At 40.7% G+C, this 288,358-nt stretch overlaps 1 protein-coding gene and 1 long non-coding RNA gene across 2 annotated transcripts; both read left to right on the top strand.

The window, feature by feature from the left end:
• The first annotated feature begins 17,600 nt into the window (after window positions 1–17,600).
• LOC121278248 lies at window positions 17,601–37,247 on the top strand. Its single transcript, XR_005943084.1, has 3 exons — window positions 17,601–17,746; window positions 31,950–32,001; window positions 37,053–37,247. It is a non-coding gene; the product is annotated as an uncharacterized LOC121278248 (long non-coding RNA).
• Window positions 37,248–62,099: 24,852 nt separating this feature from the next.
• LOC121278247 (protein lin-28 homolog B-like) lies at window positions 62,100–280,629 on the top strand. Its single transcript, XM_041188472.1, has 4 exons — window positions 62,100–62,109; window positions 62,948–63,129; window positions 178,695–178,879; window positions 280,254–280,629. Exons 1-4 carry the CDS (start codon window positions 62,100–62,102, stop codon window positions 280,627–280,629), a joined length of 753 nt encoding a protein of 250 aa, XP_041044406.1.
• The last annotated feature ends 7,729 nt before the right edge of the window (window positions 280,630–288,358 follow it).

Here is a 288,358-nt window from a genome sequence, read left to right as displayed (position 1 = left end):
AGGAAACATCACCACTACTCATACAGAATAAACAACAGATCCCATACACTGGTTTCCACCTGCATAACTACAGCTACCTGCCAAGGATCCGTACCATTCCTGTACCTAATAAAATTTGGTTTCTATGTACATTTGTACATATAGCTGCAAATGCTATGTGATCCCATATGTACAGTTGGTCATTCATTTGGATAAACATTTTTTTAATCAGTACATATAAAGAAAAATATGTTAATGTTTAAAATAAAGGCTAATTCCAAAATATAGAATTGAAATTGTATTTTACTGTATAATAATTTTCAAAACATACTTCACATAGAAAGACATTTTGGGTGCACTTTCACTCCTGCTACTAGTCTGAGGCATTTGGATACAGAACTCACCAGAAGTTAGAATTTAAGGACAAAGAGTAGGAGGGAAGAAATGCTATTTTCAACATTTAAGTTAAGGTCAGGTAGGTTCACGAAGTGTCAAGGAGGTCCAAAAGAGCCCATGAGGATTTTGCAAACTAGATTTGACACTGCACAGGATTTAGACTCAATTTGCAGTCAAACCAAAGCAGGATGAGCTCACCATTCAAAACAGTCTCACTTCAATTTGCCCCCAAGTGAGGTCAGCTCTGATTCCAGATTTAGGCATTGATGCAAAGCTGAAATTGTTTCATGCTGACATTAATCTTGTAGTATAAATGCACCCCCAGCTGGTAATACAGCAACAGCAATATTATTTAGAGATTCATTTGACTTTACGATATACTTAAATTACTGGCATTTGGCATTGTTTTCTGAATTTGCCACATTACCAAAGTGTGAGTCACTGGTCATCTGATAGTTCTGTTCCCATTTCCTAAGTTATAAGTAAGAAATTTGGGGATCAAAGGGTTAGGAAGGACTGAGATGGTGACGATAGTTGAGGTGCTCTTCATCCACAAAAAGTCACATATGGGCAGCATCGCAAATAACCTCTCCTAATCAAACTCCTACTGCCCAGCTTCATGTGCTGATCCCTGTTTAGAACTGTGTGCAGAGGTGTGAAGGTGGGAGTTTGGTGCCTCTAAACCAGATTGTTCTGGGTTGGTAGTGATATTGCTTTAAGAGAGAAAATGGCTTGTAAGTAAGTAGCCAGGATGCAAACCATGTGACCAGCAGACATTGGTTAGAGGAGCTTTCAGTTTAGCTAGCAGCATGTGGTGTGAAGGAGTTGCAGCTTTACTTGCCTGTTAACAATATCTGTTGAATCTTTATAGTAAATCTGTCTGCTGGGCAATTCTGTACTATGTCTTCAAATAAACCAAAACTACATTTAGTTTACCAGTACTGTGTGAGATTGCCAACATAGAAATATAACATGGTGAGCAAGAGTGGTTCTTCAAAAATGAAATGGTGAAAATTTGAAGATCACAGGAAAAGTCACAGGCAAGATTTTGTGCTGGGCAAAGGCTCTATATGCATTGAAGACCCTTAAGCCCCATTAAAGAGGCAGAGTCCCTCAACAATTAGTGTTTCACAGAGCAGTGTGTACCTGATATGTGGGGTAGCCAGGTTGGTGGTGAACCGGGAAGTCCATTTTGAATCAGGCAGTCAATTTTGAGTTGGACAAGCTCCAAAGCCTACAGTGGCCTCAGGTGCCATTCCTGCACAAAAGGCAGAAAGCGCATGAAACAGAAAAGAATCCTGAGCTCCAGACAAAAAAACAAAGAGCAGAGAGAAAAAGAAAAACATGCAGCTGCTACTTTGCAGAATCCCCCCACTGAATGGAGAAGCTACAAACCCATCGACAGCATTTGTAAAAGACAGGACACACCAGGAAGATGACCACTAAGTTCCCCAGCATGAATTGGAAGGCCACAAATGTCCTATCCAAACTCAGGCTTTTTAAACAAAGTACAGTGCTATTCTTTTCAGATTTATCCATCATAGTGTTAGCATCTAACAGGTTCTGTTTAATGTTAAATATCCAGTACTTGAAGGTAATAAGGTGAACAGGTGCTGGCTGTTGATTTGTTAATTATACTCAATTGTATACAAGGAAGAGTCAGCAGTACTGGCTGTTGTGGGCAGGTGTCCCTGAAGAGGGGGCACGTGGTGTCCGCTGGCATGATAGAGGCGTTCTGTGCTCAGTGGGCACTGCGGTGCTTTATAGACTCTTTTGATCACATTCTGGTTTAATGTTTATAAGGTTCCTTTTACATTTGACTTTTTGTTCGCAGTGTCCCTTTAAGGGGCTGCCTTGTTTTGTCCCTCGTTTTTCCTCATTTAGTTTTATTAGTTTCAGCAAAAAAAAGGACTGGCTGTCTGGTGTGTTAGAGGGAAGAAGTTTGCTCTGTGGTGGGCAATAAAATTCTCTACTTAAGCATCCTAGTCTCTGCGTATCCTTTACTTCCAGACATGAAAGGTAACCAACACACAGGACCAGATAAACAAGCAGAGAAAATAAAGATAACCATTGGAAACGAGGGGTTGCACAGAGTCAAAACTTTAGGCCACTTTAGGCCTGTCTGAGGAGGATCAAAGGGATCCTGCCAAGCTGTGGAACATGCTGGAGGATCAGCTTTGTGTAAAGGTGAACTTTAGAATACATCGTTCAGAGCCGATGGCTTAACAGCCATAGGAATCAATCAATCAGTCCATCAGCACTGCCATGATAAGGGAAAGGACTGCAATTTCTGGGAAGCTGAGCTGTCTGAACAAATAATGGAGCTGTTTAAAGCTTCAATATCAATTGAAGCTTTCCAAAGGAACCTTTTGGACAAAAAGACAGGTCTCGATATTGACACAATGCTAAAAGATGGCAAAAATTATGAAGTGATTCTGGCTGGACAAGAACACGTGCAAACATTAGGTACAACTACCAGCACTAGCGTGGTCAGCAGGACGCAGAAAGCAAGCAAGATGTGTGGGAAGTGCAGCCTGCTGCACCCACCCGCAAAGCTGTCTGACATTCCAAGTCTTTGTAAGTTATGGAAATGATTTAGTGCAAGCCACTGACAAGTGCGCATCCAGACTACAACAACATGATTAAAATACAGGGCTACGACTTTGAAGTCCATTACACACCTCGTAACAAATTGGTTACTTCAGACACTAAGCAGGTTACCCAATCTGAAAAAATTGCAGATGCCTCGTTAGACCTACAAGTCGATGGCATAGACATCGACATAGAAGATGAACTCATATGAACATGCGCATTAGGAGCAGGAGTAGGCCACTCGGCCCCTCAAACCTGCTCTGCCATTCAATCAGATCATGGCTGATTTGAATGTAAACTCAACTCCACATTCCTGCTACCCCCGATAACCTTTCACCCCTTTGTTAATCAAGAATCTATCCAGCTCTGCCTTAAAAATATTCAGACTCTGCTTCCACCGCCTTTTCATGAAGAGAGTTCCAAAGACTCACCAACTTCTGAGAGAAAAAAAATTCTCCTCATCTCTACCTTAAATGAGAAATGCCTTATTTTTAAACTGTGACCTTAGTTCTAGATTCTCCCACAAGAGGAAGTATCCTCTCCACATCCACCCTCTCAAGACCTCTCAGGATCTTAAAGGTTTCAATCAAGTTGCCTCTTACTCTTCTAAATTCCAGTGGATACAAGTCTGACCTGTCCAGCCTATCCTCATAGGTCAACCTGCTCATTCCTGGTATTAGACTAGTAAACCTTCTCTGAACTGCTTCTAATGCGTTTACATCTTTCTTTAAATAAGGAGACCAGTACTGTACACAATACTCCACATGTGGTCTCACCAATGCCCTGTACAACTGATGCATAACCTCCCTAATTTTGTCATCAATTTCCTTCACAATAAATGAGAATATTCTAGTAACTTTCCTAATTACTTGCTGTACCTGCATACTAACCTTTTGTGATTCATGCACTAGGACACTCAGATCCCTCTGAATCTCAGAGCTCCGCAATCTCTCACCATTTTGACAATAAGCTTCTTTTTTACTCTCCTACCAAAATGAATGACTTCAGATTGGCCCATCCTTTAGTCCATTTGCCAGATCTTTGCCCACTCACTTAACCTTTACATCTTCCTCACCATTTACTTTCCTACTTATCTTTGTGTCATCAGCAAATTTAGCAACTATTCCTTTGGTCCCTTCATCCATGTCATTTATATAAATTGTAATAAGTTGAGGCCCCAGCACTGATGCCTGTAGCACACCACTTGTCACATCCTGCCAACCAGAAAAAGACCCATTTATGCCAACACTCTGCTTCCTGTTAGCTCACCAATCTTCTATCCATGCCATTATGTTACCCCCTACACCATGAGTTTTTATTTTCTGCAATAACCTTTGATGTGGTACTTAATCAAATGCCTTCTGGAAATCTAAGTACAGACGTACTTAGATTTCCAGAAGGCATTTGATAATGGTTTCCCTTTATCCACAGCACATGTGACTCTTGCAAAGAACTCCAATAAGTTGGTTAAATATGATTTCCCTTTTCACAAAACCATGTCGACTCTGCCTGATTGCCTTGAATTTTAAGTGCCCTGCTATAATATCTTTAATAATAGCTTCTAACATTCTCCCTATGACAGATGTTAGTCTAACTGGTCTATAGTTTCCTGCTTTCTGTCTCTCTCCCTTTGTGAATAAGGGAGTTACATTTGCCTTTTTCCAATCTAATGGAGTTTTCCCCGAATCTAGGGAATTTTAGAAAATTAAAACCAGTGCATCAACCATCTCACCAGCCACTTCTTTCAAGACCTTAGTGTGAAGTCCATCCAGACCTGGGGATTTGTCAGCCCACCGTCCTAACAATTTACTCAATACCACTTCCCTGGTGATTGTAATTTTCCCCAGTTCCTTCCTCCCTTCCATTTCCTGATTTACAGCTATTTCTGTGTCCACTATAGCGAAGACCGAAGCAAAATACCTGTTTAATTCATCCGCCATCTCCCCACTTTCCAATATCAGTTCCCCAGACCTACTCTCCACAGGAGCAACACTCACTTTTCTCTTTTCTTATTTACATATACATAGAAACTCTTATTACTATCGAAACTTACTACTATAGAAACTCTTACTCAAGGTTGAGCTGATGAATTTTGTCAACACAAGTGTAACAAACTTCAGGAGGAAACAGCAAATGACCCATGACTGAAGGCATTATGGAGACTCATTGTAGAATGTTGGCCTGATATGATACAAGAAGTGCCAGACACCCCCAAATGTTTTTGACCATACAGAGATGAATTAGGTATTTCAAGAGGCATGATTTTTAAGGGAAAACATGTGCTTGTACACAAAGATCTTCGCCAGAACATATTGTCAAGTTAGAAATACAACAGGACTTGTTAGGCTTAATTGGCAGTCTACCTGGGTGAAGATAACTCTAATTTCAAAAGCCCTGGCTAGAGGGTTAACTAGCAAGGTATATCATGGCTGACACTGTGGAAGGTCACAAATATTGACAATGGACAGGAAGATGAGGTCAAAGGTAGATGAAGTTGTTTAGTGTTCAGCAACTCATCTAGGTGAAGGACAATCCCAAACTCAGCTGCAATGCCAGTGTAGTATTAGCTGCCTCTGATGAGAGAGTGGGAGAGGCTCTGCAGAAACCCCACCCACTTAAATATACTCAACGTGCAGGTTGTTCAGCAAGGCATTAACCAAAATATCAGACATACCAAGCATTCTGGTGATAGGGAAGTAACAACGAGGACAGGTAGATGATGCTACTTGCAGTCTTCTGACATAACCCTGCGCATAAGCGGCCTCAGGGTGACTGTTGCTCTCCACAGATCAGGGCTGATGTGGAAGTTCATATCCTCCTGAGGTGACAGAACAGGCCTTTTCAGGTACAGTGCCACTCTCCCCAATCCAGGGAAGGGGAAGTAAAGGAACCCTAAACACAGCCTGTTCTACCTGCTCCTGGCTGGTCATCCATTCACCATGGTCAAAATATAAAGAACAAGGCTACTGGTCATCATGTGAACTTCAGTTAATAGAATGTCAGAACACTTCTTGACAACAATACAAGACCAGAGTGCAGAACAGCCTTCATTGCCAAAACACTGGGCAAGTACAACATCAACATAACCAATGCGAAACAATGCTTGCTGAGAAGTCACAACTTGAGGAGGTTGGTGCAGGTTACACATTCTATTGGATTGACAAGTCCAAGCATCAGCCTCAACAGTCAGGCGTGGGCTCTGCAATTTGATTTGAACTGGCATGCAAACTTCCTACAGGGATCAGTGATCGACTCATGGTTCTTCGTGTAAGTCTTGCCTGTAACCAGCATGCAACATTCGTTAGCGCCTATGCTCCAACAATGACGCATACATATGAGGTCAAAGAAGCATTCTATGATCGCCTCAGCTAAGATAAGATAATTAAAGTACCCCAACAGGACAAACTTATTATTCTTGGTGATTTCAATGCCCGAGTAGGCACAAACTGTAATACTTAGAGGGGTGTACTAGGACACCATGGTATTGGTAGAGCAAACTCCAATGACCAGCAACTCTAAGTGTAGCAAGTTTGATTTAACCATCACAAACACAGTCTTCCAGCAAGCAGAGAAACTGAAAATAACATAGATGAACCCTAGATCTAAACATATGTTATTGTATGATAGAGAGATCTCAAGGACATGCACGCTACTTGCTCCCTTAGCAGTTCAGAATGCTGGTCTGAACACCAGCTTGACAGGAGTATTGTGTCTCTTAAGATAAAATCTAAGGCGCTTCAGCACAGAGTCAAACCACAAAGCAAGCTTGATTGTTCTTAAAAACATGGCCAAGAGTCAAGAACTGGAACACAAACTAGCCAAAAGAATTTCTGATATCCCAGAGGTCATATTACCTTTGAAAATTCTTGGAAAAAGCTAAAGGATGTTCTTTACAGCATGGGAGGCGGTAGCCATCTTTACCTGGTCTGACCTACATGTGACTCCAGATTCACAGCATTGAGGTTGATTCTTAACTGCCCTTTGAAATGGTCTAATATGCCACTCAGTTGTATCAAACTGCTACAGAAAAGTTGGGTGTAATTACACCACATTAACTACAGTCGTTCAAGAAGGGAGCTCACCACCACCTTCTCAAGGGCAATTAGGAATGGGCAATAAATGCTGGCCCAGCCAGCAATGCTCACACCCCGTGAAGAATTGCATTTTTAAAAAAACTGAGGTCCTAGGATTCATTAAACAAAAGCACCAGGACTTGTTTGCCAACAACGACCAATACATAGACATGTGCACAATGCTCACAAATCTTACATATCTGACAAGAAATTACCAGCAAGGAACACCAAATAGTATCATGCAAAATGCATACTGCTGGCCAGACTAAGAGAGTTTGGCTGATGAGCTTCAAGCAGCTGCTGATAAAATTGACCTGAACACTCGACATGAAGGTCTGCGATCATTCTATGGCCCAGAACCAAATGGTGTGACAGCCATATTCTCAGCAGATGACAATCTGCTCCTAACAAGTAGGTATGAGATTCTCTCTCTTTGGGCAAAGCACTTCAGCAATCTCCTAAACCAACAATCCATCATGTGTTACCATAGAGTTACTTCCACATCACCACACTCTGGAAAAGCTTGTTCTCAATCCTTCTCAAGATTAAGTCACCAAAGCCATAAAGCATCCCACCTTAAGTATTCAAGTATGGAGGGACCCACAAGGTTAGGAAATTCAATTGTCTCTTCTGCCTAATCTGAAACCAGGGCACTCAGACTACAAGGATGTCTCCACAATTCATCAGTACAAATTAAAAGGGAGCAAGTTCATCTGTGACAATCATCATAGGATATCACTTCTTTCAACAGCAGGAAAAATTCTTGACAGGATTATTCTTAATCGAATTGTCATTCACCTCATTGACTCTGTGTACCCAGAATCATAGTGTGGCTTCCCTGTAGAACAGAGAATAGTAGGCATGATCTTGCAGCACATCAAATTCAAGAACAGTCCCACAAATAGAATAAGGGCCACTATATGGTGTTCAATGTCTTGACCAAGGCTTTTGGATGAGAAAGTAGGAGGGGCTCTGCAGAAACCCCACCCACTTAAATATACTCAACGTGCAAGTTGTTCAGCAAGACATTAACCAAAACATCAGACAAACCAAGCTTTCTGGTGATAGGGAAGTAACAACGAGGACAGGTAGATGATGCTACTTGCAGTCTTCAGACATAACCCTACACACAAGTGGCCTCAGGATGACTGTCACTCTCCACAGTTCAGGGCAGATGTGGAAATTCATATCCTCCTAAGGTGAAAGAACAGATCTTTTCAGGTACAGTATCACTCTCCCCAATCCAGGGAAGGGGAATTAAAGGAACCCTAAACATACACTGTAAACCTGGAAGGCCTGTGGAAGGTTCTAGACAAAAATAGCTGCCCTGAAAAATTGATCAATATCATTCACTCATTTCACGATGGCATGATGGCCAGCATGATGTAAAGTGGTATATCATTGGATGCTTTCCCTATCACCAATGGCTCCAAGCAAGGCCTTGTATTGGCTACCACTCTGTTTGCCATATTCTTCTCATACATGCTCCAGTATGTGCTTAAAGATCTTGTCACAGGTGTACACATTCAATTCAGGGCAGACAGCAACCTGTTCAACTTGCGAAGGCTCAAGGCTTGCACAAAGGCTACTGAACAGCTACTGAGTGAACTCTTGCTCACAGACAACTGCGCTTGCATAGCACATACTCTGGAGGGCATTCAGCTGCTTGTTGATCACTTTTCCCTAGCCTCAGAACACTTCAGCCTGACAAGAAGTCTGAATAAGACAAAGTACTTGTATCTACCCACCCTTAGCCATGTACTGCAAGACCCCACAGCCACTATCAACAACATAACCCTCTGTTCAGTCCAGAGGTTTTGCTATATTGGGAGTATCCTCTCCAATAACACTACTCAGGATGATGAAATGAACCATCGCATGGCAAAAGAAAGCTAAGCTCTTAAGAGGCGCACTCACATACTTTGGAAAGAGCAGAGTTTGTCTCAGAACAAAGATCAAAGTCTACCAGGCAGTGGTTCTTACATCACTTCTCTTGTGGGTGCGAGACTTGGACAAGCTATCGGCGTCACATAAAACAAGTGGAAACATTCCATCTTCCCTCTCTGAGATCTATTTGCTACATCAGGTGGCAGGACAAAATCCCCAACACAGAGGTTCTTGCATGGCGCTGCATACCTGGCACCGAGAGCATGTTCATCAGAGCTCAGCATCGCTGGGTCGGTCATGGGGTTCTCATGGAGGATTCCCGTATACCAAAGGCAGCACTCGGCAGCCAGCTGAGCACGGAAACTATGCCACAGAGTGTCCCAAACTTAGCTACAAAGAAAATTTGAAACCAACCTCAGGGCTTCAAGCTGGATCCCAATACAAGGGCAAAAAACATATCAGACAGGCTCAAATGGAGAAGTCTCTGTCTTCAAGCCATTTTGACATTTGAGGAGAACCGAGTCAAGTATCTTCAGGACAAGCAAGCATGGCACAAAGCCAATACACCCATCCATCCCTCAAACACTGACTTCCTATATAAAATTTGTAATCAATTATGCAAATTGAGGCTTGGCCTAACATCACACATGAGATGACATCAAACTAGACTGTAAACTGTTTTTTTTTTAAATAATCATCCATCAAAGTGGCTGGATAATGCATAAGTATGAAATTACTTCAGAAATTTTACTAGTCTTTCAGTATTTATAAACCCTACAACACAGGGAGAAAAAATATTCTCAGCATTGCTGTCTTTTCAACTCCTGTGAATGTTATTACAGTGCATTACCTCCCCTTGACCTCTGGCTAAGCATGCTATCCCCTTCCACTGCCTCCAAGCTCCTGCCCCTCATGGCTCCAGTCCTATCTTTTCCAACAAAGTCAGCATATCTTTTATAAACATTTCCTTTCTGCATCTGTGCTGCCACCTCCTGTGTGCCCCAAAGCATAGGTCAACTTTCATAGGCATGCACACGATATGCAGCTAAAATCTTCTTACTATCACCCTTCTTGATTCAATCAATGTTGCTCTGCTAATTGCCAGAGATTCTTGCAGCTCATCAACAGCAAAACTGAACCCTGCAAATCAGCCCCCATCGAAAAACTGGTACCCTAGCCCCTTATCCCATTCCCCTTCCCGTGTACCTGCTTAAACAAAATTCAGTAGAGCTCAACTTTGATATCCTGATCAAATTGAACATGACTTCCCCACCCAGTTGATCACCAAAACTAATTTTATCGCAGAAACATTGAGAGTTCTACCCCTTTCCCTCACCTCCATTGCAACTAAAACTCTAATCCATGCCTACAGAAATTCCCAGGCTAGACTTTTCAAATGCCCTCCTCAGGAGCTCCACCCAACATAAACTAGGACTCATCCTGTAATTTTGCCATTCGCATACTATCCTGCACTAAGGAGCTACTACTCCTATTTCCCAATTGGAACCCTGTTTCTCAGAATTTCAATTTAAAAATCTTCATCTTCAAAGTCCTCCATCCTCCCTCATTCCTATGATTCCAATCATCCTTCTTTCTTTATCTTTCCCACTAGCAATTCCCTCCCACCACCACCCTTTGTCCTTGCCCACACCTTCTGCTATTCAAGTTCTGGTCCACCTGTCTCTTGCCGCCTTCCCCGACTTTGCTTGACAGTCATCCAGGCTCCCAAAACCTCAAATTGCCCTGGAAGGGCAAGGTATCTCAAAAATTTGAGCAAAAGGTAAAGCTAACAGTTTCACGCTGCTACTATGCAGTAAAAACACAAATGGTATTCGCCACTAACAGGATGCCACCATCAAGCCAAAAAGATGTTCTGCCTATCACACAACTGAGTAATGCGGTATATAAATTTCAGTGCCAGTGTGATGCTAGATGTGTAGGCTGTACATCCCAAAGACTGATGGACCATATCAAACAGCATGTCCCAGCCCCTGTTCGCAACGGGCAGGATACAAACCATACCCAACCAGCTCATACTTGCTAAACTCAAAACAGTGTCCAACATTAGATGTGATTCCACGATTGGACAACATTTGTTAAATAATCCTCAGTGTGCTAAGAATTACGCTAACAACCAATTTAAGATTGTCAGTCAGGGTCAAAGTGTGGCAATTTGTGTGTACTGGAAGCTACATACATTAATACACAGGGCCCTGTTCTTTGCAAACAGAAAGAACATGTACACACATTGCATCTCTTTCAGCTAAACAAAATAAATGACAGCCATTTGCTGACTCATTCCTCAGGGCAATGCCTTGACCAATCAGGATCAAGCTGTTTGGTTTAAATCTCAGACAATGCTTGGCAGTTAACTGTCAATTACTATCATTGGTGCATTCTCCATGCCAACACCACTTACCAACCAATCAGCACTCTCTTCACATACCATATAATTAGTTGTTTTCCCCTCATATTGATATTGTTGTGAAATGTCCTGATGAGTACAAGACGAAAAGCTTAGACAGGTCTCTTTTTTCAGCAATACTCAACTTCTGTACTACCAAATGACTATTTATATAAGCTTTCGTTGTTAGCAAACTCTGTTTGTAAACAGATTGTATAATGAAAATTACAACAAAGTTGTCCTTGCACACGAAATCCCTCAGCAAATAAAAAACGTTTAACCAAGTTTTCTTTTATGAAATGTATGCCCATTAATAAATTACTGCAGACAAATACTGGATTCCCTTTTTAATCAGGCTTTATATTTCTTAGCTTAAATTCCTTCATATGGCATTGATTTTGCAGTGGCTCCTGAAACATACACAAGTACAAAAAGCCTATTTCCAGCTTCAAGTTCTGCTGTTTCTTCACAAGCTAGTGAGCAATCACATCTTGAAAAAGGACAAACTGTGGTTCCCTCTAAAATACAGCCCTTCCCCCACAGAGCAAAGGTCACAGCAGCTATATGCCCTCCCAGAACAAACAAATCAAAACTCAAAGTAGTCTTCTGCATCCTTTCCTGCTTTCTTCCTTGACAGCAGGATTTTCGTTTGCAATTACTTCTACTTTAATGACATTGTGAACATTGAGAGCTGATTTAACTAGTTAATAGGCAAATGGCAGAAAATGTAACCAATCAACAAACAAAAGATTCAATATAAAACAGTGCATAATTAAAAGCCAAATCAACCTTCCAGCAAACATACCACAATTTCGCTAAATATTTGTAATTAGCATTTAAACTGGCTTTGGAGAAATTGTTATTGATAATATTACTGCTTTACTGTTGTATTTATGTGAAAAGTTTGATTGTTCCTAAGTGTGCCATGCATTAAGTGACTCCAGTCATGATTAAATGTTGTAGAGTCACAGTACAGAGTACTTTAATCAAAGCAAAACATCCAGTTTGTCAAGTGCTTTTGAAAAAAATGGAAAATTTGAGAATGTTGTTATGGTCAGATTTAGAAAGACCTTATTCACATCTTCCAAACAGTCATTTTATTTTTTCTGATATCAGAAATGGTCTGTTATGATTATTTCCTCAAATATTCTTTTGCATGCTGGTTTGGTGGCTCAGCAAGTCAAGCCAGTGTGTTGCTTATTCAAATAGGGCAGGAAGGTACCAGGTTTGATCACCAGTCTATTCTAAGTCAGCTGATCTCAGTTGGGAGAGATGTTGGGGTACTACAATTGGCTTCAATGCCTAGTAGGTTAAAGGCAAATTGGCCAGGGTTCCCATTCCTGTTCAGTATCCAATGACCCTTCCTGGAAATGTGCTTGTGCATATGTGAAAAGAAGACTGTTTTGGGGGCATTTATAATGTCATTAAATATAGGCAGATTGTTAAATTCAGGCTATCACGTCCTGCATTCAATCTTATTTTTTCACAGTATATTCATTTGAAAACAAACATTTTTGAATAATTTCTCTGCAGTTTTGCAAACCTAATGTGCTTACAGGATACCGGTAAAAGGGCTTCATCTCTGCGTAACAGATTTAGAAAAGCTGCAATAAAAATTAATTTGTAATGCTGAGTTGGTCCTGCATTCACTCCACAACTCCAAATAAAAATAAAACGTTATTTTGGAAAATGCAATTTAAGTTACTGAAGTTTTACAATGTGAAATTTGCTGTGGTGATGTCAGGCAGTTTGCAAAGCAAACAACAGTCAGGAATGAAATGTTAATTCAACAACTTTCCTTGCATTTTTTTTGAAATCACAACAAACTTGTACACAGAACTAGTTTAAATGAATTGTCACCTGAATTGTTAAAATATAATTTATTTCTATGTTTTCTGCTTTTCTAGCTTCTCTAAAGTTATCAATGGAGCTCTGCTTTAGTTAACAATGTTTTGAAAATTCAGATCATTTTCCCTGCTGATTTTCTTTCATTACCAGGATCAACCAGTCTATCATCTTGAGGTACTCTATCTAGTATTCCAGCTAAGGATTTCGAAACTTCACCTCCAGATGATAACCAAAATTAAATGTCAGCCAAGACTGATGCTCAAATTGTGATGTTCAGTATGTGAATACAGCATCCTTCACAATTAAAGCATGAAATTGTGACCCTGCAGCTGGTAAAGTTAATGCATGACTGAGTCCAGATTCAATTCCCAGTCTGCAATGAGTTAGCTGATCTTAAATGAGAGAAAAGATGCTAAAAGCCGCTCCAGCACCCATCAGCTGAGAGCAAGAGCAGGGGCAGGGGGGTAGGGAGGTGTGGGGGTGGGGGGAGAGCACAGGGGCGAGAATCAACTTGTTATACAACAATCTTTACTGGACAAAATTGGACCTGAATGTAATTATGTCCCTTCCCACCCACATTGCTTAGATAAGCTTGTCAACACACCATCTAAGCTAATATAGGGAAAAGGGTACAGAGGTATTGAGGACGGGGAGAAATAGGCATCAGAGGAAGTAAATCCTGGATATATTATTATCTCCAGGAGGGCAAAATTTGAACTGGATTTAAATTTTAAAAGAAGAGGGAATATGATATTGTTTATTCCTTGGACATAAGATATTATGTTTTTCAATGATATAGCTTATTATGGAACTTGTTTATCTCAGCAAAATTAATACTTAGGAACCTTCTTCAGTAAAGAAGTTTGTGCTCCTATAACGAGTTATCTTTGTAGCTTTTGAACTCCTGTGGGCAAGCATCAACAATGATTTTGGTAACAAGAATCTTGCATTAATATTTAGGAATCATTATTGTTGGAAATTGCAGCTTTAATTAATGGGTCATGACAAGTTCACAAATTTATGCACCTTTTCATGAGGAAAAACTCAAACCTGTGCAAGTTTTATTACATAAATAATGACATTCATAATGATTTTCACTTTCTTGAATGGCAAATGAAAATCATTTGACAGAACCCACCGAATACAAATTACAAGGCTAGGATTTCACTGTCACACTATATAAATTCAATATAATATTTTAAACTAGATAGTCTCAGAATTTCTCAAAAGTTGTGAAACATCCAACCTGATAGTCAGTAAATGAATCATTTAAAAAAAAACACAATTGAATTTTGACTTATTCTTGCTGCTTCGTTAGCAGTTCATTCGAATGGAAAATAGTTCACTATGATCGAATATTTCACATCCGTCTTCACCCAAGAGAATGAGGATGAAGGTATGGAACTCGGGGAGAGAGACTGCGAGGTACCTGAGCAAATTGACATAGGGAGTGACAAGGTATTGGCGGCGTTGGCAGGCTTAGAAGTGGACAAATCTCCAGGTCCGCATGACTTGTGTCCCAGATTGATGAGGGAGGCAAGGGAGGAGATCGCAGGGGCTCTGACCCAAATTTTTAATTCCTCTCTGGCCACGGGGGAGGTTCCAGAGGACTGGAGAACAGCTAATGTGGTTCTGCTATTTAAAAAGGGTTGTAGAGATAAGCCAGGCAACTACAGACCAGTGAGTCTCATGTTAGTGGTAGAGAAACTATTGGAGAAAATTCTGAAGGAGAAAATCTATCTCCACTTGGAGAGGCAAGGTTTGATCACAGATAGTCAACATGGCGTTGTCAGAGGGAGGTCATGCCTAACAAATTTGATTGAATTTTTTGAGGTGGTGACCAGGTGTTTAGATGATGGTAATGCAGTTGATGTAGCTTATATGGATTTCAGCAAAGCCTTTGACAAGGTCCCACATGGGAGACTTATAAAGAAGGCAAATGCACATGGGGTACAGGGTAATTTGATAAGGTGGATTCAAAATTGGCTTAGCTGTAGGAGACAGAGGGTGATGACAGAAGGATGCTTTAGTGACTGGAAGCCAGTGTCCAGTGGTGTACCACAGGGATCTGTGCTCAGTTCCCTATTATTTGTCATTTATGTAAACAACATAGATGGCTATGTGGGGGGTAGGATTAGTAAGTTTGCAGATGACACAAAGATTGGCCGGGCAGTTAACAGTGAGGTTGAGTGTCTTGGGCTACGGGAAGATATAGATGGGATGGTCAAATGAGCAGATAAGTGGCAGATGGAATTTAACCCTGAAAAGTGTGAGGTGATATACTTTGGAAGGAGTAATTTGACAAGGAAGTATTCAATGAATGGCATGACACTAGGATGATCTGAGGAAAAAAGGGACCTTGGCGTGTGTGTCCATAGATCTCTGAAGGTGGAGGGGTGGTGAAAAAGGCATAAGGGACACTTGTCTTTATCAATCGAGACATAGATTACAAAAGTAGGGAGGTCATGTTGGAGTTGTACAGAACCTTGGTGAGGCCACAGCTGGAGAACTGTGTGCAGTTCTGATCGCCACATTATAGGAAGGATGTGATTGCATTGGAGGGGCTGCAGAGGGGATTCACCAGGATTTTGCCTGGGATGAAACATTTAAGTTATGAAGGGAGGTTGGATAGACTTGGGTTGTTTTCATTGGAGCAGAGAAGACTGAGGGGTGACCTGATCGAGGTGTACAAGATTATGAGGGGCATGGACAGGATGGATAGGGAGCAGCTGTTCCCCTTAGTTAGAGGGTCAGTCACGAGGGGAAACAAGTTGAAGGTGAGGGGCAGGAGGTTTAGGGGGGATGTGAGGAAAAACTTTTTTACCCAGGGGGTGGTGATGGTCTGGAATGCACTGCCTGGGAGGGTGGTGGAGGCGGATTGCCTCACATCCTTTAAAAAGTACCTGGAAAAGCACTTGGCACGTCATAACATTCAAGGCTATGGGCCAAATGTTGGTAAATGGGATTAGGCAGGTAGGTCAGGTGTTTCTCTCGTGTCGGTGCAGACTCGATTGGCCAAAGGGCCTCTTCTGCACTGTGTGATTCTGTGATTGTAAAAGAAAATACCTACATTTTAAGTGTTCCTTTTGATTTTTTTCTGAAAATTCGTTTTGTAGCTGGTAATTCTACATATAAATGACATTAAAATGCCCTTTATTTCCCATTATCTCTCTGGAATTATGCCATTGCTGCCATGAAGTTTTGCTTTGCATCATGTGATCCAAATAAGCTCTGCAACTGGCAGTGTTTAATAAAAAAAAAATCATAATATGATCTTCAATGTTAAACTTAATGTGATTTATATACTGTCTCTGTTAATACATTTGAAAAACCTGTTGAAAATTGGGGGCTGAATCTTTTTCTAAGCTATATCTGGACAGTATTTTACAAGCAAGTGTCTTTTTATGCAGCTAAGAGTTCTCAAGGGATAAAGGGCAATGTTATTTTATGCTGCTAGGTTCTCATAACAAACAAATTAAAATTTTTAAATTGCTGAAAAAAGGAAGTTTGCATTTCATGAAATATTTTAATCTGCGTTTTTCCTTTCTTACTATATTTACTAAATTTAAACTTTTCTGCTTGCTTTTCAAAAACATTAACTCAAAAGCTTTACGCTTCCCACTATTTTGCTGTAACTTTTGCTTGTGTTTTACCATTGATCAACACTCATATCTTCTCAATCATCTACCTTATTTTCCCTCTACCCCAGAGAAAACATTGGTCTTCACAGCCCATGTTCTTCCATCCCAAACTTAATATTTAAAATCTATATCAACAAAACAAGTTCACTTTGGATAACAAACTCATCCAATACACCAATGTCAACAGCTATAACAGCTGTTGGGTGCCATGTAGCTTCATCTGTGCTAACTTTGTTTTTGTACAACATTGTACATTGTAAGATGTACTGCAGATGTCTATTCTCAAATGTATTAATAGAGACGGTATATAAATCACATTCAGTTTAACATTGAAGATCATATTATGTTATTGGATTATGATTTTTTTTTATTAAACACTGCCAGTTGCAGAGCTTATTTGGATCACATGATGCAAAACAAACTTCATGGCAGCAATGGCATAATTCCAGAGAGGTAACGGGAAGTAAAGAGCATTTTAATGTCACTTATATGTAGAATTACCAGCTACAAAACGATAGCGAACGATCAGTGCTGAATGGGAGTGTACTGGACGGCGCAGGAAGCCAAAGTTTGGAAGCTTTGAAAAGAAATGCAGTTTGGGGGATTTAAAAAAACGTTTTGCATTTGCTAAGACACAAAATATCTGGACAGTGTTGAGTTGCACAAACATCCAAGCAGCAGGGCTCGCCCTTGCACGGCTGTTGGCGGGGAAGCCCCTGTCGAGCTGCATGACGTGTAAGGCAGGGTGAAGTGAGTGTGACCAGAGTTGGGGATTCCCTCTTGGGCTGCACGGTTGTGGGGTGGCTCGCTCGGCAAAGTTTCGTCTCGAACATTGCCTCTTTCCGCCCTGAACCTGGCGCTAGCGCTTCAGCAGCGAAGAACACTCAGGCAGGAAGTGAAATAAGTCTCAAAATGACGTACGTAAGGTAAGAGGGAAAGAAATATGTGACCCTCCAGTTTTACCGGGAGCTCCAAAATCGATCTTGTCCAACCCGTTTACTACGACGCGAGAAGCGCTAAATTGTTAAGCCAAATAAAGCCCCACTATTCCCCCGGACAAAGCGTTCACTGTTGTAGCGTCGGACTATCCAGAATTGGAGGAGATTAATGTTCTTCCGGGTTCACTCTTCGCTGTGTGTATATTTTTTCTTTCTCTATCTCTCACAATACTTAAAGAGACAGCAATATTTTTTTTAAAAAGTCAAGGAAAATTGGACGCATCCTGGAATTTCACGTTTTCAGGTAAACTGAACGTGCCAAAAAAAAAAAGACGAAATCCCATGAAAGTAGTTTGTGGAATAATATAAGTTCGCACGTGAAAGTTGGTTGATGGCAAAAGGGGAGGGGTGGAAAAGTTTGCAGGTCTTTTTTTTATGTTGTTCTGAATGCGGGCTGCTGCTTCTCTTCCATGCTCGCTTGAAGGTGCATGTGTGCGAACCCGGACTCAGTGATTGCTGTCACCTGGCGGGCTGCGAGCTCGGGTTGCGGGCGCGAGGGGGCGTCGCGCGGACCCGGAGCAAGACCCGGACCCCTCCTCGGGGCTCTGCAACGCCTCGGACTCGGACTCGGGCACGGGGGAGGGGGGGTTGCTGTGTACTTAACCCGGGATATGCTGCTGCGGCGACATTGCTTTAAAAGGCAAACCCGTTAGCTGCCATTCACTAAATCCACTTCGATGCACCCGTACAGCATTCCCTTTATCTCAATGATGCAGGGCTGAGTTGGGCATATAAAACATGCACAGGAAGGTGTATATTGTATACTATTTTAAACGTATGTTTCTCATTGACTTTTTACTCACGGTAAGATGCTTTGGTGGATACAGCGGCGTGATGATAATGACGAGAAAGTGCATTTTTAATCAATTAAAATTTAGTGTAGTAATACGAACCTATTTAGCACGGTTCATTCAGTTATTTTGTTTTAAGTCGACGGTGAACTTTGCTATTGTAATGTGGTCTGAAAGAGTAAATGATTTCCTTCCGCTCGACTTTAAGTGGATCAGGGAATAGAAAGTCGCCATTTTGATTCGTTGTCATTGGCAGTTTTACACGTCCGAGGTACTTAAAAGTAAAGCAAGCATTTCGAGAGCATCTGTTTCCTGGATGGTTCATGTGTTTTCTTCATGGTTTTCTATCTGTGCACGGATCTGAACTGATGTAGGAGCCATTTAGACAGAAGTTGTACTACCAGAAATCATGTGTGTTTCTGCTTTCGTTGAAAAACACATTGGAATTTGTAGGATATTTGTGGAGGGGGTGGGGGGGGGGAATTCGGCACTAAATCTGAACGTTTTGCATCGAGTAGATTTCTCTGGACTCTATTTTGAAGAGTTTATTCCTTGGCAAAGATTGAATTGTTTGGAGTGAGATGTAAATAAAAAAAAGTACATTTTCACTTGTTTTTTTTGACTGTAGGACGAGGATTTGTTTCTCATTTTAAAAAGGCACAAAAAGCACTTTGAAAGGAATATGTTGATATTGCCCATTGTAACTGTGTATATTGGCCATCATCTCAAGCTGAGTTCTCCAAAACTGTCCCACATACATTTTAAATTTCAGTTAAAGTTCATCAATATTTTTTTAACATGAAAACATTTGTTCTAGCCGCCCCCACAATTGAGACAGAAGCATTTAATTCAGGCCAATATAAGTGTGGTTTGCAATCTGAAGCTATGGGCCACCAGCCTTGCACTTGGCTTCTTTGTCTACATGGTCACAATGACTGCACTTGAGAAACAATTCGATGTACAACACTTTGAATCATTTAGATATGAAATGTGCTACATAAATTCAAACATCTTGATCATCCCAAATATAACGTCAGTATATAAAGCATCAGGCCTATAGAGAAACATTTTTGGGGGTGATTTAAATTTCTTCAAATATATGGGATTTGAAAGATTAGAAATTCAGTTAATACATTCTTTAACCCCAATCTGTAGATGTGGTTTTTTTTTTGGAGGGGAAGGGAATAAAAATGTCACATTGCAGTTTTGACTCTTGATCTTTCAATTAGTAATCTCTTCCATGCTTCTGTTGAGTTACAATCTTCCTTTCAAAAATGCAGTCTGTGTATTTCTGTGAAAACAATAACATATACTAATTATGATCTATGTATGTGATTTTTAAAATGTAAACAAAATTGTATTTCATTGTTTGGATTTAATTCTGTTGGTGCAAAATGTGAACTCTTCTTACAAAAGTTTTCGTTGGCTTTAGGGATCATATGTACTGTTTAAAATCTGAACCAAATTGTAGCTAATGCTGTCTTTGCGCATGAATTGAACATTAAAACATTTGTGGTATTCATGCTTAGTCTAGCCTTGCTGGACTGCCAAAATGACATTGTATACAGTTGTATTTATTTTGTTTTCATTACTAATTGAATGCATAAAATTTGGGAATATGAATACTCCTGAATAAGAAATTTGAACATTCTTTACTTGCCATGTATTTGCTAATTATAGAGTTTTGGATAAAATGGTATTTTGACATCCAAGACACTATGAACAGGTTTGGAAAAGAAAGAATCAAATAATTTCATGTTTCTTAGGGTCTATCTATAGAAATGTATTAGTTGTCCTAAAATGTTTTTGAGAGAAGGACATCCCAATATATTTCATTAATGTAATTTTCAGTAAATTGGCTATAAATTGAATGGTACTTTTCACATTTTGTTCTCTAGTTGAAGATGGAAAATGTGGGACATGAGATCGACCATAGACTAGAGAGGCAATCATAATGTAAATACCAGACTGAAATATTTGGTGTGGTGTGCAATTCTCATTGATACTAGAAATGTTTACTGAATTTTAATAATTCAGTTGACAATTTTTTTTGCTAATTAAATGCATTTTCAAAGAAATAAATGTGAACTAGATAATATAGGGATTCAAATTTTTGATATGCAAAACTATTTTGAAAATGGATGGGGTGGGGGAAAATAAGAAGGTGATTTTTGTTACCAAAAAATATTGAGCGTTTGGAGTTTGACTTCCAAAGAGTGAGCGACAATTGATGTTCACTATGTCAGCCATCTTATTTTTGTAAGTTTGTATTGGTTGAAAGTCTAGGTCTATAATTTGTCATTTAATTTTTTAAAATGTATTCAGACCGGTGGTGGTGTACCAATTCACAAATGTAAAAGCAGTTATATATAAATCTCCCTTTTAAATGGAGGACATGATAGATATATATTTTGATTGAAAAATAAGGTTAATAATATTCAGTTGTATGTAGAAATAATTGCACCTCTGTCAGCTTTAGGTACACTTAGCATAGCAATAATGGTTCACCTTGACTAATAAGAATGTTTGTTTTCTTTATTCAGTTAGACATGTGTTTCTGCAATTATGTTCTATTTTTTGTGTTCTGATATCCAGCATCAGATATTGTTCTTGATCCAAAAATATTGTGGTAATGAATAGAAGTTGTATGAATATGTTTTACACTTGAGTTCATTAACAAACTTCAGTAACCAAGTGATTAGACTTAACTGAAGTAAAATATCATGGAGGTGCATTTGTTATAACTCATTAAATTGACCATCTATTAATTGTACAAAACCTGCCATATTATAATTGGTAAATATTGGAGACATATTACCTTAATAATGCAAGTAAATGCATACCTAATAGAAGCATACAATTGAACTTAATGAACCAGTTCTAGCTGGATAAACATTTAAGCTTAAATGCTGCACTGTTTTTGTTAATATTTGGTGTAGCAGATATATTCAAATGACAAGTTTCACTCCAGGGACAGCAGTATATTTTAGAATGCTAAGATGCTTGTATAGTACCTGGTTTATTTAGAAAGATTAAATCACCAAAGGTAAATGACATGTAGTATAAAGGTTTGGAAATTTGGAGATGAAATGTTCCCAGAACAGTTGTTGATCACTAAATAGCATTTAATGGTTTATATTAACTGCAATTTTTTATTTGTTTTATAGAAATCTATAGAAATTCTGATTTAATAATGTGCTCAACGGCAAACTTAAAAAAAACAAAATTCAATTGCAATAAGGTAAATTTCCCCATGGCTCATTTAGCAACGTCATTTAAGTTTAGGGCCAAAACATGCCATTATTTAATCTAATTTTTCTAACTTTTAAGAACTTTTTTTGCATTAACTAACAAATTATACTCAAAGTCCAAATCAGCAAAATCAGTTTGTGAAAACACCATGGGGTTCCTTAGCATAGTTTGTAATTAATTCCTTCAAAACATTCATTCACTTGAAATGCTAATATAGAAGAGTGATGTATAGATGAAACATTTTCTAGGTGTAATGAATCTGAAAATTTGACCTTTGATACATTAAATAAAAGAAAGTAATCTGTACAATATGAATAGGAAAAGATTGTGTAATTCTTTAAAAATGCAAAATGCTTTATCTAATTAGTGATGCAGATATTGTACCTTATCTACAGTTGTGCATTAAAACTAATTTAATTGTGTTTATTAAAAAATACTGTTAACTGATTACTGAAAATAATACATTTTTTAGCTTTATAAACTGAAGAGCAAGATCCCCAACAAGAATTCCTTGCAATATGAAATGTTGTGTTGTAAATGTAATTCTGCAGTTAGTTCACTGCATCAAGTGGAGGCTGATTTTGTCGACAAATGGTCTTTGCTGCCTGTGGGCTATGTTTTCCTGAGATGGAAAGGAAATGGTATAGCTCATGAGTGTGGTATCTTGTATAGACTGGCACTATACTATTTTCATTTTGAGCAGTGTATTTATCTTCTGAAACGCATCACCTCTAGAAAGTAGTAACTATAGGGTGTGTAACAATTAAAATAATTAAATGCTTGATATTTATTAATATTTGCTAAACTTATTTAAACCCCAGAAGTTTATTTATTCTGTCAGGCATGGCAATGCAATGCATTAACCTATCCAGGAATGCTTGAAAACCCAACTAGCAATCCGTCCATAGAGGTTGCATCACTGTCCTTTCACACTCTGTATACATTTGATGTCCTTGCACACATTTGATCAAACAAATCCACGGTGCAGAATATGAGGCCTTCTAGAAATTTAAATTAAGATTATCCATAGATATAAACAAATGACTTTGAGCCTAACTTAATTTACAAAAGTAAGACAAATATCATGGAGGTGCACTTGCTATGTCTTAATGATTTTGTATGATGTCGCTGACCGGAGTGCTGAATCAAGACAGCTATATTGATCATTACTGAATCTTGCTTATTAATCCATATTTGGAAGTTCCACATAGCGTCTGAGAGATGAAAGACTTCCAGTAAGTTGTTTATTTTCAACAAATGCTTACATTTAATGTGTTTAAAATAATGTGAGAAAACTATGTGCAACCAAAGACCACTGCGACAACATAGGAGTTGTGAATTTTTATGGGGGTGGGGTGAGGAAAGAGAACAGAAAATAATCCAGGAAATTTTAGAACATGATTTTTTGATTACAAAAAGTGGTGGGCATATTCATTTGTTAAAAGGAGGAATATCACCAAATGATTGGATATCTTGCTATAACCTATGAAATTGTAGATATTGATCCTAAATTATCCTTCAATTATTAGCAAAGTTTTAAAATTTACCAAAATTACTTCAGTATGTTCAGATAACTGCAGAATTCCTCATCATCTTGTGAATTAGATTGTGTTTATAGTGCTTCTGCCAGTATCAGCCATGTTGTCCAAGAAATTATAACATAGTTGGAAAGGTGAGAATCCATCAATAATATTAAATATGATCACAATTTGTCATGGAAGAACCACAATCATGAAATTGATTTATACCAAAGTGTATATTTTATTATAATACCAATTATAACAATCTGGAAATTAATTGCTCTAATTTGTTTAAAGGTATTTGGATTCTTCTAGAATGATTTTAAAAACTGAAAAAAAATTGTTGTTCAAATTGGTCATTGTGTTCCTTTTATATTTTGTTAATTTTTATTCATTGCACTAAATACTGGAATAATCTTGAATTGAAAAACATAAAATTGTGTTCTGAGAAAAGTGCATTATTTTTGCATAATTACATCAAGTTAGAACTAGGGGGAATCTGTCATTTTTTTTTAAATTGAGACTGCATTTGTCTGCCTTAGTTAAAGCATGTAATGGGTTAGCATAGTTACATGCATGCTGATGTCAGTTGTCATTGAAAATCAGATAGAGCGGCTTATTGACATTCTGCCTCTAAAAATAGAGTCTGAGGATATATGGGATCATCAAATTAAAGGGCATAGGTGACAAACCAGGTGGAAGGTCACTGAGCTCATTTTGAACAGGCCAGCCAGTACCAGTTTTCCCTTAGCTGAACAAAGGCTTAATTATTCAGCTTCGAAGCCTGTGATGACCAGTCACTGTGGTCAGTGCAGATTGAACTGGCAGGATACATTTCTGCTGGGAACTAACTAATTGATGTCTTAATCTCTGCCTGCATTTTCAAGCACAAAAAAGACATTAAAAACTGTCTTTCTTTAAAACACTGAAGATCTAACAAGAACAACAAATTTGTAAAAAATGTAGCTTGGAAACATTGTAATTTACACCATTAAATCTTTTTCCATGTTTTGTTTATTATTTAGCAACTATTGTGTATATATAACACTTTTTTTGTTCCATATTTTAGTGGTAGGCAGATAAATGCTGAAAGAAAAAGCACAAATAAAATATGCAGAGAGCTATTTTTTCAACCACACACATTGCAGGAAGTGCATAATTATTGAAATTAATACAACAATAATTTTTATTTCCTAAAAAATTTGGGGGTTTAACGCATTGTATATAATATATAAAATTCTGATCCTGTCTAAACCAAATGGTCAGTCTTTTGGAAAGAGCACTATTTAATCTGAAATAGGTACTGGCAAATGAATCATCAGTACTTAACCTTTTCTTACTAGCTTTTGTAAACAGAAGTTTACATTGCACATGCCAAACATTTCATCTTTAGCGGTAATTGAGAATCAGCATATGAGGTATTTTGAATCCCTTAAGCAAGTTGTTTTATAATGGTAAGACAAAATGGACAACTCTTAGCTCATTGAAACTTGATCTTTTTGCAAGACAAGCCAGTTGCTAAAACACTTAATTCCACCATGCCAGAGTAAAGGTTTATTCAATAATTCTACAAATGTGAAGAGTGTTGTAGTATAGTGGGTGGTCTCCAAAGATACATAAAACTGAGAATCAAAATGTCCAAATACAGATTTTCATACAGATTTATCCCGTGTAATGAAAAACACATAGCTAAATTTTAAAATAAATGTATATTAATTTTCCATTTTGGTTATCAATTGTTACAACTTCCAATGTTGATACATTTTCAAAGAATTTGCAGTTCCATTAAAAATGTCACAGAAATGGGAAATAAATGTTTTACTTAACTTATTTGTAAAACCTGGCTGTAGAATTATAATACACAGACACAAACATATGCAAGCTGTTCATCTCACTTTTTTAAAAATCTATTTTCTTGCCACTCAATGCACATTTTGAAGTCATGTGTCTATTTAGGAAGAATTAGAGGTCTGTATTAGCAAAGTGGACCACACTAACCCATACATAGCTATAAACAATATGATTTATATGTTTTCAGAATTCTTTTACAATAACAATGCATTTAAGTAATAACTAATTAATCTAAAGTGCCAAATTGTTTACTGAGATAGAATGGTACTTTAGAAATTATCAATTTTACTACAGGTAAAAGCAAATTCAGCTTAAATATAGTTTGGGTAGTGCATGAAGAACCAGAGTTTCAAAGTTTACATGAGAACGGCAGATATCTGTGCAATAGTAAATTGAAACTCATTTTTAAAAAATAATATATACTATATCGGCAGATTGTTAAATTTTCCAAAAGTAGAATTCTGTTAGCTATTGATGTATAACCACAAGACCATGAACTAGACAAATTGTGAATTAGTTAAATATATTTGCCAATAAAACACACACTGATGCATGACAATTGAATTATTGTATCAATAGGAAAGACTTATATATTTGGAAATACAAATATATAGTAATGTATTATTTAAAATGTTACTTTTTTTCTACTGTCTTATGCAAAACCCTATGCGTAGTATGTAATGTTATAATGTATCCACATGTTAATATGTAAGCATGTATGATAAAATAAGTAACACATACCAGAGAAGGTTACCTTTTTTTAAATAAAGCATGTAATTGTTTGAAATGTTTATCTTACTGACTAAATACAGTAACACTAAAGTTTGGGAGCTTTTTGTTTCAAATAATTAATTCTTCCATAATTATAAGAGAACTCAAAGACAGGGGCACCTCATTAGCCAATAGAGTAAATGTTGGAAAATAATTCATCACAAACAATGCAAGGAAGTTACATTTTTTAAAATCCCATTTCGAAAATACAATAATCTCTGGAAATGTATAGATCAATTATTTAACTGAAAAACCACAATCCTTGGGAAGTTGCATTATGTTTTATCAAATGCATAAGTATTCCAATAGACATTCAGGAATTAGAGTTTAGTTTTCAATGTTAATCAAAGTTAATAGGATTGAAGCAATGAATCAGATAATCTCATAGAAATGCATTATGCTTCTGACACCAACAAGATGCATTTGTAGAAAATCAACTAAACAGCAACATGGAACGAGTTAAATATTAAATTATTCTGAAACAGCCTGCAAGAAATTATGGGTACTAATCACAATTTCCGTTAGACATTGATTCTGCGTCAAGCTCTGACTGGGGTAAAAAATTTATAAAAAGTTTCAAAGCTTAATTATATTTAAGATTTTCACCAGAGTAAAAACAAAAATGTTTTATGAACAACCTAAATGCATGGTATTTGTTTATTAACATTTATTCATTAAGCATGACACATGAAAATTCTTTGACTGATATTTTACCATGTTCCTCTAAGTACTTATCGCCCTTTTGCAGCTTTCTTCAGATAACCTCCTGTAAACATTTAATGCTGACTCTGTTAAAGTAAGTTCAAGTTCCATAGTCGTGACATTCAGTTTCTATTTCCTGCAACTTTAAAGAAACTTCCTATCTTTTATGATTTCAATCCTTTTAAAGCATAATTCTACTTTACAGAAATTATACTTTTATATAAAGGTCTATCCCGGTAATCATATTTTACTGTTTGTCCTTCTGATTTGTCTTTTTATTTTCAATTCCTCCAGGCTACCCTATAATTTGAAGTACTGATTCTAGGCAATTCACATTTTAGATTGTTTTGCCATGAATTGCAACTTTGGTTTAAAAATTACTTAAAATAATGTGAATATTAATACTAGTTCCCAATTTATGTCTTGTTTCAAGATTTCCACATTTGGTTATTTCCCCATAAACTGCTGGTATAATACAATTCTTGCATTTTCTATATAATCACATATGATCCCAAAATCACCCCCATACAACCAATGGTGCATATACATGAGATATTTACAGTGTTATCAATTTTGAACACCCACACAACCTAACAGCAAAATAAAATCTAATTGATAAATTTGTTTGATTTCCTAAGGCATCAAAAATTTTTAACATTTTACTCTGACATTAAAATTTAAGCCTTCAACATCAGTACTGCATCTCAAATAGTTGAAATGCATGCAAGCAGTTAAAATGGCATAAAAGGAGTGATTTCCAAATACTAGTCTAATCTTTGGGGTCAGATAATTATCAAGTTAGCATTCACACAATATAATTTATTCGAATACCCGTGATTAGATTGCATCACTTAAACTCAGTGCCTACTTTTCTCTTTTATTTTAAAGCAGAAAATATACTACCATCCTCAAAAGCTTGGGGTGGGAGGAGGCAGTGAAGCAAGATCAATTTGCCTGATTGGTTTGCAGAATCTGTATTTCACTTATGTAACCTCACAGGCACATTTTAACTTCTGGTAGGATACATTGCACTGTTGCATTATTTATCTTGCATACCAGCAGTCCTGTAGCATAAGAAAACACAGAGCAATATCCTTTTACATTACTAGTAGCTTTCAAACCTGACTTGATTTTTTTTTGTCCACAATTCATCACCTTCCTGTTTGATCCAAGACACACTTCTCTAGTTTCTGAAACAATGCAGCTGACATTGGCTAGTTTACCATTTTTTACATATGCACCAACATGTTTGCCCAATTAGTTTACCAGTCAATTGTTGCACAAGCTGATGCTGAATATTTATAATTAAAATCAGAACTGGGGAATTGTGTACTATAGCAACAATATACATTATCTAAATTAAAACCTTGCTTTCTTTTAGGTTTGTACACAAGGATATGTTATAGTTCAATTACTCCCAAATACAAGATGTTGAATTAAATGTTGCAATGTCATCTAATTAATATGTTGGTTCCTAAGTAGCCATGAATCTTATGTTTGAGGTACACAAATAATTCCAGGTTTGATCTCCATCTATGCTATTAATTAGAATAGTAAGGGAGTTAACATAGCGTTAGTACCCCTGGCATACTATCCAATGACCACTGCTGGAAGTGAAAATGTGGAGATATCACGTGAAGGTAGTGTCATTATTTGGTTGCAATATCTTCAATGGTTGAATAGTGGTCAATTCTCCCACCTAACAAATCACCACTTGGTTGAAGTGCAGAAGTGTGACTAGCACCAGTGGAACCATGCTGTATCTGGAAGTCAATGCTTCAAAGAAGGAAATAAATTAATGGGGTTGGGGGAAAAGAGTGGTGTTAAATTGCTAGACTAATCTGAAGCAAAGTACATTCAATTACAACTGATTCATCTCAGTAAGTGTTTACTAGGCAAAAATTAGAACAAAACCATTTGTGAAGTTGCAGCTATCTTAGGTGCCTGTAATGCTTCCTAAAACATTGAACTTGGAATTTGCTCCAGTTTGATTCAAAGGAATAAATGACAAACATACAAGACATAATGATCAAAAAAACCCCACAGAGTTCTCTGCTCCCTAAATCAGGTTGCATGCATTTTTGTATTGTGATAAATTATGTATTCTAATAACATATATTCTTCACCATTATTTCTTAAATCCAAAGAGTCCATCATTACTGTTTACAATGAATAGTAATTTATTTCTCACCATGATTAAAATCAATAGCAATTTATTTCTCACCACATGGTCTTTTTGGGGGAAATGTATGAGATAGGGCTAGTGCTCTAAGCCCTGCTTTGTGATGTATGGTACTTTTTGACTATTGGCAATTTGCATTGGCACTTGAATTTATAATACGAAATCAGCATATGAATAAGAAATAAAAGTCAGATTCAATAACAGCTTTTTAAAAATATAGAGAAAACTTTTGAAATTAATCTCTCCTTCACTGTGGCTCAAGCTATTTGGAACTTGAATGGCGGATGTCAAGTTGCTTTGCCACACTGAATACAACCAAAAAAGCCTCAAACAATATCTGTTTCATTGCAGAGGGGTTCTTTTGAAGTGACCATTTTTAATGTCAGCACAGTAGTTAATTTAATATCCTCGATTTATTTAAGTAACGGTTTCTCTTGGCTCGTCTATTGGATTGTACGGTTACCATTTTGGTATAGGTATAGTTATACATGTTAGGGCATTTAATAGCATGTCGGTAATGTTTATGTAGGAAACAGGCAAGCGCAGTAAAACCACCCTGACACCCGCCCACAGTACAATACTTGTGTATTTATCTCCTTTTACAGAATGGGTAAACGTCGCCATAGAAACGGGAGCACCAGGATGTAGAAGATTTAAAGGGGCTATAATCTTTAACGCGATAATTGATTTTTTTTAAAAATCGGCTTTTTGCGGCATTGTTCTGCTGTACAATCGTACTGAATTACTTTGAAGAGTTCATTATGAAAGGATAGTTTATAATCTGCACAGCAATGTTATGTTTTGCCAAGAAGATAGTCAAAGGTTCGGGTTTTTGCCTGGGAGACACAAAGAATCAACCCTGGTAGCCACCAAAATAATATTAGAGCCATTTAATTGAGAATCGCATTTAAAAAAAAAAGAATGATACTAACAAAGTAACCTTGTCATTTAAAAGCTCGCACATTCAGGAACGGAAACGCCATGTGTCCGTCCTGCCCTCGCATATTGAATGCTAAGTTAAATGTGGTAAAATAATGAATCGTTCTTTTACTTCACCATTCACGATTGCAGGTCCAAATCGGTATCTGAATGTCAGAACTTGGGAAAGCTATTTACTATTGATGCAACTATTAAAGAACATTTTAAGCATGGTGGATTTAATTTGTGAGGTGGGGGAGGGTAGGGTTTGACTGGGAATAAAACCAGCCGGGACTTGCGTACTACGGGGGAGAAGCTGTGCGATAGTCACACTTAATTCCCCCGACCCCTGTGAGGTACCGAGGAAATCGTCAGTGTACTGTTTTAATAAATATTATCAGATATTTCCAGCATTTCCCCTAAGCAAAATGATGACGCCGCGGGAAAGGGTGTTTCAACACGTTTCGAATTACGTTTCAAGTGCTCCTCATCTGGTTGCGAATTCGGTGGATGTTTCTTCCCAGTAAATTGGAAGATTTATTTAAATATTATGAAGCTATTTATTGTAAGTGATATTAAACGAGGTCGGCCGTAAACGTGCAAGAGAGGCTGCTTAATGTGCACCGCCCATTGAACCACGGTCTCCCTAGCTGATCTTTAGTGAGCAGGTTAGTTTTCCTTTTTACCAATTGTTGTTAAATAGCTTTCGCTCGGCCGAGCTGTGACCCTCCACAACTCGGCCTGGGCTGCCAAATGCCCCGGCCCCCAGCCCCCAAATTACCTGAGAGCATCAGCAGTGCTGAGTGAGTGTGTTGTGTGTGGGGAGGGGAGAACCCCTTCCTGTATTTGTTCTCAACAGCTGCAAAACTCGATTTGTACACAGGAAAGTGGAGGTGGGTGCGGGGTGGGAGGCGAAACGATAACCTTCTAAACCGCACCTGACTTGCTTCTGGCTGATCCAATGGCTGTGGAAAAGCAGACGTCGCTTGTTACCAGGTGAGTTCCTGTATACAGCATTCTTTAAATAGCCCCGCAGAAACCCGAGCCCTCGGACTGATTACATAGCGCCGTCTATCTCGCCAATTGCATTGTGGCACTACAGACACTTCACAATGGGCAACAGAATTGCACTGTGGGTTCATACTACAGCTCTTTATAAGCAAGTCCGCTCTTTTGAAGAGTCGACTGGCAGTAGACTTTTTTAATGTTGAGATCTGTACAGTTGATCGCTATAGGCAAATTTGTTCATGTATTCGACTTTGACCAGGTACAATCTGGAAAACCCGACAAAATATTATTCTGCCAATATACAATAAAAAGCGGCAACTCAACCATATAAGCAAAATGTATTTGCATATTTAAGAGTATGCTAAGTAAGCAGATAAGGGAGAAAGAAATGGGATGTTTTGTAGGGTGCGATGAAGTAAGGCGGCACTTGTATGGAGCCTAAACTTGCAAGGACCTGTTGGCCCGAATGATCTGTTCCTGTGCTGTAAATGCTGCTTTAACACGCACAAATCGTGCGTATGCAAGCCTCTAAGAGACTGGAGTAGTTCAATGGGACCAATGGCATAACCATTGCTTTTCATGCAAAAATGAGCCCCTTCTGTTTGCACAGAAGAATCGGCTCAAGTCGATGAGTAAGTACTGGAACGCAGGGAGTTCTTGTGTTACACTCTGCTGGTAAAACACAATCCATTATTAACAGACTGAAAGAATATACACCTCGCTTTTACAGCAGGGAAACAAATCCGTACTTCTTTCAATCAAAAATGTGACTGGAATGTTTGCTACACGGTGTTGTATCGGCAGCGGCCGATAGACACAAGCTACAGCATTAGAATTTACTGCAACAATGAATGGGGAAATGCCTGGCTGTCCTAGAGACTGCAACAGTGTTTGGGAATGCTCCTGTGAGAAGCTTGATTTGCACTGAACATATTTATTTCTGGTACAGTTTAATCCTTTTGGCTGTCTAGTGAGAAAGGTAATCGAAACACTCAGAAATCTTTAGGGATGCAATGAGACGATAAGATTCAGTGTCTCCAAACAATGACCACATTTTTTCATTGAAAAAGTTGTGAACTGTGTACAAATATTTATTGTCCTTTGATGTCAAACTGAGCAGACGTGTTAATTTCCAGGTCTCGGAGACGAGGATGAGCTCATTCAAGATGGTTTCCTGTCCAGGCTCAGGTTGGTTGTTCTCTTTTTTAAAAAAAAAGCTTGCGAAATATATGTATATATATGTGTTTTTGTGGCATTGAAGCACGGTATAATCTGCATTTCTTAATTAATGGTGCTAAGACAAAAGCACTGACTTAGCAAAATGTAATGTAATGGCCCTTTAAGGAGATAACGAAATTGAGGAATCATAAGTTTTGCTAAGTAAAATGGAAAAAAAAATTACCCATTCGGCATCATTGCTCATCACTTGGCAAAAATGATGTCGTTAGGGACACTTTTGGGAGGGGAGAGGGGGGGGAATGAGTTCTGAAGCCCAGTATAAAACTTCAGCAAACATCACAGTGTGACAATTGATCAATCAACTTCTGCGCAGTTGGTAAACTCCTGTGGCTTCTTGGGGGTCGTTTGTGATTTATTTTAAACAAGCATCTTAGATCTACTAAGATAAAAGCAAAATACTGCGGATGCTGGAAACCTGAAACAAAAACTTTTTCCCAGCTATTTTTTTATCTTAGATCCACAACTGTACCAAGGGCTATTGTGTAAGGGCCTTCTGTGATTGGGAAGCAGTTTCGATTCAAGTGAAGATGTTGACCAACTACTGTTTGTATGCTTAGGTACTCGACTAAGCTCACCCTCTGAAGGCATAACGTCCTTAATAATTTGCTTCATTTTTTAAAAAAAACTTTCGCTGATGAAGCTTGAAAATGTGAAGTTCATTTAGGAAACGGCTTGTTAGGGACCGATTTTTGCTACAAATTGGTGCCATCAGCCTGAGCTGTGTCCGCAACCAAACATTTGAGGTTACTCTGTTGTTGGGTTATAGCCCGTATCTGGTACCTTTTAAAAGAGAAAAAACAAATCAGCTGTGGAAAACAGTTCGTCAAACTGAGAGCGGAGATTCGATGGAACATAGCACTTTGCGGAAGAATGTTTCCGATGGGCTGATGTGGTAGCCAAAGTTGGAGAAGAATCTTCTCCAGCTCATTTCTTATATGATGGACTTGGTGTAGCTTTCGTCCTAACTTTCCAATATCACTGTATTGGGGGGGGGGGGGGGGGGGGTGCGGTGTGGAACTTGTGGTTCCCTTTAAAAACTACCCCAGCTTCCCCTCTTCTCTCCCCTCCCGATTCTGGTTTACAATGTTATGATGAGATTCGTGGTGATTATCTTAAGAGTCAGGTTAAACCGAACGAACTCTTTGTCCAGCCGTGTGTGTGTTAGAAATCGAGCGAAAAAAAAACTGGCAAATAAGCAGAAATGTGAAAACTGGTGTGCAGGAGTGAAAGTGACCCCCCTCCTCTACAGTGCTCGCTTTTTTTTTCTTTCTGACACGTATTAACCGCGGCCGCTGATAACGAAAAGGTCAAATCACTGCGCGGAGTGGAGTTGCTATTACATGTGTGTGTGTGTGGAGCAAGGGCTCGCCGCTCGGTTCGGACATCCTCGACACACACACACACACACACACACACACACGAACAGTCCAAGTCAGCGGGCCAGCGCTGTTTTAAAAACTCTTAATGCACGGGAGGGGTGGCATTTTATAACCAGAGTTGTATTATTAGTTACCACCCCCCCAAAAAAAATATATATATACAGAATGAAAACAAATGGGCTTTCCCCACATCCCCACTGTCTGTAGTTTTCTCATCTGTTTCGTGTACGCACAACTGCACGGGTAGTATTCTCAGCACTCCGGCTTACTAAGGGATGCGGAACACACAGAAGGTGCCCCTTACTTATCTGACAGTTTGCAGTGGTTTTGCTGCCGGCTGGCCGTGGTCTTCAGTGGACACTCGGAGTCCATCGTGTGGGCTCGATTCCAGCAGCATTCACTCGCTCGTCTTCTCTCTCTCTCTCTCTCTCCACCCCCCACCCCCCGTGTGTGTGTGTGTGTGTCTCTCTCTTTCTCACTGACTCGGTCACTCTCTGCTTCGGCTTCCACCACCAATCGCAGAACACTGACAGCACCCCCTGCCAGAAAGGGATTTCCTCGAGGCGCGTCATCCGATCGACACAGTCCTAAAGAACCAGGAGCCGTCACACATCTCACTTTGAACGGCGACGAAGACTCTTGTTCTACAACGATGATTGGCTGATGGAGGCTTTCACACGGATTGAGGGCAAGCAGGGTTCTCAACTAGTCCCACCCTCTTCTGGGTTTTTTTCCCTCCCTTTTGGACTAATCCCAATGTCAGCAAATCAAAAGCGAAGTGCTTCTGTCTCCTCCACCTCACCACCACCCCCCCCCCCCCCAGCTCCTTTAAGAAAGGTGGAAAATACTATTTTGTGTGTTTTATGTTGGAAATTGGACGGGGGCAGGAGTTATCTTTTGAAATATTCCGAATAATTCAGCCGCCTCAAATTTCTGTAGCGTTAGTACAGCTGTTGGTTTATTTTCCTCACTTTTTTTCTTTAAAAATGGTTACCCCTAAATCAAGCCAGCAGAAATTAGTTCATGACCAAGAAGGTCACAAATTTAGCTTCCATTCCTGCCTGGCACTTTTTGTGCTTTGAAGATAAATTGCCAACCAGGCTCCATGATTTAGGGAACCCCCAGAGATGAATTTCCCAGATGGGCATGAAAGCAATATATTAGTACACCACTGTCAGAACTGCAAAACCATGACTAATGTTCACACTTGGGTTTACCCCAGATGGTGAGTTGTTGATCATGCTCTTCCTATTGACCATCACACCAAACAATTCAAAGATGCCTCCATGATCAAAGGGAGGGAATTGCCTGGCGTTCAACCTTTAACCACTGTTCAGAACCCTGAAATGTCCGTGCTGCCTGACGATGGAACAGCATTGATCTTCAGCATCACCCAGATCAATGCACACCTTCCAGCAGAATGCAAATTAAAAAGTTCATTTGAAGAGGACAGTCTTCTGTTGATGATGGAGCAGCATTGAAGGTGATTAATTAATGTGGTGCAATCCTCCTCACCCCACCGAAGGTGACAATAGAAGCTGTCATTTGTTGAGGTGTTTACCGAGGGAGACAAATATAATTTTGCAGAGTATTTCAGGTATTTGTAACATTTATTTGACTTCCGGTTATAGATGTAGTCAAAATTTGGTTTCTAAGCTTTTGGTCGATTTTATAATCCAACAACAGAAATGGCGTTAGTTCAAATGATTCATAAAAAAAGTCTGAATTAAGTATTCTAATATGGTAATATGATTCTGGATAGTTCCAACAGATTGCTGTTCCGTACAATGAGACATATGTTATGCAAATCCTGGACGAAGACCTCCCAAGACTTGATAGTAATAGAAAAATTGTGTTTTATTTGTGGTGAAAGTTGTTAAACATTTGACTGTTAGTCTGAAGTACAGCTTCACAAATGCAATAAAATACTGCATATTTCCGTAGTCTGTGTATATTCAATACATAAACTGGGATAATTAATAGGCCCTAATTTAAATAAAACTACTAGGTGCCTATCAACAGTAATTATTACAGTGTACAATTCAAACAGGGGGTGGAGGTAGCTACACCACAGAACATCTATGAAGTGGCAATTTGAAGTGTATATATTAACTGGATTCCAAATCTATACTTGCAAGGTGAAATGGAATCCTACTTTTAATCTTGATGACTGGACATGTAATTATATTGAGTTAATGTTGACTAAGAATGCAAATATAGTTTAAGTACATTCAGAAACAGGCAAATTCAATTAATGAACCTCAGTTTGATATTTCACAAACAGAGAGAGTATACTTTATATGTGTGTGAGAGATTGCATTTTTAAGAATGTAAACATTGCTCTGCTGGCTGTTGCTGCACTAACATCCAAGTTTACTGCACATGCTCTGTTGCAAAATGAAGAAGTAGCTGAAGCTCAATGGAACATGTGTATCTGCTCTTTGTAGAACTTCTCTGCCAACCTGAACCATCCTCTTTTGTCTATTTGTAGTGAAGTGATCAGTTTTGTGGCTGAGTTTGGGTAGTTTACTAATTCGGATTCAAGTCTCAATTATGTATAGTTTGGGTCATGTTAATGTTTGCTAATCATTTTTGCTTCTTTTGCGGGTGGGAGTGGGCCCTGGCAGTGGAATTCCAATGATTTATACATTTTAAAGTCCAATTATTTCAGTGGATTTTAAAATTATTTCTCCAGATAAATTTGGATTGGTTTTTAGTGGGCCTGTTTTATCCAATGTTTATGTTAACCACTTCTCCTTCACTCATATGCTATGGTAGTCACACCCCAGTCACTCACTCTCTGGAAGTGCTGACTCATTGTGACATGGTTGCAAAGGTGTCAGCAAGCATCTGTCTGGTATCGTTTACCAAAGAGACCATTCTTCCTGTATAAGGTTAAATAGTCATGTCAGCAGTCTGTTTGACCATAGAGTATTTACCTGATGAACACTGAGTCAGAAGCGGAGCCAGAAACATTAATTCCATACCTGTTAAGGTTGCTGAGGCCAATTTCAGTTTGCTTATGAGAGTTGCAGCTGAGCTGAAGTAACTCAGCACTAACAAGAGACCATAGTGATCCAAATGGCTCATTATCACACCAGGTGCTGTATTTACCCAGTAGTGGGCTTCCAGATGTTCTTTCACAACTTCCACCCATATCATAGCGCATAAATCCAGCTCCTGCTATGTTACTTAGCCCTAAAGACCAAAAAGGTGCATGTTTAATCCTGGTCTATGCTGGCATAGTTGCTCTCCACTGGGACTCTCTTCAGGGACTGCAGTATTCTCAGGATGGGAAAATATCTAGTGTTGCCACTCCAGATAATTATGCGCTAACATCCCACTTGTATGGAGGTGGCCCAGTATAAAGGAAGCAAAACAAGGCAGTTTCCTCCCTGCTGAATACTATTCTGTATTCTCTGGATACAAGTTAGAAAAGCATAAGGCTTGAATGTAACTTGTTACAAGCAACCTGTCAAGACTTAGTAGCAAGACTCAATGTGAAGAATAGCTATTTACTGGAGGGATGTAGTATCATTTTCCAGAATAAGTCAATACCTTTAGGAGAGAATGGAATTAGAAAGTTTGTCAAAAAATAAGCTGCTGATGTTCACTGTTTAGGCTGAGATTTGAAGAACAGCTACTTTGAGATATTGGAAGGCTGCTGAATCTGTGGAACTATACCCCAGCAAGTACTGGCATCCTCAGGAGAGGTGGGACAAAACTGAGATGGTGTTACTGCATGTACCATGGGATTTAAAAGCAGAACCATGTTCTCACAGGCAGACATTGGTCTAATTGTTAACTGTTTGTAAAAACTGCAAAAATTATAAATCTCAACAAATAAAAAATATTATAAATACCCAGCAAATCAGTTAGCACTTGCAAAGTGAGAAGATTAGTTATGACGTTATAAGTGTGTCCCTTCTTCAGAATTATTTCTGTTTTGATTTTGAAAACGTATGTGGGAAATTTTTTCTTCATTTTTTTTGCCACTGCAAGCCAAATATTTCTACACTATACCAGAACAACATCTGTGGCATTACTTATACTGAACAAAAGGATATAGAAAACTATTTTTCAGCAGTAGGTGTTTTAAAGGGCATTGGTGAAAGTTAAATATTGGAGAGTAGGATCTATTTAGAAAGTATAACAAAGGGAGAAGGGGAGGTGGAGTACTTGCACAAATTCGAGATAACATTGCAGTAGAAAAAAGGGACATAACTAACACTACGATAGAAATTGAATCCATGCAAATTGAAATAACAGATAAGAAATGTTTGATCATGCTAATAAAGGTATTCTACTGAGCACCTAATAGTGGAATGGAAGTGGTGAAAGAAATAAGTCAATGTTTGAAATAAGTAAAATGCATGGAATGATTTTCATGGGTGATTTCAAGTACCCCCAAATAAACTTGTAAGACAAGGTAAGGAAAGGGGAATGGAGATTTATTGTGTGTACAGAACTCCTTGTTTTTTTACCCAATACATAAAAATGCCCAACAAAAGAGGAATCACTGCTAGATTTAGTAATGGGAAATGAATTGGAGCAAATGGGAAAAAAGTAAACATGAGGAAACATCTAGTCAATAGCAATCACAAAAGAATAGGATTAAAATTAATGATCAGAAAAACATAAGTAAATCAAAAACCAGATTAATAGATTGTAAAAAGTATTTTGAGGAATGTGAATGGAACTAGGGGAAATAAACTAGAAAGGAATACTGACTGACAGGGCAACAGTAGTAAGTATTTTAAAAGGTGATCAATAGAATTCAGGAGAAATATACTCCACTAAAAGAATAAAAACAATCTAATAATTAAAGACTATGGGTGAAGGAAGAGCTGATAACAAAATTAAGACTAAAGACAAAGGCAAAAACTAAGTACATAGACCACAAAGGAGAGAATAACAAAAGGGAATCTGAGATTAGGAAAGCAATAAAAAGAAAAATTAGGAAAGCAAAGGAAAACTAGGACATGGCAGAATTTTTTTCATATGTCTTGATAGAAATACGGTCACTAAGAGATGTACAAAATAAACTCACAAGTAATGACGTGAAATGGCAGACGTATCGAATAATTACTTTGCCCAATTATTTACCAGGGAGATTAACCAGGTGGATATGTCATTAGAAGATGAGATTTTTTTTTTTAAATCCCGTCATTCAAGAAGGAAAGGGGCAATAATAAACTAACCAAACTTGCCAAGGATAAAGTCATGGGTCTCAATGTACTTTAGTTGTACATGCTAAAATTCGTTAGACAGTGGAGGCACTATTATATATTTATAAAAATACATTAGAAAAAAATATAGTGCCAGTGGGCTGGAAGACAGCTAATGTTGTTTGTTTATTTAAAAAGGATGAAACAAGTCCAAGCAAATATAAATCAGTTAGTTAGCTTAACATTGAGGATAGCAAAGATAATGGAATCTTCATTCAAATTTCCATTAGAAAAACATCTGGAAACAGAAAATTTAATAAATAACTAACATGGATTCCAAAAGGGAAATAGAAACCAGATAATGTTAGAAATACTCAGGTCAAGCAGTATCTGTGGGAGATGGAAACAAATTTAATGTTTTTGGTCAGTGACCTTTCATCAGTAAGTTCATCAGTTCTGGATTTTTAAAAAGACCTTTAATATGAAGTAGTAAACTCATGACTAAATTAGGGGGACAAGTAGCTGAATGGATAGCTAGCTGGGTAGAAACTGAAAACAAGAGTAGGTGGTCAAGTTAGTTATTTAGACTAGTGGTGGTTGGGAAGTGGAATTCCACAAGAATCAGTACTGGGACCACCACTCACCATCTTTTATACCAACAGTTTAGACTCTGGAATCTGAAGTATAATTTCTAAATTTGAGGTTGATGCCAAATTGAGGGATATAGTTAATACTGAGGAAGATAGCAAACAATTAAGAGGATATTAATAAACTTGCAGAATGGTTGTGTGAATGGTAATTTTAATGTAGATAAGTGTGTGGTTGGTTGGAGGTATAAGGACACCACATACTCCTTTGAAAATAAGATATATTCACAAATTATTAAAACTAACAACACAAGTTAACAAGGATATCAAAAAATTAAATTCCAGCTCGGGTTAATTTCTAGTGGAACAGAATTGAAAAACAAACAAATTATAGTAAATTTATAGAGCCTTGGTTATACCAAATTGGACTACTACGTACAGTCCTTGCTTCCATGTTATACAAAGGATATATAAACACTGGAGAAGGGCCCAAAAATATTTGCAATGATGATACCAGAACTAAAAAGTTACAATCATCAGGAGAGACAGAATTGGCTGGGGCTCTCTTCTCCAGAAAAAGGTGGAGAGATGACCTCTTGCTCCTTCTCTGCTCTGGTGGAAGTAGTCCCAAGTCTTTCTTCATAATTGTGTTTTCCATCCTTGGCAAAATCCTCGTAATTGACTCTGTATACTTTCTGCGGTTTTAATGCCACTTTTATAGTCAGGCATTCAAAATGTTATAGCTTGTAATAATGATGACAGGTCACTTGTTCTCGTGCCAACATTGGTTCAGTGGAAGCACTCTTATCTCTGAGTTGGAAGGTCATAGGTTCAAGCTCAACTTTAGAGACTTAATCACAGTACTGAGACAATGTTTGGGTTACAAACTTTCAGGTAAGACATTAAACCATTAAAACTTTAAACCAAGTTCCCATCTGCCTTCCCAGGTATAAGCAGAAGATCTAATGGTGTCGTTAAAAGGAAATCAGGAGGTATCTTGGCATCCTTCAATTGATTATCTGGTCATCTATCTCATCACTCTTTGCGGGACCTTGCCATAGACAAATAGTTACTGTGTTTGCCTGCAATACAACAGTGACAGCACATCTAAAGTAATTCAAATGACTCCATACCCTTTGCATTCCCCACTCTGGGCATGGTATTTGGCTAAACTAGACTGTCACAATTTCACCACCCTATTCAATCCTTAGCTGAGTTTCCAACCTCATCCTATTCCACCTGGTAATATTACCTATTTTCACCACTACTGAAACTCTCATCCATGCCTTTGTCATTCCCAGATTAAACTATTCCAAAGATCTCTTCACTGGACTCTTATCCTATGCTCTCAGTAAACATCAGTTCATCTGTATTCTGTTCCACACCAAGTCTATGACCTTTCACCCTGCTATTGTTAGCTGTGTCATCAGCTGATGTGCTCAGAAGTTTCCTCTCTAATTCCCTCTGCCTTTCCATTACCTCCACCTCCTTTTAAAATTGCCCTTTGACCAAGGCTTTGGTCAATTCTCCTAATATCATCATCTTTGGCTCCACATTCATTATAAACATTTTATAAGCTGACAGAAACATTTTTTAATTTCTGAAAAAAATAATTTTAAAAGCTTTTCAAACACTCAAAGGGTCTGTTTCTAACCAGCTGCATTTTCTTAATGATTAGAAAATGTAAACATCCTGATTAGAAATACCTGTTTGAGAGAGACAAATATGAGTAAGTAGAGAGACAGAGAAGAGATAAACAAGACTGATGCATGTCCTAGAGACCAGAAAGAAAACATTCAGTTCACTAATTGCAGAGATCGCTTAGACGCAGGAGACTTGGCCCCAGTATTGCCAGGTCAGATCCTCCCCCCCCCCCCCATACCCTTCTCTTGCTGACACCTTGCAGACACCTGGAATCCACCACTGTGCCACTTCTGCAATCACCAAATTTCTCTGTATGATAACCAAAGTATTCAATCCCACTAATGCTTCCAACCTCTGCCAATCTTCACTTGCACAACAGCACTGCAAAACTCTAGGCTTCCCATCTTCATCCTACTAAATCACAAGATTAACCTTTCACTTTTAAAGAAGCCAAAGATCATTCCCATTGCTACAAAAAGCCCAGGACTGCCCTGTGATGCAGCTAAACCTCACCTCAATCTCTTGTACTGCTTAATACCAGATATCTACTTCCAACAAACATGTCTTGCACACCACCTTGTTATGGATCCCTGGATTTGAAAAAGTGTATGGGGTGAAAAGTAATAAATATGTAACTCACTAAGGCTCCTTAGACAACACTTTCCAAACCCACAACCACTACCATCTAGAAGGACAAGGGCAGCAGACACATGGAAACACAACCACCTGGAAGTTTCCCTCCAAGTCACTCACCACCCTGACTTGACAATATATCACCATTCCTTCACTGTCACTGGGTCAAAATCCAGGAACTCTTTCCCCCCCCCCCCCCCACCCCCAAACAGCACTGTGGGTGTACCTACACCAGATGTACTGCAGCAGTTCAAGAAGGCAGCTGACCAGCACCTTCTCGAGCAATTAGGGATGGGCAATAAATGCTGGCCTAGCCAGCGATGCCCACATCCCATGAGTGAATAGAAAAGATGTATATAAAGGCCACTGACTTAGTTTCCTCAGAATAAGGGACAAAGCTGTGGAAATCCACCTCCAAAGCACCAGTTAAAACTCCAGAATCTCATTTATAAGGAACTCGATTTAAGCAGTTGTCATTAATCAGTAGCCCTGATATCAAATCTTACATGTCAAAATCATTCTTATGAATATAAAATAAACTGTCCTCTCACTTACTGTGAGGAATGCCACAAGAGATTTGCTTGTGTGTGCATTTTTTAAAAAGAACAAATGTGTTTAATGTTAGTCTTATATTTAACACATACCCTCCACACTTCACACATCAAAATGTGTTACTCAATGCAAAGCAATCCATACAAAAAGAAAACTAGGCATTGCATCCTGCACCCTTACATTTACAAGCTTTATTGACCTCTAATTGACCAGAGGAATTTACAAGCACCTATAATTATCTGGATTCCCACTGGGAGTCTTCATGCCTTTGCCTTGATGGGACAGGCCAGGTTAGCAGTTAAATCACTGCCATGCTCCAGGGCCCAGACTACCCTTAAATAACATTACTGGAAACCTGTTGAGCATTGCTCTGTGTAACAATGTTAATTTCACCAAGGATATTAAGGCTTTTTTTGTGCATACATGAATGTAAAAATATTTGCATATGCATCATGCAAACTACATGGTATATAGAATTATACAGCCCTGATAGTAGATTTCTATTGTGTGAGCAATCAGTGTTTCAGAAGTGTTGTTTGTGAATTCCACTGTGAGCTGGACAGCAGTGCAATCTGGAAGACCAGGTGATGGCAGGGTAACTGGAAATTAAGTCCTATGTGAAGCATGATAAGTGAACCATAAGTAATTTATGAAGTGAATATCTTGTACAGTTAAATGGTGACAACTGCTGGAAGATTTTGAGTTCTTGATAGAATTTACGTGTATTGACGGTTAATTGCTTAGTAAAGAAAACACAGACTCTGAAGGCCACAGTATTACATTGGAAAATTTCAACATAGAAAATACTTGCTTTTATGTGGTGCTCCTTCATAATCAAATTTCTCCATGTTCAATTAATTGATCTTTGAGGTGTAGCCAGTGTTTTTATATAGGTAACATCCTATTTGTTATTTAATTGAGAGCTGTACCTATGCTGCATGCCATTCCCTGATTGATAGTATCCTGTTCCAGTGCTGCCCTTATTCTGGCTATTAAGAAGTCCCAAGTGCAGCTGGGAGTGATTCACTTTTTATTTATATGTTTATAATTATCACTCCTTGTTGATGGAGAATACAACACAACTGGCATCTTCTTGCCTTCTCATGTTGATGAGTTGGTTAGAGGGTAGAGAATGTTTTGGAAGATCCTGTGTCCTACCAATCTGGTACGTTGCTGGTAATGAGTGATCAATAAAGCCTTTCAGATTTGACTTTTGTCGGGTTTTCTTTAAGAATGATCTAGCTTATTAATATGTTGCCAAAATGGATTCTAACTGATGCCACAGTGCTATGATGGACAGCTTTTAGGTTATCACTAGTCACTGATGTCATTAGTGTTTTGATTTTCAGAGGTCGATAGATTTCTAGATGTTAAGGACATCAAGGGATATGGGGATCATGCAGGAAAATGGCATTGAGGTAGAAGATCAGCCATCTAGTTGAATGACAGAACAGGCTTGAGGGGCCGAAGGGCCCACTCTTTCCTAACTTGATTTATATCACTATTTATCATAACTCTTTGCTTAATATAGTAAACCTAACTAATTGATGTCAGACAATACAAGACAATATCTTATAAATTCTTTCCATGTTTGAATCTGAACACATTTAGCACAAACCAAATAGTTTAGAAAGACTGGTATAATTGGCACTGGTCTGATTGTGGATGTTACAATCTATTTAGCTGCATTATTAGCATGATCAGCATTGTGAAGAGCCATTTAGAACTCTTGATATAGTTATGGTTGGCACATTTGGGTATTTTCATGGGCACAGATTAGCTAGGTTTATAATGGTGATGCAGCTTGCAGGAACAGTGCAATAGCAGCATAGTTGGCATAATTGGAACATTTTGTTCAGCATTAACAGCGACAGCCACAGATGGGATATTTTTCATTAATAAGGACCTTAACTGCCTGCAGCAAATGATTGCCCTGATTTGGGATCTGACACCAGCAGCATTGCTCATTTATGTCTAGCTCAGCTGTAGTCACCACATTGAGGTTGCAAGTATTTAAGCAAACTTCCATTTAAACTATAGATATGGAGTTACTAGCACCATTGGTACTTAAGTGATCATATGGAAGAGCAGGATTGTTTATAGCGGGCAGCCTAAGCTTGAGATAACTGAACGATATTTTGGTTTTCTATGTTCATGAAATCCTGTTGCATCATTTTGTACTTTAAACAGAAGGCTCTTGTTTTTTTTTATTTCTCCACCTGATTTGTTTCTCTCTCTTTCCAGGACATACCTCGTAATGGTAGGGTTGATTTTGAGCTAACGAGGACCATATGTGCCCTCAACCTCTGTTTTCCCCATGGCCATGGCCAAAATCAGATCTCTGATGTTGAACTATTTAAGCCCAACCCCCACACTTCTCCCACTTCTATCTCATGCTTGTTTCATGAGATTACCAAAAAGTACATTTTTCTCCTCCTTTGTTTTTGTTCATTTACATTCACTATGGCAGTATGTTACATAATCTGTACCTCCTCTGCTATTGCTCTTCGTGTATTAAAGAATAAATTCATATGCTTATCTAAAGGTTGTATTGTGTTCATTCCTTTCAAATCTCCACTCCTCCATGTTTTTCCATTTTCCTGCTGAGATGCAGTTTCACAGGTGCTGGCTGTCCTCCATGCTTCAGCCAAATGGCTATTCTTCACTGTGAGTCTAGATGACAAATATTGGGAAGCTATTCAACTATATGGGATGTCACAGTTGATCTTGAGTGTGCCCTTGCCACATTTCCTTGGAGAGGCTGCTTGATGTGAATATAATTGGGAGCTTTGATTTTTTCCTTCTTTGGCCAGTTGTAGTGCAACCACAGCCACCCTATCTGAGACCACCAAACTTTGAACAGATCAGTGATCGAATCTGGAACCTTCCTGGTTTGTGTGACGCTGTACTGCATTATGTGATTCATTTGCCCAATACAGCCTTGGGACAGTCCCCCATTCAATTTTTTTTTTAATTATTCAAAAGAAAGCAAGAAAGCAGTTGTGCAAGATCCACCTACTTCTGACTCAGCAGCTTTTGGATCCAAACAACAATGGTTTATATTCACATAGTGCCTTTAACTTAAAACATGCCAACGTGCTTCACAGAAACTTTATAAAACAATATGACACTGAGCCACATAAAGAGGTATAGGGTCAGATAACCTCTTTGATCAAGCTTTTGGTCATTTTTAAGGAGTGTCTTAAAGGAGGAAAGGGGGGGTGGAGAGGTGTAGGGAAGAAATTTCAGTCTTAGGGCCTGGGTAACTGAAGGCACTGTCACCAACAATGAAGCAATTAAAATCGGGGATGCTTAAGAGGCTGTAATTCGAGGAGTGCAGATATCTCTGAGGGTTGTAGGCTGGAGGAGCTTAGAGAGCGAGGAAAGAGTGAAGCCATGGAGGGATATGAAAAGAAGGATGTGAATTTCAAAATCAAGATGTTGCTTGACCAGGAGCTAAAGTCTATCAGTGAGCACAGAGGTGAAGGTGAACAGGACTTGGTTTAGTTAAGAGATGCAGCAGAGTTTTGGATGACCTCAAAGTTTAGCAAGGCTAGAATATGGGAGACTCACCAGGAATGCATTGGAATAGTCAAGTCATGAAGTACCAAAGCTATGAATAACAGTTCCAGCTGCAGATGAACTGAAACAGAGGCAAAGTCAAGCCTTGTTAGGGAGGTGGAAATAGGCAGCCACCCTATTCTTGGATTTGAGCACATAATCTAAACTGGTATTTTCAGTGTCATGCTGAGGGTATGCTCCATTGTTGGAGGCACTTTTGAGTGAGACATTGAAATTGAGTTACAATCTACCATGGTTTAAGGCACTATGTGAACTTGGTTAGGCACATAAATGCAGTTGATCTACAGATAACCATGATTTAGTAAAAAGGCAGAACAGGCTTGAGGAGCTAAATAGCTTATTATTATTCCTATATTATCCTATTGTCCTGGCTAACAGTTTTCCCTCAATAAATTATACCAAGAACCAGATTAACTGGATTTTCACCCTATTGCTTTCTGTGAGTACATGTTATGCATGAAATGACTGCAGAGTTAGCCTTCATAAGAGCAGTAGCTGTAGGTCCAAGTGGCTCAGTGTATGCAAAATGTTTGAGATGCCTCTTATCAGATACTAATGCAAATTCTCCTCTCATGCATGAATAATAGTCATTGTCAAAAATAGTTTTAAAACTGTTAGTTACAATTTGTCTCTTTCCTCTTCTTTCTTGACAGTTTTATCTTCCCTGGAGTATGGTTCCAGGTGCACAAATTGACCTCTAGTTTCTCACCATGTAGCAATATTTTTAAAGAATTTTGCCAGTGAGTGCATGCAGCTATTGCATCATTGGGAGCATCACAGCTGAGCCTAATCCTTTCCTTGAGAAACATTCAGACACGCACTTCCAAAAGTATGGTAATCGGGGAGTGTGGGGGATCTAGTCCAATTTTTTTTTTAGCCCAAATTTGTTTGCCTCCTTGTCTTAGGATGCAGAAGCCAATTAAACTATCCATACCACCATTTTAGCTGAGATCAGTTAACAGCATTGTTTGGTGATTGAACCTCCTTTCTTCATCTATATGACTCACTGCATAAATCCCTTGTTTCAATAGATATGTATATACATTGGTGAATTTTAAAACAAAATGTATTATAATAGTAAAATATGAGGTTAGCTGGAGGAAAAAAGTTGACAGGACAAGAACTTGCATTAATATACCACCATTTGTAGCCAAGGAAGTGTAGTCACTGCTATAATGTTGGGAATGAAAGTGGCCAATCAGCCCAAAGCAAGTTCCCACAAACAGCCATGAGATAAATGAACAATGTGATAACGATTGGCCAGAACATCAGGGCAAATTCCCCTGCTCTCCTACAAATATTGTACTGTCATGGGATCTTTTACATCCACCTGAGGACTCGATTTAGAACCTCCATCAATGCAGCATTCCCTCAGTGTTAGCCTACATTACATGCTCAAGTCTCTCAAGTGGGTTTTGAACTTAAACGATTCTGAGAAGGTGAGCGTTTTACCACTGAACTATGACTGACAAATAAAGTTTATGTTTGTACATGGTATGGGGGTTAGTTGGCTCAGTTGGCTAGATGACTAAAATGTGGTACAGAATGATGCCAACAGTGCAGTTTCAATCCTTGTACCAGCTGTGGTAGTTCATGGAGGTCTGCCCCCTTGCCCCCATGCAGAGTGGTGTCCCTCAAGCTATGCAACTACTTGTCTCTTCCCTGGGCTGCCGTCCCTCGTGGACTATGGCTAATTACTTTATACAGCACACAGATAACATTAACTCGTATAGTGTCTGATCATTGTTTGCTGAAATGAATCCTATAAATAACAATACCATTAACATTGATCAGAATTAAGATTACATTCGACAGATTTTCTTGTAACAAACATCTACATTGTGTCCATGCGTGAAAAGGATCCTGAAGTAGCAAAATAATCAAAAAGACCAAATAAAATTGCGAGTTCTCCCCACAAACTGGTTAGTATCGTTGTCTCTATATCATGGGTCCAACAGAAATGAAAGAGGTGCAGCAGTGAACACTTTTCATTGACAGCTTGCAGCATCTTTAAAAAGTGTTGAGCACAGTACTGTACATTTTCCCCAAATAGAACGATAGAAACAAGAGTGAGAAAACAGCCTGTCCTGCTTTACAAGAGTGACGACACTTCAAAATTTTAGCTGTAAAGAGCTGGACGCCCTGAGGTCATGAAAGGTGCTGCATAAATGCAGGTCGTTTTTTTCTGGAATGATAAAATGCAGGATTTTCTTCGTGATTCCTGCGAGATGATGTCAGTCTTCATTGTGACGTTTTAAGGTATTTTATTTGCCTCGGGTAGAAGATTATTTCTTCCCTGGGCTGCTGCCATGTACCTCTTGGAAAGCTGGTTAAAAATAGAATTGGGAGAGCCTTGGAGAGCCTCTTAGCTGGGAAATGGTAACGGAATAGGACAAAATGCAAAAAGGGAGAGGGAAACAATGCCATTTTAACACTTTTAAAAGGCTACGTAGATATCAAGATATGTAAGGCGTAACAAAAGGGCGCTTATTTAAGATGCTAAAAATTAAAAGGGAAGTGGGAAAACATTTATTTTTGCGGAGAGATCTATAGAATATGCAATTCTCTCCCGTGATCTGCGGTAAAGTCAATAAGCTATTTTGAAGGGGAATTAGAAAGTTACTTGGCGAAATTAAAGTTTACGGAGAGCCTGCAAATAAAACGGTGAGATTGGGTGTGGGGCTCATGTGGAGAAAAAGACCAGTAATGATTGGATGGGCCAAATGGTCTGTTTCTTTGCTATAGCGTATGACAAGTTCTGGGATTTACTAATAAATCCGGTTTAGCTAAAAACGATGTAACTATCAGAGTTTGAATGTTTCAGGCTGTGGTTCACTGTTTTGTGAGCTTGGTGCAGCGCAGTTGAAATCATACAGCAATCCGTCAGCTGTCTGGTATCGCTTCTGAACTGAGAACCACTCACTTCCCAGTTCTTTATCCGCGTTCCCTGGCACATGTAACCCGTTTCTCAGAGGGAGGCGACCAGTTTGATTTTTTTTTTTACACTCGTTTTCTCGCTGCCTTTGTGGGAATCCTTTTGTGTATGTTTCACACAAAACGGCCAAGATCAGGGAATCGCTGGCAGGCTGCCGCCTACTCTCACGTCAGCCTTCAGGGTGTCGGGCACGCCCAGGTAGGAACAGCTTCGCGCCCATCTAATTGATAAAGAGCTGGCGCAACATAATCAAACTATGAAGACTTCGGAAAAATATGTTCCCTTTCGTTCACTTGATGACGATCGCACACTGTGCTCCGAAGTCCCCCAAGCCTGGAAGCTCCCAGGTTTGTTTTTAATCCGTGCTGAATTAGCCAATACTCGAGGCAACGACGAGGACCTGAAAGGGTCTTTGGTGGCTCAAGACGAGGGAAGAAGGAAATCCGTTCCTGCTCTTAATTGCTGTCCAAATGGGAACCACCCCCCCCCCCTCCCCCCATCCTAATGTTTGTGGTGCATTCTACAGTCAAACATCGAACTCAACAGGCTAAGACGTAAACGGTACATATTAGGGGACTGTTAATGTGAGAGTTATAACTTTTGGGAGAGGATGATCGAGTAACAACTGTTGGGGGGAGGGGGGAGGAGGTTGGGAATCAGCATTTTGTTGGAGTGGTGTTGCAAATGCTTTCCTCAGGTCTCTGTCTGTGAATATCCTTTGCGTCATTTCCTGATTTCCCAGTAAGAAACGAACTGTTTTTTTAAAATAAAAAGACACAAACACATGAAAATCTTCTGCTTCACGTATGTTATAAATCATTTAAAAATAATAATGCCGACAGACTCGTTCGCTTCTGGAAACATTCAAATAATTGGTGCAGAAGAAAGGCAAATCGATTTGCTTTATTGTACCCAAACCCTGGAGTTAATTGTAACTTCTGACACACACAGTTATGCTTCGTTAAACACAAACAAAAACTATCGCAGTAAAATGGACAGTTCTTGTTACTATGTTATAACTAGGGCGGAGTTATCCGCCCCGTTCTCTTTTTATCTCTATAGTTAAATATAAACATATAAGATATTGCAGAACATGTCCTCTTTCACCCAAGGTGGATTTCATAACTATCACCTACCTTCATGGATAATTATGGCTCCTCGTTGCTCATTCTCAAAAAGACTTTTATTTCACATGCATCTTATTACTGCACAACGAATTATTTTGATTTGAAGCCGGCTGTCTAAACTTATCCTCCTTCAAAAAACAGCAATTGGTATGGATTATTTTCATATTGGTAGGTACATTAGTATCAGTGTTAGTTTTATATGCACAAAAGGGCCGAAACATACAGGAGACCCATCTCCACTAACACCACTGTACTGCAAGACCAAAGGCATCCAGCTCAAGTTGCCAACTCTGTACTGAAGCTTCCAATCCATTCCCCCGTCCCCAGCTACTTGCTTGGACAGAACCCTATGATCTGACACGCTGGTGTCCTCTTTGATCATAAACTGAGCTTCAACCTAATTTTATAAAATGTAGCTTGCTCTTTCCATCTCCTATGACATCATACTCATCTGCCCTGATCTCATCCCCAACACTATTTAAGCTCTTATCCATATCTTCATAATCTCTAACATACTTAACGTTCTCTCCAGCTCCATTGTACACAACCTTATTCTTGCCCAAAATGTCACCACTTTGTCCCCATTCTATGAATAATGCTTGTGAGACTACATTTATTGCTCATTCCTAGCTGCCCTGAGAAGGTAGTGATGGACTTCCTTGAATTGATTGGATTATAGTGCTCTCATGATGGTTAGCTAAGACCAGCAATGATGAAGAGTAATTATACGCACAAGGGAAGATAGTAAGTAATTTACAGGGAAACTTGGAGGCAATAGTGGATTATAACATTTTCTGGGCTTGTCCTTGAAGAAGTTACAACAAAGACAGAGGTATATTAAAGTAACTTGGGTGAGTTTCTATAATCTACCCTGCAGCCACAATGCAGTGGTGCCTAGGTTGAGAACTGGAGAAGCATCACCAGTGGTTCCTTCACAAGATCCTCCAAATCCAGTGGAAGAAAGGTGGTCCAACAGCAGCATCCACTCCCAAGCCAACATACCCAGCATTGAGGAGCTAATCACTCAAAATCAGCTCTTCCAGGAGGGATATATTCACACACCTGACACCAGACTGCCGAAGCAACTGTCCTGCTCAGAACTCTTTACAGGAGACTCTCAGAAGGACAATGGAAGCACTTTAGGGATGTCCCAAAAGCATCCCTGAAGTGATCAAACATCCCAATTGACTCATGGGACTCCCTGGCTTTTGACTGACCAAAATGGAGAAGGTTCATTCGGGAAGGCACCAAACACATCATGACACTTTGTTGAGAACATGTAGAGACAAAGGCGAGGTTTCAGGGAGAGCGCACAAGTCTACCAACAACTTATCTACCTGACCCTTCAAGCATGCGGTAGCCTGCAGATTGCACATTGGACTTAACAGCCATCTCAAAGCCCTGCAAACTAGAGTGCAAGCAAGTCATCCACAATCCCGAGCAACTGCCTAAGATGTTGATTGAGTCCAGTGATTTGGGCACAGATCAGAGTAAGCGGCCCTTGCTTATGCAAAGTATCCTGAGTATTTGCAGAAAGCAAGGTGATTGATGAGTGCTGCATCACAATCCGGAAGGCTTGTAAATTTTGGAGAAGCTCAGAATGAGGGTGTGATTCAGGTATTAGTGTTCTCAGCCTCTGCTGTGCACTTGTAGCCAAAGTTTTGTTATGCTGGACCAGATAAGCTTCAGGTCAGTGATGACTCCAATATGTTGATACTGGGGGCTTCAATAATGGCACTATTGAAGGTTGCAGAGAAGCTTGGGCTTCCCCTTATGAGGAAACAGGCTTTACAATGCACTCTCGGTCTTTGCCTTGCTCTCTTTCAGTGGCTCTCTATCACTCAGCACATTCAATCCAAATTTGTTCCTACATGTGCAACCTCTTCCAGGTCATTATTTTATTTTCTACTTTTTCATCTCTGACCTCCTTGGCATCTTTTCCCGTCACATTTAGTGAGAAACTTTTCACCCCTTTTGGGCCTAAGCTCCGGGACTTTCTCAAGTTTCTACAACTGGATACTTCTTACCCCACTTTTTATAGGCTCCTCAAAACCTATCTAATCATAGCCAGAGAATCGCTTGCAATGGCTTCTCTTCCTGTTCCCCTCGGTACACCACCCGCCCCCCATCATCTATCCTTAGTCCCTCCTATTTCTCATCTAAATGCCGCCCCTCAGTGACATCATCCAAAAACATAACGTCAGTTTCCACATGAATACTGACAACACCCAGCTCTACCTCACGACCACCTCTCTCAATTCTTCTATTGTTTTGAAAAAATCAGACTGCTTGTCTAACATCCAGTACTGGGTGAGCAGAAAAGTCTTCCTTGTGAATGTGGGGAAGACTGAAGCTAATGGATTTGGTCCCCACCACAAACTCTGCTGTCTTGCTGCCAGCTCCCACCCTCCCTCCCCCAGGTAAATGTCTGAGGCTCTTCGCAAACTTACTTCACATTTGACCCCGAGATGAGCATCCGGTCACATATTCACACCATAACTAAGACCACTTATTTTCATTTACTGTAATATCATTGGACTCTGCTCCTGCCTCAGCTCATCTGCTGCTGAAACCCTCGTCCACACTTTGTCACTTTTAGTCTTGACTATTCTATTGAGAGCTCCTGGCTGTTCTCCCATGTTCTTTCCTCTGAAAACTTGATGTCGTCCAAAACTCTGCTGCCCATGTCCTTATTCACACCAAGTTCCATTCAACCATCATCCTTGAGGTCATTGTCCTACATTGGCTCCTGGTTTTAAAATTCACACCCTTGTTTTCAACTTCCTCCAAGACCTCGTCCCTCTGGATCTCTGTAATCTCCTCCAGCCCCTCAACCCTCGAGATATCAGCCTCTTAATTCTTGCCTCTTAAACATCCCTGACTTTAAACATTCAACCATTGATGTTCCCACTTTTAGCTGTTTGGACCCTAAGCTCTGGAATTCCCTCCCTACACCTCTTCACCTTGCTTTCTTGCTTTGCTTCTTAAAGCCCCACATCTTTGATCAAGCCTTTGGTCATTTGTCCCAATATCTCCATGTGGCTTGGTGTCATTTGTTTTGCTTTATAAGGAATCACATTTGGACGTTTTATTACATCAAAGGTGCTATATAAATATGTCATTGTGATTACCTTCCATGATGAATGTTTTAATGCATTGTATTTACTGTGTTAAAAGTGTTATAAATGGAAGTTGTACCGGTTTACTGAAAGATAAGAAAATTTGTCTGTTGCCTGTGATAATGAGATGTTCAGCATTTCACACAATACGAATGTATGCAGGACACGAATCTGTATCCTGTGGGAAAAAAAAACGTTTGGATTAAACATTTAACTGAGACGACAAAATCGCTAACGGGTAGATTAAGCAAAAGTCGGTAGTAAATACATTTTTTAATCAAAGTTATAAAGCAATTTCTTGTCCCGCGAGAAATAGTGTGTTATTTCTAATATCTTATTTTGAAACCTGATTTTTGTCTCGGTTGTGAACAGAAAGTGATCATTGTGGGGAAAATTCATGGTCACTGCGGAGATGAAGGCTTATGATACAAGGAAGAGGCAACAGTGTACATTCTAGGCACTGGACATTTTACAGCAGCTCCGGTTAACAGTTCACAAAGTTACGAAATGTTTATAGGGACACGATTACCAAGTTGATTCTGCAGTTCAGAGCCGTGATAAACTCGGATCACTTTCCAGACCGAACTAATCGTCAATCCATTTCCCAGATGCTCGGCAGCTCCCGCTATGAATGAAACTGTTGGGAGTTTGGAAGTGGCCGCCCACAATGAATGAATGTTTTTCATTCAAGACAGATTCGCCGCGTATTAGCACAGACGGACATCAGTTACTTTTTATACAGTTTAGCCGCCACGTCAAATAATTATGCTTTACCTTTGGTGTAGTTGTTGGACGTTAAATTCTTAAAATTAGTGAAATTTACCTACTCCAACCGATGATACTAAAATTCACTTATAATGAACTGCGACATGTAATGGGTTCCAACAAAATGTGAAATTCGTTCTTCGTATAACTGCAAATGGCCAACAGAGTTGTTATATAAATCGAAGTTATTGCTGCGATCCCATAGGCAGTCTGAGGTTGTGTAGAAGTATTTTATTAAACATTCGCGACATGAAATCAATATTAAACCCTACGGGCTTTGTAACCCTCCAAGGACAGCTTCTTATGGGAGGGGGAGCGGGGTTGGGGTGGGGGGGGGGGTGGGGGCGGGGATCAGAGAGACCCGGAAAGTGAGCAGCCAAATTAAGGCGGATGTCTTAGTTTAATACAGGTAAAGGATCTTACCCTTCACGGAATTAAGACAACGAGAAATTAGCAAAAAATAAACCCGGTATTGCCGTGTTTATCAGGTTATTTTTGTTAACCCCAGGTTAGAATCTCTAACCAAGCAGGCTATCGGCAGATGTTGCACTGGGTACTAATTTGTAAAACTCCCAGGAACCGTCCTGGGAACGATATTTACCTGCTCTCGGTGCAAGGTTCCTGATGTTCAATGATTCCACCCCCCCCCCCCCCTACGCCAAGGAAACCTGAACACAGGCCGAATAGCCGGCCGGCCTCCTCCCTCTTTTGGGTTTTCCTGGGAATCTGCACAGTCTGATACCGTCATCGAAAGCCCAGTAAGAAAAGGGAAACGAGAGCGTTAACACCGTGTAATTTGGTGTTACAGGTGACTCCAAACCCTAACGTCCATCGCACATGTTTGTCGGCCTCTGTCTTCCATTCAAGGAGCAGCTCGGTTTGGGTCATCCGTGTACCTCTTTGGAGGTGTGTTTTTATCCGCCAGAATGGTGCGTGGTGATAACTAGTTTAAGCCCGGCCCTGCGGATGAAGGACGAGTCCCTGGCGTTGCCAAGCTCATGGTTTAGAACTCCCGTAAACTCAATTCAAGATCGCAATTGTGACAACCATGAGGGTCAGTGTTTGAAGTAACATTTCAGATGCGGTTCGTTTCAAACCCATGTCACAGCGAAATCTAAATGCAGCAGAGGGGGCCAGGTTGCGGGATAATGGTTGGGTCGGGGAAAATCCATCATTGCCTGCATGCCCTGAGTAAATGGGTCGAAGGCTGACGCTGAGAGCAAGAAATAATCAGAAGTAATCCACGGTAGTCTGCTGCTGCAGGAGTAAAATGCAGCCAGCGAGCTTTCCTCACGGCGCTCCGCTGCGCCGACCCAGGCGACGATCCGACGAAATTCTCAAGTTCCTGCTGCGGAGATAATTTTCCCAACAGAATTAATCTTTTACAAAAACAGAAACAGAAATACCTGGAAAAACTCAGCAGGTCTGGCAGCATCGGTGGAAAAGAGCACAATTGACGTTTCGAGTCCTCATGACCCTTCAACAGAACTAAGTAAAAATAGGAAAGGGGTGAAATATAAGCTGGTTTAAGTGGAGGGGGTGGGAGGGGGTTGAATTAATCTTTTATCCGGGGAATTAGTTGTTTGAGGGACAGCTGCTGGGATCCAGAATTACATTTCCACTTTCAATCCCTATCGCACTGATGCCGACAAATTGGAAGATTTTGTTCCCCCCCCCCCCCACCCCCCCAAGCCACGGTTTCCAGGTGCCAGTTTGGAAATTGAATTATGCCTGGCCTGTGTCCTCGGGGCTCAGCCATACACTGCACAGCTACCTTCTCCGGCCCATTCCCCAAGTGTGATCGGCAGACCGGGGTTATACTGCTGGTTACTATGTCCAGATGGCGCAAAAGGTCAGGCACAAAGGAGTAAGAATGTTTCCTCGGGGGTGGGGTGCAGATATCCTCTTCCTGGGACATTCATTGCTCCGGAACCAATATAAATATCCCATGCACGTTTTTCGAAATTTCCACCTGGCCTCTGTACCAAATATCAACACGACAGCTCATGTTACATGAGAAAGACGCTAGTGTCAGGAAAATAGATCGGAATTGTTGGTGTAAAGGACAAGGTAACGGGAATACACTGAAACTATAAGTGACATCTGTTTTAGCTTCTTGAGTTCGTGTGTAAACCATATTGGAAACCTTGTGTTTATATTGGCTATTTAATTACAGTTTTGTACATGGTGTGTGTCACTGGGGTATGAGGCGTTGTAAATTGACATGGATAAACTGCAACCTAGCGCCCACAGTCCAGAGTACCGTCTCGCTGAAACGAAGGACACTGTGGCTGGTCCTACACTTGCCCTCAGTATTGTTCTCATCGATATGGAGCTCCCCCCAGTTTGCCGTTTCGGCCCGTTCATTGGGTCATTTCTTCATCAGGCCAACGTGCCCGAAAAGGGCAGCATGGAGGCCGGCTTGTAATCACCATACGGCGTATTGTGGAAGGCGTTTTATGCAATTCGCTCTGGATTCGGCTCAAATAAAAAAAAATCGCAAAACGTTTACCAACTTTGTTCTAAACTGTGATGTGACTGCTACATCACTGATCTTAGAGATCGTTATTTTACAGTGGCTTTGTGCTCTAGGGATCCGAGTTTCAACATTGGAAACTCCGAGATTTGAAGGTCAGAAGCACTAACTGTACGGTAGGATCAAGCCAGTGTGGTATTGAGTAAAACAGATGTGTTAATTTATACCCAATATATCAATAATTCATCACTTCCTGACCAGAGTCCTGATTTTAATGGGATCCACACTGTATGTCAAATAAAGTTGTATTTGATTTTCCTCTGGCAGTTTTCAAAATAAAAAAATACACTTTTATGCGCTTATCACTGCCCTAAAGGTAGAATCATCGAACAAACAACATACCACCTGAAATCGCGCTTTATTTAAACACAGGCGTACAACTTCTATTTCGATGAAACGAAATCTGTTGTCTTGACCCACAATTTTAAAGCCTCGTCGGCTTCTTGTGACGTTTGGAGGGGGGTGGGGTGGGGGAGGAAATCCAGGAATTCCGGAGCGGGATCGCCACCTATCTGATCGCACTAAAACTGGCACTGAGTTACACTGAAAACGTGTAACTGTGGACTCGCCCCACGCCCATCACTGCAAACAAACCCGAGCAAGTCTGATGGCAAACGGTGTGCCGAGCCGCTGCAGGCGCCTCCATATCACGAAAGTTGGTCAGGTCCTTTTGACTCCCCTTCCACCACCACTCCACCCCCACCCCGGCCACCCCCGATCCCAATTTAAAAACGAACACAACCATCACTTTTCACTTGGCATCTCTGGTTAAACCCCCCTCAAACGACGATTCCAAACTTGCTTTCCTGAGACCCACTGGGATATGTTACAATCTCAATTTTTGGCTCGGGATGAGGAGGTCGGGAGCAATTCCTTGTCCGTATGCTTGAAACAAACGTTCATGTTTAATCCATGACCAACCATCAATGGGCAGTGCAGTGGCGGTTTAGATCTCAGATTTCTCATTTCCAACCTATGGGGGCAGATAGAAACTTTACTTGGGCTTTCTCAGCAATAAGTGGGCCACCCAAGCCTTATCACCTGGCAAAATTTTTAATACGAACTTAAATAGGGAAACCTGTAAACATGGCTGACACATTATACACAAAATATAGAAACCCTGCTCTTATCTTTCGAGTCTGCAAGTAAAGATGGCGACAAGCCTAGAGCTGGTGGACCCATGGTGTCCATTATCCGAATGACTTGAGATTTCAAATGGGAAATTCCATATTCAGTGGACATTACGGTGAGAAACGAACAACTCTCCGCCCACACACCACAGTCGGGGCTGTGCACGAATATAGTGCTGCCAGTTTTGGAATCGCATTGCATTCAGTGGTCACCTCACTGTATACAACTGCCCTATCTCTCTATTTCTACTGGCACCCCACGATTCAAGCGAGGAGCGCGGGTTTCGGTGGAGCCCACCAAATCAATTTATGAATGAGTTCCACGCATCGACGCCAGGCCTTGGCGTGAGCACACTGATGAAAGATGGGTCACTGATCGATTTAGTCTTTTCAGAATTCATGAATATTGCGGTTAATGTTGTTATGGTTTGCTCATGTACGGTTCCTGATCAACCGAGTGTTGGCTTGCTACAGGGATGCGGGGAGCTCCGGCTCCTGCGAGCTGGCCAATAATGAATGTGCGGTGCTCAGGTCCGGCTGCTATGAGGAAGTTACCCCCTCCCCCCCAAAAGCCTAGTTTGGAAGAAATTCCGCTGCAAGAGTTACCGGCGTTAACAGCTAGTTTCTGCTGTATAAAGGGCACCTCAACCCCTTGTCCAGTTCCCTCAAAAGACAGCCCTATGTACCCGGGTGGGGGGTGAAAAGCAAAGCATCTCTCGCACAGGAGATGGCAGGGAAAGTTGCTGCAGGCCCTCTTTCTCACGTGGAGAGCGGGGGGAGGAGAGTCTATCGTCCATCAGCCCCCCTGATGACTTTCGGGGGGTGGGGAGATATAAAACAAAATATTGACACAATAGTAATGCTCCTCACGTCACGCATTCAGCTGGTCTTCAGGGGGAGACCCGTTTTGAAAGGACTCGTTCCGGCTTAATTAGCAACACTAATGAATCACTTGTTAACATCGACTGATGACTCAATGCCGCGCTTTGAGATTTTTTTTAATAATTCGAATTTAGCGGTTAGACATTCCTAAAGTAACTTTTCTTAAATTATGACAATAATTGAAACAAATCCCCCACGAATGTATTTCGATCATATTATGCAAATATATTTCCGAAATAGAACGTCAATATTTCCATCTATACTTTTATAAATATGTTTCTTTGAAACTTTCGCTTACGCCGAGAATGTAGCAATCCTAACGAAATGCTTACAAATACACATGTTGGGTGTTGTTGAGATTAAATCTGCATGTGTCTTCCCAAATCCGGAAATAACCTCATTGAATGATTAAGTGCCAAGGTACTTAAGGGTTATTAGATGTATCAGTATTTTTAAAAAAATACAAATTTTACACACTGTCTTTGGGTGTCCTTGGCTCACTCATAACTGAATCATTAGGTGGTGGGTTGAAGCCCCACTCCAGAGATTTGAGCACGTCCTCTAAACTGACATTCCAATGCAGTACTGAGGGAGTGCTGCTCTGCCCCAGTTGCCTCCCTCTGGATCAATCACTCCAGGGTCTATTTTGAAGAAGAGCAGGGGAGTTCTCCCTGGTTCTCTGGTCAATATTCGTTCCTCGACCAACACCACTAAAGCAGATTATCTGGTTATTATCTCCCTGTTGTTTGAGAGTGCTGGATGGGAGGCGGGCAGGGGGCTTTTTTGCATCACGGCAAGTGCCCACCCTTCAAAAGTGTTCGGTTAGCTTTAAAGCGCGTTGGGGCTTCCCGAGGTCAGGAAAGATGCTTTATAAATGCTATTTCTTTATGTATCTCGAATGGCACAAGACGCATTTTAGAATAGAAAGTACACGTGCGAAAATATTGAAACGCGGAGTAGGCTTCTTTAACACGAAAAAAAAACCTAAGTCTGATCTGGCGACTTGCCTTTTGTAGTTTAATTGTGTCCACAATGTTGAGTGCGATAGAGAGAAAATCAACATTTTCCCATTCTCATCAGAACCTTCGAAATGCGATGCTGACTAGTCAAAGCAAACTTGCACTGACGGGCCAGTTCTAAAATGTAAAGTTTTAGCTGTATGCGTGTGTGTTTGGGGGAGAAACATTTTAGCGCGAATTCGAACTTATCTTCGAGTTGCATCTTTCAGGGAAAGGCGCCAGTCCGTGCGAATTGGGAAATAAAGACTTAAAAAGCTATTTTCCAGCAAACACAGTAATGCGCCCTGGGAAACTTGGTTAAATTCCCCAAGCTGTCTTTTTTTTTTGTACTTTCTTTTCTTTACAAAGAACAACTTAGCTGATTCTTTCTGAATGGGCTAAAGCTGGAATGTGGGCTACCCAACTGACCAAAGCTATACCTTTGCATGACTTGAAAGGCTGGTGTCCTCTCACAGGATATGAATGACTCGATAACATCTGACACCAGTGACCACTCTGCTGACCCGATCTTAATTCTCCTAATACGAGGAATAGCCAGAAACAGCCACTTCTGTCGGCCGGAGTCAGAGGACCAAGTATTAAAGGAGAAATTGGGATAAATGAGCGGTGCTTGTTATAACTGAGTTTCTCCATTTGCATTTGGGTGTTGGGAGCTCATTTATGAGTATGGGAAGCTAGTGAAAGCTTACCACCCTTTTTCCCCTTAAAAAAAACTATACGGTAGTTTTGTTAACGGGGACTTGAAGAATCTCAGGAATTTAGAAGTATCCTTAACTCGTCCGAGGTGCTCGTCACAATTCGAGACAGTTCACATAGTTACTACACGAATAAATTGATTAAAACTAAGACAACACATGCACCCCCCACCCCCCATACTATTGGGCGTCCGCAAAGAAACGGATGCCTTTCAACTGCATGTACTTACAGCTTTTAAGAAAACAGCTATACATATATATGGTAACAATGGGACTTTGGGGCTTTTGTTGGGTGCGTGTGTTTTCGTACGAAAACAATCTTTGCCAAAATGAACGGCCATTTGTAAAACGTGTAGAAGGTTTTTTTAAAAAAAATTGATGTTTTTTTTAAATGTAATCGATGGACTGGTACAAAGCAGCGCTGGCGAGAAACAGAGTGATCACAGAGCCAACAAACTCAACCATTTTAGGTCGGCTTGGGGATTGGACCTCAACTCACGCTCTGTTGAAATAACCTATAGGAAATTTACGGTTGAAGACTTCAAAGGAATTTCAGGACAGAGCTTCGACTTTGGTTGCTTTCTTTCTCTCTCACTCACTCTCTCTCTCTCTCCCCTACCTCCTCCAAACCGTTTTTCTTTTTTTAAAAAAAATGCCCCACACCGCTGGCGAAGCTTGACCAGCACACACTTTGGGGACAAAAGCGTAGAGATATGAAAATAAATTTTGCTTTTGAGACGCTGGATGTTAGAGCAGCAAACAAACCATTTAAGTGCAAACTGCCCCTTACAATTGGTCAGACTGGTTGGCGCCGACGCGTCAGGCCAGTTTTTTGGAGCAAAACGCATGGTAGCCGACAATGCATGGCCAGCTATGTAAAGTCGGCCAACCTTCCTCCTCCTCTTCACCTCAGATAGGACGTTTTACACAGCCCGCCTTTTTCCCTGTCTTATTCCGGAGAGCCTTGCACCTTCCTCCAGCAGGCTCCCAATGTTAAAGGTATTACAAAATGATAACAGAGGCACTGAACCAAATACTTGACCTTTGAACCCCTTCGGAGGGGAATTTCCTTTCAACCAAAAGTGAGGGGAAAGTCGCATGTGGGAGAACAGTAATCATCTTTAGTGCTAAACCCTCGTGTTGGAGGCCTTGCCGTCCCCAGGTACACGTGTCCTACAGGAGAACAATGCTAACACACTTGAAAAAAAAAGGCACCGGCTTCTCTGTCGTTGCACCCGTCGCTGGCACCCTCTCCCTAAAATAAAGGCATCATGTACGGCTTGCGTGGTTGATGAACCGTTTTATAGTTTAAACGGAGATCATTTGAAAATGACATCTTAAATTCGGATGATATCACCTTGCTTGTGGCGGGGAGGGGGAGGGGGGCGGGCGGAGAAAGGCGGCAAACAACCGTGCCCCGATGAAAGATGAAACTATTTAATTATCTTTGTGAAATCTTTGATTTCTTTTAGGCGAAGGTTTTTTCCTGAATGTGACTAAAATGAAACAACGTAGCCCGCAGTCCAAGGCCCTTTTTGCACATTTTTTCTTTAAAAACAGCTGCCCTCTCCATACTGAGCCTAATATATTGGTATCGGGACATTACATTCAAGGAAGTCTCTCCACAGCTTTAATTGCGCACAAATTATTTACATATTTCGCCAAATACACCGGATTTTTTGCTGGCGAGTATTTACTGTCGCTTTTCTTGAAGAGATCGTCACAGCATTAGCGGACTCTCTATAATCGTGTTTATCATAATAGTCGATCTGCGATTAGTTTATATATATATATATGCGTGTGTGTGTGTGTTTATGTATTTGGGTTGTGTAGGTTTCCGACAGAAAGCGGAACAACGGGAGGAGGGACCCTGTAGCTTTAAGTCTATGGAGCTGACCGGCTCGTCAAAAATGTCGGACAAATTAGCTGGATAAAAAAAAACTGGATGATTTTTTTTTGTGGGGGGGTGGGTGGGGGGTGCGGTGTGGAATCATCGATTATTGCGGTGACAGGTTAGAGGAGAGGCCGATTGGCTCTGTTCTGCCTCTCTAAAGACTGCGATGTGTAATTAGCGGCAAGAAAGCATGTAATTGACGAGTCACGTGTGTGCCAGGGCCAGGAAAAAGGAGGGGGTGGGGGCTAACGAGGGAAAGCACGTTAGACCATGCGAGCATTGGCGATTGCTAAATTTTTGATCCCTCAATCCTATGACGCTAGATTGATGCAGAAGATTACCCATTCCGAGGAAAAAGTTCTCATCGGGCGGTTTTGGACACAGGGGCCTGTGTGACAACATGGCCGAAGGTTTACTTTTTTTTTCTCTCTTTTTTGTAACAAAAAATCCTTTTTGTTTGTTTGCATACTTTTTTAAGAGATCGCAGAGGGAGCTTTTCCAAACCTATTGTTGTAGATCTCCCAAAAAATGTATGTACCCGCCTCCCCCCCCCCATTTATTCACAACTTCAAAGGCTTTCTGAAGGGCTATTGTGTGGACTTGGTGTGCGATTCAGCACAGTCCACCCCCCCCCCCCCTCTCTCTCTCTCTCAGTTTGTGTGTGTGTGTGTGGAAGGCAACACTACACCTGCCCCTTAAGTTTGATTGGAGTACAGTTAACGCACGTTGGATGCTACCGTGGTTCTCTTCAGTATCATACGAACCTTAATTTAGTGGAACATTATTTTTTTTAAAAGCTCTCGCGATCGACGCTGTTGAATGTTGATTACGATTTGCAGAAAGAGTGGAGGAAGAAAAAGCCGGGCTTGTGTGATAGTGGTTTCTGCGGGAGATGGGCTCCGTTTTAAACCAGCCGCATTCCAGTTACGTACGGTTTTGCTAATCTCAATTTGCTGCTCCAAACATGGAGTAAAGGAGCAATCTGGGCAGCCTTGCACATGGATCCAGATCGACATTGCAAGGGCTTTTCCACACCGGCTTCAGCCAGTGTCCTTTAGCATTGCGAAGTGCTTTCTCCGCGCCACCCCCCCCCCCCCCATCTCCCCTCCCCCCACCCCAGAGCTTATTTTTAAAATGTACTTTGTAAATGTTTTCTCCCCTTTTCTAACGTCAGATAAATTGAACATTTTTTCCCCTCTCTCTTCCCTCTGTGTGTGTGTGTGTGTGTGTGTGTGTGCAACTGTCCAGGAGGGGCGGGTAAAGGTGCTGGAGACGAAAAAGGAAAACTGACAGAGAAAGAAGAATCTCAAATCCAGCAGGGAGCAGGCCACTGTAAATGGTTCAACGTTAGAATGGGATTCGGATTTATCTCCATGACCTCTCGGGAAGGTACCCCCTTGGAAACGCCAGTGGATGTTTTCGTACATCAAGTAAGTTTGCATAATTCCGCCTATTTCATTCATAATAATTCTTTTTAAAAATGTTTTACCTTTTGATGGGGGTTGGGGTTGGGGGGGGTGGGGGTGGGGAGGGTGGAGGGAGGGAGTTTGTAGAAAAAACAGTTAAAAGTTCCATTGCAAAAGCTGCCACTTGCACATGCGATTGGTGTAAACTGGGATGCTGGGACTGTGCACGGGCTGAGCTGGAGCCGGCTCCCACCGCGCGCATAATTTTAAACCGGTGCGAGCAAGGGTTTGTTTTTTAATGTTGCTCTCACCAATCTCGAGCGATGTAAGCTCTGCTGGGAAGGAGATGCCGAGGCGAAGGGGTTGGAAACGTTTTCATGAATATGCGTGACAGAATAATTTTGTACAAAACGCTGGTCACTCTGCAGCGAGGGCATGCGATAGCTCTTTTAAAAAAGCGACGGAGAAAGTCTGCGGAATGAATGAAGTTAAAAGGAAAAGGCACACGCTTTGCCAATTGGCGTGCTCTGCCGGTGCAAATATCAAAATAACGATCTGCTTGTCAAGGTCAGAGGTGAAACCCGGAAATGCTAGGCTCAGACTGTTGTAGGTTTTAAATGGGGAAGGATTGAGAGAGGCGGATATTGTAATACGCAGTCCCCTTTCTGAAGACTCAAATCTTTCAAAGCACGACTGTTTAACGGCATATTCTTGTAAGTCTGGGGGAGTGAAAGAGAAATTCCCATTTTTTTTTGCATCGCTTTATTGTGCGACGATTGGCTTCGGAAGATTTCTGGAGGAGTAGTTTATATTAAAGGAAACTTGAATCATTGCAACAGCATGTAGAACTGTGCGAGGTGTCCGTCCACTGTCGTATCGATGAGTGATTTCTTAAAATAGAATTAGATACACAGAAAGATACACGTGGGACTGGATACACTTGGCAGCTCCCCCCCCCCCCCCCCCCCCCATCACAGTTGGCAGATCTAAAGGTGTAAAATATCATTGGCGGGGGTGGGGGGGGGGGGGGGGGGGGGGAGGCGAAGAGAATCGAACTCGTAATTGGGTTGTGGCCACATCGCGCTTTTTGCCCTTGAGTTGTCTCTGGTCTTCTAGCGGTCTCCTTCCATGTTTGGCAATCTGTCTGCATTTGGAAATTCTTATTTCTTCAACCTCCCCCCCTCCCCCCCATCTGCCTTGTTCTCTAAACCTTTCTTGGGTCGTTAAGTAGGGGTTTACGACCTCGTAAGATTGCTTTATAGACGTATACAGCGACAAGACAACAGAGGGAAGGGTTTTCGGTTGAGCTACTAGCGCCCTTCTGCTACTGTAGCATGGATCGTTCAGAACTGTTGCCACCGATAGAAGCAGCTGAAATCCCGATAAAAATCTTACTTAGGTTAATGTTCTCCAATTTAATCACAGCGCGTAAAATTTGCATTTATTTAAAAAAAGATCTTTGTCTGCTTCTCGCCCAGGCACAGCGTGTGTTTTATGTTTATTGGAATGGCTCAACCATGTTTGAATGGAAAGCTCGCGGTTTATAAGACAGCAAATCGCTTTTTGCAGGCATGTAATTATTTGTTGGCAATGATTTGAATCATTATTATAAATATAAAAGTAACTAAAGATTCGACTCCGATATTACTCCTTTCTGGTTATGCTGCCCATGTATTTTAAGCGTTGTGTTTCCCTCGCCATGTGTTCCAATGGACTTTAGTTGGAATTTGTTGCACGTGTTCAGTAAATTAAATAAGTTGCACTAACGAGAGTGTTCTGTGAATTTATATTTATCTGCTTGCCCTTTGAGATGGATAACGCAATGCAATATACATTTTTACAAGTGCATTAAGAGCATCCACTTGTTCAGACAATTCTGCGCTGGTGTAAAACAAAAGTGCATCGTTTATGCCACTTCTTGGTAATTGTCATTACTGTAAGGCTTCTGTTGAGCTGTCATTTTGTATTCTTGGGCATTTATTCCACATTAGAGTGATCGAAAGGGGCAGTTTTTAAAGCATAGTTATATTTTCGAATTAGGAACTGTTTAATGCATCTTGATAGTTTCAAAGGAAAAATCACACTTAGGAATTTTAAGTTATCCCCTTAACAAATGTTTCTTCATGAAAATTAAATAACTCCTAGTTCTCGACACCCATTTGTGCAACCGCCTTTCACAACACTTAACCGAATCTATAATCAACAAATCACGTGTAGTTAGACCTTGTGTTCATATCTTAAAATTGATGGGAGTAAAATAATGCATTATTTATGTGAATTTCTCAGTTGCACTATAAACTAGAAAAGAGGTTGAGGAATGGGATGTTGTATTGAAAGTCACCTATTACATAAAACTGTATTTTAAAATATAAATTGTTTCACAACCTGCATTAGTTAAAAAAAAAGCTATTGTAAGAGGTAAACAGCCAGAAAAAATCTCAGCTGCATGTATTGTGGTGTAGCTGCAACTATTTGTATTTCTTTGGTACATCCCTAATCATTATGGTCATAAACGCAAATTAGTTTAAAGTAATTAATGTAAACCCGGTTTGCTTATGTTCATTTTCACTTAAGTTGTGTGGATGAACTAGATTTTGCTTTTGAACATTTACTTTATACACTTGTTCTGCTCTTGCTCAAGGTTTGATGTTAAAACTTGCATTATTTCTCTAGGAAATGGTCTAGAAAGGGGAATGGACCAACTATTTATCAAAAGCTTTTAATGTTTGTAGTAGCTGTCTTTAAATCATGTACTGATATTTGGCTTTTTCTTTTTTAAAAAAAACTTAACATTTTTTAGTATTTTGGTGTTAGGGCATAAAGAATGATTAAATTTATTTGTGCATTGAATAAGTATGCTGAAATATAGCTGAATGAAACCTACAGAATTAAGCTTCCAAGAAGCATTCAAATACAGAAAAATAAGGTGTAGTTACAACTTGCCAAAATGTATTTTAACTTGATTTATTTTTCAACTTTTCAATTCTACATTTAAAGGTTATTAATCCACCTTGAAGAATGCTAACATAATGCCTTGATAATATGCAAATATGACATGAAGCACAAAGAGAGATGTTCCATAAAGTAAAAGCAAGAAACATGATACAAAATTTGGCTACAAAACAACATTTCATACACCATTATTTCTAAATATGTTAATATTAAGAATATAAACAAAACAATTGGTTTAAAATGTACTAATGGAAACATCCATTTCAGATACCTAGTTTTCCCTTACTAACTACTTTCCAATTTAACTTCCTGCCCCTCCTTTCTCAGCCCCTGAAGGCATTGACCCCTTGCTGTGGTATGGATCCCCTGGTGCAAGGGACCCGCTGATGTCTCACCAAAATGACTATTGCACTTGTTTAGACGTAGAGAGCCAACAGGCTATCCAACAATGGAAGACATCATAGCCGACTCCACACCTGTTCTTCCAAAAGCAGAACTCCAGCAGGGGTTATTGGATAGTGATGAGGAATGAGACAATTTTCTCTGTGCTCTTCAACATTACCTTTCAACCAAAAGGTGGCTTAGGCCATTTCCAGCACTATCCTAGCTGACATAAACTAATCCAGCTCAGCCCAGGAAAGAGAATTCTAAAAATAGAATTTGGCTATTTCCAACAATTCTGCAATATTACATTGTAATATTGAATGCAACAAGTAAATACTGATAATTTAACAGCAGCCTTTAAAATACAGCAAGGAATGTATAATCAAATATGATGTACAAAGGATCTTAATACTGTAAATGATTACATTTTATCGGCCAGTCTTTAGTATATTTATATAATCTGATGACTCTTATATTTGTTTTTTTACATTTGATTATCATTTTTATTGTATAAATATTGTAAGTTATGAAGTAAGATAATTGACCAGATAATTGACCTGTGAGTGAGCTATCTGTGAGTGAACTAGTAATAGATTATTTAGAGCTTTGTCATACTTGGAGATGTTTAAAATATTATCTGGCTAACCACAACATATTCATAACATGTAGTAATTAAACTGGAAAATAAATTTTAAGGGCTTACTTTTTAAAATTCTTCAATCTGTTGAATCATTTGTGATGTGACATGGCCACAGAGAGATCTTTCCATTGGTATTTCTATATAAGTCATAGAAATGTAAATATTTGAATTTGATGCATTAATGTTGAGACATGTGGCTTTCTCACTTCAGTAATATATAAGCATGGATCATGACCTACTTAATTCAGTTTAAAGCCAATAATTGACAAAACCAAGAAATGCACAGATCTATAAAGAGCACCACTGTTTCACAATGTAGTAAAGGTTTGTACACAATGATTAATTTTCATTTTGCTGCAGCTCCTGGCATTGATAAATTTGATTAAATTGTTTAAAACCTCAAATGTGACTATGCTGAATTCTAAAACATATCAAATGTGCTTTTGTTTTCAAAAAGAAAAATTAATTGTGTGATCATTAGTTAACTCAAATTTGCATTAATTATAAGGATTGATTTTACATCTCAATGTGTAAAAAATGAGGGCATTTTATGTTTTTAAAAAACCTGAAAGATTACATTTATTTCCTATAATATTTACTAAGAAATGGAAAATTAATCACAGATTTATTGGTAGTGTTGCTGAATGTGCGTTACTACTAGTTTTGGTATGGCAGATTTTTGCGTTACTACTGGTATGGCAGATTTGTGCGTTACTACCAGTTTTGGCATATTGATTTTTTTGTGTGTGTGCAGAACATTGGTCCTTCTGTGTTGCCTTAACACTGGTGGTTTTTGTAAGATAAACTACAGGAAACTGTAAATCACAATTTAATTTGTAGATCTGGCATAGTCAGCTCATAAAATGTCATATTTTGCAATGACGTTTTGATAACTGTTATTTGATCAGCACAGTCAGCTGTTTGAATATGTGTAAACTGCTTCTAAAAATATTGAATTTGTAAATCTGTTTAGCCATCTCAAAAACTGTTAGTCATTTTTATTGGATGTAGTCTTTTGTGGAAATTAACATTGCTAGTGGGGAAAAGATAAATCGAGCTGCGTATATTTTGGCATACCTTGAATCTTTTGTCCATTTTTAAAGTAATATTCTGAAATAAATTACTATCAGAGCAAGAAAGCACAATGATATGGTCTTAAATGTGATGTTTTAAGCCTACAAATAATGCTTTTAAATATGAAAATGCATAACTGGGATGGGGAGCAGTATGTACCTGAAATAAAAATTGTCAATGGCTGTGAATTGAACTAAATTAAATGCAGATTTTTGAAACCTTGAATAATAATATGATCTGTCCATCTGCAGCACTTGTTTCCAATGCAGTGTGTGGACAATCTGATGGCCTTAAAACAGGTTATTGAGTCACTGTCTAAAAATGCAAGAAAATATATCCCTACAGACAGAATGTTTAGTGCATGCATATCTCCCTTATTTGAAACAAGTTCACATGATTCATTATTGTTGCTTAAATTGTTCTTTTTTCCTCTCCTTTTGGTTGAAGACATTTGAGTCTATGCCTCTTCTATTTTAAAGCTGTTTTTCGACTATTTAGAAACAAAATGCTGCTTGGTCATTAATTTAAAGCTTTGTTCTCAGGGTTTTCTATTTACCTAAAACAAATGAAGCTTCAGTTCATTGCATGTAAACCCTGGTTCAGGAAGATCCTGTGAAGCTTTCAAAGTAGATGCAATTTAACTTAATGTCTTATTTATCAGAAAAGACTTGTTACACTAAATTCTTTTTTATATAGAATGTTGTACATAAAACATATATCAAGCTCTTGAAAGATTAACTTGGTTCTACTTAAAAGTTGCAAGTATTTGGGGAATGCCATTTTTTTTAGAAAGTATGTTTAACTGATCCTGGATCAGATCTGGTTGACACTATCATTCTTTGAAGATCTGGGCATTTGGCTTCCCACAGAGCATCCAACTAAACTGTCAGCCTCCTTTGATGAGATAAAATGGATAAAGCTCCCATGCTGATAAGACATTTGGAGCTGTTCCTGTCATAAAATGATTTAAATATTTGCTCTACACTTTGTCAAAGGTCTAGCTTCATTGAGTATTTGCATATGTTAATCGTGTTCTGTTAACACAGGCTCCGTAGTGCTTCTTCAACCCTCTCTTTTGATTGTGGTCCTTTTTGGCTTAAAGTTATTCATTGTTTTAAATGCCTTTCTTCACAGGTAGTCTTGAAAAAAAAGCTTGAAAAAAAAGTTCCATTTAAATTCGGGCAACGTGAAACATTTTCATGTTAAAGATCCTGAAAATGTTTACTAACCTTTTAACATTTTATAAGTGCCCATTTGACAGTATTTAACAACATCAATCACAACTGTAATGCAGAGAAATTGCCTGCATTTTAAATGCATTTTAATTCCTATTTTCTTCAATTGAGACATACTATTTAAGAATGGAGTGTTATTATTCAGACTCGACCACCTGAGCATTTCGTTGCACAGTTAAAGTTGTCCCTCAAAAGGTAACTGATAGACAACATAAAATGATACCTTGATGTACAAGTTGTAGGCCATTATTAGTAGCATCTGTACTCACAAATAACCCCAAAATATTTTAAAATGAAAGCAAAATACCATGGATGCTAGAATTCTGAAACAAAAATAGAAAATGCCGGAAAAGCTCCTCAGATCTGCCAGCATCTGTGGAGAGACAAATGGAGTCAACATGTTTTGAGTCGATGACTCTTCTTCAGAAATGTTAATTCTCTTTCTCTCTCCACCGATGCTGCCAGACCTGATGAGTTTTTCCAGCATTTTGTTTTTGTTCCAAAATATTCTAGTTTATAGCTGTAGTGACATAGCAAATCATTTTTTGTAATGCTCATCATAATTTTAAAAATAGTTTGATATTTTCTCCCATCCTTTTCTAATGAGGCTCCCTATCCAATTTGTTTCTGTGCTGCATTATGTATGTATCATTCACTAGAACACACACCTAAATATATAAGGTAAAAAATGGTCAGCTCCTACAAAGCATTTTATAATGAGGGAACAATGTGTTTTCATTGTAAGTATAGTTGCATTTGCCTTTATATGCAAGATTTTAACAGCAGGATATTGGGTTCTCCTGATGGAAACATTCAACATCAATAACAAATTCAAGCTTTGCTGGCAGCTACCCTCCAAAACTTGCTCCATCTTGAAACGTGGTTTACTGGAGTGTTTCTTTTAACAACAAATGCAGTAAGAATATTGAATGCAAATGTAGAGATATTATTAACAATGCTTCACCACTACCTCGCTGAGTATCTCAACCACGCAGACTAAGAACATCACAGGTTAGATCCCAAGTCTATGCTGAGATAACTAATGGGGCTGTGCCCTGACTGCTTTTTGGATCAGCTTATTAATATAACCCCTGTAACCACTGCTGGAAAGCCACATTGCAGGCACATAGATTTGGAATGCTGTTCAAGTGGATAATAAATGCTAACATGGATTGCTTGTGCTGCAAGATCTGTTTTGTGTTGTAATTTCTATGAATGGATATAGGTGAGAAGGGCACAATTGGTCTTGGCTGTGATCAAATATTCTACTTATGCTCATTATTCAAGCATGAATAATGGTGACTAGGCGATCCATGTCAATTGAGCTGTACTCTAGCTTGTCAATGATTCCAAAAGAACTGTGGGCAAGAAATAAACAAGAATTTTTTTTTGAACTTCGAAGATATGGGGAGAACTGAAAGTAAGATTTTCTACATGATAGTGAAAATAGTCCATTTTTGCAAGGAAAATTCAATCTAAATTTGTCATTGGGAGTAAGGCAATAATGTATATTAAGAAATATATTAAGAAATAATATATTTCTCATATAAGAAATAAGAGCAGAATTAGACCATATTGACTTGAGAGTCTGCTCTGCCATTCAATAAGATCATGGCTGATCAGATCATGCCTTCAAGTCCACATTCCTGCCTGTTCCCCATAATCCTTGACTCCCTTATATTTCAAAAGTTTGTCTTATCTCAACCTTAAAAATATTGAATGATCCAGCTTCCACATCTCTCTGAGGAAGAGAATCCCAAAGATTCATGAGCCTCTGAGAGAAGAAATTCATCCCCATCTTCATCTTAAATGGGCAATCCCTTATTCTGGAAGTGTGATCTCTAGTTCTTGACTCCCTCGTGAAAGGAAATACCCTCTCATTATCTACCCTGTCAAACTCCCTTCATATATGTTTCAATAATAACCACCTCTCATTCTTCTAAACTCCATTGAATATAAAACCAATTTAGTCAACCTTTGCTCATAAGACAATCCCATCATCCCAGGAATCAACTTAGTGAACCTTCTCGGAACTGCCTCCAATGCAGGTATATCCCTGCCTAAATAAGGTGTCCAAAATTGTATGCAGTACACTTCGGAATGGTCTCAACAATGCCCTGTATCATTGTGGTAATGCTTACCCGCTTCTATACTCCATCTTCCTTACAATAAAGACCAACATTCTACTGCCTTCCTATTCACTTGCTGTACCTGCTTGCTAACTTTTTGTGATTCATGTCCAAGGACACCTAGAACCCTCTATACTGCAGAATTCTGTAGTCTCTCTCTACTTAAATAATAGTTTGTATTTCTATTCTTCCCACCAAAGTGGATATCTTCTTGTTTTCCCACATTATATAATATATGCCAATATTTTGCACACTCACTTAACCTTGTTATATCCCTTTGTAGAATCTGTGTTTCCTCCTCACAGCTTGCTTTCCTACATAATTTTTGTGTCAGCAAATTTGGCTGCAATACACTTGATCCCTTCAATTAACTCATTAACACAAGACTCGTGGAGTCACTTACGGCACTGAAGCAGGCCATTAGGCCCATCGAGTACATGCCCGTTCTCTACAGAAAAAATCCAGTCGGTCCCAATCCCCAGCTCGCTCCTGGTAGAGGTGGCCAATACAGGTTTATTTCCTTCAAGTGTCCATCCAGTTTACTTTTGAAATCATTGATTGTTTCAGCTTCCACACCCCCATGAGCAGTGTTCCAGGTCATTATCACTCGATACAGAAAAAAGCTCTTCCACACATTGACCCTGCATCAGTTGCCCAACACCTTATATGTGTTCCCAAGTTCCTGTACTATTAGCTAGGAGGAACAGTATTTTTCCTTGTCTAGCTTATCCAAACCTGTCATAATATTGTACACTTGAATAAAAACTCCCCATAATATCCTTCTTTTCAAAGGAGAAAACCCCAAATATTGAAGGCCCTAGCATTGATTCCTGTGGAACCCCATAGTTTGCCATCCTGAGCATGACCTATTTGTCTTCGTTCTTTGTTTTCCTGTTAGTTGGCCATCCTCTATCCATGCTAATAGATTGCCCAACACCTTTGAATGTTTGCCTAGCTTAGTAATCTTTTATGTGGCATTATCAAAAGCCTTTTGGAAATCCAAATACACTACGTTTCCTGGTTACCCTTTATTCAACCAGCTCATTACACCCTCAAAGAACTGCAATAAATTCTGTCAGGCATGATTTCTCAAAACCATGTTCACTTTACTTGATTGTATGGTGATTTTATAAATGTTCTGCTATTGGTTCCTTAATTATGGATTCCAGCACTTTCCCAATGACTTTTAGGCTGGCTGATCTAAATATTTCCAGTTTATGTAAAGATGGAAAATGCTGGAAATACTCAGCAGGTCAGGCAGCATCAATGGAGAGAGAAACAGAGTTAACATTTCAGATCAAGGACCTTTCATCAGAACTTTTGCGTATTTCCAGTATTTTCTGTTTATATTTCAGATTCGCAGCATCCATATTCTTTTGGTTCTGTATCATTTCCTGCTTTCTAGCTTCCTTTTTTAAATAGGGGCTTTGCATTTGCAGTTTTCCAGTCTACTGGGACCTTTCCAGAATCTAAGGAATTTTGGAAGATTACAAACAATGCATCCACTCTCTCTGCAGCCACTTCTTTTAAGACCCTACAATACAGGCCCTCGGGCTCAGAGGGCTTGTTAGCCTTTGTCCCATAAGTTTGCCTAGTAGTACTTGTGATAGTTGTTTTACATTTCCTCCCTTTTCCCCCCTCATTTTCTATTATTATCAGGATGAGTTTATTGTCTTCCACTGAACAGGTCAACTTTATACATTCATGATTGAATTTTGACACATTTTATTGTTCATTGATAATTTTAAATTTTATTTTTGAAAATTTTCAAACCTTATATAAATAATAACCAGATATATAAGATTTAGTTCTTAAATTGTCATTGGTTGCTCTTCGATTTGTACATGACATCTACTCAGGGTCTTGAGTTTCTGCCATGGTTCTTCCTGTGACTGAGCAGACCCACTGATCTTTGTCCTGAAGAGGACTGCTCAAGTCACGGATGCTGTTGTCCAATGCCACCTCTGTCTCAACAGTGGTGTTCAGCAATCTTAATGCATCTGCCACCTATGTGCAGATTCTTGAATGGGGACTTACCAATCCTCCATCACCAATGGATTTTGCCGATGGAGCCTGCTAGAAGCCTTTGACGGTGCCTCCGAGTCCCCATGTTTAAACATTGGCCACACAATCTGGACTGCACTTTGTCTGACAACCAACACCCTGCTCCTGCGCCCACCAACCTTGGTGCAAGGAAACCCTGTTGGCATCAGGCAAGGAATCATTGAAATGCACAAGCCTTTCCACCATGCCAAATGGCGATCCACAGTGTGACTTTTACATGGTATTTTCAAGATAATAGTTGGCTTTAGAAGCAATTGGGTAAGTCTCAGGGTGCACTAATATTCTTTTCGCCACCAGTAGCAAATTGTATAACTTGACTGATAACGAAATGCTACACCAGAGCAGTGAACAGTAAATAACAAACAATTTTCTTCATTAGATGAAAACACCACACCAAGGCTGAGAAGAGTAAAGGAAATCAAATGAACTGGGAAGAAGTATTGAGGTGATGTTGAGCTTGTGTTTTAAAAGCCTGAAGATTGTGGAGGGAGGAAGGGGGGACTGAGAGATAAAAGGAGTTCCATGGCTCTTGAGTTTATGGGAAAGAGTGAAATGCAAATCTTAATTTCAACACAGGCGGGTTAGAGTTAGAAGAAGAAGGAGAAATATGTAAGATAGTATCTTAAAAAGGAGCTTAGAAGGAACATGAGTGGCTTACTTAGTGGACCACAAACCATTGTGATATTGACATAAATGACACGGTACTTTGCAATAAGAGGGAGAGGAGAGAAAGGTATCTGGAACAAAAAAGAAAACCAATCTTCTTGGAGGATGTCTCTATAAAGCCACCTTTGCAGATAAAATGTCATTTTACGCAGTAAATGAATTAATAAGCATGAATGGGCAATCGATAATGGCTCAGTGTATTTGAATGTAAGTTGGAACACAAGCAATCATTTTCTTTCTCAGGCTGGTAATAGAGGGCCCTTATTCCTTAAGAGACTTTGAGAATTGAAGAATCATTACTCTGTTATATTCAAATTTGTTGGTCTCCCCAATTTCATGATCCCCGATGGGCCAAAGGGCCTGCTTCTGTGCTGTATAATTCTATGACTAGCTAAGTTTAGCGTACTAATGCCTTGTACCATCCAGTTCCCTCTAAAAAGAAGAATCAGCAATCAAACCTAACTACAGAATATTCTGCCTTAAAATTATGGCTGCTCTTTATTACCGGCTGTTTCCCAATGGGTAAAGTAGTGAGTGGCTGACCTATCCAAACTAAGATGGGTGGAAGATTGATCTTTAGTTTGTATGGAATTAGCTGATTCCAGCCAGAACAACCTCCCTTAGCTTTGGAGCCACTGTTGCTCTAGATCATAATCCAAGGACCCCTGCTGGAAAATATCTTCATAGATACCAAGGGGAGGATCAGACTTGTTGTGATGTCCTCCAGAAATGGAGTGCCTTTCTGTATCTTTCTGAATTAGCCATTCTTTGAGTGTGAGCCCAGACAATGCATGTTGGTGGGATATTCAACCACAGGAGGATATTACCTGACCTTGTCTCTCAACTGACGTCCACACAAACGAGCTTCCAATCAGGGTTATTGAATTGCAGTAGAGAACAGGAACATGGGCTCTTTTTATTTTTGCCTCCCATCTCTAACAAGACCACGGGTCAAATCTGGGTTCTTGCTAGTGCTTAAGTCCAGCCATTCATGATCCTAACTTGCTGAGCCACTGAAGGCGCAGGTGATACTTTTTTAAACAATGATTTCACTGCCTTCTCATTTTTCTTCAGTTAATTTACCCAAGATTATACATTAATCAATATATACATCATGTATACCCTGGTGATTTTCTTGAAATTTACAATAAGTCTTTTACCATGTACTGTCTTTAAAAACAATATTTAATGCAACTGCAGTACCTTATAAAGAACAGCTACTTCAAACTGTTGTGTATTAATCCATTCAGTTCTGACATCAGATACTAAAGAGATGGATCAGATCAGGAGTTAGCAGAGTGTCCTCAAAAATATCGTTTACCTGAAAGAGAAGAACAGAAAAGTTAAGGCCAAGCAGCTGAGTAGATTTGGTAGCATGTAAACTTAATATTAAAAGGGTTTACTACAAGTCCATATGTCATGGAAAGTCAGGATAAAGTTAACTTCCCTTGAAGTGCTTGCATCAGTGATGCTGCAGGTGGGAGGTATGGGAATCTAGAGCTTATTAAACTCCACCTAGTGGTGGCAGTATGTGGCAGAAAGCACGATAATTGCAATGAAAGTGGAGTGCGCAACGCACAATTTTAATATTACCTGTATAGCAATTTTAGTGTTACAGTTCTTATAACTTTTATGTTAAAGCCCTGTTAATTCTAATTTACATTTGTTTCCATTTTTTTTATTCGTTCATGGGATGTGGGCATCGCTGACTAGGCCAGCATTTATTGCCCACCCCTAATTGCCCTTACTCAGGGGATATTTACATGTCAACCAGGTTGGTGTGGGCCTGAGTCACATGTAGGCCAGACCAGGTAAAGGCAGCAGATTTCCTTCTCTAAAGGACATTAGTGAACCAGATGGGCTTTTACGACAATCGGTAATAACTTTGTTGTCACCATCAGACTTTTAATATCAGATTTTTATTGAATTCAAATTCCACCATCTGCCGTGGTGGGATTCGAACCTGGGTCCCCAAAGCATTACCCTGGGTCTCTGGAATACTATCCAGTGACAATACGACCTCCCCCATGCAGGTCAACTAAATCATGACATGATGTAAGCCTTATTTAACACATTTCTGACTGATTTGCTACAAATTTATGGAAATCTTTTAGCCATAAAAGACCGGTATCAAAAGATAATTCAGCAGCAATAACAAATGAATGGCGGAACACTTCAGAGGCTTGAGTTCAAAAATCTAGGCCGATATTTCAGCACAGTACAAAGGGAATGCTCAAGGAACCAGAATTAAAGGAGCACCAATATCTTGAAGGGTTGTAAGGCTTGAGGAGATTACAGAGATAGAGAGGGGCATTGTTGGTGCCGCAGTCTTTTAGCTGAGGTGTTGAGTCATAGTCCCATCTAATCTCTCAAATGGATGGCCCAAGGTTTTGCTGTGTGCGAACTAGCTTCTGTGAATCCTACATTACAGCCATGGCTATACTTTAAAAGTACCTCATTGGGTTTAAATAGTTTTCAGACAAGTTGAGATTGTGAAAGGTGCTGTAATTGCAAGTTATTTTCTTTTTGTTTGGTATCAATAGGGAGACAAATTAATGCATGCCAGCTGCAGTAGAATATTTTAACATAAAAGGCCAGCTGAGATTTTAATATTTATAAGATTTTTAATTTTAAAACAATTTTGCTAATACTTTTTTCTTTAGAACCCTTTTTGCTAATACTTATTTCCCCCACCTCTCTTCAAAGTGTTGATTGATTTGCTGCTCTTTTATTCCACAGGCACCAGTAACCCTCCAGTAGCTAATTTAGTCAATACTCCTGTGAGTGCAGGTGGGCTGTTTGACTACAAGGAGCATCACAGCTGAGCCTGATCCTGTCAGTTACAATCTCTCCACAATTTCCTCTATATCTTAGTGTAGTAATCTGATGTGTAATATACCTTTAAGACAAATGTTGTAATGTAACATCACATGATCTTCATACCCAATAGCAGAGTAGCGTGGGCTATCTCTGTAGTCAGTAGACTTGAGTTAAAGTTTGAAGAGTAAAGATGAGAGTTTTGAGTTGTAAGCACACAAGTGTAGCTGCTGAGTTCCTTTTGTAAATAAACAGAATGCGTTTCTTCTATGAATGCTTTACAGATCTTCTCTGTCTCGGTACCAACTCGGTCACCCTGAAACAAGCATGCAACTTGGATCCTTTAGCCCCAGCAAACCAGGGCACTGGATCCAACACTTAACATACCCAACAGAGGAAATTTGCTCCATGATTGAATGTGAAGGATATTTGTCAACTTGGGGAAAATGCTGATGATACATTTCCAAAAAAAAATTGCATTCCACAGCACTAATACCTCACACTAAGAAAATGATTTTAAAAGAATTGTGTGGGTGGAGAGAGGTGAAGAAACTGACGCTACATCATTTCTTATCCTATCTCTCACAACATACTTGTTTCTCTCACTTAGAAAATGCAAAACTAAGCTGGTTTCAAGGGTCCAATTTAATGAAGTATTAAAATTGAAAGCCTAACTGTGTCTTTCATGTCTTTCAAAAGGTTATGCTTCATTATCTAACTTGGTTAACCTAAACTGGTCTCCATTATGCATAATATTTCAACTCTGCTATATTAGAAATAATGACTTGCTGATGATATAAATAAAACGAGGGCCAGATGATGGCCTCTTTCATGTTTAATTTATGCTTTTTAGGATAATTTCTTACTGTGATTTTATTTCAAAGCTTTGTGGGAAATAGCAGCTACCTGCAATCTTTATTCATTATAAGCAAGAAAGAAATACTTGCACTTACAGTCAAAGTGTTTCATGTCGCTTTGAAGTACATCTTTTATTATGCAGGCTTAAAAACTACTGTACCTTGTTTCCCAAGTCAGTGTGCAGTGAGTCCGCAGTTTTCAATGTTTTTGGCACCTCTCTATCTCTGTAATCTCCTCAAACCTTGCAACGCTCTGAGATCTCGGTGCTCCTTTAATTCTGGTTCCTTGAGCATTTTGATAACTCCTCCATTGGTGGCTGTGCCTTTATCTGCCTGGGTTCAAAGCTCTGGAATTTCCTCCTGAAGCCTCTCTGTCACTCTACCTCATTTTACCCCTTTAAGGCACTCCTTAAAACATACCTTTTTGACCAGGCTTTTGGTTTTCTGACTTAATATCTCCTTGAATATTGCTGAAAAAAGAGACATTTTTGTTGAAGCTTTTCATCTTGCATCAGGACAATTTGCAAGAAAATACCAGTGTCAGGAGTAAACAACATATCTATACTGTATCAGAAGAGAGCGCTGATTGGTTGGCAAGTGGACTCTGATAGGTAGAGGTGTTGCCATGGAGAATGCTCCAGTTGATGGTGATTGACAGTTAACTGCCAAACATTGTTTGAAATTTAAACCAGGCAGCTTGACTGTGGTCAAGACATTGCCCTGGGAATGAGTCAGTGAATGGTTGTCACTTGTTTTGTTTAGCTGAAACAGGCGTAATGTGTGTGCATGTTCTTTCTGTCAGCAAAGACCAGAGCATCGTGCATTAATATATGTAGTTTTCACCACACTGTGAGCCCAACTGACTATCTTAAATTGGTCGTCTCAGAATTCTTAGCACACTGAGGATTATTTAGCAAATGTCCAATCACAGAGTCGTGATAGACAGAATAATGGCAGCATTTTTAACTTGATGGCAGCATCCTATTAGTGGTGAGTACCACTCGTGTCGCTACTGCATAGTAGCAGTGTGAAGCAGCTAGCTTCACCTGTTGCTCAAATTTTTGGGATACCTTGCCCTTCCAGGATAGACAGGGCACTTTTCAGGGCCAATAATAATGGCCTTGGGCTAGTTCATGAGTTTGTGCAACATACAGCATGAAATGATCTGATCAAGGTAGCCATTTTTTGATGTGCCCTATTTCAGCATCAAGCTTGCACGGTGAGCAAATGGCTCGGGCCCTATTTATGTTATGGATAAGGCAAATCTTATACCACATGGAACTGTAAGAATCCCAACACATGTATTGACCAGTGAAGGTAGGCTTGTGGTAGACTGTGGTAGAGAACCCCTGGAAGATTTCTCAAATAGTACATCAAAGAAAAGGAGTTCATTTAACTGCTCCATTTCAAAGATGAATTTGAGTGCAGGATGGAACCAGTCAGAGTAAGGCTGCCTGGTTTAAACAATGCTTGACAGTTAACTGTCAGTCACCATCAACTGGTGCTAACAAACAACTATAAATATCTTCTTTTGCGGCTCGGTGTCCTAATTTGTTTGATAAAGCCTCTGTGAAGTGCCTTGGGAAGTTTAATTGCAACAAAGGCTCTATATAAATATAAGTTGTTGTTCTTATGATCCCAGTAACAGCCATGAGAACAATTTCTAATAATACTTTGGAAAATTCTTCAAATCCAAGATAGGTACAGTATATGCCAGTCATTTTGAAAAACTGAATTAGGGGGTTTATTTCAGCAATATGTAATTTCTTTTTGAATTATCAATGAAAATGCTCCATCATTATTGTATGCATTACTGGTTGCAGTGTTTGAAAGGAAAATAATAATTTGAAGGGCACACAGTTTTGGAGGGTCATTTCACAGATCTGGTATTCCTGTCTCAGGATATGAACCAAAAGATCCAATTATATTTTCTTATGTTCCGGGTAATTGGTTTCAGAAAACAGCTTAATTGCGTTTTATTTGTATTTTTTCCTAGCCTAGCTCCTACTAAATACAGTGAGAGTCGGAAAGTTAAAAATCTGTTAATAATTGTTTGATGTAGCAAAAAATTACAGCTTTGTTATTGTGCCTTTCTAAGTGCAAGATTTAACATGATAGGTGAAAGATACTTTACATTAGTAATAAAGACTCTGGCAATAATAGTTTTGCATTTTAAAAATACATGTTAAAAGTGACTTTGCTGTACATTGTATGTTTAAAGTAATTTTGTCAACCAAGATTTATAAATGCTGGTTGTATTTTTTTAAATGGTTTTCTAAGCCACTGTATTTTCAAGCTTGGAAACTGCTCTTGAACAGTTTCTAATTATGCGTGTTCTGTTTTTATTCCTTGGGACTTTTCATATTATGTTTTTGGGGAAAGCCTCCTTTTTCGATATTTTTTTTTCTCCCATCCCTTTCTTTTGTTTTCTTAAACCATGTAACTTGCCTAGTCAAGCAAAGCAGGCAGGAAACCTGCTTTCCAGCCTTCACTATTGTTACTTAGAAACCAGCCTCTAGAAACTGAGAGAGATTGGGCAGGTGAAAATTGGTACATATTCTGTATTTTGTCAGTCAGACATTGGGAGCAACATTGGCCTAAGCCCTCCTTTATATATCAGTGGAAGATTACTGTGGACAAAACATCATTGCAGAGTCACTATTAGAAGTTAAATCAATATGACATCAAAAGTAAGGTAAAGCATGGACCTAGCTTTTTCTGAGATAGCTGAATGTACAAAAGGTTTATTATATAACAGCTGATCTCTCAAATCTACATTCTACAGCTATAAATAAGAGAGCTGAACATCTAGCTGGGGAGAAAACCAATGAATGGAGGTGGACATGGATGGAATGACTCTGAGAAGGTCAAATTTTATAGTGTATTCCAAAAGGTTATCCTCACTGCATTTCTTTTACTTAATTTTGGTTTTGAATTCTGACATAATAAGCAATTATTTTGGCAGACGATCTAGGCAATGTGCTTAAAACAATTAAAAGAGATTCAGCCTAGTAGATGAAGAGGATCTATTTCCTCTTGAGGTGGAATCCAGAATGAGGACATAATGTTAAAATTAGAGCAAGGCTCTTTCAGGGCTGAAATCAGGCAACACTTTTTCACACAAAGGGTAGTAGAAATCTGAAACTTTGTCCCTGCTGATGCTGGGTCAATTGAAATTGACATTAGTAGACTTCTGTTAGGTAAGAATATTAAACTATGGAACAGGGTTGAGAAATGGATCATTCATGATCTAACTGAATGGTGGAACAGATGCAAGAGACTGAATGGCCTGCTCCTGTTCCTATGTTCCTGGTCGTGGAAGTTTTGCACAATTCAAATTTGTTAGAAGATTCTGGCCAAAACTCATAATTTCCATGAATATTTAGGAACGGTCATTTAAGATGTGAATTTCTACAGTGAACAGCAACATTTTATATATATATTAAATATAAAATGCTAATTTATATATTTTTCGTTGACAAGTATCTCTGCAACAATACTTAGTGTGAAAGGTAAAGTACTTCCCTGTATTACACACGGTATGGGAAAAAAAGCTGTAATCTACCTGCCTCCAACCAAAAGGCAATTTCCTCACTTCAGAACCTTTCTTCCCTTATGGTTGCATAAACTGTGAGTCAGTAATTAAAATTAAATTGAGATGTACAGTGGTGCATAACAGGAAAACGTAGGTTTTAGCTGCAAGAACTAAATGCTCAAGCATAAGGTATGAGCTATTGTTGGTTCAGTCTCATGCCCACCCCTTTAATTATTTCCTCTTCGCTCTTCGACTCAAGGAATTCTGAACGAAGAAGCATTTTGCACCCTCCAGATCAGGTTGCAAGCCGCCTTCATCAAACGAAGGAACTGGAGGCCGGGGAAAATCATTGCCAGAGTCACTGTTTTAAGGTGACTGAATAAGTCATTCTGCTTCTATTACACAGGAATTTGGATTTTCCAAAATTTTCACTGTTATAATGGATTTGCATTCAACAGTTCCATTGATTTTTTTTACTGCAAAATTTGTGCATTGCTCATTGCCCAATGCCTTCTTTGACCATCAATTGTTATTTTTATTTTATTTGCCTATTAATAGCCTCAGTATGCTACGTTAAAAACGTGAATGCTACTTGACCTTTGCTACCTTAATTAACTGCCTGCTCATGAATGACTAATATACAGAGCGCTGATCCATAATTCTCAAGTGATAAATCTAAAAAGTGGGCTTTTGTGTATGCATTAATTTGTTTCTAAAATATTTACAAATGGCTTTTGTGTTGTTATTGGATGAAACTCAATAAGAAACACAAAATTGCAACTGAAGGAAAATAAAAAATGTTGAAATTACACAGCTTTGTGCAGCAAAAAGAAGCAGATGCTTCAACGTGCCTGTTTGAATGTTGTGTACTTCCAACATGTACTGTTTTTATTTCGTTATGTAGTTAATTGGTTAAATTGATTATGGATTTTCTTTTTAATCCAATCATTTGCCCCCTTCCCCCACTAGCCTGGTTTATCTCTGATCACAATCCACATGCCAGCCAACACTTTGTTCTTATCTCCCTGGTCCAAACATAGTGCAGCTTTGGCTGGAGCCCTTAAGACCACCCATCACCCTGGTCACCCGATACTCCTATTTATTTAAGAAGCTTGCAGTAGAATATAGTTCAGGGTGGGGGAGGGGTGGGGCAGTTTCTTTAAGCAGAGGTTACAGTCAAGCGACAGTTAACTGTTAAAACGAAAAAGTGTTTTACATTGTGAAAGTGCCGTTGTTTCAAATTTTAAAACAAAATGTCACAGTAGAATCATTTCTGTTGGAATTCTGCTTCAAAATACAATCTCTGCAGTGAATATACATAGCAGTGCAATGGTCCTGGGGCAAGATGCAATTCTCGCATTTTTGATGCATTCAGGAGGTTAAAGTGGGCCCCCATTAAGATTAACCTCAGCCCATTACTGCTTTTTTTATTTGGCATTCAGACCCACCCTTGAATGGCTGTGGACAGCTTTGTTTCTTCCGCAGAAAGGTTTTTTTTTAAAAAAAAGCCAGCAACACTGTTCTCAATCACATTCACTGGTCTGATCACATGACTTCCCTTTCAGTGACTCACACATAGGTTGAGGGTGAATCAGGGAGTTGAATTGCCATTCTGCAATTTCCTTCTGAATTTTTCAATATGTTAAGCAAAACGAAATGTAACCGCAGTTACTCTGCAAAAATCACATGTACAGTATGAATGAAACTAGCTGTAGTATTGTTCTTTAAAAATACGACTGGTATATAAGCTACCGGTTATCTATCGACTAAAAAAAATAGGGACACTGACATACATAAATCATTTCGTTTTGACATACTACTCGCTCCTTTGAGGTTTGTTACATGTTGCAAAATAATATTGCTAGAAGAGCGTTCAAGTGATGGGAATAGATGGGTGGAGAGGACCCCCACTCATTTATGAGGGACAGGACTTCATCTGAACAAGATGAAAGCACCTATGACACGCAAAGCATGTGTTTAACCAAAAACTGTGATTGTGAATTTACTTTACATTGGTCAATACTGTGAGGGTCCGGCTCCCAAAGATGAGTTAATTTAAAAACAATTCAAGAACGACTGGACCGTGCTTGCATGATGATTGAACTTTGTTATCTTAGAGTCACAAAATATATTTTAAAAATTGGCTGAATTCTCCCGACGAATTTCGAATGGTTCGTTAATTTACTGTTAGCTTACACTAATTCGTCCCAATCAATAGACTCAGACTGCAAAGTATGGAAAGCAACAATTGAGATATACTGTAGGCTGCGGATTGCATTCTGTCTGCCCAGCAAAGGGCTCAACCCGTGCGTGGAAAGATGTTTCGCAATCCGGTAAATTTGCAGATGTTTTGAAAGGATAGGTGAAAAGTGTCAACTTTCATGTAACATTTAAAAAAAATAGGCAGTAAGTTTTGTAAAATGCCCAGGAGGTCTGAAAACCTTTTTGAAAGAGTGTCACATTGCTCGGATTTAGTGAGTTCTGGGGTCAGATTGCTGACGTGCGACTGAAACCGCTTTAGACTGGTATAGTGATGGTATAAGTACTTCAATCTAAATGACTAAAGATTCTTGTCGATGGAAATCGATGAGTTTCTCTGGCGTATTATTTTACCTAACAGAAATCTAGTTATGTAGAAAGACGTGGATAACTTTATGGTTTAAAAGATACAAATATCTGTGCATTTTATTTAGAGAAAAAATGTTAAGTCTGAGTAACAGCAGAAAAAGGAATGGGGACATGTTGTAAATAGGATTGGCCAGTGTATATTATAGATTGTGTACCTGATTAGGTAATGATTAATGCAAGTGCTTGATTTTCTGAAACTGGAGCTGCAGATTTAGTTTCCTTCATTTTAAATTTCTCTCTGTAATTGTACGCTCGAGGAAAGATTACCTTTGCACTGCCTGCCAAAACATTTTAAATGTTACCTGTTTGTGGGAACAACTAAATGCATTGGATCATTTTTAACCTCATTTCACGAACACTTTTCTAAAAGCACAAACTTTCCCTGTCCTTAGGTTTGCCCTACATACTTCACAGCCCATTAATTACCTCTGAAGTGTAGATGCTATTATATAGGCAAACACACAGCCAGTTTGTATAAGTCTTATAGGCAACAAGTAAGGGAAATTGTCCATTTATCTATTTTGGCTGAAAGATGAGTATTAGCTGGGACAGCAGGAGAACTCCTTGCTATTCTTCAATTTGTGCCATGGGATCTTTTGTATTCGCCTGAATGGGTGCCCTCAACATTGTTCTCAAAAGGCAATACTGCATCATTCTCTCAGTACTGCACTGATATGTGCAGGACAAGAGGAGGTTGCAGATGGACATAGGTTGAGTGAGTGGACAAAGATCTGGCAAATGGAGTTTAATGTGGGAAAATGTGAAGTTACTCACTTTGGCAGGAAGAACAAAAAAGCAGAGTATTACTTAAATGGAGAACAGCTGCATAATTCTGAGGTGCAGAGAGATCTAGGTGTTCTAGTATATGAGTCACAAAAAGTTAGTATGCAGTTACAGCAAGTATGTAAGAAGGCTGATAGAATGCTACCTTAATTACAAAAAGGATTGAAACTAAAAGTAAGGCTGTTATGCTTCAGTTATACAGGGTGTTGGTGAGAGAGAGCACCTCGAAAACTGTGTGCAGTTTTGGTCTCCATATTTAAGGAAGGATGTAAATGCATTGGAGGTGAAAGGAGGTTTACTAGATTGATACTTAGAATGAGTGGGTTGTCTTATAAGGAAAGGTTGGACAGACTGGGCTTGTTTCCACTGGAGGTTAAAAGAGTGAGGGGTGATTTGATTGAAATATACAAGATCCTGAACGGCCTTGACAAGGTGGATGTCGAAAGGATGTTTCCTCTTGTGGGTGAGTCCAGAACCAGGGGGCACTGTTTTAAAATTAGGGGTTGCCCTTTTAGGAATTTTTTTTCTCTCAGAGGGTTGTGTGACTTTGGAACTCTTTGCCTCAGAAGGTGGTGGAGAGAGGAGGGCCGGGTAGGGCAGATATGGTTGGATTCTTGTTAGGCAAGGGAATCAAAGGTTATTGGGGTTAGATGGGAATGTGGAAATCGAAACTCAAGAAGATCAGCCATGATCTTATTGAATAGCAGAGCAGGCTCGAGGGGCTGACTGGTCTACTCCTGTTCCTCTTTCTTATGTCAGTCTAGGTCCTGCCATGGGGCTTCAGCCCACAAATTTTTTTATTGGAGTTGCAGGTGCTACCAACTCAGCTGAGTTGCACTTGCTCAGCCTACTTGACTGAACAAATCTTATTTTTGGTGTTTGGGTTTAACTTTGTACTTGTGCAATGTGCACTTTAATGGGAAATATTTACTGCACAAGTTTTATGTCTTCACTGTGATTACACACTTCTTGTGAGATTGTTCAGTTGTGTCCCCAAACCCTAGACTATCTTCCCTCTATCTCTGTACCTCCCATTCCTCCTTTTAAGATAATCCTTAAAACCTACTTTGGTCATTGTTGTCATACTTTCTTTTTTAATGCTCCTCTGAAGCACCTTGGGCCATTATATTTAAAAAGCACCTTTAACATAACATAAGTTGTTGATGGAGAGCAGTGTTATTCGATAAGATTTTGATGCTTGCCAAACACGAGGCAATCAACTCAATATATTCACCACATGATACAATATATATGCAATATCAGTAAAACAATGTGCAATCTTTTGAAGATAGTTTTGATGTTTTAAACTGTTCGCAATCAAAACTAAAACACTCACTGCCAGAGTCAGGAGATGAGCTTCAAAGGGTTTTGCAATTCAACTATTCCGCAAAGCAAGACTATTGTATACACTCTCAAAGGGTGGTGATGATCTTTCATTGGAGCTTTCTGTTTCTGACACTGTGCACCACTTTATTTTTAAAAAAACTTCATGAGTAAACTGCTTTCATTTTGTTAAACCTGATATATTAGGAGATTTGCGGGGGGTTGAAAAGAATCAACAAATCTCTCTGTATTAGTTTTTGCGTTCTGACTTTTCCCTTGCTTACACTCAATGTCACCTGCCATTTCTGAACATAGGGCTGCATCTTCCGGATAGCGTGCAGACACTTAAATTACGCAGGCTGACGTTGGGCATGTGTCCCGACATCACCCTGCGTCATTTAGACTTTCAGTTCAGCGGGCGCCCACCAAACTATCAATAGCTACTTAAGGTCTTTAACAAAGTAACCAAGCTAATTAGAGGACCTTAAGGATAGTGGGCAGGCGCGGAGGCCAGGCGGCCTTCAGAAAAAACATGAAACTTCATCCACGGGCGGGATGAGGTTTCATGGGGGCTTTAAAATGTTTATGAAATGTTGAAATAAAAGAAATTAACATCCCAGCTCATGTGACAGTGTTACAATAGGAGACATGTCAGGAATTTTTTTTCCATACTTACACAAATTTTTAAAACTTCCATCGATCTCCCTGAGGCGGCCCTTTGCCAATCGGGAACCTGCCCGCCTGCACCCACTCCTGCATATCCCCCACCCCCAATGGGGGAAAACGTTGCCCAAAGTGCCTGGACGTTTGATAGACCTTTGAATCACAGCCAACCTCCTGTAATTTCTGCTTTTACACCAATAGTGCCCTTTTCCTTTCAATCGCTCATTTCAACAAATCTATTATGATGAAGGTTGAACATGTTTGAATGTGGCTGCACTGCCCCAGCTTGCCAAAATTGTACATTTTAACTTGCATTTTTGACCTGCATTGACAGCCATGCGGTGTTCTCTGTTGCTCAAGTCCTTGACTGTTTTGTGAAAACTGCCAACTACCAGCTAAACAAAACCAAGTTCTTCAGTTAGCACACATTGGGTGCACCACCAGATTTCCCAAGAAAATTTGGAGAGTAATCAGATTACAGTATTTCCAAAGGCCAGCACTGCTTTCACAGTGCTTCACAGAGTGGTCCCATGTATCTAAATGTATCTTAAGTGTGTTGATTGTTCTTTGCTCAATTAATGATGGACAACAACCAGCAATCTAGCCAATGAGTGACATCTAGACTCATGCCCTCTCCTGCAACTTTAACACAACTCAATGTTGTGTGGCTCGAAAGATGAATAGCATCAATTCACCACATGGCAAGACATTGGAGAATGCTGTGTTAGAGCGTGAAGCCGAGACTTTCTGGTGGTTGTTACAGTGAAATCGCGATAAGTCAAATTCAGATATCTCAAAATTCGGTTATGTCGAAGCCGTCAACTGCTCCCGCTGGCTGAGTAGCAAATCGTATAGAACGATGCCCATGATAAGCTGAAATTCCACAGTGGTAACTCCAGATTAGCTGAACCTGTCTAAGCTTGTCATATGACCAATCAGTGGATTTAGACCACATGAGTGCAAAATCATGGAATGCTGGGCAAGCCATCATTTGGCGTTGAGATCTCCCTGTGAAAAGACTTGCAAAGCCTGAACGTATGGCTAAATCTGTGAAAAAGTTAAAAGTGTTGTCGATCGGAGATTGGGTTCAAACAGGTTACAGTTGCACAAGATGACAAGAACAAGGAGGAGCAGGGCGAGGCCAACCAACCCAATGAATGAAAAGTGCCCGTCACCTACAGGAGGCCAGCATGGAAATTCCAACAGAGGCAACCATGGGAACCTAATGTGGAGGTGGACAATGCTGTACGCTGCATGACAGAACTGACAGATGATGTAACACGTTCTTGAACTGAGGAGCCCAAGGACCCTGGAGAGTCTGATGAATGCCTGCCCAGTTGCCCAAACAGAAAAATATAAGGTTTTCTGGAGTAAAACTCCTGACAATATTCAGTCCAAAGCTCTGGCCTTTTTCACACACACATTGCTTTTCTGTATTTTCATTTGGCATTTGAATCTGTTGTTTTTGACATATACCACGTTTGTGGGCATATCGGGTTACATAGAGACACATCTTGTGGGAATAGGGCCTCCTCGGCTACGTCAAAGCTCCGCTTAACACACGTTTGTGGGCAGATCCCCTAGAATTCAATTCATTTTAATTTTACTGTATTTAATGAGGGAATTAATCTGTTTTAAAATAAGCTGGTTGAATTCAATGTTATAATAAGCGATTGTGAAATTTAGACTGATGCTAACGTTTCAATCCAGAGAATTCCTAAGACTTTATTGACTTGGATTCCACCCTTAAACTGAGGCCTGGTCTGCCCTCCTAAGCAGATAAGAGATCTTGTCGCACTATTTCCAAGAAGAGCATTGGCGTTCTCACCCTAGACTTAGCCAATATCTATTTCTCAATCAAAGTCACAAAAATAAATTATCTGGTTATTATTACATTGTTGTTTGATGGAACATGCTGGGTGCAAACTGGCTGCCTACATTACAATGCTTGAAAAAATACCTCATTTGGGTGTGAAGTATTTAGAGATGTCTTGAGATTGTGAAAGGTGCTATATCTGAGCCTTTCTTCCTTTCTTCTTTCACCAATCCTTGCTGAAAATGCTGATACTGTATAAGCCACAGCAATCCCCAAGTTACTCTAAGAACTTCTGCCATTTTATGCCTCCGCCATTTTATGCCTCTTCAAACATGTCTCCACCATAGAATACAACTTCCTCATGTTGGTGCTCTCTTTTTATCATCCTGACTATGAACTGTGATGACACAACTGTATATTAACTACCTAAATAAAATACTACCAGCCAGAAACAATAAGGTGCTCAATCACACATTCTATAATGTGAATTATGATGTTACTTTTTACTGAATTATTCTCACTATTTTAGCTCTGGCTTCCCTGCTCCACAGCTGCTAGTGCTACATTGGCACTGGCCACAAGGATGTGCACAGGACAACAATAACAATTTTCATTTACATTGAAAAATGTTCCAAGACTCAAGTGTTGAGGAATCTTCTTATCAATTTTCTTTCTCCCTGTGAGATGTGTGTGTGTATTTAAACATGATGCTTTCTCTATATTGACAGAGCTAAGGTTAGACAATCAACCATGATAAAATTATAGAATAATACAGCACAGAAGAAGGTCATTTTGCCCATTGAGTCTACATGACTCTTTTGAAAAGCAATCCAGTTATGGAGGAGGATGAGCACAAAACCATGGCTCGCTGCGGTGTGGTACCAGAGATTAAACTGTTCAAGTAATCAGCACTAAATACAATCTGAAGAGCCTTGATATGATCTTTGGAAAACACACAGCAATTTGTATACCTTTAAATAGAACTAATTTAGTAATGGAACTGCTTTCCTGGCACAACAATGTTTTTTTTATTGATTCTATAACCTTCATTCTCACTACATTACATATGATGTTTAGTAACTTATACACTTGAAGCATCATTGCAATGAAAAATCTGTTTTGTACAAATTATTATTGTTTTGCCTGTCAGGAATTCGTAAAACATCTAGAGTATTTTGCATACATAAAGTATGATAGAAGTATGACCAAAGCTTGCATTTGTTGTTTTTTATTCTGTATTTTATTGGCATTGAACCATTGCAACACATTAAGCAAAGGGAAAGGGCTGTAAACATTGTAAAATCTGTCATCTGTGTAAAAAGAAAAAAAAAATCACATGGAAGGAGAAAAATGATAGTTTATACAGTGGGAGAAAAAGATAAAGCAAATTTGCATTTATATTGCACTCTGCACAGTCTCAGGGTATCCAAAGTGTTGTACTTTAGAGTTAGGCCAGTTAAGAATGAAATCAGGAGTCCTATTTTTCACACAAAGAAAAGGTAACAGAAATATGGAACACTTGCATAAAAGGCTGTGCATGCTGAATCAATTACAAATTTCAAGTTTTGTAAATTTTTGTTATGTAAGGGCATTGGGTAATATGGAGAAACGGTGGATAAATAAAGTTGATGTACAGATCACCCATGATGAAATAGAATGCTGGAACAGGATGAAAAGGATGAATTAACTCCTATTTTTGTGCTCCTATGTAATTGTTATAATTAAGTCATACATAGCAGCCAATTTATGCACATCATGTTCCTTCAAACAGCAATGAGATATAGATATATGAACAAATAATGCGTGTTAGTGTTGATGATGGAGGGATGAATGTTGGCCAGGACATTGGGAAAATTCCCTATCTATTCTTTGAATAGTGCCACAGGACCTGTTACACCCACCTGAGAAAGCAGATGGGAGCTTGGTTGATGTACAGCTGAATGATGGCACCTCTGACTATGGTGCACTCTGAAATACAGTGGTGCATCAAACACACAAAACACTGGATACTTGAGCACATCAGTTGCTATCTGTGGGCAAATAGAGAACTTAATGCTTCAGCTGTGGACCCTTCTTGAACCTGCCGTGTAATTCCAACAAATTATGGTGCTTAAATCCAAATTTCCAGCATTTTCAGGGTTTTGCTTTTTATAAGCACAATGGAGGTGAGTGGAATATTGATTGGAACTTTTAGTTTTTGGTCACTTCCTCAGTGAAATTTTCTGCCTGGCATGTTGCTTAGTCTTAAGTTATGCTCATTTTCACTGAAAATAACCAATTGGATGCAGCAGCATGTGAAACAAATATCAAAGATACTTTCACAACTTACTTTGTACTAGGAGGCAAGTTACAATTACTAGCGACAAGGCACTGGGCGTGTTGACAACATCAGGATTTGGGCTACAATAATCAATGCTGAACTTTGTGATAGGAGAGGTGATGTATGGCAACTGAAGCAGATGAAACAGGGTGGGCAACAAAAGACACTGCAAGTTACACTGGATATTTACTTGAAGCAGTAGTCCAACATGGTCGTTGGCTCTGGCAGACCTAGCTGATGGTAAAAATGTGCTGAAGTGAGAGCTGGAACCAGTGTGGAGGGAGGATCAGCAACATCAAAGGGATCAACAGGAAATGTACCCAGAAATGTTTTTTTTTGATGGTTCTAGTAGGCAGTGTTCCATATTGGCCTGCATTGTCACCAACTCACCCGTGAACTTAAGCTCCCTTCTTTGGTGGCATTGTCATCCTTGAGCATGAGGGGCACACTTTTGCTGTTATGCAAAACAGATGTGATTGAATCATATGTAACAGTGTTATATTTTCAATGCACCTGCATCACAACATTGTTTGGCTATCGCTCCTGAGATCAGGGCAAAATTTGTTCCTCTCTTTTTCAGGCCTTTTAACTGGTTTAGTTTGAAATCTTAGATTCTATACCTTTGTTCTGAGATATCAAGATCTGTTTTCTAGTTACCTTATCAATTTCCATAGGCTTTCTTGTTTGCAGTATCCAGTGCGTATAGTGGGAAAATTGTGTTGTTGCCAGCATGCCTGCAACTGTGTTGCAACTGGAGGATTTTTAAGCTATGTTTTGTCTAACTTGGTAACGTAAAATTGATAAGAGCCAGAACTTAAACAAACTTCTAAACCACTTCCACTCATCTGATTCCTGGTTCTTGTTGATAAATTCAAAATAGGCCAGCCATTCATTCATTTTAAATGACAGGCCTCTAAAATAATTTTTGCACTTTGTGCTTGTTTGAAGGCCATGGTTTAAAACCATAAACAAGCATCAATCAACTGCACTACAAAACTATACAATGTTTATTGTATTTTTTATGGTATCCTCCCCTTTTTATGACTGTTCAGATTTCTTCTTAGTTGCTTTTTACAACTGGCATAAGTGATTTCTTATATCTGAGCCTCAGCAGTTGTGTTGAATGGTGCGTCAAAATTGAAACATTTTTGCCTGATTTAGCTCGGTCTTTTAATTCTATCATAGTATATGAGGGATTAGAAACGAGCTAGGTTAGGCTCCCTAGTAGCTCAGTGACTAAATGTATGGCCTGCTGTGGTATTGAGCCTAGATTAAAATGGTTTCCAATTCAATCCCTGATGTGAGCCGACTGATCTGATTTGAACTCGGGCTGTGATGGAAGCATGGCAATTAGACAGTTTCCGAATGCTTAAAAGGAGGAAGTGCAACCAGACTTTGTGCTCTTCATAACTGTGTGGTGACCCCTGCACATGTTTGACGATTAGATGAGGACCAGATTGGGTTTGACTGTGAAGCCTTCATGGGTGCACTGCTAACGGTCACTCTTAAGGCTCACACATTGAGAAATGGAATGACATGTTGGAGGGAATGGAGAATACTGACTGTTTAATCGAGGCTGGGAACCATTCCACACTAGTAATGCTCCACAAACATCAATGAGGAGAATGAGAAGTTAATTGGTTTTGATTCTGTTATGGACAGAATTTGTGTGGTCCCTTCCAGTCCATAATCAGGATGTTTGTATGTAAGATGTGTGTATTTCCTTACCCTCAAAGTGATTCTTCCTAACTTAAAATAAATTACAGGAGCAGGCCTTTTGGTGAACATAAAAATAAAGAAGCTAATTTATTATCTCCAGTTGCCCCAGGTAGGCAACATCTCAATCACTTGTCTCATTCACACTATCACACATGCAAAGATTAGGTACAGATTAAGCTAAAGCCATAATTATAAAAATTGAATTTACAACTCAGTCTCTATCGATGCAGGCCTGTTGAGTTGATACTTCAATTGGAGTGAAGGTTTTTTTTTAAGAAACAAAGGAGTCTCATGAAACTGCGAAGCCTCTTGAAGACAAATAGCCAGGAGATTGATTCTCAAGTGGACTTGGAAGCTGGAATAAGTACAGTACTTTGCCTGCATTAGAAGATTTTCAGCTATGATGGTTCAACTGTTTCAGATGTTTCTTGGTGTTTTAGATATTTCTCCGATGGATTTGCTTTGTTCAAGATATTTTATAACAACTTCTGCCCCTGAAAGTTAGTTTCAGTCACGTGACGGCAGGGTTAATAGTTCTGGGGTCCAGACCACCATGATACAATAGCAGTTGATGACAATTTCATTCACTCTGCTCCATTTTGAGCTCAAATATTCTCCTTTTGTTCATTATGGGTATTTTGAGACCAATAATCTAGACATCCCATATTTCTCAAACACTGGGTTTTTCTTAACAAAATATGTAAACTTCACGGGTGGCTGCAAAGGACCTTTTATTCAGGTCCATGTTTAACTAAATATTGGTCACAGAATCAAATACTGTCCACAGTTTAAACCCCCATTATCCCATGTTAACTTGCAGCCATCTTAACAGATTTTGTGGCCACTTTCACAAAGGGTGGTCTTACAGCCCATAAATCCAATATTCTCATGCTTATACTGAGTGTGACAATTGTATTAAGTTGGACTAGGTACTGAGAGAACTCACTGCCCTCCTTCTGAGTAGTTCCATAGTATGTTTAATGTTGAACAGGCAGCAACATCTTTGTTTTGACATTTCACATAGCATTGCCAACAAAACAGCAGACTCTTAGTACTGCATTGGTTATCTGCCTGGTTTACATGCATCAGTCCTAGTGAGGGTTTGAATCCACAGCCTCCCACCCCTGAGGAAAAAGTGCTATTGACCAAGCAAAGCTAGCATCTGTAATTTGAATTATTAGTATACATTCCTATTTCCAGGGAAAAGGGATATAATCATATGACCAAAAAGCTTAAAGATTTATAATTCTATAAAGCCTGGGTCATGCCTTAGATCATATCAACTCCACTGAACTGCGTTGTGTGAACTTGCATGGGAGTGAAAACAGGAAAATGGGTTTTTCAGCCATGTTGGTGTTTATCTTGCACAGGAGCACTAGTTCCATCCTATGTACCCCTTTGTTATTTTTGTTTCCCATTATTCCTTTTTCCTTCAATCACCTACTTAATCTATTGTTAAAGTTATCATGGTCTCTGTTTCAATCATCAGTGGTGCATTTCATTGCCTCACAACTCACGAATTAAAAATGTTTCTCCTGCTTATTTAAGGTGATCAGTAGGAGGATTAGTGGGGACATGAGGAAAAACTTCTTCACCAAGCGGTTGGTGGGAGACTGGAATTTGCTGCCTGGTTGGTGGTGGAGGCAGAAACCCTCTTTTAAAAGGTACCTGGACCAGCACCTAAAGTGTTGTAACCTGCAAGGCCATGGACCAGATGCTGGAAGGTGGGAATAGAACAGGCGGATACGTTTTTATCTTTGTTTTAATTTTTTTCTTTTTTGGCCGGCACAGACACGATGGGCTGAATGGCCTCTTTTTGTGCCGTAGCTTTCTAAGTTTCTATGGTTCTGTGCTCTGCGGATAGCAGACTTCTGGAGGACGTGCGCAGACTGGGGAAGTGGACAAAAACAAGGCAGTTGAAATTTAATGTAGATTAGTTCGAAGTGATGCATTTCATAGAATCATAGAATGACATGGCAGAGCAGGGAGACGTTTGCCCAATTGTACCTGACTTTTGGGAGGAGGAATGAGGATGGGTAATACCAGTTAAATGATATAATTTTAAAGGGGATGCAGGACAAAGAGACTTGGGAGATTATGTGTACAAATCTTTGAAGGTGGCAGGATAAGTTGATAAAGGCATTTTGGAAAACATCAGAAAACAGCATAGAAAAACAAGTTATATTCTTAAATATAGGAGATAATTCTGCTCAGAAAATTAGGATGTTTCTTGTTTTAAACATTCATAAATTAGTAAATGAAGACCACCTACCCTTAAAAATAATACAGCATATTGTCTCTGGAATCTGCAATGAAGAAGCCATCATAGTAACTATTGTAACCATGAAACCTTTTGTTTGCAAATCATGTGACATCCTCCTCCCATATCAGAATGAACCATATGATCACTTTCTATTTTTAGTTTTCTCCTCTGCTCTGTCTGAAGTCAATTCCTATTGCCACCTGTGTGAAAAAGGAAGATTTTCTCAATAAAACTGCTTGTTCTTTGTGACCAGCAAACTCAGGAATTGTTGGAATATTTCTGGATGATAAATGTTGACTCCTAATTGCTCAATGTATGCCATTTCCCAACCTGAGCTAACTAAATTGGTTATGCACAGTGCCTTCATCAGATTGAGTGTCCAAGGGGAAGAAATGGCATAAAAATGGCATGATATCTCAAACTGGTCTGGGATTGCTCCTTGCTGACACTCCCTAGCTCAAGACAATTCAGATCATATAACTTCCCATCCTCACTCGCCTCAATTCCACAAATGGTGGCTATGGTTGGGTAGTGTCCTAATGGGCAAAGCAGTCAGGGACGTACAAAATAAGTTAGATAAAATCTATTTTGGGAAAACCAGTAGCAGATGAAATTCAAGTCCGATAAATGGAAGGCATTACACATTGACTGGAAAATTGGATGTCGCAATTATGTTGTAGCTGGAGTAAAAATAGCTGAAGGTGCATCAAAGACATTTGCTCGTGATAGTATGTTTTATTATTGGTAAATCACCTCGGGCAGTAATGAACAAAGTGAATATAATGTCTAATTATAATCTTTGGTTAACTGAGTATAGGTCAGGAGGTATCATACTAAAACTGTATGTTTACCTTGTTAAATGACACCTTATTCAGTTTCGGTCACCAAGGAATATTCAAGTCACGGAGATGGCATGGGGAATAGCCCTGTAAATTTGAGAAGAGGTGGCTGAGAGGGCTCCCCTCACATTAGAACAAGGATGATTGGCTATAAAATGCTGAAAGAGAAATGTTTGAACTGATGTTCTGAAGAACAACTTCACCTGAAGTTAGACTTTCAAGTAAGGAAGTGAAAATTGTAAGAATTAAATCAGTGAGTTGTCTATTCGATGAATGTGGTGATGTGGGGAGGGAATGTAGCTGTTTATTCTGGATAGCTGCAATAGAAATGACATGGGCATCTGTATGTAACTTGAAAGGCTGCTTTTGGGGTAATCCTGAACTCCATGCGCAGGTGGGCACAATGGAAGCCGTGCACAGATCTTCATTTAAATCAGTGTCAGGAGATAGAAAAATGCATGGGACAGTCAGTCAAGAAGCATCAAAAGATTGAATTCTTGCGCCTGAATGATTAGACTGAGTTTTACGTCTTAGGGTTCAAGTCCACTTTATTTTCAGTTTGGCAGCTGACAATGGATAAGGTGGTGTCCAGGTTCAAATATCTTTAGGACGGAACACACTAATGGTTTGTCATAACATCTATGAAAAAATTCAGTGCGTAAGTTATGAGAATAACTGGCACTCCAAATGCTCAATCCACTGGAGTTCATTGAACCTAGAGAAACACTGATGCATTTCTTTCCAATTTTTTCCTATGCCTAAGGCAGTACAAAAAAGACAGCTTGACAGTACTGAGTTTCCAGGAGAGCCAAAAAACCACTGGAACAGTTTTTAAACCCAGATTGACACTGCACTGGAGTTGTACTTCAGTGCTGTATAAAGACCCAAGGCCACAAAACTCCCTTGTCCAAAGGTTTCACATCACTTCTGCCTATATAGGGGCAGTTGGTGGCATAGTGGCATTGTCACTGGACTAGTGTTCCAGATACCCAGGGTAACTCTAGGGACCCAAATCCCACCACAGCAGATGGTGAAATTTGATTTCAATAAAAATCTGGAATTAAATGTCTGATGATGACTATGAAGCTATTGCTATTGTTGTAAAGCCCATCTGATTCACTAACGCCCTTTAGGGAAGAAAATTTGCTGTCCTTACCTGATCTGGCCTACATGTGACTCCAGACCCACAGCAAATGGTTGACTTCTTAATTGCCCTTGTTCAGAGAGCATTTAGGGATGGATGATGCCCACATCCCATGAACGAATAAAGAAATATTCACATAGGTTAAGATTTATCATTGCAAAGGAAACTGTTTCAAGCAACTTGAAATTTGCGGTTTAAATGCCCAGACTCTTGAGCCTTGCCCACTGGCCACCGATAGATACCTAAGCGCTGCTATGCACCTTGAATGTAGGATTCTTGCAGTGTCACTTACTGTTTTGTAGCAAAAGTACTGTACCCCACACCCCCACCTCCCCCAGTGTGCAGGTGCTGGTGCTTTTCTAAGCCCTGTAGGTGCAGATTCATTAGTTAGTGATCATATTGTATATATGGGCGGCACTGCAACCTGCACTCTCAACTAATCCTAATTCACCTGTGGGGAGAGAGGATGACCATGCATTAGAAGGATAACACAAGCATAATTTCAATTTCAATACTAATTATGCTTATGTCTAGGTACATGGGTATATGGTGTTGGGATATCATCAGCAGTATGATTTTATGGCTCTATTATTGTACATAAATGTTTAAAGTGATTTTTAAATTGTAGTTGGAAATGCATGCAGAAAATATTTGCTGGAGTCAACAGTGCAGAATTTAAACCACCCCCCCACCCCCAACACAATTTCCAAATTGAATATTGGGAGGGTGTATTCTTCAGCTTCAAGGTAAGTGATGAAAAGGACATATCTTTTTATTTCTTTTGAACTGTGAATTAGAATTACAATGGCTGATGTTTGAAGAACATGTCTACTGGAACAGTGTGAGGGATCTATACAATGTTGCTGTCTTGGAACAGAGTGTGTCATGAAAGACAGGATGGTGCTGCGGAGGAGTCTGGGCTAATGGGGAACTGCCTGGCAACAACATTTTAAAGGGGAAAATCACTGTTAGAGATATTGAAAGGCAAATGCTCAACCAGTGAACTAAAGACTGAAGGTGCTGGAAGACCATCTCATGTCATCAGCAAAGAACTAAACGGAATTTGGAAGACATCAATCAAAATCAACACATCAAATCCTGTACTCTGGAATTGGTGCTATTGAATTGTTTCATCCCACCCTTAAAATCCATGTTATTGTGTGTCATATGTGTCTTGTATATGTGTAGGGATTTAAGAAGGGGTAGAGTTTAGGTTATAGAGTGAGAAATTGGTTCATATTTCTTTCTTTTGCCACAGGTTGAAGACAATTTGTTCAATAAACAGTTATTTGCTTTTCAGGTTCACAAATCTGATGCTTGTATTCTGTTAATCTAAATTAAGCAATTAGGTGTTTTGATCAAACTTTTTCATACTTGTCGTGGTTTGGGGAGCAGTGGGGCTTGACATTACACCACAGTGAGTTGTGACAAAGTTTGGGGGCTCGGGTCCAGAATATTTTAGAACAAAAGACACTGGCAATTTGGGTGTAGACTTCGTAAGTAAAAAGCTAAAAGGAAACACCAGGTTTGTACTGTCAAAAATAAGATGGCATGGAAACTGCTAAAGCTTTCCTGTAAGTGGAAGAGATGTCCCTGACACTTTTACAAGGCTCCAAAAGCCAGGCTAATTGAATTGGCAAGTAAATTAGGATTAGGACTAGAAAGTAGGATTACATGCCAAAGCTAGGAAGGCAGATATAATCGAAGAGATGGCACAGCATTTGAAATTGGAAGGAATACCCGAGAGACCGAATCCTCCAAGCAGTGATTCATTGGAAGGGGCTCAAATTTAGTTGCAAATTTAAAAAAAAATGGAACTAGAGGCTGCAGAAAAGGAAAGAGAAATGGAAATGCAGAAACTTGATCTCCAGAGAGAATTAGAAATGGTGAGGCTAGAAATGGAGAAGCATAAATTTGAACAGCAAAGAGCAGAAAGAGAAAAAGAGACAGAATTCCAGCTTAGAACGCTGGCAGTTAAAAAGAGACACCAGTATGTGAGGTAGGACTTATTTCTAGATCAGAACCCAGTGGAGAGATGTTTAAATTTGTACAAGCCCTTCCAAAGCTTTAGGAAAGAGATGTTGAAGCATTCTTTATTTCATTTGAGAAGATAGCTAAACAGATGAACTGGCCAAAGGAAAACTGGACATTGCGCATGTAGAGCAAATTGACAGGTAGAGCCCATGAAATTTATGCCTCACTGTCAGAGGAGGTTTCTAGGGATTATGATGTGGTGAAAAAGGCCATTTTGAGTACATACGAGTTGGCCCTTGAAGCATACAAACAAAAGTTTTGAAACTTAAGGAAACAGCCTAGGCAAACTTGCATTGAATTTGAAAGGGTTAAGCAAAGTAGTTTTGACAAATGGATTTGAGCATTAGGAGTTAAACTACCTATGAAATTCTCAGAGAGACCATTTCTCTTGTAAGAATTTAAAAACTCCCTACCTCCTGTAATAAGAACCCATGTTGAAGACCAAAGGGTTGCAACTGTTACACAGGCAGCAATAATGGCTGACTATTATGAGCCAATCCACAAACTAAATCTTTTTCCCATCATCCTATAAATTTGAAAATAGAAAGCAGGAGGGTGAAAGGAAGGCAAGTAGCCAGGGTCAAGAATGGATAGCTGGGAATACCTTGAGATCTCTTCCCCAGATCAGAAAGGAAGGTACTGAGGGTGGATGGGAAACTTGGAAGACCTAAGTGTTTCCATTGTAATACAGTGGGACACATTCATTCGGAATGCTGGAAGTTGTGAGGGAAGCCCATGGGGCTTATTGAAGTTCGGAAGCATGAGTCCAAAAAGGGAACTCAAAAAGAAAGTACCACGGATCAAATGGTAGTTTTAACTACAAGTAAGGGTCTGGAAGTAAACGCTGCTGTGAATGCAGGTGAAGTGACTAAGGTAGGTGAGAGATATAAAGGGTTTTTTGTCCAAAGGAAAGATAACCCCTTTTTCATCAAATGATGCAACTAAACCCATAATTATACTAATGGACACATGAGCTACTCAAACTCTTTTGCTAGAGAAGACCTAGTTTTCCTTCCAGAGAGTTCAATGAAAGCTAAAGTATTGGTAAACAGGATAAGTGGAGAGTATAAAAACAAAAAAACTGCGGATGCTGGAAATCCAAAACAAAAACAGAATTACCTGGAAAAACTCAGCAGGTCTGGCAGCATCGGCGGAGAAGAAAAGAGTTGATGTTTCGAGTCTTCATGACCCTTCGACAGAACTTGGAAGACCTAAGTGTTTCCATTGTAATACAGTGGGACAAATAGTTCTGTCGAAGGGTCATGAGGACTCGAAACGTCAACTCTTTTCTTCTCCGCCGATGCTGCCAGACCTGCTGAGTTTTTCCAGGTAATTCTGTTTTTGTTAAGTGGAGAGTATACCCTGGTTTCAATATACAAAGTGCAATTGGAGTGTGATTTGTTGTCTGGATCAGTGGTTGTAGGAGTGGCTAAGAAATTACCCTAGGATGGAGTTGATTTGCCCCTGGGGAATGATTTGGCAGGAGTGAAAGTTATAGCTTCGCCCATAATTATGGAAAGTCCGAGAGAGGCTAAAGAGATGGAGCAGTTACAAGTTCCTGGTATTCTTCCATCATGTATGATGACCAGAGCAATGGCTAAACAAAGTCCATCACCAGGGGTCAAAGTAATACCATGAGCAGATGTTAGACTAGCTGAAATGTCCTTTAAGGATGAGGATAATTCACAGGAAGTGTTTGGCATGTCTTCATTAATTGAAGCTCAGAAAGCAGATCCAGAGTTAAACAAGTTAGCACAGTCAGCTCACACTGAAGCTGAGACAGAAGGAGTTCAGGAGTGCTATTACATTAAAGACAGAGTTCTGATGAGGAAGTGGAGACACCCTCACTGACTTGAGGATGAGGAATGGATGATTGTATGTCAGATAGTGGTACCGCCCAAATAATGTAAGGAGACATTCGTATGGCAGGACATGTAGGAATGCAGAAAACCCAAACATCGATAAACAGGCATTTTAACTGGCTAAAACATTATAAAGACATATTGCGATTTTGTAAAAGGTGTCATATGTGTTTGGTAATAGGTAAACGTCAACATGTAATCAAACCAGCACCTTTTATACACATACCAGTTTTTGAAGAACCATTCAGTCGGGTGTTAGTAGATTGTGTAGGACCATTACCCGAAATGAAAGCAAGACATCAGTATATCCTTACAATTATGGATACGACAACCCAATTTCCAGAAGCTATTCCTTTTAAGGACAATTACAGCTAAGGTGGTAGTTGAAAAGTTAACTCAGCTTTTCACTCATTATGGCCTACCAATTGAAATACAATCTGACCAAGGTTCTAACCTCATGTCTAAAATTTTCCAGGATATAATCAGCAGTTTGGGTATCAAACAACTGGAGTCTACCATCTATCAACCACAGACTTAGGGAGTTTTAGGGAGATACCATCAGACTCTCAAAACCATGATTAAGACCTGTTGCCAGGAATACCAAATTCCTCAGTTAGAAGATTATATCGATAGGGTTGGCAATGCCTCATTTCTTTCTAAAATTGGTCTATTGAAGAGGTACTGGCAAGTGCCATTATCATCAAGGGCTAAAGAGATATCCATTTTTGTTACACCAAGTGGATTGTATCAATGTCGAGTCATGCCATTTAGGTTTAAAAACGCCCCAGCTACATTCCAGAGACTTATGAATCAAGTCTCAGCTCAGTACTTAACTGTGTGGTTTATTTAGACAATGTTGTAATATTTGGTAACACATGGGAAGAACATGTAAAGTAATTAGAGGACCTGTTTAAGCAATTGCAGTTGGCTGGCTTGGTCATAAATCTGACCAGAAGTGAATTTGCTGAGGCAAGGGTAACTTACCTAGGTTACGTTGTAGGAAGGGCAAGTGTTGCCAAGAACAGCAAAAGTGAATGCTCTAATAGAATCCCCATTCCTAAAACTAAACAAGAAATCATGAGGTTTTTGGGAATATGTGGGTTTTATAGGTAGTTTGTGCCAAACTTCAGCACAATAGTTGTACCTTTCCCCAATTTGTTAAGAAAACAGGCAAAAGTGATATGGTCAGCAGAATGCCAAGCAGCCTTTGAAAAGCAGAAAGCAGTCTTAATAAGTGAACCGTGTTGGCCGCCCCTGACTTAACCAAACCCTTCAAATAAGGGAGGAAGTACTCTACTGTGGAAAAAGAAACTCTTGCATTGTTGTTGTCTCTTCAACATTTCGAAGTTTATGTCTGATACAATAACAAAGAAACGCTAATCTACACTGACCATAACCTGCTGGCGTTCATTGAAAAGTTTAAAACTCAAAATGTGAGACTGTTTAGATGGAGTCTATTGTTTCAACTATTCATTGTAAAGATTGTTCAAAGATAATGTGATCGTGGATGCATTGTCCTGGGTATAAAATACTGAAATAAGTTTAAGGGGTAAGATGCTGAAGATTGTATAAGGGGGAGGAAGGATGAACGGAAGTAGGTCTCATGTTTTGTTGTCAATGTCTCACAAAACTTGTGATGAAATGCATTTGGAAATGGCGTTTCATCTCTTAAGGGTGGAGGCATGCAAAGAACATATATTTTTATTTCTGTTGGACTGTGGATTAAAAGTACAATGGCTGCAGTTTGAAGGACATCTCTACTGGACCAGTGTGAGGGATATATGCAATGTTGCTGTCCTGGAACAGTGTGTGCCATCCTGGTGGCAAGGAGGAATGGGGAACTGCCTGGCAACAATGTTTTAATTGGCTCCTGACCGGGGGACCAGGGTTTGTGTGAGAGCAATGCAGCAGAATAGCTCCTAGCCTGAAAGGAAAAGGACCTAAAACATCTCCTGTGTTTGTAACGTTCCAGTAATTCTACAATAATAGCTAGCTGACTTTTTCTCCTCATATCACGATAACCTGCTCTCTCTCTCTGAAAACCCTGTCAAGAGGCAAAGGGGAAAATCACTGTTAGAGACATTGAAAGGCAAGTGCTGAACCAGTGAACTAAAGTCTTAAGTGCTTGAAGACCACCTCGTGTCATCAACAAAGAACTGAAAGGAATTTGGAAGATATTTATCAAAATCAATCCATTGAACCCTATACTCTGAAATTAGTGCTATTGAACTGTTTTATCCCACCCTTAACATCCATGTTTTTGTGTGTCTTATGTGTCTTGTATGTGAGTGTACATCAGGATTTAAGAAGGGGTAGAGTTTAGGTTATAGAGTTAGAAATTAGCAGTTCATGTTTCTTTCTTACAAACCTGGTGCTGATATTCTATTCACCTAAATTAAACAATTAAGTGGGTTGACCAAACTTTTTCATATTTGTCGGGGCTCGGGAAGCAGTGGGGCTTGATATTGCCGCGCGCTATCCCCAGTGAGACGTGATGGTGACTACAGTCCAAAGGCACTTCTTCAATGGCAAATCTCACCCACTGGATTTCCTGTCCAGTTTGAAAAGCTGGACTGACTTTTGTTACTTGTTTCACATTGGTGAATATTTTCTGAATCTCCCAGTTAGTAATACATGACTGGTGGCTTATCTATTATAATACATTGCACTAGTAACGAAGAAGAAAGGTCCCAGGGAGAGACATAAAGATTTAATATTTCAGGTCGATCATCTGGAAGATGTTGGAGAGGGACAGCAAATGCAGAGCCTAGGAAAAGGGGCAGAGAAGGGTACATAATACCTAGATAGTGCCACCTTGGTTTCCTCTAGGGCTTAGGTTCTCTATTTCTCCTTAAGTTATTGATCTGTGATTTTTGTTTTTGCAAGGTGCTACAGGACGAGTAATAGAAAAGGAAAGTGACTTCAGTCCTGTTGAGAATTGTAACATTCCTACCCAGATATTGATTGGAAGTATTAATCATCATATAAAGTCCTCTAATGTTCTTTAATTGGAATCCCTGTCTTTCCCTTTCTTCACCACTTGCTTACATTTTATCTATGTAATCCTCTTTGCGTTGGCTATTTAATTATCGGAAGCTTGATTATATAGGTTGTATCCTCAAATTTGCAGATCTTGGATCTCTGCATGAAAATACATATCATAAATTCCATTCTGATGACACGGAGGGAATAAGTTTCGAGCCACACAGGAAAGTTCCAAATTCAACCCTTGATGAAAACTGAGTTATTTAATCTCAGTTGTAGTGGTGATACAGATGCTGAAATTGGCCACAGTATTGCCCAATTAGGAAGGAGGGAAAATTGACCAGGGCTCCCTGTTGATTATGTGTTGATTGTGCTGGAAGTGTAGCAGTGTGGACACTGTGTGAGGACAATATCAGGCTCATATTATTGTCCTTCACAGTTGGATAAACTCAAGGAAACAAATTGCTCTTATCCTCTAAGAGTGCATTAAATGAAGATTTAAATTTTTTTTTCTTTTAAACACCTTTGTAGGACAGCAGTATTTCACTGCAAGCTTTCTCCAAGATGGATGCATTGCCATTGCTACTCAATGAAGAACCAATTGGAATGCACCTTAAAATAAAGCTGCTCAGTTTCTCACTAAGCTGCAAAGCTATTCACCATGCACTCAATGACCTGAAGTCTGTAAAATTCTGCTAATGGTGTTGTGTAGTGCATTTTTTTTTTCTGATCAGCTTAGCTGAAACTGTGTGAAGTAGGGGAGTTCTTCCTGGCATCCAGGCCAATATTTTATCCCTCAATCAAATTACGAAAAGCAGTTTATTTGGTTGTTATCATTCTGTGGTTTTTAAGATCTGCATTGCCACAGTGACCATAGTTCAAAAGTACTCCATTGGTCATACAGCACTTTGGGATATCCAAGATTATATAAGATGCTATACAAATTATTTTTCTATAAGTGAAACTCAGTGCATCTGCCTCTTAAAACACAATTATTCTGTTTTTTCTGTATTAAAGTTGCTTTTTGCAGAACAGCACTTTCCTGTTATTTAGGTTTTGATATTAGCTCCTGTATACACATCTTTGCTGAATACTGGAACAGGTTAGTAACAAGTTTTTTAAAGTTTGACTAAATCACGTCATTTGAATGAGATGTTTTCTGTGTTATCAAGTGAAATGTTTTATTCTCAAATGCAGAAAAAATAAAACTCAGTTGTGCCTTAAGATTGCATCCAGGTCCCAGGGTGCAGAGATTTTGAATACCTTATCCCATGCAAGTTCAACACATTGGGCCAGGCTTTGACTCTAAAGGATCATATCATGAGTCTACCCAGGGTACTGGCATCTCTACAGCCAGCTAATTCTATGGGGTCTTCCAGCCAGTGTTGAACCAGGTCCTCAGCCATCTTGATTTTCAGTGCGTTGGGAAAAATAATTTCTCTTTCAGATTTGTGGTTCCTAAAGACAGTCATACAAAAGAAAGCTGCTGCAATGTTATGGGCAGTTGCATGTTCGCATAATATATGAAAACTCTGTCTATCAAGGAAATGGCCTATATTTGGGTACACAATGTAGTTTTCCCATGCAGGTGGGCATTTCAGAAGCTGATCACCTTGCAGACAGGGTTGTGAAGGAAGAAGTGGGTGACCACCTATAAGGGTAAGAGGGGGACCTGTAAACCAGGGTAAGAATCCCTTGAGAGTGTTGAATCAACAGTGCTGTGTTAATATTTGAATATATGGCAATAACTTTGAGAAGGTTAAAAAAACAACAATCACATTAGCAATGTGGAGCAAGTGTCAACTAGGCAGGCGATCATCTCGCAACACTCATTTCCCTGAGACCTCTATCACTGGGAAGGACAAGAGCAGTGAAGTCATGGGAACGCCATCACCACCAAGGTCCTCTTCTAAGTTGTGTAGCATCCTTACTTGAACATCATTCCTTCATTGCTGGGTCAGAATTCTGGCATTCCAGCCTATCCATCAAGTATGAAAGGGAAGTGTTTTGAGTTTTTGGGGAAATAGAGGAGCGGGACTAATTGGATAGCTCTTTCAAAGAATTGGCACAGTAGGAAATGGCTTCCTCTGTGCTTATCATTCTATGATTTTATGGGAGGACCAATCACTTAAGGATTGTAGTAATGCAAAGAGACAACCCATATCAGGCCAACTAGAGAATAGTTAGTGTGGTCAAGGAAATGTCATGCACATAAAGAATTTAAAAACGTACACTAATAAACAACATAACTGCATCGTTGATCAGTGCAAGAGTCCTGGACCAAAGCTACATTGAGACATTCCATCATGCAATTAATCTACATTATTAGCATTAGGTCAATTTGCCAAAGTCTTATGCTCCTATTTCTCACTAAAACAATTTTAGAAGGATGGTTAAAAAGTTAGCAGGTGCCCTCCTGATGCTAACTAAACAAATTGAAATACTGTAAGCACATTCCCCAGGCACTGGAAAGTGAAAATTCTTCCCTTTGTCTGCCGAAGCTTGTAATGTCCACTTAAGTACGAGGTCGTATCCAAGTAAGGGAGTTAACATTTTCAGCATAAGCGGGGTTGAGAGCACAGGAAAGGAAAGCGATGGCCAGAATTTTATGCTTCCCCCACTGGCGGGTTTTTAGGTGGTGGGGGAGTGTGAAATTGAAGGGATGGGATTCTCTTTAGGTTCCTGCCCACCCCGACCGCACAGTGATTTTACACTGGGGTGGGAAAGGCCTCTGAAGGGAAGCCCACCCTTGCCTCAGTTTTTCAGCTGGTGGGAGGATTGAGCTAGTGTGGGGGAAGCCCGAAAATTTCCAGGGTTACATCTCAGCTGGGAAGGCTGGGGGGAAGGGGACTGCTTCCATTATATGTCCCCTTCTGAAGTTGTGTGCCCCCCCCCCCTTAAGGTCCAGTGGCCTCCAGACCTTCTCTCCCACCCCCACCCCCCCCATCCTGACCTCACCTTTGAGACTCTGATCTCCCCATTTGTGCCTCCCCAGACCTTCCAGGCATTCCATGCCCTGGGACCCCTTAAACTTACCTAGGCCTCCACCCACTCCCGCCCCCCCCACCAGCTTAAATCTGTGTAAAATCTGTTAAATACGTTAATACTGGTCAACATATTTGCATATTATCCCCATTCTATTAATGATTGCCACCCAAATTCTACATTTTACTTGCAACCCCTGAGTTGTCCAGTCACTTTATGTCGAGGATGACATGTTACAGGAGGAGTATTATTTTCTGCAGATGCTGAGCTGCAGGATGTTAAGTGGTTTAGCCAACTAAAAGAGGACTTGTGTTTCCGAAAGCTTGTTTTTTTTTTAAGTATGCAAGTCATTGCGTGATAACTTTATTAACATTTCAGCGCATTTCAGCAAATTCAGTATAATAATGAGAAAGTTATTGACATTAGAATTTGTTTTGGCCACAATAGAAATTCCTTGATTCACCCAAGCATACTTTTGATTGAGATGCCAAACTTTGACAATAGGGATTCAGATTTCGTCAAGTCAACCTTCCAGCTGCCATTATCGCCATTGTTAATTTCTATAGCAAATGGCTGGCCAAGGTGCATGTGGTTTGCAGATTAGTGGTCAGGAGTATAAAGTTTTATTATACAGTGTTGATGTAATGCTACATACGTCTGACCCCATGGTCTTCCTTCCTCATGTTACTTACGAACATACGAATTAGGAGCAGGAGTAGGCCATTCGGCCCGTCAAGCCTGCTCCGCCAGTTAATAAGATCATGGTTTATCTGATTATGGACTCAACCTCACACACTGCCTAGTAACCTTGACTCACTTGTTGGTCAAAAATCTATCTCTTCTCCACTGATCTTAAAATATAAATTTTCATTCACACCCTATCTGCTGACTTTATCCTAGCTCACTCATTAGCATTTCAAATGCCTGTTTATGCCTAACTCTTGATAATATCAACTTTGCAGTCTATCCATCTCTAATTTAATTAAATCAGCTATACACACACAAACGTAAGCCTACTTCACAAAACCCCACAATAATATTATGAAAAATATGATAGTTTTGTGACATTGGGATCAATTACACCAAACTATGCCCTTCCTAATCCAACAATTTCTTCTACCAGTTATCATTTTTGCTCTCTTTAGGTAGATCAAATTATACTTTAAACACATGAATAAAAACCAGTAAATAGATAATTAACCTCCACTCTCCTCCCTGCCCCCAACATCTTATATAGCATTTGATAAGACATTGTGGGCAGTCTTGCTCCATTCCTTTCTTGTCTGGGAGAGAATGAGTACTCAGTATAACCTTTCTTTGTCCTTTCCTATATGTCAAAAGTTGTAGTATATTTCTTAGGAACCATTTTCAGATGACTGAACTGATGCCCCACTTCAAACAAATAATCTGGAGTCAAATTTCAGCACTTCCGACTCCCCATCTCTCAGGTCTCAGGATCATTCTTCAATTGATTATTCCATTATTTGTCTGTCTAGGCTAGATTTATGTTGGGTTCAATTCAAAGTTTAAAGGAGAACCTTTGGACAAGAATGAACTATAACATTGTAAAGTCATTTTCACATCCAATCAGTACAAGGCAACAGAACAGAACAAGGCCATTCAGCCTTTTGCATTGTACCAGCTCTTTGCTAATGCAGCTCAAAACTAATCCCAATGCCCTGACCTCTCCTCACTGCCCTATATCTTTCTCCTTATCAGCTGTTTATATAGCTACAGAGGTTTACACTTCTTAATTCAGTGGAGCAATGCTCTGCCTGCTCTCTGTCCCTGTTTCCATATTCACCAAGGTCTTAAAATCAGAAACAATCCTGCTATTTCCTCAACTCCCAAACTCTTAAAAATAGAGAACAGATATTGGTGGGATAAACGCCTTTTGATGTTCCTGTCTTTTGAAGAATAGATACATCGTGTCATATGAGCACTTAGAGAACATAAAATATAATTTTTAAAGGAATGCCTTTGATACCTCCAGCTGTAAAGTTTCTTTTTTTCTCTCTCAAGGTTCTTATAAAAAGCCATAATTACATTAGTATTTGAGCACAAGATCCCGCCCCCCCCATTTTTCTATCCCATTTTTATTATTCAGGGAAGTAAATGCTGCTTTAGAGAAGGCCAAGGGTCTTTTGTAGAGGACTGACTTACAGAGAGGGAATCAACAAGAGGGAAAAGCATACTTGACCTCATCCTCACCAACCTGCCTGCCACAGATGCATCTGTCCATTACAGTATTGGTAGGAGTGACCACTGCACAGTCATTGTGGAGACGAAATCCTGCCTTCACATTGAGGATACCCTGCATCGCGTTATGTGGTGCTACCACCGTGCTAAATGGGATAGGTTTCGAGCAGATCGAGCAACTCAAGACTGGGCATACATGAGGCGCTGTGGTTCATCAGCAGCAGCAGAATTGTACTCCAGCACAATCTGTAACCTCATGGCTCAACATATCCCCCGCTCTACCATTACCATTGAGCCAGGGGATTGTTCCTGGTTCAATGAAGCGTGCAGGAGGGCATGCCAGGAGCAGCACCAGGCATATATGGTGAAGCTATAGCACAGGACTACTTGAGTGTCAAACAGCATAAGCAACAAATGATAGAGCTAAGCGATCCCACAAACAACAGATCAGATCTAAGCTCTGTAGTCCTGCCACATCCAGTCATGAATGACGGTGGACAATTAAATAACTCACTGGCAGAGAGGGTTCCAGAAATGTTCCCATCCTGTATGATGGAGGAGCCCAGCACACCAGTGCAAAAGATAAGGCTGAAGCATTAGCTACAGTTTTCAGCCAGAAGTGCCAAGTGGATTATGCATCTCAGCCTCCTCCGGAGGTCCCCAGCATCATTGATGCCAGTTTTCAGCCAATTCAATTCACTCCACATGAAGGCACTGGATACTGCAAAGCCTATGGACCCTGACAATATTCCAGCAATAGTACTGAAGACCTGTGCTCCAGAACTTTCTGCACCCCTAGCCAAGCTGTGCAGTACAGCTGCAACACTGGCATCTTACCTGGCTATGTGGAAAATTATCCAGGTATGTCCTGTACACAAAAAGCAGGACAAATCCAACCTGGCCAATTGCCGTCCCATCAGTCTACTACCGATCAGCACTTGCTTAGCAATAACCTGCTCACTGACGTCCAGATTGGGTTCCAACAGGGAGAATCAGCTCCTTGTTTCAAACAAGGACAAAAGAGCTGAACTCTCGAGTTGAGGTGAGAGTGACTGCACATAGCATCGAGGCCACATTTGACTGAATGTGGCGTCAAGGAGCCCTAGCAAAACTGGAGTTAATGGGATTCATGGGGAAAGCTCTCCACTGGTTGGAGTCGTATCTAGCACAAAGGAAAATGTTTGTGGTTGTTGGAGGTCAGTCATCTCAGTTCCAGGACATAATTGCAGGCGTTCTTCAGGGTAGAGTCCTCGGCCCAACTATCTTCAGCTGCTTCATCAATGACTTTCCTTCCATCATAAGCTTAGAAGCAGGGATATTCACTGATGATTGCACAATATTTAGCAACTTTTGCAACTCCTCAGATACTGAAGCAGACCATGTCCAAATGCAGCAAGACCTGGACAATATCCAAGCTTGGGCCAACAAGTGGCAAGTAACGTTCACGCCACACAAGTGTCAGAAAATGACCATCTCCAACAAAAGAGAATTCAACCATCTCCCCTTGATATTCATTTGCATTACCCCACTATCAACATCCTCGATGTTACCATTGACCAGAAACTGAACTGGACCAACCACCTAAATACTGGGCTATAAGAGCAAGTCAGAGGCTAGGGATCATGTGACGAGTAACTCACCACCCAACTCCCCAAAGACAAGGCACAAGTCAGGAGTGTGATGAAATACTACCCACTTGCCTGGATGAGTGCAGCTCCCACAACACTCAAGCTTGACAGCAGTCAGGACAAATCAGCCCGTTTGATTGGCACTACATCCACAAACATTCACTCCCTCCACCACAGATGCACAGTAGCAGCAGTGTACACCATCTACAAGATGCACTGCAGGAATTCACCAAGGCTCTTTCGACAGCACCTTCCAAACCCACAATCATTACCATCTAGAAGGACAAGGGCAGCAGATACATGGGAACACCATCATCTGCAAGTTCCCCTGCAAGCCACTCACCATCCTTTGGAAATATATCACTGTTCCTTCACTGTTGCCAGGTCAAAGTCCTGGAACTCCCTTCCTAACATCACTGTGGGTGTACCTACACCATGCGGACTGCAGCGGTTCAAGAAGGCAGCTCACCACCACTTTCTCAAGGGCAGCTAGGAATGGGCAATAAATGCTGGCCCTGGCAGTGAAGCCCACATCCTGTGAATGAATTTTTTAAAAAGACAGAATAAAAGTGTCTTCTGCTGTGCAGACAATATCTAATTGCAACACTGAGAAGAAAGGTCAGATTAAAATGCTGCATTCTACTTGTTATGCTAGTGGAGGAACCACTGCATTTGAAGGAGAAAGTAATAACTTCCTTTGTACTGAGTGGGCTGGCCTGGTTCAATTGTTCGCATCTATAATAGTGGGGAAAGTTTATTTAGACATAACGTGTAACCCAAAACTGTTTTATTTTCAGTATTTGCTAATGATCTTTTTAGACGTAGGAATTGATCAGCTTCTTCTTTTTGTTTAGACATGTTGCTTCAGTATGAATACCCACATGGTTTGGCTGGATCCAACAGTTCTTGAAAATTAGTAAATTATTAAATAAAGCCAATAAGCAAATGAAGAATTGCTCCAAGTACAATGATTGATTATTCAGCACCATTTGTCAAACTATTGTGGATATTCAACAACAGCTTATTTATATACCACTTTTAACATCATAAGATGCCCCAGGGCTCTATACAAGATCTTTATGAAACAAAATATGTGAGGAGATTGAAGGTCAAGTGACCAAATGCTTGGTCAAGGAGGTTAGTTTCAAGGAGTATCTTAAAGAAGGTGAGAGGTGGGGTGATGTAAGGAGGGTACTCTATAGCTTAGAGCTCAGATACCGGAACGTAATGCCACAGTAGTGGAGTCATTAAAATTGGGGATGCACAAGAAGCCAGAATTAGATGAACGTAGATACCTCAGAGTGTTGTAGAACTGGAGGATATTACAGAGATAGGGAGGGACAAAGGCCGTGGAGAGATTTGAAAACAAGGATAAGAATTTTAAAGTCAAGATGTTGCTTGACTGGGAGCCAGTGTAGTTCAGTGAACACAGAGGTGATAGATGAATGGGACTTAGTGTGAGCTAAGACACAGACAGCAAAGCTTTTAATGACCTCAAGTTTATGGAGGGTAGAATGTGGAAGATCAACCAGGGATGCAATGGAACAGTCAAGCCTAGAGGTAACAAAGGCATGAATGAGGGTATCAGCAACAGATGAGCTCACTCAGGGTGAAATCAGGCATTGCCATGGAGGTGCAAATAGGTGGTCTTTCTAATGCCGTGAATTAGGAGATCAGAAGCTCAACTTGGTGTCAAATGTGACACCCATGTTGTAAGCAGACTGGTCTAATCTCAGACTGTTGCCAGGGAGAGGGATGGAGTCAGTAGCTAGGGAATGGAGTTTGAAGTGAGGACCAAAAACAATGTCTTTAGTCTTCCCAATTTTTAATTGGAGGAAATTTCTATTCCAGAACTGGATGTTGGATAACCAGTCTGATAGTTTAGCAGCAGTGGAGGAGTCAAGGGAGATGAGAGTGAGGTAGAGCTGGGTGTTGTCAGTGTTGGTATGAAAACTAACACTGTGCATTTGGATGATATCACAAAGAGGCAGCATGTAGATGTGAAATTGAAGGGAGCCAAGGATAGATCTTTGGAGGACACCAGAGGTAATGGTGCCAGAGCAAGAGGAGAAACTATTGCAAACAATTCTCTGGCTATGATTAGATAGATAAGATTAGAATTGGGTGAGAGCATTCCCACCCACATGGAAGATAATGGTGAGGCATTAGAGGAGAATGGTATGGTCAACTGTGTCAAAGGCTGCAGACATGTCAAGAAGGGTGACACATCCTTTGTCATAGTGATGTTGGATATCCTTTGTGACTTTATCATCATTTATCCATTTTCAAAAGAGCTAATAAAATGTAAATTGCAGTAGAAGAGAAACAATTTCATTTAATTGTGAAGATTTTTACTGATTATCCATAATGCTGCAAGTAACTCAAGGGTTGACTCTGAGATGAACTGTTCAGAATTCTTATTTTGGTGTCAGTGATAGGCAGATATTTATTGCCTTACTCCAACCTCTTTTGTTTGAGCACCCTTAAAGTAACAAGTTGCTTTATTACATTTAAAAGCATTATAAAAACAGATCTGAAGGCAAGTTCACATGGGAGACCATAGAGCCTGAGCAATAGCAGAAGAGCTAAGAGAGAAGGCCAAAGGCATAGTAGAAAAGGTGAGCTTTGAGAACACCTTTAAAGACACAGTGAGAGAAGTAGCAAAACAAATGGGTTTAGGAGGGAGTTCCACACTCACATATGGTCCAAGAGTTCGATATCCTTCTGTCAAGTTCTCCCAAGTCGCAGGAGCAGCACGTGTATTCTTGCATTAGTTTGACCTCCAATGGTTTTCTGCGAATGGGCAATGGGAGATAATCAAGACTTCAATCATGTAAATTGTGTGACTATCTTTGCAGATACGGTAGACCTTCAGTAGCATTGGTTATGAGTAGTCCTGAGATTTGGTGTTCCGTAAATTGTGACAGTGGCTTTTAAATAAACAAAAAAAATCTTGTGAAGCAATACAAGATATAAAACTTTTGCATATTTACTGATGCTAAAAGATCCAATCCTCTCAAATGGATTTATGCTATTTTACCTATTTATTTCTGCTGATGCAACTAACTACTGTTTCTTCTTAGTGTGCTGTTGATATATAATTTTGTTTTTGCACTATTTTCAACATTAGATTTTTAGTGTTTCCTTAAGATGCAAATACTATACAGAATCACGGTGCAGAAGATGCCCTTCGGCCCATTGAGTCTGCACCAACACGTGAAAAACACTTGCGTTGTACCAAAAAAACTTTTCCTGAGTTTGTTACATGAGTATAAAAGAGATATTTCCTTTTCCCCACATATAATACTGAAAAGTGAACTTTTTTTTTGTTGCTTTTTTTTTTGGCTGGTTATAATTGGTATCATAGTTCCACTGGAGCATGGTGAAAACTGCAATTCCCATTTATTCACTCAATTTTGTGCTTTGGTGTTCAGGTATATCATTACATTAGTTTTATGGGTACATCTAATCATTTAAGTTCAAACAATTTTTGTTTCTTATTTTATATGACTACTTTTAAAAAATTCATTCATGGGATATGGGCTTCACTGGCTGGGCCAGCATTTATTGCCCATCCCTAGTTGCCCTTGTGAAGGTGGTGGTGAGCTTCCTTCTTGAACTGCTGAAGTCCATGTGGTGTAGGTACACCCACAGTGCTGTTAGGAAGGGAGTTCCAGGATTTTGTTCCAGGATTTTGACCCAGCGACAGTGAAGCAACAGCGACATATTTCCAAGTCAGAATGGTAGTGGCTTGGAGGGGAGCTTCCAGGTGGTGATGTTCCCATCTATCTTCTGTACTTGTCCTTTTAGATGGTAGTAGTGGTGGGTTTGGAAGATGCTGTCTAAGGAGCCTTGGTGAATTCAGTTGAATCAGAAATATAAGGTAATATTGGGGAAAAATATTTTGGGAAAAAATGACTCAAATCACAGCATTTAAATTCAGTATTTTTCTGTGGAACATTTTCTGATCTATATTTCAGCAAATCAGTCCAGCTATGTTACCAGGCAAGGGAGAAAAGAACTGTTAAATGATTTCTCCACCACCTCCCTCCCACCCACCATTAATATGCCAATCTTTTAAAATGTGACGTGTATACACAAACATTTACTTACACAAATATAAAGTAAATGTTATGCTGCGTTAAAACACACCTTATGTAGATACAAGTTCATTATTACGTCCAATGTGGCAGCTCAGTTTCGGCCGACTGAGGAAAAGAATATTTGAGGACCAAAATCTCAAACCCAAGGCTAATATCATGGTCTATTAACCAGCAGTGACCCCTGCACTCCTGTGTGCTCAGAGACTTGAACAACCTACAGCTGGCACCTCAAAGCAATGGACAAGTACCATCAGCGGTACCTTCCCAAGATTATCCAAATCCTTTGACAAGAGAGGCGGTCAACAGCAGCCTCATCTCCCAAGCCAACATGACCAGCATTGAGGCGCTAATCACTCAAAAGCAGCTCCGCTGGGTTGGACATGTTCTTTGTACATCTGACACCAGACTCCTGAAGCAGCTCTTCTGCTCAGAATTCAATCACTGCAGGAGACTCCCAGGAGGACAGATGTCATCAAAGCATCCCTGAAGAGATCAAACACCCCGCCAACTCATGGGTGGTCCTGTCTTGCGACAGACCAAAATGGAAAGTGTCCATTCGGGCACTGTACACATAAAGAGACTACATGAGATACGTGTAGGGGGCGAGGTCAAAACTTCAGAGAGAGCGCACAAACTTTTAAGCTCCTCATCTACCCTACCTTTTGAGCACCACCTGGTCCACAGAGCCTGCAGATCACGCATTGGATTTATCAGTCATCTTAAAACACATTGAACTGAAGTTAAAGCCAAGTGATCTGCAATCCCACTGGATTGCCTAAGATAGATGTAGTGAACTAGTGAGTTACTTGTATTTCCTCAGCGCTCTCTATTCCAAGTCAAGACCAAACGTATTCTTCAAGTGAAGCAGGTTTAGAGGGCAGGGGATAATTGAATCAAGATGGTCACATGTAATTTTAATCCCAGTCACAAACTTCTTATTTTTATGTTTCCATTATACTTTCCTTGTAGTGGAATGTGCCTATGTAATCTTGTAATAATGTCATCTGGGGAATTTTTGTTGAGTGAAACCAATGTTTTGAGGTGCAAATTTAAGTCAAAAGTTGAAACAACTCCTACAAATGTTGGTAATGGGAGCTAATGTGAAAAAATGTTGCTGGATTTACTCTTGTTGCCCCCAGATGCTGATCTGATGCTGGCAAATGGAACCATTATGTGTAATTTTAGATGATGAATGAATCATGATTTATCCCTTCCCTCGCAAGTGAATTGCTTTCCACATTTTTTGTCTTTCTCAAAAGCTGCCATGGCTTATTAATGATCAGATCGAAAGGAAATCTCAAATCTAATTTATTTCTGAAGTGTCTAAATTAATAGAGTTTACAGTGCCCCAATTTGGCTCCCATTTTTTAAACTGCAAGTGAGGTATTGAGTTCCGCTAATTGTTTTATCGAGGTTGGATTCACGACTGAAGTTAGCTCAGGTGGAGATGATTGAATTGTTGAGGATAACTTGCAAATGGTTTTGTTAGAAGTGAACTTTGGGTAAAGAGGTATGCATTACTGTTGAAACCTTATTATCTTCTTAAAAAATAAAATGACATCTGGGCCAGAATTTTAGGTCTTGTGGGCATGCGTGCGCCCGGCCAAAACGGACGTGAAATGGTGCAAGAGGATGTCGGGTGAGCGCCCCAACATCGTCCCACACGTGAGCAATCTTCAGGTTGGCGGGTGCACACGGGTCTCGGAGCTGCGTCCACTAACAGTTAATAAGCCACTTAATGCCATTAAAAAGGCAATTGATCCCAATTTTACGTTGCCCGCGCAATTTCATGCTCGTCGCACGAGCAAAATGGGCAGGCAGGCAGCCCACTTTTAATGAAACCTCATCCAAGGGCGGGATAAAAAGGACCAGCAGCATTGCCATTGTGAGTAGTGAGGAGTTTACAAGACAGTTTGCCGCTGGTTACTTAATTGAAATTGACAGCTTCATCTGTTCTGAGCTTCAGCCGTAGCATTCCTAGGCTTCATTTCAGGATTCATTGATGTCTCCAAGGTCCCCAGGGGATTTTGTGGACCCTCCAGGCATCAGGCAGCTTTCTATTACCCTAGTAATGGGAATTGTGCTCTCTGCTGGTGGCACCTCCTCTTAGGAGGGAGAGAGGGGCAGAAGGGAGAGGAGGCCAGCTGTCCCTATGCAGCTTTCAGGGAGCGACCTGTGGGAGAAGAGGCGCAGGCACAAGGGCTGCAGGGCCAGCAGGAAGTCCAAGGTGGAAGGGTCACAGAAGACACCACTATCTTGCTGCCAGGGTTTACAGGCGGAGAAGCAGCTACCTCAACATGTCTGAGGTGCAATGCTGAAGGAGTTTCCACCTCTCCAGGGAGATTGTGACCTCCATTTGGCAGATGATTGGGCCTGAGATCACCTCCAGCTGTGTGGGTGGACACCCCATGTCAGTGGCTCTGAAGGTCACAGTGGCCGTCAACTTCTATACCTCCGGCTCTTCCCAGGGGTCAGTGGGGGATCTTTGTGGAGTGTCCCAATCAGCTCTCCACAGTTGCATCAAACTGGTGACTGATTCTCTGTTCAGGCTAGTAACGACATTTATTTATTTCTGTACAGATGAAGCTAGCCAGTTTGAGCAAGCCAGAGGCTTTGCAGCGATTGCTGGGTTCCCCCACATCCAGGGTGCAATTGACTGCTCTCGTGTCCATCAAGGTGCCAGCGGGTCAGCTGGGTGCATTTGTCAACAGGAAGGGATTCCACTCCATGAACATCCAGATAGCTTGTGATCGCAAGACACATATTCTGCAAGTCTGTGCAAGGTACCTTTTAAGCTTCCATGACACATGTATCCTGAGAAACTCCCAGGTGCCAAGGGTCATCAGTGCTCCAGCCCGAATGGATGGATGGCTGCTGGGTGACAAGGGCTATTGGTTGAAAAGGTGGCTCATGACGTCTCCCCGCCACCCAAGAACAGAGGCAGAGCAGCGTTTATAATAGGACGACACCTCCACAAGGGTGGTGATGGAGAAGACCTTAGGTCTTCTCAAGATGTGCTTCCAATGCCTGGACCCTTCAGGGGGAAGACTACAATATCGCCCAGAGCAGGTGTCACTGATTGTGGTCGCTTGCAGCACTTTCCACAATCTGGCTCTGGCAAGGGGGGACTCATTGGAGGAAGAGGATCTTGAGGCAGCAGCACAGGCCACAGAGGTTGAATCCAGTGGTGGATCAGAAGAGGAGCACGATGAGGAGAACACTGAGAGTGTGGAGGCAGACCTCTGTATCCTTCAGGGAGGCAAGGACACAAGGGATGCCTTGATCCAACGCTCCTTCAGCTGGGCTGCCAAAGATCACCTTCCACCTTGGGGCTGCCTCCTCCATCCCGAATGTCTGAAATGACCCTTTGAACCCAAAGTCCACTCAGTGCCTGTGCAGTAAAGTTTAGAGCCACTCACATCCAGCATGAGATATGGTGTGCCCTGCACCTACCAAACAAGTGAAGCATACTCAGGCCATTAAGATAAAAACAAAATTTATACCATGTTGGCACTCGCATCAAATGAACATAATAATATATGGTGCTAATGGTCACACCAGTAAACATATTAACAAAACATGGCAGAACAGAAGATCACCCATGAACAGTCCCTCTTGTGCTCATGGTGCCTTAAAGTTACATTTTTGAGTGCTGTGCCTTGTTGCACTGCCCCCACTCCTCTCGCTGGCACTGGCATTGGAGACAGCCTGCTGACTCTGCTGTCTTGTTGGCCTTGATGACCTCTGGCCAGTGGAGCCTGTGCTGGCCCTGCCTGGGAGGGAGTAACCAGTGCCACAGCTTGCATCTCCCCAGTCATCGCAGCTTCATCAGATGTCACAATCACTGTAGAGGGACAGAGGAGCTGCTACCATCATTCAGAGTGCTCTGAGAAGAGCCCGCAGAGATGACAAGCAGCTGTTGTGCCAACGTGAAGTTGCTCTGGACCTCCCTGCTCACCATTGATGGACAGGCACCTATCTGGGATACTGGGTGCTTCATCCATCTCCCACACTGGCACTGACCTCCTGAGGTTTGCTTGTGTGAGGGCTTGCAGGTCTGAGTGCAATCCCAGGAACTCCTTATTCTGTCACTGGAGCTGCCTCCCCATGAGAGTCTCCACCTTCTCAATGGAGGAAGCAGTGTGCTCAGCGATGAGGGTCAACGCAGTGCTCATGCTCCGCATGGACTGCTCCACAACAGAGACGATGGCACGCATACCCTCATGGATCTCTGCCAGATCCTCCCAAAGATCTTGCTGGACATCCAGCATCCGCCGCCTAATGGGCGAATCCAGAGGCTCATCATCTTCCTTTGACCCAGCATCATCCTGGTCTCCAGCAATCCTCCGACTGCCGGTGCACTGAGCACTCTCTGCCTGCTGCTCCTCAAGCAAGTGTGAAGTGCCTTCACTGCTGTGCACTGACTTTGTAGCCGATAATCCAATGCCCACCGAGGTGTTGGTATCTGCCCTGGTGCTTGCTGCAGAGTGTTGGTGTGACGCAGGTGCATCTAAAGCCCAGTGGTCCTCTGGCACCAAGGGTGGCTCTTCAGGGTCCAGCGCTCGTGGGCAAGCTGGGGGAGAACAACGACATGTCATTAGTTTAAGTCATCAGACTGTCACTGTGTATGCCAGGCGCCCTGGTGAGACATGGAGATCTGCATCACGGTGCTACTGTCCTTCAATGACCAATGGGGACTCCAGTTTGAAGCTGCCATTAATGATGAGACGACACAAGAGTGTTTGCTCAATCCGATGCTCTCACCTCTGTGCACTGTGCTCTTACCTTGGCCAGAGACCCCTGCCTCTCCATGACCAGCTGACCGAGGTGAGTGGTGGCACTCCAGCTTCAAGGCATCCATCTCGTACCTCATCAGAATGAGGAAGTTTAGGGGGCCTCCGCCTGTCCTGGTTCTTTCATTATTATTTTGGCTTCTCTTCTGAAGTGACAGAGCAGCATTGATTTATCCACTCTCTACTGGCAGTGCCATTGCAGCCTGGCAACCACCACCCCTCCTCCCCGACAAATCTGGGACACCTTGCAGGGCATGACCGAATCATGGCCCTTGAGCCGCAAGGCACTCAGGCAAACAGCCATGGCTCATCCCCTTGGGTGTCAGTTCCAGTGTCAGTGACAGTGACAGACTCTTAACACCCCTGAGCTCCACAGGGAGTGGGGGGACAGCCAGACCTTAAAACTTTTCCACATTGATCTATGCCAACTTGGTACTCACCCTTGCCGAGTGCAGCAAATCATTGAACCTTTTGCGGCATTGCACCCAGGTGTGCTGCACAACGTCATGGCCACTGACCTCCTCCTAGGCTTTTTTGGTCAGGTGGGGTGGCCTCCTCCTGCCCATCCCTGTGTTCTAGAGTGTCCCGCCTGGCACTGACCTCCTCCACGAGGACCGCGAGGCACTTGTCTGAGAAACAGGGGGCCGAGTGCCACCTGACTTGCCCTCTCGCCTGAGATCTCCAGCCACTGGTGAGGCCCTTGTTCGAATGAAATAGTCTCCTGGACATTCTCCAAAGATTCTCCCCTGGCAGCCTTCAGGGAGCTGCCTTAGCTGGTTTTAAAGCTTTGCCAGTTTGCCATTGGACCTGGCGCCCGACAGGCTCCCGTCCCTGCCCCCGCCCCCACCTGGCCCTTCCCGACCATCGAGAGGATGCGTTTCACGCTGGGCATACCTGAATTGGCCATCCAACATGAAATCGCATTTGCAATGCAACCACGGCCAGGAGCCGATTCCACATCCGCTTCTGCTCCCACCGACGCGGCGCGCACGCCAAGCATGAAATTCCCACCCTGATTTTTTTCTCTCTCTCTGTTGAGGGCAGGTTCCCTGGATTTAGAATTGTGTCAGACCTGAAGTTTAGTATGAAAACTAATAGAATTGTCTGTAATTGCAACGGAAAGCATTTCTCCCTTGACATGCCTGACAAATTTTTTCAAAGCTTGAAAATGTAATCTTTTCCGATGGTTTGCAGGGAGTAAAGTATTAAACAAACAGGAAACCAGTAGTTGTTAATCGTTATGTGTTCTTTTAAAGTTAATATCCTAACTCGTCTCCATAAACCATCCACTATTAAACATTTCCTTCTTATGAAACTGCATTAAACTTGAGGTTTGATGCCATTTCCCTTTTCTATTCACTCATGGGATGTGGGCAACACTGGCAAGCCCAGCATTTGTTGCCCATCCCTAATTGCTCTTGGGAGCTATTAAGAGTCAACCACATTGCTGTGGGTCTGGAGCCACATGCTGGCCAGACCAGGTAGGATGGCAGACTTCCTTCTGTAAAGGGCATTGGTGAACCAGATAGGTTTTTATGACAATTTGATAATAGGGTCATGGTCACCACTACTAGGACTAGCTTTCAATTCCAGATTTTTTTTTAATTGAATTTAAATTCCATCAGCTGCGGTGGTGGGATTTTGAACCCTTGTCGTTTTCCCCAGAGCATTAGCCTGGGCCTCTAGATTACTAGTCCTGTGACATGACCGCTATGCCACCATCTTTCCCATCATTAGTAAATGACATCATGTCACAATTAAGTGGATTTCCTTTTCATGATTCAAACTATTTAAGGTTATCATATTCTATCTTTATACATAATGAGTGAAGCTTTCCACAGTTGACTGTAGGGTACATTTTGCAAGGCATGGCACATTGCTTGATGGTGCAGACAGAGAATTGGGTAGGGATGTCAGCGTTCCCAATGTGCTAATCCATGACTGTTGAACAAAGCTCTATTTCAGGAAGTTTGTCTTGTAAAGTTTCACTTGCACACAACGTCAAATATCTTTACAATTTTCAAGCTTGGTTGAAGTCAGTAATAGTTATTTGTTTTGTCACCAAATGTCTCCAGTTGAAATGTGTTGATTAATGTTCTGTCATTAAGATCCATATCAAATAATGATTCACACCTCAGATTCACACTATCTCTGTTCCATCATTCTCTTAAATTATTTTCTGATAACCAAGAAGTTTTCACCTTATTTTTCATAACTTCCAATATTTTATCTTTGTATAAGTTTTTTGTAATGCAATAATGATCTCACTCCAGGAACTGACCAACAGCTAGATCCTGGCAACCTATGCAGATTCAGAATCGTACAAATGTAAGACTCACTCCAGGACAAATTGCAACCTAGCAGATTTTCATATCCTATGGCAATGATATAATTATATTTTGGCAACAGTCCTGGCTTTTGAGTTGGCTTATTTCCTACTTTTTTTGGTGATAAGAATGTTTTTTTTTAATATTCTTTCATGAGATTTGGATGCCACTGTCAAGGCCAACATTTGTTGCCCATCCTTAATTGACCTTGAGCTGAGTGTTGAGTGTTCAGAGGACTGTTGCAAGTCAACCACATTGCTATGGACCTGGAGTCACCTCTAGGCCAGACCAGGTAAGGGTGGCAGATTTCTTTTCCTAAAGGGCATCAGTGAAGCAGATGGGTTTTTGTAACAATTGATGGTCACCATTACAGAGACTTGTTTTAGGTAATGCTTGGCTGCCTCAGAAAATGTTCATTCACGTTTCTTGGACACTGAGGAAACCAAAGGATATGGGGTTGAGTGGGAAATTGGAGTTGATGCTGAAGATTAGCCATGATCTTATTAAGTGAAGAGCAGGCTCAAGTGGTTATTTGCTATTTCTTATGTTCTTAAGTCAGTATCTGAAAACCACATACTGCAACTTCTGCACTAATGTGATGAAGGAAACCACACCATTTTAATGCATTAAAATCTGCATTATATTGATGCAGAAATTGGAGTACAGCTAGTCATTGAGTGGAGCATTCATTAAGGGGCATTAAGAAGTTGTCCCTTCACTTCTCAATATGATGTTTCTTAACTGCAGCCTCAAAACAGAACCCCTGGTTAAACTAATATAACACTTTTCATCTTCCTCCCATCTTGATGAACAGAAGCTGGCGAGTCATGTTTTGTATTGTAGTCAGGCACCCCCTTTGAGAATTGCAGCTGAAGTTGCCCAAATCCTTTTCAATCAAGACAATTAACAGCCATTGTTCATTTTGAGAGTGCCTATTCTATTAGTCTGACATTGATTTGAAGCCAGATGTCCAATTCGGGAAAAAGTTGCTTTTTTGATCTATTGGATCAACCAGTCTTTTGCTACCTGACCTCTGATAACCTATTTCTGATTTGAGCCAGAATTTCTTTTCACTGCCCAGTGGGTTTATTTGGAATTTGGACCTGCCTAAAATTAGTCCATAGATGCTGAAATGTCCTCTCCTTGCCTTTTGAACTTGCCAAGATGGTAAAAAATCTTAACAGCAAGTGACTTTTTTCCTCATCACACTTCGGTGCAGCAAGAAAGCAGCACACTGGAAAACATACAGCCAGGCTGCTGCAATGTCACTTCTATAGTTATTTGACATCTTTTATTTAAAAGTCCTTTGTAATTTCATGAATTACTGATTTTCCATGCATTTGATTATTGATTGTTGAATGTGATTGTGTGCATTTAATAGCAATTGATCTCTCCGGAACGTAGTGAAAGACAACGTACTGGTGCCACCAAAGCTGACTATATGAGGGTGGTGTTAGCAGTGTATTTACCTGATTAAAATTGTTGATTTTTTTTCAAACCTGGGGTAGAATTACAGAACCTTACAGCACAGGAAAATGTGCTTTACTAAAAGAGATGCCATTATCTCATTGCTGTTTGCGGGGCCTTGCTGTGCACAAATTGGCTCAACTTTCTTCCATTTCCATTACTACAGTGTCTACATTTTGAAAGTACATTGTTTTCCGTAAAGCAGTCTGGGCATTCTGGAACTGTGGGCATTCTGGAGTTGTGAAAGGTGCTATATATATATATGCATGTCTTTCTTTCCTTAGCTCTGTCAGCGAGACTTTTTTAAAAATACGTTCATAGCATTTGTGTGTCACTGGCTAGGTCAGCATTTATTGTCCATCCCTAATTGCCCTTGAGAAAGTGATGGTGTGCTTGCCTTCTCGAACTGTTGTGGTCTATTTGCTGTAGGAACAGTGCTGTTAGAGAGGGAGTTCCAGGATTTTGACCCAGCAACAGTGAAGGAACAGTGATATAATTCCAAGTCAGGTTGTTGTGTGACTTAGAGGGGAACTCACACATGGTGGTGTTCCCATGCATCTGCTGTCCTTGTCCTTCTAGATGGTAGAGGTTGCAGGTTTGGAAGATGCTATCGAAGGAGCGTTGGTGAGTTCCGCAGTGCATCTTTTAGACGGTACACACTGCTGCCACTATACATCAGTGGTTGAGGGAGTGAATGTTTAAGGTTGTGGATGGGGTGCCAATCAAGCAGGCTGCTTTGTCCTGGGTGTCTAGCTTCTTGAGTGTTGGTGGAGCTGCACTTATCCAGGCAAGTGGGCAGTATTCCATCACACTCCTGACTTGTGCCTTGTAGATGGTGGACAGGCTTTGGAGAGTCAGGAGGCGAGTTACTCACCATAGAATTCCCAGCCTCTTGTAGCCACAGTATCTATATGGCTGGTCCAGTTCAGTTTCTTGTCAGTGTTAACCCCCCCAGGATGTTGATAGCGGGGGATTCAGCGATAATAATGCCCTTAGATGTCAAGGGCCAATGGTTAGATTCTCCTTTATTGGAGATGGGCATTGCCTAGCACTTGTTTGGTGCAACTGTTACTTGCCACTTGTCAGCACAATCCTAAAATTGTCAGGCCCTGCTGCATTTGGACGTGGACTGCTTCAGTATCTGAGGAGTTGCGAACGGTGCTGAACATTGTGCAATCATCAGCGAACATCCCCACTTCTGATCTTAGGATGGAAGGAAGGTCATTGATGAGGCAGCTGAAGGTGGTTGGGCCTAGCACTAGGTTTACCTATTTGTTACTTTTCCAAAATCTATCTAAAGTTCTGTTTTTTCAGATTTTTATCTCCTTCACTCTCAAATATTCCATAGGTCCTGCTTATAACTTTTTTAAATTTTGTGCGATGTTCCCTGTCTTCAGAATTAACTCAGTACGAGTTTGCCCTCTAACCCCACTGAAGGTGATGTTACTGAAGCTGATCCTCCTCTACTTGGGTGCACACTGCAAAGGCAGCTGCTTCTGGCACAGCATGCACAGTGCACCTTCTCGCAAAGGCTACCTCCGCAAGCATTCCTTGTGTGTGCCAATAGCAACTCAATTGGTGATATATTGGTCGGGATTTTCCGGTCCTGCTGTGGCAGGGCGGGATCCACCCTGGGGATGCAGCGGGCCAGCCAAGAGTCCATTGACTTTAGGCAGGACCAGAATATCCCGGTGGCGGGCAAGGCCAGAAAATTCACGCCATTGACATCACACAGCCCTACTGGCTGATGTGACACAAATTTGAACCATGCAGGTCTATTGTAAGACATAGTATGTCACACATGGGGCATAGTGGCATAGTCACTGGACTAGTATTTTAGAGACCCAGGGTATTGCTCTGGGGACCGTGGTTCGAATCCCACCATGGCAGGTGGTGAAATTTGAATTCACTAAGAATCTGGGATTAAAAGTCTGATGATGACCACAAAACCATTGCTGATTGTTGTAAAAACCCATCTGGTCCCCTAATGCCCTGTTAGGGAAGGAAATCTGCCATCTTTACCTGGTCTGGCCCACGTGTGACTCCAGACCCACAGCAAGGTGGTTGACTCTAAGCTGCCCTCTGAACAAAAGTTTAGGGATGGGCAAAAAGTATTGGCCTAGCCAGTGATGCCCACATCCTGTGAACAAATAATTAAAGACAAGATCAGGCAGCCAGCTCAAGAGGAACTGAGCAGTAGTGTTACTTGAAAGGCCAGGCACCCAACTTGCAAGTCAAAAGATTTTTAAGAATGCCTGGAAGTATTGTTGGAAGTGTTGTAGTGAGTTCCTGGATTTGGTAGGGAGTGTTGTTGCATCCTCGCTTGGAGGCCAGACAATTTGGTAACTTGTCTGTCCAAAGGCTGAAACATATGATATCAGTGAGGAAACCTGCCAGTTGTGTAGGATGTGGCCATGGCACTGCCTGCCTCCAGGGAATGGATGTAGTCCATGTAGCTCTGCTTTGAAGCAGTGCTATCCAAGTTAATTTTTAGTCCAATGTATTTCGTTTTCATTTCTTCTGTTGTAACTTTTTCAATTTAAAGTTTGCACCTCCTGCTGGCTCTACATTGTCAAGAGTCCAGTTTTAATTTATTGCTGTATATTTTTCTCTTCATATCAGTGTCTCGTTAACAATTGGAACTGGATAGATCATTTTTAATTGCAATCAAGCTTGCCAACTGACTAAAGAAAAATTGCTTGTAAAGGTCAACTCTGAAGATTGCTCTCCAGCGCGTTGCTTTGTGATTTAAGCTCCAGTGAACTCCAAGATTTCCTTTGAGTTCTGTCTGTTGGAGAATGGATCATTACTGTTATGGGCTTTGTTACAATAACATTTGATGTGAAAAGATGATGATTTGGTCCCAGGACCCCGAGGCAATATCTAATTCTATCATAAAACCTCGAAACAATTGGACATGCGGCACAGATGCAGAGAAGAAAGTCAAAAATTGAATTGTAGGGAAGGCTGCAGTGAAAAGGGGACAAATCAAAACCCACAATCAGTTCAATTTGGCTGCAGTTTCAACCAGTTTCTCTGTAAATTTAATTCTGTCGTCTTCTTCCCACACTTTTGTTGACCTCGAAATCCGCTCCTAACTTTTAATATTGCGCTTGGAATATTGCGTGCAATTCTGCTCGCCACATTACCAGAAGGATATGGAGGTGTTGGAGAGGGTGCAGAGGAGGTTTACCAAGATGCTGCCTGGTCTGGAGGTTATTAGCTATGAGGAGAGCTTGGTGAAACTCGGATTGTTCTCACTAGAGCGACAGAGGTTGAGGGGCGATTTGATAGAAGTTTACAAAATTATGAGTGACATGGACAGGGTAGATAGTCAGAAGCTTTTTCCCAGGGTGTAAGAGTCAATTACTAGGGGACATAGATTTAAGGTGAGAGGAGAAAACTTTAGAGGAGATGTGTGGGGCAAGTTTTTTTACGCAGAGGTTAGTGAGTGTCTGGAATTCGCTGCCAGAGCAGGTGATGGAAGCAGGTACAATAGTGGTGTTTAAGAGGCAGCTGGACAAATACATGAATAGGATGGGAATAGAGGGATATGGACCCCAGAAGTGCAAAATATTTTAGTTGACGGGCAATATGATCGGTGCAGGCTTGGAGTGCCAAAGAGCCTGTTCCTGTGCTGTACTTTTCTTTGTTCTTTGTTCTAATACTGAGTTCATATTGCACAGCTTCTTCAGTTATTATTTCAAGGCCTTCGTGCCAGGTATAAAGACAAATGTAAAAGTCTATATATATATGCAGTTATTTTGAATTTGGGATTTATTGTTTTGCTTCTGTCATTCCTTCTCATTGGGCAGTAATGTTTTGTTGATGATCCGGTAGGGAGCAGATTGAATGATATATTTCATCACTGACTGAGACCTATGTGTGCTGCCATCAGAGCCACTTAAAAAAAAACACTAGCATTGACATAGCATGCTTCATTACGTCCCAAAGCACTTTACAGCTAATGAAGTATTTTTGAAGTGTAATTATTGTTGTAATGTGGTAGCCAATTTGTGCGCAACAAACACACCCAAAAGGCATTTTGATTAGGACCAGATAATCTGTTTAGTTGATTGAGGGACAAATATTAGCCAGGATACTGGTGATAATTCCCATGGTCATCTTCAAAATAGTATCTTGGATCTTTTACATTCACCTGAGAGGGCACGCAGAGCTTCCGTTTAACATCTCATCTGAAAGATGGCTCCTCCAGCAGCGCAGCCTTTCCTCAATACTGCGCTCGAGTGTCAGCCTAGTAAAGCATGAACCCTCTCCCTTCTGGCTCAGGGAGGAGTATGTGACCAACTGAGCCACAGCTGACACACAGGAGGCTTGCTCTCCTTTCAGATAAGCCACGGTGAGAGAGTCTTCAACACTGTCTTTAGTTTATTACAGGGATTTGTAATATTTTGCTCAATCGTGGTTTCATAATTGTCCACAGCACAAAAATAGCTGTAACCAAAGATCCTGTGTGACCATGGTGCATTATCCCTCCTCAATTTCTCTTTCTGCATTGATACCATTAATGTCCTCCTCAAGGGCCTTTCCTCCATTTTCTAACCCCATAGAACTCACCTTTTCATGGTTTCATTCTTGTCATAATGCATCTTGCAACAGCTTCTCTTCCCAGCCACAACTGTCAGTTCATAATTCCCCAAGGTTCTATCCCATTATCCCATCCTCTTGCTTATCAACATACTGCCCCTTGGTGACAACTTCCACAAACAAAGGGGGCTCAGAATAAAGATGTCCAACTCCAACTCTTTATTTCTCTCAACCCCACTCTCGTACTCCCCAACCTCAATGCTGTCAGATTTCTGCTTTTGGAAGAGCTGTAATTTCCATCATTTAAACAAAGCCTAACCCCTTGGGTCCCTACCAGAAACTCTGCACCCCCGCTACAGATTCCATTCCATATCTAGCCACTGCATTGGACTGAACCAGACTGTTCACACCCTTAGCGTGCTGTTCTATCCTGAGCTATGCTCCTGACCCTACCTCCTCTCCATCACGAATAGAGTTTAATTTTCTCTCTCTAATATCACCAGCCTCCACCTCTACTTCAATCCATGTATGTTTTAAACTGTATTCATGCCATTGTCACTTCCAGATTCACTTCCTCCACCATGTTATCATAGTTGGTCTCCTGCCCTTCATAAAGCAGCTCAGCCAGGAATCTGCTGCCTGTACCCTATCCCATGTGAAGTCTTGCTTGCCCATTATTCACAATCTCCTTGACCTACACTGTGACCCAGTCCCCCAAGGCTTCAAACTTAAAACTTGCAACTTGGGCCCAATATGGGTAGCAACATACTGACCACCTTTCATGAACCTCACCCAGGTATGGTGTATAACAGGCAGCCGATCTGCTGCAGCTCATTTGCGCCTCCGACAAAGTTTAATTTCACCCCTGCATCCTTAAATCCTGACCATTTATCCTCAGCCATTAGATATGATAAAAGTTATCTTCCCATTGTCCTAGTTTGGCAATCAACTACACCTTCTCCTCATCCGATCTCCTTGCATTATTGAATCATTTGCTGCCCCCTACTATACTTACTTGCAATTACATTCACCAACTTTCTGACCACCTTGCAGGTCTTACCGTCATCCTCCATTTATGGTGCCATTTATCCTAATGCCAGAGATTTGGATAGCACAATGAATTTGTCATCATCGAATGGTTATAGTGCAGAAGGGAGGCCATTCGTCCTGCTGCACCCACGCTGGCCAACAAGATTTCCAATTCATGCTTTGCAATCCTTGGCGTGCACATTGTTTTCCGCAAGGTTGTGGACAGATCTGACAGGATCCAGTTTAACTGATAATCTGAATAACTATAAATAATTGTGCTATAATGTTAACTTTCATTGACAGATAAATTCCTGTATCTCATTTTGGTGTGGGTAAGCCTGTCTCCCTCTATTTGTGTAACATAAAACAATTATGTTTGCCTGCACATCTTGTTGACAACATATTATTTCCTGTCCTGACTTTTGTCAGCTTTTCCCCCATTATGAATTCCAATTCGGATTTGCAATGGAAACGGCCTGTGTAAACAGATTGACTCAGAATTTTCTGAGGATTCATGCCATTACTCACACCACAATTTGTGAGGGCTCGTGTGCCGTTTGCTTATTATTTTCCTTGCTGAAAAAAAGTTATATTTTTCATACTTCTATCCCTCCCAAAAAATTAATGGTAATCGTCAGTTTGGAGAATTAAGGGCACTGTGATCTTCTTTTGCTACTTCTACCACTGCAGGATGATTCTGGTATCTTGGGCATGGTGTAAGCTAAAGAGCCCAGCATGCTTTACATGAACATTTAGAACAAATTTATTGCATCAATTGAATCACTTTTATATGTATTTAAATGGTTCAACTTATATAAAGATTCAAGTACCGTCACTCACACTATCCAAACTTCCTTCATTGGCAGCTACCTAAATTGGGCAAATAGCATGAACCATTTGCTAGTATCATAGGCATCAATTAAAATGGCACTGCTTATAAGGTATTAACAGCAGCAGCTATTTCAGGCTGTTATAAAAGCTCTTTGCACTGACTTATCCATTTACATACCATTGTTTTGAAATCTTGGAAGCAGGAGGTCAGCTTGGGGAAAGGGTCCGCTGGCAAAATTGGCCCATTGTCTTGGTAATTAGGATCTAGCTGACCCGGCCCTGCAGCCACTAAACTCTTTTCTTTATCATCATTGACTGTAGCTTAGCAGCTGCAACTCAGTGACTTGCTCCAACTGAAGAAACTGTGATAAAGACCAATTGGCAACGTTCTCAAGTACTGTTGTATATACAGACAATAGTAAGGAGGCTTTATAAGCAGTGGGGACTGTACTTGGTAATATATTTGACCAATTTATAATTCAACAGCCCACTGCTAATCATGGGCAAATTTCATCAACATCAGCACATCTGCTATTGATGGTGGGGAGTTGCATGTTCCAGCCAATTGTACTTCTCGTCTTCCCAAACTATTGTCAGTGTTGCTGTTTGGTCCTAAATTTCCGTAGGTAATACCACAACAGAGTGGCTCATACTTATTATATGTAAATTCAGTTAGAATGATTGCATTTCTGTGTGTCCTCTCTTCATTATTTTCTAGGAATGCTTTGCAGAATTTCCAACAGCATTCTAGAGACTTGTGGGCAGTTATTTTCATAATTGATTCATGCTGACTCTGTCCTATTTGTGTTAACTCATTCTGTAAATGGGATTGGGACTTTATTATTTTGACCTGTCTCTCCAATCACAGGCTTTGTAGATAACCATAGTGTCTTTGCACAAAACAATTTGAACCATATTTAGCCCTTTTCTGGAATAATCGGCTGCATGCCTATTTTTTTTCTTTTTAATTTACAACTTAATTTACAATTACAATTTAATTTACAATTTACAATTTAATTTAGAATTGTGGTAAATCTTATTTTTAAATGTGAGGTTCCTGAGAAAGAAATTTGCTAGTGGTAATGATAAAAATAGCTGTCAGTCCCAAGACACCTGCAGTCAGTCCCATAAAAGGGACAGTAGCAATGTGGATACAAATTTGACTGAAAAATAGGAAACAGAGAGTAATGGCCAATGAATGTTTTTCGGGCTGCAGGAAGGTTTGTAGTGCAGTTCCCCAGGGGTTGGTATTGGGACCCTTGCTTTCCCTGATATAAATTAATGATCTAGATCTTGGTGTGCAGAGGACAGTTTAAAAGTTTGCGGATGGTATGAAACTTGGAAGCGTTTTGAACTGCAAGGATGACGGTGTGGAACTTCAAAGGGACATACACAAGTTGGTGGAGTGGGCAGATAGGTGGCAGATGAAGTTCATTGTGGAGAAGCATGAGGTGATGCATTCTGGTAGGAAGAATATGAAGAGACAATATAAAATAAGGGGTGGTATTTTGAAGGGGGTGCAGGAGCAGAAAGACTTGGGCATATATGTGCATAGATCAGTGAAGGTGATAGGACAGGTGGAGGGTACAGTTAATAAAGCATATAGTATCCTGGGCTTTATTAATAGGGGCATAGAGTACAAGAGCAAGGAGGTTATGCTGAATTTATATAAGACACTCGTTGGATCTTAGCTGGAATATTGTGTACAGTTCTGGGCACCACATAATAGGAAGGATGTGAACGCATTGGAGAGAGTGCAAAAGAGATTTACAAGAATGAGCCCAGGGATGAGACACTTCAGCTATGAGAAGTTGGGACTGTTTTCCTTGAAGAGGAGAAGGCTGAGAGGAGACTTATAGAAGCTTTCAAAATCATGAGGGGGCTGGACAGAATAGATAGTAAAAGGATCAAGAACCAGATGGCACAGATTTAGTGATTTCAAAAGAAGCAAATGTGACATGAGAAAAAACTTTTTCACACAACGAGTGGTTCAGGTTTGGAATGCACTGCCTGGAAGTGTGGTGGAGGCAGGTTCACTCGATGCATTCAGGAGGGCATTAGATGATTATTTGAATAGAAACAAGGTGCAGGGGTACAGGGAAAAGGCAGGGCAATGGCACTAGGTCATGATGCTCATTTGAAGAGCCAGGTACAGACATGATGGGTCAAATGGCCTCCTTCTGTGCCGTTAAGATTCTGTGATTCTGTGGTGATCCTTCCAGCACTTCTTAAGCAGCTAGCAAGCCATATAATTCTCAAGCAGCTAGCAAGCCATATAAGCAGTGTAAATGTGTGTAGAGGAAAATGGTTCAATAACAGAATGATCCAAGTTAGCAACCTAGCTCTGTTTGTACTTTTAAACTGAAGAAATTAAGAAACTAACTTTTTTTTTGGATGGAAGGACGGTCCACAAATTTGTTGAAGAGGTTTCAAGCGTAGCAGCATTCGAGTACTCTGTAGGAGCTCAGGAAAGTGTTGCACAACTAAACCTAGGAGATAAATTAAGAAATCAAAATTAATGTGAGTTATCAGCACAGTAGAATTATGGATATCTTTGCCTTTGTTACCCCAGACTTATGGGGGCAGCTAGCTCAGATGGCTAGTTTGTGGTTCAGAATAACGCCAATAATATGGCTTTAACTCCCATTCCAGCTGAGGTAGGCTTGGGACCTGCCTCCTCGCATTGACCCTGAGAGTGGAAGGCAATGGCCAACTGCCATTAACAAAACTGCCAAGAAAATGACTCATGATGAAGCATCAGCAGACAATGAGCCAAGGACCTGACTTCAGCAGAGCACACATGACATGACATGATTCCTGACTTAACTACCCCAATGCAGTCCCATGTTCTACTCTCCCTAAACTTGAGGTGATCTAAAACTCTGCCTGTGCCATAACTTGCACCAAGATCCATTCACTCATCAACTTGTCCTCGCTGACCTACATTAGAAGCAGTGCTTCAGTTTTAACATTCTCCTCATTTTCAGATCCTTGCATGACCTCATCCCACCCTATCTCCAATCTCCAGGTATCTGCACTGCTCTAATTGTGGCACTTTTGAGCATCCCAATTGTAATTGCTCCAACATTAGTGACTGTGCTTTTAGCTACCTAGACCCTAAGCTGTGGGAATTCCTCCCTTACCCCCTTTTCCACCTTTAAGACACACCTTAAAACTTAACTGTTTTTGGTCAACTGACCTTATATCTCCTTATGTGTCAAATTTTCATTAGTAATACTCCTGTGTTGCACCTTGGGACATTCTACTATATAAATACAGATTGTTGTTTGTAATTGTGGTTATTGAAGGTAGGCAGAAGACATTGTATCGATGGAGAATTTAACAAGGTGGTAAAGGTGATAACAGCTGGGCTATTCCTGCATTCCTTCCTTCCCTCCTCCCATCCGTTAATTTTTCCTTCTACCCTTTCACTGAAAACCCACAAAGAGAACATAGTGAATTTAGATATTTGCAAATTAACTTGAATTGACACACTTCAGCTAATTTCAATTTGAGTTTAGTCATTGCAAATTAACAATGTTAATGGTCAAGCCTGCTTTCCGGGTTGGATCTATCAGCACTGTGGGTGTACCTACACCACTTGGACTGCAGCGGTTCAGGAAGGCGGCTCACCACCATCTTTTCAAGGGCAGTAAGGGATGGGCAATAAATGCTGGCCTATCCAGCAATGCTCAAATCCTGTGAAAGAATGAATAAGAATAAAAATAAAAACATTTTTGCTATTGTTGAAGCATAGGGCTGAATTGTCATAGGGAGTTCTCATGCCTGTTCTGCTGGGGTTTCTACCTGAAATTACAATGAATGGACAGATGGGAGAACTCCCGCAGAAATTCACCTGCATAATGCCTAATCTGACTTGACTTTGTCCATATTCACTTAGAAATATCAAACTTGTATTCTCACTGGTTTATTCCAAACATAATCAAAAAATAATTATCTCTTTCGCTTCACAGCCTAGTATTTTTACCGAGGGGACTGCATTTATGCAAGTAGCTTTTCAAATTTCTCTCTTCATACTGTGTCCAAAAACACAGCAGTTCATTTACTCCTGCTTCTTCCATTTTTCCCTTTCCTTCCCCTCACTATTCTCCTTCCCATTTCCCCAGTTTCCCCCCTTGCCCCTGCCATGACCCTTACAGCATCCTCAAACATGAGCTTGAAGCAATGGTTGAAGTGACATTCCTTCTGCTCAATTTGCTTGATCCGGATTTCTGTGCTACATTTGATACCAGCAGGATGGCCAAGCTGATCTTGGCCTGACCTGGCTCTGTAGAGAAGAGTTCATGTGCTGCCACTCCATGGCACAAGTGCATCAGTACACTTTAAACACTGCGCTACAGGGGCTAACAGCTAATCTTACAAGAAAGACGCATCAATTTCAAAAATTCCGCTAACTTCTTATTAAAGGATTTAAGCATTTGTCTTTCCAATTAAATACCTTGAAACTTTGAAATAACATATAAAAGTGAACAAATTCACTTGAAAGGTGTTTTGTTCCATGTCATTTTTAATTTGCACGATACTTGTAACACTTCTATCATTCTGTTTTATAACTCCTATGAATATGTCTTATTGACTGGTGGAATTGATGACATTCCTTCCTTTTAAGGGCTTTATTGAAACTTTCACTGCAAAAAGATATCTGCTTGTCCGCACTGTTAATATTTGCAGCATCACTCCTGAGTTGGGTTACAGCTTGACTTCAGAGTTGGTGGCTTGCAATCTCTTGGTTTAATGCTGCATGGAATATAATCTCGGGTGTGATTTAATGAGTGCCCATGGGCCCCTTTGACCAACCACTTGGGCATTTTCTTAAAGTAGACAGAGTTGTTTTGAGTTTAACTGTCAGAAGAGTTGGAGTATGAGGATGCCATGCTTTGGTTAAGAGGCTAAACCAGTGTTTTGGCTGGCTGCATCAGGGAATCTGGTAAAAGGTTAAAGATTCTGTGGCACTATTTTGAAGCAGATGAGGCAGTTCTTCCTGTGTACTGACTAAAGTTCCCCCTTCACAAAGAAAATAACGTTTCATTGATCAATTATCTCATCATTGTTTAGCTAGGAGACGCTGATATATGCAAACGGTTGCATTTGCATGCATGACACCAGTCAATGCACTTCAAGGTAGGCATTGTGAAGATCTTGAGTAATTTGATAGGGCGCTTTTAAAGTTCAGTTTTCCTTATTATCTTTAAATGTAAGTTAGTTTGTGCACAGATTGTATTTGAGAAATTTTCTCTTTATTCAATCTGTTATATGGACTTTTCACAGACTCATTTTAAGACTTTGATTTTGAACTTAGGTTGCCACTCAATTTTTAAAAAAGTATTTCAGACTAAGATAGCTATGAAAAATAGTCGAGCATGTGAACAACAAAGCAAGTGCTCATTTTAGAAAGCTTCACTTCCACATATGCCGATAAAGTGAACACATTTATTGAGGTTATTTACAAAGCATAAGGTACATGCAGTACTTTCCTTTGTCTTTCTTTCAATGTCTTTCCCTTTCCCTGTATTCTCTCTTGCATTTTTTTGCTGAACCTTTTTTTCCCTCCAAGGATTTAACCTTGTTTCAAAAGTCAGCCAAGACAATGATTGATTAACAAGGGAACTTGTGTTTAGAAGTATGTTTAATTAATTAGAAGTACTAATTTAAATTGTTTATTATTCTGTTTATTGCCATTCATTAGGATCATTTTAATTCTCAGCTGCTTTCCAGTTTTTTTTATTAAATGCACAAGGGGTTGGTTGTTCATATTAAGTTATATGTGTTACAAGCACATCATTTTTCTGATAAACCTATTGCTGCTGCAAAGCTCCAAAATGTGCCTATTTTGACCTCCTTTATGAACTTTTTACTTCCCACAAGTGATAAGGAAATGTTACCTTACTAAAGCTGATCAAAAATAGGCTATTGGAATTTCTGCTGGCCTCCATTATCTTCTGAGGGTGCCCCCTCCCCCCACTCTATGGATCTCCTCCATTTTGTTTTCTTTTTCACCAGTCCTCTGGTTGTGCCCTCTCTTGACCTCTGTGTGTGAACCTAAACCGTGCAGGATATCAACAGGGTCAGATGATGCCAGTTTGAGATTAAAACTTCAATTCAGAAGGCTGGAAAAAATGGGGTATGAGGCCAGAGGGAGTAGTGGAATTAGGTTTTGGATGCTTTTAGAAGAATGGTCTAGTGTTGGGTTAGCGTGGAGAACTTTGCTTGCAATTATGCACTTCAGTTTAAACAGTGTTAAGCTGTTCACTTGTGCAAAATAGTGAAGTTAGATGAGATGAAGTAGTTGAGAGTCCTTAACATCAAGATGGTTTAATTTAGTACAATGTAAAATTTCACAATAACTGTTTCCCCACCAGTGAGTAAAATTATGTGATGTTAGATTTTTTGGTTGGGAAGGTGAGTAAAGAATTTTTTTTTTTAAATCGCATGGAATGATTTCCTATAACCCAAGCAACTTAAGTATATTTTCTTACTTTGCAATAAAAATTTGAATATTCCTCTGAAGAATTTTTAGTTGCATTGCTTTTTATCTTTAGTGTTTTCAATTAAAGGTTTATGCTTTATTTTGATATCATTTAGATTATATATTGATTAACAAATAACACATTTTCTCCCAGCTTTGAAAGAAATGCAGTAACCCTGAAATAAATGGGTAAATTTCACTGTTAAATAATGGCCCAAAGAATTTCCCGCAAACGACACATGACCATGTGAAGAAGCATTTGCTTACCAATATTGCATAACATAATATCAGGCTCCGTTTTCCTCACAAGGAAGTGATTTTGTGCTTTCTGATTCCCATTTATTCTCTCTTATATGTTCCTATACACAAACCAGGAGATCATCAACAAAAGTAAATAACCGTACAGTTTGAAGAATTTTTTGGAAAAATGGCCACAGCAAGTGACACCAACTAATAAAATGTTTAATGCAAATCTGATATCCTTGATAATTTGACTGAGCATTGTAAAATGAAACAAAGCATCTGTGCTTGTTTTTTGGGGGAGGGTGAAAGACTGTTTCATTCAATCAGCACTATGGAGTGCTGAATAAAAATAACTGCCTATATGAATACTGAAGAATGGCAATTAGTTGTTTTTTTGTAGGTTCAGTTTTGTGAGTGATGAAAATTCAGTATAATTTGAATCATGGTTTGCCTCATCATAAATTGTTTTGGGCAGAAATGGGTTGGCTTCTTGTTCTGAATATTACATTTTAAATGTCCCTTCTGTGAGAATAACAATTTGAATTAACATGCATTCATCTGCAAGTCTGAGATGGTTGAACATGCAATATGCACAGCAGTCATTAGAACTCCATTTAAATTCACCGTTTAATGCCTCAAAAGTATCATGTTACTTAGCAGAAGCACAAGCGATATGAATTGTTGTGGAAATATAAGGGGCACTTCTGGGATTGGAACAGGAGAGGTGAAAGATAACTCACGCTAACAAAATCTGATACTGTGCATATAGTCCTCCTCCGGTGGTAGTGCTGTGTACTGTAACACAAGTATACATTGTTGATAATTTTCTTCCTCTTTGAGAAGAAAAGGTTGACAGGAGATTTGATAGAGTTGTTCCAAATTTTGAGGAGTCTGGCCAGATGAGATAGAGACAAATTATTCCTATTGGTGAGGCGAGAGCGAGTGCCCTTGACATCCAGGCAACATTTGACCGAGTGTGGCATCAAGGAGCTCTAGCAAAACTGGAGTCAATGGGAATCAGGGGGAAACTCTCCGCTGGCTGGAGTCATACTTAGCACAAAGGAAGATGGTCGTGGTTTTTGGAGGCCAATCATCTCTGTCCCAGGACATTACTGAAGGAGTTCCTCTGTAGTGCTCAAGGCCCAGCCTTCTCTACTTCATCTAGGATCTTTTCTCCATCATAAGGTCAGAAATGGGGATATACACTCATAATTATATAATGTTCACCATTTGCAGCTCCTCAGATACTGAAGCAGTCCGTGTCTATATGTAACAAGGCCTGGATGATGATCAGGCTTGGGCTGATACGTGGCAAGTAGTATTTATGCCACACAAGTGACAGGCAATGATCATCTCCAACAAGAGAAAATCTAACCATTGCTGGACCCCCCATTATGAACATCCTAGGGGTTTACCATTGACCAAAAACTCAACTGGATCAGCCATATAAATAATATGGCTACAAGAACAGCTCAAAAGCTCGGAATTCTACAGCAAGTAACTCACCTCCTGACTCCCCAAAGCCTGTCCACCATCTACAAGGCACAAGTCAGGAGTGTGATGGAATTATCTCCACTTGCCTAGATGAGTGCAGCTCCAGCAACACTCAAGAAGCTTGACACCATCCAAGCCAAAGCAGCCCGCTTGATTGGTACCCCATCCACCATCTTAAACATTCATCCCCTCCACCACTGGTGCACAGTGGCAGCAGCCTTTACTATACGCAAGATGAACTGCAACAACTTGCCAAGCCTCATTTGACAGTACCATCCAAACCCGCAAGCTCTACCACCTAGAAGGATAAAGGCAGCAGACAGCTGGTAGCACACCATCTGCAAGACAGATGCCGTCCTGACTTGGAACTATAACACTAGTCCCTCACTGTCGCTGGGTCAAAATCCTGGAACCCTCTTCGTAAAAGCAACGTGGATGTATATACATGACATGGACTGCAGCGGTTCAAGAAGGTGGCGCACAACCACCACCTTGAGGACAATTGGAGATGAGCAACAAATGCTGGCCTTGCCAACAATACTTACATTCCATGAATGAATGGAAAAATAAATGACAATAGGGTCAAGAATCAAAGGATGCCAGTTTAAAATGGTTGGCAAAAGAACCAACAACAAAATCTATTTTATCTAGCAAGTGGCTAGGATATAGTATGCATTGCCTGAGAGTGTGAGAGGCAGATTCATTTGTGCCTTTCAAAAGCGAATTGGATAACTATCAGAAGGAAAAGAAGAAACACAGATCTATGAGGAAAAGGCAGGGAAGTGGAACTAGCTGACATGGATATGCGGGGCCGAATGACCTCCTTTTGTCCTATTTGGTTGTGAGAATTTTGAACAAAATTGTAGTATTCAGTTACTTCAACTCAAATTTAAGAAAAAACATCGTTTTTTGGGCTCCTAATAAGTCAGTTGGCATTTTTAAAAGACACCTTTATATTTTTGGCTGAAAGATTTATTGAAATGTTTTTCACTGCAGTGTGTTTTAAAAGGAGCATTAAGGTAGAAATTTTAGTTGTAAATAAATTAGGAAGTACTTCTCTTTCCTTTTTTTGGGAAGTGCATTTTAATTTTGCAATTCTATTGATTGTAATACCAGGGAATGCCAATCAATTTCTTGTATTGTTCTGTATTAGTTCCACTTACAATCAACAAAACCCTTAGAAATTAGGTGGAAGATGACTGAGGAGCCAGGGGGTTTGATAAGGATTAAAGTAAGAATACTATAGATGGTAGACGAAAACAGTAGGCAACCAATTTAAGTCAGAAAATGACCGAAGTTAAAGAAAAGATTCTAGTTGTCCAACTTCCGTCCCTGTCCAAATTGATCAGTCAGCTGGCACTCTGACCTTTGACCTCTGAACTTCATGACCTAGCAGTTTTTAGAACCGAGGGGAAATGGGGAAATGCTTGGCTCACAATGTTAGGAAATTCCTGTTAAACACTTTAATCAGGAAAGATAAAGTTGCTGTTGGCTAGGTGGCAGATCTGTGCAGAGATGGGACTGAGAACTTGTGGTTTTCTCCACTTTAAAATTGTGTAAGTTTAAAAAAAAATAGAACCCGAGACTGCTGGGGGAAGATGTGCAATATTGTAGGATTTTAATCATGTAATCATGCATGAAATGTGGCCAATAGAAGCACAAAGAATCTCTACTTAACCTGTTAATTACTAGAAAGCAAGTTCTGAGCAAACTATTTTACCTTTTAAAGAAGTGAACGCTTCCTCTTTCTCATTATATGATTATAAGTCTCACCATTTTACTGTACTTTCATATACTTAGTTTTTGTGGGAATCTGCAGCAGTTCAAATCAGTAGAATTATTTATAATCCCATTTCCTTTTCTCACTTAAAGCTCATTTGTCCTCTGTGGTATGTTGCTGTTATGTCACCCTTAATCAAGTGAAGCACTTTAACAAAAAGCTGGACAGATTACACAAAACTGTCAAAGAACAAACTACACATTGCCAAGTGTTTTTGGCACCAAAGTTTAAGATGTCAGGTGCTCTCTTTAATTGTTGTTATCAACAGTTGACAGTTATAGTAAGTGGCTTCACAATAACTGTCTAATAACTGAATTAATTACACACCAGCTAATTTTACTTTGCAGATAATCATTCGGTTAGTATAGTCACATTTCTGTTTTAGAATGTATTTATGATGAAGCATTAGCCCAACCTACCCCCAAGGAGGACTTTTATTTGTTAGGCCACTGCTTAGCTCTTGAGTGCATTTGTCTACAGAGCTGCTTCTGTCCTTGACTCGTATTTGATCTCCTAATATCCAAGTTGATATGTTTCAGCATCAATGGATGTGGGCTAAAAATTAAACAATGAACAGTTGAAAGTCTTTGTGTATGTGTGTGTGGGGAGGGGGTGCTGGTGGTGTTCTGCACGTGTTCCTATTAATTGATGGGTGATGGTAGAAATTGGTTGATTACAGAAATTTGGAAGTGCCTGGTAATCAATTCTGCATGGGATGTACCCTTTATTCAGAATGAAGTCTCTCGCTCCTAAAATATGATCTGAAAGCTGGTCGCTTGTCTGCCGCAGTGCATGCATGCATAGCTCTGTCACGAGGCTATGTCACTTTGTTTTTGAAAATATGATATTTCAACTGACTGGGAATTTTGCAGTTGGAAACGAGACAGAACAAACTACATAAAAATGCAAGGCCACCTGCCAACTGAAGGTGAAAAAGCAAACAAGACGCCGTCAGGGGAGTATAAAGAGAGGGACATTTCCTATAATTCAGAGACCCATCAGAGCTCGTCACTGTCTAATGAAGAGACATTAAAATGCAAAGTGCTGGATATTGAAACAATGGCTGCCACAGACAGACCCACCAAAAGCCCCTTGAAAATACATAGTGTGTGAAGTCAGGCTGGCGCTCACAGAAGAGAGATTACAAGCGATCCAGGTAGTGTCAAGAAAGTTTTCAACTGAGGAAACAGGTTGAAAAGCTGCACTCTCTCCCTCTCTCTTTTGGAACAAGGGTATTAATCAGTTCGGAAGACAACTTTACTAGAAATCTACCAACGAATGGAGATCTCAATAATTGCAACATCTACATCTGACCACATCCATAAAACCAGCTAATCCAAATTGGCCTCAGTGTTTGAAAATCTATGTCTCAAGGACAATCAAAGGACAGGTAACCGTATATTCTTGTGATTTTTTTTTTATTGGACTATAACTTCCCTCATTTCTGATAGCTGTTTGCAAGTGTGTGACATCGCATTTTTATTATTTTTCTCGGGTTTAGTGATTATTAAGTTTGCTCTTTAACTCCAGAAAACCTTGCTTGATTGGTCCCTTATTGCTCACTGCATATATAGTTAAATATATTCTAATTTGAAAAAGGCATATCCTCTTAAAAAAGAAACTTAAACCTTTGTTGTGACCAACTGCAGAGGAGAATAGAGGGGACCCAGTTTGTTCCTTCTCACCTGATCATAACAGCTCCAACAGATTTTGTAAAGGGATTAGCGACTTTGCTATCAATCTTGTACCTTTGTAACATAATATTCATTAGATTCTCTTCATAAGCTACATAGTTATCAGCATATTCCAATTAGATTTATGAAGCATATGGGTGTCAAATTTTGAAACTAGCTGTTTTGATCACATTCCAAAACCTTTTGCAAACCTGACCACTTTGACCATTCCTTATAACTTGATTTTCTTTTCTTGGATATTGTAGTTGACAGTTATTTGACATGAACTTGGTGCCTTGACATGGATTTGGTGTAAACTTTAATTGAAGTACTAAGGAGTGGTCAATTGATAATTCTGGAGCACCTCCTTACACATCAACAGCCTACTTGAAAGTTATGGAGACCCATTGAATTTAGCAGGCCAGGCTGGATCTCATTTTTGTAAATAAATGTATTTCAGACAATTTAAGAATTCAGAGAAATCTTTATAACATTTCAAGATGTCAGCTTCTCTTCCCCTACAAGAATATTTTCTTCTTTGTGATGATCTGCCCTAAAACATTTTAGAAGAACATAAGGAATGTAGGAACAAAAGCCCCTCAAATCTGTTCCAGCATTCAATTATATCATTGCTGATCTGTATCTAACTATATCTGTCCAAACTGCCCTAGGCGGACATTCTTTTTCCTCCATCTATAAGAATTTAAGCCTGTGGATGCAGTTCTCCTGCTATTGTTTTTTACTGGCTCAACAGCATCGTCAAGTCCGGCATCATTATTTTCAATAATGCCTTAGTAAAGTTGGGATTGACTTGAATTTTATAAACTATCTTTTTTTTTCATCTCTTAAGGCTTGCTGGATCTTAATCTGGTAAGCATTCTATTTAAATTAATAATGTTATTGTTCTATTATTCCCCGTCAATAGGTTACCATCACTGTGTTCTTAAAAAGTTGTGTTCTACGTTAGGAGATTTTGGAATCAGAGTTTGAAGCACCTCAACAATTTTCATATGTATTTTCTCAGGGAAGTAAATCCCCACCTCACCACCTTTTTAGGTAACCCCTCCCCACTCCCTTTAAAACCGGTTGCAATATGGGATTTGGAGCAATCTGACTATTGTCTATAAAAAGAGCAACATCTTGATCACATGTAAGTGAATGCTGCCCAGAAAAAGGATGTTTTTTTTGTCTCTACTTCAAAAACATCTACATTATAACAGTGACTACACTTCAAAGCTATTTCATTGGCTATAAAGCGCTTTGAGACATCCAGTGCAAGTCTCCCCCCTTTTTCCTAAACTAGCTTTCTTGATCTAGACCCTGAGACCCTGTGAAATCATTACCAGGCCAGTGCCTGATAAATTTATATAGGGAGGGAGCATTTGTGATGATGGAAGTTACCATTGGTGTTTTCCATTTTTTTTTAAAGCTGCATCATTATTTAAACAGACGAAATGATTGTTTCCAGTTCCCACAAGTAAGGCAGTTTGTGGTCGATCTTGAATACCTGGATTATCTTCACTCACAAAAGCAAAGAATTACCTAACATTGCAAGACAGAAAGCAAACAGTTTAATCCAATCAGTTAGTGCTGATCTGTCTTCCACACTACCATTAATTTTAAACATTCCTACCAAATCATCTCATAATCTCCTGTTTTGTAGCTATAACACTTCCGATTATTCAGATCCTTCATAGTGTTTATATTTTCTCATGTGAAGTAGCACCCTTGTGAATCTGTGCTGTACACCCTCTCTTGCCTTATCATCCTTTCCATAGCATGGAGCACAAAACTGTATGTAGTGCTCTATTTGTGGTCTTACTAAGAAGGTGCATTCCGACTGCATGCCTCTGTAAAAAAGTTCATTAGTGTTGAGTGATATAAGGACAAGGGCCGACTATGGAGATAGGGACTGGTCTCACTCTGGACTACAAGTTGTGCTACTTTGACAAATCCCTGTCAAGTTGTCTTTGCTAGTCCCATTATATTGAATTCTATCTTCAAGTTTCAAGTTAAAACATCCCTATGCTCTGTCCTTTTTTATTTAAATTACAGCAAGGCCAGAACCGTCAGGCGTTTAAATGGTCGCCATTACCACTGCTCTTGTCAATGTATTTTGTTCTCCTTTTAGCTTGACCACCTTTAGACAAGGCCAATACACATTTCAAACTCGAGGCACTGCATATTGATAACAAATTTAAACTAGTTTCTGTTAACCTCATAACCTGATTTCTCTGTGCAGAAAAACATTGACAGGTCATATATTTCAGCATTGCTGAAAAAAACAGACATTTTCTTTTGTTGAAGCTTTTCATCTTGCACTCATCATGACAATTTGTAAGCATCCCAAATGTAAAGCTAACAACAATTGATACTGTATGAGAAGAGAGTGCTGATTAATTGGCAAATGGTCTCTGCTTGGTAGAGGTGTGGCCATGGAGAATGCATGGGTTGCTGGTGGGTTGCTGGTGACTGACAGTTAACTGTCAAGCATTGTTTGAAATTTAAACTAGGCAACCTGACTCTGATTGGTCAAGACATTGCCCTGAGGAATGAGCCAGTGAATGGCTGTCACTAATTTTGTTTAGCTGAAACAGGCACAATATGTTAACATGTCCTTTCTGTCTGCAAAAAACAGGGCCCTGTGTATTAATAGATATAGCTTCCAGTACATGCAAATGCGCAACTCTGCAAGCCTGACTGACAACCTTAAATTGGCTGTCAGCTTATTTTAGCATACTGAGGATTATTTAGCAAATGTTGTCCAACTGGGGAATCGCATCTAATGGTGGACACTGTTTTGAGTTTTGTAAGCAAGGGCTAGTTGGGTACATTCTGTATCTTGCTTGCGACCTATGACTAGTTCTACACAGCATAAATTGGCCAAATGATTGGGTGAATTTATACAGCCAGTTTTGAGCAGGCTTTCCACAAGATACAATGAGGGATTCCTTCACATTTGCGAAGACCATTCAGGACTTGCAAATTGGTAGCAATGCTGTGTCCGTGTGCTCATATTCATCAAGATTCCGCTTAAGGAAGCCATAGATATTTACCCTTCAGCACTATATCATGGAGATCTAGACCCGCCACCGTTGCATGAATCAGTATTCATTGAACTTATGAATTTGGCAACTCAAGAGTTGAGTTCAGCTTTAACGACACCATATATGCCCAAATAGATGGTGTTGCCATGAGATCACCTCTAGGCCCAGCTGTCACCAACATCTTTGTTGGGTTCCATGAAAAACGTGTCTTTAATGGGTCAACATCTAACTTCCTTGCATGTTTCTGATATATGAATGATACGTTTGTTACACTTAAATCTGTAGCTCTATGTAATAGTTTCCTTAAATGTTTTATTGGGCTTCATCCTGCGCTCAAATTCACCTTTGAAATGGAGCGGTCAAGTGAACTCCCCTTCCTTGACGCACTAGTTGAGAAATCTGCTGGGGGTCCTCCACCACGGTCTACCGCAAGCCTACCTTCACTGGTCAAGGTACACATTGGGATTCTTACAGTTCCATGCGCTATAAAATTGGCATTATGGGCAACCTCATAAATAGGGCCCGAGTCATTTGCTCACTTTGCAAGCTTGATGCCAAAATAGGGCACATCAAAGGTGTCCTGCGGGATAATGGCTACCCTGATCAAGATCATTTTGCACTGTATATCACGCAAACTCATGAATGGGCCTATGGCCATCACGCTCAGTCCTGAAAAGGGCCCAGTCTACCTCAGAGCTCCCTAGAAGGGCAAGGTATCCCAAAAATTTGCTCAAAACTGGTTGTAGCAATTCGCCCAACCATTTGGCCAATCCATGTTGTGCAGAACCAGTCATAGGGCAAGGTACGCAACCAGCCCACGCTCGCAAAAGTCAAAACACAGCGTCCAACATTTAGATGTGACTCTACGAAGTTCTTCACAATGCTGTATGATGATGAAGACAGAAGTGAATTGGTACCATCAGGCAAGGACCAGAGATAATAGAGGCAGAAGTCAGTGCAGCAATCAGAAAGGTGGAAGCAAGGAAAGTCCTTGGAATCGCTGAAATACCACTAGCGTAACTGAAAACCCCGAATGATAATATTGGGTTGCTGATAGACAAAATTTGCAGAACAGGATTCCTACCTGAGGATCTTAAGCCGTCAGTACTTATTAAGCTCCCAAATAAACCAAAAACCTCTGGTCTTTGGCTGATAGTACCAATTCACTTCTGTCTTCATCATCATACAGCATTTTGATGTACTTCACCCATCATTTCACTAAACTTGTTATTCCAAGAGTAGTTCACCTTCCTTGCTCCTTATATAGCCACTATTTGTGGTTATACTTTTCTTCTCATTTGACAAAGATTTAATACTCTCATACAATGCTTATGTTGTGTCCTTTCTCCAGTTCTTCTATTTCCTTGCAACAGTCTTCATACCACTTTTCCTTTGCCGCTCTGCGTGCTTCACTTATCTGCTTTTCTACTTCTTAGTATTCTTTTATTGTTCTTAATCTGTGTTCAGAGAACAGGACAATAAGCCCCACAAGCCATGTGATGAAAATGATTCTAATAATAATTTTGAAAAAAGTCACAGAATCTTAACGGCACAGAAGGAGGCCATTTGGCCCATTGTATCTGCACCGACTCTCCAAATGAGCAAAGAAATGACCATCTCTAGAAGCACAGATAGATGATAGCCTGTTAGGACTCAGACCAAAGAAAGTAACAGGAGAGGGCAACTTTAACTTTAGAGTAGTCATTGAAAGGCACCTGCAAATACAGAAGCCTGTCTATGTATGCTTTACAGACTATGAGAAGATATTTGATTAGAGTCTACCATCAGAAAATCATGGAGTGTTTGGACAACTAGAAATTGATAGAAATGATAAAAGGATAATTCAGAATCTATAATTGGAATCAATCAACAGTGGTTAGACTTAAAAGCAACTTGAGGGACTGCTTCCCATTCAAAAGAGGAGTGAACCAGGGATGTATTATGTCCCCAAAACCTTTCAACCTATAAACTGAAGGTATCTTCAGAGACAGAGAAGATCTACCAGATTTCAGCATCTGTAGGTTGAACATCAACAACATGAGATATGCAGATGACACCACACCAATTGCAGAGTCAGAAGAGATGCTACAAGGAATTGTGAACAAAGTGAAAGCAAGGAGTGTGGAACAAATGTGAAGAAGACCAAGACAGTGGTGATGAGGCTTAACCCCAGAAATGAAAGTAAAACTAAATGGATAAGCCCTGGAACAAGTGAAAATGCACACACACCTTGGGCCGATCATCACAGACGATGGGAGATGTGATTGTGAAATTCAAAGGAGGATTGAGATAGCTAAGACCAGAATGAAGGATGTGGCAACATCAAAGAAACTGAACCTGAAAGGAATGCTGAGGTGCTACACTTTGTCATTTATGTTATGTGCCTCCATCATGGATGACAAACAAAGAAACTATTGATAAGCTGAATGCATTTGAGATGTGGACACATAAGAGGATGTTCCGCATATCCTACACAGACAAACAAACTAATAAAGTGCTGGAAATGGCTGGAAAAAAGAAGAAATTGGTGCATTATATCAAATAGAGAAAGATCTAATATTTTGGTCAGGCCATTGGAGCAGACAGAGAGTCAATTGTTGGAAGGAAAGATCAATGGAAAAAGCAGGAGAAGAAAACAGGAGAAAATGGATGACGGATATAAGGGCATGTTGCAGTTGGCCTATGTGGAATGTGTAAGGGTAGCACAAGACAGACAAAGGTGGAGATCTGTGGCAGTCAACCTTCTGGGAAGAAGATGCCACCGATGAAAGGGCGAACAATGCACAAAGTAACTGCTGCATTGCTTACAAATCAGTGATTGCACTGCATATGCATTTAGATATACTGAACATGTGGAAGAGACTATATGAATTCAAGTACATTTTTTTCTTTCTATGCTGTTGACCAACTATTTATCATTAAAGATGTACCCTGAAACCCCTGCAAGGCAAGGAATGTGGTAATGCAGATAATTTGGCAAAGACGTAGTTTCCCAAACAACCTTAGCATTTTTAATGACTCTTTAATTATTTGGTTTTCAAGTTGATGCTGCAAGTACTAGTCTCCTTAAATGGCTCAGATGCTTACCAGGTAAACTGAACCATGAAGGCTCCAACTCAGTTACCACTCTGTCTGTCTTTAGCTTGTGTCAGCTGGAGTGGCAGTAAGGACCTGCCAAATGCTATCACCACCTTGGAATTATGGAGGGAAAGATAGGTCGGGTGTCAGTTTTTATACCTGTTTGACTGTTGGAAATGCAGCCGAATGATGGTCAGATGGGTGACCAATTGGACAGCCACCAGTGCAACAAAGAATGGGGTCTTCATAAAAAGAGAGAATCAAATTGGCGAGCAACTAAAAGCATTTGGCCCAATGGGTTCATGAGCAAATGCTCTAACACCACTACAGTTATACATGGCAGAGAGGTCTCAGATGCTTTTCCTGTTTTGTCCTAATCCTCGGGAATGCTGCTGGATACTTTAGCTCAAGAAGGGAACAATTGACCAGGGCTGAGTGTGTTTAAGATGAGTCGAGGACAAGATTGACTGAACCAACAGCAACTTGCATAAGGAAAACAGCCAGGAAGGGAGAGAGCAGGAAACATGACTGAAAGCTTAGACAAAGGAATTGGTCTTGAGGAGAGAATTGTTTCAAATGTTTCATTGAGAAATGGAGAGGTCTGTGGAGGGGTTTCTAAAGAGTAGGACCAAGGCAACTGAAGATTCTGTCACCACTGGGAGGATAAAAGAAAATGGGGGTGCACAAAATACTGAAGTCATAGGAGTGTGGTATTCTGCAGAGGATATAGGACTGGAAAAAAAATGCAGAGATAGGGTGTGACAAGACCCTGGAGGGATTTATAGAGAAATCCCGAGGGTTTTCAATTGGATGACAGGGCCAGTGTAGATTAGTAAAGACGGGAGCAGGATTTAAAATAACAGGATATATGTGGAAGAGTTTGGACAAGCTGGGGTTTATGGAGGTTTTGAGACCAGTAATGAGAGTGTTAAAAGTTTTCAAGTCGAGAGGCAGTGAGAACATATATAACGCTTTCAGCAGCAAAGGGGCTGAGGTTAAGGGTGGAGGCAGCCAATGTTGTGGAGGTAAAATAAGTAGCCTTGATGATAGGTAGGATGTGGTGTTTGAAGCTCAGCTCAGGGTTCAATTGGGGACTAAAATTTAAATCTATTTGTAAATATTAATTAAGTTCACCCATTGAAAATGGCTCTTTGATGGGGTTCAAATGCAGCCAATAGAACCATTCCGATTTTCAGTTTGGCAGGCATGCACCGGAGTTGGCTGCGCACCCGCCAAACTGTCAAAGGCCTATTAAGGCCATTTAAAAACTAATTAAACCACTTAACGTAGCTGCTTGTCCAACCTTAAGGTTGGCGGGCGGGCGAAGAGCCCAAGAGGCCTTCACATTTTTCATGAACCCTCTTCCATGGGCGGAATGAGATTTCATGAATGATTTAAAAGTGAAATAATAGTGATAAGGCACTCCTTTCAGTGGCGGGTGGGTGGGGGGGGGGGGGTGGTGGGGGTGCGTAGGTTGAGGGGAACATTGGAAAAAGGAGAAACCCCAGAATGAATAGGCAGCATTATCAAAGTTTTTATATTCTGGTTGTCAATGACTTAACTACAAGTGACACTGCAACTTGAAATAGTTTACGATTCATTCTTCAGTCCTAAAGTTGACTACTTGAGAAGCAACACAAGTACTGAAAGAACAGGGAGAATTTTCTCCCCGTTGGGGGGAGTTGGGTGGGAGTTGGCATGGGCCGGTGGCTACACGCCGCCATTTTACATGGGTGGGCCAATTAAGGCCCGCTCAGTGTGTCGCACACCTGGAAGCGCTGAGCACTCCCTGTGCGGGAGGGGGGAGTAGGCTGAGTCGGGGCCTGCGCTTTCACGCATGAGCGTGAAAGAATGCAGAAATCTCCCTGAGGCACAGAGCTGCCTCAGGGAGATCAGTTTGAGTTTCGAAACTTTTAATAAAGGAAAAATTAGGACATATCCTCTCATGTGGAAGTGTCACTTGAGCTGGGACAGGCCTATGAATTTTAATGAAAATCTTTATTTCACTTTTAAATAATTCATGAAATCTCATTCCGCCCGTGGAAGAGGTTTCATGAAAAATGTGAAGGCCTCTTGGGCTCTTCGCCTGCCTGCCAACCTTAAGGTTGGACAGGCAGCTATGTTAAGTGGTTTAATTAGTTTTTAAATGGCCTTAATAGGCCTTTGACAGTTCGGCGGAGGCGCAGCCGACTCCGGTGCATGCCTGCCAAACTGAAAATCGGAATGACATGCAGCGACGTCGGGACGCATGCCAGACATCACCGCGCGTCATTTTACACCGCGACGAACAGGCCCGCCCCCGCTCGCCGAGTCGAAGATTCTGGCCAACGTGTGTTCAGAAAATTTTTTATTTATTTAAACTCATACAAAACTGATTGTGTCTAATTTCAACCAGCTTGGTTTTGGATCAGTCGTGATCTAATTGGATGAAGGAGCAAGCTCGAGAGGCTGAATGGCTGAATCCTGCTCCTGTTTTTATGTTTGGCTCAGTATATGGAAATTGTAATGAGATGGTTATCATAATCTGTCACTCAAGCTGGCCCACATACAGGTTTAAAGGGTTGGTTAGTTACCTGTTATGAATTTGTGAAATCCGCCCCCCCCCCCCACCGCCTCTCCAAAATACAGTTATAACCACTTGTGCAATCATTTGAATTTGCATTAAAACCTCTTGATAGACATGTCCGTCAAGCTTAAGGTGGCACGTTGGGTGGAATTTAATGCCCCCCTCCTGGGGCATTAACAAGTTTGGAGTGTGGGGGGCGCCACTTGATTGGGTGGTAGGGTATGGTGGTTTCTTCGGCTGGCTTCTGGCCTCCTGGGGGTGGGGTGCCACATTCAAAGGCACTCGGTGACTTATCAAGGGACACGGCATCAGGAAGCGGGAAGGGTGCTGAAATTCACCCTCCTGCCCTTTTTTCTGAGCCGTCCGCCCTCTTCACACCTCCACCCGATGACCCCATCCCGCCCTCACTCACCAGTGGCCTCAATGATCTTAGGTCTTCCTAGCCTTCTCTCTGGATGCTTTCCCGGTAGCAGCCACCTCTCCTGGTTACATTGCCAGCAATGGAGAGCTACTAGCCTTTGGGTGGGGGGGAGGGTGAGATTTCTGTCCGCGGAGAGCTACTTCCCGGGGAAGGCCCAATCCTGGCCATTCACTGCCTGACAGGCACTTAATTTCTTCCCTTACAGAGGCAATGCGGGACTCCCGCCAGCTCTCCAAATGGTTGACGAGACCTCAGTGGTCAAGATTAAACTCTGCCCATTGCCTGGAATTGATTTCTCTGAGGTTTTGATTTCTTTCTGAAAGAAAACTTATCAAAATAAACTTAAAATAAGTTGGAACTCCATAATCACTGAAATTTATAACAGCACTGAGTGGTTTCTTTGTCTTCTATGTACAAACAATTGCTGGGCACTGCTTCTACACAAAATATCGGTGATCTTGTTGAAACCAGTTGTGCTCACTTAGGACAAGTTGATAACCCTTTTAGCGTTAACTAATACACACTGTTCCCAAAGCTATATTAATATTAGTAACAGTTCAGCAATAAATTGATTACAGTAATGCCTTTAACTTGCTGCCTAGAGAGAGAATTTTTAGCAATGAAATTGAATATTGGCCAAACCTTTATAGTTCATGAGTTTTTGCATTGTACTGGCCAAAAATGTACTGTCACTTGCTCCAGTTAAGACTTTAAATAATCTCCTCATCGTCAGGTGTTGTGATTGAAATGCGTTGAAATACATGAAATTTTAATCTTGGCATTTCTGTTTGCAGCTCTGATAGCCCTACTTTAAAGGAAAGCTCCATCTTTCCAAGCATTTTGAGTGGATGCTTCCATTTAGCTGCGTTGATGCATTCAGTCGTCTTCTTATCGTGTCCACGGACAGTCTATACACGGCTCAGCCAGAACTGGACACATTTTTGCGCCTTGTTGTTGAATTCAGCAAGATCTGCAACAATGCAGGGTTCCTCTAGCAATAGACATTGCAGGAGATGTTGCATAGTCTGTGGCTCAGTTCCACATTCACAAGTTGTCGGGCAGGTTGTATATCCCCATTTGCTTAGTGACACTCAGTGTCATGGCGAGACTATTCACAGCATTGGCTCCTCCCCAACCTTGTGTCACCAAGCTTAACTGCAGCATTTCTATTGAAAAGCACCCTGTGATCAAGTGGCTGTATTATAGGGTACAGTTGCCATTGGGGACACAGGTTGTTGTTGGGGGGCGGGGGGGGGTTGGGGTAGTGATTGGTGTGTGAGGGGTGCCATTTTAAATAAAGAAACAAAGACAACCCTTTCTCTCTGGCTGGCACTGACTCATTATTCCCACCAACAGTACCATGACCTTGCTCAAATAAGGGTTCAGTGGATATTGATCAAGAAGAGAATCCATGGCTCATCATCCTCTCTCCTCGCCACTCGCCAAAGCAGAGGTGATAATACCAGATGTAGCTCCCTAATCACTGCCCCAGCTAAGATGGGACAGAGATTCAAACCTGGTGCCTCCTGAGGCAATAGCCAGGCGGGATAACCAGGTGATGTGGCACACTCCCAAAGAAATGAGCTGTTGTCAAAGCGCGAGGGAAATGAATGATTTTCAAAGGTTTTTAAACCTTCTCATTTGCGTCTGCATTTTGTTGAATTTTCTGAGTTCTGTGCGCTTTTGTCTTTTGCAACCGTCAAGTCTTGCAGTTTTCTTTCTAGTTTTCTGTCATCGTCATACCGTTTTGATGGCCAGGGAAAGGAGGAAAAAGAATATTGTAGATGAGCAAGAGGAAAGGAAGGTTGTGGCACAGGACAGAAAGTTAAGATAATCTCCTGCAACCAGAAATGACACTGCAATCATTTTTTTGCACGTCACCTGGGATATTTGCTGAATTCCTGCAGATATGAGCAGGAAACAGGCTTTGAAAAGGAACCCTACTCGGGTGGCTTCAAAGCAATTTTATAACAGTGATAATAGCAATAACATTGGCTTATAAAAGTCAAACTATCAAGTGGCAAAAAGCATATAAAGAGGGAATGATGAAAGATGACATTTTGTGGACAAATATTAAGTTCCTGAAGCTTTTCTGTAATGAGGTTCTCTGACAGATTAGTGCCCAAGTAATATAATGAAGCAAAAGCATTTCATCACATTGCAGAAACTGAATTTGTTTAAAAAGCAATAGATTCTGAAGTCTGATTCTAAAATTGCTAATTATATTTGCAGCATGCTGTTGATTACTTATTTGTTTGTTTATGCATGCAGACCTCAATTCTGTTATAGTTATGCAGATTACTTCCTGCCAAACCATCTGTTCAACAAAGGTCTAGGGGTGCAAATTTTCATTAGCAGGCCAGTGCTACGTGGCCGGTGGAATTTCAGGGCGGGGGGAGGGTTGAAGGACACCTCTAGGGAATTGGTCATCACTTTCCTACACAGTCCTGCAGTGCCTTGGCCTTGGAGACAATTGGGTCTTTTCAAAAAGAAAACCTGAACCTTGTGCGACTTCAAACATTGTTTTCAAAACTGCAGTGCAACTTACTGCAAAATTGTTTCTTCACTTGGAAGACCTGTAATTAAAATTCTGCTCAATAATATCGTGCACATGTTGCAGAGAAGGTGTGGGTATGGGGTGGTGAAGAATCAGCTGTAATTTTGTTTTTTGGTGATAACCTGGGTGTATTAACACAAGCATTAAATAGAAATAAGATTGATCTTGAGCAGGTTGATTACTGATGGGCGTTTTTGATTAATTTCACCATATCCTTGGTTTTATTAACCCTTGAGCATCAGCTAATTTACATGAGACCATAAGACATAGGAGCAGAAGTAGGCAATTTCTGTCCATCAAGTCTGCTCCACCATTCAATGAGATCATGGCTGACCTGATAATCCTCAACTCCACTTTTCTGCCTTTTCCCCATAACCCTTGATTTCATTGCTGATTATAAGTCTATCTCAGCCTTGAATATACTTAGCGACCCAGCCTCTACAGCCCTCTGCGGTAAAGAATTTCACAGATTCACTAACCTGAGAGAAGTTAGTTTTAAATGGATGCCCCCTTACTCTGGAAGGGTTTACAAGAGCCCCCTATTTACACTACAGGTGAGAAGCTATATTTCAAGCATGATTGCTATTCATGTCATCCTCTTACCTCAGGTTCACCGGCTCAGTAAGAAACAGAAAAAGGCAGACTAGCATCAGGCTAGTGTGAACTTCTGCCGCTGATCCTTTAGAATGGCGTGTGCTGGACTGGCACACAGCACCCAAATTACCAAATAATTGTTGGCACAGATTTCATGTCTTTGGAATATGTGTTTAACCAATAAAGGACTTTTTAAAAAATAATAGGTTTTTGGGGGTGGATATGGGGGTGGTAAATCTAAAGTTTTTGAATTAATGGGTTAATTTGGAACATTTCACCTTGGTCACAGCTTCTACCTTTCACAAAGTGCAATAATTCTGAAAGGTACTTTTTTATTCATTTACTCTTTCATACGAAGTATCACCAATATTTTTTGTCTATCCCTAATAGCCCTTGAACTGAGTGGCTAAAGGACGTTAGTGAACCAGATGGGTTTTTACAACAATTGATAGTTTCATAGACTAACCTTCAATTCCAGATTTTTATAAATTGAATTTTAATTCCACCAGCTGCCATGGTGGGATTTGAACCTGTGTCCCCAAAGCATTAGGCTGGGCCTCTGGATTAGTCGTCGAGTGACATTACCACTTTGTCACCTTCTCTCCTTTCATTAAATACTGATGGGTCTGCTTCAGCTGATTCTTGGGGCCTGAACAGTCAGCTATTCTGGGTTTCCAAGTCTCCGATTATACGCTGCTCTTTTTTTGTTTTATTTCTTTACATTGGCCAATGTATCCTGCAAATAATGCTGATGAAGTGCTTTACTATATGTTTTAACAAACGCCAGCTTCATCTTAATCTGCTTCATCCTCGTACCTACCACATCCCAATCATTAAAACATGAGGTGCGCAAGTGAAGATTGTTTGAAAGGACAGGTAAAGAACTGGAAGGTAGAACAGAAATCATTGAGTTAGCTGAGACAGGGCCGTGACTGAAGTTACCAAGACTGGCACTGATGGGTATTCTAACCAAACATCTAAAGATGGTTCTGAGAAGAGAGGGGAGCGATTAAGACAATGGTGATAGATTTTTACACCGGAGACAATTTCAAGATTGATTTAAAATTGATGTTTACAATTACCTAAGTGTCTAGAGAATAAATACTTGAACAGAACTACCCTAACTGAAGGTGAGAGAATATCTGTTAAATCCAGTCTTAGTATTTGCTAGGGTTTTTTTTAAACTGCTCTTTAAATTTGGGGGAAGTCTTGTTTTTCATCTGCTGTAATATTATGATGATAAATTTATAAACACGCATCAAGCATAACGAATGTTTGAGACATATGTTTTCATCTTGCTGCAATGCTGGTATTTATTACCTGTAAAGATTAAACTCACTTATACAGGGTGGTGGTTTACAGTTAATTAATCTTTAAAGGATACATCTCTTGTTCATTGTTTAACCTGGCAATAGTTTACTCTGTAAAAGGTGATGTCTATATGAGTATTGTTTCTTGTCGCTGTAGTACTTATTTATATTACATGACTTGGCTCCGCAAAGACACTTTTTACTCCTTTTATTGTGGTTTGATTAATATGAAACTGAGGGACACAGTTCATGTTTGGAAAAATCACAAGAGCTTATCTGAAGACAGGAGCACAGTAAATGGAATTAAACTAATTGTCATGAATACTTTGAAGTTAGTTTGGAAGAATGAGTCTTCTTGCCCTGCAAAACTATATGGTCAAGAATTTTATGCAGTTTGTAAACAAGGGTAAGCTTCACCCATCCCAATAATTATGATAATAAGTCCCAGCAGTTGACTCTAATTCTGAAGCTTTTCGCAAACAATGGCTCTTAAGTCTACACTAGCATTAGGAATTTTTCTTGATAGCTAATTTAATGTTCATTTCGCCATATTATCAATTAATAGCTATGTTGATTGCTTATATTGTTGCAATGGAAGACAGACAGGTCTGTGCAGCTTTACCTTGGAATGTTCATAATTTGTTTTTGCTCTGGTTTCTGTCTACTGCCTTTATTATCAATGGGTGTATTTTGGTGCCACACTGAAAAAAGAGACATGTCTAAGTTTTTTGTCTTGCACTCATCAGGACGCTCGCAAGAATACCGATATAAGGGGAAAACAACAACTTATACCGTGTGTGAAGAGAGTGCTGATTGTTAGCAAGTGGCATTGCCATGGAGGATGCACCACTGATGGTGACTGACAGTTAACTGCCAAGCATTGTTTGAAATTTAAACCAGGCAGGTTAATCCTGTTCAAGGCACTTTCTTCAGCACCCTTCAATCAGCACTCTCTTCACAAACAGTATAAATTATTGTTTTCCTCTTATATTGGTATATTTGCGAATGTACTGATGAGCACAAGATGAAAAGCTTAGACATGTCTCTTTTTCTCAGCAATATTCAAGTACTGTACTACCAAATGACTACTTGATACTATTAATAAACCATATAAGTAAATAGGTTAATATAGACATTAAATTTAAACTATGTTGTATATTATGTACTCATCGTTCCACAACTAGCACTTTCCCTCAGTATTTCACCTAAGTGACCCAAGCTACGTCCCTTCCTTCCACTAGCCAATCTGGCCAAACATCCTTTAATGCTGCCCTCTGCCCTAGCCTTGAAATCTAGTTTCCCTCCTATCTTCCCACATACTCTCTCTGACCTCATCTTGTCCATGAGACCCACCTCCTATTCCCTTGATCCTATTCCCACTAAACTGCTGATCACCCAGCTTTCCCTCCTAACCCTTATGTTAGTTGATAATATAAACGGATCACTTCAGGTGTTGTTCCTCCCTCCTTTAAATCTGCCGCCATCACCCCATTCCTCAAAAAACTAACATTTAACCCCAACCGGCCTTGTACACTGTTGTTCCATCTCCAACCTCCCTTTTTTCTCAAAAGTCCTTGACTGTGTTATCACCTCCCCAATCTTTCCTGGAACTCCATGTTTGAATTCCTCCAATCAGGTTCCACCCCTGCTATAGTACAGAAACAGCTCTTATCAAAGTGACAAGTGACATCCGGTGTGTCTGTAACAAGGGTAAATATTCCTGCCTTGTGAGTCCGTGGCCTTCAACACAGTTGACCACGCTATCATCCTCCAGTGCCTCTCCACAGTCATCCAGCTGGGTGGGGCTCCTCTCGCATGGTTGTATTCTTAGCTATCCAATTGTAGCCAGGGAATCACTTGCAAAGGCTTTTCTTCCTGCTCCCATGCCATTACCTCTGCTGACCTTCAAGGATCAATACTTAATCCACTCCCATTTTTCATCTATATGGTGCCCCTTTGTCAGGTTGCCAACTGTGATTAAATGTATTCCTGGAGTTTTCATCACATGACTTGCCCCCATGCTCTGCCATTAGTTGGCCAACACGTCCCATCCTTGTGACACACTGCCATCCTACACCAATTAGAAAGCAGAAAGACTCATTATCCAATGGGATGGTGCTTTACTGTCAGCCAAACAACCCTTTTCCCCCATTGTCAATATTTTTTATACCTTGAGTATTGCTCACAGCAAGTCTTGTTTTGCTGTCGGCCCTGTGGCTGATTGCTCACTGACCTACATTGGCTCAACATCGAGCGCATCTTGACTTTAAAATTCCCATCCTTGTTTTCAAATCCATCCCTGGCCTTCCCCTTCCCTATTATTGTAATATCTTCCATGCAGTCCTCTAATCTTTGTCTCCTGTGAACCCCCAATTTTAATTGCTTCACCACTGGTGGCCATGCCTTTAGTTGCCTAGTTTGCCAATTCTAGACACTTCCCATCTTGCTGACACTTCTCCACCTTTCTACCTTGCTTTCCTCTTTTAAGCCTCTCCTTAAAACTTACCTCTTTGACAAAGGTTTTTGTCACCTGACCTAAAATCTCCTTATGTGGCTAAATGTCATACTTTGTTTTATTATGCTCCCGTGAAACACCTTGGGATGTTTCATTCCGTTAAAGATGCCATATGGCTCATGTATGAGGCCACTGTGAAGCATAGACACAGTTTGTGAACAGGAGCTGGTGTCAGGGGTGTTGTTTCAGAAAAATGTTTCTTTTTCGTTAGGAAATCCTATTCACCAGCAGAAATTCATTGCATTCTTTTTTAAAAGGAATAAAACTGCTATTGTACGTTATCCTATTGCCCACCCTTTACCTGGTAATATATTCCATGGGTGGAATTTTACACCAGTGGGATTTTACAGTCCCGCCAAAGTCAATGGAGTTTTGAACCCGTTTATGGCCCTGCCCCATATTTCTAAATTCCCTTCTACTGATTTTCATGTTGACACCACTCCCTATAGTCCTTGAATCCATTGCCTATCATCTAATTTCTTCAGAACCCTGAAAGTTGGAAGATCTCTGTCCCCCACCATTCTGTTCTCAAGAGAATAATGTCACAGGTTGGACAACCTTTCCTCAACCTTCCTTCCAAAGACCAAGAACCAGTCTTGTAACCCAGCTCTGAACTCCCTCCCATGATTCTATATTCCTACCAGCAATACAGATTGAAACCAAACAATATTCCAGATCTATATTCTCAACAAGATGAAATTAAGTTTCAACATCATCGTTAATCTGTAACTCAACCCATCGATTATCTTTCCTACTATTCTATTTGTTTTCATCACCATCTAAAAGTGTTGCGATATTTTTAATCTTCAGGCATGGCAATATCTGTGGAGAGAGAGAAACAGAGTTAATGGCCAGGATTTTACATTGGTCAGGTGGACTCGGCATGAGTAGGCGAGGGAGGTCGAGGAGCCGACCGCTGCCCGCGATCGGTTTCACACCGCAATTTCTCTCAGGCGGGTCAATTAAGGCAATTAGCAATTGAACATTGTGGATCGTGAGCGGTGAGCGCTACCTGTGCAGGTGGGGGGAGAAGGAGAATCTGGTCCAGCGCTCTTTCGTGCATGCGCGCAAAAGAGCACTTCCATCTCCTTGAAGCACGGAGCTGCTTCAGGGAGATTGAAGCACTTTTTTAAAAAATTATTAAAGGACGTTAAAAATTGAATGAAACATGTCCCCATGAGATGGAGCATGTTTTAACCATCAAAAGAAGGTTTTTATTTAATTTGTCATAGCTTTAGGAAACCTCATCCTGCTCGTGGATGAGGTTTCCTAAAAAATGTTAAGGCCGCTTGACCTTTTCGCCTACCCGCCAACCATTAGGTTGGAAGGGCAGTGTAAATTTGAAATTAATTAGTTCGTTATTGGCCTCAATAGGCCTTTTGGTTATCGGCGGGCATGATGCCAACTTCGGCTTGTGCCTGCCAAACAAAATGTGCAATGACGTCGGGATGCTTGTCCAACATCATCACGCGTCGTTTTACGCTTGGCCAGGTCAGGTGCATGCCCACCCACCCACCGAGCTTGATATTCTGCCCTCTGCTCCTATAGGATTCATTGGTTCTGTACAGAGTGTATGGGCAGGGAAGTGCCATTGCTTGGCATGGAGGTTGTGAGGGGCTATGAGGTTGGGTGAAGGGCATGAGGTCACATGAGTTGGCATGGATGGGGTACGGAGTGTCTGTGAGGAGGTGCAGGGATGTGAGTGGTGAGGGCTGGAAGACTGTTTTTGGGTTTGCTGTCATTACTGCAACTGGGAGAACTGAAGCGGTCCCCTGTGGCTGCCTCCGAACTCTTTCTGGGGACAACCGGCCCGACGTCAGTTAGCATCAGTACCACTGGAACAAAAATCCAAGGAGGGCGGGCTATGCTGGGAAATTTCCCAACTCCTGCCTCCTGGCTCTAGGATGAAAATCCTGCACCATCTTTCTTGGCTCCACTTTCCTGCCATACCTCGATATGCCTTGATTCCCTTAATGTCAAAAAGCTTTCCTCTTGCTTTTTTACCTAATAAAAATGAAAGTCTTGCATTAATATAACACCTTTCATGACCTCAGGACATCCTAGTATAGCCAATGAATTACTTTTTGAAGTGTAGTCACTGTTGTAATAAATGGTACCAATCTGTACACAGCAAGTTTCCACAAACTGCTATATGATAATGACCAGATAACCCATTTTTATGATGTTGATTGAGGGATAAATATTGACCAGGACACTGGGGGATATCTACCCCTCTCTTCTTTGCAATAAAGCTATTAGATCTTTTTATGCCTTTTCTGAGAGGGCAGATCGGGCCTCGATTTAATGCCTCCTAAAAAAGAGAGCACCTCAGACAGTACAGCACTTCCTCAGTACAACACTGGAGTGTCAGCCTAGATTTTTGTTCTCAAGTTTCTGGAACCACAACTTTCAGGCTCAGAAGTGAGAGTGTGCTATCAAGTGTGCCATGGCTGACTCTACCTTTTAATAACTACAATTACAACAACAGCAACAACTTGTATTTATAAAGCACCTCCATCATAGTAAAACACCCCATGGCGCTTTATAGGAGTGTTTTAAACAAATATTTGTCACTAAATCACTTACTATATTAGGGCAGATGACCAAAAGTGGTCAAAGATTTGCTTTTAAAATGATAAAGGAGCACCTTAAGGGAATTTTAAGGAGGGAATTCCAAAACCTCGTACTTTGGCAGCTGAAGATATGACTGTCATTGGTGGAGCAATTAAAGACGGGAATGTTCCAACATTGGAGATCTCTATTTTGAATCTACTGAACAATTGAGCAACAAAACCCTCTGCGACCAGGCGTTCCAAATTCAGCCCAATATTTTGCCATCTATCCCATGGACTTTATGCTACAGCCAAAAGTGTTAAATGCCTCTCTACAAAATTATCTTGTGAACATTGGATATGTGGCCTCCTTTAAAAATGAACCATAAAGTGATCAAGCATAACCTGCCCATGCTACACACTTTATGGCTCTATCTAAGCAGCTCTTGTCCTTTAAAACTATCCCTTTATGCTATCACCCATCTACCCCTTGAGCATTTTCTCTACAACTGAGGTGTCACAGTTCTATAATTTGAGACGATGCTTGCTCCTGTTTTTAATGATAGAAATCATATTTGCTACTCTCCAAACAATTGGATGTTACCAGCTTCCATTGTGCTTTGAATAATAATCAGTGAGGAAGTTCCCAAATTCCTCTGTTCATCCTACCAGTAACTTCTGTATAGAAATCGCCAGAGGTCAAAACTATATCCAACCTATTATTTTTCTTAACCTATTATTTTTCCTTGTGATGATGAGGGTTTCCAGTTTAATTTCTCCCTGCTGCAACTTCAATTTTCTCTCTCCTCTTTCAGTTTTATTCCATGTTGGAAAATGGGCGCAAATTGAGCAATTTCACCACTTTTTTTCCCCCAGGCCCCATTTCTTCCAGCATCACTGGTAAATGATCTAATGCCCTTCCACGCTTTTCTCTTGCTTCTGATGCACTTAATGAATGCTCTGTTATTGTTCCTTATATTTCCGCTGTATTCCCCTCGTGCTTCCTCTCCATGCCTCATTAGTTTCTTGGTGGTGTCCCTCTGATGCTGTGCTTCCTATATTGTTCCTTCGCTGCACATATTGGAATTTTATATGCCCTTTCTTTCCCCTTAATGCCTTTCGTGACTCCATTTTACTCCTCCTGCTTTCTCCTCAACTCATTTCTTGGAGAAACAACTCCTGTAATGTAAAAAAATATGGGCCAGGATTTTCCCTTCGTCGGGCGGGAGCGGAGGCCGAGCCCGGCAGCCACCGTGAAACGGGCTCACCGCCCACGAATTCACACTGGCTGGCCAATTAACGGTCATCCAGCGTGAAAGGGACACTGAAAGACCCAGCGCTGCCGGGTTGGGGGCAGGAAGAGACCGAGCGCGGAAGTAGCTGAAGATTTGGACAAAGGAAAATAAAGCTTTAATAAATGATGTAAACATGTCCCCACATGTGACTCAGTCACATGAAGAGGGGCATGTTTAAAAGGAAGTGGAAACCTTTTTTGTGTGTTTTTTTACTTACCATTGGAAACCACATCCTGCCCATGGATGAGGTTTCGTATAAAATGCAAAGGCCGCCTGGCCTTTTCGCCCATCTGCCAACTGAATGGTTGAGTGGGCAGCGAAAAATACAACTTAATTAATACTTTAAGGGCCTTAATAGGCCTCTTAATTGTTGGCTGCCAACTCTGGCGCACGCCCACCGACTGAAAGATCATGAGAGTGCGCAATGACATCAAGGGGCTTGCCCGACTTGGTCGGGCACGTGCCCACTTGAGGGACGTAAAATCCTGACCATGTTTAAGTTAATTTGTAGTATTGCCTCTTTCCATTCATTTATGAAAACAGCTTATCACACCACTCAAACCTTTTTATGTTCATTCTCTAAATTTTCTCTCTTATGGTCAAATCTATTGCATTATTATACGTAATACAGATTATTCAGCCCAACAGGTCTCTACCCATGTTTATGCTCCATATACCTCCTCCAATTGCTCTTTAGCTTAACCCATCAATGTATCATTTTATACCTTTCTCCATCATGTACTTATGTAGCTTCTACTTGAATGCTGTTCACTTCAACCGCACACTCTATAGTAGTGACATCCACATTTTAAACACACTACGTAAAGAGATTTCTCCTGAACATCAGGCCCCTCAATCTTGTTTTTATTTATTAATTCACGGGATGCGGGCATTGCTGGCTAGACAAGTATTTATTGTCCATCTCTAATTGCCCTCGAGAAGGTGGTGATGAGCCAACTTCTTGAATCACTGCAGTCTTTCTGCTGTCAGGAAGGGAGTTTCAGGATTTTGACCCAGCAATAGTGAAAGAACAGTGATATAGCTCCAAGTCAGGATGGTGTGTTGTTTCGAGGGAACTTGCAGGTGGTGCTGTTCCTATGCACCTGCTGCCCCTGCCTTTCTAGGTGGTAGAGTTTGGACAGTTCTATTGAGGAATCCTTCGTGAGTTGCTGCAGTACATCTTGTAAGTGGTACACACTGCTGCCACTATGCGACAGTGGTGGAGGGAATGGATGTTTAAGTGATGGATGGGGTGCCAATCAAGCGGGCTGCTTGTCCTGGATGATGTCGAGTTCCTTGAGAGTTTATGGAACTGCAGTTATCCAGGCAAGTGGAGAGTATTCCATCACACTCCTAGATGGTGGACAGGTTTTGGGAAGTCAGGAGATGAGTTACGATCTACAGCATACCAAGCCTCTGACTTGCACCTGTAGCCACAGTATTTATATGGCTAGTCCAGTTTAGTTTCTGGTCGATGATAGCCCCAAGGATGTTGATAGTGGGGGATTTCAGCGATGGTAATGTCATTGAATGTCAAGGTGAGATAGTTAGATTCTCTCTTTTTGGGAATGGTCATTGCCTGGCACTTGTGTGGAACGAATGTTCCTTGCCACTCATCAACCCAAGCCTGAATATTGTCCAAGTCTTGCTGCATATGGATACGGAATGCTTCAGTATCTGAGGGGTCGCGAATGGTGCTGAACATTGCCTGGCACTTGTGTGGCTGATGATTGCACAATGAACATCTTCAACAAGAGAGAATCTAACTGTCTCCCCTTGACATTCAATGGCATTACCATCGCCAAAATCCCCCACTATCTACCCTGGGTGTTACCATTGACAAGAAACTGAACTGGACCGGCCATACAAATACTGTAGCTGCAACAGCAGGCCACAGGATTGAAACGCTGACTGAATAGTGGAGGGAAGGTCATTGATGAAGCAGCTGTCGATGGTTGGGCTGAGAACACTAACCTGAGGAACTTATGCAGTGTTGCCCTAGACTGAGATAATTGACCTCCAACAATCACAATTGTCTTCCTTTCTGCTAGGTATCACTCCAACCAGTGGTGAGTTTTCCCCTGATTCCTATTGACTTCAGCTTTGCTAGAGCTCCTTGATGCCACACTCGGTCAAATTCTGCCTTGATATCAAGGGCAGTCACTCTCACCTCACCTCTGGAGTTCAGCTCTTTTGTCTGGATCAAGGCTCTAATGAGGTCAGGAGCTGAATGGCCCTGGCAGAAACAAAACTAAGTGTCAGTGAGCAGGTTATTGCTGAGTAAGTGCTGCTTTGTTTGATAGCACTGTCGATGATATTGTTTTACTGATGATCGAGAGTAGACTGATAGGGCGGTAATTGGCCGGGTTGGAGTTGTCCTTTTTGTGTACAGAGCATACTTGGGCAATTTTCCACATAGCTGGATAGATGCCAGTGTTGTCGCTCTACTGGAACAGCTTGGCTAGGGGTGCGGAAAGTTCTGGAACATAAGTCTTCGGTATTATTGTTGGAATATTGTCAGGGCCCATAGCCTTTCCAATATCCAGTGCCTTAGCCATTTCTTGATATCACATGGAGTGAACCAAATTGGCTGAAGACTAGCATCTGTGATGCTGGGGACCTCGGGAGGAGCCTGAGATGGATCATCCATTTGGCACTTCTGGCTCAAGTTGGTTGCTAATGCTTCAGCCTTATCTTTTGCATTAATGTGCTGGGCTCCCCCATCATTGAGGATGGGGATATTTGTGGAGCCTCCTCCTCCAGTGAGTTGTTTAATTGTCCACCACCATTCATGATTGGATGTGGCAGGACTGCAGAGCTTAGATGTGGGATTGCTTAGCCCTGAACTTGCATGCTGTGTCCACTCTTTGGTCTTGTTGCTTCACCGGGTGACATTTTTACGTTGATTCACCTGGCTTGATGGCAATGGTGGAGTTGGGGATCTGCGGGGCCACGAGGATGAATACAATTCTGCTGCTGCTGCTAGCCCACAGTGACTTGTGGATTGTACATATTTGAATTGCTAGATCTGTTTGAAATCTCTCCCATTTAGTATGGTGATGCCACACAGCATGATGAAGTATATCTTCATTGTGAAGGTGGGAACTTGTCTCCACAAGGATTGTGCAGTGGTTGCTCCAACCAATACTATCATGGATAGATGCATCTGTGACAGGTAGATTGGTGAGGACAGGGTCAAGTAGATTTTTACTACTTGTTTATTCCTCTCCATCTGCTGCAGACCCAGTTTAGTAGCTATTTCCTTTAGGACTTGGCCAGTTCAATCAGTGATGGTGCTACTGAGCCACTTTTGATGATGGACATTGAAGTCACCCATCCAGAGTTCATTCTGTGCCCTTACCTCCCTCTGTGCTACCTCCAATTGGTGTTCAACATGGAGGAGTACTAATTCACCAGCTGAGGAGGGAGGAGTGGCTGGCTTGGGGCTGTGGCGTGCGATAGGTGGTAATAGGAAGGAGATTTAGTTGCCCCTGTTTGACCTGATGCCATGAGATTTCATGGAGCCCAAAGTCAATGTTGAGTACTCCCAGGCCAACTCCCTCTCAACTGTATACCACTGTGCCACCACCTCTTATGGGTCTGTCCTGCTGGTGGGACAGGACAGGGATGGGACATTGTCATGCTCACAGAATCTTACCTTACAGATAATGTCTGGCTGTTGTTTAACTAGCCTGTGAGACAGCTCTCCCAATTTTGGCACAAGCCCACACCCCGATGTTCAGAAGGAGGACTTTGCAGGGTCGACAGCGCTGGGTTTGCTGTTGTTGTTTCTGGTGCCTAGATTGATGCCAGGTGGTTCGGTTTCATTCTTCTCTCTTCTAGGGAAAGCATCCTCAGCATGTGCAATCTTTCCTAGCAGGTATTACTTCTCGGTTATGGTATCATTCTAGTATATACCCTTTGCACTCTGTGTCAGCTGTGGCTCAGTTGGTAGTACTCTTTCCTCTAAGTCCGAAAATTGTAGGTTCAAGCCTACTCTGGTATTGAACATCAAGATCAAGGCTGACACGCCAGTCCAGGATTTAACAGGTGCTGCATTGTTGGAGATGCCGTCTTTCAGTTGAGGCCTTAAAACCGAGGCTTGGTCTCCCTCTCAAGTGGATGTAAAAGATCCCATGGCACTATTTTCATAGAAGAACAGGGAAGGTATCCACAGTGTCCTAGCCAATATTTACCTGTCAATCAACATTACAAGAACAGATTATTGGTCAATATCAAATTGCTGTTCTAGGGAGTTTGCTGTCCGCATAATGGCTTTAATACTTCATACGTTATAACAGTGACTACTGTAAAAGCACTTCATTGGTAAAGGTCATAAAACATGCCATATAAATTCAAGTCTTTATCTTAAGTTTTGCATACTTCTCTGCTTTCAATTCTACCTCTCTAGAAATGAAAATCATTTTGTTTGCTTTTTTAAATGGCCTTCTTAATTAGCATCACTATGTTAAATGAAACAAAAACAAAAAGTGCTGGAAAAACTCAGCAGGCCTGACAGCATCAGTGAAGAGAAAGACAGAGTTAACATTTCAAGCCCGTATGACTCTTCTTCAGAACAGCATACAGACATGAAATTTTAACTCTGTCTTTCTCTCCACAGATGGTCAGACCTGCTGAGTTTTTCCAGCACTTATTGTTTTTGTTTCAGATTTCCAGTATCTGCAGTATTTTGCCTTTAACTAGGTTTAATGATCTGTCTGTACCTCTAGGTCATTCTGTTCCACTACCCTATTTTGACCCTTAGGGCCTGAATTTAACTCTGTGCAAGTGGGTGGGGTTTGAATGAGTTAAAATCTCACCCTTATTTTTAAAGATCACATGGCTTCTTTATTCACCCTACCAAAACATATTATCTCATACTTATCTATATTTTAGTTTAGTGCTAATTACAAGCCCATTCTGCAATTTTTAATAATGTCTTTCTACACTTTCTTTCATCCTCTATATCAACTATACCCCCACATTTGGATGTCATCGGCAAATTTTGAAATTATGCTTTGATTCCTGAGTACAAATTGTTTATGTAAATCATGAGCAACAATGGATCTAGCTCCGATCGTTGTGAATCACCACTTCCTACCATTTGCTAATCCAAAGAATTGCTTTATCCCCTGCTCTCTGCCACTTGTGCCCAACTCCACATGTTATGACCATTGTCATTAATCGACAATGTGCTACCTTATCAAAGACTTTTTCGGAATCCAAGTATAATACATCTACTACGTTGCCGTTATCTATCCTTTCTGTTACATCTTTAAATTCAGTAAGATTGGTCAAGCATGACCTTCACTTTTGGTATCTATGATGACTACTCTTTATATTTTTATATTATTTTCAGTTTCTTCATGTTCTTCAATTCCACTTAGGATTAAGGATTCCATTATCCTTCCTACACAGGTTATTAAGCTCATGTCAATAGTTTCCTGGCTAGGAGCCCATTAGGGTCTGCCAGCCCTCTGGAACTGATTAGCTTTTATATATGTGTAGTAATGTCTCCGCTATCTCTTTCCTGACTTTTTTTTGAATACGCAGTATCCGTTAAGACCAGGGGTCTTATTCTCTTTTAGTTTATTAATTATCTTCTCCATTTCTATCTTAAATGACTATATGCACTTTGATCTCTTTTTCTTATGTCATGTTCACTCTGTTTTATTTCATCTGTTGAATACCAAGGTAAAGTAATTATATAATATTTCTTCCACTTTGCTATTATTTCTTGTGAGTTTATCATGTGTATCATTTAGTGGCTTTGTTGATATCCTGATTTTTCTTTTCTACTTTAACCAGCTGTAGAAAACTATTTTTATTTTTCATGATCATTTATGTAGTTTCTCTTTGCCGCCTTCATTATTTTTTTTGACTTATTTTGTAACCTTTCTGTATTTCTTTGGTCATCTTCTCCCAGTGTATGTCTTTTTCTTTAGGTTCAGTTTTTTCCCTTATTTCTTTAATTATTTATGCTATGTCAGTACTGGCCAGTTTATCCTTGTTTTTTACTGGGATATATACTTGATTGACCAATCGTTTAAACATTTCCCATTGATGTTCTACACCTTTGTCAGTAATTTATTCCAGCTCATTTTCCTTAGCTCTATTCTCATCCCCTTTTTTTTTCTCCCAATTTGTTACTTTGGTTCTTATCTTACTCGTGTTCTTCTCAATCATTATCTTGAATCTTATTGTGTTCTGAAGGCTGTGGCCTAGATTTTCCATTACATTTATTTCTTTTAGCTTTTCTGGTTAATTTCCCATTCTTATGTGTTTTAATATGGAGAAATACCTATAAATGAATACATAATTATGATTTACTTTAAAAAAATATACTTTTTTCAAAGTAAAATTCTTGTACATGGACTTATGGTGGTAAGATGTCCTTGAAACGTGCATATACTGTGTGTTTCTATAAGTATCGTGCAATAAGGCTGTAGACACTGCAGTAACACCTTTTACAGTTTAAAGAGCAAATTGTTAAAATAATTTGAATTTAATATTCAGTCATGTTATCTCTATGCTTGATGGTGTCACAATGCACACAAAATCTGTAGATCTGATCAATGAAACAATGGCTAGTGCATTGTTCCAGTAATCCCATTTTTAAAAAATCCTCTGTAAATAAAAGGAATAAATTGATTGATTTAAATAACTCATTGTAAAACCATTATAAAAATATAGCTGTGTGTAATGTCCAAAGAAGCTGTGCAAAAACACAGTCCCGTAAAGATATGCCCTTGCACAGCAATCTCAAAGGGAGAATGCAGTGCAAGAAATGGACCATGGATGGTGCAGGAAAATTAAAGGAAACACTGAGATGCACTATATTTTTTTGTACAAAAGGCATGTAGAAACAAGCAATGGATTTTTACAAGTGATCCAAAACTGCAGGCATGGGTATTTATTGTTGCTGGCTTTTGTTGTAAAATATAATCTTGGAAACAACGCAAAGCCTCTTTTTCTGGGAAGGACAAATAAAACTAACATATAAATCTAATTAAAAGGAATAGTTTGCAACTGATTGGACAAAGTGTCTTCATTCTTTGTGAATTGGCATAATAATGTCACAAGAAAACAAATTTGCCCATCAGAGACAATTCACTCCATCCACAACCTTTCTTGTGACGAGTTATTAGCCAATTATGGAATTTTTCATTGTATTTATGTTGTGTTTTCATAGTTATTAAATGTTTCATGCTTCATGTCTATTTAATTCTGACTAAGTTTATTTGCTGTTTAAATCTAGAAATTAAATGAGTGAACACTCCTGTTAAAATAGAAGAAAGATGTTTTGTTGAGTGACCATCTGAAGCATTCATCCAGTGCTATTACCTACAGTGATTTCTAGGGTTTAGTCTGTAAAACACGTTTCATTTTAATATCTGCCAATCTTGCATCAGTGAGATATAAGGCACTGTGTTCAATCCAGTAATCATATTGTGATGAATAAATAATGCCAATGCTTGGATCATACAAGTTTGTGAATGGAGAGTCTTTTTTAATTCAAGAACAATTTCAGATTTTGGGGAACTAGGTCATTTGACCAATTCCACATCAGTTAGCTGATTAGAGGTAAACCCATGTCCTTTTTTCATCCTCCTCCTCCTCTTCCCTATCCTTCTCTGCTTCCCTCCCTTCCCTTTTCCTTTCCTTCCTCCCTGTCCCTCTACTCTTATTCTTCCCTTTCTTTTCCCTTCTTCTTCCCCCCCCCAATGTAATCTCTAATATTCTCCCTTCCTCATCTTCCCTTTCAACCCTCTTCTTTCTTTACTTTCCCCCTTACTCCTTTCACCCTCACACCACGTCCACTATCAGCCTTTTATCACCCTCATCCACCTTCACTCTGCTTTCACCTTCACCCCTCTAACTTCTTCATCCCTTTCCACCCTCAATCCCTCTGCCCCCTCTCTCAATCTTGTTCTCTCTTCATTCTCTCTCGCTCTCTCTCACCCTCCCCTGATTAATTCCTCTCTGACAGTTGCAGTTTTCTATCCTCAAGTCAATTTGTTATCCATACCCCAAGATTTACTCTAAATCACTAGAGGTTTGGCTTGTAACAAATTTTGCCAAATGACTGCTGGAATTTTAGATGCATCATATTGCATTGCAGTGCATTCAGGATATAATTTTGCCAAAGAAGTCAAGGACATTGGTCAGGCAGGAATAGGCTTGAGGGGCTGCATGACCTTATCCAATCCAATTCCTACATTCTCCAGCTGAATCCATGTTAATTTCTGTCAATAGTTAATAAAGTTATGCATTGTACAGATAACCTACAAGTTTTCACCTGATGGCCATTTCTATTATTTCACACAGAATAGTATCAGAACTAACAGGTCCATCATTGCCGGTGTCACCCTTCTTGAACATGGCCACCATGTTGGCCTGTATCTACTGCACTGGTACCCTATCAGTATCCAATGATTTATTTAATAAAATATTAATAAATAATGTCTATTCATTGCAGATCTGGACTTTTTTTAGCCTTTTCAATCTCAAGCATTTCCATCTCATTTTTATCAAAGTTATTAATTTTGGTTGGAATAACTCCCTTTGGGAAAGGCAGGCTGCCCATGTTTTCCCTTGTGAATTCCTTGGAGGAAATATTCATTCAGGATATTTATTATCTTTTGCTCACCCCCTGTTTCAAGATTTTTTGCATCGTTTGATTCTCACCTCTTCTTTGACTGCCTTCTTACTGGTAAATACTGCAAGGAATCCTTAATAATGTTTCACATCAGGAGCTATGTTATTTTCTTCAAGTCTCTCTTTTCCCTTATGATTACCCTTTTAACATGTTATATGTTACTTCCAATGAACTCCATCTTTCTCCCTCCAGAGTTTGCAGAGGTCATATTTTTCCCTTTATTTTGTTTTTGGTTAGTTAATCCATTTCGGGGTCATGCGCGTTTAATCTGTTTTTACTAGTTTCAAGTGTGTATTTATCTTGCATGTTCAACATTATGTCATTAACGAAATTCTACTTGTTCTCTATTGAAGTATTGAACAGCCTGCCTCCTTCAATCTATTTGGTTAAATTCTTCCCTCTTTTCCTTGTAATTAACCCTTTAAAAGTTGTGCCTTGATCCTGGTGATTCTTGTGTTTCAGATCACATTGAAATTTACCACATAGGTTTGCTGTTCCCCAAAGGTGCCACAGTCCCCACATTTTTGTCCATTGTCTAGATCTTTAACAAATGCCAGGTTGAGGTGTGCCTTCCCTTGGTTTTTGTGATGCTCTAGGTCATGAAGCAGTCATGCATCACCTTTACCAGCTCTAGCTTTAGAACAATTAGGGTTTTTTCCTATTTACATTAGATTGAAATTAACCATTAAGTTTTATTTGCAATTTACGCATATTATTCCAGTCCCAACATTTGGTGAGTTGTCTCCTTGTTCTTATGGCCATGCATTCAGCACAGGAGCAGGGCATTCATTCACCCTCACCTGTTCCGACATTCAGTGAGATCATGGCTGATCTGTGCCTCAGCTCTATTTACCCACCATTGTTACCTATCTCTTAATACCACTGCCCAACAAAATTCTATAAATTTCAGTCTGTAAACTTCAATTAACCCAGAACCCATAGCTTTTGGCCGGAGAGGGAGGCAGAGTAGAATGTTGCAGAGGACAGGGGGCTCCAGATTTCTACTACCCTTTGTGTGAAAAGAAATTTTCTGATTCCATACCTAAATGTTGAAGATTGTGCCTTCTTATCCTGGATTCCACCACTAGAGGAAATAGTTTCCTTGCATCGACGCTATCAAATCAGCTTATCACTTTAAATGCCTCATTAGCTTCTCCCTCAACCTTCTAATCTTGAGGGAATACTTGGCATGTTAATGCAAGCGGTCCTTGTTATTCAACCAATCAAGACTAGGAATATTCTGGTGCCTCCAACTTTAACTGTTTCAAGGCTAGTATATCTTTACTGAGGTTTGATGCCCATACTGAATGTAATACCCCAGATGGAGCCTGACTAAGGCTTTATGCAATTGACCATCTCTATCAAATGTTCAAATTTGCATCCACATTGAGATCAAAGTTAACTTTCCATTGCTTTTTTTCTTATTTTTATACCTATAACCAAGCGTTTAGTGATTTGAGTCCCTGAAAATCCAAAATTCATTGCTCCTCCACAATTCTTAGTTTTTCATCTTTAAGAAAATATTCTGACTCAGTTTTTAAGACTCAACGTGAATGACCTCTTACTTTCCCACATCCAGTTCCACCTGCAATAGTCTTATCACCTCACGTAGCAATTCTTGCACCTGAGATAGGACTGGGCCCCAACTTGTCCAGTCTCTGATCTGTCGAGCACATACCGGTGAGGAACCTAAGACAGTTAACAGTAAGACAAGTTCCTGTGGAACTGGGACGCGCCCATCATATTCTTGTAAAGGCAAATAACTAAGGGCATGGGCTGTTTGATTGCCAGGCCTGTGTACAAAAGTGTATTTGTATGCTGCCAGAATTAAAGCCCATCATTGTATTCTTGCTGAGGCTATGGGTGATATAGTCTTGCCCTCACTGAACAATCCGAGCAATGGGTTGTGGTCTGAAACGATCATAAAATGGTGGCAGTGTACACCAAAGATGATGGACAGGCTGCCTTTTTCTCTCTGCAAGCATCCCTTTCCCGCTGTGGTGAGCATTCTTAATATATAACCTATTGGTCATTCCATGCTGTTGTCCAGCTGATGAGAGAGCACTGCTCCCACTGCGTAGGAAGATGCATCACATATAATCACCGATTCTTTCGTCTGGTTAGAATGCACTAAAAGATTGGACGAATGCAACAATTGTTTCTTCTTTATGAAAGCTTCTTTCTGGGGTGCCTCCCAAGACCAACGTTGGTTCGTTTTGAGTAGAGAATGCGGGGGGGCCAGCACTGTAGACAAATTGGGTAAGAACTGTCCATAATAGTTGATCATTCCTAGGAATGATTTGAACTCTTGAGGCGTTCTTTGGCGCAGGTGCCTCTCTAATGGCTCTCACTTTGTCCTCAGATGGTTGGAGGCCCTATGAATCTATCCAGTGACCCAAATAGATTACCTCCCTCGCTTGGAACGTGCACTTTTTTTTCTAGCACAGGCTTTAATTTCGGCCTTTTTTTGACTTCACTGTTGGCCAGACTTCTCTCAGATGCAAGCTCAACTTGCCTGAGCTCAATGGCTGAGTCTCCCAAAATTTAATTACCTGTCTGCTTCCTGGGAAATTCTGTGACTTGTGCTTCCAAAGCCTCTTAGGCTTCATTTAGCTGATTCTTCAGCTCTCCCATCTCCTTTTTTGTACTTGTTTGCTGCCCGCTGGAAAATTGAACATTGTTGTGTCTTCTCTGCCAACTCATTCTTCAGTTTGTTCAGAGAAGTGCTGAATTCTTTCTGTTTCTCTTTATAGTTTTCCACAGGTACAAACTTTGACCTGAGGGAATCTTGTAGTGTGTGAAGGTCTTTCAACAGGTTTTCTTTTTCCCTTCAAAGGTTGTTCACCTTGTCTCGAATTCTGTCATCAAGCAGGGTCTTTTTGAGTTCCTTCTGCTGTTCTTCCAGGTTTTGCCTTAAGACAACCTGCATTTCTTCAGGTTGTTGAGTCTTTACACACTCCTTTTTCAAAACAGGAACTCTTCCAGCTTCCTTTTGGAATCCCAGTGGCCCAATCAAAGTTGATTTCCCTTAGCCAATTACGCCCTAGAAGGCTTGGCCCTCTGCCTATCAATACTAACATTGGTAGCTTTGCTGATTGGCTTCCATAATGGACAGCTACTCTGCTTATGCCTTTTATTTGAATGTCTTCACCCGTATATGTTTTTAGCTTGGCAGCTGTTTCTTCTAAACTTATGTTCCCCAATTACTGTAGTGGAAACTCCTGTGTCCACTTCCATTCTAACAGATTTGCCATTTACTTTCACTGTGACAAATATTGGTCCTGTCTTTCCAACTTTCAGATTAAACGAGTAAATGTCAGAATTTATAGTTTCAGGCTCTTCTACATTGTAGATTTCATTGGGCTTCTTTTGTTTACAAGCCTGCTTGAATCTTTCCTTGTACTGCCTCATTATATATCTATTTCTGTGACAATAGTAGCACTCAATTTTTTTAAAAACTGCCAATCGCTAAAAGACTGCTTGTTTCCACCTCTATTAGAATTATTCTTTGATTTCGCTGCTAAGCTATTTTTCTTTATTCTTCCGCTGGAAGGGTGGGGAGGGGGTTGTTTCCTGCTTCTCGGCAGAATCTTGCTTTCTCGTACCTCTTTTGGTTGAGATTGCCTGCCTGATGTGGAGGATGGTGTCATTTTGCACACCCTGTATTGCTTTTGAATCTCTTATTGTGCTTTCCATGGCCAATGTTATCTCCAGCACCTTCCTGAAATCCAGATTCACTTCAGACAATAATCTTTCCTGAATAGAGTCCTGCTCCACACCACACACTAAATGATCCCTGGGCATGTTGTTCAGAGTTGTACTGAACTCGCAATGTTCCGTTAGCTGCTTCAAATTTGCAATGTAGCAATTGTCTCACCGAAGGCTCTATTTCTTGAATTAAACCTGAACCTCTGCATCGCGACTGAGGGTTGAAAATGACCCTTCACGAGGTCCACCAATTCATCGAAATTCTTTGAACCTGGGGCACTGGGTGCCGTCAAACTTCAAATCGAGCCATAGGTATTGCTCCCACAAGCACTCGAGGATTGCTCACCTCTTCCTGTGTAATCTCATTCATTTGAAAAAAGAATGTGAGGCTTCCTATGTATTGAGACTAATCGTCTGTGGCAGGTTCAAAAGGATCAATTCTCCAAAATTGTGGCATTTTGAAAGAGGATAACTTCTTTAATTCTAACGGAACTTGTTACTTACAATCACTGCGTGAGGTACAGTGCCGATTTCTTTCTAACTTGATTTCTTCTGTTCAATTCTGTTTTATCCTCATTGCCAGTTTGTTGTAGGATGGCTGAGTTACACTATTAGTGATAGAGTTGATCTGCAGGCACTCCTAGTGTGGAAACGTTAAGTTTATTTACAATGTACTCAGCAGCAACAACATGTGTGCTTTCAACTCTATCTCTACACGCACTGCTGAGGTAGCCCATGCTACTCTCCTATTGGTTACTACAGATACGTGATCTTCCTAACAAGTTTATTCTTAAAGGTACATTACACACTAAATTAAACCATAATTACTGCACACACCTATCCACAAAAAGTACCGTGCCTCTTAAAAGCGTCATCTGCAAATACAACACTTGATGCATTCATATAAGTCATTAATATATCTTATGAAAAGCTGAGACCCCCCCAAAAAAGATGTGGTAAACAATGCTCATCACATCCCACCAATCAGAGAACAAGCCGTATATCCCTGCACTCTGTTTCATCTCCCAGCCAATTCTAACGTTACATCCTGTTGTGTGGAACCTTATCAAATGCCTTCTGGAAGTCCATATTGACAACATGCACAAATGCACCCCTATCCATCATGCTAGTGACAGCCTCAAAAATGTAACCAAATTAGTTATGTGTAACCTTCACTTTAAAGGTTATTGCTGATTTTCTGACCATCTGATACTTTTCTAAGTGCTCAGTCACTATGTTCCTGACGATTGAATTCAGTAACATCCCCACAATTCATATTAAGGTTCCTCTCCCTTTTTAAATAATGAGTATAACTTGCAATTTTCTAATCCGAGGACATACTTCAGATTTGACAGAGCTTTGGGAATTAGACTAATGCACCTCACCTATTTCTTCCAATAGCCTGGAGTGAAAACCAGATTTGTTTATTTCTTATTTATTGCTTGTTTATTTATTTCGAGATTTGTTTATTTTAACTGTTAAAGATGATTAAAGCAAATGATGGGGTAGATGACGAGAAATTATTTCATGGGAATCCAGAAAAAAGGGGTGCTAACCCAGAAATTAGAGTGAGGCTATTCAGGGTTAGTGTCAGGAAACACTTTTTAATGTAATGAGTAGTGAAAATTTCATACTTTCTCAAAAAGTTGCTGAGGCAAGGCCAATTGAAAATTTAAAAACTGAGATTGATAAGGTTTTTGTTAGGCAAGGTATTAAGGGTTATGTAACCAAGGTGAGTAGATAGAGTTAAGATACAGATTAGCCATGATCAAATTGAACGTGTCAACTACTTCGAGGAGCTGAATGGCCTACTCTTGTTTCTATGTTAAGGCGTATTATTCCATCCATTATTTAATTTATATGAAATCCACTAAGCACCTCCACTTGACATTTTTAATTTCCCTTGAACTGCTGTTAAATTTGTCTTCTGTGCAATACTAAGTACTCATTTAACAAGTCTATCATTTCCTTATTTTCCATTATAGGCTTGCCTACATTGTCCTAATAATGGACTTGCTTTCTTCTTTATTACTCTCTGCTTAACATTTTTCTATTGGTTTTTCTATCTGCCTAATGTTGCAGAGTGTATCCAGTTGATTCTCATGCTTGTAGATATTTTTGCTCCGGTCTATAGTATACCCCTAAGGTTAACCTCAACATTTTATATTCTAGTTGTCTGACCAGATCTCTGCAATTCATAACTTCCTTTCCCAGATAATAAAGAACTCTGTGAAAATACGGCTGCTGTATTATCAGTCTCAATGCATCTGCACTTAGCAGGTGATGTCGGGGCTGGGGCAAGGAAATGATCCATTTTCTGACCCCAGCGCATGTATGTGGATATTGATGAGGATAAGATGGGTGGTCTCTGTGAAGACCTTCACAGTAAATAGTTTTTTGATATCCATTGTTTAGACCATTCAGCCAAGAATCATGAAGACTCCCACACCCATGTAATTGCACTTTCTAAAGGAATTGACACTTGCAGGAGAGAAGGAGAGGAAATTGTGGAGAGGACAGCGACGATTTGTATTTATATAGCACCTTTGACATAATAAAATATCCCAAGGCACTTCATAGGAATATTGTAAAGCAAAAATTTGACACTGAGCCATTGAGATATCAGGGTAGCTGACTAACAGCTTGGTCCAAGAGGTAGATTTTAAGGAGTGCCTTGAAGAAAGTGAAATAAAGAGGCGGAGAGATTTAGGGAGGAAAATCCAAAGCTTAGGATCTGGGCAGCTGAAGGCATGGCCACCAATAGGGGAGTAATTAAAATCTGAGATGTGCAAAAGCCCAGAATTAGACAAGCGCAGATATCTTGGTGGAGTTGTTTGGCTGGAGAAATTTCAGAGATAAGGAGGAGCAAGGTCATGGAGGGATTTGAAAACAAGGATGAGAATTTTAAAAAACAAAGGAACCAATGCAGGTCAGTGAATACAGGTGAATAAGATTTGGCGCAAGTAAGGACACAGCCAACAGAGCTCTGGTTGGGTTAAGATTACAGAGAATACAGTGTGGGAGGCCAGCCTGGAATGTGCTACAATGGTTGAGCCTTGACGTCTTAAGGTAACAAAGGCATGGTTGAGGGAAGGGGAAGGAAGGGAGAATTAGATCAATGTATCAATATGATGGAGCGCCTTGGTCCCCATTATTACCAACAATTGTGGTGTTTCTATGTCGACGTTCCAATTATCCACTTTCCTGACTAATAACCTGAGTTTTCATAGGTCAAAGACTTGGGTAAGGCATCGTACCATTGCAAGTTAGCTTTTTTTAATGCATATTTCATGATACACAGCAGACTGTACTCTCTAATAATAAAACTATATCATGCAATTTCACTCTTTTCTAAATTTTTAATATATCCCCCATAGTCATTTTATGTATAGTTGATTTTTTTTCTTTCTTTCATGAGATGTGAGTGTCACTGGCAAAGTTAGCATTTTGTTGCCAATCCCTAATTGTCATTGAACTGAGTGGCTTGCTCAGCCATTTCAGAGGTCATTTGAGTCCACACATTTCTGTTGGTCTGGAGTCACATGTAGGCCAGACCAGTTAAGAATGGCAGATTACCTTCCCTAAAAGACATTAGTGAACTAGATGGGTTTTTACAACAATCGATGATAGTTTCATAGTCACCATCACTAAGACATGCTTTATATTCCAGATTTATTAATTGAATTCAAATTCCACCAGCTGCTATGGTGGGATTTGAACCCATGTCCCCAGATCATTAGCCTGGGCTTCTTGATCACTAGTCCAATGACATTACTAGTTCGTCAGCGCCTCCCCCAAAGTTTAGAATTAGGAAGTGGTTAAGTGGGAGAACGTGGGGCTGTTTCATGCAAAGTACGTAAAATAACCTTGATCTTCTTTTCACTTCCTATCTTTCCTCTGCCAACTCTCCTGAAAGTGCTCCATGCTGGGGTATGGTTCCAGAAAGCCAACTATTCTCCAGAACCTCTTCCAGGTGCCCAAGTCTCAGCAAACTATTCAGCATTTTTCTGTCCTTTCAATGGATTTCAGCATCACTGACAAAACCATCATATGTTGCCCATTCCTAATTGCCCTTGAGAAAAGTGGTGGTGAGCTGCTTTCTTGAACCACTGCAGTCCATGTGGTGTAGATACATCCACTGTGCTGTTAAGAAGGAAGTTTCAGATTTTGACCCAGTGACAGTGAAGGAATGGTGACATAGTTCCAAGTCAGAATAATGAGTGGCTTGGAGGGGAACTTGCTAGGTTATGGCGTTCCCAAGCATCTGCTGCCCTTGTCCTTTAGGTGGTAGAGGTTGCAGGTTTGGAAGGTGCTGTCAAAGTCATAATGACGAGTTGTTGCAGTGCATCTTGTTGATGATACACACTGATGCCATTGCATGTCACTGGTGGAGGGCGTGCATGTTTAAGGCAGTGGATGGGATGCTGATCAAACGGGCTCCTTTGTCCTGGATTATGTCGAGCTTCTTGTATGTTGTTGGGGCTGTAGGGAGGGATATCTCATTAGGTAACAATCCTGGGATTTCCAGCATTGGAGCATGTTCCAAACTGATCTACCCCTTGAACGTAGAAGCTTCAGCACAACTGAGGATCAAACCTACGAACTCTCTGGTCTTTATACCTCACTAGACCATTATAAACGAGAAAAAAAAGAACTTGCATTTATATAGTGTCTTTCACGACCTCACGATGTCTCACTGCACTTCACTGCAGGTGAAGCACTTTAGAAGCTTTGTCACTTTTATAATATTTTGTTTATGTTTTCATGGCATTTTGATGGTCTGATATTTAACTTGTGATATAAAGTCCCTCTGATAATAGGAATCATAAAAATAATTTAATATGTTGCCTTGTTTAACCTTATTACCAAAAGCTTACCGTGCATCCTACTGCATTTATTTCTTAGAATCAGTCTTGAGTAGCAAAGATAAACATAGTAATTTATTCCTTTTTGCATTCTAATCTACAGAGCAAACTTTACATGGATGGATTCAGGAGTTTAAAAGAAGGAGAGCATGTGGAATTCACCTTCAAAAAATCTTCCAAAGGCCTGGAGTCAATACGGGTAACTGGTCCGGGAGGTACCCCTTGTTCAGGCAGTGAGAGGCGGCCAAAAGGGAAGACAGTACAAAAACGGAAGCCAAAGGGAGACCGGTAAAATTACTTTTTGAGTTAATTGCAAACGGATTGCACATAATGTATTTTCCAAACTTTCATAATGAAGTTAGTTCATTTAAATTTGTTCATTCCAGCAATCCTCTTTAGCCTACACTCTGCATACAAATAGGATGTTGCCAATTTCCTAAAGGGGAATAAGAATTCTCTTGTGATACCAAGAAGTTCATACCATAATGCTGCTCTTATGGTTAGGTAATCCTTTAGCATTAATCACTGGGCAGAACAAACATTTTTATTCAGCTGATGTCTGCTGCGTATCCTTGCCCCAGTGAGTTTTGTTTGTTCCATTCCAGGCAATTTCAAGTTCTGGTTTTAAAAGTTAAAAATATGGAATATTTGCCAATCCAGTTTAGAGAGTTGCTCATATTTGATTCCAATGTGGTGTGGTTTTTGTAATTTTGACTAGTGCTTTCAATAAAAGAGCTCAGTGTGCCTGTCACATTTGCTGGAGGGTTGCCCTCCTAAGATAGAAGGATGAGTTCAGTTTCAGTTGCAACAGATACCTTATGCAGATCAGACAGGGAATCATATAAGTGGGGCATTACCAAATAGATGCACTGGACCAGCATCAATTCTCATTGGCTTCTGATACTTTAAAGAATTCTAACAGGTTTCTCAAGTACAAATTTCCTGCATAATGCCATGCTAACTTACTATGCTGACTTTATACTCCTCCAGATGTTTCACATTGACCAGGATTTTGCTGTAATAATAGCAGCAAGGAAATCGGTGCTCAGTGGTATTATGGGATAAATCTGACAGCAACATCTGATGTCAGCACATGCACAGTTAAACCCAGAAATGCAGAAGTTGCTTTCAAAAATGCCCTGCTTGTCCACACACTGCATTGTTTCAGTCCTTGTTGACAGATGTGGCACTGAAATCAGTGTGGGATCTTAAAGTACTAAAAGTGGTTGGAATGTTGGGGCTGGTGCATTCAGAAATAAATGAATTTTTAATGGTGTAACACTTTATATAATTACTGGAAAACCATCTTGGTCTAAAAAAAATTAACTTCACAAATGTGGCGTCTCATTCCTTCAAAAATAATATTTCAGATTTTTTTTTTAGATTAATTTTGTTTTTCTGTTTTTTCGTTCATCTCTTTACCTTAATCACTTTTGTAAGGTGGTTCAGAGAAGGTTTATTAGGTTGATACCTGGAATGAGCAGACCTTATCTATCTTATGAGGATAGGTTGGACAGACTGTGCTTGTTTCTACTGGAGTATAGAAGAGTGAAGGGTGACTTGATTGATGTATATAAGACCCTGAATAGTCACAACAAGGTGAACATGAAAGGGATGTTTCCTCTCTTGTTTGAGTCCAGAACTAGGGGACACAGTTTTAAAATTAAGAGTCGCCTTTATAGGGCAGAGGTGCAGAGAATTTTCTTTTGAGGGTTGTGCGACTTTGGAACTCCTTGCCTGTGAAGGCAATGGAGGTGGGGATCACTGAATATTTTTAAGGCAGAGGTGGATATATTCTTGCTAGGCAATGGAATCAAAGGTTATTGGGAATAGATGAGAATGTGGAACTCGCAATGCAAACAGGTCAGCGATGATCATATTGAAAGGCGGAGCAGGCTTGAGGGGCTGAATGGCCTACTTCTGTGCCTACTTCACATGTTCATAAGGCCTAGTTTTTAATTCAATTCCTGTACAATGATTTAAACCTAATTTATATTTCCTGTTTCTTTTTACTTCCTGGTTTGCAGTCTGCATGTCTCATTGAGGATTCTTCAATCTAGTTAAAAAACCTCCTACTGCTCTATGTGCTCTCAGATACTGCACATTCCCTGCAGAGGAAATTGCGCCCCACTCAGCTGCAAAACGCCTTTGGACAGTTGTGCCTGAGGTGAACAGCAAAAGCCATTCCTTTCCCACCGAGAGGAAAATCAGTGCCAATATCTTCCTTCTGGATAAACTCTAACACTGTCATCTTATGGTGCCTGGTCAACTGATCTGCCATTTCTATTACAGTCCTTCTGCTTTTTTAAAAAAAAGTAGAGATACTTGCTATGTTCCATCATCTCTAATATTTTGGTACTGCTCCTCCTGATTCTTATGGTTCAGTATTCCTACAACAACATGACAGCTGACCTAACCTACGGATTCTGTGATGGATTTTTTCAAAAGCTGAGCCTGAATTTCAGGTAGCACCGGATTCAAGGCTTCAGAAGTGTTAGAATTTGGAACATGCTTGCCACATTTGTTTACATAGCTTTATATACTGTGTAGGAGAGCTTTACAGTTATATTCCATTTCATTTTTGCTTGGGCATTATATCTATCTTTAATCTCTGCTTGCAGTAGTTTGCTTTGCTGCAACAGAACTCACTTTCTTGGGACAAAATTTTGCCCATGTGTGATTACATGCCAACGTGAGAACTAAACTTTTATAGGTGGAAATTTGCACAGGAGTTTTGCTGAGAATTGTTGTTTATTTCCATTTGTTGTCCCAAATTTCTGCCAAAGTTACAGCAGGAGGTAGATTTCCCATTGCATTTGACTGCAAAAATGATTACCATCTCATATGGGCACATAAAATCAATTGAAAATAGTTTTAAGATGTGTCCAGGTGATCGAACATTTGAAACTTGTACAGTAGCTCATCCCACATAGTGTCAAACTCGACAAAGTAAGTCTGTTTTCTTGCACTGCTTCTCTCCGGAGCTAGGTCTGATTCCTACTCTACATTTAAGCTGCAGTTTTAGAAGTGGAAACTGGATTGGAGTGAAACTGAAGTTGCAGTGCAAATAGACCCTATTCTTCTGGTGGGTTAGGCTGCCAGAAATCATTTTTGATCTCTCTCAAGTTATGCAGAAGAGAAATCCTGTATCATATCATCCAGATATGTGAATAATGAAGACAGAGAGGAAGAGACACTGGTTTCAAGGAGCAATTACTTAAGTCTTTATGCATGACCTAGGGATACTGCCTGAAGCACTGTTCCTCTTCATGAAGGAAAAAAAGTTACATTTATATAGCACCTTCCACCACCTCACAATGTCTTAAAGCACTTACTGCCAATGAAGTACACTAAGCCCTCACTTAACTTTGTGGTTGCGATCCTGAAAATCACGGGTTTAGGTGCAACATTGGTTCCCATAGTAATTTATGTTAAAACTATAGATAGGTTTTGTAGGACCTTCCTTATTAGGAAAAAAAACATATTAAAATGTTATACCCTCCAAGTTGAAATAATTTACATTGCTAAATTCCTACATTGGTAAATGAAATAACTTTTAAAATAAAATTATTTTAACAATATAAAAGAAAAATGTAACTTTCTACTTAGAGTACCTCTTGTGTGCCATGAATCCTGCTTCCTGAACCTTTTTCCTCCTGATCCACCTGTTTGCTACAGTTCCTCCCCCTCCCCAACCTCTGAGTTGTGACCATTTCCTCATGGATTACTGGAAATATAGTCTGGCCATCCTTCCAGACAATATTCTCAGATTTGTAGACGTTATTCATGCTGTTTCTGGACTTGATTTATTTCCTACAACTTTCTTGCAGTAGTTGGTAAATGCTGAGAGATTAAGGGTGTATATGCTTCAGTCTCCTTGATGAAATCTAAATCCTTTTGTTCAGTTCCTTCCAATGATATTTGTGACGGTATGTCCTCTGTTGTTTGACATTTCCTCTCATATATTCCATAAAGGAGTCATATCTCATCAATCTTAATCTGAACTGCTGGATTATGGATGGCATCCTTGCAATTTCTTTCATGTTCAGAAGGGTGACTGGCGGTTTTTGGTATGTTTTGATTTTAGAACATAATCCCATAACAGAAAATTTTTCTCATGTCCCCGTCGCTGCCAACGCTTCTTTTTCTATAATGGCGTATTGTTGTTCCATTTCTGTCAGAAGTCTAGAGACATAGTAGACTGGTCTATGCTTGCCATCTTTTTGCGCTTGAAATAGTCCTGCCCCCAGACCTGCAGACAATGCAACTGCAGCCACTATGGTCAGTAAGTCTGGGTCATAATGTGCCCAGATTCCAGAAGAGATTAAAAGTTGTTTAATCTTTTCAAAAGCATTTTGCTGTCCCTCGTTCCAGCGCCACTGTTGACCCTGTCTCAACAGCTGTCTCAAGGGCTTGTTGACCTCTGCTAAATTTGATCGGAACTTTTGTACTTGGTTGACCACCCCTGGGAATTTTTGAAGCTCAGTTATATCCCTGGGTTGTAGAAATTCTCTTAATAACTTTTGTTTTTTGCACATCAACTCTGATTGGAGTGACTTGTCCTATGTGACTAGAAATTTAATCATGGGTTTGCCAAATTCACATTTTTCATTCAGTGTTAAAATCCTTTTAGGCTCTCAGGACTGCTCTGACCCTGCGATCATGCTCCTCTTACGTGGATCCATGTATGAGTATGTGGTCCATATGGCATATTACTACTTCCATGCCTTCAAAAGTGTTGGACATCGTTCTCTGGAAAATTTCTAGAGTGGACGCAACTCCAAAGCGGAATCTATTGAAACAATAAGAACCAAGTGGCATTATAAATGTGATCAGCATTCTTTGTCCAGAGGCAATTGCCAAAATCCACTGTTCGCATCCAATTTAGTAAATGAAGTGGTCCTGGCTAGTTTTGCTAGGCTCTTGTCCATTGAGGCCATTGTGGATCTGACATTCCACTGCCTTATTTATCTGAGTTGAATCCATGCGCATTCTTATGGCGTTGTTTGGTTTTGGGACCATAATCATACCTGAACACCATTTTGTTGGCATGGTGACCAGTGAGAAATTCTTGCTGCTGCACCTTTTCAGTTTCGACCTTGACTTTGCCTGAGAGTGGGTAAAGGACTTTCCTCGGTGTAGAGGCAAATTGGTTTTGCATCAGCTCGTAGGGTGGTGTGGTACTCAGTTTTTAATTTTCCCAGCCCTGTAAATAATATTGAGAATTTGTTGCAGAATGTAGTGCTGTAATTTTCAGGAGCAGCTTTGCCACCTTACAGATTAATTTCAGTTTTAGGCATGCTTTTCTGCTTAGTAGATTTTGAATGACATGGAGAGGTTTGAGGATTATTCGATCTTTATATTTCAGCTTCTCCATCAACTGGACTTTCACTTTTAGTGTAGTCTCCCTGGGACTACATGCGGGTTTAATATGTGATGGTTGCATTGGAATTTGTTTCAGCCATTTTACTTCATCTGATAAAATAGAAACACCTGCTCATGTGTCTAATTTAAACTCTGTGGTGTGTCCATCCACTTCAAGTTTAACACTCCAATATGTGTTTTCAGTGTTATCTACCTCCTCCCAGAAAGGAGATAACTTGCTTGTGGTCCTTCCACTTCTAGGACCTGGCTCTGCTTTAAAATTTTCCCCCTCTTTTCACAGATTCAGCATTTTCAAGTGACAAACAGTTTTAAAGTGGCCTATTTTTCCATAGTTGCGGCACTCTGCCTCCTCCCGCCCCCCGCCTCGGTCATTCTTTTAATTTTTGCAGCTTGTTCCCATCACACTGGAGACATTTTAAATTGACAGTTGATGCACTTTTCCATATATTGGCGTACTTAGGCTTTGGTGTGCTTTCCATTTTATGGCCTACAAACTGAATGGTCTCGCTCAATCTCCACAGAACCTCTGCTTCCCTACAAGCGAACACCCAAATCTTTTTTCCAAGTTCCGTCGGTCTTGTGAACTTCACTGCTTTCACCAGCGTTAAATCCTTCCTTGCCTGTAAGAGAACCGGCAATGCTTTGTCCAACACCTCCACAATGATCCTGTCGTGAATCAGCACGCCTTTTAAAATCCCATGAGCGTAATTACCTGCCAGCTATCGAGATCGTTGATTAACAAATACATGCTTTCACCTCACCTATGTTTTTGTTAAGTTTAGCCCTCTCAAATATTAAGATCCGACAGACGCTGAAGTAAGAGTCGAAAGCTTGCGTGTCTTATAAGAAGCTGAAGTCCCATCATGCCCTGCCTTGCTATCACATCATCAGCGATAGCTCCTGCAGCTTAAAGTAGAGTAGCGACCTGATTTTTCTGGTCTTTTTATGTAATCCTGAAGCAACCCTGCATCTTGTGAACCTCTTTCTCCCGTTCTCCCACTTCTGGGCCTCTTGTTGGCCTTCTGCACTCTGAAATGGCTCTGGAAATGGGACATTCAATTCTTCTGATGAGCTCTGGAATTGTTCCTGCATTTGCTCCTGCTTCTCCACTGTTGCTTGCTGTATCAGGTCATGCTTACTGCTGCCTATTTTCTGGGTCTCTGTCACAGATTGCCTCTGCTGCTCCCGTGATGTTCCAATATTTGGGTATGTATTTTTTTCCTTCCTTCGAGGTTCTCATTCCTGCCCAACCCTGTAGCTTGTTTCAGTCTTTGCTGGGTCTTTCACTCAGTGCCACCATGTTTTATCGTGTGGTAAACGGGGGTTGTCTAGTCTCCCAAAAGTATGCTTACCCAGAACTATTTATTTACAGCAAGTATTTACACCTTTGACCTTGACACAATTTAAGAGCTTCTGCTCTCTTTAAGATCTCGCTTTCTACATAGTCATGTGATCTGACATCATTATTACATCAGCAGCCTGTCTGTTTCTGATGTTAACCCTTTAACCTACAGCCTTTGGCTGCTGCAGCACACAAGCAGACAGGGAGGGCACCTAAGCCTGCCTAAAGTGCTGACCCACTAGTCTGTCGCCAAGAGGCCAGGTCCAGGCAGCTGAACTGTCACCCGCTGCCCCCAGGAGCCTGAAAGCTGACCGGAAAAATCTCAATATGGCCTCCATTAATAGGCCTTAACTATCTCAGTTGGCACCTGTCGCACACCCTCCCCACACCACCCCTCTCCTTCCCCCAAACATATCTCTGGGAAAATGGTAGTCATGGGGTAGAATGGAGGTGGAGAATCAGTATGCAAACCAATGGCATGAAATTTTGTGCACCTGTCAGGCTCCTTTCCTGGCCCCACGTCTTTGTACATTTGTGTTTGAACAGGAAAATAATTGAGGAAGTGTTGGCCTCGAAATTATGCAGTGTGAATATTTGAATATGAAGTTGAAATATTTCTTTGGGCTGTTATTTTCATGATTGTTTTAAACATTAAACTTAGTATGAGTGTTACATATAAAGCATTAAAATAAGCGTGTCAATACTCCATTTAATTAGAAGACAAAATAATTTCATGCAAAGCATTTGTATTCTGAGATGCGCACTAATTTCAAGCCATTTGTAAAGCAGTTTCCATTTCAACTATCATGTAATTTTGTGCATTTTTTTTGCTCATTATAAACAAAAATTTATTCAGATATTTGTAAAATCTGCTTTGTGTAGTAGACCATTAATCGTGTTGACATTAAGTAAAAAACTGATAGCTGAGTTCAAAGATAACTGGAAGGTGAGGTGAGAGTGACTGCCCTTGATAACAAAGCCACATTTGACCGAGTGTGGCATCAAGGAGCCCTAGCAAAACTAGAGTCAATGGAAATCAGTGGGTAAACTCTCCGCTGGTTGGAGTCATACCTAGCACAAAGGAAGGTGGCTGTAGTTGTTGGAGATCAATCACCTCAGTTCCAGGGCATCACTGCAGGAGCTCCTCAGGGTAGTGTCCTAGGCCCAACCACCTTCAGCTGCTTCATCAATGACCTTCCTTCCATCATAAGGTCAGTAGTGAGGATGTTCGCTGATGATTGCACAATGTTCAGCACCATTCACAACTCCTCAGATACTGAAACAGGCCACATCCAAATGAAGCAAAACCTGGACAATATCCAGGCTTGGACTGACAAGTGGCAAGTAACATCTCGCACCACACAAATGCCAGGCAATGATCATCTCCAACAAGAGAGAATTTAACCATTGCCCCTTGACATTCAATGGCATTACCATCGCTGGATCCCCCACTATTAACATCCCGGGGGTTACCATTGACCAAAACTTGAACTGGACGAGCCATATAAATACTGTGACTACAAGAACAGGTCAGAGGCTTGGAATCTTGGAGCGAGTAACTCACCTCCTGAGTCTCCAAAGCCTGTCCACCATCCACAAGGCACAGATCAGGTGATGTAAGCTTATTGTTGAGACTACATCCATCATGCAGATGTGGAACTTGGCCATACGGGCTCGGAATGTTCCAGTTTGCCACCCAGTGGCTCACCTGCCAAATTTAAATGAAGTCAGCCCGATCTCTTTGCCACTGGAGTAGACAGTTGAAAAGTGCCCACGAGTTAAAATATGTACCATTTAAGGTTGGCAATGCTGGCTGGACCTATTCCTGGAGATTTCATCACAGGATGTCCTACTCCCATGCCCAGGCACCATTTGTCTGGCACATCCGGTGCACTGCCTTCCCACACCAATAGGAAAGTAACCAGGTTCTTAATGACCTGATTGGATGGTGCTTGAACTGTTCGTCACACAGCCTTTTTATCCCATCTCCAATATTCTTATCGCTAACAATTTTTCAAAGAAAATGATAAGATGTTATGCACAATTTTTAAAAAAATGTATGTGTGGCTTTTTCTGCTGGGGTTCTTGATGAAAGAGTCCTGGAAATTAATCTTTAATTTCTACAGATTCTAAGGGGTTGGCAGCCCTATTTCAATTGGCTTCAGAAGAAGAGAAAATTGAGATGGATGGATATGGTTTGAATATAGAGGATGTAAAAGGAACAAATCTTTCCTTGCCACCCCACCCAAATATTCCTCTCTCCGCTTGCAAAGCAAATCACTGCAGGGGCTCAAATGCCTGTGGTGCATTCCTCTTAACTGATCTGAAATTACTTAAGGGAACACACAGGCTGCCATAGCATGGTGCCTTGTAGAAATGAAGCTAGGTACAAACTGAGGCCAGAAAGAGCAAAGAACCATTGTGTAAGGGAAAATGAGTAACTAACGCAAAACTCTTCAACTATTAGAATAGAGCATATGCAAATTATTTTCATTTGTATTTTAAAAAGCCCACTAGAGCAGAGTACTTTGGACTGAAAAGCATTCATCTGAGCCAATGATGTTCAAATTATTTCATGTGGGGGTTGCTTGTAAATATTCATGCACTCCAGGGAACAACCCTCAACCACCACCCCATTCCACCCCTAACTACCAAATGCCAGTGTTAGTGACTCGAAAGAAAACAATGTTATCATTGGAGAACACATTTTTATTAGCATCCAATAACAGAAATAATGTGCTAGTGATCATCAAATGCAGAATAATGGCATCATCTGATAACACTTTTCTCATCATAACTCCCTTTGTCTTACACTATTATCACGTTTGACTTTTTAACTGTCTCCTATTCTTGACCTAATCTCTTTAAAACTCACTCTATTTTATCTGGTCTACCCCACACACCCACTTCCCTAGCTCTACCTTTGCTTATAAACTGTTCACCTGTAATATCTTCCTGTTCTGGCCAATCATTAAGTCCCCAAAATGCTAATTTTCCCCGTTTTCCACAGATACTGCCTGACCTGATGACTTCCCAGAATCTTTTCTTTCAAACTAGCAGGACCTGCAGTAATTTGTTTGTGCAATACGTTTGTGTGTGAGTAAAGACTCTTGGGATGCCTTCTGGCAACTGTGAGAAATACTAACCCTGTAAACCATGTTTAGTTAAACTTCTCTACAGTAGAAAAATGAGTGTGAAACACTATCAGGAGCACCAAGTTGTTGACCACATTATAATTTCTAAATTTATCATTTTTTTTTTGCTTCCAGCCAGACGATTCAATTGGTTTCCCGTAAAATTAGACATCTTGGATCTCCTTTATTGAATTTAGTTTAGAAATCACAATTTGATGCCTTTTTCCCTTTTTTTGTATCCAAAATAACTGATAGTACACAATTTTGAAGATGGTGTGTTGGTAATTCTGATTGTTTCAGCCGGGTGCCTGCTAGAAGAATAGTCAATACAATTACTAGTGATTTGATCAGAATAAAAGTAACTCATAAATATGCAAAAAAATAACCTAGTCAAATGACCTTAAGACACTGGAGCACAGAAGATAATGCATTCTGACTAAAAAACCATGACAAAAGCAAACCATCTGGACTAAGGATTTTTGACCATTCTTTAGAGCAAAATGAAAGATTTATGAATCATCGTTGATTCTGATGGTCACTACTTTCCAGCTGATTGTTTACATGGCTACGCCATGAGAAGGACGTTTATTGGGAGCAAATAAATATATATTTTTGGGTGCCACTATCCTTTTTACTAATGAACTTACCCATGTGAGAGTGATGAGAACTTAGATGTCTTGTCCAACTGCGTTTCTTTCAGATTGGAAAGTATCTAAACCTGCGTTTTAAAAGTAACTTCAGGGTTCTGTTTGTGTTGTGGGGATTTCTCAAGGAGGGTGAACCAGGAGCAAATTGGATTTTCCAATGTTGGATTCAGAAAGTAATATACCTGAAATGAACTGCAGTAATTGGTACTCTAAAAGACAAATAAACCAAGTGGTGCTCTTTAAATGAGAAGGCATTGTTTAATGATTATTCCAGAATGAAATAGATGGAAACACTGAAGTTCTCAAGCAAAAATGCTTTTAAGCTTTAGTTCTGAAGAAAAGTCATGTGGACTCGAAATGTTAACTCTGTTTCTCTCTCCACAGATGCTGCCAGACCAGCTGAGTTTTCCTAGCATTTTTAGTTTTAATTTCAGATTTCCAGCTTTTGCAGTATTTTGTTTTTATGCTTTTAAGTTTTTTTAGCCCAACTTTTCTAGCAGCTTAATCCTTGTGACATCTCCTCAAATAATATCCACAAGTTATCTGATTGTACCAATAGGATCCTTAGTATAACTTAGTATCACACCACATAAGAACATAAGAAATAGGAACAGGAGAAGGCCATTCAGCCCTTCAAGCCCACTCCACCATTCAATTAGATCATGGCTGTTCTTCTACTTCAACACCATTTTCCTGCAATATCCCCATATCCTTTGATGTTTTTAATATGTAGAAATCTATTGACCTCAGTCTTGAACATAGTCAATGACTGAGTCTCCACAGCCCTCTGGGGCAGAGAATTCACCACCCTCTGAGTGAAGAAATTCCTCCTCATCTCAGCCCTAAATGGCCTGTCCCTTATTCTGAGACAGTGTCCCCTGGTTCTAGACTTCCTAGGCAGACGAAACATCCTTCATGCATTTATCCTGTTGAGCCCTGTAAGAATGTTGTATATTTGAAAGAGACCTTCTAAACTCCGGAGAATAAAGGCAGAAGCTATTTAATCTTTCCTCATAGGACAATTCCCCCATACCAATAGGAATTGTTTTGGTGAATCCTCGTTGCACTACCTCTATGGCAAGTATATATTTCCTTAGGTAAAGAGACCAAAACTGCACACACTACTCCAGGTGTGGTCTCAACAAGGCTGTATATAATTGCACTAAGACATCTTTACTCCTATACTCAAATCCTCTTCTAAAGGCAAACATATCATTTGCCTTCTTAATTGCTTGCTGTACTTGCATGTTAGCTCTCAGTGACTCATGAACAAGGACAACCAAATCCATTTGAAGTTCAATACTTCCCAGCCTTTTACCATTTAAGAAATACTCTGTATTGCTGTTTTTCCTACCAAAGTGGATAACCTCACATTTCTCAGTAATAAAATAGCACAGCTTCTTGTGGAACAGGAGCATGTACACTGCTGTCAAGCAACAGGAGATGATGGAATGCGTCCACATTTGCAATATGTAAACCAGGACGGTACATAAAAGTATACTCATACGCAGATAATATCAGAACCCAATGTTGTATCCTTGCTGATACAATTGGCAGAATGGCCTTATCCTCACTGAATAACCCATTAATGGTTTATGGTCCAACACAAGGATGAAATGTCGTCCATGTAGGTACTGGTGGAATTTTTATCACTCCAAATACCACCAATAAACCTTCCTTTTCTAGGTGGGAATAACCCTGCTCGGCTGTGGAGAGGGTTCTAGAGACACATTCAATAGGCCTTTCTGATCCATTTCCCATTCTGTGTGATAACACAGCTCCTACACCATAAGGAGAGGCATCACATGTTAATACAAGCCCTTTGGATGTGTTGTAGTATGCCAATAAGCAAGACGAGTGCAACACTTTCTTTACTTTCACATTCAAAAGGGTGGCTTTCTGCTTTGCCTCCGGGGTAATTTCATTCACTACGAAATAAAATTCGAGGCACTCTTCATACTGGCTCCAGTTTTCCATTGTCCCATCATAAGGATCGATTCTGCCAAAGAGTGGCATGACTGGTGAGTATTCTTTTTCCTAAGATTCGATGCACTCACGTTAACAAGGTGAGGTGCAGCGCCGGAGCTATTCCACCCATGTCGCCAAACACAATGACTTCATGGAGTGGACAGGTTTCAACAAGAAACAGATAAACTTTATTGCAGAAAGCTTTTCAGGTGCTGCATTCTTCATCAGGGCTCTCGTCAGGAACCCCATCCCCCGGATTTCCTGCGCTTATGAATCATTGGTTGGAGCCTCCCAGAACATCACGTGACCCCTGATGAACAGCAGGAGAGGCTACACCTTCAGTTACTACAAGGCACAAGTGCATTGTACTTTTCATTGCAAAACTGGTTTTGTTCTCAGGCTGTTTTACAAGAACAATCAAATGTTTCTTAAAGGACAGTGATATCTTTCCATTGGAATAATTGGATTATGTTTTACTACAGAGCAGTTGCAAAGTTTAATATTTAATCTATTCTTTCTGACTGATCCAACTTCAGCTAGATGAATATCAATTTGAAATATACTTGGATTTAAGTTATGATTCATCAATTTATTGCATGAAACTTAAAATATTTCAGTGAAATATTTCTGGAGTGCAGTGACTTGTTATGTAGGCAAAATGTCGTTATTTTACTTTAACTGATGACTGGCTCTATAGTTAATAATCCCTGTACTTTTTTTGAAACCAAGAGTGATAGACATTCACACAGCCACTTCAACCTCAGCCATTGCCTGGTGTCCGAGTTTCTCCACTGGGGATTGTCCCAGTTTCTCCATTGGGGATTGTCCGGGTTTCTCCATTGGGAATTGTCTGGGTTCCTCCATTGGTGATTGTCCGGGTTCCTCCATTGGGCCTTGTCCGGGTTCCTGCACTGGCGACCTGGCTGGTTTCTGGGTTCCTCCACTGGCGTTCTGGCTGGTTTCGGGTTCCTCCACTGGCGTTCTGGCTGGTTTCTGGGTTCCTCCACTGGAATTCTGGCTGGTTTCTGGGTTCCTGCACTGGCGACCTGGCTGGTTTCTGGGTTCCTGCACTGGCAATCTGGCTGGTTTCTGGGTTCCTCCACTGGCATTCTGGCTGGTTTCGGGTTCCTCCACTGGCGATCTGGCTGGTGTCCGGGATACCTCCATTGCCAAACTGTCTGGTGTTGAGCTCCACCATTGGCAATCGGTTGGATGTCAGCGTTCCTCAAACACTGACCCCTGCTAATCTCACAGGTTCTTTTCTTTCCCATTATCATATGTTCTTCTGTCTTTCAGCCTCCTTTCCTCAAGTTCTACATCCTCCATTGCAAATCTGACATAAGCATATACCAAAACATGAGCATTAAGCAATGGCCATTTTCTGTCTCTTGTTGTACTTTGTCGTCATTCGACTCATGGCTGACCCCAAGCTTCCTCCCCTATATTAAGTCACAACTCTCAACCCTTTAATTGTTTGAATCCTCTCCATTAGGTTTTCCCCTGCCTGCGATATTGAAATTGTCCTGGTCAAAATCTCCATCCACATCTTCAGTGACTGTGGACGTGATGGCATTATCCCTCCCTGTTCTCTTCAATCTCTTTACAGCATATGTTAGCTTCTGACTCTGTCCTGCTGTGCATTTCCCCTCAATGTTTTGAAAATTAGGCAGATTCTGCAACAAGGCTAGGTCATCACTACCAAGCTAGGAAAGGTCTGTTTTTCCATTTAGGTTTTACAAATTCTTAATGAAATTTGCAGCATCCTTTCAGTAGCTTCTTTAAACATAGAAGGAAATGATCCATTAGTAGTAACAACTGGAATACGTTAATTCTTAATATTAAATTCTATAAATGACTAATTGCCTTGCTGTCATTTGTTAGCACAAAACAATTTAATTTAAACATAAGAACACTGTACCTGAATGCTTCCATGTTGATATACTGTGGCACAATTCAGATTTTGCACTCATTCAGAGAATAATTAATGTATTCTCTTAATCTTCCTATTATAGTATTCAACAGGAATGCAATTAATTGGTATGTGTATAAAGTGATGCAGACTTTAACATTCTATAAATTGTTGGCAAAAAGTTATGAAAAAAATACATTACTTATAATAAAAACAAAAAGTGCTGGAAATGCTCAGCAAGTCAGGCAGCATTCATGGAGAGAAACAGAGTTAACACTTCAGGTCGCTGACTTTTTATCATTGGGTTCTAATGAAAGCTCAGCAACCTGAAACGTTAACTCTGTTTCTCTTCAGCCTGACCTGCTGAGCATTTCCAGCATTGTTTCTTGTTTCTATTTCAGATTTCCAGCATCTGCAGTATTTTGCTTTTGAATTACTGAATTATTTATATATCTTAGGGAGCTTAAGCAGGGCCAGAGCAGAAAGCTGTGATCAACAAAAACTTGCACCTTATTAGAAATCAATTATATTTGATTTTCCACTGGAGGTACAGGTGGAAATGTCTTTCCTGTGTCAAAGGTCATTCACAATACAACTCACAAAATGGACATTTTAGAAGTCTTCAACCATTTTGTCTTATCCTTTTGGAATGCCCACTGGATCATCTTCCCTTTACAATATCTGACTGTTGTTCCGGACAGGGGTAAGATATCACTATGGAAGGCATCCCTATGGACTGACTGGAGTCAGATGTGTTTTAAAGGAACAAGTTTTTAAACCTCTGAGTGCTGTAACTCTCAAGAATGGACAAATTACAGTTCTTTCATAGGGTTTTGAAAAGAAGGATACATATTTATTACTAAACACCCAAAACTTATTTGTGCACATGCACGCACACGCACATGCACGCACACACATCTGGCATCACTCAGTTAAGGTGCAGTCGAACCCTGCAGTGTAAACCTGGTTTGGTTTTTCAAATAAGTAGGCAAAAGGCCATTCTCTGCCTTCTGATGGATCTCAGGCATGGTCTTGCTCCTTTGCTGGTCTGGATCTGTTTCTCTTCCTGCTGCTCCCAAAAATGTCTTATTAATCGTCTCTTATCAGAAACCTGGTTTCTATCATGTGACCATAGTATCTGTTTTTTATTGTCCTCAGAAATGGTCTCTGATGGTTTGGCCATTGGCACACAATGATGTTCAAGTTACAGCAATTTACATATCCTGTGATAGAATGGGGTTCGTCTCTCACCCATTCTTTGGAATTCCACCCTGAAGCTGAAAAACCTGCAAATCCACTGTGAAGTAGTTTCTGCAAATATTTGAATAAGGACAGCCATAATCCAACAGGAAAGATCTGTTGCATTTTAATGCCTTCTCATTGAAATGTCCCGAAAGGTTATTTGCATTTTAATGTGTTGTACAGATATGCAGGCTAGCTTCCTGGGTCTTGTGTAGTTCCATTTATATTGATAGAAATGGAAAGGTCACCTGACCTTGATTTTAAAAGCAGAGTGTCTATTCTCCATTTTGTTTTAAGTTAAAAGATTAATTTCAAATAAAGCTATGGGTCCATATTGTGTGAGAGTGACACTGTTCTGATCAAGGCATTCCATAAACTGATCATCCTCTGTAACAAAATACATCTTGATATCTATTCTAAGTTTACGTTTTACAACCCTGAAACTGCATCTTATCTCAAAGTGGTGTTTGGTGCCTACTTCCCTATCCCATTAAGACCAACGAACCAAAAGAACAGAATTTTACTGAAGAACCTCAACAATAAACCAATGGATACGATTTCACTTCTTAGAACTTTTATTTTAACAGTCAAACCAAAATAAACAAAACTAAACCTGAATTAACAGACAAATCATGGTCTGTATATATATATATATATATATATATATATGTATGATAAATTACAAATTAAATATCAGATACAACAATGATATATCTCGTAGATTGCTGTCCACTCCCCATATATGGCATGAATTTCTGCCACAAAGCCCTTCAAAGCTCTGATCCTCCTGGGATAGAATTCTAGCTCCTTTTCTCCAAATACTTAGCTACTGATTCTCATCCAATCAATATGAGGTTCTGCAGGCATGGTCTTCACCAAAATTGCACATTTCCCAGAGGATCCTCAGCTCTGCTCAGGACAGTCGTGTTAGCACGTGGATCCCCCAGCATTACCTTTATCTGAACCCTTGATGACAACATCCTGTTCACTTTATTGCTGAGTCTAGTTAGTCGATTACTTTAATTAACTAAAACAACGGTAGCAATCTTGTACTTTCACTTTACTAGATCTTGGATCTAGCAGCCTGTCTGCATTGTTGGGTGATCTGAGCTCAGATGGTTCTATGTCTTTTATCTGTTTCAGTTCCCTTAGAAGCCTGAAATTTCAGTTCAATTTTCAGTTAGGGTCTGACTCAAAAAATACAAGCTTTGAAATTGGGGTCAGTGCACACAAGAGGATCTATACAGACAACAGTTCGCACACGCTCCCCCACTAATTCCTCAAACCAGGGATTCTATCATAGTATATTACGTACCTCTAATTAAATGCTGGGTTATATAGCCCAAACCAGTAGGAGTACAAGCCAGTCAATATTCTGGTCAGACCGCACCTCAAATACTGTTCCAGTTCTGTTCACCAAGTTGGAGATGATGCATACAGGAGCCGTAGGATTGAACTCCATCTTTAATGAACTCTTGTTATGAAGAAAGAGTGTCAAAATATGAACTTTTCAGCTTTGAAAGGAGGCAGCTGAGAGATGGCCTTCTAGATATACACAAGGTATAAACAGTACAGAATAAATATAATATATATAAAATATATGTATACAAATATATATATAATATATATACATACTTTTTTATATATATATATTTATAGAACATTACTTCAAATTAACTGATGACAGTTGAACATGGGAGTGTAGAATCAAGCTAGTCAAAAGCAAATTTATCACATAAAAGATTGATCAATGTGTGGAGTGATACTGCTGAGGGATGTGAATCCTTGGAATCATTTAGGAAACATTTAGTTGGATGTTGTGACAGATGCACCATCATAGACCAAGTGGCCCTCCTTATCAGTGTCTTCCTTGTAATTCTCAATGCAAATAGGTTTGTATGTACTTTTTTTGATGCTCCCTTGAACTCTGACAGCAGTTCATGGATAATCTGGAGTCTGGAGCACTCTTGTAATGTCAGCTACTAACCTAGCCTGTTCCTTTCAAGGCTACTGCCCAAATATTTTTTTTAGGAAGCTGGACTAAATACTGATATTGGTAGATACTTTCTGGCTCCAGAGGTTTAACTAAACACCAATTTTAACCATTTATAAATTCTTGGCTGCAGGTCAAAATAACCTATTATGAAATGAGTTTCTCAATGCTGTGCTGAACCTAACTTTTATGACAATGACAATTTCACTTCATTTTTTTGAATCCTGCAGTATTCCAGTACATTCCCCTTTTAAGTATAGGGAAGTGAAAAACGTTACTTTATAGATTTGGATTGCACTGGTGCTGTAGTGTATAGCTGAAGTTTCCATGCTTCCTGGTTAAGGAGTCTCTTATCTCTTCCATCCATATAAAGCCCTGTTAATTTTCTCAGAATCTGAAGACTGATTATCTGTTACTGAAGCATGATCTTGTTCCAGTGAAGCAAAGGACAATTTCCCACAATTTCCTGTTGTGGTTGTAAGTAAGGGGTTAGTCATTGAAGAGATGAGGGCTTTTTGATTTTTGCTTTTCCTCAGTTGAATCATAGTTGTTTCTTTTGGTGGCAGTGGTAGAAAGGTGACATGTCTTACAGGCAACACTGGACATAGTGGAAAAACCTTGGTCATTGTGAATGCAAACTACCATAATCTCATCCCACCCTTTCATCCCACTTAGTGTGTTGTAAGTAATTCCAAAAATTGTATTGTTGATTTTGAGGGACTGCCTAAGGGAGATGTATCATTAGATGTTGCCAGATCACTGGCACTTTTTATGGTCGCTAAGAGTCCATGCTGGTGTTATTTTTCCTGCCACCCTCCTGTGGCATAGATTGCAGTGAAGGAACACCTCAGCCGTGTTCCAGTTTATGAAGGATGCCTTTAAAACTATGTGGAACTTGAATCTGGTTTTCTGCAAGTTTTGTTTTAGCATATTGATTTTCAAATGTTTAGTTTTATTTCACTCAAAACTGTTATTTTATTAACCTTGATCCTGGCGCACAGGTTACATCTACCTCATAATTTTCTGCTGCACAGATAGAATAGAATATCCTTCCTTTTGCCTAAGACTATCTAAATCTCCCTTATCTCAGGAAAAAAAACAGTGCCAATGTTTTATCTACTATCTCACATTTCTTCCACTTGTCAGGAAGCTGATGTGACAGGATATTTGCATTAAAATAGAAGGGATGAAAGAGTTTTGTCAGTCTAGGCAGATGACAGAAGGTGAAAATGATAAAAGGCGATTTGAAACAGCTCTCAACAGAAGGAATAGTCTGTTTGTCTACAGCACCTAGCTAGTGTATTGAAACCCTCCAATTGCTCCATGGGCAGGATTTTCAGCTTGGCATGTGGGCACATGCCCAACACACATGAGCGTGAAATAGTGTGCAATGACGTCAGGCAAGTGACACGCAATATTTCGGTTGGCGGGCGCACGCAAGAGTTGGCAGCGTGCCCGCCGACAATTAAGAGGGCTATTGAGCCCCTTAATTAATTAACTTGAATTTTTCACTGCCCGTCCAACCTTACAGTTGGCAGGCAGGCAAATAGGTCAGGTGGCCTTTGTATTTTTTGCGAAACCTCATCAACGGGCAGGATGAGGTTTTGAACAGTGACTAAAAGAAACAACAAAAATGTTTAAAACCCATACTTACTATGTACCTGTTCATGTGACAGAGTCACATGTGGGGACATGTTTTCCTTATTTTTAAAATCTTTATTTCTCATGTTAAAAATCTTCAGCTCCCTGAGGCAGTTCTGTGCCTTCAGGGAACTTTCACTCAGCGTACAACCGTGCATGCACACACTTTATCACTCACACTCCTCCTGCCCCCACCCAGGCAGCGCCGAGGTTATCGGTGCACGTTTCACGCCGGCTGGCCGTTAACTGGCGAGCCAGCATGAAATCGCAGTCGGGGCCCGATCACGGGTGGCAGATCGCTGCACGGCTACTCCCAGGCTTGCCCGACGAGGGGAAAATCCTCCCCCATGTGTCTGTTTCTATACCTCACCGTTACCCAGTATTCATGATTTGCTCTCACCAATGTTCTCCGTTCACCTCTCCTGAAGTGATACACTGGGATACCGTCTGCTAGCTGACCTCCATCCAGTGATCAGTGAGCAATTGTCATCAAGCTATTTAACTGCAAGGGGCATCACAACAAAGTTCAGAGAAAGTAATACCTCTGAACGCAAGTAACCCTGAAATATTGTCATAAACTTGGCGATGTGAAGCAAGGGGTCTGTGCATTAAAAGAGCAATAACAAAGTTCAGATAAATGTCTAGTTTTGAGGTGTTGACCAATTCAGCAAAAAAGAAAAAATGCCTGCCTTCAAACAGCTAATTTCCAAGTCTAATTTTATAATCTGGTCTTCCACTGGCAAACCAGAGAAAAAGAAAATGATATTACAAATTCGGTGTTGATGATTACCTAATGATCAGTTAATTTGTATTGAACTTTTAACTGTACTTTACAACAACCCATCAGCAGTAAAACTGTTGAAGCCATTAGCAATGAGAATGTCGGTACATTTGCAAACTCACCATTGCCCTTGACACTCCACATATATTAGTTTATGGGAAACAAAAACAGAAATACCTGGAAAAACTCAGCAGGTCTGGCAGCATCTGCGGTGAAGATCAAAGTTGACATTTCGAGTCCTCATGACCCATGAAGGGTCGACTCGAAATGTCAACTTTGCTCTTCTCCACCGATGCAGCCAGACCTGCTGAGTTTTTCCAGATATTTCTGTTTTTGTTTTGGATTTCCAGCATCCGCAGTTTTTTGTTTTTATCTATTAGTTTATGGGGTTCTGCCACGTAGATTGCCAAAGTGATTAGCTTCAGCAAGAGTTGGTTTCTAAGATCATGTGCCATAAAGAATGGTCTCAAAGCTGTGATAAATGAGAACTTGATCGCCTCCATGAACAGAATGGAATTTCAGACCTACAACACACTGATTATGACCTTTCCAGAAGATTTCTTTTTTTCTCTTGAAGATTAATTGTGTTTAAATTTATCATTAAAAAGACTCTTTAAGTGAAATTTTATTTATTTCCTTGTGCCCACTAAAGTGAGAGATGTCAGTGTTATGGAATGCGGCAACATTTTCCTACTATTCCAAGGTCGCTATCAAGTCAGATACGACAAGAGCCAGATGTGGTAAAAGAGCTCTCGGTGCTTTTTAACTCAACAATATATTTTAATCCCAAGCTTAGAAGAGCATTCCCTACTGTAGCAGTGTTGATTCTTGCATTTCACATCAGTTATTTTTGTGTAGCCTCACTGAGGCAGCCTGTTTAGTGGCAAGTGAAGGAGAACACTTAACGTAGCTCAAAATAGTATGGGCCTAGGTTTTTGATTTTAAATCCCACAGCAGGCAAAGAATGGGAAATCAAGAAAAAAAGATTTCACAAACATTTTGCAATTTTTCATTTTGTGGGTGACCGACCATTCAAAATAGAGGTATCACTTCCATTGTTTAGTAATTGGCCAACAATTAGTAAGAGAAATTTGACACAGGAACATTGAACAGCTCTGCGAAAAGGATTGCTATTTTTTTTAAATGAAGGCACATCAATTGAAGCTTTTCCAATGCTGCTTTTCAAATACGCTTGAGAGCCTGGGAGTTTCAGATTTGCACTAATCTTAAATCAATGGGAGGTCTTGGAGTGTACTTAAACTCGATGAGTAGAAAGGGTATGGTGGAAATGGGATTCAGCACAGATTAATCATAGAGTAGAAGATAGTCAATGGGTAGGTGTCAGGTTGGCACAAACAAAGAAATGCAAAATATGAGTGGTCAGAAATAGACACTGGGGAGCATATGAGGGAACATATCTATAATTTTTTGTATATATGCACACAAACGAATGCTAGAAGCTTGAGAAATAAAATGCTAAAACTGAAAATTGCTGAGGTAAGAATATCTAAATACTGCTAAATCTAGCAGTTGACAATGAATATATTCAGGAATATAGAGTGTTTAAGACAGAAAAAGTGGACAAAATGGAGGTTCTGCATCCCTATGTATCAGAGGTAAGTAAAAGGAAGTGATCCTGCAGCAAGTAGAAAGCGACAAAATGAGCTACTCTGGCTAGATATCTCTAATGCAGAAGAAAATTCCTAGCTAACAATAGGGGTATACTGTAGACCATCGGGTCAGTAATGCATAAACAAGGCAAAAGTTAGGAAGGATATATGAGAACCGGGCAGTTATTTTAATGAGAGGCTTCAGTCAAACTAATACAAAGTGGGAAATCCCAAGTGGTTTAGAATCAAAGTTGGTAGTTGTAAAACGTGACAGTTCCTTGATCCAGTGCATCAAGGATGCCACAAGAGGCAATTTTCATCTTGATCTGAAAAATGAAAAAAGTACACAGAAGATGTACACGAAACAGAAATCATTGCATCACAGAATATTACCAAACTAGCTGAAACTGGATTCAAATGACAGAGCTTTAAAATTACATAATGAATCAGTTGGGATGAGATAGTGTACAGAACAATAGCAAATGAAATTTAATGCAGGCATGTGTGAAATGGGAAGGTAAAATAGAGAATATAGTATGCACATGTTACATTAATCATGTTGAAGTAGTTGGAGAAGAAGCTGAAAGAGACCTGTGAGTCCGAGTAGACTAGTTGCTAAACATGTTATTCTGCTTTGGGCAATCAACAAAGCAAATAGGCTGTTGAACTACTTAGTTAAAGCAGTAAAATATAAATTATACTGATCTGATCAGTCTGTACCTTGGATACTTCATCCAGTTCTGATCACCAAAAACATTCAGGCACTGGACGATGAGTAATGAATAAGTACTGGTGAAACTTGAACTTTTCAGCCTTGTCTAAAATATAAACTTATGCAGGTATATAAGATTAGTTATGGAAAAAGTTAACACAAAAGCATAAATTAAACTGTAGCAGTAGAATTAGGGGATAACAAGAGGACTTTTAGAACAGGCATGTTTCTTCATTGAAAGAAAAGGATCAATAAATGAAATAAACTTCTGGATAGAGCAGTGGAGGCAAAAATATTAGAATCACTTAACGAAACAGTTGAATGCTACAATGGAATGATGTTAGAATTGAAAGATAAGCGATAAATTATTTTGGGAGGGAGAGATTTTTTCTGCTTTCCTTTTGTAACTCAGGATTGAGTTATCTCTCCCATTAGTTTGGGACAATATTGATGAGATCTTATATTGAACCAAACCACAGTAAATAAGTGCAATTAAAAACTGGAAATATAGAATTTATACTGTGTAGTATTGTAATTCTGGTTAAAAATAGCTCTAATAACACGACAACTGATTAGCAATATTAACTGAATTTAAGAACTCAAAGCAATGATTTTGTATTGAGGAAACAGAATTTAGCAAAAGTTTGTTTTGTTCATTTGTTAAATACTCAACTGATCATCCATATTTATTGGACGAGCTAAAATTCTAAGCAAACTATGTAACTGCACAGTGTAGGTCTTTTTAAAACAAGATCTATTCAATATATTAACGGACTTGCATATAGCACCCACTTCCTGTAACACGTCCTCTCCGCTTTCATGTCCGCTTTCTCAAAAGAGTGGTGACTGATTCCTGTAGAAGTCCGTGAAAACAAACTGGGTGTAAACTGATTGAACAACTCCAAACTGTAATGTAAAATTCAGTTCTTTCTTACAGGTAAAAAGTAAACTTAAAATGCTGTGTGGCTCAGCTCCCTCCTATAAGCATATTGGTTCCACAATGTCGACAACAAAATTGACTTTTACTCAAGCAAAATTAAGGGGTTTCTCATCCGTAATCTCCCCTTCATTAAGAAACAGAGCAATTACACCATCTAACCCTATTAAAATATCAGACAAAAAGTTAGTAATCCCTTTTCAGTTTTGAAATTATTATCTTGTCCTTGAACTTTTGTTTGGTTGATTAACTTAATTGCTGCTATATTCATATAAAGATGCATATAAACATATTAAGTGTTGAAATGCTGCTCAATTTATTATCTTTTTCTTCTGTGGGCATCTAAAATAAGAATTTGGTCTGAGTTTGTTTCACACAGAAAAATGCATGTATAAATATATTTGCTAGGCAGAATTAATTCATATGTTTCTGAGGGCCACAAAGAGATTAAGAAAATTAATCGTGATTAATCTCGCGGTTAAAATTTTTAATCTCAGTTAATCATGTTTTTAGTTGTGACAACACCTGCAGGCTGTGAATCAGCAGGGGTAGCAGGCTGACTGGGATCTATGGCTGATGGAGGGGCAGCTGCCCTGCATGTTCTATAATGAATACCACTGACACATAGAGCTGTATTCACACTTTACCGTCACCCTGGCAACTATATATACATGCACAGGAGGGCATAATGGCCACACATGCACAGTGCATGATGTCTGCACATGCAGAGACTGGACAGTGTTCATATATCCACAGCATATAATGGCTGCACGTATGGAAGAATTAGTTTTGCATATGCACTGAAATTTATGGTAAGAAGTTGTACTGAAGGCTGAAGCAGTCCATGTCCAAATGCAGCAAGACCTGGACCATATCCAGGCTTGGGCTGACAAGTGGCAAGTAATATTTGCGCCACACCAATGCCAGGCAATGACCATCTCCAACAAGAGAGAATCTAACCTATGCCCCTTGATGTTCAATGGCATTACCATCACTGAATCTCCCACTATCAACATCCTGGGGGTTACCATTGACCAGAGACTGAATGGGACTAGCCATACAAATACAGTGGTTACAAGAGCAGGCCAGAGGCTAGGAATCCTGCAACGAGAACTCACCTCCTGACCCCCCCAAAGCCTGTCCACCATCTACAAGGCACAAGTCAGGAGTGGGATGGAAAACTCCCTACTTGCCTGGATGAGTGCAGCTCCCACAACACTCAAGCTTGACACTGTCCAGGACAAAGCAGCCCGCTTAATTGGTACCACATCCACAAACATTCACTCCCTCCACCACCGACGCACAGTAGCAGTAGTGTGTATCATCTACAAGATGCACTGCAGGAATACACCAAGGCTCCTTAGACAGCACCTTTCAAACCCATGATCACTACCATCTAGAAGGACAAGGGCAGCAGATAGATGGGAACACCATCACCTGCAGGTTCCCCTCCAAGTCACTCACCATCCTGACTTGGAAACATATCGCTATTCCTTCACTGTTGCTGGGTCAAAATCCTGGAATTCCCTCCCTAACAGCACTGTGGGTGCACCTACACCACATTTGAATGCAGCAGTTCAAGAAGACAGCTCACCACCACCTTCTCAAGGGCAACTAGGGATGGGCAATAAATGCTGGCCCAGCCAGCGAAGCCCACGTCCCATGAATGAATTAAAAATAGTGGTTCGAGATATTTCACTAAACTTCCATGATGAACATGTATTAATAAAGATTAGTACATTAAACACAAGTGAACTGTGATTAATTGGCATTCTTAATATTTTTACTGCTAATTTCAAATTGAAATAATTTCTTAAAAATTCATTCTTGGGATATAGAGGTACAGATCCATCCATAATGGGCATGTATTATTATTCTTACTATGTTGCTGCAGTCCATATGGCAAAGGTGTACTTTCAGTGCTGTTAGGTGGGGTTAGTTACAGGATTTTGTCTCTGTTACAATCAAGGAATGGTGATATATGACCAAATCAGGATGGTTTGTGACTTGGAGGGGATCTTGCAAGTGATGGTGTTCCCATGCACCTGCTACCCTTGTCATTCAATGTGGTGGAGGTTACAGGTTTGGAAGGTGCTGATGAAGAAGCTTAGCAATGCATCCCATAGCCTAGTATAGACGGAAGCCACGTTGCACCATTGGTAGAGGGGGTGAATGCTTAAGGTGGCATTTGGGTTGCTGGTCAGGCGGGCTACTTTTTCCTAGATGCTGTCGAGCTTCTTGAGTGCTGTTGTGGCTGCGCTCATCCAAGCAAGTGGAGAGTATTGTGTCACACGCCTGACTTATGGTGAGGCTTTGGGGAGCAGAACTTCTGATCTGCTCCAGTAGCTAGGGCATTTATGTGGCTGATCCAGTTACATTTTTGAATGGTAGTAGATTGTGCCTTTCTGGAGAATTATTATACATTATTACTAAGCACAAAGCAATTGGAGACAGAACAGGAAGGAAAGCCCACACCAGAGGATGCTCATATGCAAACAATTAAACAATATATATTTTGTTAAAATATAATGGTCTTGTGGGCACACAATGATCAGGAAAGATGAAAAAGAAACATACTAAATATCAGAGAAGTGCAAATGAGCAAGCAGCAAATGGAGTAAATGCAAACTTTATTGGACGAAAGAGTTAGAGATTCATAGAATGTTCACAGAACAGGAGGGCATTCGTCCCATTGCGTCTGTGCTGGCTGTAAGTCGCACTCCCCTGCCTTTTTCCCATAGCCCTGCAATTTATTTTCCTTCAGATAATTATCCAATTCCCTTTTGAAAGCCATGAATGAATCTGCCTCTGCCACACTCTCAGATCCAGATCCTAACGGCTCAATGCTTAAAAAACTTTTCTCCTCATCAAGTATTAGAAAGTGTTTACAGCACAGAAATAGGCCATTCAGCCCAACAAAACCATGCTGAAGTTTATTTTCCATGAGCCTCCTACCACCTTCATCTAATCCCATCAACATATCCTTCTATTCCTTCCTTCCTATGTACTTACCAAGCTTCCCCCTAAATGCATCTACACTACTCACCTCAACTACTTATTGTGGTAGTGAGCTCCATATTCTAACTACTTTCTGCAAAAAGAAGTTTTCCCTGAACTTCCTATTGTTTTTATTAGTTACTAGCTTATATTTATGGCACTGAGTTCTGGTCTTGCACACATTGGGAGCATCTTCTCTATGTATACCCCAACGAACCCTTTCATTGTCTCAAAGACGTCCATCAGAACACTCTTTGGTCCATTTTTAGAGAAAGGATCCCCAGCCTGTTCAAACTCTCCTGTCCAATATCACTTCTCAATTCGGACATCTGTTTAGTAAATCTTTTTTGTATTTTCTCTGGTCACTTTATATCATTTTTATAATAGGAAGACCAGAACTTGTTCTGTGAACTTGTAAGTAAAATGTTCTTATATCCACTGGTGTGAATAGAGTAGAAGTTTAACAAGATTTTCTACTTTTCAGCTATCTTTTTTACTCTGGAGTCCCCTCAGGTATTTTCTGCCTCATTACAGCACCTTGCAAATCTTTCAATTTCACGCACTATTGAATCATATTTGGGATGCACAGGTCTTAATAGGCAAAGCTCTTTACAAGTACTTGTATGAGAACTGTGCAAGCATCATGTATGTAATGAAAGTTAAAAAAAAGTGCTGTGTTTCTTTCATTACAGGGTAAGTTTATATTTTAACAAGTAAGTTGAGGGAAGGACTTTCAACATAAAATACCTTCTGTCTTTCTTTACAAATTGTTGCCCACAGGTGTGATAGTCCACCTTTGCAGTCGTTGTACAATTAATGGAACAGAAAAGCATAAGCAATTTTACCTTCTGACTGCATTATGGAAGATCAGTGGTCAAACAGGCATTCTCAGCCTCAGTGATTTGCTCTTCATGATCATACAGAACAGTGCAGACCATCAAGCCTGTCCTGTCAGCATGACATAACTCATGCTAACCATTATTAACCATCTTTCTCCACCCAGGTAGATTTGCAAGCTTGGGGGCAGGGGGAAAGGGTGATAGGAAAGGCCAATTTTCTAGTTTAGGGAATGAAACTTGTCTCGATGGCTTGTGGGGGGGGTTGGGGAGGAGGAGATCCCAGGATTGGGTAACACAATAGCCCACCACTTACTTTCCCTACATTAGAGCTGATAGCAAGCCACGGAGTGAGTGCATAAGAGAGTGAGGTGAGAGCTGAGTGAAAAACAGCGCTTTCGTGACGGAAGTGGGCTTTCATGACAGTGGCTGGGGGAAGGAGGAACACAGTTAAGTTGACGTGTAAATAGATAAGAATATAAACTTAACTAGTATTTATAGTAATGGCAGCACAGGAAGGGTCGGTGATGTGCAGTTCCTGCAGGATATGGGGGTTTCAAACAGCAGATGGTAACTCAGACAAACACGTGCAGGAAGTGATTCCAACGGAGCCTACTTAAGCCCAAGAACTTGAGAAATAGTTGGAGATAATCTGACACAATAGGGAGGAGGAGCAAGAATTTCAGAGAGTAATCACTCCACTGAGAAATAGAGAAGTGGCAATGGTAGGGAAGGAGGGGGTGACTAGCTACCTGTCAGAGGAAAATGTGAAGGGACTGGCGAGAGCAGGAGTGCTCAGAGCAAGTTACTGTATGAAGCATTGGCTTCCTGTAGAGAGAAAGAACGCTGGGTCAGAGCCGTCAAGTGGATTGCACAGACAACAAAAGAAAAAAGATGTCTTGGGCCTTAGTGGAGAGGGTATGTGGGGGTACTGCAAAAAAGGACATTCAATAATAAGAGAGCTGGAGACTTCTCTTTAGAACAGGATTTAAGAAAGTCTTGCACTTATATAGCACCTTTCACAATGTCCCAAAGTGCATCACAGCTAATGAAGAACTTTTGATGTGTAGACACTGTTTTGATGTAGGAAAGGTAGCTAACTTGCATACAGCCCGTTCCCACAAACGGAAATGTATTAATAACCAGATAATCTATTTTTTGTGATGTTGATTGAGGGATAAATTTTGGCCAGGAAATCGGAGATAAATCCCCTGCTCCTCTTCAAAATAGTGCCATGGGCATTTTACCTGCCAAGGCTTCAGTTTGATGTCTCATCCACAAGGTGGCACCTCTGACGGTGCAGCCCTTCCTCAGTACTGCGCTGCAGTGTCAACCTTGATTTTTGTGCTCAAGTCCTACAGTGGGACTTGAGCCCCACAACCTTGTTACTCCGAGGTGAGAGTGCTACCCACTGAGTCACAGCTAATGATGCTGCTTTATGGTTTCCAAGGTGCTAGAATAGAGGGCATTTCGCCTATTTCGTATGTTCGTACATTCTTGTTAGGTAAGGGAATCAACGGTTATGGCGGGGTAGATAGGAATACGGGAGCTCAAAACACAACCAGATCAGCCATGATCTTATTGAATGGTGGAGCCAGCTCAAGGGGCTGAATGGCCTACTTCTGCTCCTATTTCATATGTTCGTATTTCATGCAGATTGGAAAAGCTTGTACAATGGAAGGGGGAAAAAGCAGTCACTGTGGTCCACTTGAAAACTAATGCTGTGGAAAAAAAAGGTTGAAAGTCCTGAGAAAGCAGCTTTGGGAGCAGGACGCTTTAAGAGTGGTAATCTTCTGATAACTTCCCCAGCTGTGCTTGAACAGGGAAAGATAGGCAGCTAAAGGAGAGGTGTCAGGAAGAGGATTTCTGTTTTATCAGGCATCAGCTCCAGTTCTAGGAAAGATGGGATCTTTTCCACAAGAATGAACTACTACTGAGCAGCAAGGGAGCTAATGAACAGACAAAACAGATAAAAAGGCAAGTTAACGGTCATTTAAACTCAGAAGGAAGAGTTAAGGAAAGTAAAAGCAAATCAGAAATAGTAAGTAAAAAGTTTAGATATAGATGAGGTCAATAATTTAAAAAGAACAACAAAAGCAATTGCTTCGGAAGCAATAAAGGGAGAAGAGGAAGAAAATTAAATTAACCAATTAAAAGCAGAGAAGAAGAAGGCTCAACTGAAGGAACAAAGTAATCCTGAACAAAAAACAAAGGAACACAAGTAACATTAAACATGAGCAAAAATAAGATAAAGCTCGAGAGTCAGAGAAATAAAATAGTTGAATTAGAATTGATTATATCACAGTAAGGTTTGGAGAAAACATTACTCGATTGACAGCTCTTGCTCTCTGATCGGTTCTGAAAAGTTCACAATGTTTGTCTTCGCAAGGTAAAGAGATTTCAAGTGCTTACAGTTTTAGCTATTGAAGGGTCTGGATGATTCGCATTTCTATTAGGCTATAATAAATAAGAGATTTTTTAAATAAAGTGGAAAGTTATCGAAGTGTGATTTTTGAATTTTTTTTAAACACATCCTACTGTCAGTATAGGGCTCATTGGTTCCTTCCAGTGGCATACCTTGGCATTGGGGAAGGTGATGAGGGCCCATAAAGGGTGGATGGGAGGGTATATTTTGGCTTGAGGGCACGAGGGATCACAGGGCTTGTTTGGGGGTGCAGGGGCCATAGAGGGTTGGTGGAGGGGCAAACATTAGGCATTATTTGGGGGGGACATAGCTTGGCATGTGGGGCATGAGTAGCCTTTGGGTGGAATGTGTGAGGTGGCATAGATGGGGTATGGGGAGTGCATGAGGGCTGGAGGGCCTTTCTGATTTTATTTTAATGGAGACTGAGTGCCATAGAACTGAGGCAGGCCTTTTAAACAACCTACCTCTGCATCCAGCTACCTCGTTTCCATCTCCTCGCTATTCCTTTCACTCCCCTCAGCTATTTTTTTATTCTTTCACGGGATGTGGGCTTTGCTGGCTGGACCAGCATTTATTGCTCATCCTTAGTTGCCCATGAGAAGGTGGTGGTGAGCTGCCATCTTGAACCGCTGCAGTCCATGTGGTGTAGGTACACTCACAGTGCTGTTAGGAAGGGAGTTCCAGGATTTTGACCCAGATTTTGACCCAAATTCCCTTCCCTCCCCTCAGCAGTTCCATTCCTTCCCACCCAAGCTGCCATAGCATTTTGGCTCACTGTTATTTTTTGACAAGGGCCAGTTGGCTCAGTTGGCTAGATGACTAGCATGTGGTTCAGAATAACGCCAACACCGTGGACTTGATCCTGTTCCAGCTGATGTAGACTTGGGACCTGGCTACTTTCCCTGTCCCTGAGAGTAGAAGGCAATGACAAAAACTGCCAAGGAAAACTACTCGGGATGAAACATCGGTAGACAATGAGCCAAGGACCTGCCTTCGGATCACACATGACATAACTTAACATTTTTTAAGTCAGGTTTTCCTGTCCACTGTCTCGTTAATATTGAAAGTTAATTGACCAATGCGATCATATGGCACTTCACAATTTTCAGAGGGTTTCTGAGGGCTATAATAAGGTTCTATGTCTTTAATAATCACTTAGCACTATTAGAGGAAACACTTGTCTGATGCACTGTACCTTTGTGTTTTTTGGCAGTTTCGGGATCAAATATATAAAACAATGAATCAGCTGATTCTTTGCTCCTTTCTATAGAAAGTAGCCCTCATTTTTAGTGTGCTTAGTCTCTGTTTGTTTTTGAGTCAGTTTAGCAAGATGGCATTGAGCAGCTTCTTCTTCTTATCGTGTCCACGGACAGTCTATACATGGCCCAGCCAGAACTGGACACATTTTTGCGCCTTGTGGTTGAATTCGGCAAGATCTGCAACTGTGCAGGATTCCTCTAACGATAGACATTGCAGGAGATGTTGCATAGTCTGTGCCTCAGTTCCACATTCACAAGTTGTCGGGCAGGTTGTATATCCCCATTTGCTTAGTGACACCTTTGAATGACCTACACCAGTCCTTAAGTCTGTTAAGGCACTTACAGGTTGCCCAGTTGCAATTAGCTCCTGGGGGAAGGCTTTCATCCGGTAGAGTTTCCATCGCTGGGGGTTGTTCGAGACTGGCATGCTGGTCTTTCCACAAGGCGATGCGGGCTTCAGATGGGGTTGATTATAATGGAACAACACTGTTCATGAAGCTCTTCCTTGACTTTAGGCGACTGGGTGTAGGTGTATGACCATGTAGAGGGTGCCTCTCATCTGATGTTTGATGGAGTCGCTCTTTCTTGCTGCTTGCTTGAGCAGCTGACCATAGCAGAAAGAATGTTTTACCCTTGGAGGGGATTATCACCATTGAGTTCCGAACAACCAAAGACTGAGTTTCTAAAAACAAAATTTGAATCAGCGAAATACACACACACACACACACACACACACACACACACACACACACACACACACACACACACACACACACACACACACTCACAAGGGCCAATTTTCCTCTGCCCACTAGACGGTTGGGCAAGCAGTTAAAATGGCAGCAGTGACTTGCCTCTCCCTATCCCACAACCCTGAAGCAAATCTGGAGGTGGGGTTGCAGGGACAGTGGGTGACCATTTAATTGGGCAAGAGGTTGCAGGGTGGGAATCCTGCTGCCTTCCTGCCTCTGTCCAATTAAGACTGGGCAGGAAGGCTTATGGCCTTTATCCCCGGACACCGATTGAGGCTCTTAGCTGGGCAATGAATGCCCACTTAGGGCCTCATCCCATCACCACTGGTATTCAACCAGTGTCCAACCGGGGAAGTTGTCGTACAGAAAGCCCAAATGGCAAACTCTGTCAGGTTTGTTCACAGGCCCCTTCCCACCCTCACTCACCTGGGTTCTGTCATTGATCCTGGGCCTCTGGTAGGTGTATTACCAATAGCTGCCACCACTGCCGGTGGTGCTGACGGCTCACTGACTCTGGCCGACAGGTAAGCGGGGGTGCATGGGATTTCTACAGCCAAGCTCCTAAATCCCTGACAAAGCCCATTGCTGGTTAGTTAGGTGCCTGATAGACTCTGAATACAGTGGGCCCTCACCAATGGTGACGATGTGGGGCTGCTGCCAGGTCAGAGGCTGGCAGACGAGACTTCTATTGCAAACATTAAATTTCACCCAGTATGTGAAATTCTTGAAAATATAAATCTTTGTTAAGATTTTCAGAAAGATATTACTCTTACCCAGTGAAGAAAGTGATCAAGTACACTATCTTCTCAAAGATAGAACAGGATATTTAGTTTTAATCAATAATATACTCCTTGAGGAGCTTAGAAGTTTTTTTTAAAAAAACACAAAGAAGGCAGGAGAGAGAAAGAAATGAGTCATGATTTCCATGTAGCTACCACATGTCCTAAGCTGCAGCTTGCACAGATCTTAAAAGCTGAGTTCTCATCACTTATACTGGCTGGATTTTCCACCTAACATCACGACCAAATGTGGGTCCCAAGCCCAAACTCATCAGCAGCAAGACCGTCTTGCGAATCTTCCAGCCCAACAGCCTCTTAATCAGCCGCCTCTGAGCTTGTCATCCTTCTCCTGATCCTGCAGAGCCAATCAGAGGCCCAGCAGCTCTGGAGCCTTGGCAGCCCCACGGAGAGAGATGTGTGCTGCCTCATCACGTTGGGAGCATGAAGGCCCCTCGACGTTCCATCATGCAGTAATGAACAAAATCTAGTATGGCAGGTCCTTAGAGGTAGAGGACAGATCAGATTCAGCCATGGTTGCAGCCTTTCCTGCTCAATGGGGCATGGAGCCACCAGCTCTGATGACCTCTAGCCTGCCATAGGGAGGCCACCTCCATTGAGCTGTCCTTAATTATGCTTGTTAAAGCCCTAATTAGCTGCCCATGCAGTAAGGAACTGGGAAAGTGCCCGATGACAGGAATATGTCGGAGCCATATTAACATATGAACAAATGAAATGGGAGCAGAAGTAGGCCATTCAACTCCTCGAACCTGCTCCACCATTCAATAAGATCACGGCTGATCTGTTTGTGTTTCAAATTCCACATTCCCATCTGCTCCCAATAACGTTTGATTCTTGTTAGGCAAGGGAATCTATCTACTTCTGCCTTAAAAATATTTAGTGACCCTGTTTCCACTGCCTTCTGAGGCAGAGTTCCAAAGTCACACAACCCTCAGAGAAAAAAATCTTTCCTCACCTCTGCCCTAAAAGGGCACCCCCTAGTTCTTGATTCATCCACAAGAGGAAATATCCTTTTTACTCCCACCTTGTCAAGGCCGTTCAGGATCTTGTATATTTCAATCAAATCCCTCTCTTCTAAATTCCAGTGGAAACAAGCAACCTCTCCAACCTATCCTCATAAGACAACCCACTCATTCCAAGAATCAATCTGGTAAACCTCCCCTGAACCGCCTCCAATACATTTACGTCCTTCCTTAAATAAGGAGACCAAAACTGCACACAGTATTCGAGATGCAGTCTCACCAATGCCCTGTATAACTGAAGCATAACATCCTTACTTTAATGTTCAATTCCTCTTCTAATAAAGGACAGATTTCCACTGGCCATCTTAATTACTTGCTGTACCTGCATACCAACTTTCTGTGTCTCATGCACTAGAACACTGGGGTCCCTCTGCACCTCAGAGTTCTGCAGTCATTCTCCGTTTGAGCAGCCATCCAGATGTACTGTGCCCTGTTTTCCCAGCTCTCCCATCTCCCAAGTCCTCCATCTTGGGGCTGGGAAAATTCAGCCCTTAGTGTATACTCTTTTGAGTACCAACAAAAATAAACTAATTAACAAATTAACTAATAAACAAGTTAACAGTCCTGCAAAAGGTTCACCAATGAAAGGACAAAACTTTAAAGGAAATGTATCAAATTAAATTAAAATAGTGTTCCTGGCCTTCATCTCCAGGTGACAACAGGCACAAATGTAGCCGCAAAAGAGGGGCAGCCAATCAGGCCGTACGACCATCTCAACCGCCTGCTGCCTGGATCTGTTAATGCCCACCTTGGCCAGGCCCGGGAACAGGCTTACAATGAAGTCGTCTCATGCCTGTGCAACACCAACACCCCTCCCCCCCCACACACACACACACACACACACACACACACACACACACACACACACACACACACACACACACACACACACACACACACACACACACACTGGGTGACCCAAAGATCAGGGGTGTGGGGTTGAAGTGCAACCAAAAATTGCAGAGCAGCCCCTTCCGATAATCAAAAAGGGGCTGCAACCTTGGGTGACCGACATTTACATGGAACACAGCCTCCTCAAGGCTGCAAAAAAATACAGCCGGCTGGGGAAATCTGTGAAACACCGTAACCTTTTATAGCACAGGACTGCTGCAGGCAACACACTCTGTGCCAAACCCCCAATGGAAAAGGGGAGCACGCGCTTGTAGAGAGCCTCCCATCAGGTGCCCCACCCCACCCCGCGCACCCACAACCACCTCTGGTCAGAAGGACGGCGTGTCCAGACAGTTGACGGGAGTGAGGAAGATCAGGGTGTGCAGCAGCAGCCCGTATAGGAAACCCCTCCACGCAGAATGGAATGGCGCTCTTTGTGTATGTGTGTACAAGAATATTTCTTCCAGGCTAGAGGTGGGCAACAAAAACAGAAGATGCTGGAAATGCTCAGCATGTCTGGCAGCGTCTGTGGCGAGAGAGACAGAGTCAATGTTTCAGGCCTGTGGCGCCTGAAGTATTGGGCCAGATTTTCAGTGCGGGGTCAGGAACCCGACGCCTGGATGAATCCCATGTTCTGGCCCAGCGCCCAAGCTGGGTGACAAATGGCCTGATTGTCCAGCAGGCGAGCCCAACGCCCCTTCAGAGGTGCCAAATACTTTTAGGAGGCGGGAGCAACCTAACTAGCACCAGCAGCAAGGGCAGCCCACATTGGGGACTGCTGCTGCCTGGTGGATTTGATCAGGCAGCTCCTCAGAAGTCAAGGGAGGCAGAAAGCAGCCTTGGACAACAAGGTAGGACCATATTTGTTTAAAAGACCTCTAAAGATGAAATTATTTGGGCCTCATGTTAAACCTGACAGCTGTGCACTGACATACACAGGACTGGTTGGGCTTGCCTGAAATACTTGTGGAAATTCTCTTTTCCTTATTATTCTTTTCGTGGGATGTGGGCAGCGTCATTTTTATTGACTATCATTAATTGCACTTGAGAAGGTGGTGGTGAGCTGCCTCCTTGAACCGCTGCAGTCCATCTGGTGCAGACATATCTACTCTACTGTGAGGGAGGGAGTTCCAGGATTGTGACCCAAGGACAGTGAAGGAATGGCAATATAGTTCCAAGTCAGTGACTTGCTGGGAGACTTGCAAGTGCTGGTGTTCCCATGCATTGTTTCCCTTGTCCTTCTAGATGGGTCCTGGGTTTGGAAGATGTATTCAAAGGAACTGTGGCGATTTGCTGCAGTGCATCTTCTAGATGGTAGGTAATACTGCTATTGTGCATCAGTGGTAGCGGGAGTGGGTGTTTAAGCTGGTGGATGGGGTGCTAATCAAGCAGGCTGCTTTGTCCTCCATGGCATCATTTATTTCAAAATAGTAGTGGTGCCAGTAATGTACTGAAACACAACCATTCTATTTTGAACTCTAAATTTGTCACAATATGTTGCGTTGAGTATTTTGCACTGACTTGCTCAGCAGCTGCTACACTGCACTGGTTAGCTGTTGATTAAATTTTATCAAGAACTTTCACTAATATATTACATAGGTTGCAAAGAATGGTGACAGTTGAATGGAAAAATGACTGGTTGAACAAAAAACATTTTCCATTAGAACACCAGTTACTGTGCTCCTGTGCATCTGCCCTGTGATGTCTAGTACAATTAATTATTGGATCATTCAGCTGAGCTCCACAGTTGATCTCAGTGTCAAAAAGATTGTTGAATGTCGGATCAGCTTGTGCCTTTAAAATAAAAACTTTTTTTTACCCCATTCTCTTAACTCAAACAGCAAAATAAAGATGCTCAAAGAGAACTGCAGCCCAGCTATGGCAGCTATTGCAGTGATGTAGCGTCATACACTGGCAGAACATTTTTCCAAGCTCAGCCCAATACAGGAGATTATAATCCTCAGCGTGCTAAAAATTACACCAACAACCAATTTAAGATTGTCAGTCAGGCTTGCAGTGTGGCACATTTACATGCACTGGGAGCTAGTTATATGAATACACAGGGCCCTGTTCTTTGTAGACAGAAAGAACATGTATACACATTGCACCTGTTTCAGTTAAACAAAACAATTGATAGCCATTTGATGGTTCATTCCTCAGGGCAATGCTTTGACTAATCAGAGCCAAACTGCCTGGTTTAAATTTCAAACAATGCTTGGCAGTTAACTGTCAGTCACCATTTACTGGTGCATTCCCCAATGCAATGCCTCTATCAATCAGTCCACTTGTCAACCAATCAGCACTCTCTTCTCATACAGTATAAAGTTGTTGCTTCCCCCGACATTGCTATTTTTGCAATTGTCCTGCTGAAATCAAGATGAAAGGCTTCGACACAATGTCTTTTTCAGCATTATTCAAGTTCTGTTCTACCGAACAACTATTTGAAGACTTTACATGTATCTATCCGTGTGGGCAGGAGAGAAGGTGAGCAGGAATACTCTTGTTATGAAATGGTTGAAACTCTAGCATGGCATTTAATTTGTCAGCCCTGACTTAGTTAGTAGCACTCTCACCACCTGAGTCAGAAGGTTTTGTGTTCAAGTACCACAACAGAATCTGGGCACAAAATCAAAGCTGTAGTTCCGGTGCAGTACTGAAGGAGTGCTACACCATCAGAAGTGTTGTCTTTCAGATGAGATGTTAAACTGATGCCCCCTCTGCCTTGTCAGGAGAATTTTGAAGAGCCCATGGCACTATTTTGAAGAGCTGGAGAGTTATCCCTGGTGTCCTGACCAATATCTATCCATCGATCAACATCACAAAAATAGATTATCTGGTCGTTATCACATTGCTGTTGTGGGATCTTGCCGTGTGTAAACTGGCTGCTGCCTTTTTCATCCCACTACACTTCAAAAGTACTTCATTGGCTGTAAAGCACTTTGAAATATCCTGTGTTTGTGAAAGGTGCTATCTAAAAAGCAAGTCTGTCTTTCTAATGACTGTGGCATATTAAAGGACAAGTAAAGTTAAATTTAGAACTGTTTGTTGGCTGCAAGGTCACTTATAATGGTTCAGTTTTGTCCAACAAAGTACTGGTATTGGCTCTGGAAGCTGCTTGCAGCCCAGATTCACTGTTGAAAAGCAATAACGTTACTAAGGATAGAATGTTCCTTATTGTAAGCATTTCCTGTAGTTGGCAGGAAGCCCTGTTGCAATCCTTAATTGTAACTTTTGATCAATAAAACTATTTATATGCTTCATTGTACCACCAGCTGAATAATGTTTATTGCAATATCAAGTGAACTATCCGATGACAAGTAGACATTTAAAAAATCGGATATTGAATAACTTAATGCCAAGGACAATATATTTCAGCATGTCACCCACTACTGGTTGTATAAGGCATATATCTGCCTCTCTGTCATCACTAGCGTTCCAATGCCTAAAATAAAGTTTTACACATGATCCACTGCAACACATACACCCACTTTGCTTCCTTTCCCTCATACACAAAGATACAATATTTGATAATGCACCAGCTAAATAAGAATGTTATTCCTCTGCTCAATTACAAAAGATGACACTTAAAAATAAGTTGTTGAACAAGTTTCAATTGCTGGTTTTGGATGGGCGATTAATTTTGTCAAAGGAAACGAGGAAACCGTGTTCCATCTTGAAAAGAGGAGAAAGGACTTTGTAGAAGGGAAAACTACTTTTTAGGTTTCATCTTGACGCAGCAAGAGCAAACAGAACATTCTCTGAGGTCTGGCCGGGAGGCTGTTTTGAGGATTACAAGATCTAAAATATGAAAAGCTTTGGTGGCTGGTCAAGAGAGACAGCTTATGAGATAGGTGAGTCTGAAATGAGTTCCCTGTTCATGCCAAAGCAATGATCTTCACTGATCATCTTAAACTCCAGAATGCAGTATGACAATCACAATGAAATCTCGAGCACGAGGAAACAGGTTACACTGCAATCAAACTAGCAAGCGATTTATTATGGATTCTAGTGTACTGCACCTTTTTCAGTACATGTGATTGGCAGCCCTCTGACTTAAGACGATGGTTTGCTCCTTGGTGATCAACTACATGCTAAATGTCGCCTGCTGTGGCTCAGAAGCCCCACTCTGGCATGGCAATCCCTGCTGCATTTGCTGGTGGGGGTGGGGCGGGGGGGTGGGGCGGGGGGGGTGCTGAGGAGGTGCAGGATTCACTGGCCTCTGTTTTCTCTGGGCTCTCTTCCTTACCAGCTGAGGTTTCTCATCACTCGTACCTGCATTCTGCCATGTTATGTTAACACTCTGCAACAAAACTGGATTGTCTTCTTCAAGGCTCAAGTTTGGGAAAAGCTTATGGAGACCCTGAGCTGCCAGCATCAGCCCCCACCCCCCAACCGCGCCCCCCGCCTCAACCTCCCCAGTTGAGTCAAAAGAAATGCAGAAAACTAAGTCTGGCACTGGCTTAGTTGCAGGAGTTGCCAGAAAGATAACGTATTTAGACATCAGTCTGCCTTTGAGCTCCACTCCAATTTTTTTTTTGTCAGCGTTTAATCCCTTAGCTTTCAACTCTCCCAAAGTATCATAAGACAGTGGAGCTATTCACCCATAGCTGGATCATGAATGCCCAGGGCATGTCCACGTGCTGGTGAGCCTGCACACTACATGTTTGAGGGCCAAACCTCCTTTGAGTTCCTCTGAAGCTCTAATACAGGGCTGTGTGGGACCCAGTTTCCATGGGCGGAATTTTACAGCCCCAGCACAGTGGGGGTGGCGCTGTAAAATGCGATGAGCTATTGAAAAGTCCATTGATTTCAGCAGGACTGGAAAATCCCACCGGCAGAAGGGGGACATAAAATACCGCCCATGTGTTGCCACAAGGAGACAGCTGAGGACTTGCCAATGGAGAGACTTACGCATTTGGCTCTCCTTTTAGCATTGCTCCTAACCAGTGGTGTAGACTGAAAATGAGAATCAAATAGCATACAAAAAGCGAGAAGCACACTAACTCTCTTCATCCACACAATAGATGCATCACATTGACCTGTTGGACACACTTTTTAAATACTATTTGTAGGAAAAAGTACAGCAAGTCAGCTGTGAAATTTAAAATTGGTTAATTAAATAAATTTATAATAAAATACTAGTCTTAGTAATGATGATTATGGAACTACCCGATTGTCATTAAAAACCCATTGAGTTCACAAATGTTCTTCAGGGAAGGAAATCTACTACCTTTACCTGGCCTGGTCTACATGTGACTCCAGACCCACAGCAATGTGGTTGACTCTGAACTGCTCTCTGAAATGGCCTAACAAGCCACTGTGTATATCAAAACGCTACAAAATACTTCAATAAGAATAACATTTGATGGACCACCCTGCAATAGCCTCAGCACTGGATTCATGTGACAAAGGCGTACCCAGCCTGGTCAATGCTACAAAGTCCCCCTCCTTAACATTTGGGGGCCTGTACCAAAACTAGGCTAGCTGTCCCACAGACTGGTCAAGACATTGTCACACTCACTAAATCACACCTTACCTTGTCCCAATCACAACCATCACCATCCCTGGATATGTCCTGTCCCACCAGCAGTAGTATACCACTTATTGCTCTCCCTCAGGTAATGGATCAGTTTTTCTTCATGTTGAATGCCACTTCACTGTCCATCGCCAAGGGTGGCTTGTTAGTCCTTCTCCTGATGGAGCTGGCCAATACTGAAGGATACGGATTGAGGACACCCTTCTATGTGCTGTGTGGCATGACCACTGAGCTGAGAGGGATAGGATGTAAACGCTTTGGAAGCAGTTCAGAGAAGGTTTACCATACTAATCCTGGAATGATACAAAGATAAATGGGAAGGCTAAGCCTTCATAAAGAAGTGTGAGAGGGAGAGAGCAGTGAGACTTCATAAAGACCGCAAAGGGGAGAGGAGGAGGCAACTGATGAGTGACAGATGACTAAGCACCATATATAACGTTTAAGGTATGTCAGTGCAGCTCAGCCATGTGGAATGTACACCCTGTGGGACTTGGGAAGTTGTGCAGGCACAAAGTGCCTTCGGTGACTACATCCGCAGGAAGTGTCACCAGCCGCAGAAACTTGAGCGGCTGCTGGAGTCACTGTGGTCCAACTGCAGCTAAGGACACAGGCAGAGAGGGAATGGGTGAAAGCCATTAAGAGAATCCGGCAGTAGTGCAGGAATCCCCTGAGGCTATCTCACTCTCTAACCGCTTTTCCATTTTGGATACTGGTGAGCAAGATGGTTCCGGAGACGACTATAGCAAGAGCTAAGTTTGTGGTACCAAAATTTTGCCTCATATCTGTTTTAAATGAGCAATCACTTATTTTTGAACAGTAACCCCCAGTTCCAGATTCTTCCAGAAAAGGAAACATTGTCTCCACATCCATCCCATCAAGACCCCTCAGGATCTCTTAATGGTTTTAATTAAGTCGCCTTTGACTCTTCTAAACTCCAACAGATACAAGCCTAGCCTGTCCAACCTTCCCTCATAAGAACTGCTCAATCTTCCTATTCTTATGTTCACTAACATGTGGCACTGGGAGTAACCCTGCGGTTACTGCTCTTGAGGCTCTACTTTTCAATTCCCTTCCTAACTCCCTAAAATCTGCTTTTAGGACCTCATCCTTTTTCCTGCCTATGTCATTTTTCCCAATGTGGATCACAAGGTCTGGCTGCTCGCCCTCCCCCAAAAGAATGTCCTGCAGCAGCTCCCTGACATCCTTGACCCTGGCACCAGGGAGGTAACATACCATCCTGGAGTCACGCCTAAGGCTGCAGAAATGCCTGTCTGCTCATCTAACTATGGGATCCCCTACTACAATCACACTCCCACTCTTCCACCTCACCTCCTGTGCAGCTTAGCCAGCCGTGGCCACAAACTTGGCTCTTGCTACAGTCCTCTGTGGAACCATCTCGCTCACCAGTATCCAAAATGGAAAAGTGGTTAGAGAGTGAGATAGCCTCAGGGGATTCTTGCATTACTTGCCTGTTTCTCTTAGACACTCTGGCTTTCACCCATTCCCTCTCTGCCTGTGTACTTAACTGCAGATGCACTACAGTGACTCCAGCCACCACTCAAGTTTCTGCAGCTAGTGACATTTCCTGTGGCTATAGTCATCAAGGGCACTTTGTGCCTGCACAACTTCCCATGCCCCACAAGATGTACATTCCACATGGCTGAGCTGCACTGACATACCTTAAAATTTATATAAAGTGCTTACTCACCTGTCACTCATCAATTATCTCCTCCTCTCCCCTTCGCAGTCTTTATGAAGCCTCGCTGCTCTTTCCCTCTCACACCCCTTTATGAAGGCTTAGCCTTCCCATTTTTCTTTGTATCATCAGCAAATTGAGCTAGAGTGCACTTTGTGTTTTCACCCAAGTCCTTAAAATATAGTGGAAATATTCGAGGGCCCAGTGGTATCCTGTGATCCCTGTGACACATGACTTGTTACAGTTTGCCGACCTTATAATGAGCCATTTATCCTGACTGTTTTTTATTAGTTAACCAATCCTCTATCCGTACTAATATGTTACCCCCAAAACTGAGTTCTTATCTTGCCTAGTAACCTTTTCTGTAGCACCTTTTGGAAATCCAAATACACTACATCTAATGGTTGTCCTTTATCCACCTTGCTCATTACAAGCTCAAACATAATTTTCCTTTCATGGAACCATGTTGACTCTGTTTGATTGTATTATGATTTCCTACCAGCTTTCTAATAATGGATTCCAGTGTTTTCCCAATGGCGGATATTAATTAATTGACCTACAGTTTCCTTCTTTCTGTCTTTAATTTGTTGAATTAAGGTGCTGCATTTACGGTTTTCCCAGGGTGGAAGAGTCAATTACTAGGGGATATAGATTTAAGGTGAGAGGAGAAAACTTTAGAGGAGATGTGCAGGGCAAGTTTTTTTACGCAGAGGGTAGTGAGTGTCTAGAATTCGCTGCCAGAGGAGGTGGTGGAAGCAGGTACTATAGTGGTGTTTAAGAGGCAGCTTGACGAATGCATGAATAGGATGGGAATAGAGGGATACGGACCTCAGAAGTGCAAGATGTTTTAGTTTGACAGGCAATATGATCAGTGCAGGCTTTGAGGGCCGAAGGGCCTGTTCCTGTGCTGTGCTTTTCTTTGTTCTTTGTAATCCGTTGGGCCCGTTCCAGAATCTAGGAAATTTTTGAAATTTGCAAACAGTGTATCCACTATGACTGCAGCCATTTTTAAAACCCTAGGGTGCAGGCCATCAGGTCCAAGGGACTTGTCAACAAAGTACTTTTTCTCTAGCAATCATTGTTTTTAAGTTGATCCATTTTGCTGTCTGATTTTTCTACTAATATTGGACTGTTTTTAGTGTATTTTACACCCCCCCCACCCCCCACAAACACACACACACACGCACACACACACACAAGCAGATTTTATGGCTGTCAGGCTGTTAAATGGCTAAGTTTGTGGCTCCTGCCCCCATCTGGGAAGATGTCGCACCTCCAAGAGCTGCTGGCCAGTCAGACAGCCGGCAACTCTCCATTCCCAGCAGAGCCATTGGGAGTGCTGGTCACTGCTGGGACTGCAGCAGTCTCCAACATTGACCAGCATGGAGGTGAGTCAGAACATCGTATGTCAGGCCCCATTGAGGGTTGTGGATGGCTGTGATGGTGAGGCCAGCGTGAGGAAGGGGTTGAGTACAATTGGGGGTGGTGATCACAGGGTGCCCTCCCATCCCTCCCCAAGCCTGCAGCCAGGCCTCCAGGGTTTACCTGCTGGCTTTGCCACATGGCATGGTCACCCCCCACCACTGTTAAGGGAGGAACCCCTTAAATGACCATTAATTGGTCATTTAAGGGCCTCAGTTGGCCCTTTGGGAGCCAGGCAACCACCACTTGCTTGTAAGATACCAGCAGAGGCAGGTAGGTGATAGGCACAGCTCTCCCTGCAATGCCATCCGATTGTATCTACACCTCCCCGCCCCAACCTGCCAACCCACTCCTTGTGGGGGTGGGGTACAGGGGGGCATAAAATTCTGGTCTTTGTTTCCCATTAGTAATTCTCCAAACTCATCCTGTAAGGCACCAATATCTACTTCAGCTGCTTTCTTCCTTTTTATGTACTTGAAGGATCTTTTACTGTCTGTTTTAAAATTTCTACTAGTTTACTCTCAGAATCCATTTTCTCCCTCTTTTTTGTAATCTTTTGCTTGTTTCTAAAATTTTTCTAATCTTCCGGCCAACCACTAATCTTTGCAACATTGTATATCTTTTCTTTCAATTTGATACCATTCCTTTCTCAGTGAAATATATCTTTGCTGAGAATTACAAAGTATCTCCTTAAATGCCTGCCACTACTTATCTACTGTCTTTTTATTCTGTTTTCCTCATCTACTTCAAACAACTCTCTTCATATGTTTGTAATTGCCTTATTTAAGTTTAAGACGCTAATTTCAGACCAGGAGCAGCACTGGGTGTACCTAAAAATGAGATGCCAACTTGGTGAAGCAACAATGCAGAGCTACATACATGCTAAACAGCGGAAACAGCATGGTTATAGACAGAGCTAAGTGATCCCATAACCAAAGGATCAGATCAAAGCTCTGCCCTCCTGCACATACAGATGTGATTGGTAGTGCGCAATTAAACAGCTAACTGGAGGAGAAGGCTCCAATGAATATCCCCATGCTCAATGACTGCAGGAGCTCAGAATGTGCATACAAGAGACATGGCTGAAGCATTTGCAACCGGTTCAGCCAGAAGCATAGAGTGAATGACCCGTCTCTACCTGATGTCCCCAACATCATAGAAACCAGTCGTCAGCCATCTCACTTAATTCCACGTGATATTAAAAAAAAATGGCTGAGTGCACTGGGCACAGCAAAGGTCTAACAACATTTGAGCCGTGATGCTGAAGACCTGTGCTCCTGAACTAGCTGTGCCTTTAGCCAAGCTGCACCAGTACAGCTACAACAATGGTATCTATCCGACAAAATGAAAAATTATCTAGGTATGTCCTGTCCACAGCAAGCAGGATCAATCCAATTACTATCCCATCAGTCAACTCTCAATCATCAGCAAAATGATGGAAGCAGTTATCAACAGTGCTATCAAGTGGCACTTATACAAAAATAACCTGCTCACTGATTCTCAGTTTGGGTTCTGTCAGGGTCATTCAGCTCTAGACCTCATTACAGCCTAGGTCCAAACATGCATAAAGGAGCTGAATTCCAGAAATGAGGTGAGAGTGACTGCCTTTGACATCAAGGCAGCATTTGATCCTTTGTGGATGAAAAAAATAATACCAGTATTTCATATTAAATTAATGAGGCATGGTTTATTGACTAAATTAAATTTACAACTATATCTTTAACCACAATCAGTGTTTTAAAACCATCAAATTCATTGTCTTGATGCAAAAATTTCATCAAATTCATTCTGAGTCACTTTGGCTATGGCATCATTTGTAAGGATCCCACTCTGGATCAGACAGAGTGCTCTCGCTTTCTGAATCATCCTTCCACAATAAATCATTTTCCTCTCCCATCCATTAGATATTCTGCATTTTTTGAGTAGACACTTGGGTGCACTAATAGCATCCAACGATTGGTAATGAAACCAGACAATGCCTAAAGCAGGACAGTAATAAGCCACCGGGACACCTATTCCATCCATTAACTTCACTTTATCCTCATGTCATGGACATGCAAAAAAACTGCTACTGGGAACTTGATGTTCAGCATGTTTTACATTAGAAAATTACCATAAGTATGCAGGCTAGTACCACTCTGAATCATGTCTTTTCATGTCCTGTCATTTTCCTGGAACTGTTTCCAAACCTGTCCACTCCACAGTTTGGCTGCTGGGTACATCAAAATTCATAGAGGTTTCACCCATATTGCCGATATGGCATAATAGTTACACATGTTTTTGCTGCTTTCTGCTGTAAAATCAAAATTTTGGCATCGAGGTCTTTTGGCTGTCTCTGAGTGGTCTTCGGCTGCAACACGAAACCGTTTCACCCCATAAAGCAGCTGCACTAACTAGCTGTTGGTCTGAAATGTTTGCTTCATTCAGGATTTGATATGGCCCATTTAAGTGCAATATACACATTGCATTTCTGGTGATGATGTGACCACTGCCACAATTTTCGAGGACTCATTAGCATACATGTTTCTCAAGGTAATGCCAGTGGCCAGTTCTGGTTCTCATGGCGCATTTGGTCATGGACAGTATCTTCAGGGCGGATTCCTCCTCCTTCCTTTCTCGCATCAGTTTTTCACTAACACCACCTTCCCTTGCTGCTGTACAATTATTTGACAAATTAGCAGCTTCGTACTTCATACATTTGCTGGAGAGCCCTTCTCTGTTCATCGTTCACCATGCCATGCTCTGTGTGGCTGTGTCTTAAACTTCCATGTATCTTTGCAACACAACCTATATTGCTTGCCTGATCCATGCTCCAACTTACAGTATAATCTAATAAAGCATGCATTTCTGGGCTGAAAAATTGAGGTTGACTACTAATACGAATATATAGCGTTCTGTAGCTGAAAAGACTTATATGCCAAGCGTATGCAAAAGAATGATTTCTGGTGGCGGAAAAATGGGGTTGTCTTATATGCTGGGCCGACCTTTTTGCCATGATCTACGGTATTTGCAGGTGCAGGGAACTGTACTGATGGTGAGGGTGACCGTTTTATGTGCAGCAAATTTGCGCAAAGAAGTTGAGGTGATTAGCCAGTTAATTATATTATGTTGGTGGCTAATTGAAGTAGGAATGTTAGAAGAACACTAGACAGAACTTGCTGCTCCTCTTCAAATAGTGTCATTGTACTTGGATTGAAAAGGCAGACAGTGCGTGTTTGATATCGGATTTAAAGGAGACAGCTCTGACAATGGGATACCTCCTCAGCACTGCATTTGGTCCATTTTGCCTAAATTATCCACTAACGTCCTGGAACAGAGCTTGTGCCTACCTTTGACTGAGACAAGAAGGCAGCCAGCTGAAACTTGTACTAACTTTAGTCTTTACCTAAATGTTTGGTTTTGAGTTGCCTTTCTGGAGAGGTGTTATACATATATGTGAGTGATTTGTAGGTGCTTTTGAAATGGTGTTTCTAGATAATGGTTCTGATGAATCCATATAACAAATGCTGCAAAAAAGACAGTGGACGGCTTTCAGCAATCAATCAAATTGTCTAACCTTGTTGACATAGCCAAATTCTTGTTTAACAGAAAAAATACTTTTGAATGAACTATTACTAATTTGATGATGATTTCAATTGAAGAGACTTGTGTTTTTCTTTCCGCCTGTCTACAGGTAGGAATGTTTTAAGTGCAACATTCCAGGCAAAATAAAATGATGGATGAACTTGGAGGTTTTAACCAATTATTCATGTTTTTTTATTGAGATATCTCCTGGGATTTGCTGTAGAAAATGAATGCATTGTTTTGATTTTGGACTTTAAGTGTTGATCAATGTCTTAATTAGATTTTTTAAAAAATTCGTTCACGAAATGTGGGCACCATCTACAAGGCACAAGTCAGGCTGGCTGGGACAACGTTTATTGCCTATCACAAGTTGCCATTGAGAAGGTGGTGGTGAGCTGCCTTCTTGAACCGCTGCAGTCCATGTGATAGATATAGTTACACCCACAGTGCTGGTAGGAAGGGATTTCCAGGAGTTTGACCCAGTGACAGTGAAGGAACGGCAATATATTTCTAAGTCAGGATGGTGAGTGACTTGGAGGGGAACTTCCAGGTGATGGTATTCCCATTTATCTGCTGCCCTTATCCTTCTAGATGGTAGTCATTGTGAGTTTGGAAGGTGTTGTCAAAGGAGCGTTGGTGAATTCCTGCTGTATATCTTGTAGATGGTACACACTGCTGTTACGTTGCGTCAGTGGTGGAGGGAGTAAATGTTTGTGGATGTGGTGCCAATCAAGCAGGCTGTTTTGTCCTGGACGATGTCAAGCTTCTTGAGTATTGTGGGAGCTGCACTCATCCAGTCAAGTGGAGAGCATTCCATCACATCCATGACTTGTGCTTTGTAGATGGTGCATAGTCTCTGGGGAGTCAGGAGGTGAATTACTCATCGCTGCATTCCTAGTCTTTGACCTGCTCTCATAGCCATAGTATATATATGGCTAGTCCAGTTCAGCTTCTGGTCAATGGTAACCCCCAGGATGTTGATACTGGGGGATTCAGTGATGGTAATGCCATTGAATGTCAAGCAGCGATGTTTGGATCTCTCTTGTTGGATATGCTCATTGCCTGACACTTGTATGGCGCGAATATCACTTGCCACTTGTCAGCCCAAGCCTGGATATTGTCCAGGCCTTGCTGCATTTGGACAAGGACTGCTTCAGTATCTGAGGAGTTGTGAATGGTGCTGAACATTGATGATTACACAGTGAACATCCCCAGTACTGACTTTATGATGGAAGGAAAGTCATTGATGAAGCAGCTGAAGATGGTTGGGCCAAGGACACTATCCTGAGGAACTCCTGCAGTGATGACTTGGAGCTGAAATGACTGACCTCCAACAGCCACAACCATCTTCCTTTGTGCTAGGTATGACTCCAGCCCCCTGATTCCCATTGACTCCAGTTTTGCTAGGGCTCCTTGATGCCACGCTTGATCAGATGCTGCCTTGATGTCAAGGGCAGTCACTCTCACCTCACCTCAGGAGTTCAGCTCTTCTATCCATGTTTGAACCAAGGCTGTAATCAGGTCAGGAGCTGAGTGGCCCTGGTGGAACCCAAACTGGGCGGCAGTGAACAGTTTATTGCTAAGAAAGTGCCACTTGTTAGCACTGTTGCTGACCCCTTCCATTACTGATAATCGTGAGTAGACTGATGGGGTGGTAATTGGCTGTGTTGGATTTGTCCTTTTTTTTGTTTACAGGACATACCTGGGTAATTTTCCACATAGCCGAGTAGATGCCAGTGTTGTAGCTCTACTGAAACAGCTTGGCTAGGGGCACAGCAGGTTTTGGAGCACAGTTCTTCAGTGCTATTGCCGGAATATTGTCAGTGCCCATAGTCTTTGCACTATCTAGTGCCTTCAGACGTTTCTTGATATCATGTGGAGTGATTCGAATTGGCTGAAGACTGGCTTCTGTGATTCTGTGGACCTCCGGAGGAGGGCACAATGGATCATCCACTCAACACTTCTGGCTGAAGATTGTAGCAAATTCTTCAGCCTTATCTTTTGCACTGCTGAGCTGGGCTCCTCCATCATTGAGGATGGGGATATTTGTGGAGCCTCCTCCTCCAGTGAGTTGTTTAATTGTCCATCATGACTGGTTGTGGCAGGACTACAGAGCTTAGATCTGATCTGTTGGTTATGGGATCGCTTAGCTGTCTATCACTTGCTGCTTATGCTGTTAGGCATGCAAGTAATCCTGTGTTATAGCTTCACCAGGTTGACACCTCATTTTTAGGTATGCCTGTTGCTGCTCCTGACATGCCTTCCTGAACTCTTCATTGAACCAGGGTTGATCGTCCTGGCTTGACGTTAATGGTAGAGTGGAGGATATGCTGGGCCATGAGGTTACAGATTGTGTTCAAGTACAATTCTGCTGCTGCTGATGGCCCACAGCACCTCATGGATGCCCAGTGTTGAGTTGCTAGATATGTTCAAAATCTATCCCATTTAACATGACAGTAGAGCTCTGAAGAAGAGTCATACGGACTCGAAATGTTAATTCTGTTTCCCTCTCCACAGATGCTGCCAGGCCTGCTCAGTTTTTCCAGCATTTTCTGTTTTTGTTTCAGATTTTCAGCATCCACAGTATTTTGCTTTTAGCCACATCAGTTATTACTGAAACCAAAGTAAAGGAGATATATTTCTATCAAATCATGCACAGCTTCCATTGATGCATCCATCATGCAAGAGAGAGGACCATAACCATTTCCCCCATCAAATCTGTTAATTGTTTTAAAAATCTCAATATATTACCTGAACTCTCTAAATTCAGGGGAATACAAACCAAGCTTATGCAGCCTGTCCTTGTAATCTTCCCTCTAAGCCCTGCTATCATTACAGTGAATCTGCGGTTTACTCCATCCAAGGATGACATATCCTTTAGTTGTGTTCTTTTTTGAGAGAGTTCTTCCATATTCTTTTCAAGAATCAAAAAGCTAAAGAAGTAACATGTACAACAATTATCCTCATTTATTATTGTTAAACGCATGCTTAAAACTTCACAAAGGGCCCTACATCTGAAAATTACATGTGAAGGACTGAATGGAAATCCTGAGCAATGCTTATCTAAGTCTGTTCACACTATTTTGATTTGAGTGTAGGCAGAGTTCCTGAAGAAATTTGCTTCATACTTGTGTTATAGTTCTGGCTTGTTTCCACTTTACTAGCTGACCTTTAGATTGTTGAACAGATGAACAATGATTGGGTGCCTTATGTCCTGGTTTGCTTCTTAACTTTGCTCTTCCCAAATTATAGCCTTTATTACACAAGCTTTTGAAATCTTATCTTTTGTAATCTCTGTAGTAAAGGGAACCTAAGGTGTACTTCAGTAATTTTCTGATTTATTCAGCTTTGATTTTTTTTTTAAAGTGTGTATTTTAAAAGCTTATGTGTTTTAGCCCAACAACCTTTTTAGCTGCACGTTGCATCATTAGTGCCCACTGACTTAAATAATAATATATACTTGCCTATTCTTATAGTGCAATGTTTCTGGCCCTGAAATTCAACCTTCTCCATTGTTATCAGTATCGATGAGGGGATAAGATCAAATTTACTAGTGCACGATATAAACCAATTCTTTCTGCACTCGCTGCTCTGTTTTTGTTCTGGTGTTAGGATAATGTAAAAGCATATCTATATTCTTGCATGGTGCTCCAAAGTAAATGCAGTACTCTGCACTGGGCCTGAGTGAGTTACTGCACAACGAAAGTAGAACTTCCCCTTTGTACACCAACCCCCTTAAGACATAAACCAATTAGACCTTTTGATTATATTTTTGTATTTTTGTGCACTAATATTTGGAGACTTGTGAAGATGAACACCTGAATCCCTTTGCTCCTTGACAAGTTCCTAGTTTCTCTTCATAAAGATCTAAAGATGACTTAACATTTTCCCAACTAGAACTCCATCTGCAATAGTTTTGTGCACTCACTGAATCTGTCTATGTCTGTTAGTAAATTTTAACTCCCAGTTACACAGCTCACAATCCCTCCTATCTAAAGTGATATCGACAACCCCTGATTCCTTCATCCAAGTCGAGACATACATGACCAAAAGTTTAATTTTAGATTTTCAGCATCAGCATTATTTTGATTTTGCCCAAAATTGATGCCTGCTTTGCTGGCAAGCTGCCTGGAGATGCTCAGCAGCATTTGCATTTGGAGTAAAGAATTCCAAAAATTCACAACCCTCTCAGTGTAGAAATTTCTCCTCATGTCAGTATAGGGATGGAGTGTCATCCTAGATTTTTGTGCTCAAATGCCTGGAGTGAGACCTGAACCCACAACTTATTGGCTCAAAGGTGAGCATGCTATCAACTGAGCCGTGGCTGATACCATATTAAATTTATTAAAAGTTTAAAAGTTAGAAATAGTAAAAGTTCTTCCCTTTTGACTTTCTTTTTCGCTTCCTTTGTCTCACTGGTATTTTGGGCTTTTCTATTCGTGAAGATGCGTACAAATTATTCAGCTACAAATCTGCTAGAACCTCATTGTTCATTATAATCTTACCTGTTGTTCTTTAATAAACTCCTAGCCTCTCTTACACTCTCATTTATCTTAATATATTTATAAAAACGTAGGCCTTTAGCTCCGGAATTACCTTCTGTAAGCCTCTCTACCTCTTTCTTCCTTTAAGATACCCATTAAAACCTACCTCTTTGACCAAGCTTTTGATTAATTGCCCTAATATCTCTTTGTGGTTTGGTGTCAATTTTTGTTGATGACATTCCTGTGAAATGCATTGAGACCTTTACTATGTCGAAGACCCTATATAGAAACTATTGGAAGCAATTCTGAGGAACAGAATTAGTCTACACTTGGAGAGGCGGGGATTAATCAAGGACAGTCATCATGGTTTTATTAAGAGGAGGTCATGTCTGACCAATTTGATTGAATTTTTCAAAGAGGTGACCAGGTGTGTAGATAAGGGCAATGCATTTGACACTGGTTAAGCCACAGCTAGAGTATTGTGTGCAGTTCTGGAGTCTGCATTATAGGAAGGATGTGATTGTACCAGAGAGAGTGCAGAGGAAATTTACCAGAATGTTGCCTGGGCTGGAGAGTTTTAGTTATCAGGAGAGATTGGATTCACTGGGGCTATTTTCCCTGGAGCAAAGGAGATTGAGGAGAGGGCATATAAAATTATGGGCGGCATAGTTAGGGTAGACAGGAAGGAACTTTTCCCCTTGGTGGAGGGATCAATAACCAGGGGGCATAGAATTAAGGTAAGGGGCATGAGGTTTAGAGGGAATGTGAGGAAGAATTTTTTCACCCGGAGGGTGGTGGGAATCTCAAGCTCACTGCCTGAAAGGGTGGTAGAGGCAGAAATCCTCATAACATTTAAGAAGTATTTGGATGTGCACTGCGATGCCATGGCATACAAGGCTATGTGCCTAGTGCTGGAAAATGGGATTAGAATAGTTAGGTACTTGTTTGACCAGCGCAGACTCAATGGGCCAAAGGGCCTTTTTCTGTGCTGTAGACCTCTATGACCCTAAATGTAAATTGTTATTGTCCCTTTGTTCCTTTTTACAGGTCTCCCAGTCTGGATTTGCACCTTTCCTTGCATTTGTAGTTTGTCACTGTCTCTTATCAAACGTGCTTACCGTGGTTGCTGAACTACAAAAATGGAGCTTTTGCCTTTTAGTGATATGCACTGATTCTGTTCATTCATTCGTGTGTCCTGCCCGAAGGCAGGTCCTTGGTTCATTGTCAGCCATTGTTTCCTTGGCAGTTACTGTTCAGTTGGTGGTTTGCCATTACCTTCCAATCTTACAATCCAGCCGGAACGAGAACCGAACCCGCACTGTAGGTGTTACTCTGAACCACATGCTAGCCATCTAGTCAACTGAGCTAATTGGCCACCCTACTGGTTCTATATTGTTCCAAATATTTGCATATTCCCAACTGTGTTCCTGTAGGTTTACCCATCTGTGTTCAGTATATTTCTCAATCCTTTGAAGAGAATGATTTTTCAAATTATATGCATTGAATCTCAAATAATGTACATGGTTTAAACTTGTACTGTTTCCGTGCATGACTTGAGATCCTCTGCCTTACACTGTCTTTCACTAGCATTTGTGCAAAAATATGTTGCAAACACTTTTTGTTTTGGGAAGGAGGAAACCTTAAAGAGCAATCATGCCACGTAATGCTTTGCGGTAGATTAATAATGTTTGTAAATAAAAAGAGGGAGGAGGAAAAGTTCATGAAAATACAGCTCCTTTAAGATTACACATTTTTTCAGAGAGTTCCAACACATTGTTGCTTTGCTTATCTTTGGAAAATGTTGCAAGACTACATGCTATCCATTTAAGGCCATGGGAGAACTTCATACTATTTGCATTTTCTGGCCACACAGTGAAGATAATCAACACCATATTTTATATTAACCACATTGTGTGAAACTACTGCCGAACGCTTGAAAGACTGGCATACCTCTGGGTTTGTGAGGCATCCTTTGTGGTTCCAATGAATTGTATGCAGACTATATTATTAATGGATCTTTCCTTATCCAAAAAAGTTTCTTTTAAATGAAGTGCATACTGTAAATTTCTTCTGTTAACCACAGTGAACTTAGTCAGCTGATGTACAGGAGAATGCTGAGGATGTTTTACCTTTTGTAAAATGCAGTTTGTGGAGGTTAACAAGGTTGGAGAGTAAAGTTTTTAAAAATTTGCTGTGGTTTCATATCAGACAAAAGGAACTTGATGAGGAATGTTGAGGGAGACTTGGGGGTGGGGGGGTGGTGGGGTGGTTGGAGAGATTATGCTACTGGCTCCATAGACTGAAGATCTAACCAAAATTCCTTCTGCCCTTCCCCCTTTGCTTGCACTAATTTAAGATGCCACCGTGCATGACCCCATGCAGACTTCATGATTATTAAAGTAAAACTTGTTTCTATTTTGTTTCCTTGCTCCTGACAAACATTTTAAAGTAGCATTCTTCCCTCATTCTTTAATTATTGCGGTCTTCCCTTCTGTTTAAAATTTGAATTTCGTATTTAGTTTAACACTTTGGGTGCAGTTCAAGAAGTGAGTTGTGAAATGTTTACCTATGCTTCAGATAATTAACTTCTTTTGACTTTTTTTCATAAGATGCTCACAGGAAAACGTCTGAATGAAGAACACAAATGTTAGAAAATATCAACAGGCTGTTTAAAAATTGCATCCTTAATGATGAGGTTTGTGTCGTCAGGGTGATGATTGTAGTTATACATGTTATGTTCGGCATGAAAAATGCTTTTGTTACATGTCAGGGCTCTGAAGAGAAGGGAAAAAAAATCAAAAGACTTCTGCTGACTACAGGAAATCACTAGTGACACATTGAGGTTTCGAATGCCTGGGCTGAAAGATTTAATCTCCCATGTTGGCAATTGTCAACATGCTTCATATATTCACTTCCAGATTCAAAACAAGATACTTGTACAACTACATTTGTAACATGTATGGGACTTGGGCATCGCAGGAAATGTAAAGGTCAAGGTGTGGTAACAATCCCTCTTCGATATCTTAATTTTCAGTTGTTTAGCACTTCTGTTTGCAAAAGCGGAGGGGAAGGCAAAATGGAAAAATAGGGGGTGAAAATTGCTCCGGGCCCATTTTCAGGTCCGAAATGGGGGTTGCACACTAGTGCATTTGCCAACCAGGAGGCCCAGGATCAGCCCAAAATTGGACCTTGAAACGACTTGAGTGAACTACCCATCTTTATATTTGGAGCTGCTTGTATTGCTGGCAGTGGTTTGAAGGTAATTCTCAAAAGATGGGAGAGAACAATTGGGTTACCATGAATTCAGGGGACTGCTCTTGTTCTGCCTGGCTCCTAAAGAGCATTTCTTTTTATAACAGATGGTGGTGGTTGCTGCTTAAACATCATCACTTCCATAGTGGTGGACCACCAGCAGAACCTGAATGGCCACATCTGTCATGATAGTAATAATCATATCAGCAGATCCTGAACACCTACCTGGCAGCAATATTGGATAGGTCTCATCATAATTCTCTACTAACCCAGAAACTTGGTGCAGAGCTGTGATGTTGCCTGCAAGGACATGAGCAACTATTACCGTAATAGCCAGCTATGACCTCAACCCCATTCCCTCCTCGGATATTGCAATTATGATGCACAGGAACGGTGCAGGGACTGGTTTATCACTTGCCTGCAAGCTCCATTTCATGCCTTTTCATTGATGATTCTTTTATTTCACTTTTGCCAGTCACATCTTTACCTCTTCAGCCTTGGTATAGATTGCCAACAGGTTTAAAGGACCACTTACAGTTAAGTGACCTCATCTACTAAATGCTTAAATACCACCTCCCCCCCACCCCCTCCCTCACCCCCACCCCCAGCCTCCAATATTTGCTCATTTACCTTAAAGCAGCCAATACTGTATCTAGAGATGTCACTCACTCTGAAAATGTGCTGACCACAGAAAATTGCATGCACCCTGCACACAACACACCAGTTGAGACCTTCACTTGTCCCTAGACCCCGTAAGAAATCGGTGAAACTCAGGGTACTATATTGTGTGCTAATATCATAGCAAATCAAAGGTACTTTGACAAAAGTACCAGAGGGGAGATGAAGAAATTTTGTTTTATTCAGTGAACTGTCACAACCTGGAATACACTGCCCCAAAGGATGCTGGAAGCAGATTCAATAATAACTTTCAAAAGAGAGTTCAAAAAATAAATGAAGGGGAAATATTTGCAGGGCTATGGGAAAAGTGCAGCAGAATGGGACTAATTAGAAAACTCCTTCAAAGAGCCAGTTCAGGTACAATGGGCCGAATGCTCTCCCTTTGGTGCTTTAATGAAAAAGGAAGTGTATTCAATTTGTTTTACGTGGACTCTCCTCAGAAGCTCAGGAAAGGTCAGCTCTCCACTCAATGTGATGCAGTTCCTGATGCAGTTCCTCTTGCACTTGAATCAGACTTCATTATTGGCTCAGTGGATACTCTAAGAATATTCTGGTTCAGAGATATGTAGTTGTTTCATAGTGCACAGTGAATGATGTGGTTTTATATTCAATTGAACTGCACTATTCAGCTCCTTCAACCCATTCATTATCAAATGCTTCTGAAACCCATTCATTATCAAATGCTTCTGAAACTTAGTTTCAGTTTCCTTAAGTTCCTGTAGATCATGTTCAGTTGCGAATAAATCATTGATAAGGACAAACTTCTGTCTGCTGTCTACCATCAGTTTGCCTATTCTGGACTGAAGAACAGCCCATAAGTATGGTTGGCACTGGTAACTTTGCCTTATTCTTGACCAGCACAATTCCAATATTAGGTCTTTTATGCTAGTTCTAGCCAAGTAGGAAGACTTGATATACACATCATTAACTGTGCTGATCTGGAGTTTTTATTGGAAAGTTTTAAACTGGGCAGTATATGTTAAAATTAAGCCTCCTTATTGTACTTTGTCTCTTTTTCTGGTTGCAAACTTCACGGTTTTGTACTGTTATTGGATGTTAATGATAATGCATTGAGTGTGTAAGAATTTTCTTTGGGCAGAAATCTTGTCTGACTTGCTCATGGTTAACCATTATTCAGGTATAGTGTCATCTCAGCCAAAGGGAAAGGATTAGGTAGGGGAGATGCTACCAGAGTGGGAATGTCACAAAGCTAGTAATCCAGAATTCCAGGCAAATGCTCTGGGGACACAGATTCAAATCCCACCATGGTGGAATTTAATTTCAATTAATAAATCTGGAATTGAAAACTAGTCTTAGCAATGGTGACCATGAAACTATCATCGATTGTCATAAAAGCCAATTTGGTTCGATTCACTAATGTCCTTTAGGGAAGGAAATCTGCCGTCCTTACCCGGTTTGGCCACACATAGCTCCAGACCCACACCAATGTGGTTTACTCCTAACTGCCCTCTGAAATGGTCTAATAAGCCACTCAGTTCAAGGGCAATTAGGGATAGGCAACAAATGTTGGCCTTGCCAGTGATGCCCACATCCCATGAATGAATAAAAAAGCAAAAATTCATAATTTTAGAAAATGGACACATCTCCTGCCAAACATAAGTTACACTTTCTAATTCTAAATCTAGAAAGAGGAAGAAAAGCTTCCTTTTGTAACTGCTGTTTATTGCTATAACTGATGTCCTATATTGTTTAATAAATAATTTATTGGTCTGTTGAGTTTTACAACAAACTATTTTTGGATTTTATTGAAGTTGTTGTTTTAGACTATTTAGTTACCAAAATATATTTGCTAAGACATCAGAATGTGCCCAGTTTAGCGGAGAGCTCACAACTGTGCAAAAATAAAAGGTCTGTTCAATTTGCTGATATGATGATAGAGTAGCAAAGAGTTTTGTGTTAGAGGGAGCACTTCATTTTTGATTGATAAATAAAAGTGCCTTTGGTTTTGTGATTAATTCAATGTGTGTCAATTGAAATGTCAATGAGAAGAGTAGAATCTGTTCTGTAAGCAGCTTCTACCCTGGTTTTACTGCTGGGCAAGAGGTCAGATCACATTGAAAATTGACCACAACCTGACCTGTGGAGTGCAACACCTCCCCACAGACTCCAGCTGCCAGATCGTCTGCAGATCCAGCACGAGATGCCCTCATTCCAGCTATAAGTCAAGCCAGTGTAATTGGGATCACTTCAAGAATTCACGCTTGACATTTGCATCAACTGGAGCCTGATTATGGAACTGGCTTGCAGAGTAACTGATTGCAGTCCATCGAAACGCAAAGCTGAGAGTTAAAATTTGCGGTTTATTTAGTTTTCTTCTTGGAATGTGTGCACTTTATTTTGCCACACGTCACTGCTGAGGCAGAGCTCAGGACGTCTTTTAAAATGAAGCAGGCTAGTTGCTTTAAAAAGGTGAAATATTATAGGAGTAGGCTAGTTGCTAACTTTGGAAAAAATGTACTGATGAGTCAAATAGCCTGTTTCCGTGCTGTTGTGGTCTACAATCCATTCTTTGCTTCTACAATATGCTTTTATTGAAAGGAAGTGGCTGAAATCATGCATGGTTTACAGATGTCAGCTAAACTGAGAGCTTCAATTCTAATGGTTTTTTCACTTTTTCTGTCATTATTTTGTGTAATGGGCTCAATAAAATCAAAGCAACACTAATGAGAATGGGAAAAATGAAGCAGGAACTATATTGATGGAATACTGAGTGGTTTTTTCATGCATTTGCTGTAAAAATAATTATGCTTACCAACTCTCCTGGATCAGCTGGAAGTCTCCGAGAATGGTACATGGTATATTCTGGGCAGTCCTGCTCGCAACCTTGGAGAGTTTTATCCAGTAAATTTCCCACAGCCCTTGTTTGAACATTATGGGCAGGATTCTCCCTCTATCGGGGGCGAAGTTGAAGTGCGGGCATGTGGAGGCGCGCTCCCAATCAGCACTCCCAATTGGGGGGCAGGCCAACTAAGGCGCTATGCGCTCCCTGAGCGGGTGGGAGGGAATCCCTAAACTCGAGAGTGCGCTCTTTCACGCATGTGGACGAAAGGGCGCACTCATCTCCCTGAGGCTAAGTGCTACCCTAGGGAAGTTGGCTCCAGATTTAAAAATGTTAACAATAGAAAAAATAAAATCCCCTGACGTCCCCTCATGTGACTGTGTCACATGAGTTGGGACATGTCCATAATTTTTTTTTAAAACTTTAATTAAATTTTTAAAAACCTACATGAAGCCTCATCCCGCCCGTGGATGAGGTTTGATGCTTTTTCTGATTCCCGCCAGGGCTCCTGGCCTGCCCACCAACCTTAAGGTTGGACGGGCAGGTGCATTAATTAGTTTAATAACTCTGTCAATAGCTTCAATTGGCCACTGACAGCTGATTCTGCTGTGCCCCTGCCTACCTGATAATTTAAATGGGGCACGGTGACGTTGGGAGTTCCACACCCAACGTCACCTTTGTGTCATTTTACGCATTGGCGAGCACCCCCCCCCCCCCCCCCCCCTCCGCTCGTTGACGGGCAAATCCTGCCCTATATTGACATTAAATTCTGCAACCACTGATCTTTGATGTTGGTGGCTGGAGTCACTGCACTCAATCTTCAAGGCAATTCACAGTTCTAGCGATAGAGATCTGCCACCATTTCCTCTCCAGTGGGTGGCAGCTCAGGCCTGCCAGGTCCCATTGGTCTGTGAAAGAGCCGTTCTCCCCTGACTGGCACTCTGGTAATCCTATATCTCGGCAATGCCAGGCAACGGTGGCCTCAGGCCAGGGCTGATCATCTGTCCCAGGTAATCTGATACAGGTAACAATGTAGAGGCCACACTCAGGCAGATTTGTTCATTCTATGCCTATAATTCACCCAGTTGACTACCAGAGCATTTGATCACGAGTGGCATAGAAATAGAAAACATGTAAGGGGCAAGAGGAGGTGAACATGATTCACTTTCCACTATGATGATTTTTTAAATTCATTCATGGGATGTGGGGGTCACCGGCTAGGCCAGCATTTCTTACCCATCCCTATTTGCCCTTGAGAAGGTGTTGGTGAGCTTCCTTCTTGAACCGCTGCAGTCCATGTGGTGTAGGTACACCCACTGTGCTGTTAGGAAGGGAGTTCCAAGACTTTGAACCACTGACAGTGAAGGAACAGCGATATATTTCCAAGTCATCCATCTGCTGCCCTTGTCCTTCTAGATGGTAGTGGTTGTGGGTTTGGATGGTGCTGTCTAAGGAGGCTTGGTGAGTTGCTGCAGTGCATCTTGTAGATGGTACACACCGCTGCTACTGTGCATCAGGAAGGAATGAGTTTTGAAGATGGTGGATGGGGTGCCACTAAAGCAGGCTGCTTTATCGTGGATGGTGTCAAGCTTCTTGTGTTGTTGGAGCTGCACTCATCCTGGCAACTGAGTAAGATGTCACCTGGTAAGCCGCTCACCTACAAATCAAGACTTTTGATCGACATAGGAATTAAGGGTTATGGGGGACAGGCAGGTAAGTGGTGTTAAGGGCACAATCAGATCTATCATGTTTTTATTGAAAGACGGAGCAGGCTCAAGGGGGCCAATAATACATGTTAGGCTGACTGCCTTATAGTTTCCTGCTTTCTGTCCCTCCCCCCTCTTGAATAGAGGCTTTGTGGTTTTCCAATCTACTGGGACCTGCCCAGAATCTAGGGAATTTTGGAAGATTACAAATAATGCATCCGCTCTTCTGCAGCAACTTTCTTTAAGACCCTAGGACGAGGGCCATCAGGCCCAGAGAGTCCAATTAGTTTTCCTAGCACTTTTTCTCTAGTCTCTGTTTTAAGTTCCTCCCTTCCTTTTGATTTTCTATTATTCTTGGGGTACTTTCTGCGTCTTCTACTGTGAAGACATACACAAAACACTCGTTCAAAGTTTCTGTCATTTACTTGTTTCCCATTATTAATTCCTCAGCCTCATCCTCTTAAGGGACCAATGCTTACTTTAGCTATTCTCTTCCTTTTTATATACTTTTAGAAGCTTTTACTCTCTGTTAATGCTTGCTTTTCTCTCATACTCCAATTTGTCTCTTTTTTTTGGTCATCTTTTGCTTGGCGCTTAAATTTTCCCAGGCTTTTGGCCTACGACTAATCCTTACAGGATTGTATATCTTTTCTTTCAATTTGCACCATCCTTGATTTCCTTAGCTAACCACAGATGATACATCCTTCTTGTAGCGCCTTTCTTTCTCAGTGGAATATATCCTTGTTAGAAGTTATGAAATATCTTCTTTAATGCCTGCCACTGCTTATATACCAACTTGCCTTTTAATCTATTTTCCCATACTACTTCAGCCAACTCTGTTTACATACCTTTATAATTGCCTTATTTAAGTTTAAGACTTTAGTTTCAGACCCAAATTTCTCACCCTCAAACTGAATGTGAAATTCTATAATGCTGTGAACACTCTTAGCTAGTGGATCCTTTACTATGAGGTCATAAATTAATCATGCCTCATTACACATTACCAGGTCTAAAATTACACATTACCAGGTCTAAAATAGCCTGTTCCTTGGTTATTTCCAGACTATATTGCTCTCAGAATCTGCCTCCAGGCTATTTTTGCCAATTTGATTCATCCAATCTATATGAAGAGTGTAATCTCCCAGGATCATTGCATTACCTTTCTTACAGGCCCCCGTTATTTCTTAATTTATACTCTGTCCTACGGTGTAGCTATTGTTAGGGTGCTTATAAGGCATTTCCACCACTGTCGCCTTTCCTTTACTATTATCTCCACCCAAATTGATTCTCCATTTTGATCCTCTGAACCAAGCTCATTTCTCACTATCGTACTGTGTGTGAGAAGGGAATGTTAGTGTGTGGTGCAAAGAGAGGAAAGGAAGAGACAAATAATTGACTGAGAAAGAGGTGTGATTGTATGTTAAAGGATGTTTTGAAGAAGGAATTGCTGTGAGTGGCAAGGGAGGCCGGCAGACACAAGAAGTGAGGCAAGGTTACAGAGGTGGGGAGGTGAAGTGCTGTACTCATCATTGCTGCTCTTGTGAAGTCATTGATCAGCTTTCTAATTGAATCCAGGCCCCGGGATGATGCTGGTGACAATGACCCTGATAAGCACATCTGTGCCTCACAGGTGACGTCCAAGACCCTCTCGCAACCCATGCAGAGCAGTTGTACTTTCCTTGCTTCACTTCATCCACTAAGTACTCAAGGAAGGCTTGAGAAAAGCAAGGAGCAGACATTTCACTCATGACTTTTAGTAAAAAGTCTTCCAAAGTTTTACAATGAGGAATCCAAGTATGGCTGCCTACCCTTAAGTATCCCTCAGGAGTCTCACCAGAAACCGCACATACAATGTGTGCAAGCTGATTGGTTTTCTACATGAGCTGGAGGGCAGCCCATGGGTTGTTTTAAAATCCCCTGAGCCTCACACTGAAGACTTCATTTGGGGCATTTCCACCTGCCCCAATATCCCACCTTCTCCACCCTCCCCACCCTTCCACTCCACCCAATAATTTACTTAGGGTAAATAAGCCCTGGGTTAAATTCAGGGTTTACTTATCATAAACCACCTAAATAAAAAGGCAATTTAATTTGTGTCTATTATGTATAAAAAGAACAATTATATTTATGCATCACATGACATCAGAACATCCCAAAATGCTTCCCAGCCAAACTTTGAAGTTTAGCCATAAGCATAATAAGGAAAATGCAGCAGTCAATTTGCACACAGCAAGATCCCCTCGACAGCAATGAGATAAATGACCAGATACTGGGTGTGAAATTGGTTTACACCAGTAGCACAATACTGGCGTGCAGCAAATTGTCAGCTGATTTTTCATGGCACCTGATCTTCTTTCCACTGCAGCTCACAAAGCAAGAGCTCAATCTCAATTTGGAGACTTGGTTCCTAGTCGCACTGTCACTGTTACTTGGTTGAAATTAAAAACCTTGGCAGTGTTTTCCAAATTAATAGAAAATAAAAAATGGCACAGTATATAACCGCCGCTGATTGGCAACCTGATTTACATTGCCAATTTCGCCCCTCTTTTTTTAGCTATGTTGTTGAGAAACAAATATTGGCCAGGACACCAGGGAGAACTCCCCTGCTCTTCTTTGAATAACAAGTAATCTCTTAAAGCTGAGAGGGCAGATGGGGCATCAATCTTAAAATCTCACCTGAAAGACAGCACCTCAAACGTTGCAGCACTCCCTCAGTACTGCACTGAAGTGTCAGCCTAGATTATGTTGTCAAATCGCTAGTGTGTAACTTCAAAGTTTTTGTCATAGAGGGGAGAGTCAACCATTGAGTCACAGCTCACTCTGGTGAATGATATATTCACATCATTGTGTGTGTTTAAGTCTGTGTGTATATAAACTGCGCATCATCTTTAAACAGTATAATTCTGTAAGGGGTCATTTTCCCTTCAATTAAAACTGTGTTGTGTATCAATCGGTGAAAAAATTGCTTTTATATATTGGAAGCTGAGTTGAGGCAAATGGTATTACGTGTTAGAACCATGGCTGAATGAGATTCCAATGCCATTATGTGGTGAGTGGGAGATCCCTGAAATATATGCTGCAGATTCAATGTACGCTGTAAAACGAACAAAAAATATTTACTATAAACCATAGCCAGCATACATTTTTTTTCTCTTTTCACTCCACCTTTACTGCCATATTTATTGCCCAGCTCCATTGTGAAATTTAAGGAATTGCTAATTCCTGAAAGAGGTTGCATCACACCCTGTAAACAATAATGGCCGCTGATTCTATTTGCAGCTTTTAAGTGTTTAGATAGTATTTGCTTACAGGCACCCTACTAGTTGTTACATATATCAGCATAAATAATGCAAAGCATTGCAATCTACAGTTCATTATTGATGAAAATGCTGACAGGCATTGTGCACACCCGGTTAATATTGGATGCATGCTTGTGATTGTGTTTTGGTCAGATTAGTTGAGAATTTTGGGCATTATTTCTACTTTGCAGTTTTTAGGTGAGCTGGTGCAAATTCTTCATTCTTACTAGTTGATAACACTGGCTTATCTACATGTGCATCTGTCTTGTGCCCATTATAATGGATTATGGGTTATAAATAGGATTATGCATCAGAGCATAGAGAAAGACACCACGTTTATTATATGTGCGGTATAACACAAACAGAAAACAGAAAAAAATACAAATACTATTTAATTACATGCTTTATCAGTCAAATCTAATTAAGGTTGAATTATTAGCTTGTGTGTAATCTGCACTCATCTTCATACACGTCAAACCCAGTGCATGGTGTAGTTCATTATAATTCTTGCTGAACAAGCAGCAAGACACTTGCCACTGCTTTTCGCACATAATATATACTCTACAGTTTTTGCTGCTTGAACTACAGTAGTACCCCTACCTACACTTAAGCTTTGGCCAATGTCAACTTGTGTTTAAGCTCTCTAATCAGAAGTGTGATGTATCCCTGTGAGGAGAAAGTATGAGCTCCATATGGGGAAAGCAGAAAATGATTTTTCAGCAGCTAAGTTTGAAGAGTTGTCCAATCCCTCTATACTTCCAACCCCCACCCGGATGGTCTGAAGACTCGCTGCTCCTTCCTTGAATGGAGACCCAACTGGTCCCCATCTACGTCCACCCACCGTGCCTGGCTGAGCATCTTCTGACATTAAGCGGCTTTGCCTTTGACTCCAAATGAAAGATGTTGCAACGGGGAATGATATGGATCCCAGTGATACCTGGCTTTTCATGGAATATGGGAAACATTTGTAGCACTTCTTTCTCCAGTACATTAATAACTGTATCAGTGCTGCTTCCTGCTCTTGCACCAAATTGGAAAATTTCAGCAACAAGGCATCAAATTTCTGACTTTCCCTCGCCTTCATATGGCCCATTTCTGATTTTTCCCTTCCTTTTCCCAAATTCCTAGTCTCAATTTCTGGGTATAGGCCTATTGACTGATATCCTCTGACTCCAACAGTTACTATGACTGTACTTCTTCATATCCTGCTTCCTGTAAGGGCTCTATTCCATTCTCCTAGTTTTTCCATTTCCATTGCAGCTGTTCTGAGGCTGCCACCTTCCAGACCAGTGCTTCTGTTATGTCTTGCTTTTACCTTAACTGAGGATTCCCCACCACTGTGGCTGACAGGCTCCTCAACCATGTTTGTCCCATTTCCCACAATTCTGCTCTCACCCCTCCCTCTCCTGCCCAGGCTGTACTCACCTTGCAAGTCATCAGCCATTTCCATCACAACAAATGTGATGCCACCGCCATGCACATCATCCCCTCCCACTGTCAGGATTCCAAAGAGGTCATTCCCTCCTCCATTCCTCAATCCTATTCCCCAATCACACCAAACACCCCTCCCTTTCCCACCTCACCTTCTCATAAAGCACAGGAGATGCGACATTCCCCCTTTTACCTTGCTACCATCCAGGGCCCCAAACACTCCTCCTGGAAGAAACAGCAATTTGCATGTACTTCATTTAATTTGTGTACAGTATTCATTCCTCAAATCACCGTCTCCTCTACCTAGAAAACTTACAGCACAGAAAGGAGACTGTTTTCCCACTGGGGAGGCCAAATGCAGATGACTTCTTTGCAGAATGCCTCCTTTCAGTCCGCAAGGGTAACCCTAGTTTCCAGTCGTCTGTCATTTTAATTCTCTGCCCAACTCCCACTCTCACTCTGACGTCTCTGGCCTTGGCCTCGCACATTGTTCAATGAGACTGAATACAAACTCAAGGAACAGCACCTCATCTTCTGATTACACATGTTTACGGCCTTCAGGTTTCAACACTGTGTATAACAATTTCAGATCATAACGACTGTCCCTAGTTTTTCAGATGACAGCTATTAGTCATAATTCTATTGTTCCCATTTACAGCTCCTCTAGACCGACCTTTTGTTCTTTACCTATCCCGTTGCCATCTCCTTTTCTCCTGCAGCATCATCCATTTTGTCATTTTATCTCTCCTCCCTTCCACTCTATCACCAACCTGCTTTTTTGTTTTGCCCCAAATCCCTTTTCCTACTTATGTACTTGATTAAAACTTGTTACATGTCTCATCGTTTCCACTTCTGGCAGAAGGTGAAACTCTGTTTCTCTGTCTACAGATGATACTTGGCCTGCTGATATTTCCAGCATTTTCTGTTTTAATCACTTTTTTCAAGTTTTTCTTATGTTCTATAATTTAAACATGACATCACACTCTTATTGTACATGGGCGCATGTTGCTAGGAAGGAAAACTCAAAACCAAGATATGTGCTATTATCTTTCACATAACTGCAAAAATACCTACTGTCAACATCTTGGGTGTTACCATTGACCAGAAACTGAACTGGGTTAGCCAAATAAATAGTGGTTACAAAAACAGGTCAGAGGCTGGGAGTTAGGCAAGTAACTCACCTTCTGACTCCCCAAAGCCTGTCCACCATCTACAAAGCACCAGTCAGGAGTGTGCTTGAACACTCTTCATTTGCCTGGATGACTGCATCTTCAATGACACTCAAGAACTTGCCCATCCAGGGCAAAACAACCCACTTGAAAGATACCCCATCCACCATCTTAAATCTCCACTATCAACGCACAGTGGCAGCAGTGTGTACTATTTACAAGATGCATTGCAGAAACTTGTCAAGCCTCATTCAACAGCACCTCCCAAACTTGCAATCTCTACCACCTATAAGGACAGGGAGAGCAGTGAATGGGAACACCACTACCTGCAAGTTTCCCTCAAGCCACTCACCATCCTTGAAAATTTATCCCCATTCTTTCACTGTCACTGGGTCAAAATCCTGGAACTCCCTTCCTAACAGCACTGCAATACATGGACTGCAGCGGTTCAAGAAGGCACGCACCACCACCTTCTCAAGGGCAGTTAGTGATGGGCAACAAATGCTGGCCTAGCCAGTGACACTCTCATCCCAAGAAAGAATAAAAAAAGAGTTAACATTATATAGCCTCTTATCACACATTCAGGGCATTATAAAGAACTTCATTTGCTTAAAGTGTGGTTACAAATTGTAGGGCAATGTGATAGCCAATTTGCCATAGTAATATTCCACAAACAAATGAGATGAATGACCAGTAATTTTTTTTAATATTGAAGGAGTAATGTTGACCAGGACACTAATAAATACCCCTCTTCTTTGAATAGTGCCATGAGCTCATTTTAACACCTCACCTGAAAGACAACACCTCCAATGTATCTCAATACTGCACTGAATTGTCAGCCTCGGTCACGTGCTCAAGTCCTGCAGTGAGGCTTGAACTACAAACCGATGACAATGGTATAAGTATTGCCAACTGAGCTGGTCTTGACACTGCTGTCAGAGGTGGTTTGTGCAGGGACCTGTCAGTGAACATATAGGAACACCAGAGGTATCTACAGAGGGAACTTTATTTCCACTGGCCATAGACACGAGGAACATTTCTCATGCACTCGAGCAGCTAGTTGGTAAACAGGTCATTAGCAGTTCTCTGGCATCTTGTGGACTCTGAAGAGGTGGTGCTATATCTGAAAGCTATGGAACCCTGCAACTCTAACAAAGGAGAGCTTTGACAGAGGCAGATATTGGTCAGACACGTGGGTGGCTGTCTGTCTGTATTGCCTATGATCGACCATTTGGTCATGCAGATACTTAGTTCTATTCACTGGGTCAGGAGAGCACATTTGTCATCAGCACAGAGAAATGCATGCCAAATAAAAGGCAAAGTACTAGAGGAAAGTATTTAGCATGATCTGCTGGGCTGGTTTCAATTGAACGAGGGAGTTGAGGAATTTCTCCAGATTATTTTCTGTCTATCTTGCCTTGGTGTTTTTCCGTTTCTCCCTGTAGTTTTTGCTTTTCCAAGGAGATGATGTGGCTGTGCGGTTGGGGAAGGGGGGATAGGAGATGAGGAGGTGTCTAGTCATAATGTTCTAGCTATCAAGGGGTATGAGGTGGACTGATGCACAAGCTGGGCTTTCCCAGATTTGTATGTTTACAACATGAACTTTATAAAGTATGGATATCCACTTCTGTTAGATGAGGCAGCCTGTGATTCTTTTGAGTCAGTTGCCCAATAAGTAAACAAATAAAAGCGTTCACCTTCTGGGAAATGGCTGTATTAAAGGGCTCTGCAATATTAAATTTGAGAGTGCTGTCTGTCAGATGGCCCAGGGAATTTATCCAGTGAGTGGTTGAGTTTAGGGTCCTGGGACATGGCAGGCAGGTTTGATGATAACCTGTGTTTGACTACAGTCAGGATGATGCCAAGGGTGCAGCAATTGGGTGCCCCTGATTCCAGGTGTGTGGAGGTCAGTCATGGCTCCAATTACAGATTATTGTCCAGTAACACACTGCTACCCAGGCAATATCGCATATGTGGACAGTGTGTGATAGCAGCATCAGGTTGGTCCATATGCCCTACATAGTTGCAAAGCATGCCCTTACTTGCGGTGAAGGCAGACACATGAATAAGATAAAAGCAAAATGCTGCGGATGTTGGAAATCTGAAACAAAAACAGAACATGATGGAAAAACTCAGCAGGTCCGACCGCATCTGTGGAGCGAGAAAAATAAAAGTTAACATTTTGAGTCCAAATGACCCTTCTTCACATGAATAAGAGCTACATGGCCAAGCTAACTGGCATGTTTATCCCAACAAAGCATTTGTGTGTTCAGTAGAGGGTCAAAGATGATCAGAGAAAGAAATGAGAACACAAAGTTGGATGCCATGAGTGACTTTCCCTGGCATTTGTCATGCACAGACTATCCTCTAGGTCTTTCTGGAGCAGGTGGCACCTTGGAGTTATACAGCCACCATAGTTCATGCTCTGTTCCCCTGTCATGTTTAGTTAACTGACTCCACTGTTGTGGACTTGCTTGCCGGAGTTTGTGACTGCTGAGATTTGTGGGTTCCATTTGAGTTTGTGACTGCTGAGATTTGTGGGTTCCATTTCTCCTCTGCACCCCTGCACTGCCTTCTCCTTCCTGATCCACTGCAGTACACAGTGGTCATTACACCTATCCTATTTGATAAAATACTCCTGTGCATTATTTGTTTCTGTGCTAATATAGCAAAGTCCTCCTCGTTAAACTCATTAACACGGGATTGTAAGCTTGCAGTAAACGATTTAACTATGTAGCTAGGGAACGCTGTACAGGTTCCGCATTAACAGCCTGAGGCAAAAATCTGCTTGGCACTGATCTTTCTTGATGCTTTTGTGAAGCAGTAAGAATTCTCAGAGAAGCTTCAAACACAGACAAATAGTTTAGTTTCTACCAACAATAAACAACCTTTCACTTGCATTTACTTTTTCAGTAAAACTCTGGAGAGAAATATAATTTGCATCGATCAATGCTTTAAACCTCATTACAGACCCAAATGGCAATGCCAACATCTTTTTGTGAATTTGAAGCTTTTAGTTTGACTGCAAGGAGTTGGACAATGAAATGACTGATAAAGCCCTACTGAATAAAGTACAGTGAAGAACCAATTGATTATTCTAGTCTTCACTCTGCACATTTCGAGATTTAGATATGTAAGTGGTGAGTACATAATTTCGATGTTCTGTGCTTTGGCGAAACTTTAGTGATATGACAAATTTACTTGACTTCGAATTTAAGTTTCAGGGTAATGTAATTCTTTTTACTTTTGTGTTTTGAGACACAAGTGTCCATGTGTCTATATTGGAGAGAAGTGGGGGAGGAGGGGATTGAACTGGCAAAATAGATTTGGAAATTTGTTCCAATGTAAGACATTCAATTTGTTGTTATTTATTGCGGGCTATGTGGCAAGAAGTAAAAAAAATTAGCAACAAATCTGACCAAGTTTGGTATTTCCCCTTTCAACTCTGTGCCAAACAGAATGTTGATCCAGTCTTCACCAGAAGATAATTTTGTCTCAGTTGCACCAACCCATCTAGGTTTTAGGGAGCCTGGATTTGCACTCACCCCTGTGATTTGAGTAATTGACTTTCCAGTTTAAAGAAGGGCCATTTTAAATAAAGCATATGACCTGTTATCAATCACTTTATTCAACATAAGCTCTGCTTTGCTGTTCTTGATGTGCAAAATGTTTACTTCAAACGCACAACGCTGCTGAGGAGTTTGAAATTTTTGACATTTCTCACTGAAGTTAAAACTCCGTCGACAGATCTCCATTCAAAATGGAGAGAGCCTAATTTTTCACTGTTGCCCTGGTGTAAAAGTTAACCCAGATGGGGGTACACACAACATTTTTGGAATTCTTCTTCGGGTTACCTCTAACGAATGGAATCCAGAACATGCACCATCAAATAAAATCTGAAGCTGTAATCACAGGCCTTTTAGGTGTGACATCCTCCCAACATTTGTTTTTTTTCTGAACTTACTCTTCGCTTCAATCGAATGAACTGTCACTGATTTGAAAAAGGGTCAAGAAAATAATGAAGGATTGCTGCTGGGAAGAGGCATTCAGTCCCTGGACACACGTTAAATGCTGATTCTAATCTACTGTTCAAGTTTTGAAAAGAAATGATGATTTTGCAGCACAGTATGTGTGGCGGAAAGCACGATGTCCACATATAAGGTCTAACATTTATTTTAGGTTTGATTTTCTATCGGGTGTGTTAACTTTTCTGTTAATTTCTCTGGCAACTTTTAGTTTGATGACAACATGTCGCTGCGCAGGCTTAAAAGTTCATTAACCTAAAAAGTCCAAGCAATTTGCTTTTGAAAAAGGAAAGTTGAGAATAGCTCTTAACAGTTTGAAAGGATCTGATGGACAAAGGAAAGTACTGACAGTAATAGTATGATTTCAAGGCACGAATATGCCTTACTTCACTGATGTCTTACTTCCGGTGCCTGAAAAATAAATCACACTTTGAAGTTCCTTAAGCCATTTTGGCATAAACTGCAACAAAAATTAATGTATTATTTGAAGCAAATCAGATTTTCCTTGGTCTTATTTGTTGAAAGGAGCTAGATATCTTGGTTGCCGCTTGTGCTAGATTGATCAATAAATAGAAAGTAAAAAACATATTACTTAAAATTTTCATCCTTGTTTTCAAATCCCTCCTTGGCCTCACCCCTCCCTATCTTTAACTCCCTGCAGCCCCAAAACCCTTTGAGGTCTCAACATTCCTCCAATTCTGACCTTTTGAGCATCCGCAATTTTCATCATCCACCATCGGTCATGTCATCAGCTGCCTTGCCCCAAAGCTTTGGAATTCCTTCCCTGAACTCCTCACTTCTTTGAAGATGCTCCTTAAAATGTACGTGTTTGACCCAGCTTTGGTCACCTACTAATGATTCCTGATGTGCTCAGTGTCCAATTTTGTTCCATAGTTGCTCTTATCAGTCATCTTGGTATATGTTGCTATACTAAAGTCACTATATGCATGGTAAGTTGTTGTTAATAATGATGAAGTAGGCTGCAAAGAGGCTAATGCAGAGCATGAAAGCAAGCAGAGACATGTTGGGCCGAATGGCCTTTCACTCTGCTTTAAATTATATGGTAATGCTTGTAGAAGTTGCACCATTACCATTAATTTTTAGTGTCGATTGCAGGTGAGGAGATTTGAGCTTTCATCCTGTAGCGCTGTGGAGTTATAAGGCTATCAATGACCTAGTCTGACATCTTAACAGAAATTAACTCTAAAACTCAACTGCTAAGGCAGATGAATTGGCCTTTTCTATGAAAAGTTAAAATTGACGATTAGATTTTAGGAGCAAAATAGGGGGATATACCTTTCCTAATATTTTATTAGCAAGTTTTTTGAATATTTTGAATTCAGGATTTACCCTGAATATATGGGCAGGTGGGCACTAATGCAAATTACCCATTATACTGGATTAGTCATGCTTATAATGCTGCTCTTATGGTCAGGTAATCCTTTGTCATTAATCGCTGCACAGAACAAATGTTTTTATTCAGCTGATGTTTGCTGCGTTTCCTTGCCCCAGCGAGTTTTGTTTGTTCCATTCTAGTCAATTTCAAGTTCTGGTTTTAAAAGTTAGAATATGGAATATTTGCTAATCCAGTTTAGAGAGTTGCTCATATTTGATTCCAATGTGGTGTGGCTTTTGTAATTTTGACTAGTGCTTTCAAAAAAAGAGCTCAGCATGCCTGTTACATTTGCTGGAGGGTTGCCCTCCTAAGATAGAAGGATGAATTCAGTTTCAGGTGCAACAGATACCTCTAGTTCCAGTATTTGCAGATCAGACAGGGAATCATATAAGTGGGGCATTACCAAATAGATGCACTGGACCAGCATCAATTCTCATTGGCTTCTGATACTTCATTAAAGAACTCCAACAGGTTTCCCAAGTACAATTTTCCTGCATAATGCCATGCTAACTTACTATGCTGACTTTATACTCCTCCAGATGTTTCACATTGACCAGGATTTTGCAGTAATAATAGCAGCAAGGAAATCGGCATTATTATGGGATAAATCTGACAGCAACATCTGACGTTAGCACATGCACAGTTAAAACTAGAAATGCAGAAGTTATTTTGAAAGATACCCTGCTTGTCCACACGGTGCATTGTTTCAGTCCTTGTTGGTAGATGTGGCACTGAAATTCATGTAATGATGGGATCTTAAAGTACTGAAGGTGGTTGGAATGGTGGGGCTGTTGCATTCAGAAGTAAATGACTTTTTAATGGCGTAACACTTTGTAATTACTGGAAACCCATCTTGGTCTAAAAAATAATTAACTTTACAAATGTGGGGTCTCATTCCCTCAAACATAATACTGCAGACTTTTAAAAAAAACATTAGTTTTTTTTTCTGCTTTCCTCTCATCTCTTTACCTTAACCCGTTTTGTAAGGTGGTTCAGAGGAGGTTTACTAGGTTGACACCTGGAATGAGCAGATCTTATCTATCTTATGTGGGCAGGCTGGGCTTGATTCAGCTGGAGTTTAGAAGAGTGAGGGGTGATTTGATTAAAATATATAAGATCCTGAATGGTCTTGACAAGATGAACGTGGAAAAGATGTTTCCTCTTGTGGGTGAGTCCAGATCTGGGGGACACTGTTTTTAAATTAGGGGTTGCCCCTTTAGGACAGAGATTAGGAGAATTTTTTTCTCTGAGGGTTGTGTGACTTTAGCATTCTTTGCCTGCAAAGGCGTTGAAGGCAGTGTCGCTGAATATTTTTAAGGCAGAGGTAGATAGATTCTTAGGCAATGGAATCAAAGGTTATTGGGAATTGATGGGGATGTGGAACTCAAAACACAAGCAGATCAGGCATAATCTTATTGAATGTTGGAGCAGGCTTGAGGGGCCGAATGGCCTACTTCTCGTATTTCGTATGTTCATACATTTTGACATACATCCCCTGGAGAAATGAAAGCCTTAGAAAATGGGTGTGGTGTGGACACCTAACATAAGTGATTGACACAGAGCAAGCAAATATTAAGGCGAACAAAAAGATACTCCCTCTCCCTTTTCAAAATAGGTGTACCACAAGTATCACGAAATGAAAGCTGAGAGGGAATCAAATTGACAGAGAGAGACAAAATCTTTTCTTTAAAAGTAATATTTTCTTCACTGTTGTGAAATATATTGGTTTAACATTTCTCATCAATGAACTAAGGATGGAGGGGAAACTAACTGAAAATGCAAGCCAAATGTATACAATATTATGGAATGGTGCCGAGATCCTGGATGTAAGTGGGAGACCTGACAGCAGGTTGATTGTCAATTGGTGAGGTGAAATGCTTCAGTGAATCAAATAACACAGTGCATACCATAGTGACTGATTAAATTGATTTTTCCGTGGCCGTTGCCTACTCTGGTATTGAGGCCCTTAACCTGCTCCTGAACTCTTCCAAAAAAAAACTAGCTTTTTAGGAGAATTAAGACCAAGTGGAAAGAAGCGTCCCAAACTTTTGATGGAGTTTTTAAATCTGCACCAACAACGTGGGTAACTTGCTCTCCGGGTTTGAAAAGTTATTTTCCCATAAATCATATTATTTCAGTCTACTTTTGTTTAATGTAATAATGTGGTAAAATACTTGAGGAATACTTAGGATACGTGTGCCAATTTACAATATTAAGACGGTTTGTTTGTACACATTGAAAACCTAAATTAAGCTGGTGCTGGGTCTGAACGTCAGCTTCACAATTTTCTTTTAACAAGTTAAATTGTGTGATTTGACCAGAATATTTCCAATAGCTTAATAAAGAGTACCCATACCATGATAAACATTCCCCATATCCAAGAAAAGTAATTTTCTACTTTTTGAAAAAGTTTCATTTCATATAGTTTTTTCTCCCCCCTCCCATACTTTTCAAATTATTCTCCATCCAACAGGGTTTCCAGTTTAGCCCCGCTCACTGCGTTTTTGGTTAACTCAATCTCGGTATATTCCTCTTTCCTGTGGGGAAGTGGTTTGCCTCGAACTCCCATCTGACACACAGGTTGAGATCAGGATTTTGCCGTAAGGAGAATGTCATTTGACCCTCTGGTCAAATCTGTTGTTCCACCTCATTGGTGATCCACAAGCTGCCTTTCAAATATTATTTACATTTTCTCATTTGGGAGGAAGAATTAATTATTGGGAATGATTACAGTTTTTTTAGAATTTTTGTCTTTGGAAATTCAGTCAAGTTTGTGTTATATACAAGGTATAGTTCTCTGGGTTGAATTGTTGCTGATGGCCCAATAATGCGCAGCCTGCCATGATTTTTGTCGTTGCCCTTACAACACTTCATCAGGCCTTGTCAGCCAGAGTGAATTCAGCAGCAGATGGATGACTGGTCAAAGGTCAATGTGCATTCCAATGAGGTTTCTTTTGCCATTTTGTTGTATCTTAAAAGGTGCACACAAAACTTTAAAACAAAAATCCCCATTCTGAATGGTAGCACAGAAATGTTGCTTTTATGCTGTCACACTCTTAAACTTAAATGGCTAAATTTTGTTATTTTTGTCTCATTATTAAAAAAAAATCTCCTTGACATTAGTGATAAGAGAGTGGAATAGTTTCCTTGAAAATTGAAAATTTGTAGTCTTTCATGTGCAAACTAGCAAAAATGTTACTGAAGTTAAGTCACTATTATATTTTTGTAATAGGAATATATTCTAATCGGTATAAAATCTAATTGTACACAAGGACAATTATTTTATAAACTAGAAAGAAAAATATGGCATTGCTATTTTTAAAAACCGGTTGATCTCAAGACTGTTAAAGGTTCTGTGTTTTCAGTTTCTCTGATTCTCTTTACAACAGTTTTCTTCAGAAATTACAAGAACATCCATTTTTACATTCTGCCAATCTTTGATAGATATTTATTTTGTTCTCAAAAGGATTTTGACATTGTTGCCAGTTTTATTTTCTGTGCTCCTCTCCGCAGATGCTGCCAGACCTGTTGAGCTTTTCCAGGTATTTTTGTTTTAGTTTTAGATTTCCAGCATCCGCAGTTTTTTGCTTTTATTTTCTGTCCAGCTGCTTTCACATTACTGCACCAACATCTATTGGTTCAGCAGCAGCAGGTCCAAGTTGTCTGTTCAAAACCATGTTGTTTTTCCTGAGAAGTTTTTGCCCCTCAAATGATCTAAATCAAAATCTGAAGCTAAAAGGTGGATGTGTGAAGGTAAAACTTCCAAATGTCCAAGTCCACTTAGGAGCTCGGGCATGTGTACACATTTGTGCATGTGTGCTGATCTTACAAAGGCTTCAACCCACTTAAAATAAATGAGTTAATGTTTGCGGAAAACTGCTGCGCACAAAAAGGCGGTGTAAGTTCTTGTAGCTATTTGTACGTGAGTTTTGCTGATCAGAAATTCTACTCTGTGAAGTGAAATGGGCTTCAAGTTTGTCATGTAATTCTCCCCGTCTTCTTTCCCTTGTCCCCAAAATGATACACAGTCTTGTTTGTGTCAACTCCGCAAACCAATGCCCAAAAAGCCTGCTTTGTCGGGTTATAACATTTTGAAAGCATAGCCATTAAAGCTACCCTGACCGTAGAAATATTGGCTACGCAAAAACCTACAATTATAAACAAAGGACGCTTGCTGCACACTTTCTAAAATGTCTTGGTGCGTGTGAGCAATATGATTTTGAGCAAATAAGCTAAATTTAATGTGGGGTGGGGGGAATGTCAAAACACTGGAGGACAGCCAAAGTGGGTACCGTTATTCAAGAAGGGAGGAAGGGATAAACCAGGGAACTACAGGCCGTTCAGTCTAACCTCAGTGGTGGGGAAACTATTGGAAGCAAATCTGAGGGACAGGATTAATCTACACTTGGAGAGGCAGGGATTAATCAAGGACAGTCAGCATGGTTTTGTTAAGGGGAGGTCATGTCTGACCAATTCGATTGAATTTTTCGAAGAGGTGACCAGGTGTGTAGATGAGGGCAATGCTTTTGATGTAGTCTACTTGGATTTCAGCAAGGCTTTTGATAAGGGCCTGCATGGGAGACTGATAACCAAAGTAAGAGGATCCAAGGCAATTTGGCAAATTGGATCCAGAATTGGCTGAGTGGCAGGAAGCAGAGGGTGATGGTTGAGGGGTGTTTTTGTGACTGGATGCCTGTGTCCAGTGGGGTTCCACAGGGATTGCTGTTGGGTCCTTTGCTGTTTGTGGTATGTATAAACAATTTAGACTTGAATGTAGGAGGGTTGATCAGTAAGTTCGCGGATGACACGAAAATTGGTTGGATGGTAAATAGTGAGGAGGATAGCCTTAGATTATAGGAGGATAGGCTGATCAGTGATAAATGGAATTTAATCCGGATAAGCGTGAGGTGATGAACTTGGGCAGGACAAACAAGGCATGGGAATACACGATGAATGGTAGGATCCTGAGAAGTACCGAGGATCAGAGGAAGTGGGACAGGTAGGTAAGGTGGTTAAGAAGGCATATGGGATACTTGCCTTTATTAACCGAGGCATAGAATATAAGAACAGGGAGGTTATGCTGGAACTGTATAAAATGCTGGTTAGGTCACAGCTCGAGTATTGCTTGCAGTTCTGGAATCTGCAATATGGGAAGGATGTGATTGCACGAGAAAGAGTGCAGAGGAGATTTGCCAGGATAAAAGCAAAAAACTACGGATGCTGGAAATCCAAAACAAAAACAAAAATACCTGGAAAAACTCAGCAGGTCTGACAGCATCTGCGAAGAGGAACACAGTTAACGTTTCGAGTCCGTATGACTCTTCAACAGAACTAAGGAAAAATAGAAAAATATTTTTCCTTAGTTCTGTTGAAGAGTCATACGGACTTGAAACTTTAACTGTGTTCCTCTCTGCGGGTGCTGTCAGACCTGCTGAGTTTTTCCAGATTTACCAGGATGTTGTCTGGGCTGGAAAGTTTTAGTTATGAGAAGAGATTGGATAGACTGGGGTTATTTTTCCCTAGAGCAAAGGAGATTGAGGGGGGACATGATTGAGGTGTATAAAATTATGAGGGGCATAGTGAGGTTAGACAGGACGGGATCAGTAACCAGGAGGCATAGGTTTAAGATAAGGGGCAGGAGGTTTAGAGCGGATGTGAGGAAGAATTTTTTCACCCAGAGGGTGGTGAGAATCTGGAACTCACTGCCTGAAAGGGTGATAGAGGCAGAAACCTTTGTAACATTTAAGAAGTATTTGGATGTGCACTTGTGATGCCATGGCATACAAGGCTATGGGCCTAGTACTGGAAAATAGGATTAGAATAGTTAGGCACTTGTTTGACCAGCTCTGACTCGAGGGGCTGAAGGGCCTTTTTCTGTGTTGTAGACCTCTATGATTCTATGACTATGTGTATAATACCGGCAGGATTTTCTTTTAAGAGTGAGCCGTTCCAGTGCTAACATTTGGATTTTTACCTAATTTAGGTAAATCAGATTAACTCAAATTTAGAATCTGATCCGAAGCTAGTTGCAAATACACTTTAATTCTGAGCTTTATCCTTCCATCCAGAAATGGCACCAGTAAACAGTTTTTGGTCAGCACGGATTAACTTATCAGTAAAAGATTGTTAAAAATGATCCAACCAGTGAATTAAAGTACTGCATCACAGAAAGTCAAGTGAGTGCATTCTCTCTGGGTCTTTCAAAGGTCTGGGGAAAAAAGATACTACAATTTTAATTTTTGCAGAGTGCTAAATTATACATTGTATCAGTGTCTGAACCTGAGAATTTTGTATTAAAATAAAACTCGTATTTTACCTGCAGAGATGAAATTGATAAAAGAAAGTAACAAAAATCAAAGGTTTTGTAAAAACGTATATTTACATTTTTCTCACTTTTAGGCTCTCCTGCTGCTTAACCTTAATAGTTTTTCCTCACACTGGGAAGTAATAATGCTATTGTTTGTGTCACATGTCTGTACTTTCCTTGTCTGACATGTCCCCACTTAGTTGCTCTCCTAGATGTTTCCCCTGGATTTAGGTGGTCAATGTATAAGGGAAATCACACATATGAACTAAACAGGATAAAGTTCTCTAAACTTGTAGTTACTATAATTCCTTGACTTCAACTTTATTTCCTATGCTTGAAGAACTTGCTTGATGGAACAGGCAGTCAGTCACCTTCTTCCTGTCCTGACCATTTTGTGCATCTGTTTGCCTCTCTGTGTTCAGTGGCCCACCCAGCTGTCCAAAGTAGCATGATATATAACAGAGCCTTTTTATCAGCACTGTGGAGGCTGGGATGACCTACCTCCTAACAGTGACCTTGTTTTCTCCTGCTGCAAGATAGAGAGGCAGCAGGGTAAAGAGCCAGAAGGCAAGCAAGCACAGGTAAATAGATACATTAAGCAGGCAGGGTGAGATAGGTGGTGCAGTAAATTAGAAGAATGTAAGGTGTTGGCCAATAGAGGCGAAAACGAGAGATGTGTGGCAGTATGGTAAGCAGAAGGCAGGTCTAGGCAGAGAGGGACAAAACTTAAAGACTGGTGCAATTGGGAGAATAGGAAAAGTACTGTAGCTGAGCTAAAGCAATTGCATATTTAAATTTTCCCCAATAAGCGCAACCCTAGGGTTCAGATGTCACCTGCAGTTTCAGAAGATCCAACACAGTCATGCAAACATTTTCCACAAGATTTAACCTTGTTTCTGGTTGTAAGACTAAACTAATTTTGAACCCAAGCTTTCATATTGTTTGTAATTAACTTGATGCACCGGACAGGTTTCTTAGTTGAAACGGATAACTTTATTATGAGCTCATTTAGAAGCTACATGCTTGAACCAGGTCCACAACTTAAAACTCCACCCCTAAGATTACCCGTGCTTGGGGTTCATTTGTCAGTACAATCACATGACCCGTAAACTCAGTAGGTAAGGTTATATTTACAATCATTTAATTTCTTCCCCCTTTAGTTTTTTTTTACATTTCCTATTTACACAATATTTTAATCCCCAACATATACATATATCCATAGGTCATGCAATTAAAGGTTAAGTCTCTGAGGTGGTTTTCTAATTCGGTTTTAGAGCAGCAGCTCTACGACTTGAGATTCTCCCACTGGATCAACATGATCAGGAACTGCAGCATCAGGGACATCCTTAGACAGTGGCAGGGTTAGGTAATACAACAGAGACATCCTGGAATGGCAAGGGTCCACTTTCAGAGACAATTATACCAGGAACCCAACCAGAACCATTTCTAAAACTTCATACAAAAACTGTATCTCCCACAGTAAATCTTTCGAGCTTTGTTATGAATATCATGATTCAATTTCTGACTACACTGATTCTTCTTTACCTTCCCCTCTAAGTTTGGAAACACCAGAATTAACCTTGTACGAAGGCGGCGTTTCATTAGTATTTCAGATGGTGCTGTTTTAATATGCTCAATTCCATTTAAACTCATGAATCTGTGAAATCTGTAACAGTGAAGACAGTGCCATTATCCAAAACAATGACTTCCGGTAGGCCATGTATACTACAACATTGACTTGACTTTTCAGTAGTTGCACATGATGTCGGTGAGCTAACTTCATAAACATCCACCCACTTAGAATGTGCATCAATGATCAATAAAAACATGCTATCTAAAAATGGAGTTGAAACAGCAGCTTCTGTCGTTGCTGACACTGGAGAGAGTACTTGACCATTCTTTCAATGTAACTGTCTATGCCTAGTCACCAGACATAGCTTATCGCAAGCATTTTCATCTTCGATATGCCTGGATGTGCACTGTGAAGCTCAGTCAAGGGTGGTTCTCTTCCTTGTGAAGGGACGACAACTCTTGATCCCCACAAGATTCCATCTTGACAACTTAACTGTTTTACAGGCTTGGAAAGGTCTTAACTCTTCAGATACTGGTGAATCTAACTATCCTTACAATATGAGGTCTCGGACTTTTGACAAAATTGGATCCCTGTTTGCCAAGTTCCTTATTTGCTTTGCGCAGACCGGCGAAGAGTCTGAGAAATTCAACACAAGCAAAACTTCTTATGGCACTGGATCATATGGTAACGGAAGATGGAGTGCATTTGCATTTGCAATATGCACACCAGGACCATACATAAAGGTGTACTCATACGCCAATAAAATCGAAGCCCAACATTCAATTCTTGCTGAGGCTATTGGCGGAATGGCTTTATCCTCACTAAATAAACCCATTAGTGGTTTATGCTCCGACACTGTGGTGAAATATCGACCATGCAGATACTGATGAAATTTCTTCACTCCAAATATCACTGATAAACCGTCCTCGTCAATTTGTGAATATCCCTTCTCGGCTGCAGAGAGGGTTCTGGAGACATAGCCTATTGGCCTTTTGGAACCATCTTCCATCCTGTGTGACAACACAGCTCTCATACCATAGAGTGGTGTGTCACAAGTTAATATTAATTCTTTTGATGGGTCACAATGTACTAGTAAACATGATGAGAGTAATAGCTTCTTGATTTTTTACAAAGGCTTCTTGTTGCGAATTGCATGACAAACGATGGTTCTTTTTCAATAAGTGTAAAGGGCCTAATACTGTTGAAAAGTTTGTCAAGAAGCGACCGTAATAGTTTATTATGCCCAAAAATGACTTGAGTTCAGTGATACAGGTAGGAGGGGGCACCTCCTTGATTGCCCTGACTTTCTCCTCTACTGGATGCAACCATTTGGCATCCGCTCAGTGACCTAAGTAAGTGACTTCTGTCGCTTGGAATGTACATGTCACTTTCTTCAATCATACTCCAGCTTCCAAAAATCTTCTTAAAACCACTTCTAGATTGGCCAAATGTTCAGCTTCTGTTGATCCTGTGATCAAGATATCGTCCAGGTACACTACTATCGGGGAAGTCCTTGCAATGGGCTTTCCACGGTCCTTTGGAAGAATGCACATGCAGATGATACACCAAAGGGTAGGCGTGTATATTATATTGGCCCTTGTGCATGTTGATAGTCACATACCCTCTAGACGTGCTGTTCAGCTCTAGGTATTGGTATGCATGGCTCATGTCCAGTTTGGTGTAAGACTTTCCTCCAGCAAGCTTAGCGTACAAATCTTCAATCCTCAGGATAGGCTATTCATCTAATTTAGCAGCCTTGTTCACAGTTAATTTGTAGTTACTGCAGATGTGAATAATTTGATCTGGTTTCATCACAGAGACTATGGGCACTGCCCATTCCAAAAATTGGACTGGCTGGATTATACCTAGCTCCTGTAAGTGGCACAATTCTGCATCCACCTTCTCCTTTAGGGCATAAGGTACAGGTCTAGCCTTACGGAACCGGGATGTCGTCTCCGAATCTACATATATTTTTGCTTGTAAGCATTTTATCTTTCCCAATTCATCACAAATTATGCTGTCATACTTCCTTAACAGCTCAGGAATTCCTCTTGTTCTCACTTGAAATATTTCCGACCAGTTGATCTTCATTTTTGTAACCAATTGTGACCCAGAAGACTAGGTCCTTCACAATGATCACTGGAAGCTGGGCTATCTGTTACCTATAGGACACGGGTACTGTGGCGATGCCCTTTACCTGTATGGATTCTCCAGTGCATGTCTTCAGTTGAGCTGTGGCTTGCTCCAGATTCAGTGGCTGGGTACCTTCATTTAAGTAAATAAATATGTGTTCTCCCGCCACTATGGTCAAGGCTCCCCTGTCTACATCCATGACTAGAGCTTCCCACTCACTTGAAGGGTGACGTTGATTGGTTCAGGTTTTACTGCTTTGACATAGAATATCAGCATCATCAGCTTCTGGTCTGTTATATTGTGCACATCAATCATCTGGTCTTGTCTGATTGGCTGTTTCGATTTTGCCCTGCCTTGCTTTATTACATGCCTTTTTTTGTGGCCGTAGTGGCATTCTGCCTCTTTAAATCTGCAGGTTTCTGGTACATGGTTACCTCCACATCTGTAACAAGATTAGTTTCTGAATCATTGCTGAAATGCTTCCACTAGACCTTTTCATTTTGCAAGCAGCAGACACTGTCTCCCACTTCGCGGTTGTCTCTCTGGTTTTTGCACCTTGCCCGGCAGCAGGTTCCTGCCCCAACTGAAGAACAGCGCCACGTTGCATACTCTGTAAAGTCTGCGAGTCCCTCTCAGCACTCTGTATTGCTAGTGCTATTTCCTTGGCGCTTTCAAATCGATGTTAACTTCTACAAGTAAATGGCGCTGAAAGGGGCTGTCATGAATGCCACAATCCAACTGGTCCCACAACATGTCATTGAGCGTATCTCTGAAGTTGCAGTGCTCAGTCAACTGCTTCAACTTCACTATGTAAGTTGCGATGGACTCTCCTGGGGCCCTTACTCTGAAGTTAAACTTAGATCTGTTTAATTACCGATGGCTTCGGCTGAAAATGTGTACCTGCGAAATCCACCAATTCAATAAAAGATTTAGAATTGGGTGCGTTCAGGGCCGTCAGATTGTGGATGAGGTTATATGTCTCACTACCACAGACACTTAAAAGAATTGCTTTCTGCTTCTCCTCTGCTGTTATTTCATTCGCCACAAAATAAAAACATCGGTGCTCTATGTACTCCCCCCAGTCTTCCACGGGCAAGTCAATTCTGCTGAAGAGTGGCACGACTGGTGAGTATTCTTTCTTTCTTTCCTTAAGAATCGATGTACTCATTCACGAGGCGAGGTACAGCGTCAGAGTTATTTATCCTCATCACCAATTGTAATAACCTTGATGTACCAGACAGGTTTCTTGCTTGAAACAAGTAACTTTATTATTTTAGAAGCTACGTGCTTGAACCAGGTCCATGACTAGAAAGCTCCACCCCTAAGATTACCCCCACTTAGGGATCATTTGTCAATACAATCACATTACCTCTAAAGGCAGTAGGAAAAGTTATACCTACAATCACTACATTGTTATAATAGGGTAACCATTATTCTGCTGTAATATCTACGTTAGATTTCCGAATTTTGCATCATGATTTACCACACCAGACATACACGGGATACTGTATTAGCTCAAGTGATCTTTAGACATACAGGTGCTTATCTGAAACAAATGTTAGGCTCCTACCAAAGTCCTACGGTGTTTGTGGAGCACAGATGTAAAATTCAGGTATAAATGGGTGGAGCTAATGCCCCTTGCATCTCTACCTGGATATACCAGGCATAGACTGATCTAACCAATGACCCTTAGAAGGATTCCCTGGAATCAGCCTAAAAATAGGTCCAGGAAATTTTCAGTTTTTGTTTTTGTGGGCCCAAGGGAAGCGGAAGTGCACCTCTGGAATCCACAAAAATCCCCCCTATCAGCACATTCAGGACTCTAACCTTGGCACCCAAGGCACCAGCCCCCCAAACTTGTCCTGTATCAATCACCTCACAGAGCTGCTGGCCAACTTGGCTCGAAGGTGGCATTTGCATGAGGCTTAAAACCAAATTTGGCACAAGCCTCAGGCTGGCACCACCACTAAACAAAATCAGCTCTCTAGTAACTTTGGCACAAGTCAAATGTCTTGGCCATTGTTCCAGTGGTATAACTAATCCAAGAGATTACTTGTTTCTCTGGCTGCAAATGAAAGGAGCATACATTAATGCAAAAATTATGAGTGACTGGTCAGTCTCTGCACTGCCAAAAAAATCTAGTTTGTACTTCTAGAGTGAATGGATTCCATTGCGGTTATGTGGTGAGATAGCTGTGCAAGTACAAGACTTGTGTCCCAGAGAATTGAAGTTCAGATTCCCCAATATCAGTTTGTAAGCAAGCATCAGGATTGCAATAATAACGAGAAGTGCCAACTGGTTTTCTAATGTCCTTCAGGTAAAGAAACCTGCTGAGCTTACCAGGTTTGGCCTGCTTGTGACTCTTAATGCCGTCTGATAACTAGGAATGGACAATAAATACTGGCGTCACCTACATCCCAGAAACCTCAACTAGATTAGATCAGGAACAGGCTTGAATATCCTGCTGACATTTATTCTCTAGGCACATGAATGAAGACTGGGCAATCTACTGGATGTAAGGTGGTCCATACCTTGAAACCTGCTTGGGTAAATGGCCTTAGGTAAAGGGCATGGAAAAAATTGTCAGGGGAGAAAAACCCTCCTTACCTTCACTTAAAAAGCAAAAAGCTAGATTTTGGTGAGGCTTGTTATCCTTGGTGCCTTTCTCATTAGCATCTTGTGATATTTTCTCCTTTACTGGGCAACCCATTTGTGCTGTATTGCATTGCTATACCAGAAGACTCAAGTGTTTTAATGTGACACAACTGTAATTAGGATGTAAACACAGGCCTTAGTTTTGCAAAAGTAGCTGCGGAGGCCCAAATCTAGAGTCCTGCCCACAAAACTGGACCCCACCATTTTCACAGGGGTGGGGGGAACGGGGCCTTTACACACTTGTGGTTCATGGAGGCAACTGCATATGTTAAAGTGCAGTTGCCTTCAGGCTGATAGCTTTTGGCTAGTGGGATGTCCAAAACATGACTTGTGCTGTTCAGACTTGGTGGGAGAAAGTCTTAAGTTAGCAGAATTTTTTGCAGAGGTGGAGCAGCCGTTTGGAGAGGCAGGTTACCCTTTTGGATATGGTCCTGCAACCATTTGGGAGAGGTAAGATGTCCTTTGGGATTGTTAAAAGTAGACATTAACGTTTGTGAAACGTGCATAAACTTATTGGAACTGTCAAGAGAACTGTCAAAGCATTTAAATCTCCCACCCTTTAAATAACTGAAAAAACTGCAGTGTTTTTTTTTTAAAAAGTGTTTGCTATTGCACTTGGTTGATAGAAGCCTGAGGGTTATCATTATAGGATTAGTGCTGCATGACTGATTTCACAATCTATCGTTATCACAGTGGGGTGCCTGTCAGTTCACAGTTTGATTGATTGCTATAAGTGGTTACAAGCTTTTTGAATTGGGACTATGAATACAAAAAATTGTTTTTGTAAAGGATTAAAGGAATTTAAATGTAGTGAATGGGTTTTCACCAATGAGAGTGTTTTTTTTTAAATAGCGAATTCATCAATAGACACAACTTTATTTAATCTCAGCACAGGCCTGGAGCACTACCCATAGGGGATACTGGGTGAGTTGACATGGTAGGTTTAAGGGCAAAGGGCGGTGGGTGGGGAACATGAGTTGATATTAAGTTGGCATGGGGCTATAAAGGGCCATAGGGTAGGTGGGAGGGTGTAGGTTGGCATGGAGGGTATGGGGCCATGGGGATGTTTGGGGGGGAATGAAGTGGCATGGGTTAGCATGGAGGGCTCATGGGCAGTGTCTGAGAGGTGAGGGCTGCAGGGCTTTTTTTGTTTATTCATTTTTTTCATCTCGCCATCAAAGTGCCAGAGCACCAATCCCAGCCTGCCTCCGCATCCGGCAGCCTCTAAACTATTTCTGGCATCACCTACCATAATGCCCATTTTTACCCTCGTCCCTGGACTGAAAATCTGAACGTCTGGGACACATTTTCCCAGTCGGGTTTGTGGAGTCAGGACCTGAATCGAAAATGCAGGCCATAAAATTTGAACTTATAGACACATAGAAAGTAGGAACAGGAGTAGGTAATCGGTCCTTCAAGCCTGCTACACCATTCAATATGATCATGGCTGATCCTCTATCCCGACACCACATGCCTGCTTTCTCTCCCTTCTGCACCTAATGATGCCCCTAATATCCAAAAAATTGTCAGTTTCTTTCTTGAATACACTCAGTCACCCGGCCTTCACAGCCTGCTGTGGTAGAGAATTCCACAGGTTGACCACCCTCTGAGTGAAGAAATTTTTACTCATCTCAGTCCTAAGTGGCCTGCCCTGTATCCTGACACGGTGGCCCTTGGTTCTAGACTCCCCAATCAGAGGAAGCATCCTCCCTGCATCCAATTTGTCAAGCCCTATTAAAATTTTGTACTTGCAATCAGATCCCTTCTCATTCTTCTAAACTCTGGTGAATACAGGCCCAATCGAACCAATCTCTCCTCATACAACAGTCCTGCCATCCCCAGTATCAGCTTAGTGAAGCTTTGTTGCACTCCGTCTGCGGGAAATATATCCTTTCTTAGGTAGGGAAACCAAAATTGCATGCAATACTCCAGGTGGTATAACTGCAGTAAGACATCCCTACTTCTGGAATCAAATCCTCTTGCAATGAAGGCCAACATACCATTTGCCTTCCTAATTGCTTGCTGCACCTGCCTGTTTACTTTCATTGACTGGTGTACAAGGACACCCAGATCCCTTTGTACATCCACATTTCCCAATATATCACCATTTAAATAATACTCTGCCTTTCTGTTTTTCACACTGAAGCATATAACTTCACATTTATCCATGTTATACTGCATCTGCCACATGTTTGCCACACAGACAGCTAGTCTAAATTGCCATGAAGCCTCCTTGCATCCTCCTCACAACTCCCAACCCCGCCCAGTTTTGTGTCATCAGCAAACTTGGAAATATTGTATTTGGTTCCCTTATCCAAGTCATTTATACATATTGTGAATTGCTGGGGTACCAAGCACAGATCCCTGCTGTACACCACTAGTCACCGCCTGCCACTCCGAAAAAGTTCCACTTTCCCACTTTCTGTTTCTGGTCTGTCAACCATTATAGTACATTAGCCCCAATCCCATGTGCTTTAATTTTGCCCACTCGTCTCTTAGGAGGGACCTTAACTTGCAGCTAACAGCTTGGGAACCTTGAAGACCTGAGTACTTTTTGGCATTCCTCTTGCCAAATAACAGTTCTTGTACTAGCCATTGTGTATGAAGCATTTTAAGACATTTAAAAGTAATGAAGCACTATATAATGTAAATGGTTGAATTTCTGCAGGGGGTCCTCCCATTTGTCTGCCTTAACTTCAGCGGATGAGCCATAAGAACACCAGAAACTTGGCAAGTGCTGCTTCGACCATTTTTCCACGGGTCTTTTGCCAATGTTATTATGGTTGGACAAGAGAGCCCCAGTGGAAATTCACACTCAAGCACTCTTTCTCAAAGTAGCAATGTCAGCCATCACTGTGGAGTCTTCCATTTGACTTCATCTTCAGCATATTAGAAGTGCTCAGCGTTGAATGTCCAGAACAGCATGGACTGGTTTGGTCAAATGGCCTGTTTCTGTGCCATATAATCTATGTCCCAGGGAACTGATTTTGTGAAGTAGAATTCTTGTGGGTTTCTCCCGATCTCCTGCCCTCTCTTTCCAGGTACCTCTGAAGTACCAGTGCCAACATCTCCAGGTGGTGTAGTGGTAATATTACTGGATGAGTAATCCAGAAGCCCAACCAAATGCTCTAGGTTCAAATCCCACCATGGTAGCTGGTGGAATTTAAATTTAATTAATAAATCTGGAATATAAAACTAGTCCTAATAATGATGACCATGAAACCATTGCTGATTTTTGTGAAAACCCATCTGGTTCACTAATGTCCTTTAGGGAAAGAAATCTGCTGTCCTTACCTGGTCCGGCCTACATGTGGCTCCAGATCCACAGCAATGTGACTGACGCTTAACTGCCCTCTGAAATGGCCTAGCAAGCCACTCAGAGATTGGCAACAAAAGCTGGCCTTGCCAGTCATGCTCACATCCCATAGAAGATTAAAGAATCTCCAAGCGTGTCCCAAATCTGCGCCAAAGGGAGAATCCCCTACAGAAATGTTATGCTCTGTGCCTTTTACTCTATTGTTCTTCATTCCCAAGAGCTTAGGCCAAATTTCCACTGGGGGATCTCCCAGTTGTCAGCCAGAGCATTGATGGAAGAGCTTCAAAAGCTCTGGATTAATGGCTGTTTTTCTGGCCTATCTAGGACTCTTCCATCAAAATTACTCCAAACGAGCCGTTAAAAACCCTGTGGAAATTGAGCTCCATGTTATTGGCATGTCAGTCTGCTCTGGATATCTCATTTCACTCTACTGCAGAAATTCTGTGTGTACTTTATGTCTTTCTTGATGCTAAAAAGCATGTAATGTATAGCTACCGATGAATTGCTAACAAAATACTCATTCTGGAGTGAAATACCTTGTATCTTAACATGTCATCCACAAACCTGAAAGGTTAATCCATGAGAAGAAATTCTGCTATTTTTATATAAGAGTACATTGGTATAAATTTTGTCTAAGTATGACATACAAATTGTATTAATCTTGATATTATGAGTGGTAGATTAACATTTAGATTACAAAAATGACTTCAAAGTTTTAAAAGAATGGACTCAGCATTTGGTTTCAAACACTTTAAAACAGGTTCAGTGATAATCATCAGCAAACTTTGGGGTAAACATTTTAACAACATAGTCCTCAACTGTAATCAAGGGAAACATTAGAAATATTAATAACAGAAAAAGGTCATTCAGTATAACAAGCCAATCTTTTAATAAATTAAAAAGCAACCTATATAGCATGCATAACATTTCAAAAGTGTCAGCAGTGCAAAAATCTGCCATTCTTTTATTATTGACTCAAAAACACTAACACTTCTCATGTGCTTCTCCCTCTTTCACCAATTTCTATCACAACTTGCCCAACTCACTGTGAACAGTGTTATAGGATGCCTATTAATCTCTTATTTGTTTAATTCTGAACAATATAAAAATACATTTTCCACTATTGTGATGGCCATCCCTCCTGCATGTAGTTATGATGCATTTATTAGTTTTACACACTTGTTGATCAGTTACTAAAATAATTAGCAAAGAATGACTCACCGATCCTAACTGATCCAGCCTTTAATATTTTTCTCTCATTTTCATACATTTGTTTTCTTTCTAAAATGGAGATACATGGGTCTCTGTCCCTTATTGATGCTGAGTAATCTTTCCATTGACTTTTCCATTATTACCCTCTGCAGTGTAATCTTTCCAGCTTATACACAATACAGTTTGCATGTGATTAATATATACTTCTCGCTGTGGCTATGAGCAGAGGTAATTCGTTCGTTGTTCAGATTCTCTCAAGAAATGGCAATTTCCTTGTGTCTGGGGATTTTTGTTCTGTGCAAAAATTGGGGAAATGGGCAGCGAATTGCACCACATGCCATCAGCTGCACAGCAGCAATTCACTTTCTGCTTATAACACATCTGAGCTATGAGCTTAACTAATTGCTTACAGTCACCGTGTGTGTGTGTATGTGTCTGTGTGTGTGTGTGTGTGTCTGTGTGTGTGTGTGTCTGTGTGTGTGTGTGTCTGTGTGTGTGTGTCTGTGTGTGTGTGTGTTGTGATATCTTAAAACTTGCTTTGTTCACTCTTTAGCATTGAGGGTGTTTGTGTGCTCCATGGCACTATTGCCAGATGAAGTGATACCAAAAGGTTAATGATCATGATATTTCCTCATATATCAATAACATGAACTGTTCAATATAGAACAGGACAGCATAGGCAGGTCCATGAGAAGGGATTACTATTCAATATAACTCTTGTATTCGAGCGAGCAATGCGGGAGGCAAATATTATAATCTAGGCTAAGTAGGCTCAGTCAATCTTTACTCCTAAAGTTAAAGACTTAGGGGAGGATTTTTCCTTCGTCGGGCGGGCTCGGAAGGGGTGGGTGGGAAGCCAAATGCCGCCCGCGATCAGGACCCAACCACGATTTCACACTGGTGGACCAATTAAGTCCCACCCTGTGTGAAACATGAGCAGCAGAGCTTAGCACTGCCTGTGTGTGTGTTGGGGTGGTGGGGAGGAGGGCGAGCACGAACTTTGCGCAGGTGTGTGCTGGAAAAGCTCCCTGAGCCACGGAGCTGTCTCGGAGAGATGAACATTTTTCAAAATAAAAAAAAAATAAAGGTCTCTAAAATGTTATAATGTGTATCCCCTCATGCAACTCTGTCACATGAGCAAGGACGTGTTATAAATTAAAATTTTTAATTCTTTATCTTATTTTTATTTGCTGTTGGAAACCTCATTCCGCCTGTTGAGGTTTCCTAAAAAATGCAAAGGCCTCTTGGCCTTTTCACCTGCCTGCCAACCGTAGGGTTGGACAAGCAGCAAAAAATTTCTTTTAATTACCTTTTTTAATGGCCTGTTAATTGTCAGCGGGTGCCCGCCGACCGATACATCGCGTGACTGAGTGATGATGACCGGACATTCGCCCACCGTCATCGCACGTCATCGGGTCAGGTGTGCCCCCGCCTGACAACCTAAATATTCTCCCCATAATGTTGGCATTGGAATGCTGGACAATGCTGTTACTATATATTATAGAAAGAAAGACTTGCATTTAGATAGCACTGTTCATGGCCACCAGACGTCTATAGTTTTAGCTTTTCAGAAGTATTTAGCCAACAACATACTTTTGAAGCGTAGTCATTGTTGTAATATAGGAAATGTGGCAGCCAATTTGCAAGCTGCTTCAAATGGCAATGTAATAATGACCAGATAATCTGTTTTTGTGATACTTATTGAGGAATAAATATCTCGCCATGGAATACGTTACACCCACCTGAGAGGGCTGACAAGGCCTTGGTTCAACAACTCATCCAAGAGATGGCACCTCTGGCAGTGTAGCACTCCTTCGGTACTACGTTGAAGTGTCTGCATAGCTTTTTGCGTGCAAGCCCTGGCATGAATCTTGAACCTAGAACCTTGTGACTCAGAGGCAAGAGTGCTACCCAATGAGCATCAGCTGAGATTGTGCAATATGGAGAGAGAAACTTTGGGGCTGTGTTGGTGGGAGGCAGCGTGTGAAATCACTCCACAGCACTACCTATTGGCCAGTGCCTGCCACTACATAATTGCAGCAACTGCTGCATTCAAATATATATACATTGTTGACATAAAAGCATGACCAAAAGCCCTGATTACATAATTACATGAGGTTGGAAAGAAAGCGCATGCAAGCAAGGACTTTTAACAATAAACTACTTAATCTCCTGTGGTGTTGCACAGGGAGCCAAGATTATCAAAGGGTTTGTTAGGGTAGACATAGAAAAGATGTTTCTATTTTTGTGGGAGACCAGAACTAGGGGCCATAAACATAAGATAGCTACTAATAAATCCAATGGGGAAATTCAGGCGAATCCTCTTTACCCAGAGAGTGCATGGACTGTAGAACTTGTTACCGCAAAGAATGGTAAATGGCATTGATGCATTTAAGGGGACGCCAGATAAACACGAGGGAGAAAGAAATAGAAGGTTTATTTCAGAGTTAGGTGAAGAGGTATGGGAGGGGGCTTGTGTGGAGCATCAACACTGGTGTAGATCCGTTGGGCTGAATGAGCTGTTTCTGTGCTGTAAGGACTAGAGGGTTAAGTGTAGTCTCTAAGTGAAGTCGGATCAGGTGGCAGAGAATAATTGCACCAGAGCCCACAAAACATGACTCAGTTCCTATTTAGGCTTTTATATTTCCATTGCAAATCTTCATGTTCATGTTTATAATGCAAGCTGCCTATTTAAAATTGCCACACTGGAACAATGTTTGCCTGACAGTTCCCCTTCTTTCAAGTGCTTCATTGCTCATGGCTGACTATGACACCATTGTATAAAGATAGGCAGGCAAACATCTTCTGGCACTGTGTTACTATGATTCTGAACCTGTCTCCAGGAGCTGCACACAAGCAACTTCCCATTACTATACATCGTTACACTCTGTGACTCATCAGTAAATTAAAAAAAACTGTGTTTATATGTTCTGATGAAGAGTCATTCGGACTCGAAACGTTAACTGTGCTCCTCTCCGCAGATGCTGTCAGACCTGCTGAGTTTTTCCAGCTATTTTTGTTTTTATTTCAGGTTTCCAGCATCTGCAGTTTTTGTTTTATATTTATGTGTGTGTTTATATGTCTTTCACATCCTTGTGGTCTAATCTATTTCTAATGTTGATTCTGTTTAGGGGCTTCAAAATCAGTAATGCCATTTAACAACCATTAATAGATTTCCACTACCTTCTTCCTGGGTGCCATTAAAGTGAGGATACCATTTCTTTAACAACCCAAGGGCTATTAAGGACAAAAGCATTACAACCTATCTCCTTTATTAGCATGTCTTATTGAAGATATAACTTAATGTGCCACACTGTAAATAAAGGAAGAGGAATCTGAGGGAGAGTACTCATACCAGAAGCCCCCTTTTGAAAAGTAGAAAAATACAGCACTAGTGCATTTTTAGTTATTGCGTTAATAACACACTGCTTGTCTCACTGAACAATTTTTATTAAGGCGGTGGGCTAGCCATATAAATACTTTGGCTACAAGAGCAGGTCAGAGGCTAGGAATCGTGCGACGAGTAACTCACCTCCTGATTCCCCAAAGCCTGTCCACCATCTACAAGACACAAGTCAGGAGTGTGATGGAATACTTCCAACTTGCCTAGATGAGTGCAGCTTCCACAACACTCAAGAAGCTTCACACCATGTAGGGCAAGGCAGCCCACTTGATTGGCATCACATCCACAAGTATTCACTCCCTCCACCACCGCTGCACAGTAGCAGCAGTGTGTACTATCTACAAGAAGCACTGCAGGAATCCACCAAGGCTGCTTCGATAGCACCTTTCAAACCCGCGACCACTACCATCTAGAAGGACAAGGGCAGCAGAGAGATGGGAACACCACCACCTGGAAATTCCCCTCCAAGTCACTCATCACCCTGACTTGCAAATATATCATCGCTCCTTCAATGTCACTGGGTCAAAATCCTGGAACTCCCTTCCTAATGGCACTGCAGCGGTTCAAGAAGGCAGCTCGCCACCACCTTCTCAAGGGCAACTAGGGATGGGAAATAAATGCCGGCCCAGCCAGCGAAGCCCACATCCCATGAATGAATAAAAATATACATAAGTTTACTTGTGTGATATGTCCACTTGTCATGCAGCAAAATTTAGTCTGTTAAATCGTACAATGTGCAGGGTTGTATCAGAGAAAATAAGGGGTTGTGTTAAAAGTATTGCAACTTCTAATTTTCTTCCTATCCTGAGATACTGATCATAAAACTTTTCATTTTCAGCTCTAAACAAGAGGAACGCTCTCTTGAAAGACGTATTAAACTTTTCCGGCTATTCATCTAGGAGGGGAGGGGAAACATTATAAAAATTCATTCTCCTTTTTTTTGTTTAGATTGCTGTTTTAGTTAGTTTTGACCCTAATAGTCTTTGAGTTGTGAAAACAGCATCTCATTTTAATGTGGCTCAGGAAGGGGGGTAATGGAAATCCATTGATGGTTGTCAAATGGCAATATTTATCTTGGAGTTAGTCCCTAAAGTCACAATTATTAATCCCCTACAAAATGTCAATCTCCATCTCTACAATTGTGTAGAATGTTTTCATTTCTAGTAGAATCTGATTTGTGAAGGAGAGTATAACTAGTTCAGGTTCTCCTCATGTAGTTTGTACACTTTCGAGTCTCAGGGATCAACAAGTAAGCTTGGTAAGAATTGCAGTGGTTACAGTTGTTCTGTATGCACAGTATTGTTTTGTGGTGTCTTTAATATTATGATGTACAGTCAATGGACAATTCACCGGTCTCAGTTTACCCCCACATCCCATTATATAACTGTACACCCACACCTCCAGCCTGCATTTAGGGAAACAGCAGCATCGTATACCTAAGATGTAAGAGTTTATAAATGTATTATTGAGAATTAGCTTCACAAAGATTAATAAGAGGGGGGCAGGCCTTTTGTGTTTTCATTGATGAGGCTTTCCATAGCAGAGCCCAACACTACTGTTAACAGTAGAAGTAGGAAAGTTTGACGGGTACCAAAGCAGAAGGAAGATTGGCAAATCAGTAGTGGTCGGCGGATTCGACAGGGGAACAGAAAGCCATTTCAGTGGCCGCCAACATGAATCCAGAATTGTTTGCCTCCTTGGTGCCAGGTTCAAGGATATCACTGAGCGACCTGAGGGGAGAGGATGAACAGCCAGTGAGTGGTCCCAGTCCACATGGGTACCGATGGCATGGTTGAAAGAGGGATGTGGTGCTGCAGGCAGATTTTAGGGAGCCGGACCTCAAAGGTAGTAATCTCCAGGTTGCTCCCAGTACCACGTGCTAGTGAGTATGGAAGTGGAAGGTTAGAGAGGTGCATGGCTGGAGAGATGGTGGAGGAGCAAGGGCTTTGGATTCCTGGAACATTGGAATGGGTTCTGGGGGAGAGAGGATCTGTACAGGCTATTCGGGTTGCACCTGTATAGAGCCGGTACCAGTGATTTGCTCATGCTATTATGGAGGGTTTAAACTCATATGACAGAGAGATGGGAACCAGGAGGTAATATTAGATGGAAAACCAAGGTGCACAGAGAAATGTGAAAGATAGGTAGCACTACAATAGGAAATAGTAAGGTATTAAGTGGGGTCATAGTAATAAGGAATGTTAAAAGGTCTAAATTAGTTTACTGTGCATGCATGTGAATGCACAGAGTGTGGTAAATAAGTTTAGTGAGCTGCAGGTGCAGATAGCCATGTGGAAATATGATCTTGCAGTGGTCATGGAGGCCTGGCTCAGAGAGGGGGCAGTACTGGCTACTCAATATTCCTGAATACAAAGTGTTCAGGAAAGATAAGGAAGGAAAGAAAGGAGGTTAGTTAGCAGTATTTACTGAGGAGAATATTACAGTGCTGGAGAGAGAGGATGTCCTAGTGGAATCAAGGACAGAAACTATTTGGTTAGAGCTAAGGAAAAAAGAGAGGTACGATTATACCATTGGGTGCATTCTATCGGCCACCAAATAGTGGAAAAAAGATAGACGAACAAATTTGCAAGGGAATTACAGAGAGATGCAAGAATTATAGAGTGGTTATAATGGTGGGGGGTAGGGGGGTGCTTCAATTATCCTAATATAGACTGGGATAATAATAATCTAAGAGCAAAGAGTGGCAAGAGTTTCTGCAGTGTGTTCAGGAGATTTTCCTACATCAGGTTTCCAACCCAACAAGGAAGGAAGGAAGGAAGCATTGCTGGATCTGGTCCTGGGGAGTCAAGTAGGTCAAATGAATCAAGTGTCTGTAGGGGGACATTTAGGGGATGGTATTCATAGTATCATTAGATTTAGGTTAGCTATGAAAAAAGACAAGGAGCAACCCAGGGTAAAAGTAATTGGAGTAGGGCCAACATCCATGGGGAGAACTGATCTGGCCCAGGTATATTGGAATCAAACATTGACAGACAAAGCTGTATTGGAACAATGGCTGCTTTTAAAGAAGATAGTTTGGGTAAGTCAAGGAACATTCCCACAAGGGGGAAAGAGAAAATAAGGGCAAACAAATCCAGGACTCCCTGGATAATGGATGAGGTAGGGAGTAAGATGAAGCAGCAGACGGATGCATATGACAGATAATTTTGATAATATAATTGAGAACTAGGCTGAATATAGAAGATTTAGGTTAGGGGTGGAGGGTGAAAAATCAAATGAGAGAAGTGAAGAAAGAGTATGAGAAGAGAAGGTATTTAAAATGAAAGGGAATCCAAAAATCTTCTATAGGCATATAAATAGTATAAGGTGGAGTGGAGCCGAAGCTGCCCATGTCATAGTGAAAGAGAAGGCAGTTCAGACACTAGATAAGCTAAAAATTTATAAAGAAGTATTTGAAAGGATGGATATACTTAAAGTTCATAAGCCATATATATTCATGACCTAATCTTGAGTGCCCAGGGCACAATTTCAAAATTTGTGAATGACACAAGAACTGTGAGGCGGATAGTGATAGACTTCAAGAGGACTTAAACAGGTTGGAGGAATAGGCGGACAAGTGGCAGATGAAGTTTTATTCAGATCACAGAATCACAGTGCAGAAGATGCCCTTTAGCCCATCGAGTCTGCAGCGACCCGAGAAACACCTGACCTACCTACCTAACTCCATTTACCAGCACTTGTCCAATAGCCTTGAATGTTATGATATGCCAAGTGCTCATCCAGGTACTTTTTAAAGGATGTGAGGCAACCCCCCTCCACCACCCTCCCAGGCAGCGCATTCCAGACCGTCACCACCCTCTGGGTAAAAAAGCTTTTCCTCACATCCCCCTAAACCTCCTGCCCCTCATCTTGAACTTATGTCCCCTTGTGACTGACCCTTCAACTAAGGGGAAACAGTTGCTCCCTATCCACCCTGTCCGTGCCCCTCATAATCTTGTACAAATCAATCAAGTCGCCCCTCAGCCTTCTCTGCTCCAATGAAAACAGCCCAAATCTATCCAACTTCTCTTCATAACTTAAATGTTTCATCCCAGGCAACATCCTGGTGAATCTCCCATGCACGCCCTCCAGTGCAATCACATCCTTCCTATAATGTGGCAACCAGAACTGCACACAGCACTCCAGCTGTGAAGTGATTCATTTTGGTAGGAAGAACAGGGATTCGGCAGTATAAAACAAACAATACAATTCTAAAGAGGCCATAGGAGCAGAGGGACTCAGGAGTATATGTGCAGAAATTGGCTGCAGGCAGACTGAGCAAACAGTTAAAAAAGCATACACGATCCTGATTCATATGTAGGGTCATAGAGTACAAAAGCAAGGAAGTTATGATAAGCGTGTATAAAACATTGGTTCGGCCTCAGCTGGAGTATTGCATCCAGTTCTGGGCAGCACAGTTTAGGAAGGATGTGAAGGCATTAGAGAGAGTGCAGAAAAGATTCATGAGAATGATTTCTCAAATAAGGGACTTCAGTTACGTGCACAGATTGGAGAAGCTGGTGCTGTTCTCCTTGGAGAAGAAAAGATTAAGAGGAGTTTTGGCAGAGGTGTTTTTAAATCATAAGGTATCTAAATAGAGGAGAGAGGGAGAAAGTGTTCCCGTGAGCAGAAGGATCAAGAACCAGAGAACACCTATTTATAAGATGATTGACAAAAAAAAACAATGGCGACATGAAGAAAAGCTTTTTTCTGCAGTGAGTGGTTAGGATCTGGAATGCACTGCCCGAGAGTGTGGTGGAGCCAGATTCAATTGTGGCTTTCAAAAGAGAATTAACAATTCTCTGAAGAGAAAACATTTACAGGGCTACAGGGAGTGAGATGAGGTGAGTTGCTCTTTCAGAGAGCTGGTGTGGACACAATGGCCTGATTGGCTTCCTTCTGTGACCATTCTATGATTCAAGAAAGCATCGTGGGCAGGGCAATTGCCTTATGGAGGCAATATAGCTACTGCAAATTAAGCAAACGACTTAATATAAAACAAGGAAGGGAGAGGGAACATCCCAAGTTACCCACATGCAAATGCAGTTGGATCTTTTTGATGTGTATTGTCTCTGTGCCAATCGTGTACACACCCAACAAGAAGTGAGGTCTGGGCTGAATACGTGGTTCACAACCTCAACAGCTCACGGCAAGACTGCTAAGTCAGGGAGCTCCGCACATAAGAGTTGTTAGGCTGTGGAATTCACTTTCAAGATTAACAGATGATGCAAATTCTGCCTTTGCAAACTGTCCAGTTTAAAAGTCACATCCTCATGTTTAAAGCCCTTTGTAGCTTCATGATGCTAGTGTTGTTGCTTCCAAAATTGGTGGTGGGTAGGCCATTTGAGAATATTCGCATACCAAGCACTTTATATAAATATGTTGTGAGTCTTGCTGGTAAAAGTAAGAGGGCATTAATGTATACCAGCTCTTTTAAGGAGTAATTCTTGGCCAACGCTATGCTTTGATCTGGATGAATATATGAACAAAGTATCTGGGTTTTGTCCCTCTTAACTTTCAATTAGCCTTGATCAAAGCCTTATTAGAGGCCAAGCTGTGCTTAATCTATAACACTGCTTAAATGTTGCTCTAATCCAGATTGGATCTTATGTTTTATGTCCAGTCATTACCCAGATCATTTCAGTAAAAGGGCCCATGTTAATCTTCCATGTGGGCTTTACTGCCCTCTAGTGGTAACATGAATACTTTTGGTGCATTTGGAATAAAGAGTGGCATAAAATTTCTTCACATAATATATTGTCTTTCTTCTGTTACCTGATTGCAGCAATGCATTTGAAAACTTTGTTTCACATCCTAGCATTTCATTGTCCTCAGCAGTAGTATTTATTTGTCAGGCATGGGGAGATTTGAAGCTTGCTTGTTCTCGTTCACTCTTTTTCCTCTTACACGCATTCTCGTTCTCTTCCTCCCTCCTGCTCCCTAGGCAGCCTGTTTACATGTAACAACTAATTAGAGAGCTTTTGCAGCATTTTGTCGGAGCTGTATGCTTTCTAACTGTACAGTTTCAAAGATTGTCATGCCTTGACACACATTGGAATCACAATATTCTTCATCATCTAGCCATAGTCCCAGTGGACCATAGGCATCTCTTCTCCATTAGAAAGAGACAATTTTAGCAACTTGTAGCTTGAAGGGTGCCACTCTGCAAGCATTAGGCAAGGAGGCAGGGCCTCCATGAAATACCTAAGCCAGTACAAGGATTGAATCCAAGCCATTGGCAAGTTTCTGCATCACGCTATAGTTATCTACTCAGCTGAGCTAATGGACTTCACATTATTACTGTGTTGTTAAAGCATGTGTATGATCCTTAGATGATGACTGTGGATGAGGTAGATTATGCACTGATTCAGAACAGGAACAGTCTAATTTTCTGATCAGTGCATGCTCCCAACTCTTTCAACTTGCATTCCTTTCCTTGTTCAGTTTTGGCTGATTGCTTTTCTTCTTTCTGCTAGAACATCAATGCTGCAATGTTTTTTTTACAGTCCTATGATCCAGCACCCATCCTGTACTTTTGCATGTGGGTAATTTGTAGTCTACTGTACATCCCTCCCTCTATTCACACCTACTTATCCCAGGCACATGCAAAGCATCGTGATACCATTCCTTCACTTTGGATTTTTACATAAAACTTTTTTAACTTGCTATGTCCCAACTACCTCAAAATCTTCTACAATCTGAACCTCACAGATTAAGATCCATTCTTACATCTCTTGCTGAAAAGAGGGTCATGTTGCCAAAGCTTTTCATCTTGCGTTCATCATGCTATCTCCATAGCAACACCTCAGCCAGCCACTGCCAACCCCTTTTCTGCTGTAATATAAATTGTTGTGATTGTTTGAAATTTGGCATTCTTGTGTTGGTCCTGATGAGTGCAAGATGAAAAGCTTCAGCAGCGTATCTCACTTTTCAGCAATATTTAAAATTTCACTCCGTGTCCGTGACAACCTTTACAATGTACCTTATGATATTTCATGATAGGAAAAGCTTAATATGAATCTAAGTTGTTGAGTCAGCCCAACCATACTTATGCTCACACAACTTTAACCTTGGCAAAATGTTAATTTACTCATTTTATAGTACAAATGTTAAGATAATTGTTTTACTTGCAAATAAATGCTTGTGGTTAGTTATGCATTTTTATGCTTTTTTCTGCATCCTACTAGAATTAGTCTCCTAGACCTTAATAGCTCTTTATTTGTACATTAAGTGCAGTTTGGCCCATAACTATGTGTTGGTGATCTTGCCACATTTATCAAGTAACTGTAGCTTTATTCCACTGTGTATTGAGTATTATGCCCAATTGATAAAGTAACTAACTTTATTATTTAAAGGCAATGGATCAAGGTTAATTGCTTGTTAGAGAATCAAAACCAGATACTTTTGAAAAATAATAAATCTTTCATCTGCAAAGTAAGGTCATTTTCATCTCAATCATATTTGTCTCCCAAAGATGATGTGATTGATTAAGCATAAAAATTTCAACCTCACGAACTCCACTGACAGTGTGACTCTGGTATTGTTGAAGGGAAGTACTACCGTTAAAAGCAAATCTGGACCATGTGAACAGCAGCAACAGGAGAGTATTTGTCACCCTGGCATGGAGTGTTAGTTTTCAGCCCAGGGTTGATTTTTCAATTTGAACGGATAGGGATGTCACAAAATTACCATACTTTTCATAATATTATTGTGGGTTATTGTAAAGTAGGCTTATGTTTGTGTGTATGGATGGTTCTGTCTATGTAGCTAATTTAATTAAACCAGAGTTGGATAGACTGCAAGGTTGAAATTATCAAAAGTGTTGGGTGTTAAAAAGGGTATTTGAAATGCTAATGAGTGAGCTAAGGTAAAGTCAGTAGATAGGATGTGAATGAAATTGTGTTTTAAGATAAGTGACTTGGATGAAGGGACTGAAGGAATGGTGGCTAAATTTGCTGACGACACAAAGATAGGTAGGAAAGTAAATTGTGAAGAGGAATTAAGAAGGCTTTAAAGTGACATAGATTAAGTGATTGGGCAAAGATCTGGCAAATGGAGTATAATGTGGGTAAATGTGATTTTGTTAGTTTTGGCAGGAAGAATAAAAATCAAGCTTATTATATAAATGGTGAGAGATTGCAGAGCTCTGAGATTCGGAGGGATCTGGGTGACCTAGTGCATGAATCACAAAAGATTAGTACCCAGGTACAGCAAGTATTTTTTTTTGTATTCATGGGATGTGGGCTTCACTGTCTGGGCCAGCATTTATTGCCCATCCCTAGTTACCCCTCAGAAGGGAGAGATATCTAGAAGGGTATCTAGGAAAGCTAATAGAATGTTATTGTTTATTGCAAGGGGAATTGATTACAAAAGTAGGGAAGTTATGCTTCAGTTGTACAGGGCATTGGTGAGACCACATCTGGAGTACTGTTTACAGTACTGGTCGTCTTATTTAAAGAAAAATGTAAACGGATTAGAAGCAGTTCAGAGAACGTTTACTAGACTAGTACCAGGAATGGGCGGGTTGTCCTATGAGGAAAGGCTGGACAGGTTAAGCTTGTATCCACTGGAATTTAGAAGAATAAGAGGCGACTTAATTGAAACCTTTAAAGATCCTGAGGATGTTTCCTCATGTGGGAGAATCTAGAACCAAGAGTCACAGTTTAAAAATAAGGGATTGGTCGTTTAGGACAGAGATGAGGAGAAATTTGTTCTCAGAAGGTTGAGAGTCTCTGGAACACTCAACCTTAAAAGGCAGTGGAAGCAGAGTCTTTGAAGATTTTTAAGGCAGAGCTAGATAGATTCTTGACTAACAAGGGGCTGAAAGGTTATTGGGGATAGGCAGGAATGTGGGGTTAAGGTTACATTCAGATCAGCCATGATCTTATTGCATGGCAGAGCAAGCTTGAGGGGCCGAGTGGCCCACTCCTGTTCCTAACTTGTATATTCATAAGTAGAGTTTGGTTTTCAAAGAAACACGATAACATTTTACAACTGACAGGATAAATAGAGCAAGGTTATTAGTTTATTTTCCCCAAGTGAAAAGGCCATATTGACGACATGAAAGATTTTTATTGTATGAGAAAAATAAATTCCAAAGACATATGGAAACAATGGGATTTACAGATTAAAGAGGAAGGAATATATTTAAAGAAGGATGGAAGGTTATATCAGGGGTGGCCATGTAAGATCTAAAAATACACCATGTGAAACAGACTTGGGGAAACAGCCTCTACCACTTTGCAGAAGTTGTGTTAAAAAGCCTTTTGAATTCCACTGTTGATTGGGTGCTGTAGTAACCTTGCTGGATTGCCTCTGTACATTTAAAATCTATTTTGGACTGTTGCCTTAAAGGGGGTGTGTAGTTGGGAGTCAGGTTAATTAGGAATTTTGGTATTTGTTATATTATTAAGTAACAGTGTAACTGTAATCTTGTGTATGTGTTCTAATTATTTTCTTTTGCTAATAAATGTTTTAATTTAATTTTTAAAATCGATAAAGGTGTTAGTGAACTCATTACTTCTGAACTCAATGCAAAAAACCTTCTCGTAATAAATGCATATTGCAAAACCATTATGATAGTGTGGCCAAGTTTCCCTTGTGGATTTGGTCGGCCTGGCGAATACCACCTGCCATATCATAACAGGGAGCTCTGAAAGTGACAGATCACCAAGAATTTCCTTTGAGCTGCTTTCACTTTACTATCTAGCATTGCTGGAAATATAGTGAACTCCACACCACTTCTTTATATGAGCAGGATTAACGCTAAGAAAATTTATGAAATATATGGATTAAGAAAATTGCAATTGAGCGCTCTTAAGGTCAGAAATAAAATCAGAAAATGCAGGGAACAATTGACAGGACAGGCAGCATCTGTGGAGGGAAGCAGAATTAACATTTCAGTCTGTTTTAAGATCATTAGGTAAGGGTTTGAATGTTGAATCATGTGTAAGGTTTCTCTATAAACTATTATATAGCATACTACTGTGAAATAAATATTCTCTTTTGAAATGATCGCTGATTTAACTTATATAAGTTGTAATAATGTGAGTTTTATTGTGATATAAGTAACCAACTACATCATTACAGTATTTATAGACATTTTAACATGCTGATTTTATTTTCCAATTTTGTCTTGGCCATGTAAGATGTACCATTATAATCTCTTTTGATTCTGCAAGGATATTGTGTTTGGCAACAAAGCAAGTAAAAGGCCTATTTTGCATTTTGTTGTAAGTAAATATAGGAGTGATGTCCCTGCAGCTACATCTACTGATAAATTTAATTGTAAGCATTACCATATCTCTCCTTTTATTTTAATACAGATGTTACAACTGTGGTGGCCTTGATCATCATGCTAAGGAATGTAATCTACCTCCTCAGCCAAAGAAGTGCCATTACTGTCAGAGCATCATGCACATGGTAGCTAACTGCCCTCTCAAAACTGTTCCTCCACAGTCCCTTATTCCTCAGGGAAGATATGAAGCAGATCCTCAACCTTCCACCTCTTCATATGCTGCTTTCCCTAGAGAAATGGGAGGGGCCCAAGGCTACCCAGCTCTGTCTCATCTTCAGGAGGGAAAACCAGAGGCTGAACACTCTGGCAAGTCATCCCATGAAGCTTCTTCAAGCAAGTTGTCTGCATCACCTGAAGAACCAAGCAGAAAGGGGCCTTCCATTCAGAAGCGGAAAAAAACATAAAAGCAAGCTACGCGACTGCTTTTGAGGCTTTTTTTTTTTTTAAATAGGATCCCAAACTACCTCATACTTGCAAAAGTACAGGGGAAGTAAATTCACAAACTGCAGCTCCTTTTTTGAGGAAAAAGAAAGATACAGTGAATCAACAAACTTTGAACTGGTCAATTCACTCCATACAAAGAGTTATTATTGGATTAAGTTCATGCACGTCCACTGTGCTCTATTTTTACCTTTATATGCAGAAACCTCTGTAAATCACCCAGCAGCATATGTGTTTCAGTGTCAATTTGCCATGTTTAATTCCCTTGACTTTTCTAATCTTTTATAACAAGTACTGTTCACAATCCCTTTGGTAAACTTTCGGAATTGCAAAGCAATACACAACACTATGATCAACCCTAGAATTTTCTTCAGAGGCTCTGTTCCACTCACTGGGCAGCTGAAGCAATACCATTAAAGTCGGAAACCAAAGGAAATCAAGATGTGGATGCTGCCGGAGCTGAGGTACCAAGAAAATTAACAGATGTGTAATTAATAATACATGGTAGTGTCTTACTTCCGTAGGCAATATTCATCGTTGTGAGATACGAGCCACTACCATGAATCTTAACCTTAGGGGAGTCGAAGCTACAGATAATGTGAATGTGTTTGTGTGTTTGTGTTGCAAGTGCTTTTTGGTTGTTTTTTTTTGTTAATTGTGTCTTAAACTCAATCTGTGAACACTGTAGTATTCTTTCATATATATCTATATATATATTACATATATCTATATATATTATATATGTACAGATATATATAGATATACATACAAAAAAATTAAAAAGAGAGTGCAGAAGATTTGAATGTCATGCCATTTCTGCTAATGCTCTGCAGTAAACACCTAAGCAGCAGTTGGCATTGTTTCCATGTCCAGCTACAATAGTTGCAGTATTAATTCTTATATATAAATAAGTTCACCTAAGATCAAATGATTCCAGTGTTAGTAAGTTGCCTATTCCGCAGTTAATTCAATAATTTGATATGTCTTTTGAATACCAGCATCTACAAAGTTGATTCTTAATTGGGAATTTGGCCACTGAAGAAACGAAGGTGCACATTTCAGTTTAAAGATTAGCCTGAGTGTAATGTGCTATTTCATTTTATAATACCATGTAGCCAGCTACTGAAGTTCATGTTGAAGACTTTGGGGTGAGCATTGACGTGCTCTTGTTTTTGTCATGACACAGCATACCTCTCTCTGCAGTGCGGGGAAATTGTATATACTCCTGACAGTTCAGTAATTTTAATCCTTTTGGTACTGATTTTGGAATTGGTGCATTCCTTGAGAATTTAAAACAGATGACATTAATGAGTAATAGTGCATTTTACCAAAGCATTCTTTGAAAGGCGGGAAGTTGCTGATGTGAAAGCTATTGACATTTTTTTTAAGTTAGTCAATGTGTTGATCTGCAGGGAGATTATCAAGGAGACAGTTAGGCAAGCTTAGGTGCTTAATTTTATAAGAGAAGAAACACATGAATGATCCTGCTGCTTACAAGCTAGAGGTTTTTATGTGGGAGATGTCACAAGACATGAGCTGGGTGTTCTGCCAATTGGCTCCTCATGGCAGAAGCACTATCCCGTGGACCACGAGGAGTACTTTATTCTTGGACCCTTTTGAAATATTCTAGGATTGCATGGCCTGAAAAATGATCTGTGTTTAAAAATGTTTCCTGTAAGCACACTGCAAAGCAGCTATGAAGTATTAAAATTGCTTGCCACAGATGATCTTGCAGTCACAACATTGATTTAGAATGAGCATATCGTCCTTTAAAGTAAGTTCCTTTGTAGGGTTTTCTTAGTTTGTTTGTTCATTTTCTATTCTAACCATATTTAAACTGAAAGATGGTATTCTGTATTGGGTTGTTCGACTTGATTGAAAAAGCGAGGAGTCTGATAAAAAGCCAATTAATGCAGTTTCATTACAAGTGGCATTTATGGATTGGTCAAAGTAACAACATCAAAGAAAATTCTCCAATCATAGAATCTTAGAGCACAGAAAGAGGCCATTCAGCCTATCTTGGCTGTGTTGTCTCTTTGAAAGTGCTACCCAATTAGTCCCACTTCCCTGCCCTCTTTCCCATAATATTGAAAATGGAATGTTCATCCTTCCAAAAGAGGAGCAGTTTGTATTTGTATAGCAACTCTAATAAAATGAAATATCCCAAGGAGTTTCATATTGAAGATAGCAGATACCAAAACCGGTAGTAACATAGTTAGGAATGTCAGACAAAACCACCTTCAGAAGAATAGTGTTTGAGGAGGCTTTTCCAACTCACCAATTCTTGTTTGTATGTAATACTGTATTAGGTCTCCAGTTCATTTAATCCAGTCAAAACTATTTTTCTGTGCCAGCTGCTACCAACCAACAGAGGATTTAATATATGCCATGGTTTCTCCTGCCTCTCTGCTTTATGAAGCTCTTATGAGTTGCACCCCTTGTCGACTCCTTGAAGTTATGTCTTCCAGCAGGCATTTGCTGGTTCAAGGTTTCTCAGCAAAAAGAATTACCACCAAGTTTTATGTAGGACAGACTGGACTTTTCACATATTAACATTATCAACAAACACAAGAATTATATCACTAATTGCCTGATTGGTAAAATAAAGTGGGAATGCTCATTCTGAATCACTGTTCCTGATTCACAGGGGCTGAAAAGGATAGAAATTCAGAGGCTAACATATTGTCTGATGCACTGACCGCATCAATACCTGGGCAAGCTTAATCACTTAGGCAAGTGAGTGTGCATGGTCCTTAACAATCCTTGCTTATTGATGCTGAATGTTCTGAGGGGTTGTTTAAAAAGTCACGTTTTACTTCCCACTATTAATCATGCTATTAATTTCATTAGATGTACTTCTTTGGAAAAAGGGAAAGAATGTGCAAAAACCTGAGGTCAGGAACTAACATGCCCTTGGCATCTCGTTATGGTTAATGGGAATGAGATGGCTGTTGCTCCTTTGAACTGCTGTTTGGATGGCATTTCTATGTATCCCAAGTAATGCTGCTGACAACACTCAAATGCCTTTGCAAATTGCACAGCGATAAATACGATGAGTGTAAGGTTGTATCACTTAAAACAAGGCTTGAATTACTATCTCCATTCTAAACATTAAACTTGGAGGATAACATCACTGAGCTTGTGATTTGCATTGGGTGAGAGGGAGGGAGAGAAAGATAAAAAATCTGTAACTAGTCATTTCAAACAAAAGGGATTTTTGAATGGCAGCCACCCAGTAGTCAGGTCATGTATCTTTATATGACTCTATATTTCCCATAGGCAGGCTTTTTAAACAAATTCTAGGGGAAGAGAGGCGATTCAGCTGAGCCCTTCAAAAATATCCCAGAGGCATCAGTTCATGTGAAAGATGATACTGCAGGAAACTTCAAAGTGTATGTATATTGGTCAGGTTGGAATCTGGTAGGCATTAACTGGACAATACAAGTATGATAAATTAGGTGTGGCTAACATTTTTGTTCTTTATCATGGTGAAGGGATTGTTGGTTTCCATATCCTGAGTGTTACGAACAATACTGCTGCTCGGCGTGTATATTACAGACAAACATAAACTGCCTAAATGTGACGAGATAGTCTCTTTGAACACTTGAATCCCACAAAGAAAAGTGTTTGTAATTGAAGTAATGCAGGTTGTACCGATGCTGTCTTGATGCCGTACACAGCGAACCTTCCCATAATCTGAAACATGACGATATTGAATGTGTTGTACCTATCGAGAAATGTATGCTTACGTAATGTAAGGATTATTTCTTTATTTAAAAAGTGTATAGACAAATCAGAGTGGCATTGCTTAATCTACATATATAGGTCTTTTTTTTGAAAAAGGAGATTAGGCAAGAAACAACAAAGAAAATGCAAGCTGCAAGTCACTTTGACATGCTAAACCAAAGTTTCTTCACCTTATTGAATGAAGAAAGCATGAATATTTCCTTAGTTGGACATTCCCTGTTTACAATGGAAAAGTTCAGAGCTGAGATCAGATTTTCAGTAACCCAACCCTGAAACCCGAAAGTTTTTTGCGGGTGCATTTTAAAGAGCATTGGCAAGCGTGTGAAGCTTTTCAGTGCAGAATTCTGTCAGTGCACCACACTGAACTCCTTAGAGCACAGACCAAACATATCAGAGAGACAAAAGATTGGTTTTGTATTTTTGTATATTGTAATGTTATGATCATTATTACTCCAAAGTGTATCTCAGGACAAAGAACTTTACTCAGGGAATATACCAAGTAGGTTTATTTTTATTTGCAGATTAAGTACTGAAGACATACTCAAAAGTACTCTGAACAAACCAAATAGTTTTAGAACTTGGTATCTATATCTATATTTACATACTGTTATTAGTAACTACCTCTGAGCTTTGCATAGTCCTACATTTCTGATAATCAGATTTATGACGTCTTTTTTGTATTTGTTATTTTTGTATAAAAATAATAATGGTAGAATTGTTTTATTGTATCCACGGCTTATGTACCCATCATAATCCATTTTTGTTTTGGTTGTGAAGTTGGCACATGCAATGTTTTATGGTATGTTTGATAAGGTAAAACAGACCAGCTTTTATTTTTCTGTTTACAGCAAAAGGCTACCTCATCCCTTTTCTGTATATTTCTACCTTTTTGTTGCGTTAGTCTTGAAATCAGCTGTCAACCACATGTTCCAATTCATAAAGTAGAATAACTTTCCTGTGGCTGGGTAGCAGGCATAAAGGTACTATCAAATTCGAGTTGCAGGCGTATATCAATGCATGGGGTTATTAATTTACTTTTTTTTAAAGTAGAGTGTGTTTTAAGGGCTAAGGTGATTTTTCCACTAATATTTGCAAGAGCTCAAGCATTTATCTTTTTGAGCGAAAGGAAATGCCATGGTTGAGAGATGTTTTAACTTTATTTGCCTCTGTATGATGGCATATTCATTCAGAAGGTTGAATGGCCAGTATTGATCCTGTGTACAACTTAGAAGTATATCCAATTTGTGATCCACTATCTTAAAGAATCTATGACAGATGTGGGGCCTACAAATATTTCCATTTATTATCTTGATTTCCAAAAGATGAAGAAATCAACACTTTTGCATACATATTTATTTGACAGCCTTTTTAAGACTGCAACAAGATTGGCTTCATCATCCACAGTACATATTTATTTATGAGTAGCTAACCGCGAGTATCAAGGATATGCTTTTTGAAAGTGGAGCTTTCTTTGTAGTTACATATGTCATGTGCTTTGGTATTGGTTGGTAGTATGGCTTTAAGGGTGTGCAGTAATTTGTTTAAAAATGGGGTGATTCAAACATGCTGCTATGGAAAGGTCAGACCAGGCTCAGAAGTTCATTTTTTTGTTTTTTATTTCAATAAAAACTAACCGAAAGAAAATGCAGTGAATTTTTACTGAAACTGATCATTAGTAATGTTTATCACCCAAGATCTGTCAGAAGTTCTCGTATTAAGGGCATTTCATTCTGTGCTCCTTGAACCTCGGTTCTTGTGGTTCAGACACCGGTTCCTTCTGACTTAACGACACTGCCAAACTGCTCTTCATGGGGACTGCACACCCTGTACCGTCTGTTATAAAAATGTGTCTGGGGCACTTGAAAGATGAAAAAAACTCTCTCAAGTAAACCTGTCGTTGAATATAGAATATGAACTGAATGTATGCGTGTCTCTTGCTAGTCCAGAAAGCAAAAAAAAAAACAACTACTGATTCCTCCTCATGTTCGTTGAGTTATGACAGCTTGTGGTTCTTTAAACTGTATGTTGCCTCTGAGGGCAGTCAAGAATTTGAAGCTACCAGTTGTGAAATAAACTAGGTCTACCTCTTAACACATTGTTTTTCATCTAGCAGTGTTAATTTGCCAACATTATGGTGAACTGCACAGCTGCTAAACTAGTCTGTATTTCTAATTATGGCTGTTAGTGTATTATAACTTTTTTTTACTGTTACTGAAGACCAAAGTAAACACTGTTACATTTTTTTGTATTTTTAAACCTTGACTTTATATAATATCTTTAAATTATCTTTTCATACTTTTAAAATACCTTGGCTACCATTTTTGATTCACATTATGCATTGTTTACAATATTCTGATGTGTTATTTGAATGTTGGTATTTAAAAGCATTTGGTATTTATACCGCTATTTGTGTGGTTCATACCTTTTTGAGGTCAACTGTTGCTGTCTAAATATTGGATTATAGCACTGATTGCCTTGTTTTGCCTAACCTAGTTCTTTATCAATACTTAATTCATACCTGATGTCTTTTTTTTAGTTCTGTGAAACACAGGTGTCATGCAGCCTGAAAATTATTTTACTTGACTGAAAAAAGTAAAGTGTATAAGTGACATTTAATAAATGATTGCATTCCTTTACTCCTAAAGTGTCCTTTTCCTTTTTCATTAAAAGCTGGAAAGACTAATATTCATTTGGCGCTTTATTTTAGCTCTTGAGGCATTTTCTCACTATATATTTTAATCCTTAAGCTATTGTACCAAGAGAAGCTTCTAATGTCTGTTCTATTTAATAATCACAAACTAATATTTCCCTACAAGTGGCAGAACATATTGATTCATGTACAATACAACATGGATTCCCGCACTCCTATGAAAAACTATTGCAGTGAAATTCAAATGCTGGAAATCAGAAACATAAACAAGAAATGCAGAAAATGCACAATTCAGCAAAGAAAAGAGAAAAGATAGGTTCACTTCATGAAGCTTTCCCTCCCGCCCATCCCTCAACTACCACCGTTCAATTTCTTTCCCATGCAACCCACAAAAATTGAATTCCTCCCCCCCACCCCCGCACCACCCCCACCTCCTCCACCTTTACAATTAGGGCGGAATCGTCCCAGCTGGCGGCTTTTCACACCTTATCATCCCAAACCCACCGTTAATTATGCATTCCCGCCATTTCGATGGTGGGCGGGCTCCAATTCACCTGCCACGCTGTCACCTACCCACTTCATCACGCCAGGCACCACATTTAAAGTACGGCTGCGCTCAGTGCTCCCAGCCTAGGATTGCAGCAAAGGAGACATGGCCCCAAAGGGCAAGAAGGCTGCAGCTCTCGAGCACCTTTTGGATGCCATGGAGGCCCACTGTGATATCTTCTACCACCCCCTGCTGGCCACAGAAGGGGCAGCAACGTTACTGCTCCGGCTTGGGGGGCAATGGCAGCGGTGATCAGTGCCAATGCTGCACAGAACAGATTGACCATCTAATGCAGATAGGGAATGAATGATCTCACCCGTGCAGCCAGGGTATGGCAACCATCTCATCACTCGAAACCCACACACTCAAGCCCATCACACATTCACTGGCATCTCACTCTTGCCAGCTCAAGGGACACCACCAACCATTCTCACACACACCCTCCCCACATGTCCATCTGGCCTCATCTCCTCAGGAGACTGCCTCCCCAGCCCTCACCATCTTGAGGCCACTTGCACAGGTCCACATGTGCCCGCGCACACACCCTGGGATACCCTCCTTCCACAGTACAGCTCTCATCCTGCATCCTCTTCATTTGCCTGAGGCCACTTCTCCCCCTTCCCCAAGCAAGACCTTGCCCTGCAACCATTGAAAAGCTACCCACATATGGCTGATCTGATAGGTACAGACCTAGCCCCCTCTAAAAGTGATGTGATGCTGTCTGTGAAGCCTGACGCTGATCTCTGCG

The sequence above is a fragment of the Carcharodon carcharias genome, chromosome 5 (genome assembly GCF_017639515.1).
Source record: "Carcharodon carcharias isolate sCarCar2 chromosome 5, sCarCar2.pri, whole genome shotgun sequence".
Lineage (NCBI taxonomy): Eukaryota > Metazoa > Chordata > Chondrichthyes > Lamniformes > Lamnidae > Carcharodon > Carcharodon carcharias.
This window is presented reverse-complemented; position numbering and strand designations above follow the sequence as displayed.

Excerpts from the sequence above, each read along its gene's own strand:
- LOC121278247 (XM_041188472.1), top strand. Across the intron at positions 63,130-178,694 it reads TGGATGTTTTCGTACATCAA|AGCAAACTTTACATGGATGG; the intron begins GTAAGTTTGCAT and ends TCTAATCTACAG. Across the intron at positions 178,880-280,253 it reads CGGAAGCCAAAGGGAGACCG|ATGTTACAACTGTGGTGGCC; the intron begins GTAAAATTACTT and ends ATTTTAATACAG.